The 212,831-nt window shown below is 38.7% G+C and overlaps 4 protein-coding genes across 16 annotated transcripts in view; 3 read left to right on the forward strand and 1 right to left on the reverse strand.

Annotated features, from left to right (window-relative positions):
- DppIII (dipeptidyl peptidase 3) overlaps positions 1-8,730 on the forward strand; it is a 19,946-nt gene extending 11,216 nt beyond the window's left edge. For 4 of the 6 annotated variants that reach the window (XM_067104335.1, XM_067104336.1, XM_067104337.1 and 1 more), the window contains exon 2: positions 6,171-8,730. In XM_067104335.1, the coding sequence (XP_066960436.1) occupies positions 6,171-8,334 (2,164 nt within the window). In that variant the 3' untranslated portion in view covers positions 8,335-8,730. Of the gene's footprint in view, positions 1-4,766; positions 4,994-6,170 lie in introns of all 6 variants that reach the window. The other 2 variants (XM_067104333.1, XM_067104334.1) reach the window with 1 other exon arrangement.
- Positions 8,731-13,155: 4,425 nt separating this feature from the next.
- Positions 13,156-30,551, forward strand: Pfdn4 (prefoldin subunit 4). Of its 4 annotated transcripts, none has more exons than XM_067104343.1 (5): positions 13,156-13,364; positions 15,001-15,351; positions 19,299-19,403; positions 19,596-19,703; positions 29,944-30,551. In XM_067104343.1, exons 2-5 carry the CDS (start codon positions 15,328-15,330, stop codon positions 30,106-30,108), a joined length of 402 nt encoding a protein of 133 aa, XP_066960444.1. In that variant the 5' UTR covers positions 13,156-13,364; positions 15,001-15,327; the 3' UTR covers positions 30,109-30,551. The 4 variants fall into 4 exon arrangements, with proteins under 4 accessions (XP_066960444.1, XP_066960446.1, XP_066960445.1 ...); XM_067104344.1 differs by lacking the exon at positions 13,156-13,364 and adding an exon at positions 13,572-13,725; XM_067104341.1 differs by lacking the exon at positions 13,156-13,364 and adding an exon at positions 13,897-13,995.
- Positions 30,552-38,750: 8,199 nt separating this feature from the next.
- LOC136838788 (dual serine/threonine and tyrosine protein kinase-like) lies at positions 38,751-125,824 on the reverse strand. Of its 3 annotated transcripts, XR_010853111.1 has the most exons (16): positions 125,641-125,800; positions 121,956-122,305; positions 121,605-121,802; positions 50,544-50,802; positions 49,040-49,212; positions 48,016-48,247; positions 47,231-47,472; positions 46,821-47,027; positions 46,435-46,618; positions 45,883-46,039; positions 45,490-45,652; positions 45,256-45,339; positions 42,839-43,088; positions 42,351-42,596; positions 41,960-42,112; positions 38,751-39,433 (listed from the first exon to the last, which is right to left on the reverse strand). XR_010853111.1 is itself a non-coding variant. In XM_067104339.1 (15 exons), the coding sequence occupies exons 1-15, from the start codon at positions 125,765-125,767 to the stop codon at positions 39,372-39,374; spliced, it is 2,934 nt and encodes a 977-aa protein (XP_066960440.1). In that variant the 5' UTR covers positions 125,768-125,824; the 3' UTR covers positions 38,751-39,371. The 3 variants fall into 3 exon arrangements, 2 of the variants coding, with proteins under 2 accessions (XP_066960440.1, XP_066960441.1); XM_067104339.1 differs by lacking the exon at positions 41,960-42,112 and having other exon boundaries at positions 125,641-125,824; XM_067104340.1 differs by lacking the exon at positions 38,751-39,433 and having other exon boundaries at positions 40,280-42,112.
- Positions 125,825-141,929: 16,105 nt separating this feature from the next.
- Positions 141,930-200,056, forward strand: Tsp97E (Tetraspanin 97E). Of its 3 annotated transcripts, XM_067104347.1 has the most exons (7): positions 141,930-142,104; positions 162,924-163,076; positions 163,727-163,840; positions 176,495-176,596; positions 176,915-177,085; positions 180,367-180,488; positions 194,430-200,056. In XM_067104347.1, exons 1-6 carry the CDS (start codon positions 142,045-142,047, stop codon positions 180,439-180,441), a joined length of 675 nt encoding a protein of 224 aa, XP_066960448.1. In that variant the 5' UTR covers positions 141,930-142,044; the 3' UTR covers positions 180,442-180,488; positions 194,430-200,056. The 3 variants fall into 3 exon arrangements, with proteins under 3 accessions (XP_066960448.1, XP_066960447.1, XP_066960449.1); XM_067104346.1 differs by lacking the exon at positions 180,367-180,488 and having other exon boundaries at positions 141,932-142,104; XM_067104348.1 differs by lacking the exons at positions 141,930-142,104; positions 180,367-180,488 and adding an exon at positions 162,716-162,840.
- Positions 200,057-212,831: the final 12,775 nt, after the last annotated feature.

The raw sequence follows: 212,831 nt of genomic DNA on the forward strand, positions 1-212,831 counted from the left end.
TGTGGACAAGAGGCTCCATTGACTCTTTTGGGATCCCAGTGTGGATAGTTATGGATCCCAGTGTAGACTAGTGGTGCCAGTGGCGCTTTTTGGATGTGTCTCGGCTGTTGAAAAGATGTATCTCCCAGTTTTGGTGTACCAGTAGTTAAAGTCATCGCTCTCCAAATCTAGATAGAGTCCGAGAGCGCCCAAATTCCGAGCACCTGGTGTCTGAGCATCCTTCTGTATCCTAGTGTCCAAGTGTTCAGTGGCCTCTGAGGTTCAGTGTCCGAGTGCAGAGTGGCCTCCAAGTGTCCGGTGTCCGAGTGCACAGTGGCCTCCGAGTGTCCGGTGTCCGCGTGCACAGTGGTTGAGCAACTAGTTTCCGAGCACCCAGTGGTCGAGCAACTAGTTTCCGAGCACCCAGTGTCCTATCACCCAATATTTGATGCCCAGTGCCCGAATTCTTTTGTTTGCGCGTCCACCTATGTCTTATGTCCACTCATCCTCCTGTCCATATGGAGCCAGCTGTCAGTTTGGCACCAGTTGTCAGCCACTTTACACCACACTTGGGATGAAAGACGCTACCTCTTCGCTTTTCTACATCGGTTTCGTCCATTCCTATGCTTCATTGGAGGCCATTCAGCACCAACTTAGTAATTTGTTGGGCCTGTTACACTGTCCACCGAAAGTCTAGTGTCCAAGTGTCAAGTATCAAAACCCAGTGCCAGCGGTTCGGTGCCTTGATGCGCTCGATACTGTTGCCTCTATTTGGCTCCTGACGATGAGCTGCATGACCACAATTTTTCATTTCTCTCTCTCTTAGACAGTAGATGAAGGTCAAGAGGGAGAGACCCAGATAGTTCTTTCACCCTTTCTCCAGGACAATTGGGTAGGAGCTTGGATATGCGGGGAACATTCTTCCAGATCCATGTCCGAACTCCAGAGAGTTTTTTTTTTTTATTTTTTAGTTCCATCTTTTGGCACAGGGCTCCCCAATCAGGAGTCTGTGCTTCGACCTCTCCTGATTCCTAGCTCTTCCTGCATTTGATTTCCCCTTTTGTCTGGGCATAACTTCAGTCTTTACATGTTGACCGACTTCTTCATTACTTTCGAAGAAAAGGAGCTTGAATGCTCTTTACAGTATCCTTTACCGGGACAGGGAAACACAGTCGTACACCACCGTGCTGTTTCTTAGCCCAGGTTTCTTTAGTGGAACCTTCAGTGGTGGCTGTCCAAACATGTCTTGTGCAAGGGAGTTTCTTCTGCTGAGCCTAGTTCTGGTCTTCTTCTCAGTACCTCAGATCTAGGTCAAAGGGGCCCACATGAGGAACATTAAGTTGTCCAGAACTCGGTCCCCAAGAAGAATGGAACCTTCCCTTATGCTTTGGAGAGCTAAGGCATTTCTCTTACAGCACTAGTACTCGACCCTGGCTCACATCTAGACTATGGTAGTCTATTTGGATAGGACCTTAGTCCTAATACAACTTAAGCAGGGAAGCTGGATCCAGTGTTCCCTCTCAACCAAACAGCAAAGTTCTTCCTCTGTTGACAGATCAATCAAGTCTTTTAGTCACTTGATTTACTCAGGGAACTAAGTTTTGAAGGATGTACTGGGCCTTCAGAAGCTTGTCCTTCCCATCATGGCCTTTTGATCCCCTGAGTTGTCAGGATCTAATTATTGTATGAAGAAGCCAACCTTGGACATGTTTGTCTCTTCAAGGAACCTTCAACATGATCAAGGAAGTGCTAGACAGTCTTAGGCTCAGTTTTCAGTTACACTCTTAGCCCGCTCTGGCACATGTAATGTGAACCTGCTATGGTTGTTGGTGGACTCAAGATCTTTCCCCCAAACTGTCTCTCTCAGACAACCCAGCTTCAGAGATACTACCAAGGATGGTCCACTCTTCCCCAGACAGGCGCTGGACTGTCCGGAGGATTGTCTTCCAAAGAGTCTTCAAGACATGCTGCAGAGGCTATTACAAGATTCATAAGTCACCCTCTTCTTCTGTCTCCCAGACTTAGTGGGCGCCTTCCAAAGCAGGTGTCTTGGACTCTTTGTCTCTTCTTTTAAGCTCTGACCCTGCTGCAGATTACCTCTTTGTTTCTGAGATCTAGGATCTCTCGCTTTCCTTTAAGAGGTACCGAGCTATGCTCATTTTTTGGTTAAGCACAGAGACCTGGATCGTTCAACATCTTCTCAATGTCCTGTCAGTCCCTTTTCACGCCCAGCTGAGATGCGTTTTCCTCATCTTTCCTTTGAATTTAGCCAAGAATGAGTAGCCATCCAAGACCTGGTTTTATTCTTTCTCCCATACAGCTTAACGGGCATCCTTGGCTTCCAGGAGCTCCATCCAGCTCTCGAATTCCTAACTCGCCTGGTGTTCAGCTTGCCTGACACCAGCAACAGCCTGGCACCAGCACTTGCTCCAAGCACCCAGGATTGCTCACTAACTCAGATAAAAAAGTGAGCTCTCTGTCCAATTGGAGTTTATAGGTATTTACCTGAGCAGGACTTTATATTCAAGAGCCCCTTCTTATCCTTTGATGTTTAGTCAAGAACCCCCTCGCCCTCGGACTAAGATCGCAGTGTCCTGCATCCTAAAGAGATTTTATTTCCGAAACACTAGATTCAGGAGAGCAACTTTGCCTTCATTTAGTGAAAGTTAAGGACATCAGAGCAGCCTCTACTTCTTTAGCTTTCAGGCACATATGCCCCTTACTTCCATTCTGCATCAGCTTACTGGAAGTATAATTGTCCTTCACGTCTCACAGGCACGTATGCCTCTTACTACCATTCTGCATCGACCTACTGGAAGTATAATCGTCCTTCGCATCTCACTGTCTTAAGAAGTGAAACTTGAACTACCAGCTCCACTGGCTTCCAGTTCTCCTGGCACCAGCTACAGTCTGTCGCCAGCTTTAAAGCCTCCAGAACTTCGAGCTGCTAGCTCTCCTGGCACCCACTACAATTCTGGCCTCGTCTATAGAGCTCCCAGTGCCCGGAGCTTGGGGCTCCCCTGGTGCTCAGCTTGCCTGCAACTATAGAGCTTATGGTGTCCGCGAACTCCCAGCAGCTCGGCTGGTGCCCAGCTTGCTGGTGTCAGACTGTAGTGCACCAGCTACAGTTTGGCACCAGTGATATTTATACCACTCCATGAGCTTCCACCGCTTGCCTGCCTCCAACTCCAAAATGGGGCTAGCTAAATAGCGTTTAAAATCCTGCAGCACCACAGGATAATGACTGGCATGGTATGGCAGGAGGAAGCATAGGATTTTCTCCTATCTCTTCACCTTATAGCTAGGTATAGAGCACCCACCACTCTCAGTGGATGGGTTGTGGTGTTATTTCAGTGTAGGTGACAGTGTTTCTGGTGGTTTTTATGTTGGTACTGTGCCCAGGGCAAGGGCACCTTTTAAAGTTTTGCTAGCTATCAAATAACTCCTTAGCTGTATAACTTCCGCTGATACTGTGGTAGCCATCGGAGTACTCCTTCGCTACAAAGCTCCCACTTAAGTTGAGGCGACCCTTGGCTTTACTACCACGCCACTACAGGTTAAGTTGAGCAACAGTCAGTTGCAGTTTTACACTGCAGGCTCTCTTAATTGATAAGGAACGACAAGCATTGTATTAGGTGCTAGCAACTTTACTATTTCAAATTCATTACATGACTTAATGTTTTGGACTAGAATACTATGTCCATGTATCCCCCACCTGTCAATGTGGGATTCAGCTATGTAATTACTTGGTAAGTTACTTAAATAAAAATGGTAAGTTACTTAAATAAAAATGACATTTTTATAACAGAATAAAGTTTTATATATACTTACCAAGTAATGACAGATTTGGAGCCCACCCCCCTCCCTCTGATGGACATAGGGTATAAAACAAATGAATGTCCGCTAGGTCATTCCAATATTCCGTTAGTGGGACGGGCTGATCACCTACAAGAACTATATTGAAGCGCTACCAGCAAAATTTTTAATTAAGCTGTGAATCTAAGCTGCTGTTCAAGTGGAAACTATAGGTTTGTGATTACTTGGTAAGTACATATAAAACTTTATTTTATTATAAAAATGTCGTACTTCTATGCAGTGGTACTTTGCACCACTTTCTATATTTTAGGTATCAACTGCATTATGTTGTTTAGGTACTGTATTTGTCTTTATATTTCCAAATGACTGAACCCAAAAGTTATGCTTCCTGCTTGGTAAATACTGGGTTTTATCTTTTGATTTTATTTTTGATGGTGCAGTACTTTAAGAATTCAGTAGTGATGGTGATATTTAGAACAGCATTTATATCGTCTGTTGCATTACAAAACTAAATCTTATAGTGTTAGAGATTGTATTAGCTTATTTGCATCTGTCATGAAATCCATAGATAATCCATGATTTGGTGTACAATATTAATCGGTTCTTAACAAGTACAATTTTTTTATATTAACAATGTCGGTCTGTCTACTTTTAGAATCCAAAAATATGGCTACTACAATACATACCTGTACACTACTGTAATGTGTGCAGTACTTACACCTTGGATCAAAACATATAAAGGATTATGATGATGATAATGCATAAGTAAAATGAGAAATGTAAGAAATTCAGTACTATATAATTAGTACTGTGTAGAATTCAGGAAAATTGATGTATCTGTATACTGTATATTTTGTAAATGGGATGTGCATTTCCCACTGTCTAACAAAACCCAGTCATGAAGACATCTTTTGCTAATATTCATAGAAAATAACCCTTTAAAGAGGACTTATCAGTTTCCATTCCTGCAGGAATAAATGGAACATATTGGTGGAGCAGTGGCCAAATCAGTGAACAGATGTTGGGTTATTTCAAGAAGTGTGCTTAAAAAGAAAGCTTTTCTATCAAAAAGTAGGATACCTCTTTCTATTAGTAATCGAAACCTTTCGCTCTTTTGCCCTAAGCCATTGAATGCCCAAGTCTATAAGCTTGGCTCTTCATTAGCTTCAAATTCGATTCTTCGTGGATATAGTTGCAGGTCAGTGTTAGATTAGGTTTGTTTTAACTTAGCTGTTTCAAGACCAAATTGTTCAGGTTTAGTGTTTTAGGAATTTGGTTTTTTAGTTTTAAGGAAATATCTTCCCAAGTGATGCATGGAAATTTGCATGAAATGTATAGATTTCAGAAATCTTTTGTGGTTGCTAAACAATAGTTGTGACTGAATTTCATAGCTTGAAACTACGTATAGATGGGTAAGGCTTGATTTCATGGTTACCAATACAACAAAGAATTATTGTTTTAAAATTCTGTAGTATTTGAGTAGTGTATCATTTCACACACACCTTAAGAAGTTAAGAATGGTTACATTTTCTCTTATTTTATTCTGGATTGTAAAGAAAAATGACAATTCCTTTTTGTATAAAAATCTTTTTACAAATTTTTTGGTTATTCCTGTCATCTTATATACTAAGCCAAATTAACCTTTACATGTACATAGGCAGTCTTTTTCTCATAGGATATAAGCAATTAGTTATTTATAAAAATGATTACAGTAGTATTATGTTCTTCCAGGGGTATCATTCTTCAGCTTGAATTATACTTTACAGGTTTTACCCATAAAGACTAAAATATAGTTTAAGCACTAAACAGTACAGAATTTGGGAAGTATGATAAAGGTTTATTAAATTCTTAATATTTTACAATACAGTACTGTTCTGCTTAAAGATATTGAATTTTGTAGTTAGCAGGTTTTGTTTAATGTTGAAAAGTGTTAAACTTTTTGCCTTCAAAAAATAAAATCTTTAAAAGGATATGAACAAATGCCTTAGGTACCAAGGATAATATTCTTTAAACTTGTAACACATATCTCAGTAGCCTGGTGTGAGTAACAGTGGGTTACTGATGCCTGAGAGTTGCAAGATGGTTTTAAGATGTATTATGTTTTTGGAATGACACTAGAGGGAGTGATGTTAATGCTTGGCTGTCTTCACATAACCTAAATTTAATTTTAATGAATCTATAAGCTGAGAGGCCTTGTGTTAAGATCCTCTAATTCTCTTGTCCATAGCTATGAGTGTGCATCTGATGGCATTACTACAGTATTGTATTGGAAATAGTTAAATTAACATGAAATACCTCTGTATGTTTTTACAGCTGTGAATTGTAGAATCTGACCATAAATACTGTATTTGCTAACTTCATTTTTCTCCCAACAGATATTGCAGTATGGCCACTCAACATGAACTACCTCTTGACACCCCAATCATATATTTGAAGTGTGAAGAAGCTTTTGCAGGACTCACGTCCCGGGAACGTCGATATGCACATCACCTCTCACGGGCTTCATGGTGGGGTGGCCTTATTGTCCTGTGCCAAACCTCACCAGAATCTCCTACAATTTTTAATCTTCTGACACGTGTGTTGAGATCACAGCCTATTGATACCCTTAAAGATATAGCAGTTAACAAAATAGGCTTTACTGAAGATGAATTCAAACTCTTAATTATCTATTATTCAGGTCTTGTTTATAACCTCGGTAACTACCTGGGTTTTGGAGACCGTAAATTTGTCCCCAGTGTAAGCCGAGAAAAGTTAGAGTCCCTAATCAAAGCATCCAAGGCCTATTTGGAAGCTCCAGATGTCATTCAGAATTACTTAAACCGTGGTTTAGGACCTCTTTACAACTTAGAGGAAAATAAAAGGTTCCTTGGTATGCCTACTTGTGGCGTTACTATGTATTTTACTCCCAATTGTACACAAGAAGATGCAGACCTTGCCAAGGAATACATGGCTGCAAGGAATATTGAAGCATGGAACAACAGGTTGCTAAAATATGAAGAAAATGGCCAAGTTGTATATGACATTCGCTTAGCATCAATTGAAAAAGGGGAAAAAAATGGCATAACGGTTGAAAATGATGAATTCCAGGGTCACAAATTTAGAGTCAGTCGTGGCGATTATTCCTATTTTTTGAAGATGATGACAGATGAGCTTAAACTAGCTAAGGAGTATTGTGCAAATGAATGTGAAGTACACATGCTTGATAAGTATATTGAATGCTTCACACAAGGGTGTATACAAGCTCACAAAAATGGTTCCACCTTCTGGGTCAAGAACAAGTCTCCTGCTGTTGAAACTTACATGGGTTTCATAGAAGTGTATCGCGATCCAACCAATCAGCGAGCTGAATTTGAATCATTTGTTGCTGTTGTCAATCGGGAACAGTCCAGAAAGTTTGATACACTTGTAAGCAGAGCTGAGAAGGAGTTTTTGCCTCTGTTGCCTTGGGGTAGGGAATTTGAAGAGGATGTATTTATGCGTCCAGACTTCTCGTCCCTAGATATTTTGACATTTGCTTCATCAGGTTTGCCTATTGGTATTAACATTCCCAACTATAAAGATGTGAAAGAAGAACAAGGATTCAAGAACGTAAGTTTAACTAATGTAATGGCAGCACGAACTGGAATCAAGGGTGGCCCATTTTTGTCAGAGTCTGACCATGCTTTGCGAGAGAAGCATGGAGCATTAGGACTTGAAATTCAGGTTGGGTTACATGAGTTGTTAGGACATGGTTGTGGCAAATTTTTGAGAAGAAAAGATGATGGTACCCTGAACTTTGACCCAGCTAAGGTAAAGAACCCATTCACAGGCCATGAAGCATCATTCTATGAAAAAGGAGAAAATTACAATTCACGGTTTACTAATTTGGCAAGTGCTTATGAAGAGTGCAGAGCAGAAACTGTTGCATTATATCTTGGACTTGTGAATGATATTCTAGATGTATTTGGAGTACCTGCTGGGGATAGAGATGATTTAAAGTATGTAATGTGGTTGGATATGATGTATGCTGGCCTTAGAGGATTAGAGATGTACCAACCCAGTCAGGGAAAGTGGGGTCAGGCTCACTCACAAGCACGTTATGTTATTTTGCGTGTTGCCTTAGAAGCTGGTGAAGACTTGGTTAAAGTAGTTGAAACTACTGGTGATGATGGGCTTCCAGACCTAATTCTCACTCTTAATAGAGAGAAAATTGAAAATGTTGGGCATAAAGCCATGGGTGAATTTCTGCGCAAGTTACAAATTTACCGTTCAATGGGAGACTCTGATGCTGGCCGAGCCATGTTTGAAAAATATTCTGAAGTACCATCAGATGGACCTTACCCATTTGCAAAATGGCATGAGATTGTTGTAAGAAAACGCCGACCTCGTATGGTCTTGGCAATGCCTAATACACGAGTTGTGGGAGATGAGGTTGAGCTAGTTTCCTATCCAGAAAGCTATGATTGTGTAGCTAAATCCTGGGTTGACAGGTTTAATCCCCAAGATTTTGACAGTATAGAGACTGCACTTATGTCTCACATAGACAGTTGGACAAAATAACTCCTTGAAGAAGAGGTAAAGTAAACATTTTCTTATGTGTACAAAATATTATATAATACCAAGTACAGTATATTTTGTCATGTCAGACTTTATATCACACAGATTTGATATCGTGTAATACCGTAATTTTATACAACCTACTTTTGAATGTTTTCATTTTCATTGCTCAATTTTGCTGCAGTTGTTTTTGTTACTTATTACATTTTAGTACTAATGTTAATGAAGTGTAAAACTGAGTTGGCAAAGTGTGAAGTGTTGCAATTAATAGGGTACAGTTTTAGACACTTTAATCAGTAATCAGTTGATTTAAGAAATATTGTATTTGTTGGAATTTGTAATGGATTTTTTTAAAAATTGATTTCTTTATAGTATTTCAGTATACATTATTTAATAAAATTACACTCTTGTTATTTTCCCTCTTATTGCTTGTCATCATGTATTTTGCTCAAAGTTTTCAGCCAGTTTAGAAAATCATCATTTCCAGTAACAAAATTTTGTTGATGTTCAGATGGTGACCATTTATTTCAGTGTCCATGATCTTAAGGGTAAATCCCTTTACAAAAGAAGTATGAGGTAGAGTGGTAGTCATTATAGCAGATAAAAAAAAGATGAGAGTAAGCAATTCTGCCATAAACTTTTATGTTTAGTATACCAGTAGTAATGAAGAGGACTGATATTCTGACCTGACAGATATTCATTGATGTGCTTTGCCAATATTAAACAGTACCACAGTAGCATTGTCATTTATTCAGTTTGAAGTAGTATTACCATGTGATATTTCACCTAGAATTGTCTCAAAATCTAAGACTTCTAGAGTGGGCCCGTAGGATTTGTTCTTAAATGGGTTGAACTTAGAGAAGGAAAAGTTTCCAAGTTGGATAGCCAAATGACAAGTGGCAATGGAAACTGATGAGAAATATAAGAAAGAATACTGCAGATGACCCATAGTGCTTCTTACAGAGTGATCTACAAAGCACACTATGGGCACAGAGTACCTCTGATAAAGAAGGATTTGGGTATTTCTGTGTACAAAAATGTGGTACAGTATGTTCAAAGAGTACTACCTTTGGTCTTGGTTACTTCTGTACTGCAGTCATTTATTTCAAACTGTTTGTTGTTCTGGATAAAGGACAGAGGAAAGCAGTATATATGGTTTAGCAGTACAGAGATCTGTGGACCAGTCCATGAAATCATGAAGTGGGTTAGACCTATCCATGTAAGTTCAGGCAGAAAGCCCTCAAAATGGAAGAGTGGAGATACCTCATTTTACTTTTAACCCCAGATGTATGTTGCGATGAGTTTTGATTTTCTCATTACATTGAACGTTTGGTTATAAAAGTATGTGATGTTATTTTTAAGCAATTCTACTAGACCACTTCATTTAAATATCCTACAGGAATACAAACCATTGCCTCATATGTAGGAGTATTCCTCAGGTGAGCTGGAATCATTGAAGCTGGTTAACAAGGTACTAAAGTTAATTGGTAGTTGGTGGGTGAGTGGGGTTGAACCCCTTCTCACCTGCTGTCAAGTACTTTTTCTGTGATAGTTTTTTGAGATTACTGTCCATCTTCACCTTTCCTGGAATGCATGTTGAATCTTCTTTTTTGTAATTATGATGAAAATTGAGCAAAGGTGGTGTGAAGGACATGAGAGTGTGTGTGTGGCTGCTTCATTTCCTCTGTATATGAATCCAACAGTTTTGTTCCTACTGTAGGAGCAGGACTTGCAGTCCTGACATTCCATGCGACTAATGTGCAAGCTGACTTCCTTTGGTGTTGAAAAGGATTGGAAAGAAGACCAGGAGGACTAAAAAGTGTTTGCTGGTGTTTTTGGGACTGAATACTGCTCCATTAACACCACCTAACCTTTTTGACACTTCCTCCTGACCTTTCTGAAAGCCTCTCCCTGGTTTTTTTTTTTCAGTCATACACTTTTGGCCTCATTGAGAGGGAAGTATGCATAGAAAGGTGAGTGACTGGCAGTCGCTCTCCTTAAGTGATGAGCCGGGTACCCTTCTTGGCTCTACCCAGGTGACATGCTGGGACGTGCATGTGCCTCGCCACCACTTACCTGTACTAAGTTGATTCCTCCCAGGACGATTTTTTATTTATAAATGATTTATTTAACCAAATCTCTGAACCTCCCAGGATGATGACTGCTCAAGTATTTATGGAAGATGTGGCCTTCCTTGTGTATTCCAGATATCCCATGTGGTGTTTGCTTGTGCTGGAGGGGCGACTACCATAGTTAGGGTTGACATGGGTTTCTGAGCACGGTTGTGGCCCGTAGTCTTGCTGTGCCTTCTTGGACAGGATGACAGCCCAGGCTTTTAATCCCTTACTTCAAGGTAATTTGATTAGATTCGGCACTACCCCCTTGCTCAGGGGAGGCATGGTCCCTTGATGTGGATGTGTAGATGGGATTCGTGTGAGACAAGTTGCTGTTGTACAGTACCTAGGGGTATCATGATGATCTGTCTGAGTTTGTGATCATGTAGCAACTTGGCCAGTTCCTCGTTAGCCCATAGGCCCTTCCACGCTTTGTTCAGTCATAAGTAGATTTGCAGGATGGGACTTGATGTGGATGTGTAGATGGGATTCGTGTGAGACAAGTTGCTGTTGTACAGTACCTAGGGGTATCATGATGATCTGTCTGTGCTTGTGATCATTTAGCAAACTTGGCCAGTTCCTTGTTAGCCCATAGGCCCTTCCATGCTTTGTTCAGTCATAAGTAGATTTGCAGGATGGGACTATGGTTCAGAGCCTCACTTCATTCATGGGTGGGTCAGTGCCATTGGAGCTGAATGTGTACCACACCTGTGAGCAATCATGGGCTGGGAGGCTTGTCATACTCATGGAAGTGGATCCTTGTGCTTCTGTAGATCTGATGGGACCAGAGGGTCGTGTTTTGTCAATCGCCAGAAGGCCTAATTGGAATGACCCTTGCAAGAGACCATCGGTCTCAAGTAACCCTGGCACGCCATCAGAACCCGACCACGATTGTGCTCAACCTTGTGTGTGCTGTTCAAGCAGAACTGCTGTTCAGAGTGTCGTTATCACAGCTAGCCCTAGTTTTGCATTAGGTGAACAGTGTGATCACTTCATTAGATAATTCATTGCTGTCTAGCAGATCAAGCGAGCTCCTCCCCTGTTGTTGATCTGCCAGAGGAGATTTTACATACAGATGAATGCTGAGACTACTGTGCAGCTGGACTTGTCAGTCATTGGTGTGACAAATTACTTTTCCCTGGAGACTCCTTCAAGAAGGATGGTTTTCTCATTAGAGTCCATTTATATGGAAGGACTATCCTCCACCATAGTTGGAGATGGTTGTTGAACTTGGGTATCAAGGTAATTAAATGGTGGTTATCGGCGATGAATGGGGAAATACCCCTCACCCACTTTTTGAAAACAAGCACTTTTTCTTTGGCAGTCTTCTAGAGTGAACATTGTGCTACGCTCATGTTGGCTGTCTTCTAGAGTGGACATTGTGCTACACTCCTATTGGAAGTCTCTTGAACCTTCCTTGAATACAGGTATTTGTCATTATGTATAATGTTTTTGGGGTATTTTTTCCATTATAAGTACAGTATGGGGGAAAAGTGACAGAAGAATTTCCAAAGATCAATGAACAGCCATGTAAGTGCTGTCTCCCCAGTAAGTGTTGATCTTCATAGGTATTGTTCTTTTTACAGAAAAAGATTGTCCACCTGTATTTTATCCCGTTACTGTGCACCCATATCCCTCTGTGAACGTGGTGGTTGGTTTTCCATTCAGTGGGAAAAGTATAATAGGCGGAGAAAGAAGGATCTAGTTGTGCATAAATTACTTGATGATGACATGCAAGTTTGCTTTTCTGACCTCATCCAAATGACAGTGCCATCCTGGTTTGTGGATGTTTTTAAAATTATCCAACAAGGAAACCTCATAGACTTTCAAAACAACACAACAGCTCAAGACAAGATCAGAAGCCAGACTCATTGAGGGGAATTATGCCCCAAGCGATACCACCAAATCTGACAAGTTCCTTTCCTTCCGCTCGTGCTTTACCTATCCCTCTGCATCTTGTGGGGGGAGGGGGGAAGGTTTACTCATAACAGGAAAGGTACTTATCATTTGCTCTCCTTAGACAGTGACTCAGATGCTCAGCTGGTATCTACCCAGGTGGGACCAAGCCTGTGCACCCTGCTTGGCAAATGTTACTCCTACAAATTTGTCTGACATTCGAGGTGTACATGCATCATAAATTCAGTATCTGGGGGAGATGTGGCCTTCATTCAATATTTGTAAAGTTCCTCTTACAATAGCATTCTTAGACCATGTGGCAGCTGCTAAGCAGGAAGGTTTGCTGGCTTCTATTGCCCTTGCTGCTGCTGCTGTTCCAGTTTCTACTGAGGAGGGGGATCCTTTGGCAGCAGCTATGCTTCCTGTAGCAGATCCTAATATTTTCTTCAACATCAGCTTCACCATGATGAAATGGGAGATGAACGAGACTTAATAAGAAGAGGAAGAAATGTTGACAGTCTTCTTCCTCCTATTTCTTAATCTTGTCTGTCTCCTCTTCCATGCCCTCAACTTCTCCTTCCTTCCCACAGGAGGAAGAAGGGAAATTCAGTAAGGCCTCTTGGAAGAAGTCCTGTTGGACTTTGAGAAAACACTCTGACCTATCTCTTGAACACCTGTAGGTGACTGGTTAACTTCTGGCAAATTTGGCGCAACCCTCACCACACAATCTGTGTCCCATCCCATTTTATTTGAACATGACGGCTGTTCCTAGCTCTTCCTCGTGTATTTCCTTGGAAACACTCTTGGTTGAGCCAGTGTGACAGAACCCTTCTCACCATGCACTAGTACCAAGGTGATTGAGTCATATGTGATCATGCAGTCTCTCGCTCAACTTGTGGCCCACCACAGGCTCAGGGTGTGCATGCATGGCAATGTATATGCCCTTCGCCCTATACCCTCCACTAGCTCGGCTGCTACCGAGTTTAAGGTTGATTGGTGCTAACTGTGAACTCGTTTGGGATGGTGAGTAATAACAAATTAACATCTCTCCGAGTAGTGGGTAATTCTTACTCGTTTCTTTGTTCATCCACAGCTTCTGAACTTCGCTTGAGCTGTTGTGTTGTTTTGCAAGTGTGAAGTTTTCTTGTTGGATGATATTAAATATATCCACACACTAGGATGGCACTGTCATTTGTATGAGGTCAGAAAAGCAACCGTGCATGTAAAAATATCAACACCAAGCAGCTGGCTGGATGTAGCTGCCAGGGAAGGAAAATGAGCAAACCTAAGTAACTTTCGGTTCAAGCAGGACGGCTACAGTCATTTGCTGTATAGCTATCATTACCAGAACTTATGGTTTAAGGATTATTACCCTTCAGAAGATGTAAGTTTTCTATTCTCAGCGAAAATTACAATAAAAAAACAAGCAATTCAAGTATGCGCATCTAACCTGTAATATTTTTTTCTGTGGCCACCACCCATTTTTCTAATTTTACCATTTGTCCCTTGAAATTTCTCACGACTCCCAGGAAGGCCATATGGCCCACACAGAGAAGCCTTGGTTTAGTGGATCTTGCATAAGCTCTTGGTGAACTTTTGTAATTCTTCACGTCTGTAGCTGACCATCTAGGGAAAGACTGGATGAGATCTTGCGGTAATTTACATTTTACAAGTGGTTATCTTGATCTCTGGAACTTGAGGATGATCAAGAGAGGGTTTAAGAAAGTGTCTGTGTTATTTGACTGGATTTGAAAAGTTTTGGAGAAAGGAAGCAATTATAAATTTAAGAAGCGAAGAAAATTCAATGGAGGGCGGGGATGCCATTTCATAATCCTTGGGAGAAACGAGACAAGGTGTGGACCCCTTCACCCTCTTCCCGATATAGTGGTGAACAGCTGAGATTTTTTGGGTCATATTGGATGGGTGTTGGATATGCACAGTATTAAAATCAAGGTTAATTACTGAATCTCTCTAACCAACATGATTTGTCAGTGAATAGTTCAGATGGCCTGGTTTTAATTATAAGCTTAATCGGCCATTAATTTCAAATTAAATCTGGTGAAATGCACGCCTATAGTCATAATATCTAAAGCTGTACTAAGTCAGAACTGATCATGCCAAGATTAGCGAACCCAACATCATGCCAAGAACAGTGAACCCAATGATCCCCATGTACAGAATGGCCAACCTTTTCCGGTCCGGACTCCAATACTGAGTACGGCGAAACAGTGATTCATCTACACTGTTTTGCCGTGTTTAGTACTAGCCCCTGGGGGGTCAAATGTATTTCGCCTTGTTTAGCACGAGCCCTTGGGGGATCAAATGTCTGGTACCGAAGTGTTCATGTCTAGAACAGCGAACCCGATTATTCCCATGTAAAGAATAACGAACCCTGCTGCCACTGGGTTCGCTAATCTTGACATGATCCGTCAGAACTGTAGAAAATAAACATTTTACATCCTGAATTACCGTAATTCTATTATACACACTTCTCACAGTCTGTGCTCTGCTACAGTACTTTGCATTACAAGAACATTTGAATAAAACCACAATTTGTTTTTTCTGGTTTCAAACAAAAATTCAGTAACCCTTTTAAATCTTATTCCAGCTTATACCTTTGAGAAAGAAATAATGGATGATTTTTTGTTAATATTTTCAGTTCACAATCTGCCAAATAAATGCAATCGAGGCAGCAGACAAGCTTGCAGTGATGAGTCAGCGCAGTTGAATTCCTACACAAAAAGGAGTAAAGTCCTACCAAGAATGTGACATCAAAATAAAAATCTATTAAGTGAAAAAAATAACATTAAATAACTAATGAAATAAGCGTCAGGTAAAAGTAGGGTTAATAGACCTGGAGTGAAAATCTAGGGAATCCGTAATAACATTAGCAAATTAGCAGTATAGTTTGCACGCAACTGTGTGTGTGTAGGTGCCAGGAACCGGAATCTACGGAGTCACTCTGGGATCTTCGACATAAATAAGCATGGCCAGCCAAAGCATAACCAAGGTAACCATTTGGTATTTTTTTTCTTCATAGTAGGGACAATTTTGTAAAACTTTAACGTTTAATGAACGTCTGAGTTTGTTAAGCACACAAATTATTTGTTTGGTCACCTAATAACTATGCTAGTCGTTTATGTAAGATGCAGGGTAGTCTATGGTAGTGGGGCGTGCCGAATTAAGCCTAACAAATTAAAGCCGATCCGATTTAGGCTGGGTTTAGCAAGTATGACGTGTAGGCTACGCAGCCCTGGTCCATTTGTCTCACAAATTTTTCGTAATTCCAAAATAGGCTAATTTAATATTTTTGTAAAGTAACCAGTATGAATGCCTGGCTCCCCCCCCCCATAAGAAAAAAAATTGTCTGGTACCAGGTTAGGAAATTAACATTTAGACCTATATGAAGAAAAACCAAAGTGAATAGCCCAAGTGAGAGAGTGCTAATAATATTGTGAGATTAGTCTTGTGTTATAAAAACAGGATTGTGGAGAAGCAGGTAGTGTAGGCTAGCCTAGCCTATCCCCTGATAATGATATATGGCCTGGTTTATGCGAGTCATTATCTTAGCCTACGAGGAGGAAAGTCATAACCCCCCATAGAAAAAAAAGGTAATTCTATACATTAGCTCTGCACCTGGTTTTACCTTTTAACTGGTTTTTTCTACACTTTTAGGGGTTCTGATGCTGGCGGTGCATCTGTTTGTTGTCGGCCAAATGGAATGCCCCTTCGCCGTGTCTAGTACTGGCCTGGGGGGCCGGGGAGTTGGGTACCCGTACGTTAACAGGTTATTGCACTTGCCGGATGGGAAGTGAACTGTTCGAAACAGACGTACCCATGCTCAGTCTTGTGAAGATCACGTATGGAAACCCCTTGTTGGATGGACTTCATGGGTTAATTACAGGTTAATTAAGCTCGAGCGCCAAAAATGAAAAGTAAATATATAATTAGCAACCAAAGAACTGGAGAAAAAGTCAAGTTATAGCGCCGTCGGCTGCGCGGAGCTACTATATAGTTCTACCAAAAAAAGGAGTAGAAATCTAGGGAAAATGGTAGTTAGCCTATAGGGATGCTTCCAAACTTCACCTTTCCTAACCTAACTTAGACCCTAGTGATGAAGTTGCTGCCATATCCTTTCAGAATTTGGGTTAAATGGAACCCCCTCTTGATCTTGCCACAGACAGATGCATTTGTAGTATTTACAGGGGTACCCCCAAACCTAACAACCTAAAATCAGTTATAGCATCTTGGATTAACTCTCTATACCTGCAGTGAAATTACTTCCTGACCTTACTCAAAATCAAGGTCAAGATCAGTGGCCAGAGCTTGCTCGATCACTTTCAGCATGTGTATAGCCTATACGCTGTACACGTCATACTTGCTAAGCATAAATGGGATTGACTTTAATTTTCTGAGTTGATCCACCATGCCCAACTACCATAGGCTATGGTACGATTTCCTGCTAAAGTTGCAAAGTATACTACTTTAATATAAATACCAAAGCTACGAAATTCATTCTTACACTTTGGAATTGCAAAGTTTTAAGAAAATTTTTTTAACGTCAAACTGCTTACGCTTGATAAAATAAGTTAAAATTTGCAGTCCATACTGTATATTTACCTTCCATTTTCACAGTTGAAACTGAAATATATGATTGGAGTCCTACAGTAAGGTTGGCTTTTCATCAGAATGTTCATGCTGGGTAGCAAAAGATTTAAGGTACCACCCAGGTTGACTTTCGCTTTTCACTGCTTCAGTTTGAAAACCTGCAAATCACGTTTGGTGATTGTCACCCCCCTCTGTACATAGGGCAAGGCCTATGGCACAAAGTGATCCATAGCCTTTGTTCACATAGATAAACTACAAAACGATATGTAAAAGGTCATATATCTTGCAAGAATACAAACCAGAGCCTTTCAGCGTGAGTTCAAATTGGTTGTTGAAACTTGGTGACTGGTGATAGGTAGGTAATTTTGGGCGAACCCCCCATACTGTCATCAATCATTTTTTGTCTAGCTTCTGCCAAGGATAGAAGTTAAACAGCTAAGTAAGAGGGGACTGAAGGGGATGAACAAATACTGTATATTTTTGCGTATAAGGCAACCTTTAAATCTTAAAATTCACCCCTGAAAATTGGGGGTCGTCTTATACTACCGTTCTAAAAATCAAACCTTGAATTCTCAATGATGTTTATCAGTTGGCTAGCCTTGCCCTCGGTGGGATAACCACCGACATACATGCAGAGATTCACATTATGAAATAAACTGATAACAAAGGTAATAAAACCATTTTTACTTTTATATATTATTGGCATATCTTCATAATAAATACCCTATTCAAGGAATAATTCCATATCAATAAAATCAGCTTTTATCTACAGTATGTGAGCGTAGCTGAGAAAATGTAAACAGCTCGTTCACATCAAATGTTCTAGCAACAACACAGTTGTTCGAATTCTTGGTTACTTCTATAACTTTGAATTTAAAACTAGCCTCATGTTTTCTTCATTTTGCTGGTGGTTCCATGATTGATATAGGTACATGGTAAGTTAATAAGAAATTTTAACTGACTTAGACAGTGTATGATTGTTGATGAAGTATAGGTAAATGGCCATTAATATATAAGGCTGTTTGTAACTGTTTAGAACAATTCAGTCATACAAACGATAATTATGTACAAAAATTAGTGTACATTATTGTATTGTTGTTAGGGGTTGTTTGTGATTGGTGATGAAAAGTAAATAAAACAATCGTTTCCCTTTTAGGCGACGTGTGTAGGAAAAAACACGATATAGAATCGGCTTTGGTATTTTGTTCGTTTTGAATTTCTAAGGATACAGTAATTAAAAAAAGATATTTAATAACATCATCTTTATATAACCAATATTTCATAAGATATGTAGGTAATCCTATAGTTTAGGGGTCCAAATTCACTCCTCCTTTGTGTGTTTAAGTTTTCTTTCCTATTTTCAATTTCCTCTTTCAACAGATCTGCAAACAGACGTGTATTTGCTAAAAAAATGAGCAGTTTATCTGCTTACAGAAGCAGAGATTGGAAAAAAACAAAGGGAATAAAGCTCTGCACCTCACAAGAATAGTGTAATGTGACCGCAACTGTGTTTGTGGAGTTAGCAATTAGGAACCCTGTAGGAACCTGGCACAGGCTCTTGCTCTTCAGCAGCCAATTTTTTTATAAATCTAAAAACGTGCAGTTATCTGCTTTTAGAAGCAGAGATTTACGATATTCTCAAAATTCTATGGGTCCGTATCCCCTAAGACATGTTTTTGTATATTTATGTTTCCCCTTTATTCCCTTTGTTTTTTTACAGCCTCTGCATCTCTAAGCAGATAAACTGCTAATTTTTTAATTGTTTTCCATGATTCAATAAATATTTGATAAATCCGTGTGCTGATATGGACTATGTAATGCAGTGATTTGGACCCCTAAACTGTAGGATTACCCATCCCTGTTGTTGCAAAAGCTGGCTTATACACAGATGGTTTTGTCATTTAGCAGTCGTCTTATACTGCAGATATGAGATAAATTCCAGAAAATTTACCATAATTTTTGACCTTGTCTTATCTAAAGGTCATCTTATACACAGAAATATACAATAGCTGAAGGCTATGCAGTTGATGCGGAAGGGACAGTGTAAGAAATCTTTAGTTCAATCCATTTCAAGTCATACAAAGCACACTGTATTACCCCATAGTGGAAAAGTAAAAGTTGCGAAGCAATAAATTAAATGATTATGGTCTTGAAAAATACATTAGTGCTTCATCTATCATATATTCAGACAATGTACTGAGTGTACACTGTAAGTACAGTACTGTATATTGGGTTGGCAGAAAATTACCAAACTGTCTTACTTATAACACCAAAGGGTTAATTTAAAGCATATTATTTTTATTTTATTGTGTACCAGATTAATAAGAACCTTACCTAATTCTTTGACAGGATACCGATATTTACATCACGTATGATGACCAGCAGAAGATAAATAAGTTTGCCCGATGTAATGCACGTCATGGAGACATCAAAGATGAGCTTAAATTAAAGGAGGTAGGCAAGCTGTGAATGAATAGGAGCTACTTAGGTTTTGTATGGATTGTCTTGTGGTAGTATATACTTTTATAATTAAACAAAATCAAGGTAAATAGTGCAGTTAACATGGAAAGTTTTATTGTAGATTTGTATGCATTTAGTACCACTGTCTGGAGTCAGATTTTTGTTGTCATTTATTTACTCTTACAGAATGACCTGCAGAACTTACAAGATGCTGAGGATGAGATGTTAATTGCTTTAGACAGTGAAGAAAAAGTGCCATTCATGATTGGTGAAGTTTTTATGATGAAGAGCCAAGTAAGTGTTTTTGAAATGATTATGTATTGAACAGTGTTTTCTTTTTTCATGAATTTTCTGTCTTTCTTGGGAATAAAAATCCCCAGGGTAAATCATTTTTAGTTTTTAAGAAACGCAGCTTGTGATGTGCACATGATTTTTCCACAGTAAAAGGGGGAAAAGCATAGAATATAGTGGTATGATTCTAAATAAAGTGAAAATATTATGTAATACAAATTCACCATAAAAAGAAGAGAATAAGTTGAAAAAAATTATTGTACTGAAGAAAGTTTTACCACCTTTATTCTGTATGAATGTGTTTCCTCACCTTTTAAATTCATGAAATTTTGGAAGAACTCTGATTGCCACTAAGAATGAACTAAGATACTTAGAGGGGGTGTAGAAGTAAGTTTTGATTAAGCATAGAATTTGATTTGCTAATTCCATAAAGTGTTTTCAGCTATGAAAAAATAGTGGAAATAAGGCAGCTGTAAATGGCTCATCTACTAGAGGTGTTGGTACACTCCTGGAATTAGAAATGTTGTTTTAACCAACTCATCTCCTCTCAGGAAAATAGATAACCAGGAATTCCACCTCATGGGATAAAATGATACTTTTACAATAAAATGTTTTTACAAAACTATAACTCATAAAATAGCTTGCATTACAATTTCTGAGGGAAGACGGGGAAAGTGACCTTGTTTTTTATTGTTCCTTTTTTTACGTCCTTTGTTTTATGTTTGCATAGATTTTAGTCTTTCTCTTCTTACCTTGGTTTCTTTCGAGGTGTCCTTCAGATCGCTTCGCGGATGATGTGCTATCTTTTTCTCTGCAGCATTCAAAACTCTACTGGCATAATATACTGCTCTCATTCTTGTTTTGTCCTTTTGTAATAATACAGCCCCTAGCCCGGTACTTGATGCATCACAGGCTAAGTAAAAGTCCTTCGAGAAATCTGGGTAGACTAGCGGGATTCCTGGTCATTTTACTCTTTAGTGTTTGGAAAGCTGTCTCTTGTTCTTTATTCCATTCATATTTGACATCTTTCTTTGTTAATTCTGTTAATGGTTTGGCTATTGTAGCAAAGCCTTTAATGAAAGGTCTATAGTAGCCTACCATTCCTAGGAATCTTCTCAATGCTTTCAAATTGGTAGGAGTTGGATATTCAACTATTGCTTTTATCTTGCCTGCTTGCATTCGCAGACCATCTTCACTAATTACATGTCCTAAGTATTCCAAGGATTTCATTAAGAATTGACATTTCTTTAATTTGATTTTTAATCCTGCTCTTCTTAATCTTTCCAAGACTATTTCTAATGTTTTGGTGACTTTCTAAATCTTTGCTAAAAATGATAACATCATCTAAGTAAACTGCAACATTTTCTATATCCCTAATATTTGAAGCATTAATCTAACAAACGTTAAAGGGGCTGAAGTGAGTCCAAATGGCATGACTTCAAATTGCAAGTGTTCCTTGTGTGTGCTGAAGGCTGTGAATGGTTTCGACTCTTCGTCTAAAGGTACTTGCCAGTATCCACTAAGTAAATCTAAAGATGAAAATATCCTTGCACCTCCTAATTGAGCTAACATATCTTGAATCACTGGCATTGGCATTCTATCGGGGATGGTGTTGGAATTTAACTTTCTATAGTCTATCACAAGTCTCCAATTTCCATCTTTCTTTGGAACAAGTAGTAATGGAGAATTATATGGAGATTTAGAAGGAATGACTACCCCATCTTTCTTCATTTCTTCTATCAAATTATCAACTATGGGTCTTTGGCTTATTGGTAATCTGTAATTAGGAATAAAGAATGGTTTTGTTCCATCATCTAATACAATTTTATGCCTTAGGACATTTGTTCTACCTAATTTATCTCCTTCTATTGCTATTACATCTCTGTATTTTTCTAATACTTGAATTAATCTATCTTTGTTTTCTGGAAAATCTGTTTTATTCACTTCTTTGCTTAATTCAGATGTTTGACCAGTTACAGAGAAAATGCTTCTTCTTCTAATGTTAATAATGGATTGTTGATAGGTATTCCTTTACAAAAGATAATGCCTGCATAAAGTGTTAGTTTGTTATCTGAGTAGTTCTGGACATAAACTTCACAAGTATCACCCTTCATGTGGACTAAAGAATTATCCATTCTGACAAATTCTGGTAACTCTTCATTTAGTAAAGAACATCTTTAACTCCTATCTCTTCTTTTCCCCTTAGATGTATTTTTGTTAAACACTTTGGATGCAAAATTACCTGTCTGTTTAGTATTAACTGTACTTTTTATTATCATCAGCAGTGCTTACACAACATACTTCCTCATCTTTTGTTTCTGCAAAGTAACAATGTTCTGCATCTATACTAGTTTCTTCAGTTACTGCTATTATATCATTTATATCTACTTTATTTATTTTCTTTAACAACAGTACCTCATTTACTAATTTCCCTTCATTATCATAGCTGATTACTACATTGCTATAATGTTCTGTATTTATCTCTGCATAATTATCCTCATAAATGTCTTGTTCCTTGTCATATTCAGAACACTGGAGATCACCTTTATTTATTTCTGGGTCACTTCTTTTGTTGGAGGGTATAATTTCTGGATGTGCACATCTTATCTTTCTAGTCTGTAATTTTGGAAATTCCTCCTTTCCGTTACCATTCATTTTAATTTGATTGTTCTCTTGATGATAAGTTATTTTCTGTATGTCTTTGTCGCTTGTTGAAGTCGTCTCAGACAAATTGATCAGATTTGGGTGAAACTTTTCTTCTTCAAGCGTAAAGCATACGCTCTTTTATTATCTTGTGTAACGTTAATCCTTCCTTCTCGGCAATTCAGTATAATTCCACATTTCTTCATTAATTTATATGAGAACAACACCTGTGCGGGAAAGAACCTGTCTCTAGAACTATAAAACTTTCAACAGTTTTATGTGACGAAAGGTCTATTTCTAAGTTCACATTGCCTAAACTTTTTATCTGTTTACCCGCTACTCTTTTTATTATCTTGCTTTGACCCTGAATTAGCGTTTCTTTAACGCCTAAGTAACTTGTTAATGTGTGTTTATCTATTATGCTTACAGTACTACCTGAATCCATAAGGACAGTACATAATTTATTCTGTATTGGAATTTTAATGATAGGTAAATCCTTTCTGATTATTTCTTCTTCATCCATGGAAAATACAACTTCTTTACTCTGCAATATGGATAGTGCGGATGAACCTTCACTTCTCCTATTTGCTAATTCTTCTCTTAATTTATCTTCTTGAAGGGACTTTCTTGTGGTATTCTGTGTAGGGATAAATTGTCATTGATTTGAAGACTTATTTGATGCTGAGCGGTTACTACTTAATTCAACTATTTCTTTATTTCCTTCTTGTGTTTTAAAACCAGCAATTCTTTGTTAAATGTCCTATTTTCTTACAAACCGTGCAGATTCTAGGTTTTCTACACTCATTTGTAAAATGATTTGTATACCCGCAGTTTTCATGAGGCTGTCTTGGGTCTCGCCCTTGAGCGGAATAGTTCACTTGGGTTGAAGTGTTTGTGTTTGAGTTGTGACCATATCTATAAGGTTTGTGTGGTCCACTCTTTGTTAGATTGTTTCTTCCCCTTTGATCTGGATTCCATTTTCTTTTAGTATTTTGGGCATATTTCCCTTGGAAGGTATTTGGTCTATTTCCTGCTTGTCTGGAATTATCATAGAATTTATTATTCAGTTTAAAATTAGGATTATTATTTCTGACTTTCCTTTCATTTTGTGCTTCTGTTGTTCCCACGAATTCCTTGGATAGATTTATCTCTTTCCTTTGGATTTCTTCTCTCATTGTCTTCAATGTTTGAAGGCTTGTTTTTTCTGGGATCAAGTTTTATTTTTCTGAAAGCTTTCTTTTCCTCTTCTCCAAGAATATTATATATGGTTCCAAATGACACGTAATTTAATACATGCCGTAGCTCAACTAATTTCTGGGCACTAGCCCCAAACTGATCCTTGTCTCCTATAGTAATACCTGTCTTCTCTAAATCTTCGCTTATTTTCTCTATTGCATTCTCCACGCTTGCGTACAAATTAGCAATTGTTTTATATTGTGGGTTAAGAAATCTAGTTAGGTTATATAAACCGTCAGTCTGATTTACTGGTTCCCAGAGTGATAAACAAATTTCTTTAAATTCTATATAGTTATTAAGTTTGCTAAAACTTGTGGAATTCAAAGTTTTATGTGCGTCTCCATGTTCTGAGCTGACGAGCAACAAGGCTTCATTTATCTTAGCTCTTTCATCTGTTATTCCCCCTGAAATTATACGACTATCTGCATCTGCTAGCCAATGATTTACAGTATAGGCTTGAGTCTGCTTTTGTCAGGATTGGAATCATCCACCTGTCCACAGAAGCGTGTGGCGGTTGTTATGACGGCCGCCTGGTTCATATTAAAAAATTGTAATGTAATAGAGTATTATTAGTATTATTAGTATTGTTACTATTATTATTATTGTTAGTAGTATTAGAATGATTAACACTATTTTGGTTCTGGTTATTTGTGTTATTATTGTTAGTATTTCCTTGCACTACAGCGGAGTGGGAATTTAGTCTTGAAATTCGACTTCGTCTAATTGTCGACGGTCTTAAATCGTAATGTGAATGTCTAACAGTGTTCAGTAGTTCATCAAATACTCGTTGCATGTCCACACACAAAAAAATTTTTCACTCAGAGTACATCAATCAAAAAAAAAAATTTCGTTATATTGTACCAAGATTAAAAACAATTTGTCAAATTGTCACACAAAAAAAATTAAATTCTCTATTGAGTTCAAGTGCACAATTAAAACCTTTTCAATACTCAAAATAAATTCTTATATGAAATTGGGCATCATATCATTAAAATTCATTATAATAAGTACACAAAATTACATATATAACTTCTCAAATAATCATCACCAACCGAGTAAAAAAATAGCTAATTCCCTATCTAAATTATTTACTAAATAATTAATTTATCATAGAGAGAGTAATGCTGGTATTTATGCAAAAAGAATTTTATTCACTAGAGAGAGTTTTCTTAATTTTCAATCTTATAGCAAGATGCAAAAAAAAAATATATCTTCACTTATTTATTAAGAGAGAGAGTGGATAGTAAATTCCTTACTGTGTTGTGTTGTTGATATCGTGATATCGCTAAATGTTGTTCATTCGGGCGGTGAATGTTTCGCTGTCGAATCACTACGTCTGCGTTGTTTTTCGCTGTGGTTTTCCGCTTTCGGAATCTTGTTGAAAGTTTGTACGTTGTTTTTCTTCAATCACTCGATGCAATGTCGCTAACACTGGGCTTATTATCGCTGTCGGCGTCTTGCTCAATTTGTTGACGGTAACAGTTCAAAATGTTTTTGGCTTCGGGACGCAATAAACTGTTTTATTCACACTCGGCGTTCTTGTTGTAAGCTGCTATTCGCTGGAGTATTTTTATTTCTTCTGATATATTTTGTTCGTCGTCGTAAAAAAAATATAAGTTCGTTTTGTAGAATTTCGTTTTCACTGTAACTTAAATAATTGCACTGATAATTTCATTAATGTTCGTTTGTTTTCGTCTCGCCTTCTGGATCCACTTTAGCTGCCACCAAATTGTAATGTTTTTATTATTCTTTTTACGTTCTTCGTTTTATGTTTGCATAGATTTTAGTCTTTCTCTTCTTACCTTGGTTTCTTTCGAGGTGTCCTTCAGATCGCCATGGGATGATGTGCTATCTTTGTATATTTATTCCTTTTAAATATTGATATCTCTCAGAAAGGCGTATAGAGACGAAGATCGGTAATTTCTTCACTTTAATTAGTACTTAATATTATAAAGATCAGTACAAAATTAACAAGTTACAATGATAGAAACGAATCACTCTTGAATCAGTCTATATGGGGAACACAGGCGATTGGGAGAAGTACTCTCCTTGAAGGACACAATTCTGACTCTGGTCTCCTCGTCGGTCTCTCACTTTCGTTGAACCCTCAGGAAACTTGCTATCTGTAAATCTCCACCTCCTTCTAGCCTTATTGGAAGGATTAATCAGCAAGGCCTCCCCTTCAAGTAGCTGATTGGAAGGACTGTAGTGGGTGTGATTCAAATCTCTCCTTAGAGGACTTGATAGGAGGTGATCTTAGGAGGGTGTGGAAAGACCCTCCCACACATAATTGATTGGAGGTTGAAGAAGTATATCACTTGGGTCAACCCCCAAATTCCTGGAACTTCCACGAAAACACCTTCCGGAGAAGGCGGGACTATAGAATCAGCTGTTGTAAGCATTTAGACTGTGCTGACTCATGTTTTGCTTGGCTTCAATCGCGAGGCCATTATTTCCCATTTTTACGACTGTTTTTATGGCTTAAACACGATATACTGCAATGTAAACATCTCGCGTATTGATAACACGACCCAACAGCATTTGGCCGTTATCACTGTGTTCTTTGCCTCTCTCTTTACTCTTATTTCTCTCTCCTTCTCTCTCTTAACTTTTTCTCTTTCTATCTCTCTCTCTCTCTCTTTTCTATTTAATTTCCCTATCTATTCTACACCACAACAAGTAGATTTAGGTGTAAGAGATCCATTCCCTTCCAGCAGTGGGGAATGGAGCAATAATAGACTACAGATACTCCTCACTTAATAACGTACGGGTTCTCCTACCAGTCGGGTATTGTATGCAGCAGGAGAATAGTTCATGTAAATTGCGGGTTCTACAGCATTAGCAATCATATACTGTACATGTCTGTTTGTCTGCTACCCCTTTGTCTCTTGCAGTGTGTGGTTATTCTATTCCAAGTTGTAATAAAGTTAGTATCCCTTAAGAAAATGTGATCAGTACAATTGCGTGTATTAGTAAACACATTACGGGGAGTCCCCGGTTATCGGTGGGCTTGGTTATCGGCGCCGATACATACCTAATAGAGGCACCGATAACCGAAATTTTTGGCGCTTTTTGATGCCAGTAAGCCCCAAAAATTGCCGATTTTTGGTTATCGGTGACTTTCGGTTATCATCATGCAGTCAGAACAGAACCCGTGCCGATAACCGGGACTGCCTGTACGTATTTACCCAAAGTTTCAGCCTGTACTTTACATTGTTTAAGCTCAGGTAAACAGCATGTTTGGATGGTGTAAGGATTTCCAAAATGTTCTGTGCCATACCTTATTAGTGACAATATTTCTTTTTCCTTTCCATGGACATAATTTTTCTCTCTCCTTTTTTAAGGGGAGCACCTACGCCACAAGACCCTAATATGAAGTAAATAACTGTTTCTACCTTATGATTGAGGGGATTTGCTTCAGATTTTTACCATTTATTCTAAAACTAATACTGAAAATTCCCTCATTGGGAAATTTAGAAATTTGACCAATAAGTTAATTTTTTTTCCAGTTGAAAAAATCAGATGTCACTTTTCAAAAATAATATGCAAAACAAAAAGTGGCATTAAAAAATTATTTTCCCTATGACAAAATAAAAATATAAAGTTATACTACACTCTAAAAGTTTCATGGAGTTTGGTTCAGTCTTCTTGGAGAAATAAGCATTTAGCTTTTAAAAAAGTAACTTTTACCCTTGGTAAATAACCTCTAGCTCCAGTGGTCTGCTTAAGGCATGCAGGCTAAACATTTTCAATAGCCAGAGTGTCAGAAAATAGTAGCAATAAGCAAACATGTTAGATATTGCTAAAAACAAGTTCATGGTATTTCTGGAAAGGTATTTTCAGACTGGGACTTACCAAACTTGCATTCCAGTTCATGTAAGTTTTTTTAAAGCTTTAGTTTCTCCATATATTCATTTACTTACATATCCAATTTCTTTTCCATTCATTTTTTGCTTAATATTTACCTTTCTTATTATACTTTTTACCTTTCTTATCGATTCCCCTGTATTTTTGTTCTCCCTCATTATGAATATGGGGGCTGCTTGAGAAGCATGAACCCAGTTGACCACTAGATGGCTTACATTGCCTTCATTTTACTTACTACTCAATGGTTTCTTCATCTTTTATTGTTTGTTTTATATGGTATGCTGGTTACATGCATTTTTGTGTATGGATTTTATTTATCTTGGAAATTATTTAAAAAATCATAGTTGATTACCCCCATAATTTTTTAAATGAACTTTTCCTCTCCATTATGTAGATTTTACTTTCATGCCAGCAGTAGTTTGACAGATCAAAACAAAAAATGAGAACACTCGGTTTTCTATGAATGTCTTTGGATCCATCTACTTGCCCCACCCCCCCACCAGTCTACTTTTGTCAGCCGGTTCGATAGAAGATTGTTAAAGAGTTATCTTTGCTCAGTTTTTTGTTGATGACTTGGTTTGTAAATTTACTTGAATTTTCTCTTGTATGTGGATGGTAATGATAAAATAAGGACCTGTATGGTAAGAGGTTGCCCTAATAGGCTTCATTCTAGTTCCACTGATCCTCATGACTTGTGAAATGTCGAGGAAAAGAGTGTAATGTGAATGGCTGTTGTCAAGTATGTGAATGTTGGTCAACTGAATTATGGTAAAACTGGTAAAATGTCCTAAATGAAGAGAGGCTGGTCGTTTGAAAAAGCAGCTAAAGAAGCAAGAGGTTAAGTCTCCTAAGACTAGTGCTAAGAGAGTGCTTGATTTGTCTCCTTCCCCTTTTAGTAGCTTTGTTAGGACCTCTTCTTCTCTTCGTTCTATTACTCCTACTAGAGCTTCCCAATCAATTCAGGATGTAAGATTTGATAGAATTAAGTTAGATATTAAGGGTTTAAAGGGCTTGATAAATCAGTTAGCTGAAGTTTTTATCGGCTTTGCCCTCCCTGGGTTTTTTCAAACCTGCACTTGTGTGTGTATGAGAGAGAGAGAGAGACTCTCACTCACTCTCTCTCTTGATCCCGCAAAATGGATATCTTTTATGCTGAAAGATATCCATTTGCAAAATTCAAATAACAGTTGTATTAAGAATGATTATTTAAATAAAACTTGTTTTACATGCTGTGTGCAGTTATATTTCATGGATTATTGTCATATTATTATCATATAATTTGTGAACATGGCATTCAGGCACCATTTACATTCTGATAAAATCAACTGCTGATTGTGTTTTACTGACATCATCATAGCCATTAATTGTTAAATGAAATGCATGTTAGAGATTTGTTTTTTTTTAGACTGTCAAAGCTGGGTTTAAAAATGCAACTTACTTTAGATATAAATGCGGTAAGTTAAATGAAGTAAAGGTGTGATTTCGCCAGTATCGGATGTTGCTTTTGCCTCTTCCAAAACGTTTTGTAGCCTGCACATTATTTGTTTCTTCAGCCACACATACAACTGTAAATTTAATGACAAACTTTCATACCACTCTTTCCATTGCATGAAGATTTATTTTATTTTTATTTATGGAAGGCACCATTGAAAGTCAGGAAATTTTTAACAAGTTGACAACTGTAACGCAACCCTTAATAAACGTGTGTTAGTTACGGTAACTGACATTGGCAAACAGTTGTTTCTCAATTAGGTTGTTTATGTCCGTACTGGCTGTTGTTTATGGCGGTGTTTTACGTGCAGTAGTAATTGGTTATTAATTACAAGATATAGTAATAAATTGTTAGACAAGTCACAAGGCTGGTATGCCTGATTTAAAGTAGGAAGATTTACATTTAACCTAATGAACTTTTGCTTTTAAGCCTATTTCTTAGTTAAAAGCTAACTCAGATATAATAGCCTGTGTATTATCAGTGGTGTATTTACCAAAACTGAGACAGACATGTAAAGCCTAGCTTAGTGTAATGCTGTATACAGAAAATACGTATCGCACTAATACATAATGTATATGATGAAATCATGTTTTTAGGCGAAATTTCAATGATCATATGATACACGAGTGTATATAGAAATTACGGTTCTTTTGTATGCTGTATGTTTTTGAGTTTCACAGAATGTTTTTGCTGGAAATAAATTGTGTTTGTATATTTACGGAGCAAGCTTTGGTTTCGAAATCTAAAAAAATCCAAAAACTGAAACATGGCGCCACCCTTGTAGCCGCTCGAGAACTAATGGCGGCTGATTCAAAATGATCCCAGTTAATGAGGGTTCCTGGACCATGGAATGCTGGATTTAAGAGGTTGGACTGTAGTAGTATATGGTACATAGGATTTTATAAGAAATATTTTTTTGTTTGGTATGAAGTAATAATATTTTTGTAAGAACTGAGTGTCAGGATGTATATTTATTTTATGGTAGACAGTATTTTCTTTTGACAGGAGGAAGCACAGGAAGCTATAGCATCCCAGCGTGAAGCCTTACAAGAGGAGATTAGCAGTTTGAATTCCCGAGCCAGTGAGTTGATGGACACTATGACTCAGCTGAAAGCTGATTTATATGGAAAGTTTGGCAATAACATCAATTTAGAACCTGAAGAAGAATGAAGTATTTAGAGGCTTCCTAATATTTGTTTTTGGATGTTCCCTGTGAACTAAAGTATTGCCCCAAGGTGGGCTGATTATGCATTTTGATAATTTTGTGAATTTTTTCTTAATTTTAAATGCTACCATGCTCTTAGGGTAAAGATTTTTAATGGTTTTGTAATTCCAATAACTGACATTGACTAGCTTGGGTTTCACTGACCCCAATATTGGTTAATTTCTTGCCATATAGTTTGAATGACAGTATTTTATTCCTAATTTTTTCTTGTTATTTTTTTGCAATAAATCTTAAATATCCATAATTAATTTTTACCAGAACCACAATCTGAGTACATTATAGATTATAGGGGAGAAAATTTGTTGCACTAAGGCTCATCACTTTGAATTTTTGTCTGTATTCCATGTATTTCATATATATCTTGAAATTACAGTGGTTTTGTTGTAAATGGTTGTTTGAATAATTTACAGCTTTGGTCGATTTTTTGGGATAATTCTGGGTTTTATTCTTGGGGAAATTCTGGATTTCATAAAGTACCTGTCAGAAAACTTTTTCATCTCATAAGCAGAAAATATGAGCATGTACTTTGACAGTAAAGGACTCTTTCAGGTTAAATTTCTACTTCTTTGAGGCAGATAAATACATTTGAATTGATTTTTCATAGTATCTGACAGTGAACAGTAATTTATATCTATCTTTACTTCTTGGATCACTTGCACTTCATAGTTTATGCTATCTGGGCAATTTTTTGTCTACATTCATACAGTCGACTAGTTTAACTGGACCATTCTTGGTTTTATTGTCCAGTGGTATATCTTTATTACACATTCTTTATTACCCATTTAGATGCAGTAACAATGTTAAATATTTCTCCTCACCCATGTAAACCATTGTTTCACAACAGCCTTATTTAAGTTTGTGACTACACCCATCTAAAAATCTGAATTTGGTTACATAAAAGTAATCCATTTACTTATTGTACAGTAAAAGGTGTCATTGACGTTTAGTACTGAAATGAATATAGCTTGAATGCTCCATATGCATCATATACTTGCATAAAGAAAAATTGAAAGATAAAAAATTTACAGTGTCTTATCTTTAGAGGGCCAAAAATCTTGAGGGAAAAATAAAGCCATACATAAAAGGAATGTTTAATGTATGTACATATAAAATATATTACACATAAAGCATTGTTTTACCAAAAGAAATATGATTTTTCTTTTTTTTTTTTCTTTTTTACTAATAAAACAGATTTTGCTCTTGAACACCATCAAACATTGCTGAAAAGAAATTTAACTACAATCAATATATACTAAAAAAAGTAACTGTTACTTCAGCAAAAATAATGGAAACCTGCACTCCACACATTTTGAAAAGCAAAACTACAAATCAAGCTCTGGCCAAATTTTGATTAGTGTCAAAATTCACATTTGAAATAAAGTATATTCTACGGAATGCATGTGAAATCCTGTTGATTAATTTTAAACAGGAATGATTTTTTGCAACAGCAATCTGCTGACACCATAACATGTTATAGTCTCAGGCAATGAGCTAACATGGCTTATTTCAAAATTACATAACTCCTTATATTCAATAGTTTATCACAGATATTTTGTCAATAAGACCATTTAAGGAAACCAAGATGACAAGACAATAATCGCACAATTCTACAAAATCATGAATCCTAATGCTAATTAAAGGAAATGCAACTGAAATATGTATCAAAATGTTACTTGGCATTTGGTGTATTAAAAGTCCTACAGTGTTATCCAATATACAGATACTCTTTACCTTGCAAGCATACAACACAGGTCTTTTTAAAAGATTCTTTGCAAGACTATGTGTACTTTCAGTAACTAGACAGTTGCTCAAAAAACATAAGTGAATTGCAAAAACCAATATTGCATAAGAAGTTGACATAATTCTTTTTTTTAAAAAGCATAGTAAATGCTGCTAAAAATAGTTTTGCCACATTCTTGTATAGCAGCAACTAATGTAAAACTACAAAAATAAATAACATTTACAAAAAGATTTTTTATGATTACATTTAAGGTAGCAAAGTTAAATGGGGTAATTTGCACTTTACCATAGAACACTGTTTACTGATTGGGTATGTAGGTGGGGCTTCATGATTACTAAAGTTACTTAAGGATACTGTATTATGAGAATGCAAGCAAATGTTAGACCACAGAATTCTTAATCACAAGGTCTCTACACAGAAACTGGCCAAGGTCATATGTGATAACCTAGTTATAAATTGGTAGTGTACAGCATTATGATGGCTAATGGTACGTGAAAGATGGAAGGAGAAAGGCACAAAGCCTAAATTACTGACTATGCTTGTAGTAGTTTTGTACCATATTCCAAAAGTCATTTAGTGTAATGGGCACCCTTCTAAGGCAAAATTGGTTTTAAAAGTTGAACATTTCTGGAGTATATAAGGTAAGTGTCAGTTATAGCAGGTGACAGTGGAGAAAACCTATTACAGTACACCAGTGGATTTCATGTTCAGTCAATTAAGCTTCAAGAATTTATACGAATTGCACAGTAACAATTCCAGGTTATACACAGCATTGTTTATTGTGCAGTCAGATGAGATATAATGATTGATTAACATCACGTAAAGTTTAGCGAGTCTTTTCCATCAACAGGGTACAATGATGGCTAATAAGGGATGATTAAAATATTTTTTTCATTTTGTTATGAAGCCTTCCACATTTAAGTTGGTTGAATGTGATTTAATGTTAGGTTTCATCATTCCACAATTCCTAATATTATAATGGGCTTCAGTAACATCAAAATCATTTTTAGAAATTTTCAGGTTTGATCTAATCATACTTTTTATAGATTTAGTTTTATCTCTTTCCTAACATCCTGTAATGCCTACATATGCTAAAATGTTGCATAATTCAATATTTATGCTAGCTTTGTGTAATTTATGAGTTGTGTAATCTGCAGGACGATGAAATTTTTTTTAACAAAGTATCAACTGCATTTATAGTACTTCTAGTCACTGAAAAAACATTGACAATAAAATACGTTTTTTCATACAAATCCATTATATATTTATTGCATTTTAGCAGATGAAGAAATTCCCAATCACACAACTTGCTTTGATTAAGACTGAGAGGGCTCCCACTGTGTATGAACTGTCATGTGTGCAAGACCTGCTTCACTCTCGCTAATGAGCCAAAGGTTTGTATGAAAAAAAAAAAATGTTTTGTGTAAAAAACAGTTTCATCATAACCCCATGAATCAAATATTGCTTGAAAAGGAGATACAATGAAGTAGCAATAACCCCCCAAGCATAGCTGGGTAGTTATAGGATTAGTGGAAGATCAAAGACATTCAGAAAAGTCCATTTCCAGGAATTCCAGCAGTGTTATTTATCTGGCACACACCAGTAACACAAGGTGCAAAAATAAGTACCCTGAATAGCTACACCTAATGAAAGTGCCACAGAGGTGAGACCCAATGAATGTTATGGATGCAGGTGCCCCCTCACATTAGTACCATGACAACCCACAACAATTGGTCTCAATGAGAACACATCCTGGCATTCTTGAGTTACCTCTCTCATAAAGAATTAAATGACAGTTGAATGACATCTCCTTTTTCCTGCTTGAAAAATAGCAGCAAACTCCAATTTGTGCTTAAAGGCGTGAGATGAGGAAGGAGCACACCTTGTGCTTTTACCTTCAACACTGACAATTCAACATCTGACATACCATAGGAAGCCAAGATGAGACTGAATTATTTGAGGCTTCTTTCTTCCTGTCACCTGTGCATCTTGAAGGAGGATAACACTGCTGAGTTTGTTGCACATAACTCTACCTGCCCTGGTAGGACAAAGAAGGTCCTCACCATGGAAAAGGAGTGACAGTTAAGTCTGGAACACTGGAGGATTGTATTCTGACAACAAAATCTAATGCAAAGGAAACATAAGAATCAGCTCTTCTGATTCCAGACATGGCATGGCGTTTGCAGACAACTTGACAGAGTCCAGAGCTAGCAGCAAAAGTTTTTTGTGTCAGTGTAAGTGCCTGAAGTAGAGATTCATAAAAAATTTCTTTAGCATGTGGAGAAAGACAAATTAGTAATTATGGGAATAGAGGCACCAACAGCAATATTATTCTCAAAGTCAAATCAAATAATGAACTTGGCTTATTTCTTTTGAAAGATCCTGCACGTTGCAATTGCAGCATTTGCATCTTTTAAAATGCCTCTCTCTAACTCTTTGTTAGATAACCTCCACACTTCAAGATGAATGATTCCACCTGAACAGTAGATGTGGTGAATGGACATTTTGTTAATTGCAAAACGGTGAAAACACTGGCTTGAAACCTCTACATACTCTGTGGATGCTGTTAAAATACAAAATGACAATGTAAACAAGTTGAATATTCTTATAACTAGCGGTTCTCACACTATACAGTACAAGCATTATGGCTATTAGCCATCAATGTGTTGGAGAGTAATTGGACCAGTACTGTATTTACAAACTGGGCTTGCAAGTATATCACACTTTATATGCTTTCATAGCTAGACTGGCTGACATGCTTTGAGCACGGGACTGGCTTCACCTCAAATACATCTGTCTGCTGGAGAGAGGGCCTTGGACTTCCAAACTGCTTACAAAGAAGCACACATCCTCAAGATGGCTCAAAAGTATTCCAAGTAGTTCAAGGCATTCATCAATGAATGCTGCCACGGCTGGCCAATTGAAACAGAAGGGACTGTAGACTTGAATGCTGAAACTGATGTTACCCAGGTGGTAGAAACTCCCCCAAAACAGAGTGAAATTATTACAAGTAGATTTTATTTTGTTGGAGCCCATACTGGCATCAACGTTAGGAGCAACCCCTGCCTGCCTTTCAAGGAGTGTCATCGATTTGGAGGTAAATTGGAAAAATTTGCAGCATTTATAGACATTTAAGGCAATAATAGACACAGGAAATTCAGAAATTTTTGTAAAGTGACCTGACAGATGTTGAGAATTCAAAAATGTAACTTGGTTTTCAGGGTTCAATGGTAGACATACGCCTTACTTTGTAAATGTATATGTATACATGGACATCTCTTGCAATGTCAAAATCTCTACAATGGATAAACTTTGCTATGACATGCTCTTGGGCGATGACTTCATATGACAATACTCTTTGGTAATGAGTTCTCTTGGTGGGTCAAAGGCAAAATTTACTCCATGTGGTTTAGCAAGTGACATGTTCCCTTGCCCTCTTTGTTTGCTAGCCTGTTCAAGCTTACACGCCTACTGCTGTTAGGTTCAAAAGGTCCTGAACACCAGAAAAAGATTTATCCTATCTGAAGTTTCAAAGATGGGATCAATGAACCCAGTGCATATGCTTGGAGAGCCCAAATGCTAATCATTACTGATGAGAATCAAAAAAGGAATGCCAATAGACTTTTCAGGTACAGTCAACTGGTGAACTATGTTGGATGCATACCCACTGCCCAATATTTTATATATATGGTCAACAAAATTTTACAGCAGCAGCTTTTCATTACCTTGATCTCAGTTGCACATATGAAGTGTCCATCAAAGAGAAAGGGAATCCTAATGCAATACAACATTTAAAGCCAACCATAATCTGAACCAATTCTGGAGAAGTCCACTGGAGTGGCCAGTTTTCAATTAATCATTTTACTTTTGGGCAGATTTTGTAACAAATCACATCTGGAAATTTTGGAGGTACTCTTTGGGGTAAGAACTCAAAACAAGTGTGTTACTGGTTTTTACAGTAAAAAGAGATGGAGTTCCTGCCTTTGTGTAACAGCTATGCCTTAATTATTAATTTGTGATTGAGTACAGACATTTTCTATTTTAAGTGTGCTAGCTAAGTCTAACTTGAAGTTAAACATGCCTTTGCATTCATGTACATATATGCTAATTGTTAAATATGGGAAGTTTTAGTTCATATGAACTTGGTGTTAAACTTTAAACAATTCATTGTTACACTGAAATCAGTTTAAAATTTATAAAACTTTTTGAATTATGGCCTGCAGAAATACATATATTTTCACAATTTTATCCACAACCCCAATCCATATCGTACAATTCAGTTTAACATATATGAACAAAAAAATCTTTGGTTGAGAAAATGAAAAAAAAAAAAAAAAAATTAACAATTTACCTTTCAAAAGTCTCAATATATAACCTGTAATAGATACCTATAACAATTTAATCAAGAATTTTTTATAATATATATATATATATATATATATATATATATATATATATATATATATATATATATATATATATATATATATATATATATATATATATATATATATATATACACATATACACACACATACGTACACACCACAGTTCACTGTGCTTCTCTAATGTTCAGTAAATAAACCACATGTTAGATGAAAGACAACAATGCTGTATTCATTAAAAAAAATTGTTGAAACTTAGAAGGCTTAATTCTTTGGCATGAAGAAAAATTTGCAGTCAATTTGAAACCATGTTATAAAATGGAACAAAGAAACTCATAATATAGTTGTCTTTCAAACTGAAGGCATGAATACATGAGCATTCAGTACAATTATAAAGAACTAAATTTCCAGTGTTGGCAACATCCTTTATTACTAAGTACATTTATAATGAAAAGTATATCATAAATAATTCCTTTGACTTCATTCATAATCTATTACAGAGAATTGAGAATCCCCTCTTGGAAAAAAATATGTTCATTTTTAGATAAATACTGTAACTGCTGATCGGTATGCTGCAACATGTTTCATAGAAAAATAAAATTTCAATCAAAATTACTAACAGTGAACCTGCACTGCTAGGATGGCAATACTATGCGATCTGTATGTCCCTCTGAAAACTGGTGCACAGTGAAAAAAGCAGCAAAATAGTTTGCTTCATACATATGCATTGCAGTGTTAGTTCATGAGTATGGTGTACTATTTTAGTGACTACATTAAAAATCTACAGTAACACCTAATTGAAAGCACTGCACAGATTTTCAGAAAAATTTTTTAATTATTGTATATCCTCAACAGAAGTGTAAAAATAAAAGCGCGGCTGCAACCTGACTATCATTCCTGTAAATTCTAAATTCATTGTAAACCCATCATAAGTTATAAGTTTATTAACATACCTTCCGTTGACTCCAAGGAAAATTCAAATCAACTGCTACTCTGCACAATATGAGAGGCACTATATACAACTGAAGTAGCCCTCAGACAAAATTCCATTCTACATATCAATTTTGACTATCTGATCAAAATCTCCTCACTCTTCACCTTTGACATTACACTGCTTTTGCTAATCACATAACACAGTGTGCCTACATAAATTGCAAACCTTACAAAACTGTCAACAGAAAGCAATAACAATATTCCCCGGATATAGGCAAACAATATCACAGCTAAGTTTTCCCAATAAGATAATGTAATAACCATCTATGTGAAATAATTACAAATACATATCTCAAAATAATCTTATCCTCTTTGTTATTAAAGGAAGCCTCCAACTTCCTAACCAGCCATGCAAAAAGAATGAACAGTCTTTAGAGCACTCAAAATGTGCATCTGGGTTTGGAAGACTTCACAAAACAAGCAAGTTTTTTTTTAGGACATATGGTAGTGAAAACTGAAAATCATCTACATGATGCCCTCCAATCATTGTGTATAAGGAAGCAATGATCTTGATGAGCTTTAAAAAGCAGAAAATATTGTTCTTCACTTACAGGATAAGAAGTACTGTACTTACATCAGATACATGCCACTCTATCAGGACTGCTAACACTGCACATCTTTTTATCTCAAAATTTTAAAATGTAATCTTCCAGGGATGACATTGCTAAAATATGCCTCTTGTTACCATTTGATAGTCTATATTTTTAAATGAGGGGTGGAAACTAACCAAGGCAAATTTTGCAGCCATGGACTGCTGGGTGGGAAGAAACTACAGGAAAGGGTGCAAGTAAATGACAGAGCAATGCAGCTGGAGGCCAAAATGAGGCACTGCAAAGCCCCTACAGTAGTGCCATTAACAATGCAAGGCACATTGCTTAACATCTTTTCTCTTTTACACATGCTTTTTTGGTAACTTCCGTTATTTTGGTTTGACAAGTGTTTCTCTCCATCCACTACAGAACTACAGATATTGCACTTGGCTTCTGGTTTCCCTCCCCCCCCATCAAATTACAAAATTTGTTATTGGTTTGTCTTCCCCTAGTCCTTTAATTTCCTTTCTAGTAGGTTAAGACCTACCTTTTCACCCACATTTGCTTATTTTTTTAAAACTGACTAGATGAGGGCCTTCAGACTTCTTTTTTGGTAAGGAAATTATACTCAAGACTGACCTTTGCCTCTCATCTGCCTCCCATTATAAAAAAAAATCCCTTCAACATTTAATTTTTTATGCTAGAAATATCATGATTTTTACCAAGTGAAAAACTCGGCCTAGTCACAATTCTAAGAGCATAATGTACTTTTCTTACTTTGGAGTATGAAAACATCACTCCTGAGACTGATGAAAAAATTTCCTTGTACGTATATACAATGGACCTCATTTTTCCCCTATAAAATTACCAATCCACAGACAACTACAAAATAAATTTTCTCTATAAGAGGCTGTACTATAAATGTAAAAGTTACAAACAAGGTAACTACTATAACACAGATATACAATACTTTGAAACTGTTAAGCACTTTGTCAGGAAAATGGCAATGTTTCAGGAAGCATATTTTTTCTTTTGGGGTGTGAAAGTAAGGCATGTCACAGACATCCTAATTATAGCATATAATATATAACTATGTACTATATAGTTATGAAAAGCATAAGTGCACACAATTTCAATACTATAAATACATTTACAAACATTCTTCTTAAAATTATGAACACCATAACTCTTTAAACTACAGTACACCTATAGAGCAGGTAGCTTAATTGAGATTTCAACTTGGTTAAGATGAGCAATAAAAAAGCTAATACTGGGAATCCTATTTTGTACCATTACCAGACTGCTCATCCATCAATCAGAACTAGACTTAGTACTTAGTATGATGCATGACATCACACAGAAGGGTAAAATTATCATTTTAATAATAAAAAAATGTACTCTGTAACATCACAGCACCCAAAGATATCAAGGGCAACACTGCCAATACCTGTACTCGTACACCAATAGTAGTCTGTTTGCCATATTTTCTGAGTTTACATACAGCGGCTGACAAGCGAAAAGATTGTTGAAGGGCAAGGGCTGGGTGCTTCTACCAGGCATCAAAGTGTGCCATTAAGGCTGTACTGGTGAATACTGTCCAACTGGGATGTATTTCCACGTGCTGTTGAAAGTTTAGCTATATTAATTCAAATAGCAGTAAAAGCAATTAGGGGCCTTACTTAAAAAGATGTACAATTGTGGTGCAGCAAACAATTTCTAAAGACTACTTCTACAATTACAGTACCTTTCCTAAGATCCATATTAACAGACTGCATATTAAATCCCTTTATTAAATTATAGTACTAAACTTTGAAATGTTAATTTGCCAAAACCTATAAACTATGACTACAGCCTTGATCACATAAAAAACATCAATACAATAATCAGATTCTGCTTCATTGTGAATACAGATATAAAAAGGATGAAGGATAATCTGTAAAGGATGCTAAAAGTGTAAACGCCTTTGCTAGACCATTGCTGAAGACTGAACAGAAATATATTTAAAAAATCCCCAAAGTTATATCTGAAACAACTGTTGGCCTCCTGTGTATTTACTGAAAGTATTCAAGTTCTTTTTACTGACAATGACAGAATACATACATATAGCCCTTAAAGTACACTTTAAAAGGGAACCCCATACATTATAAGCTAGAACATAATTTTTGTGTTAATACCAACTACAGTAGGTAAAGTCACACTTTTTATACCCATAAAATATTGTGCCAGTAAAAAACAGTACCATGGTAAAGAAAAGGCTCCAAGTTAAGCTATCCATGCACAAAGGTTATTACCTAGAGTTATTCATATTGCCTAGATTATTATCAATGAGAGAGATGTAGCTCTGATCTTACACAGGTTGTAAACTGTACAATAAAATGCATAGGATAGCTACCAAGTTAAACAGTCAAAGTAGTGGGTCCAATTTAAATGGAATTTATAATTACAGAACTATGAGAAAAATTACACTGGTGGGTTTTTCAAAAGAATAATAAATTACACTGGTGGGTTTTCAAAAGAATACTAAGTTATGGACCTTTTCTTCTTGTAGTGGGAGGACTGCTCAATTCACATTAACAAAACTGCTACTTCATTCATGATTCCACATTCAGTATTCAATGTTTTAAAGACCACTACATCACATAGTAGCAAGTATAAATCAATTATGCCATAACAAAATTGCCATACACATACTTTTGGAAACAACTTATTATTTTAACTCAAGTAGTCTTGTTGAAGTATTTAATAATATTAGTAACAATATTGATGATGGACAACAATGCCTGTTAAAACTACAGAACTATATAGTTGATGTAAATCACAAAACCATGATTCCAGAACACAGCTAAGTAAAATAAAAACTGAAGCATAACAAAATTTTAGAGGTGATGATCTAAACTTGCCTCTGTAGATGGTAAGCTGAAGCTACTGGGTGCATAATCCACCTCTCACAAAATTGAGAGGTTTCAACACTTTTAAAATGTAGTAACATAAAAGTACTTAATGTTACTTTGGATATGTATATGATTCACTATGAGGAGAATATTCTAAGAAACAATACATGATTAAAACAAACTAGTTTTACAACGTTTTGCATTTCCAGTACCCATTTTTTAATAATTTCAGACAAAGTATTATTGTACTAGGTCTCTCCAAATTTTAATGCACAACTGTCATACCATAACTGACTAATTTCCTGTGCACAAGATGGGCTTAATTGTTTTATGAGTGACCATAAGGTTCATTCAGTAAAAATGACAGGTCAAAGCAAATGACAGTCTGGATATAATTCATATTAAATAGTTTAACAAGACTGATGAGCTACATTTTTAAACTCCCAGAATATTATGGTTTTTGAAAGCTTCATAATTGGTGATATTAAAACTATTGATAAAGCTATTGAAGATTTTGTCAAAATATCATTATGGGATTTATTTTTAATGCAAAAGTGTGTGGCCAATTAAAAGAGTAAGCAAAATAAGTTCAGTGATGTACTATTCCAATTGATGTGAAGAATGCTACAATCCTATGGTAGGTTGAATGTGTTCATTTGTTACTATTAGGTTCATTAAAAGGGGCAAGCGAAATAATATATTTCACAGCTGTAAGAGGATGGAAATCAAATGAAAGTCAGAGTGGTTAAGAATATAAATGTAAGAAAAATATCAATCAGTATTTCTTGGCAAAATATCATACATGAATATTGCTTAGATATATTTTATTCACAGATATAACAGCAACCTAACAAACCTCCTCACACCCTACTGACACAAATCAGACTCTACTAAATGCTAAGCTGAGCTCTACAGCAATAGGAAATATTGATCAAAAGATCTTTTCTTTCTTGCTAAACATTTCCTGTGTCTGTACTGTACTGGTAATTTAATTCAACCATAATATACATGTCTTGGATGCCAAGAAACCATATAGTGTTCGGTATACAAAAACCTCATTCTAAGGCAAAGCTTACTAAAATGTTTCTAGTTGACTGAACTACCATAAAATTTATGCATGATGCAAGGAGCACTGTACACTAATGTATAAGCAGATTTCTAAGTTTATCAACTACCTACTTGTAAGATTTACTGCTTACTGCTAAGAACAAGTAGATAAAATCTTTTGGAAAATTACAAAAATATCACAAACAAACCATGATTTTGATACATTTTTCCAGATATCGGCAGCACACACTTCCATAAACTGAAGAATTGTGAATAATTCCTATACACTGCACTGTATATACAAGGATCAGAATTATTCTCCTAAATTCTAAGGCATACTACTGATAAATCTCTTTAAGGCACTGAAAAGGAAAAAAGTTTGTTATGTGCCTAGATTTAAAATTCATCAGATTATACAACATACATTTGTACAATATCCTCATTATGAAATGTCAACCCCCACAACAAATTGCAGTGCATTAATTATGTAAAACTGGAAAACATTGCATCCCCAACAGAAAATATGACTTAGCAATTTTAAGAGAAAAGTCTAAGGTATTAGCTGTGCCAACAGTACATGGGATTATACAATATACTAACCTATGTAGCCACAGTGCTCTGTAGCATCAACAGCAGATTCAACTTTGCTATCATCTTCAATGTTATCTTCCACTACTTCTTCCTTTATCTCTTGTTGCTGCTTTTTAGCATAGCTGTCCATCATTCCTATTAACCTGGGTTCAACATCTCCTAACAATGGACGTTTCGAAGGATCCCCAGCCCAACATTCTTGCATCAGTTCCCAACAGGTGTCATCAAATTGCTTGAGACGTTCAGGTCTTGCTCCTAAAATAATATCAAGACACCAAATATACAGTATTATTAAATGAATGGCAAATAAAATAATAGCAACAAAGCAAATTCATCCCAAAGCAGTTATACATTTACACAACTTTCAAAATCGATCATCAAATTTGTATACAGTATTTTATTGATAATGGAAATTATAAACAAAATATGTGACAGAAAGAAAATAACATCTATAATCAGAACTTCAACCCTTAAACAAGAAAAAACCTGGGATCTACCTTTTTTAACACATGTCCACAGTTGATCCTTTGACTGGCATTGTTCAAAGATAAGTGGAAGCCTCACATGCCCAGCACATATATACCAAAATAAAATACCAAATGCATACACATCAACACTGTTGTCATAATGACCAGTAAATAATTCTGGGGCCATGTGAATTGGTGTACCAACAATACTCCCCGACATCATAGCTTCTGGCTTGCAAAACCCCAAGTCAGTTAACTTGGCTCTGTTACCTCTGTCAAGCTGAAAAAAACAAAAATGTATTTCATATAAAAACTGAAGCTAGACATTAATTATTTGATACCCATTACAAGTCTCTAACTTGAAAAAGTCCACATACAATTAACTCTCAATTTTGACAGAGTAAACCTTTATTATTCATCAAGAACTTCATATTATCATACTTATTCTACAACTCCTATAGCCTATATTTTAGTTAAATAGACAATTTAAATATTCTAGACACTAACTGATAAACAATAAGGATAATTAACTTCCATCAAAGCCTGCCATTACGACAACTAAGTATCTTGTTCTGTTTCGTAAGTAGTACAGTATAGTATCTTACAATTAGATGGAAAGAATTAATATATTCATAATACAATTCCATATGTGAAGGTTCCTAAAGCACAAGGAAAGTACTGTCCACATGCCCACAATAAGACACAGATTTGAAAGCACTAGGGAAATCAGGGCAAATCTTTTCATGAAAGCCTATAAATTTCCCAAGTCTGATTTTTAAGTCTGAATGATACATGTTTTCCCAAATACTGTGTTACTGTATTAAGAATAGTCTATTATTTCTATATCAAAACTAATGATTACTATGTGTTGGTTAAAAATGAAGGAACATAATTCTTTAATATCATCATTATTAAAATTGAAAGAACACAATTCTTTTATATGATTTTCATTTTTATTACGCAGTTTAATCAGACCACTCAGTTAATTTAGCTCCCCAAGGGCTTGCCTGAAGGATTTGTCTTTATTACTGATAAGGTTTAGATTTTATTTATGAAATTACAGCACTTGATAACTTTTGTAGTGGGTTACTGAAAAAGATAGATTCTAAAAAAATTTCTTTACCTGATGTTTCAAAAACCTGACATTTGTTGTCTATTATATTTTGGGTAATCACACAAAAAATCATTTAACTGTTACTGTAACTCTACAGTCTGTATATATACAGATTGGATCATGGGACCAATTCTAAGCATGTGTCAAAATTACTGGTATGTGTCTATACTTCTGATATGATGAATTCCATATTTCAACATTAGGCTTAATTTGTTTTAACTTGTTAGTAACATATTCTCTGTTCCATATATCATTATATTTATAGAATATAAGGGATTTTAGAGGTGTTATATAAATTACTAATGGGAATACTGTATCTATGTGTGATCTTGCCCTGAATGTTGTAGTTTTGGCTGTTTATTGGCTCCTTCATTTTTTTTAATGCCTACTTGGGCAGGAATACAACATATTTATACATTTTATCATCTGTATAATTTGTGAAACGAAAATTTTATTTTTTAAGTTAGGAAATTTTCTGATTATAATTCAAAAGGGTATCTAATTTGTTTCTAGAGTTGCTGGAAATTACGAGTTTCTGTGAAGGCCAATCTTCAATCACTTTAATGGCTGATCCTATTGCACATAATTCTGCTGTGAAAACAGAAGTATTGGTAGGCAAGGAAAATTGATATGTTCTATTGGGTGATATCTGCAAATCCATTGCCAAATAGAGAGCTGGCCCATCAGTGTATACTGTATAGTGTGGACCTTTATAAAGGTCTTATCTACTGTATAGTGGTATGTGTTTATGAAATTCTGGGGTACAAGCATGGTTTTTAGATAAATATATCCAGTATGAACAATTCTACTTCCTATGCATAGTCCAAGGAAGGGATAGTTCTACTACTGGAGAAAATTTTACATTGATAATTGTTGACTCAAATGGTCTATTGGCTCTACTTGGGAAAGAAAGATGGTGAGTAATTTTTGTATCTTTTAATGAAAATGTTTTTTTGCTGGTGAATAACTTGCTGGTATTTTTATTGCACAACTCATCATTACTAGATGTCAATGAAGAGTTTGAGGTGGTTCACCTCTTCTGACTTGGATAGAGGAGTGAGGAAAATTAAAAGCTACAGTGTATGCAGTATTCTGAGACTCTCATTATCAAATGAATCTGAGGCCGAACTGTATATCTGACATCCATTGTCTAGGACAGACATAACAGTTTCTTTGTACAGCAGCTATCAAAATTAACTGTCACTGTGACAGAAAAATTAACTCAAGGTTCAATCAAGTTTTTACCTTTAGAATTCAATATCCGAATGTCTTTAAAGCAATACTCTATTATTTCAAATGAAAGTCACATGCTAAATGAAGTTACTTTACTTACCAAGACATTTTTTAATTTTATATCTCTATGAACTAGCCCTTGTGAGTGTAAAAATCGAATCCCCTGAGTAACATCAAGAGAGATCTGTTGGAAGAAATTTAAACAATATCCTATACTTGGTGTTAATACATGACAATATACTTAGATACTGTGTACATGCTTGGTTATATCTTCTCTTCAATATAAGTCACATAACAGATATCTACAGATACACAACAACAATTAGTACTGTACCTGTAACCTGACCAACCAATCGAGACCGTGCTTGATTGCAGAGTATAGATCTCTTGTTAACCTATCCATGATAAGAAGGACAGCTGGCGTTTCTCCTTGTCCGTAAGTATGATCAATGACACTCCCTCGTAAAGCCACAATTCTTTCATGCTCAGGTACGCTTCTACAAAAAGTAGATGATAAATTGTAGATTAGTTACATTGTACTGCACATACTGTTTTAGAAAAACAAATGTCTACCTACCAATTTAATACATATTTTTTCAATTTGTAATGACATAAAGACTAAAAATAAATGTATGCTAACCTTAGTGGTCACAACTAAAAAACCTAAGTCTTCTTTATGAAAAGTGAGTATGAAACACTTCAACAAGAGAATAAATGAAAATCTCACCGAGTATAATGAAATTCCATTGCTAAATCATTCCAGTGTTTTTCATCCAATGGAACAAGTGATTTGACAGCACAGGGGCGAAAACCTCCCCATGATTCACATCCATAAACCACACCATACTGACCCCTTCCAAGCTCTCTGTCTAATCTTGGCATACCTGAATAATTTCATATAATTAAAACTACAAAAAGGCATTTTTACACCATAGTATATAATAACATACTCATTACATAAGCACTACTTCAAGTCAATACTGAGCTGAAAATAATGATAATCTTAATGACAAATTATCTGTGGGAATATAGAACAAATACATAAGAAAGCAATAATGAATAATTCTTCAAAACCCAACTAAATAATTTATTTACTGGGTATCTAAATATGCAATAACTTTTGCATTAAGAGCACTGTGTACCTACCCAATGTGCATTTCTCAAACTGCTACATCAAAAAAATTTTTGAAAATATTAAAATCACAAAAATCTGATAGAATGTCGTTAGAAAACTACATCACATTTCTTTCTACAAACTTATATAAAAAAAATTTCATACCAAAAAGGATCATATCTCTGAGAGAAGTTGACTCCAACGAGAGTCTTGCAAGCTTTGGAGCATCCACCTTTTTTATCCTTGTTTGTTGCTCTTCAGTTTTTTCTAGTCGACAGGTCAACTGGGCTTCAAGTTGCTTAAGACTTCCAAGAAAAGAATCATGACTACTTTTTAATCGCTCCCTGAACTGTCAAAGACATAAATTTTGATGCATTAACTATACAGTACCTTTCTTACACCACTGAATCTTGAAATTATACGTGCAAATGAGACTTTAGAACTGCAGTTTCTTTTATATGAATATATACAGTATATCATGAACCACACACAGATGTGATTACATTATTGCATAACCTGTTACATTAAGGTCTGAAGAATATATTGCTAACCTGTGCACATATACTTTTTGTTAGCTTGGTCTCCGAAAGACTAGTAATCATGTCTGCTGCAACTCTTCTTTTCCATTCAGCATCTATGCAAGGTGGTGTTCTCCCTGGCATTGCTGCTACTAGTTGTTTCATTTTCTCCCAAAGTGATCTCAAGACAGATGATGATGTTGTGACTGTAACTTCTACCTCATATGCTGCATTCACAATCTGTTAAATGGGCTACTTTAGTATATTCCTTAATATAATCTTATGCACTCCTAGTTGTTAATAATAACAGTCACTAAAAAATGTCTTAAATAAATTAGGCTTCTAAAAATATTGTCTAAAGGGCTAATGATGCAAGTAATAATTTTACAAAGTAACTTATAACATAAATGGAAATGCAAAAGGAAATTTAAGAAAAAAATCACCTGTTTCAATGCATCCCCTATGTGTGGATTCTCTCCACAAGCTCTGCAGTCTTTCTCCAAACTTTCAAGGCAGCGTTGTAATGTGCCTAGGTAAGAGTCTCGCATAACATCAACACGGTCAACCAGCTGACGTCCTACTTCAGCATTAAGTGACCCAACGACTAGTTCCTGAATTTCTCCTGTACATATGCGGACTTCTCTTGAGCAAACAACCTCATTCATCAATGAAGCATTATCCACTTCTGCAATTGGAAATTTGAATCTAAAATTTGCAAACACTCCAACATCAAACCACATAAGAAATACAGTACTCTGCAGAAGATTTTATGATTATCAAAGCCTCTAAACGTATCAGTACTGTCAAAATGAGATAATTAAAACTAAAAACTTAAGTTGTTTCTTACAAAGACAAATTCTGATGTTTTATCAAAAAATTATGACAGGGATACCCATTTTTTAAATATCATATCCTGTATAACTGCTACATAATTATGAAGTCTTATCGGACCAATAAGCTTGAAATTATATTATTTAATAAGATGTTCCTCAAGGATTCAGTCTAAAGTGGAGAAAAACTGTTGTTCTCGATGTGTGAGATACTAAAATAAGAACATTCTGACAAGACAAACTCACACAATAAATTGTTAAACTCTTTCCTACTATTTTGACTGGGAATCTGAAACTCACTTAAAAAAAAAAAAATAATTACCACCAAGAGGCAAAAGTCTGCAAGTGATGCAAACTCAAATAACCATTATACCTATACATTGAAGAAAATACTTTACCTCTAAACTCATAATTAGCAGCTCTTTCTAATAGGTCATCTTTCATTTTTTCGATGGTATCAAGAATTACATTACGAATTTCATCTTGTTTGCTTGAAGCAATTGCCATTAAACTTTCATAGAGTTCAGCTTCCTTTTCTCGTGCATAGCTTATCCTTCTTGGTGTGATCTGAATTTCTCTTGCCATGTCAAAAGCATAAAGAATAAACTTCCTCATACATCGATTGTGACCCTGATAGGTGAGATATAACAGACACAGCAAGTTAATATTGCAAAGTAATGTATCTACTAATAAGGAAATATATTAATTTTCCTGCATACATTTTAATACAAGTACAGTATAATAACAATAATCTGTATTCTTTCTGATTTGATAATACACTATAATACTGCATAAACTAAATAACTATTCCAACAGATTTATTGTGACAGTTATAAATTAAAAAATAAGTAATGTTTTCCAAGTGTTTCCTTACATATTTCTTAATACAACTCTCATGCCATGAAATAACACACTGCATGTAAAATAAAATTTTAATGAGAAAAGATTACAAAATACTTTTATAATGACAGACATCAGTTCGTGCTTAAAACTTTAGGGGTCTGGCTTTCTAATAAGCAAACAAAGTCTGTTACGAAACAAAGACCTTATATTAGTCTACACATGAATATTTTCTATGTATCTTACAGTAATTCCAAATAATTCCTAACATAAACTAACCTGTACTTTTCACTAAAATTCAATGTAAGAGATTTCTCTAACAATGTATTACATCCAAAATGGTAGCATGGCCAAAACTAACAATAATATTGTAGATGATAAGTACAAAAGTCTCCTAAGTTATAGTGTTACTGAAATTCCATTTTCTACTAATTCCTATGTGGTGTTGTACATGTTCAGTCTTCTATTCTGTAATCCAAATACACCATATAGTATGCATTGACAAAGCCTATTCAGTACAGATAAATACATTTCCCAATTAAACATGAGAGCAGTAATAAAAGTAAGTGATAACAATAATACCTGGTTAAGAAGTGTTGCAGCATGAATGAGGTGGGCTTGCAGAGTCATCCTCATATAAGGCACAACATTGCAAAAGGCATCGAAACTCTCAATGAGCTCGCTATCTACACGGTAACTGTGTTCTACCAATCGGCAACGGAACTTCTTGGGGGTGGGTGTCATGGTAAGGTATCCTTAAAAAAAGATGTAAAGTCATTTCAAAAGTCATTTTAAACTCTTATTAATATGATGAAAAGTTTACTAGACCCATTAATGCATGAAAACTTTTCATAGTAAGCATCAAAGGTGCCTGAGAAATTGAAACAAATTTTTATAAAAGTTAAACATAAAACTAAAACATACCTAAAAGTATGTCTCATACTATGCTAACATAGTATGAGACATACTTAACATACTCAACATAATTAAAGAAACAATTTTCACCATTTAAAAATGGTCATTTACAAACAAGACAAACAAGAATTCTGATAGAACTGATAAACCTCAGATTCACGGGGATGCGCACTATAACCCCCGCAAATAGCTAAAATCTGTGAATACCTAAAACCCTCTAAAAACACTTATAACTGCCTATTTTGATAGCTTAAATGCAAGAAAAACCCTCTAAAAATGCTTATACCTGAGTATTTTAATCGTTTTATCACAAAAAGTGCCTTTGGTCATGAAAATTATATGAAAATACAGTAATTAGTGAATATTTCTCAGTGAAAAATACTGCAAATGGGCGAATTTTCCACGAATAATGGGTAGATACGTTCCACAGAGAAATCCGCGAATACATGAGTCCGCGAATCTTGAGAACGCAAATATGGGAGGTTTACTGTATATATCCCCTACAGAACCACAGGCAACTTCTCTCTAAGAGCACTGTGAATGATAAAATGTTGAAGATATCGCTATGGTTCTTTTGTACCAAGCTTTCACTGTGTCGCACGTCTCAGTTGACTAAAAAGACCAAGCATTCAGAGAATTGTAGTAAGACAATATTACATTTCTGACAGAAGTAAATAATTTTGAAAATTTTCCCCTGAAAAGAAGTTTGTGAAACATAAATACCCTCACTTTCAGCTGCAGTATGAAGATCATGGTAAAGTAAAGAAGTTTGTGAAACATAAATACCCTCACTTTCAGCTGCAGTATGAAGATCATGGTAAAGGTCATAAAATCACTAACCTATATGCCATCTGAAAGGACTTCAGTAGCCAAATAAGCAAGCCAAAGAGAAGTTATTGCCAACTCTTAGGTCCTTCATTAAAAAAAAAAAAAAGATAAATTCACACTAACAGACAGGCACACAAAATAGATGGCTGAACTCCCTTCATGCATAACTATAAATGATGATCTATTTTTGTTTCAAGTTTTACTCAAATCCTTCAATTGTGCAACAGTTGCAATGACAACATAAGATAGGCAGACAGAGGGAAAACTATGTGGGCCCTACTTTGTCAGTGGGGGATAAATAACTGAAATGTGAATACTGTAACCATGAGGAGAAGTACCTTACCCAGATCATCACAGAGAGTTCGGAAGAGTTGAACGGGAACATGGGGAAGAGATCTGATCTGTGATCCTGAAGGGGACAGATGATGGTGACTCTGCTCTGGTCGGACTGGTGATGGCAAGACTCTTAGTTTACAGAGGATATCGTGCTGCTCTGACTCTGGAAGGTCATCACTGAAGGTTTCGGGAAGTTGGGGGACACGAATAAATAAGACAGCGAGATTTGGATCTAGTCTACGAAGCTCACGCAGTTCATTCTTTTCCTGAAAAAAGGATTATATGCAATGTTTACTAGAGAATGCATGAGAAAGCAAGAGCCTAATTTAATAACAACAGCATCAGAAAATTTTTCCCATATTCAATTCAAGTAGTACTGTACAAAATGAGAGAAATATTTTCAAACCGTATATACTTCAAGATGAAGCAGAGATAACAGCCTTATGACCTAAACAAAGCAGTACCTGGTGCTGGGGGAAATTGAGAAAAATTGAAAATCATCTAAACTTATAGACATAGAGCAAGATCTAATGCTTTATACTATATGTATAAATAAAAGGCCAACGAAGTACAGTAATCTCTCTTCCTATGTGAACAAATCTATTTAAGCATTTTATCTAGAGTCCCAGATAAATACTATTTGTTGAGGTAGATCTGCTTAATGTTAACCTCTGCTATGTGTCATATTTTTTGTCAACTTCTTAACATCATATTGGGGCTTTTAATAAAATTCTGGAATTCATATCAAGATCTTTTACACCATTACCCATGTTCGATTCACCCACTGGCCAATGAAGAATCAGAGAAATTTATTTCTGGTGAAAGAAATTAATTTCTTGTTATAATGTGGTTCACATTCCACAATAAGCTGTAGGTCCCATTGCTAGGTAACCAATTGGTTCTTACCCACGTAAAATAAATCTAATCCTTCGGGCCAGCCCTAGGAGAGCTGTTAATCAGCTCAGTGGTCTGGTTAAACTAAGGTATACTTAACTTTTACACCATTAGTAAATTACCATTACATTTACTGTTATCAAGGTTTTATGAAGGCAAATTTATTGCTTAGTTATGTAAAGTACAATCAAAACAATAATCAATCTGTGATATTCAGAACAGAATTATGGCTAAAATAATTCACTGACAGATCTCCAGCTAGGTGAAATTCAACATGATTAACATACAGCATATGAAGTTAATTAACAATTGCCTTATGATTTATCAAGTTATCAACCACTACCTTGCAGATTAAAGGAACTGCAAAAACAAATTTTGGTACAACTGGAGTTTGACAAAAGGTGAACAACTGAAGAAATAAAGAGGCTATTTACGGGCTGAGAAAATTTTGTGCAATTTAGTAAATCCGAAAAGCTTCATATATTGCTAATAACAAAAGTGGGGAAATTTACATGGACAAAATTTGTACAATGTTAGAATGAATACATAAAGGGAACTTCCCAGTTTGGCAAATACTCTGTGAAATGTTTGAAAGGCCTGTTTCAACACCAGGGAAACACAGCGGCAAATGTTCTGAGATGTCTGAAAGGCATATTTCAAGCATAAAGGCAAATAATCTGTGAGATGTTTGAAAGGCCTATTCAAATAATGGAAAAAAGAGGCAAACATTCGGTGAGATGTTTTAAAGGCATGTTTCAACATTATGGAAACACAGAGGCAAATATTGTGTGAGATGTTTGAAAGGCCTGTTTCAACATTATGAAAGCAGAAGCAAATATTCTGAGACGATCGAAAGGCCTGTTTCTACATGGGAAACAGATGCAAATGTTCCGTGAGAAGTTTGAAAGCTGTGTTTCAACATTAGGAAAAGACAAAAGCAAATATTCTAAGAGATGTTTGAAAGGCCTAATTCAACATTAGGAAAACACAGAAGCAAATATTCTGTGATGTTTGAAAGGCCTGTTTCAGCATAAGGGAAACAAAGGCAAACATTCTGTGAGATGTTTGAAAGCCCCATTATAACATAATGGGAATACAGAGGCAAATATTCTGTGAGATGTTTGAAAGACCCCTTTTCAACATAAGGGAAGCAAAAGCAAACACTCTGTAAGACGTTTCAAAGGTCTATTTCAAAATAAGGGAACAACAAAGGCAAATATTCTGTGAGATGTTTGAAAAGCCAGTCTCACCATAAGGGAAACAGAGGCAAACATTCTGTGATATTTTTGAAAGGCCTGTTTAAACATTAACAAAACACAGAAGCAAATATTCTGTGAGATGTTTGAAGGACCTATTTAAACATTAGCATAACACGGAAGCAAATATTCTGTGAGATGTTTGAAAGCCCTGTTTAACATTAGCAAAACCCAGAAGCAAATATTGTGCAAGATGTTTGAAAGGTCTGTTTAAACATTAGCAAAACCCAGAAGCAAATATTCTGTGAGATGTTTGATATTCTGTGAGATGTCTGAAAGCCTGTTTAAACGTTAGCAAAACCCAGAAGCAAACATTCTGTGAGATGTTTGAAAGGCCTGTTTAAACATTAGCAAAACCAGAAGCAAATATTCTGTGAGATGTTTGAAAGGCCTGTTTCAACAAAAGGGAAATAAAGTTCAACATCCTATGAGATGTTAAAATGGCATATTTCAACATCAGGGAAAAAAGTTTAACATTCTGTGAGATGTTGGAATGGCATATTTCAACATAAGGGAAACACAGAGTTCAACATTCTATGAGATGTTTGAAATGCTTGTTTCAACATAAGGGAAACAAAGTTCAACATTCTATGAGATGTTAAAATGGCATATTTCAACAACAGGGAAACAAAGTGCAACATTCTATGAGATGTTGGAATGGCATTATTACTTCAACATAAGGGAAACACAGAGCTCAACATTCTACGAGATGTTTGAAAGGCCCATTTCAAGATTGGGGAAACACAGGCCATCTCACTTGTACATTATGCAGCTGCACGACCCTGACCGACTTCCTTGACGGAAGCGACAACGCTGAGGCCATTTACAAAGACTTACAGGTTTCCGACCAGTACTGGCTGTTCACTTTACTTGGCTTCAAGGGAAAACAATGACTAGCAACGGAGGAGGACTTCGTTAGAGTCGCATTTGTGTCGATAAGACTTGAGGAATATTTTGGTTTTCTCGTCCTGGTTTTTCTAAAGCAAACAAATTAATTAAAGTTTAGGTTCAAAAGCCTACTTTCTCCTTTAATGTTCAATATACTTTCATAATGAGGGTATTTCGTTTTAATAGAAACGGGTGTTTCCTGTTTAAACTGACATTTTTAAGTTAAGCTGAGGTATTTTTCACCTCCCTTTCTCGTTGTTGTCTTGTTTATCAAGTTTTGAGAAAAGGAAAAACACATTTCTTTTTACGTATTTCTGTTGGAAGTTTGTTGCATGAGTACAAGAGACCTTGTAAAGCAAGAGAACAGGTGACAAGTAAATCCTTCAAACGGAGCGAACTAAAAACATCTACAGCTTTTTAAAACAATACCAAAGCCAGAAATATCAAGATTCCGGAGAATGGTAAACTCCTACGTACCGGTTTTATAGGCAAACAAGCAAACTTTCTAAAAGATGTAAATATTCTTATAGAATATAGCAATATTCTTCATCTTCGCCGAAACCTCACAAACAGACACCTTTCAACTAGAGCTCTCTGAAGAGTAAATTCGTTATTAAAGGTTATTTGAGGCTTAGTATATGAAGCATATAGCACTGCTGAAGACCGTCGTCGATTCAACACGAATCGGAGAGAGTGAGAATAGAATAGAATACAAACTTTGGGCCAAAGGCCAAGCGGTGGGACCTATGAGGTCATCCAGCGCTGAAACGGAAATTGACAGTAAAAAGGTTTGACATGGGTAAGAAGAAGAAAACCTTGCAGTTGCACTATGAATCAATTGTTAGTAGAGGGTGGAAAGCAGCATGGAAGAAAGAGAATATGAACGGAGGTACTGTAAAAGGAATGAAATACTACAGTGCACCGCATGAGGTGCATGAAAAAATTATTCAAACCTTCATGTACCTTGGCGGTAATTCATGACAACTGTCCCTTGCATTACCACGCAAACTATTACTAGAGAACTGCACTGCAATTTGCCAGTAGTGGGTTCCCTCAGCGAGGGATGCATATATGAAAAGCTGAAGGGCAAATTAAGTGTAACAATTTTTCATTTGGTTTCCGTGCAAGCTCATGCCGAGCGATACAATCTGACCCCATGACAATGAGAAAATTCTATTCTTAAGTTGACTTAGGAAAGACGACCCTATTCAAATTTTTCCAATTCAGGTGGGAAATGACAGATCTGGTAAAACAGATTCAGTAAAATATGAGAGACACTGACGAGGAAACGAATTGCAACGCTCCTCCCTTACGTGGTCACAGCGAAGTACGCACTATCAAAGTGAGTAAAGGGAGCCGATGCCCGTGACCACAGTCTTGTGATTGCAAGACGCCGCACTAATCAATTAATCCACTATTATTATTATCTTAGTTAAGATGCAACTTTAGTTGGAAAAGCAGAATGCTAAAAGCCAAAATGTTGCAATACGAAAAACAGCACTGTACAGAAATGGAAATACTGAAGTAAAGAATAAAGTATTTAACGAGAAAAACAAAGGAAGATACAAGATAAACTACGAGCTGAGACTCGCGTGAGCTTGCTCAACATAAAAAAAAAACATACGATAGGATACGAGAGTGTTTGTGCGTTCACAAGCACAGTCATCTTGTCTGCCTTTTTTTTTCAAGTCTAATCTTATTGCAATAACACTGTTCTCTTTTGCTCCTGGTTACAAACTACTACAACGACAACCTTAACGCTATTATTACTATCATCCGAAGCAGCAGCAGCTGTTGCAGTACTGTACATGCTACGTTGAACAATGAATCAAGTTTCTAAAGTTTCAGTCCAAATCTGGTTTCCTTTCTATTATCCTACAACCCCACCTCCACCCACCCAGCCCCGCCCCCTGTACATGCTTCCAGTACCAAAAACCAACCCAGGCATATCTGGTGTCACCCCAAGGAACTGCCCTTGATTTAGGTATCCCCACCATTATGGGGGGGGGGGGGGCAAAAACTGCAGCTTGAAAAGGTAACATAACTTATTCGTTGATGGTCAGCACCTCGGCGTCATACTCTCAGTAAAATTTAGGGTATAATGTTGTTTGATGGATGAAAGCACCGAAACAAAACTGTTTTTTAATGCCGATTAAAAAAACCTGCACTTGTTCCAGACGGAAAATATTGTAGAAAACAGAACAGAATATAGAATTTAGGCCAAAGGCCAAGCGCTGGGACCTATGACGTTATTTTCGCTGAAAGGGAAATTGACACTAAGAAGTTTTGAAAGGTGTAACAGGAGGAAAACCTCGCAGTTGCACTATGAAACAACTGTTAGAGAATATGAACGGAGGTACAATAAAAGGAATGAAAGAAATTGCTGCTAGGGGCAGCCAACGCATGCAAGAAAGCTGACATATCTGTTACTACCTGTTCTCTGCCCAAGGTTTCCCGACCTTCTGTCATTTGATAATACAGCTTCAATCTACGGAACTGTCTCCGTGTTATTTCAATATGCAAATTCCGTAGACAAAATGTGATGTCAGTTCAAGAACCCAAACCGGGGTCGCAATTCAAACTCCACCTGGCAACCCGTATTCAATGTCAGTCAAATCGGGTACTACCTTTGCCGTCAGTGACCGAACCCACACGCGAAAGAGCCTCCTCAACCTATAGGCCCATGGCTCCCGAAATGGATGGAACCTTGGTGGATCCACTCAACGGGTACCTTCTTAAAACCACATGTCTGCCGTAAATCTATACATTGCCCAAATCACTTCCCGAACAAACCACAAAGCCAAGACATTAATACGTCTGTAATCTAATCTGCTTTGTTCGAGCTCCTTTCTCTTATGGAAATCTCAACTTTTAATTACGGGGTTTCATCCCATGTGGAAACCGACACCGTTATATTACAAAAGGGGTCGACATTCCGCCCTCTCACTCTCCTGGCTGCACAGTTCTCGCTTCTACTCCGTCATCATCATCTCCGTTGTTATTATTATTATTATTATTATTATTATTATTATTATTATTATATTATCGTCCAAACACTTTCCCGATCGCTCTCTCTCTCTCTCTCTCTCTCTCTCTCTCTCTCTCTCTCTCTCTCTCTCTCTCTCATATAATTCTGGCTTCTCTTCCAAAATACTTACCACTGGCCTTATCCTAATTCTCTTTATTATAATTACCCTCATATGTTAGTCTAAATATACAACAAAGGACTGCCAGACAGTCTCGCATTAATAATGAAAGGTTTGATATCAATGTTACCATTCAACACGTCTTAACGGCGACGTGAAATGGTAGCAAATCTCCAGCAAGAGAGCAACCATGAAATTTACCGAACTGACTCAACCTCATTTACCCTTGGACGATAAAATCTGTTTTAATTTTATTTCCGCGTAAACCATGACCTTCGATAAATAATGTTTGAATCACCTGTATCTACACGAGGACACGCACTATGAATAATTATTATAATGAAAACTTTACTCGATAATGGAAATGCTAACATTTTTATTCGTATATATTTATCAGGAGAGAAAAACAAAGACAATCCACGATTTTATACACAAATATCATTCATAAGTTAAGAAGATTTTATGATTTAAAAATACACAGTACATATGCCAGACTATATACAGTATAATATATATATATATATATATATATATATATATATATATATATATATATATATATATATATATATATATACACACATACATGCATATATATATATATATATATATATATATATATATATATATATATATATATATATATATATAGAGAGAGAGAGAGAGAGAGAGAGAGAGAGAGAGAGAGAGAGAGAGAGAGAGAGAGAGAGAGAGAGAGAGAGAGCATTTAACGTACATCACTGAAAATTCTGACGGAACCTAAATGTCGAAGAATAAAATGGACCATATGCAAAGGACTCTTTATCGTTGGGCAAACATTAACTAATTATTCAATTAAAATACAATCGTGCTCACATAACTTTTCAAAGTATTCATTACAACTTACTAGTAAACACCGGCCAACTATACATTACGGTTCTACAAGCACACTCTTACAAGGATGCCTCAAACACATACATGCTTAAAAAATCACAATAGATGCACGTGACTTCAGTGTATAAGCGAATCCTGTGGGATTCGCTTACATACATACATACACACACATATATACAGACATATATATATGTGTGTGTGTATTTCTAATAACAACAATGACCTCTATATACGAAGCGTCTTAAACTCTCCGTAGCAGGATTCGAACCAACACTTATGAAGTTCCACCGAGGACGTAAAACTGACAATAACTAGATAAAAAGGGGCAAAAAAAAGTATCCGGAAGAAAGCTCAACGTTCAGGGGGCACACGAGCGCGAGCGCGAGCGCGGGCGCACACACATACACACACAACTGTCAGGTCGGTCTTCGTGTCCTGACACGTGGGCTTCTTTGTCAGTGAAAACAAACGCAGAAGAAAAAACTCAGGTCGGAGAAGGCTGTGGTTTGACACAGGTGGTAAATGTCAGGCCTGTAAACACTATCACCTGTCAATGTGTGTCAGTTTGTTTGGATGTTTGTTCCTTTGTGGAACTGTTTACACGTTAATTAAAAACTCAACTTGAAAAAAACTATATATATATATTTATATATATATATATATATATATATATATATATATATATATATATATATATATATATATATATATATATATATATATATATATACACACACAGATATATTATACATATATATATATATATATATATATGTATATATATATATATATATATATATATATATATATATATATATATATATATATATATATATATATACACACACACACACACACACATATATATATATATATATAAAATCAGGCAAGCACTATATATATATATTATACACAAAACACACCACATATATATACACACACACACACACACACACACACACTCTCTCGACATGCAATCTGTCGAATCACACATAAAAAAACAAAAACAAAGGCTATGCGCAATTCAGCTGATCTAAGCATAACTATGAAACAAGTGTCCAGCAGAGAGCTTAGCCAAGGATAATCCATGAACACAAAAAACAATGAACGACCCAGGAACTTCTTTTAGTACGGCATCTTGTTTAAGCAAGCAAGCAAACACGAGTCTCTCTTCAAGATGCTATCATTCACTAAACCAATATAAAAACAAGTATTTAGCACTATCACACAAATGACGGTAATCATAGCAAATGTTTATATGAATTACGTTTTTTATATCTTCTCCGAAAATGATCCTCGGAACAGTTACCTGAAAATGGGATTCTCCTGCTTCCTGGTTGTCAAAACTGGATGCGATTTGATTTTGTAAGCTGACGTAGTTAGTTACTTCCAAGGTCGTCTATATCAACTCGTAGCGGCAGTTGGCGTTCTTGTTGCTATGATCAGCTTTGGCGGGATTTTTGAGCTTATAGCACCACATTTCAAAGTTTTCATACTAATTTCCTCAAAACGTGTACATTAATTAACTTACCAGCTCGAACTTTCCGCCCACTGTGAGTATCTTAATTTCTATTTATCAATTACATCTGATATTTCTTTGCTAAGACCAGCTCCACTGACGCCAAAGTATTATATAAACATAAAAATAAATAAAATTCTCAGTAAGAGATATTAGGCTCCCACGTAGTTTGAGTCAGAACAGGTTAAACCATTTTATCAAATGTGATGTGTTGGGGTCGTCCTTGACACAGAAACTCGCTTTAAGGAAAACTTTTAAAGAGAGAGACTTTGTTGAACGCAAGTGGCATAATACTTCATTTCTTGATCGATTCAAATGAAAGCTCTCTGGAACAAAAATATGTCCCAGGCAATTTTTAATTCTTTCGCTGCTTTTAAGGACGTCACTAATAGCCATATTGTTGTTAGACCTTCAGCTGGCCTTAAGCTGGCTCCAGCTGCTGCTATCCAGAGCAGCCCTGACGATGCATAACATACTGCCGAAGGTTATTCACTTGCACCATATCATTACATGCAGATTTACAACTATATATGTATACACAATTCATATATATATACACAATGTATGTATACATATATATCTATACATATAATGTGTGTATACACACACACACACACACACACACATATATATATATATATATATATATATAATACATATATATATATATATATATATATATATATATATATATATATATATATATATATATATATATATATATATATATATATATTACACGCACATGCAATGTACTTATAAACACTGTCAACGGGAATATACAAGAAAATAAAACCATGGATGAGAATGCGCCATATCTGTGAATGCAAATTTCCTCAAGAGAATGAGGATAGTTATTTCTTAATATACATAAAGAACAACCATTCAAATATATTAAACGTCAAATGCATTAATTACTAAGCAAGTAGAGCGCCCTATGAAAAAATGAGAAAAACAGACCTCCCTAACACCGGTAGTACAAACAGCAGAAAATAACGCATAACGATAAAAAATATGTTTCATTAAAAATTAAGGCTACATCAGCACAGTTTAATTTATCATAAGGTTTCTCTCTTTTCTAATAATTTTACTTTCTGCACGGGGAAAGGTCGCGTAGTAATTACCTTATCTTCGTTTCATGATAGGACGATGCAGACATCTTTTGCCTCTTTAATTTACTAATATAGATGGAGAATTAACGTAAACAAACTACATGGTCTCCATGAAAGTCGAAAATTCTTCTTTTTCCTTTTCTTCATCGCCACCGCTACCCTTGTGCTATGGGGTCGGTTGCCTTGATGCGCCTTCTCCGATTATTCCTTTCGAATGCATCTTCCTCCATTAAACCTTTCTTCTTCTCCAGATGATCCTTTGCCTCCCTCTTGACCTTCTACCCGTCACAGGTTCCACCCACAAGCACTCTTCACCCCTCCCTCCTCACTCATCTTTACCACACGGCCATACCATCTAATCTCGACTCTCATCATTGCAGTAATCTTTACCACCCAAGTACTTCTCCCAATTTCTTCAAAATTCAGCATCCTCATTTCTCATAATAAATTACTAGATTCAACTGTGTTCGCTGCTGTTGGAGGGTTCGACATGTCATTGAGATATTCGTTTACGGCACGTTCATTTTCCTTGTACGCAGAGCTCATATATGCACTGTAAAGTAGTACCGTTTGATGGGTATTCAATAGTGGCGGGCGGGGATGGGCGGGGAGGTGTACTATTCCGCGAAACAGTCTCTTTAATTCACTCATCAATTTAATGATTAGAATAAGTTATTAAACAAAACCTGGGCTGCCTTATCGAGTTCTTTTTTGCGTGGAGTACCATGACGAGCAGTGTGAAAATGCTATTCTAGTAGAGCGGTGATGACGCTTCGCTTATGTTTTTGAGGCACCCACTCCGCCCGTTACGCTGAGGCCTAAGTTAATCCCCTTTGTGTATACCTCCGTTTGTGAATGCGTGCTATTTTCCGGAGAGAACGCAAAGGGAAGTTCTCCGCCCGTGCTGTTATCGTATGTGAAGCGAAGGACATCGCATTCTTCAAATGTGCGCATCAGTCTGTCAATCTCATCCTTGCCGCAGTAGGTGGAGGGGGCGCATATTCTCCAACTGTATTTAATTTTAATTATGGTTCGGCCAGACGAGTGAGAACGGGCGCGCGCTCAGTCTTTTGTTTGTTTTCACGGTAATCCCCAACGGGCTTGTACTAAACACGCCTTACATAGAGGACTCCTATATTTTGGGCGTGGTAAACATGCTGAGATTACTTTCAAGAATTTGGGCGTGGTAAACATGCTGAGATTACTTTCAAGAAGATTCTATGGTTAGTTTTTAAGATATGGCGTCTCCCTTGTTTTAGGGAAGGTCCCGAACCATAATACAGTTGGCAAGGGGGCAGGTCTCCTGGAGAATGTAGGACACCCAGAGTATCCAATGGCAACGCCATCTTTTTAGATATGTATACGGCTTCAGCGGATAAAAAAAAAAAAAATGGGACCTTTTACGGTGCAGATCACCAGGAAGGATTAAGAGCCACCTTAATCTCCGACTTTCGTTGACACCATGCGAAAACCTAAGGGCCATATTTGACATTTCCTCTTTTGTATACATGATTCTATATTCATATTAGTAAAACGAAAATGTCCCCTAAAGTGTCTATACCTTCCCCTTCATGGAATGAATATAGGACAATCATTACTAGACCCCTTCTCTAAAGAAAAGGAATTCTTAGAAAAGCAGAGAAACTTTACTATAAATTAAACACTGCTAATGCAGCCTTAATTCATAGTGAAGCATGTTTACGAGAGGGTCTCCTTCCTAAATATTAAGAAAATATACACACACATAAAAATGGTGTTGATAAATATCTAAGTCAGAGAGAGAAAAGTGGTACAGCAACCTTCTAAATAGCATTACCTCATAAATTTGCCAGTACCAACATCAGCGCTGCAAGGAATACTGTTCACTAAAAGTACCACTTACTCATATATTCACCGGCTGCATCAGTTAGGTTAAATGTTATTCACTGAATCTATAGGGATTCGTTATCAAGAATAATTCGATGAACATAAAATACCGTAACACAAGCGCAATCCTCACTATAAATCGAAGCTGCGAATTATGACAAAACCAAATGAAGATGAAACAAAAGTAGTTGTAAACAGAGATGACGTCAACATGGCATCCTGACCAAGACTTCACATGACCACGCTAACTTGGGTTTCTCTGTAGAATAACGTTAAGAATTGTGCATTAACCTTCAAACTACAATCTGATGGACAAAGAAATTGCGCTGACGTCATTCTCATTGAAGAAAGCACAAAAGACAACAGGACAAAAGTCATGAGAGCATAAAATTAAAGCCTCGGCAGACTCGACTCGTAATACTAAAGCCAGGCAAATGCTGAGCCATCATCTCACCAAAGCAATATTCCTTCCTCAACATTCTTCAGAACGTAAGAAGTGTTCACTGAAGGTCACGAATGAGTATCAAGGTACAAGAAAAAATGGGGGGGGGGAGTCGGGAGGGAGTGACGGGACCAAAGATATACTGAATCAGAATAGGCCTACACCAGCCTTTCTTTTTTATTTCATGTTAGGACTCGAATTAGTGGGCAAGATCAGGGTTAACAGAATCATTATTATAATTTCGTCATTCATACCAGGTGCTTCGAGAAAAGCCGCTATCCATCATGTATGATTACTATTTCACAATAGTAAATGGAAATAAGCAGGAATTTTTTCTTCCAACAGATGGCGCTAGTGACACGTGGTGTCGGTGATAAACTGGCTACACCTTGAGGAGCATATCCTGTGCAATCTAAGGAGGACTTAGTTCTCAGATGAAACAGTATTTTTGTTTTCTTTTCTTCAAGAGCAATGCATTTTACCTTGAACGATGCATTGCATCACGGTTTAAAGCACAAGTGGCACTTTCTTTCAAGGGCAATATTCGTATGACCCAGATATCGATAGATAACATTTACAAACCAGGATGACGTGTAATAAATACACTTGTGGGTAACACGTAATTTAAAGTCAGCCGATTACGAGAAATTTTACGACAATATTACCAAGGATTACGTATCTCGTGGTTGATAACAAGGAATACAATTTACGAACTTTTTTTCAGTGGGGGAAATGAGGGCTGTTTACTTTTGGCGGAGGTTTGTGGTCTTCAAACGCTCTTATTGTTATTTTGTTATTAACAGAACGTGCGCCGACCACTAATGAATAATTTCAGAGGAACGGGCAGGAAGGAGGCCGCCACATTCTCAAAAACACTTGATCGTTTATCGTTAGTGCTCAAATTGATCTGCAAGGGGAATGGGGAATCTATCAGGTGATTACCTGAGAGTAATAGAATTGATCAACAAGAGAGAGAGAGAGAGAGAGAGAGAGAGAGAGAGAGAGAGAGAGAGAGAGAGTACAAATACTACGCAGCAAGTGTGTGTGTGTGTGTGTGTGTGTGTGTGTGTGTGTGTGTGTGTGTGTGTGTGTGAGAGAGAGAGAGAGAGAGAGAGAGAGAGAGAGAGAGAGAGAGAGAGAGACCCCATACTTCGTAGTGATAACACACTGTACATCTGTAATAATTGCAAGAGGCCTGAACAAAGAACACACAAAAAACTCATTGAAGATGAACTTGAAGAAATAAAAGAAAACAGAGATATTAACAAAGTTGATTCAAGTTTCGGCTCAGAAAACTATAAAAAAAAATCTCTGGCTACAAAAGGTTGAGACTCGAAGGTGATTAGCACTGGTGCCAAATTTTCCTGAACCCGTTCAAACTTCTCAGGAAAAAGAATGGTACCTTGGAAGATTTGGCATTTTTGTTGAGCGGCGTTGCCATTTCCTCGTGTATGGATGATTAAGTGAAGTGACCGATGGTCGCGGTCCATTCGTCAGTAAAAAAGCAAAACAAAAGAATCAAAACATTATACCTGGACCGTGCTGTGCATCTTTCAATTTGCTCAATACAAAATTTAATTAAAGGTGTGTATATATATAAATGTACATATACATATATATATATATATATATATATATATATATATATATATATATATATATATATATATATATATATATATATATATATATATATAATATAATATACCTATTATGTGTATATACCGGTATACATTATTTCATGTACATAAATACGTTAGGCTAACATATATGCATGCATAAACATCTAATATATTACTTAAAAACGAAGTCACTTGTAAGTAAAAACAAACAGCTGGATTGTTCTCTCGAATATGTCCACTCTCAGGATTAACCATATCCTCGAGGTTAGTCCTGAAAGTGTACCCTTTTGGATTAGGATTAAATGCCTCCTTCAGCAAAATGGGAAACGTGTCAACGTCGCTATCTATTGGAAAGTCTCAATCTTTCGCAGCTAGAGTATAGTGACGTAATGAACAACATAGATAAAATCCAAAACAAAATTGATAATGTTGATAAAGATGTAAAGACCATGACAAACATGGACAAAGCTTATGCTGAATCACTAAAGACAAAAAAAGTGCTTCTGATCAAATCTACAAACGAAGAGAGCACAGTAGCTGATGAAACGAGACAAATTATGAGTAAAATAACGGCGCCAGTTGAACAGGTTAAAACAACAAGAGATGGGCACTTATTTGTAAGGTTTCCGGACAGGAAAAACTTACAAAAGGCAAAAATGGAGATTCAGAAAATCAACAATATAACAGTAAATGAGAAGGGTAAACTTAAACCAAAAATAAAAGTAGTCTATGTTCCGAAGGATGAAGATGACATTGTCGACAACATTGTAAAGAAAAATCCATGGATAGGTAGCCTCATTTCTGAAAACGACCTGAAAATTGTAAAGGACATGATAGCCAAAGATGACAAATATAAACACTATATACCATAAATGCACAACACAAATATGAAAGGCTACCTATGATAGAGGTGACAAATTATGTACACTGTATACCCGTTGCAAAGTATATGACTGTTACATGCCCTATCAATGCTATAAATGTCAGGAATTTCGTCACAGCGCAACAAATTGTAGAAATGACCAAGCTTGCCTTGCCCTAGATGTGGTGAAAATCACAAATCAAATGAAAGTGGTAGTAACATCTTCAAGTGTAAAAATTGTGTAAAGAAAGGTCACAGTGATACTAAACATAAAACATATGATGGCAATAAGTGCACAGTATATATAAAGAACGTGTCAGAGGTGAAAAATAATACGGATCATGGCTTTGACTAATAATCTTCTATACAATTTAATACAAGAAGAAAGTAAATTTAAAAAAGAACTAAAGACTCTCCTGTTCTGCAGGAGCTACGATACTGACGAGAAAACACTGAAAGACAATTATAAAATGTAAGAAGTACCTTATTTTGAAAACGTACAAGGGCCCGCCGGAGGGGGAATTATCCCTGTGGAGGGCTGTACATAAAACCAAAGTGAAACAAAGTGAAAGTAAATCAATGACCTAAACTTACGACTGTCTACAGTCAGGCTAATTATTTCCGGCTCCAAAACAGAAAGAGGAAAAATTTTCCTCCAAGTGCCAGCATAGAATCAAACAACTACAACAACAACCACTCCCCTCCCCCCCTCCCCATCCCCTGGCCGATCTTGCACCCAAACAGAACAAGGGTAAAGCGGAAAAGACTGTAACTGTCCAATGGTTACAACTCGGATGCCAGGGGAAGTGGGTTACAATAAAGCAGGATGATATATCAGGTTCACATATATATATATATATATTATACACACTTTATAGAAATTTATATATATATATATAAATATATTTATCACATACAAAATTGTTCTGTGCATTTGTAGAGTTACTAAAAGGACCTCATTCAAACTGGATGGTATCTAATGGAGTATTTATTCAGAAAAAGTTACAAACTTTCTTGGAAAAACAGCCCACATTATCAAGTATCCGTACAGTGACAAAGACACGTAGTCCAGATGTCTTTATACCTGTGTGCTGGGTACTTTTAATCCTATAATCACCCGGATCCTCCCGTGTGACGCCCACCCACTCGTGACCTTGGCCTTTCTCTGCCTGCTTCTTCTTCCAGGTGTCCGTTTTCCGTGCGTTCTCTTGCGTTTTTCCTTCGTTTCCTTACTACTGTGAAGTGTACGATTTTTCTAGATATGCTGTCTTCAAAGCCGTTTCCGGTGTTCCCTGCCATTGTGTTGTTGGCGCATGCTATGAAGGCGTTCTATACAACCAATCTGGTGTTGCTGTACAGAAAACTCATATTTTCCCAGTCTATTTTATGGTCATTTTCCCAACAGTGTTTGGCAACTGCCGACGTCTGATTATAATGCCTTATGTTCTGCAGGTGTTGTTTGCTTCGCTCTTTACATGGTTTGCCAGTTTCACCATAGTACCCATCTTCACAGTCTAGACACGCTGCCATATATAACCCCCCCTCTAATCTCTTCCCCCTCTACCGACTTTTTGTTTCTAACTACTTTATTCCTAATGATGTTTTTGTAGCTGCCTATCAATTTGAAATGATGTAGCTTCCTGTTGATGGGTGTATTGTTGTCCGGGACTGTAATTATTTTCTTCCCCACCAATTGTTCCTTTTCTATCCTTTCCCTCTCCCGAAAATAGTTTTTCCTTGCCTTGATGTGTGCCCACTCCAACCAATATTTAGGGTAGCCTAATCTCCTAAAACTCTCCCTCAGGTAATCCAGCTCTTCGTTTAAAAATTCGGGACAGGAAATCCTATAAGTCCTAATGGCCAACCCTGTCATTACTCCTATTTTTATTTCTTTCCTATGACTGGAGAACCTATGTTTGTATGAACTGGTGTATGTTTTCTTCCTGTATACCTTGAATTTTAAATTTTCCCCTTCCCTCTTTACCATAACATCCAAGAAAGGAATTTGTCCCTCCTTCTCTTCTTCTAATGTGAACTTGAGGTGTTCATTTAGTTTATTTATGTTTTCTAGGAACTTGTGTAGATCTTCCATTTCTCCCTTGTAAATAATCAAGATGTCATCCACGTATCTTACCCATTTTACGATATTTAGGTTCCCTTTATTTACTTTCCCCACCTCTTCCGTTTCAAACCATTCCATAAAGATATTAACTATAGGATTGGTGAAAGACTGGAACGCATGGCCACGCCATTTTTTTTGTATATAATGGTTTTCGCCCCACTTGAAAACATTAACGCTGAGGGTCGCTGTTAGCAGTTTTATTAAAACGTCATGATATGTACTGTATAAACCCCTTCCTCCATATTCTTTTTTTTTTATTACTTCCATCGTCGTCTTGACTGGTACATTAATGAACAGGGAAGTTACATCCAAACTTGCAATTTTACAGTCTTTTACGTTAATTTTAGATAATTCATCTATCAGGTTCATGTTATGTTTTAAATGCCCTTCAGATACTAAGCCCACCCATTTTCCCATTATGTTGGAAAGAAATTTCTCCAGCTTCCTCTGCGGTGATCTCGTCGATGCCACGATCGGTCTTAGCGGGCACCCTTCCTTGTGGATCTTAGGACTACCATAAATATACATGCGACCTAGATCATGACGTTTTAATAACACTGCTAACAGCGACACTCAGCGTTAATGTTTTCAAGTGGGGCGAAAACCATTATATACAAAAAAATGGCGTGGACATAGGTTCGAGTCTTTCACCAATCCTAGCTAATATCTTTATGGAATGGTTTGAAACAGAAGAGGTGGGCAAAGTAAATAAAGGGAACTTAAACATCGTAAAATGGGTAAGATACGTGGATGACATCTTGATTATTTATAAGGGAGAAAGGGAAGATCTACACAAGTTCCTAGAAAACATAAATAAACTAAATGAACACATCAAGTTCACAATAGAAGAAGAGAAGGAGGGAGAAATTTTGATGTCCTTGTACAGAGGGAAGGGGAAAATTTAAAATTCAAGGTATATAGGAAGAAAACATACACCCATTCATACAAACATAGGTTCTCCAGTCATAGGAAAGAAATAAAAATAGGAGTAATGACAGGGTTGGCCATTAGGACTTATAGGATTTGCAGTCCCGAATTTTTAGACATAGAGCTGGATTACCTGAGGGAGAGTTTTAGGAGATTAGGATACCCTAAGTATTGGTGGGACTGGGCACACGTGAAGGCAAGGAAAAACTATTTTGGGGAGAGGGAAAGGATAGAAAAGGAACATTTGGTAGGGAAGAAAATAATTACAGTCTTGGACAACTCTATTACACACATCAACAACAAGCTAGATAATTTCAAATTGACAGGCAGCTGCAAAAACATCATTAGGAATAAAATAGTTAGAAACAAAAAGTCGGTAGAAGGGGAAGAGATTAGAAGGGGGGGGGTTATATATGGCAGCGTGTCTAGACTGAAGATGGGTACTATGGCGAAACTGGCAAACCATGTAAAGAGCGAAGCAAACAACACCTGCAGAACATAAGGCATTATAATCAGACGTCGGCAGTTGCCAAACACTGTTGGGAAAATGACCATAAAATAGACTGGGAAAATATGAGTTTTCTGTACAGGAACACCAACAAAACGGCCGGACTGGTTGTAGAGAACGCCTTCATAACATGCGCCAACAACACAGTGGCAGGGAACACCGGAAACGGCTTTGAAGACAGCATATCTAGAAAAATCGTATACTCCACAGTAGCAAGGAAACGAAAGAAAAACGCAAGAGAACGCACGGAAAACGGACACCTAGAAGAAGGTGGCAGAGAAAGGCCAAGGTCACGAGTGGGTGGGCGTCACACGGGAGGATCCGGGTGATTATAGGATTAAAAGTACCCAGCACACAAATATAAATCCAGCTGGACTACGCGTCATGTCACTGTACGCATACTTGATAATGTGGGCTGTTTGTCGAAGAAAGCTTGAAACTTTTTCTGAATAAATACTCCATTAGATACCATCCAGTTTTAATGAGGTCCTTTTAGTAATATATATATATATATATATATATATATATATATATATATATATATATATATATATATATATATATATATATATATATATATATATAACTACATACACGACTTGAACCTAGCGCTTTCATCTATGTGTACACCTCAGCAGGGTTCAGGTACATGTGCCAAGAAAATAAAGCTATAACAATGCTAACAATTGCTGAACAATGGTAATACCTAATAACCTACTTGTTTCGAAATACCCTTGGTTAAAATTTCATCCACTTGACATAAACCTAGACTGATATTTAATAAATTATAATTTTTTTAATAATACAATAATCTATTAAATTTCCTTTTACCTGAACTTTACAAAACATAATTTCCTTAGATTTCATTCAATTAATACCTCGAATACTGTTATTCATAGTATGTACAAATAATGCAGTTGACATGTTGCCTGTTCTTACACTATGTTTATTTTGTTTCAATCGAGCAGCCAGCGTCTTCCCACTTTGTCCCACATATGCTTTATTCCATCCTTGAAAGGAATCTTATAGATATATCCAGGCATATTTCACGGTGAATTTCTAATTAAAACAGATGTACGTATGCATGTGTTTATACACTGTGTATACATTGTGTATATACATGTATATATATAATAGTGTATATATTATATATTATATATATATAACACCTACACACAAATACCTAGTGGGTTGTACTATAACATGATGCACAGTCAACACAAATACAAGCTGTATTTTGACAAATAGCGCAAGTGCCTGACGAGTGTTGGGCTGCCTTTGCAAGAAGGACCACTTTGGAAGTTGAATGTTTCCGGTATAGACAAATCTACATTATCCATCTTTCCTTAAACAGTAAATCACTTCTGCCGTAACATTTCGTACTAATAAAGAAAAATGGGAGTAACTCCATTACCGCTAAAGTTAATATGTTGTTTCAATCATCTATGAATTTCATAGTAAGAATCGAGCGATGGCTAACCAGGTAATGGGTGACATTTGACGAGAGAGAGAGAGAGAGACTCTGAGTATAAATATTACGCAGCAAATGTGTTTGTGTGTATGAGAGAGAGAGAGAGAGAGAGAGAGAGAGAGAGAGAGAGAGAGAGAGAGAGAGAGAGACTCTGAGTATAAATATTACGGAGCAAGTGTGTGTTTGTGTGTGTATGAGAGAGAGAGAGAGAGAGAGAGAGAGAGAGAGAGAGAGAGAGAGAGAGAGACTCACGGAATATTCAAATATGGCAAGACTAGCAAACTCTACACCGCATTGTGCGGCGAAAGACAGGATGAAGTACGCGGTTAAAAAAAAAAAAAAAAACTAATCTCCTACATGGAAAGAAAGTGAGGTAATGATCTCCGTCTTGGATGCGACCCCAGTGATGTGATGACCTCGTCTTCAATGACCCCAGGCTTCTTTCATACTTCTGCCCCATTACGCTACTAAGCCTCTTCTTTCGGACGTCGTGTCGACGCTGTTCTATGTTATTCTGGTTTTAAACATATGTAGACCTACAGACAGGCGCTGGGGCCTATGAGGTCATTCAGCGCTGAAAGGTAAATTGACAGTAAGAAGGTTTGACAGATGTAACAGGAGGAAAACCTCGCAGTTACACTATGAAACAACTGTTAGAGAGGGTGGAAAGTCAGATGGAAAAAGGAGAATATGAACGGAGGTACAGTAAAAGAAATGAAAGAGGTTACAGGTAGGGGCCGAAGGGACGCTGCAAAGACCCTGAGTAATGCCTACAGTGCACGAAGTGGGGTGCACTCACAGCGCTACCCCCCTACGAGTTCTGCGGCCTTGCATAAATTACTATAACTCCTCAATACTTTTCAATGCTATAGGCCTATAGTTTCAATAGGGCCGGTTCCCGCTCACCGCGTTGCTTTCTTTACTTATGGAAAGATGCTCCGTGAAGATGTCAGTCAGTCCCGCCTTTCTTTGGCTCATTTCTTCTCGTATGCTCGCCGTTAAGGTGCTTACAGAGAGAGGAAAGGAGGTTCGTTTCTTTTACGTAATAAATCTAAAGTGGTCATACAAGAAATTCTTTCGAACTTCAAGTTATTTGTTTCTATTACTTATCTCCCTCTTCGCAGGAAGCGTCTGACGAGACGGCGACCTTAACCTGGAAAAAAGAAGAAGAAGAAGAAGAAGAAGAAAAGAGAGAGAGAGAGAGAGAGAGAGAGAGAGAGAGAGAGAGAGAGAGAGAGAGAGAGAGAGAGAGTCCCCCGACAGCCATCCACCCCTTTTCTAAGACTCAGAAATCGACACCAAGCTTACGCAACATCGACACCATTCGACCGCAGTTCTTCTTGGTCTAAAGAGAGAGAAAAATTTAGTGTGTTCGTTTGTGCGTGTGTTTCAGGCAGGTACTACTGTCTTGTCGTTGCTTACTGTATTGTCAGTCATTTTTATCCTCCTCCTCCTCCTCCTCCTAATAATAATAATAATAATAATAATAATAATAATAATAATAATAATAATAATAATAATAATAATAATAATAATAATAATGGAGAAACAAATCCAGTTATGTATGGGTACATATTTTTCTGTGTATTTATTTCTCCATTTAAGATCCATGCTATTATGAATATTTTTTAATAATAATAATAATAATCACGAAACCTGAAGAGCTGTCAATTTTCACATCATTATCGATCTGGTTTCCTGCTTTTGAAACGGTCTGAATCCATTCAATCATAAACATTAATAATCTTCCGAGGGTTTTCAGTTTTCTGTAAAACTACTGTTCCGGCTTTGTCTGTCCGTCAGCACTTTTTCTGCCCACCCTCAGATCTTAAAAACCACCAAGGATAGAGGGCTGCAAATTGATATGGTGATCATCCACCCTCCAATCATCAAACATACCAAATTGCAGCCCTCTAGCCTCAATAGTCTTTATTTTATCCAAGGTTAAAGTTAGCCATAATATAAGCTGTAGCGGCTGTACAGAAAATTCGATTGCTCCGAAGAAACTTCAGCGCCTTTTTTACTCGTTATTACTTATATATTCAAGATCTTAAAACATTAAGCTACGAGTGCACTAACTGGAGAGAAATATGACGAATCTCTCTTCTCCATCTTAACGAAGAGTTTATCTTTGTCACCGATTATCAGAGAAGAGACTGATAAAGGACAGATCGGATCAAAGAGACTAACGAAGTGGAAACAACGTTGGCATCGGTATGCAAAAAAAAAAAAAAATAAAAAAAAACCTAGAAGAGTTTTTTAATAGAACAGAAAAGAATATAGAATTCAGGCCAAAGGCCAAGAGCTGGGACCTATGGGGTCATTCGGCGCTGAAAAGGAAAATAACATTAAAAAGGTTTGAAAGGTGTAACAGGTGGAAAACCTCCCAGTTGCAATATCAATCAATCGTTAGGAGACTGTGGAAAGTAAGATGGTAGAAAGATAAATTGAACGGAGGTACAGTAAAATGAATGAAAAGGGTTGCAGCAAGGGGCCGAAGGGACGCTGCTAAGAACTTTAAGTAATGCCTGCAGTGCACCGCATGAGGCGCACTGACGGCACTAACCCCCCCTACGAGGGGAAGAGTTCCTGAGCCTTTAAAAATGTCCAACGTGAAACGGGTACGTCAGGTTTCCTAACATCAACCTGCCTAGGTGTTACTGAATTTAATACATAGCGTCACTACATTTCTATAGTTTATGTCTAGTTTTTGAAAAGCAGAACGAAAAGTAATGGAAACTGTTATTCACTTTGAGTCTGTTTTGCTCGAAACATCCCAAATTTTACTTTTACTGGTGCGCATTACACAATAATTCATATCAAGGTTTCAAAGGAAGTAATGTACACAGTAACAGAGCGTAGGCAATCTACCAAATCAAGATACGTTATCTGCAATCGATCATTATATATGGCATGACCTGGAACTAATTACTTAATTGCAAATACTTTACGATAGAAAGACCGATTTTATGCTATGCTGGTGATATACCTTGTCTACATAATACAAGTCTGTTCTGAAGGTACAGAAGCGATTAAAAAAAAATTACGTTTAAAAGTGGAACAAGTGTCCCCAAACCCATGCTACCTTATCAAGTTCAAGGAGCTATCTACAGGCATTATATAAGACTGACCGCAAGTTAATCCAAAGGATAGACGAATGAATGACAAAGATTAATAATAATAATAATAATAAACAAGGTGAAAGCAAACCCATTTTCTACGTGTATGTAAATCCACCCTCTTGTCTTGAGTTGTAAATCTTCGACTATCCTAACTGGTCTCTTAACAAAAGAGAGAGAGAGAGAGAGAGAGAGAGAGAGAGAGAGAGAGAGAGAGAGAGAGAGAGAGATTCTCAAGCATTTCCTTGTCCTATTGGATAGCTACTGTTGTCTATCTACAGAGGATAAGCAAGCAATAAAAAAAGAAAAGACTTCGTTTAAAGATAAATACAGCCGAAACCAACACGATTTTCAGTTTAACCTCTAACAAAGGGGTTCCTGCAATAATGATGAAAGTAACTTACAAAGATCTTCCCGTTTTCTAGATAAAAATTTGTCGTTCATTTACCAAATTACTTCGTTGCAAAGTTATAAAATTCAAGTACAAACAAAATAAAGTGTTATATAACCCTGAAGAGAGACATCACAAAATTAACACGAGATAACCTACCAGCTCATGCCATACTGTACGTGAAAAGTGGAGTTTATTTGTTTTATATACCTGTGATCGATCACACACACACACACACACACACACATATATGAAAATATATTACTTCCGAGGTAGAGCGAATTGGATAGTAAAGGACATTTGTAGCTTAATACTTCTATATGAATCACGGTGATGTGATAAAATTAATTTACATATATATATATATATATATATATATATATATATATATATATATATATATATATATATATATATATATGTGTGTGTGTGTGTGTGTGTGTGTGTGTGTGTGTGTGTGTGTGTATGTGTGCATGTGTGTGTGTGCATGCATATATATATATATATATATATATATATATATATATATATATATATATATATATATGAGAGAGAGAGAGAGAGAGAGAGAGAGAGAATTAGGGCCATTCATTTGAAATATGGGTAGCTAATCCCTGACTCGTTAAAAATATTCTTAAAAAATTGCACATCATTCATATACAATAAGAAAATACAATACCCTTTACGACTGTATCTGGTGTATTCTGGTGGCATTATCCGAACCAATAAATTACACACAAGCAAGCACACGTGAGCCTCCACATTAGCTCTATCCTCTGAACCCTATATAAAAACAGAAGATTAAACCTGAATTACAACAACGAAATAGATAATACAGATCAAGCATTCTCCTTCTGTCGTCTCTTTTTCTTGTCGCGAAATGGTGGTTGAAACCAGAAGACTTCAAGAAGAATGTTGCATAAGTATTTGGAAAATGATTCCTGGTTATCAACCTTAACACTACAGTTCCTCATCTTCTTCGTACCCTCCATGGCATGCAGAGCTTACGTAACACACGAACGAACGAGAGAGAGAGAGAGAGAGAGAGAGAGAGAGAGAGAGAGAGAGAGAGAGAGAGAGAGAGAGAAGAGCCCTACTTTGAGATTCGTTGTCAGTATACAGGAAATGGTGGCTTAGGACATCGCTTTCCTTTCGATTCGGTTAGTAGCACGCCCCAAGCAAGGCATTAGTTGCACAAAGATTTGGGGGGGGGGGTTGCATCCTAGGCCCCCTTATAGCTTGTCCTTAAGAGTCCTTTCACACTGCTTTGAAAACTGGAAATATTACAAAATTGGAGAGAGGATACATTATCCCATGTGCTATCACTGTATACGAAATATAAGCATATCTATTTTTACATTTGAATGCACATAATCCAGGGATTGAACTGAAATATAAAATTTAGGCCAAAGGCCAAGCGCTGGGAACTATGAAGTCATTCAGCGCTGAAAATAATGTTGAAACAATTGATAGCAGAGGGTGACAAGTAATGTGAACGGAGGTATAGTAAAAGAAATAAAAGGGGTTTCAGCTAGGGACCGAAGGGACGCTGCAAAGCTTCAGTAATGCCTACAGTGCACTGCGTGAGGTACACCGACAGCACTACACCTGCCTTACGGGCGCATAATTTAGAAACAAATACATAGGCCTACTATCGATAACTTAAATGAACGTATTATAATTGTACTTTTTATGAACTATTTTCATTATGAGCTTAACTAACACATGTAAGACGTCACTGTTCGGAAACCAGAGAGAGAGAGAGAGAGAGAGAGAGAGAGAGGAAGGGACACCGATGGTACTACTACGATAGTCCTTCTCACCATCCAAAAAATACAGGGAGAAAAAGTATGTTCTCAAATCGTCGTCAACGTTCGGGTAATTGTTTTTCCCTTTGTAAAGCAAAGAGCGAGTAATCCAGGAACTCACTGAAGGAAAACTGACACTGTTTCTTGTGTAGAGAGAGGATGTGGCCCATACAGACCAAACATCTACACTCAGGGTCTAGTGCAATTAGGAGGATCAAAGTCAGACATCTGCAAAAATTACTCTTCAATAACTTTCGCCTGTGAGTTGCGTGGGCTCGGGCTTCCAATTTCAGAACATCAACAATATAAGGATAAAATAACAAAGGCATTAATGAGCTGTCTTTGAAAACGCTTATGCATTTAACCATACGCATACACAAAAGTCTTTGCCAGTAAAAAAAATTTAAAAACGATATACTGTATATGATGAAAATAAAGTTAATAAATTTTAAAATCACTTTAAAGACTGTAGGAAGATGATAATTTCCACAGAGAACGTCTGTTTACGGTAATATTACGATTCACGGTAATGATGCAAATCACCATGTTTCTACGTACACACACATATATATAATTATTTAATATATGTATGCAATATATATATGCAATATATATATATATATATATATATATATATATATATATATATATATATATATATATATATATATATATATATATATATGTGCGTGTGTAACAAAATGTGTTTGGCAACTGCTTTGACGCAGCTGTTTAGATGGTTTTCTTGTTTAAAATAAAGTTTATGTGGCACCTGCAAGAAAATGGGGCAACGCCGAAAACTAAGATAAAAATAGGTATTTTTAATTAATAAGGGATCAGTGAAGACTTACGAATAACCAAGAAAAGCAGGTTCGAAACGCAGCAGTAAACTCAACAAAAGCTGAGAAGCCACACTTGAACCAGGATACGGCACTTTCTCATTGAATCTGTTTAAAACCGATCCTTGTCGTTTCCTCTCTTGAAAATATTTAAATATCAAAAGCGTACGATACAGGATTCACTATTTTCAGTCTTTCTATCCGTGAACGTGATTACGAACACTAAGCAGACTGAAACAAACTTGAGTCAAGACGGAAGAAGAGCCATTTATTTATACTAAAAGATACAATACTAAAACCTTTAGATGTCCCACTTCCCGTAAAGTGATGTCGACGCTGACAAGGCCTTACAGACTCTGAAAGGGAGCTTCTATTACATAACGACTCTCTCTAACCTTCCGTAACCGACTTTTTGATACTAGAGAGAGGTTGTACTGCCTGTCAAAGACAAGCAATGCATTACATTAAACGATTAACATTCGGGAAACTATTCCAGGGTTATTTCTTCGGCACAGTTCATGACATAAACTACCATCTGGTGGAGATGCTGTAAAACACATCCACAAACACACGAACAGAGATGCACTGACCAGAGAGAGAGAGAGAGAGAGAGAGAGAGAGAGAGGAATGGCTTCATCTCACCTGGATCAAGGTCCAGAGAATAACTTTTCTTTGGACACTGGCCATGACGCGAAGTGCCTCTGGTAAATACTATCACTCAAGTCTCTCCTGTGCTGTCATTACCACAAGTCTACTCAACACCATAGCATATAGTATAATAGTTCTTATCCAAAAAAGTCTGGGTGTCATGCCACGCTTTGTCTATCTCTTCTTCATCATTATCTTCGTCTCCTTGGCTTCAACCCTTGACCTCTGGCGTGTGACTTTGATTAAAACCCAACAGTAGGGGTCAATGGCTCTACTCAGCTACAATTCAGCACTTTAGAATATTTAGCCAGTAAATTCTCCTGGCTCCTATGCCACACACACACAAACACAATGTCTGGACACACTCATCACCAAAAGCCAGAAGAAATTATATACAGTGATAAATGAAGAAGCTTTCACTCACTCGGGCAGGATTCGAACCAACACAAATGAGGTTCCATTGGAGAACTCATGGCCAAGCTATGAAAAGGGATACAGGAGTAGTTCAACTCATACACACACACACACACACTATATATATATATACACATATACATACATACACACACACACACACATATATATATATATATATATATATATATATATATATATATATATATATATATATATATATATATATATATGTGTGTGTGTGTGTGTGTGTGTTTTGAATTCAGACATTAATAGGCTAAAATGGCCCATCCTGATCATTGCAACACATTGCTTTAACAGTTATTACTTTTTTTATATATATATATATATATATATATATATATATATAGAGAGAGAGAGAGAGAGAGAGAGAGAGAGAGAGAGAGAGAGAGAGAGAGAGAGAGAGAGAGAGAGAGAGAGTATATGGCCATGAGGAAAGTGAAGCAATAAGTGTAGATCTTTTGCCTTTCTTCTCAGGCATTTTCCAGGAAACTATATACTATGGACAAAAGATCACAAAAGCGACTCAGATTTACAACAACTAAGATTAGAGCGGGATATAACCATTTTAATGCATACTAACTTTATTACTGGAGTAACTCATCAGGTGAAGAACAGCTGTCTAGGATGAACTTACTTGAAGTAACTGGATAAAATAAGTAAAGGCAAAGGATATTATACCCAGAATTTTTAGCATCTTTAATTTTTCCTTTCAAAACTTCCTTCAAAGTTGCTAAATGAAGGGGCTTTCACTCTTATCACAAGATTCAAAACAATGCACTGTGACACGATGGTCGGGACAGGTCTATGTCAGCTCTAGTAAAATGTATCTAAATGTAATGAATAAATGTATGCATAAGATGAACCACGCTTTTACCACTCTCTTGCTAGCATGGCGTGTTAGTACCTCCTTCCTGTCCCGGAAGATGTAGGCATCTTTGTTTATCCCACTCTTGGATTCAGGCTTGTAGTGATAAGGGTATCCAAATGTGTAAGGAACCCGAGATGTGAAAGGTTAGTTTGACACTAACACACACACACACACACACACACACACACACACACACATATATATATATATATATATATATATATATATATATATATATATATATATATATATATATATATATAACTACCTCACACTACACACTAAATATGTCAATTAACGAACTGACCACCAGGTACAAAAATCATTTGTATATTTGTAAATGTAAACGCATAAAACATAGCCTAATTGTACATACTTTTAATAAGTGAATTATTTGAAATTTGCAATTTACAATAGCATTATCTTACTATAAGAATCTACTGTATACAGTATACTAACAAATAGTGTTATTAAATAACGTGCAACATAGATAAGAAGGAAGAACTGAACAACCTGCATTTTACAAATTGTTCTAACATTCCCATAATCATTATCCTCTTTGTCTTCAAATATCTATATATATACACACACACACACATATATATATATATATATATATATATATATATATATATATATATATATATATATATATATATATATATATATATATGTGTGTGAGAGAGAGAGAGAGAGAGAGAGAGAGAGAGAGAGAGAGAGAGAGAGAGAGAGAGAGAGAGAGAGCTGCTAAACTGAATAGAAACTCTGGGATAGGAAGAGGCGCTGGACTGACCTAACGTCAAGGAAACAATACTTGGATGTGAGGCATCAGAGTCTCGAATAAGAGAAATTAATTGAGCTCAATGAAGCCTTCTCTTTTCTGTTAGTTCATCCCACCAGAGAAAACAATCGCATCTGGACCTGGGCAATCAGGGCAAATACCTCCTGGCACAGACGCAATCACGAGCGTCCGTCTTTTGTCTGAAAATGCGGCCCGAATAACCAGCAACTAATTGTCTTGTCTTTACAGGTCTTCCGACACACACGAGACCTTTAAAGGTAACACTGACAAGTAACAATTTTTATCTGTAAGACTTGGCAGGTCCTTTGTTCCGTGTCACGTTCTAGGCAAATACAAACTGGAGATTCTCTTTTAATAGGCATTACTTTGATTGAAAATAACATACATACGGGCATGTGCTCCGCTATAGTTTGAGGATAATCACTGAAAATATAGCTGGAGGGTAATTACAATGGCAGAGTGTCTAACCACTCCCTTAAAACTGACTGCCTAAAAAGTTAAATAAGGGATTCCATAATTCGTTATATTGGCGCTGCAGCTTCAAAAGCTCATCACTTTGATTACACATTTTCCTCGCTTGATAATATAGCTATAATCAATTCCAGAAAATTAACAATATTAACAATATTAGATACAATATCGAACAAGAATGACCTAGTCCTGAGGGCGTCTACAGGCAATCCAAATACCGACATCGGTAATTTATGATATCAACTGCCCTCATTGCGCTTGTGCAGTTCGTCGATCCCATTCCGAACCGCAGTTCCTTATACTGAATGAAACTAGGTAAAAAGCTACAAGACATAGATGGACCTATTAAAAAGAAGCTACACGACACAGGCGGACCTATTAAAAAGAAACTGTAAGACATAGGTGAATCAATCACTAACGAGGTGCAAGACATAGGACCAATTAATAAGCAGCTACAAGATATAGATGGGCCTGTTACAAGGAAGCTACAAGACACAGGCTACATGGACCTACTAAAAAGAAGCTGCAAGACAGAGACGGCTCAATTAATAAAGAGCTACATGACATGAAAAGACCCATTAATAAGCTACAAGACATAGATGGACCTATTAAAAACAAGCTATAAGACATAGATGGACCTATTAAAAACAAGCTACAAGACATAGATGGACCTATTAAAAAGAAGCTACAAGACATAGATGGACCTATTAAAAAGAAGCTACAAGACATAGATGGACCTATTAAAAAGAAGCTACAAGACACAGATGGACCTATTAAAAAGATGCTACAAGACATAGGTGAGCCTATTACAAAGAAGCTACAAGACATATATGGACCTATTAAAAAGAAGCTACAAGACATAGATGGACCTATTAAAAAGAAGCTACAAGACACAGATGGACCTATTAAACAGATGCTACAAGACATAGGTGAGCCTATTACAAAGAAGCTACAAGACATAGATGGACCTATCAAAAAGAAGCTGTAAGAAATAGACAGATCAATTAACAGAAAGCTACAAGACATGGAAGGACCTATTAACAAGTAGCTACACGACACAGATGGGCCTGTCAAAAGAAAGCTGTGAGACATACATGGACCTAATAAAAAAGATGTACGACAAAGATGGATCAATTAATAAAGACCTATAAGACATACAAGGACCTATTAATAAGCAGATAGAAGAACTATTAAAACGAAGTTACAAGACAAAGATGGACCTGGAAAAAGCAGCACAACTGGAACTTCGACAACGAGGACGGGATATTCGGATCTCTATTACTCCTCATTTCTTTGTTTATGTATATTCGCCCACAAAGTTTATTTCCTATAAAAATAAACCGACACTTCTCCTGTTGCACAAAATCAAATATGTCAAAGCTATTCTTCTTCTTCTTCTTCTTCTTCTTCTTCTTCTTCTTCTTCTTCTTCTTCTTCTTCTTCTTCTTATTATTATTATTATTATTATTATTATTATTATTATTATTATTATTATTATTAGCAAAGCTTCAACATTAATTGGAAAAGCAGACTGCTTCAAGTCTAAGGACCCCAATGGGGAATTAGCCTAGTATGGAAAAGAAAAACCCTAGCAAAGTTTAAACTATATATGACAAATAACAAAGAAAAAACATTTAAATTAAATAAACTGTAACGTGAGATCCATGTGAGCCTGTTCACCTACAAAATAGAATGAAGCCAGTTTCGACTTCTTTACTTCCATCGATTCAACTGAATGACTAGAAAGATCACTTCACAATTCCAGCTAGTATACAACTGAAAACTGTGTGTATAAAATATAGAATTTAGGGCAAAGGCCAAGCGCTGGGGCCTATGAGGTCATTCAGCACTGAAAGGGAAACTGAGAGTAGAAAGGTTTGACAGGTGTAACAGGAGGATAACTGGTAGTTGCACTATGAAACAACTGTAAGGAGGGGGTGGGTGGCAAGAACGCAAGAAAGAAAATATAAATGGAGGAACAGTAAAAGGAATGAAAGGGGTTGCAGCGTCCCTTTGGCCCCTAAGCCAATGGGACGCTGACATGCTTAAGTAGGCTAAATGCCTAAAGTGCACGGCACTACACCCCTACCGGAGAAAACTGTGGTACTGAACCTCACATAAATTAAAAACATACAGGCTTCGAATTAACAGCACATGTAGCACTACGCGTTTTATGCTATAGTCTGGGGAGATCTGATTGCCAAGGATAATATGATTTTAAAAAAATTACAAAGTTAATTTAACGTCGGTGTCAGGGATTTATACTAAGATATGGCATAAGAAACTTTAGAAAAAGTTAAGATTTTGTCCAAAAAACCAAGATGCCACTTAGCTGATGAAGATCAAACCGGGCGATAATATCCACAACACGGACGAATAAAAGAAAAAACATTACTTTCCCCAGGAAAGTCGGGTTTCCAAAAATCACTGTTTATTTATTTTTTTTTTTCATATACTACGAAATTTCTCCCAAGCCTTCTTTCTCCTGGACTGAAAATAAGGGTTTCATCATTCACTAATCATGCAACTGTATTTTAAAACTGAAGCCACACTTTAGACACACAACTCTAACAGCTGACAGGTAGGTACAAGTGCCCATTTTTATGACTATTCTCCTTGCATTTTAATAGTTGTCTCTGTTCAATAATTTATGAATTTATTTCTTTTTTTAATAAGTGAGATCTCTTCTTTCTGTATTCCCCTATACCTTCTCTTACTTCCTAATGAACACCACATTCTTTGGAAGCTTGAATTTCAAGTCAATGGCCGCTGTGGGCTTGTTCCATATGAAGAGGGTTCGTCTTCTGAATAATAATAATAATAATAATAATAATAATAATAATAATAATAATAATAATAATAACAACGTAAAAAAATATGTCAATCGGAATGATCAAAATGGGAGCCTTTCTTCGTACGTTTTCATCACCTAATGGAAGCTCTACATTAAATGGCCTCCGAACCCACTTGTAACACCGATGTGAACCTTCTAAAGCTTCTAATAGGTACCTCAAAGGATGTCCCCTAATGCCATATCGACAACTGCTGTAGATATGAGGATGAATTTGCACTTGATGCACGAGTGTAAATGTGTAATCCGCAGATCGTTTGGACCCATCAGATTTGATTCTATTGGAATAGAATATAGAGTTTAGGCCAAAGGCCATGCACTGGGACCTATGAGGTCATTCAGCGCTGAATAGGAAGTTGATAGTAGGTAGGTTTAAAAGGTGTAACAGGAGGAAAACCTCGCTGCTGCACGTTGAAACAAGTGCTAGGAGAGGGTGGATAGCGAGATGGACGAAAGATATGAATGGAGCTACAGTAAAAGGCACGAAAGGGGTTGCAGTTAGGAGTAATGCCTGCAGTGCACCCTGTGAGGTGCACTGACGGCACTACTACCCCCCTACGGGGAGATTTAAGTCTGTGAAATTTAGGCTGTCAAACCAAACATGAGCCTTAATCGAGCGTAAATATTTAGTTGGAGTGGTTGGACAGCAAGATTAATGATCCAAAAATTGAGTAGAGAGTTACAAGGATCTAAATGTGGAACTGGGAGAAAACACCACAGTTGCACTACGAAATAATAGTTAATAAGGTCGGACAGCAAAGACGAAGAAAGGAAGCAGAAACAGAGGTAATGTAAATGGCATGAAAAAAGGGGGAGGGAGGGGGCGAAGGGACGTCGCTAAGACTGTTTAGTCGTACATACAGTGCACCACGTGAAGTGGTCATTATAAGAATATATATATATATATATATATATATATATATATATATATATATATATATATATATATATATATATATATATATATATATATATATATTAGGGGAAAAAGGAGACCGAGAAAATTGGAAATTTTTAGATGGTTTATAAAATATCTAGAATGTTTATTACAGTTATTCCTTCGTAAGTTGTTTCTGTGTCTGTTCTCTGTATTGCATTTAATCTAATAAGGCCCTTAATTGACATTAGGATTCACAGATAACGATTATGTAAATTAAAAATGCCCACAAACAATTCATTTCATAAATTTTCGTGCGATTATATTTTCATGCGTTGAAAACTATACATATGCATTACATTATGAGCATGGCTTCGTGGGTATCAGTGCGTACAATCTCCCTCCGTTCGTGAGTCTGTAGATGTGCTGCGCGACACTGCCCCCGACGGTAGGTCAGGAAACGTGTCCTGAAGGTTAATCTTCTAATGCAATGCACGGTTTGTCTTTGATAGACAGCACAACCCTCTCTCGTTCACCGCAACACTGGTTAAGGAAGGCATCTAGAAAGCCTTTATGTAAGGGAGTCTCCCTTTTCAGAATCTGTGAGGCCTTTGTCAGCGTCCATAACCACATTGCACGGTGGAGTGGGACCTCTAAAGGTTTTGGTCTAAATGGTTCTGGTAACATATTACATTTTGTTACCACCATTTTTACTCATTTGTGTTTCAGCCTACTCCGAGTTCGTAATTGAAAATTGAAAATTCTGCATAGTATTACTTACATATTTACAAAATTTTCAACAGGGGGAAAAATTTATTCATTGTCAGTTTAAGAATAATTGTTTGTACATACATGGACATATTTTAAATCGTTGCCTTTAATCATAACGTTTCTGGATTCTTTAAAGTGAGTTTGAAATGTACTAACTACCTGTTCTTCAAATTCCTATGATTTTACAGTTTCTTCTTTTCTTTTTACCAGAAAAGACTATGTAAATATACAAATGAATACAAATGAGCCGTGAATTTATCTTTAGCCTGTCGATATTTTCTCAGAGGCAGCCTGCGACCAAGCAACTCCGAGTGAAATTTAAGGCCAGGTCATTTTTGAGGGTGTCTGAAACGAACACTTCAAAGTGTGGAGCGAGGTAAGTTTGACCTCGCCTTAGTGACCAAAGATCCTGAAACGGCGAGATCTTCAGTCAATAACTTCTACGGGAGGGGGGGAAGGAAATCCCTAAAGATGCTGACGTGTGCAGATACGCACATTAAATTCGTATGATTTTGAATTTTATAAATAACATCGCAAAGTGTTTATAGAAGTACGTGTTTTTCAAAGGTTAGGTGCGTAGGCTTCAATTAAGCGGACTTTTTTTTTGTTTTGTTTTAAAGAGTAGTTTTACCAGACCATTGAGTTCAAAACTCTTCTAGGGCTGGCCCATAGGATTAGTCAGTAATCTTAAGTATAGAATGTATTTGCAATAAATTAGATTTTACTTAGGATTTTGCAGATTTGTAAAAAAAAAAAAAAATAAGTTAATATTGCTCCAAGAAAAAAATTGTTCATTTTCAGCTAGAATTACTTTCGTTGTGTGGTTTTGAAATATAAGTTCCCTGGTCATTGATATATCGGGCATTCCGTTAAAAAAGCGGACAAATGACATGACTCGGTCGCAAGGGTCATGGATAAGATCCACCACATGTTTCTGGATCCTCTTTCAGAGACGAACCTCATGAATTCTATATCCATATAAGAGTCTCGCTTAGAAACTCCGGTAAAAGTTCTCCTGGGTACTACCGAAACCATTACTGTTCGAAAAGTGGTGAACCTTCCCATCTCCCTCCTCTACACACACACACATATATATATATATATATATATATATATATATATATATATATATATATATATATATATATATATATATATATATATATATATATATATATATATACATACACATATATATACAGACAGATAGACAGATAGAAAGTATCTAAACAGTAAACCAACGAAATCTTACAAAAGTCTTACTGCTGAAAACTTAGAAACAAAATCCTCACAAAATTAATGAGGCAATTCAACGACAAGGCACGACACTTCTTTTTCCAACCAAAACGGAAAAACCGGAAAGAATACATAATAATTACCTTCGCCATGATTTTTGCCCTTCATTAATCACCACATTACAAATCAGCATGCAGTCCTAAGTTGTTGTCTGACCACTCATGTTTTATCTATTTATTTAGCAATATTTTTATTTTGTGATTCTGTTCACCTGGTACCAAGACTGACTGTCCTGATACACGTGGAATATTCTTTACTAATTATTATCACTATTATTATTTATAAAACTAAATTACAATTATAACTTGAAAAAACTATATAAATACCTTTCACTCTCACTCTCACTCTCTCTCTCTCTCTCTCTCTCTCTCTCTCTCTCTCTCTCTCTCTCTCTCTCTCTATATATATATATATATATATATATATATATATATATATATTACACATATACATATACATTCATTTAAAACAAATAAAAAACGGAAGAGACCGTTAAAACCAGAATGCTGACGAAAAACAAAATTGTGTAATGGTGTCAAGCTCAGAGAACCACTTTTTGTTTACTGCCGTCCTCTGTTAACAACTGAACTTTACCATAAAAAAATCTTCCACATACTTTCGACTTCTTTACGCAGAAAACAACGAGAGAGAGAGAGAGAGAGAGAGAGAGAGAGAGAGAGAGAGAGAGAGAGAGAGAGAGAGAGAGAGAGAGAGAGAGAGAGAGCCCAAAAGCACAAAACCAAGCAATCTCAAGCAAAAAAAAAAGGAGAGTTTTATCCGTCAGGGATTTGGGATTTCTCAAGTCCTCCTTTCTCACGCCAGGACGACTAATCTTGGCTCTCTTTGTCTTCCCACGTACGGGCCCAACCTCCCAGCTCCACCTTCGAATTTCTTTTCCACTCTTCATCTTTCGCCACAGCGATCACTTGGGCACAAGAAGTCGTTTGTATATTATCATTATTATAATTATTATTATTATTTCAGTTGATGAAACCTACTCACATGGAACAAGCTCACAGGGGCCATCGACTTGAAATTCAAGCTTTCAAAGAATGTTGGTTTCAACTTCCCGCTGTAGCAGTAACTGATCACGATACAGAGCCGGTGGTTTTTTATCGCCCTGGGGGAGACGCGAATCCTCGACATCTGAGTGGCATGCCACGACACTAATCACTACATCAGCTATTTTCAGACGTGTTTTCCTTTCTTATCTGTTGGTATTTCTTGATCAATAAAGTATATGTGCTCACTTTAACAAGTCGACGGGCAGATAGCTTGGATGACTTTACTCATTACTATTACAAATGTAAATAAAATAAATTTATAGAATTTAGGCCAAAGGCCACGTGCTGGGATCTATGAGGTCACTCAGCGCTGAAAAAGAAACTGACAGTAAAAAAGTTTGAAATGTGTAATAGGAGGAACACCCTGCAGTTGCACTATGAGTCAATTGTTAGGAGAGGGCGTAAAGTAAGAAAGAAGAAAGAGAATGCGAAAGGAGGTACACTTAAAGGAATGAAAAGGGTTGCAACTAGGGGACAAACGGACGCTGCAAAGTACCTTAAGTGATGCCCACAGTGCACCGCATGAGGTACACTGACGGCACTAATCCCCTACAGAGACTTCAGATACCGTCCTTTGTGTTTCGCAATAAAATATACAGTTGAGAAAGTTTTTGTGTGTATGTTTGTCCATCAACTCCCCAAGGGCGGTTGTAGATTCTAATTTACAACACTTAAATCAACAGGTTAATAGCATCAATATCTTTACTCATTACAGCCATTACTATCGTTCACGCTTTTGTGTAACAAAATATATAACAGAGCGTGTTTGTGCGTTCGTCCAGCAACTCCCCAAAACAACAGCACCTAAAAAATTGCAAATTGATCTACAAAAGCATCTTCCTATGAGAAACTTGGTGCAACTCATCACAGTTTGCAAGTTGGCCGCCTTGTAGCCCATAATCTCAATTTTAAGGTTTACCCGCTAGAAATTGTCATTCAGTGAAATATGTAGGACTTTATCGTAGCTTAGTCCCCGAACCTCTGCTTGTTTTCTAAACCAATTTTTAGTTTTCTGTAATAGAAAACTATTGAGATGGGTATTTGTCTGTCTGTCCGCTCTTTTTCTGTCCGCCCTCAATCTTAAAAACTACTGAGGCTAGAGGGCTGCAAATTGGTATGTTGATCATCCACCCTCCAATCATCAAACATACCAAATCGCAGCCCTCTAGCCTTAGTAGTTTTTATTTTATTTAAGGTTAAAGTTAGCCAAGATCGTGCGTCTGGCACCGCTATAGGTGCCAACAACACAGGCCACCACAAAACTACTAGGGCTAGAGGGCTGCAATTTGTTATGTTTGATGATTGGAGGGTGGATGATCAACATACCAATTTGCAGCCCACTAGCCTCAGTAGTTTTTAAGATCTGAGGGCGGGGAGAAAAAGTGCGGACAAAAAAGTGCAGACACAATTAAAATGCGGACGGACATACAAAGCCGGCATAATAGTTTTCTTTTACAGAAAACTAAAAAGGCAAACTGAACAATGGGGAATCTGAATAAGACTGAAATCAAAATACAACAGACTGAAACTGAATACAAAGCTAATACTGCACGTAAGTCCATTACAATCTGCAGTACTATACGGACATGAATCTTGTTATGGCAATCAAACTATTTTTAAAAAACGAAGTATGAAAATGCATAAAAATTTAAAACAGTAACCAAACAAACAAGAGAAGACATAAGCATACACATTACAGAATTATATACCTATACATTTCTTCACCATCAGAATTTTTCATCCAGTTCTCAGCGCCACAGGGTAGAACCTTCTAGTTCTCAGCAAGGTCTCTAGGGATGATTTCGCTACCCTTATGCTCTTCTGCCTGACTACAGCTGAACTTTAACTCTTCACAGGTGGGTCAATTTATGTGTGTGTGTGTGTGTGTGTGTGTGTGTGTGTGTGTGTGTGTGTGTGTGTGTGTGTGTGTGTGTGTGTGAGTGTGAGTGTGTATTTGTGTGAAAATTACGTTAAGTAAATCAAGGTGCCGAAGCACAGATATTCACGATATTCTTACTCATAACTAAGCACAGTTAATTAGGCTATTCTGTCACAGCAAAAACCAATTCCATACAACAGAACCGATCTAACATCACACAACACACCAGTGTTATTATAAGGCAGAAGCTATTAGCCCTTACTAAAAAGGCTGCGTTCATTTTCCCTTACAAAATAAATGACATCTATAAGTTAAGTATACCTTAGTTTAACCAGACCACTGAGCTGATGAACAGCTCTCCTAGGGCTGGCCCGAAGGATTAGATTTATTTTACATGGCTAAGAACCAATTGGTTACCTAGCAACGGGGCCAACAGCTTATTGTGGAATCCGGACCACATTATAGCGAGAAATGAATTCCTATCACCAGAAATAAATTCCTCTCATTCTTCATTGGCCGGTCGGAGATTCGAACTCGCGGCCAGCAGAGTGCTAGCTGAGAGCAGAACCCACCCTCCCAACAAGGAACTAATGACATCTATAAAAAAATCTGCATCTAATAAGCAATCATTGTCATCTCCTTCAGGTCTGGGCATCATAAGTGGTTGGTAGTGCTCGTCCCACCACCTTTTCATAAAACAAGAGAAAATTAGCCCGAACTAGAGTACTTCGTACATTAAAATCGGTCTCTGTCATTAAATTACAATTCATAACCTTCCTCTATTCACATTAATGTGAGCCTGTGCCATATTTTGAAACCTACAAACTGCTCAGTGACAGAAAACATACCGGTACCTTCATTACATTCCTATCAAGCTTTCGAAGGGCTCTAACCATAATCGAAAGAGCGCTTCGCTTAGCGTAATTAAATCATCTGACACACCTAAGGTCATAGGTCAAATTATAAAAGCCGCATTCATGCTCAGCTAGGATCTTGATTTGAATATGCATTTTAGCAAAACCCTTTAAAATTTCACATAAAGTGTTAAAATGTCAAATTAAAAAAGTAAAGTCCAAATCCTATAATTGCTTACTTCTCTTTTTACCATATGACAGATTCGCGTCACTTTCTAATAAAGCATTAAGCTCTTCGTTGGGAGAGTCGGTAGAGCTGTGGCCTATCACTCGGTAGGCCCGAGTTCGAGTCTCCGGCCGGCTGATGAAGAGTTACAGGAATTTATTTCTGGTGATGGAAATTCATTTCTCGCTACAATGTGGTTCGGATTCCACAATAAGCTGTAGGTCCCGTTGCTAAGTTACCAGTTGGTTCTTAGCCACGTAAAATAAGTCTAATCCTTCGGGCCAGCCCTAGGAGAGCTGTTAATCAGCTCAGTGGTCTGGTAAAACTAATGTATACTTAACTTTTCTAATAAAGCATACATCAAACATACAGTAACCTGCGTCTCAGCAACAGTGACTCTAAGAATACGTCCACACCTCAGTCAAACATGTTATAAACACAGGTCGTATACACATCGCATACATATCACAAACAAGTTAACGACCGTAAGTGGAAAACGAATCTATGACAAATTCTGGTTAATCGTAAGAAGCACTGATTGGGGCTACCGACGAGTCATTAACCTGTCTTCAACTTGTTCGTGGTGTGTGTGTTTACCACAAGTCTCAAGATTAATTTCCAACCTATATACATTTCAGCAACAGCCTTTATATCTCCTTTCGTTGCGCCTACCTTTCCTCTTCTTTCGGATCTTCTGGGGATATTGTCCACTGTGTAGAGTCCGCTGTCACCTCTGGGCGCTGACACTTCACAATCGGATGTGTTTCCTTTCCCACGACAAGATACTACAAAAGGGTAGATTAATCTGCACTTTGGATGATCTCACTCACGAAATGGTTTGGCAAATCGCGTTCCTACAATCTGAACACATAAGTAACAGCAATTCTTTCAAATGCTATGCCCCATTTCATTTAAAACCAATTAACAACAAAATTCCAAATCTTAATATGAGTATTAATAAGAAACAGGTAAAAAATGCAACGAAGAAACACTTCGACGCAATCGAGTTTTCTGCACAGCGCATGATGCTGCATGAAACTCTCAGCCGCGGGCCAAGAAACTTTCAGCCACGGCCCGGTGGTGGCATGTGTTCTTGGAACCTATAGCGGTACGAAACGCACGGTCATGGCTAACTTTAACCTTAAATAAAATAAAAACTATTGAGGCTAGAGGGCTGCAATTTGGTATGTTTGATGATTGGAGGGTTGGATGATCAACACGCCAATCTGCAGCCCTCTACCCTCAGTAGTTTTTAAGATCTGAGGGCGGATAGAAAAAGGGCGGACGGACACACAAATAGTCATCTCAATAGTTTTATACGGAAAACTAAAAATAAATACTACAGAAATAGGTACCTATACACAATTATGGTCCGAAAGAAAAGATTGAATGAGAATGATTGGTAATACTTACACACAGAAACACTGCAATATTTGAAAACGTAAAAAAAAAATCCCGCTTAAAGCTGCCTTAACCATGCATACAATTAACCAAAACTCGAGTCGGGGTCTATTACATTAACGATCATGTCACGGAAGATTAGCTGATGTGTTTATAGCCCTATTACTTGTCCTTTGCATACCATTTCAACTTAACTGAAACTTTGAATGATTTAACTGCTTCAGTCGTAGATATTATGCAAGTAAAGAATTCTATATATACATACACACAAAACACATGTATATATATATATAATGTATATATACACTTACACAGACACACACACATACACACACACACACACACACACACACACACACATATATATATATATATATATATATATATATATATATATATATATATATATATATATATATATGTGTGTGTGTGTGTGTGTGTGTGTGTGTGTGTGTGTGTTTGTGTGTATAAACACAACGCACTGATCAATTAAACATCAGCATGAGGAATTACTACTACTTCTGGAGACAATACCGGTAACTCCACTGACAAAGACCTGCCAACATATGACAACCCGAAGAAGACCTTGGGGCAAAGCACATGGCAGAGACGAAGACTTGTGGTCAACCACACTGCACACCCATCCCTAGAGTCAACACGGCCACAGCCCTTCCCCCCACCACCCGCCTTGCTTTTTTTTCCCAACCAAACAACCTCCTCCCCTACCACCCATCAAACCAAGCTCCTCCCCACCACCGACACGCCGATACCCCTGTGCAGTTTCAATAGCAAAAGTAAGAGCTTTCTATTTCTCTTTCTACTGGTTTTTCCAAGTCTCTCCTTTCTCTTGGAAAACGTAATGACTGGATAGATAGGATTTTATGGATATATATGTGTGCGTGTGTATAAATAGTAAATAAGAACATATATATATATAGGCCTATATATATACTGTATATATATATATACTGTATATATATATATATATATATATATATATATATATATATATATATATATATATATATATATATATATATATATATTTTTTCCCTTTAACAAGGGATGACTCCAAAGAAAAAGCAAAACAACGGTCGATGTCACATGCATACATTAAATGGCCAATCACAGATGAAACCCTGATGCAAAAAAATTCCCACAGCATTATTCTGTTCGTTCTCAAGCATATCCGCCAACAACACACTTGACTAATTCATTCACAGTTCATTGGTTGAATTGAAAGACTCTCTCTCTCTCTCTCTCTCTCTCTCTCTCTCTCTCTCTCTCTCTCTCTCTCTCTCCAGACGGAGGACAACGAGGAGGAGGGATTTAGAAGACCCAAGGAGAGGAGGAGGAGGAGGAGGAGGAGGAAGAGTTGGCGAAGAAGAAGCCCTTACAGTTTTAGGGATGACGCTTTCGGCAAAGGAAACTTTATCCGTTTTATTTGTTTGTCTGCAAAGAAACAACAGTTAGCCTTGTCGAGTTGCTTCTACAAATCACTTGAGCCCGTCCCTCCCGGCCTGGCTCTGCTAAGGCTTCAGGCTTTTTGTTCTACGAGCAGATGGGGGTTGATGTCATCGCTGAAGATGTGATATGTATGCATGTATGTATATACATATACACACACACACACATATATATATATATATGTTTATATATATAATTATATATATAAATATATATATATATATTATATCCATAAATATATATATATATATATAAAATATATATATATATATATATATATATATATATATATATATATATATATATATATATATATATATATATATATATATATATATGTAGAATCTACTAGTCATTGAGGGCATTGTGGCTATTAGAATTACATATATATATATATATATATATATATATATATATATATATATATATATATATATATATATACACTGTATATATATTATTCATATTCATTTATTTCTAATATAAAACCAATTCACATACCAAAGGTGGCTCGCGAGATAGAAAAAAGAAGACATTGGTCACTGTAAAATTTATAAATCTTGGATGAATGCCCTGTGCATAAAACTTCCACAACATTCGCCACTTCATACACAAACACAGCTGGTGAACCTGTGAGCCAATCCCCTTTATTTTTCAATCACCCCAGCACTTCTGAATATTAAGGCAATTTTTAACTATTCTTCCACTATTTCTGTCTAGTGCTTTCCCTCTTTAACAGTATGAATTATACACTTTTCCCCAATTCATCACCATCCATTCTCCCCACATGACCAGCGATCTCAAGACACTCCGATCCCTTCATGTACACTTTCCTTTTAATTAATTCTTCCCGTTCGTACCTCATATTTCCTTTCGCTTTCCATCCTTCTGCCACATACACAACGTAAACAATTTATTTCAAAGGCTTCTACCTTTTTCTTTAACATTAAACATCCAGACTTCACTTCAACAAAGGCAAGATGGCTCAAAATTGTCTTCATACATTCCCAGCTTGGTTTTTTAGACACTAGGTCTCTTCAAATCTTTTGCAAACTCCCTGTTACCTCCCTTGCTTCATCTATCCAGCGACTTTCCTCTTATCACCTACTACATTTACTCCCAAACTACTTCTGTTGCATAAATAAATACTCATTAATGTCGCTGGGCAGGAGGAAGGACTAAATAATTAGAGGACAAAACTCTCCGTGTTCTCACACCTCCCCATGAGAACACGAAAGCGCTTGGTTAACTTCTTGTTTTAATCCTTCCTCCTGTTCAGTGACAACTTTGAGACGTGGCGGGTTTCAGTACGTCCGCTTACTTCTTACTGCACCTTTACAGCAAATTAATAATGTTTCTTCTTTGACATCAAATATTGGTTTTGGGTAACAGGAGCTTACCTAGAGCAATCGCTCTAAAGGGATAAATGGAAAAACCAGGTACGCAAGAAAGAAAATACTTGGTTCGGCTGCAGAAAGATATATCTAATTCGACCATATATTACCATACACTACAATACATCCTAATACATCAATTAACGAAGAAGCAAGACGCTAAACGTTTCCTTTCAACATGGAAGACAAAAGGACGTCCATCTTCAATGCCGCATGGAATTGGTTTCCGAAACTTTTAACCAGTCAATAAAAAGCTTCAATGGGAACTAACAAATTACTCTTCGTGTGATTTCGTGTTCAAAGGAAGGGCTTACTTTCAAATGGCAAGAAGAGAGCTGAATACAAACAAGCGTATGTTGGTGACAACGGAAACTATGTAAATCACCTGTTATTTGACAGGCGTTTTTCATAACATTAGATACACATAACATACTCACAATAAGAGCATAAAGTGTTCTTGTCTGTTGACTTGAGTACAGGCATTAAAGGTGTAAAACCTCTGTCTCTCTCCTTCATATACTGTGTATATATATATATATATATATATATATATATATATATATATATATATATATATATATATATATATATATATATATATATATATATACATATATATATATATACCAAAATACTTTTAGAATATTCATATACATCCTGCAAAACCCTCCCTTTCGCTCTCTCTCTCTCTCTCTCTCTCTCTCTCTCTCTCTCTCTCTCTCTTCTAAGGCTTCCCCTTTTGAGAAGCTCTCAGGGACTCGCCAGCGAGGTTCCAAGCAGGGGTTTGTTATATTGTATATGTATGGGAGACGTTTCCCCGTCACCATCGACAGGGAAAGCTTATCTGTGCAGCATGAGAAAGGAGGGTGGACGGAGTACCCGATGTCTTTATAGCTGGAAGTTGGGATGACTGCTGAGTTTTTAGGGTTAAGGATTTCACGGCTTGGTGATTTTCTGAAGGGATGGTTTTCATTTGTGTAATCCACGAAATCGCCGTCTTTATTTTGACTCTTACGACCGGCCGTCATATTTTCATTTCACCCCTCGTTGTCTTCAGACAAAATGTCATCGCCCTAATCTATTCCAAACATTCATTATCAGCCATTTTCTGCTAAAATTTAGAATTAGCCTCTTATTACATACATTGTTTCTTCTGCAGTATCAACAACCTGGCTCGATTTGTCTGAACGCTGATGCATCGTACGGTTTATTCTCTTTAAATAACAATGTCGACGAACAGACACCAGCAATTATATATGTGTCTCAAATGCGCAAACTCCTCTTGAGGAAATCAAAACGTCAGCTGTGAACGTGTCAACATAAATCCAAAACAAAACGTACTAAGGAGGAATCCCAAGGAAAAACTGGCTATTTTTCAGAGACCAGAACTAGATCGTAGAGGAGGCATGGAAACGCAAATATTTCAGTGAAATAAATGGAGCTCCCACTGCCTTGTGCTTGTTAGAACACAAGAAAATGGTGGAATTTATCCTTTTTAAATGAATACAGTATTATCCACATTAACGCAAAAAAAAAGGTAGAATTTATCCTTTTTAAATGAATACAGTATTATCCACATATCTCAACTATTATTACAATCATGGTAATACATGGATGAATAAATAGTCAGTTAGGCGTAATAATGAAGATAAATTGCTGTTTATTTTTTTAATTTCATATTCATAATACAGATTAATCATTCAAAGTGAAGATTACACTGAAGACGTTCTTCGTAAACTATGACACTACAATCCTTCACATCTCAAAAAAATTATGAATAAAATAACCACATGAATAACTCTGAGAGGCAATATTAAAACGTGACTACATCTAATAAATAGGAAATATATTCGACAAACCTGCCGATTTGTTTTCCAATATCTGAATAAAGCACGTCCTGGCAGTATTGGCATTTTTATAGTGCCATACAAAACTCAGTGTGCATCTACAATATAGATAATGAAACTCCAGTCCGGAGCTAGGGACTCCCTATCAATGCTGACCCTCCAGAAGTATTACAGAAGAAGAATATAGACTTTAGGCCAAAAGCCAGGCACTTGGACCTACGGGGTCATTCAGCGCTGAAACGGAAATTGACAGTTAAAGGTTTGAAAGGTGTAACAGGAGGAAAACCTCGCAGCTGCACTATGAATCAATTGTTAGGAGAGGGTGGAAAGTAGGATGGGAGAAAGAGAATGACTGGGAAGTACAGTAAAAGGAATGAAAGGGGTTGTAGCTAAGGGACGAAGGGGCGCTGCGTAGAACCTTAAGTAATGCCTACAGTGCACCGCATGAAGTGTACTGACGGCGCTATCCCCTACGGGATACAGAAGTATTATGCAGATTGAAGGTCCTTTGGTCCGAACTTTCAGGACAGTACGTAATGTCCCGAAGGTAAGAATTGTCTGTTTCGCCCCTCTACCATATCTAAATCATAAAATGCTGTCAGGTTTTCATACGTCGTCCAAGAGAAAAACGAAGTTATCTGAAAAATTTTTTATGTATATAAAATTCCAAGAGTTACTCAGCAACCGTGATGCAGCACAGTCTGAGACAGACATACTGACAGAGAACACATGAGATGCGAAAAGTGTGTTAAGAACTAGATTAATGAATGATATGCAATGAAAATACCCTGATCTTCCACTGTATTTCAATCCACTAAATACTGGCGAAGTAAAAGCTCGGTTTATAACTGCAAACTGCAATTACAAACCCAGCATTCGCTACGGTGCCGTGAGTCTTGATTGCCTGCCTGAAGCAGCGTGTCCTGAAATTACCGGTGTACCTCCCAGTCATGAAGATGCACAAAGAAAACAGGGAACGTGTTTTCTGTGAGGGAGACCTACTGTCAGATAACTGTGAGACATTCTGAACAAAGGAACTTGAGCGAAATATTCACATGTATCAACTCCATCTTGTGCTCACTCTGGACGTGGTAATCCCCTACTAGAGGGGAAGGAAGGGAGGAGAAGGGAGGAAGGGAGCTAGGGGAGGGGAGGAACCAGTCTACAAATAAATTTCTATCTGTTTCATATCATACCAAAGCCTTGCTTAAGGCACAGAACGAACGAGTCACTGGACTTACAGTAATTTTCAAAGTACATTAATTCCGTCAGATATTACTTTCTACATACCAGAATATTCCTTCGTTGTTGTAATCGGCGTGAATGTGTGTGAAGTACAATTCCAAGTGTATTACGGAGTTTATTTGTCTTATTAATAGTGCTTTCGAAATGCTGGTGTCCAAATATGAATCTCAACTAGGAGTCATATCGTAGCAATCTACTCAAAACTCCACACGCTGCATTTTTAACAAACCTAAGTAAAACTGATAAAAAGTAGCCTGTAGTTATTGAAAACTATGTTAGGCAAACTTTATGGCTGTACATAAAAGCACATACACATACACGAAATAAAGCAATAAATATACGCATCCTTCCTATGCAAATGCAACGGCAGGGCAATGCAACTGCTCGTCTCGTTGCAAGTGGCAGACGGCCAAGAAAGGCATCAGAAACCTGTCAAAGCCGAAATTCTGTCGCAGAAGTAGTCTGGCGTAAAAGTTACCCCGTTATCAGGTATCGGGTGTCGAGGACCCGGTAATCCACACTCGTACATCCCATGGAAACGGAATTAAGCGACTTTAGGCGACGCCCCGTTAAGACCACAACAGTGGCGAGTGTTTTAGTTTGGGATACGTCAAATCATACTGCGAATAAGCATGAACATGCATTCAGAAACTCTCTCTCTCTCTCCTTCAACAATCAGGCCATCCCCTTCGTCACTGCAACCTTCTTGCTCTCTCTGCATCCGGCTCATAGGCGTTTCATACAAAACGTCTCCAATTCTCTCAAACTGTTCAGACCACAACTCACTTGGTTATTCTCTAATAAGGATGGATAGAGGTGAATAAGAGTAATAAGGGTTATTATTCCTGTTACTATAATTCTCACCCGTCTCTGGACTGGCAGATAACTGTCAGGGGACTTCCGGTATTTCTCCTTCCGGCAGATCTCGACAGTTTTTCACATCTACAATCTACACCCAAGAACTATGCCTGCCACTCAAAAATTCGACTACGTGCTTCATAAAAGCAAATAAAAGCCTTTCTGGTATCCATCCTTCTGTCAAATTCCGTCTTCGCTGCCCTGCTTGCTTTCCTGTTTTTTGTACATGTGGCCATTCTAGGCTAGCCTGGTTATGTTAATTCTCTCCCCCCCCTTTTTTTGGAGGGGCTGTTTCATATGAATGGCCATTGGACTTATAACGAACCTCTTATAATTACTTGCAAGAGTTAACTATCACCTACATTCCAGCTACTATAAAACTAATGATGACTGGCGTAGTTATACTGAAACTAAGAACTACAGTTACTATCATTAATATATTTCATCCAATTACTGCTTTTGCTATAAACTATTTAATTACAAATTGAGTAATAACCTTTGCTGCAAGTTGGCTCATTATCAATTTGCCTATATCATTACATTTACTCTTTATAAAAGCGAAATCTGGACGAATTTCCAAATGAAATTAATGGACGGTGGTAAATGCTCCAATGAATTAGCAGGGAGACACAGGCTTAAAAAAGTGAATGTAATCAAAAGGTTTGGTAGATGAGAAAACGGACAAGTGTGTTTTAAGGTGGTTTGATCATGTGTAGAGACTGGACAGTAATTACTCCACCATCTACCAGAACACGATGTGGCAAAGGCGAAGGAATTTCAACAGACTAAATAAATGGAAACCAGGTAAGCTGTAAAAGGTAAAAGGGCATTTCAAATACTGCAAACCTCCGCCAAGGCCACTTGGCAATTAAGAAAAATCTGGTACAATATCTTATTTGCTATGCGTCTGGTCAATGCACATTCGATATTTAATTTTACTCTGGTGGGGAATCATCAAATCTTGGAGGGACGGGGGAGGGGGAACCCACGGACCACATAACCTCAAAATAAAACCTTATCAGCCCTAATTCGCGTTCAGCCGTGCCTATCTGTTCCATAAAATACCTCGAGAGCGGAAGGACTTTATGGAAAGTTGATAGCGACAGTCACCGAAATTCGTTACTTAAATCTCACGTATCCTGGCTCACTGATAAACACAAAACTTACATACTCCTTAGCAGAGGCAATAATGGTTATTAACGAAAGTAAATACGGTGTTCAAAGTCATTATGAATTAAATACCATAAAAAAAGGGTGCTCAACTGTCAATAAACAAACGCGAGAAATGTTTCTCCGATTCCCTGGCAGGCTTTCACTTGCATCTAAGCGGGAAAACGAGCATGTGTACAAACAGCAGTCTCCCAGGAAGTCAGTGCCACTCATACGGTGCTTACTCCCTCTCAACCTTATAGTGCAGCAGATAATTGCATATTTCATAAGAATCGTTCAGATAGTGAAACAAGCATGAAATTTTGCACAAGTGCTCTTTAAAGTTCCCTCTATCAGAAAAGGGCGCTGGCCACGCAAAAAATTTAATATGGCGGCCAAATTCCAAGATGGCGGCCAGTATCGACAGATTTTGGCTAATTTTTCACTAGAATGGCATGTATTTGCTTCTAGCAATATGGTAAAGCTCTTCCATACTATTTCTTGTGAATATTATGTTTCTGTAGCTTCCCAGTACAGTTTACCTTTAAATATGGGGGCTATATGGCTGCCAAGAAAAGGTAGAAACAATAATTATAATGAGAAATAATGCCCGTTCAACAATTATCGTTTTAAGCATGGATCTTGGTTTCTGTGGTTTTAGATCCTAATGAGGCCATCTCTTTCGAATAACTCATCAATTTTGAAGGAAAATTAATAAATGTAAAAGAGTGTATGTCTGCACACAACCAGGGCACACTGGTGACATCACTGCTGTGTAACTCAGCATGGGGTTCAGTGCCAGCTAATCCAGCTTTACTAATCCTGTAGTCTTAGACTAGTAGTTGTAGTATAGTTTAGTTTAGTGTCCCAAATGCTTTCTAACAGCCCCAGACCAGCTATAGTTAGATAGCCGCACCTGAATAGACAGGATGTGCCAGCGGGAGAGCCGAGCCAAGGGTATGGGGCTGTACATGATGGTTCATGTACTTACCCGGATGGTGTACAGATCACACGGGACTTAAATGGCACTGGATGAATGATCGGGCTAGGTGTAGGGAGACCGAACCTAGTTGAATCCCATACAGGAATGTGTGCTTTGTTTAAGGTGGTAAAAGGATAACCCTCGGCCTTAATCAAAAGTGAAATCATGGCAGAATGTGATGCCAATCCAATATTGAGCAGTAGAAAAACAAACTGGAGTTTGTGTTGTCTTTGTCAGAAGGACAAAAGAGGTGAGCACTTGACATCACCTCCAAGTCATGTCCTAGACCATGATGGGTACACAATGCTGGCAAGGAACATTCCCATGTTCATTGCTTCCTCTCCTGCATGATCAGGCTCATTCTGTTGCTACAATCAAACACGTGATGCAGAAAGTGCAGGATGTCACTGATTTTCTGAACCCTGGCCAGATACCCATAATCACAGCTGATCAGCCAATCTATGCCGTAGCAAAGCAGGTGCAGTGGCAGTGGCCTGATCAGTATGGCGAAGACAAGTATCTGGTAATGTTTGGTGGTCTGCACATTGAGATGGCAGCAATGACATCTCTTGGTACTCTTCTTCATGGCAGTGGTTGGACAGGAGCTCTGGTGGAGGCAGGAGTTGCTTCATCTGGAACTGCAGAATCCTTCCTGTCAGCTGCAAGTGTAACCAGGACACGGCAGATGCACCAGGTTACAGCCTCTAGTTTGTACAGACTCCTGAGGACAGCATACACTGACTACTGTGCTGAGAAAGCAAACAACAATGAGCAGGCATTAGAGTTTGAGGAGTGGTGTGACCTTCAAAGACAGCAGAGTCCACAGTTCCACTTCTGGCACATGGTGTTGTCTATGGAACTTGTGATATTCCTACTGATCAGGTCCTTCCGTGAGGCCAATTTTGTCCTCTACTGCCAGGCATTGCATGAGCTGATACCCTACTTCTTTTCCAACAATAATACAAACTATGCTCGTTGGCTGCCTATTCACCTCAGGGACATGCTTACCCTAGAGAGTTCACACCCAGAGTTGCACAAGGAGTTCAAGGCTGGCAACTTTGTTGTGCACAAGACCAGTCGCCAGTTCTCAGCAATGGCTCTTGACCAAGCTCATGAGCAGACCAATGCCTTTATAAAGGCTGATGGCGGAGCCATTGGGCTGACTGAAGATCCGTCAGCACTCAGAAGATGGATGGTGGCTGGCCCAGAGATCATCCGCTTGGTGTCTGCATACGAAACAGAGGTTCAAAGTAAGGAGTCTAATGAGCAGACAACACACCATGAACAAACACCTCATGCGCAGAAGACATTCTTGGAGAGAGTCAGCAAGCTGTCATTGGCTTTTGCAACACTTGGGAAGTCCTTTTCAGGAAGAGAGCCAGGATCTGTATTCCATTGACAACAAAGACATTGCCCACCCCAGCTCAGCAGAACTTCTACAGACACACCTTGACAGAGGCCGCACTAAATTTCAGAAGTTTTCAGACTCTTTGGCAAACAATGCAGTCTCCTTCTATGAGCCGATAAAGAAGAACAGAACTGACTTCTTCAGGCAAGAAGCTGCTCCTGTAGAACAGTCAAAGCAGAAACTTCTGAAGGAGGATTGCCAGCTTTTCTCAAAGCTATTTATATCCTGTCAGAGCCGTGAATGTGATCTGCAGGAATTCTTCCAGCACGAGAATCAAACATTCCCAGCTTCCCTTAGTGAGGGTGGTAGGCTGTACACATGTCAGAAGTCTCAGCTGACCTCGGTCCTGGAGAGTCATGTTACACTAGAAGACAAAGAACCAAAGACTGATGTCCTCATTGTAGATGGATCAGCTTTGGTCCATGCCTTGCCACCAAAGAAAGGAAAGACCTTTGAGGGCTATGCACTTTGCGACTTCTTGCCTGTGATACAATCCTATAGCAGCAAGTACACATCATCACATCTTGTATTTGATGTATACAATACATCCAGCCTCAAAGCTGAGACCAGGCTCCAACGTGGTCAAGGAGGAAGGCGCAAGGTGACAGACAAGAACACAATTCCATCCAACTGGCGCAATTTCCTAAGACACGATGCCAACAAGACAGAGTTGTTCCAGTTCCTGGCAGACAAAGTTGCCCAGATGTCTGCCACAAATGTTGTCATTGCCACGAAAGGGTCTGCTGTCCTCAGCACTCATGAGGCTAGTCTTCAGGGACTGGAAAAGTGCTCTCATGAGGAAGCTGACACCCGCATCTTTCTCCATGCCAAATATGCCACAGAACATGGAGCCAAGACCATCACGGTTAAAGCAAATGACACAGATGTTCTTGTCGTTGCAGTCAGTGCTTTCTCCACTCTCCACAATCTAGGGCTAGAGAAGCTATGGGTGGCATTTGGCCAAGGCCAGAGCCTGCGCTGGATTGCTGTGCATGACCTGTGCAACTCTCTGGGCCAGGAGAAGGTGAATGGCATGCTCTTCTTCCATGCGTTCACAGGCTGTGATACAGTGTCAGCCTTCCGGAGCAAGGGCAAGAAGACCGCCTGGCAGACATGGAACATCTTTCCAGAGGCCTCCACTGTGTTCTCCAAACTGAGTCACTACCCTCTCAGAGTGGAAGAGAGTGACCTGAAGGTCCTGGAGAGGTTTGTCATACTTATGTATGAAAGATCCAGCACTGCTGGCACTGTGGATGAGGCTAGACTTGATATGTTTGCCAGAAAACAAAGGGCATATGAGGCCATTCCACCAACCAGGGAGCTCTCCTCCAACACACCAAGCGTGCTGCGTACCAGGCTGGTTGTGTGTGGGGCAGGCCACCCAGTGTCAGCCACAGCCAGAGAACCCTGCTGAGTGGGGATGGCAAAAGTCTGGTGAAGCATGGCAAGTCCTCTGGACAACCAACTCGCCCTTAGCCAAGAGTTGCCAACAGCTTACCAAATGTGGATGCAAAGCAGGCTGTCGGGAAAGGTGCAAGTGCTACAAGCTGGGTCTTCCCTGCACAGCTCTGTGCACTTGCAAATGTGAAGTCTAGATAAATATTGCCCTCTCTTCAGTAGATAATCTAGCTTGAGCATCCAACGTGTCATGCTATGCCTACCTTCTTATCCTCGAATTTTTCAAAGGTGTAGGTTGAGAGACCTATACATAGATTGGTTGCGTTTAGTCCGTATTTCTCTTCTTTTCTTTTTATGGTTACAGTCTTAGACACAATGTTGTATGTGACCATACCATTACTATTTCAGTTGAAAATAGCATATTAGTTAAACTGTCTGATCACATGAATATACCATTAAATAAAAACAGTTGGTCTCTATGTCTGCTAGCGCTGTGGATAGAAAAAAACTTTTATGGCAACCATTTTGTACGCCATCTTGGTTACAATTCATTTAGTAAGGGTTTTCAATAAAATGTGTGGTATGGAACATTTTTATAACCTAAAAGTCGAGGTTTAAAAAAAAACTGGCATATTCCATCCAATAGATGCTCCCAAACCAGTGAATCTCAACATAGATGGCGGCCATTTTGAAAAATAGCCGCCATCTTGGATTTTCAGGTGGCCAGCGCCCTTTTCTAAGAGAGCGTAGTCTTAGGAATGTTTGTGCCAAATTTCATGCTTGTTTCACTATCTGAACGATTTTTACAGCAATCTGCTGCACTATTAGGGGAGCTTTCACAGAAAGCTCTCCCGTACGCCAGATAAGATGACATAGCAGATCACCCCTTCTCGTACCATAACTTCCAGGAGAGTTCTAGGCCATTCAAAGGCTACAGGAAATCTTCCCTCGCTTCGCTACTCGTCAACGATAACGTATCCTGTCAAGGGTGTGATGTGGAATGCTATATAGCAACGCCTACAACGTCTACTGGTTATTACACACTTAACAAGATCTAACGAGCAAAGTACAGATCATAAAATCATTGCCTGCGGTACATAAAAAAAAAAATATAAATCCAAACCAAGTGAATGGAACAAGGTGCAAAGAGAAAGAAAGGTGTGGACATCTAAAATGTGCATTCGCACTTCAGTGGAAAAAAGGCTCAAACAACAACAATATTCAGAACATAAGTGAAACGATACAGAACAAGATTTATATATATTAATATTATACACGACGAGATTATGAAGATTTATGATATTGCTTTCAGATTGAAGTACCCGACGTATTTCAGTCGACGTTGCTTTAAGAAAGGCTAAGAGAACATGTTATGCATATGACCATGTACAAACTTTTGATCGTTGTAATTTGGTTGTTTTACCTTTTGACTACAGGTTTCTCTCTTTGCCAAAAATATTTTAAAGTTTTTAATGTTAATGCTGTTTTTAGTAACACTCAGTCTGTGAGAACAATTTTGACAAAGAACTCTTCCCATTTACAAACAGGTTGCATATACGAAATTCCTTGTGGAGATTGTAATAAAAGGTATATTGGTCAAAGTGGTAAACTGTTGGCATCAAGATTAAATCAACATAGATATTGTGTACGAGTAGGTAATACATCGAGTGCCCTCTTTCTACATATGAACAATTCTGATCATGCAATTAATTGGAAAAATTCAAAGGAAATTTTATTTTGTAGGGATATTACTAAAAGAAACATCATAGAATCTAGCATAATAAAACATAAGTCAAGTAGCCTGTTTAACATTAGCAATGGACAATATAAGCTAGATAACTGGCTTGCTGAAATGTATTGTTGAACACTTAGTAACTGTGTAATAGACTGCTTAGTAGTTTCATTTCCAATTTTAGCATTTATCCTTTAAGTGTAATTCTTGGCTGTGGACCATTTGCTTCTTGGTTAGGCTGTTTGGCTGTTCTGTATTTTACTTTTCTTCGTTTTTATGTTTACCTTTGAAATTTCCAAGCTGTTTTTCATTCTTATATCGTACCCTGATGAGGTGTATCAAAAATACACGAAAGCCCTAGGTAGGTACTGCTGCCTTTCATTATTTCCTAATGGCTCCGGATATACAATCTTCACGGGTTACTTGTTATCGTGTAACACACACACATTATATATATATATATATATATATATATATATATATATATATATACACACATATATATATATATATATATATACACATACACACACACACACACACACACACACACACACACATATATATATATATATATATATATATATATATATATATATATATATATATATATATATATATATATACACATATACACATATATATATATATATATATATATATATATATATATATATATATATATATATATATATATATATATATATATATATATATAATACTATGACATTTTCGACTAGATATAGCAATAAACCCACCCAAAAAAGAAGCACCACCACATCGCCTCTTCCATCGCTTTTTGATACGTGTTAGACATTACCAGGCACAGGTTACATCTCAGGTACGATAACGAATTACGAGCAACAACAAAAATAAGGTAATTACTTCCGGTACGTGATCTTTTCAGTACCAAAGCGCTTACGTCAACAGGCTACTCGTTTCTTGCTTTGGGAAAAGTCCAGGCGAGGGCAGGGATTACCTGCGAGATGAAAGGGACATGACATTGAACGAAAGGCCGGTGCTTGGAGGGGGAGAGGGAGAGAGAGAGAGAGAGAGAGAGAGAGAGAGAGAGAGAGAGAGAGAGAGAGAGAGAGACTGATTAACATCTTTATGGGTGGGTGTGTCGGCTTTTACTAGGCTAATCACTGACTACAAACTGAATACCTACTCATTTGTAGCAACGTCAAGATATTAGAATGATTCCACTTCAGTTCTTAAAGATTTGTAAGTTTAAAGAAGAAGCATTGTCGTTATAAAATTCAAGTAACATTTAGGAAATGGTCTGTGCTGTATATTTGATTAAATATATATATATATATATATATATATATATATATATATATATATATATATATATATATATATAATGGAATAAACTAAATATCTTAATATACGCACGAGGGCATACAGAAAATCTGTGATAAAGACAGAGAGAGCAAAACAGAAAGGGGCGATAACGAAACTAAGTGATCCCAGATGCCGAGTTTAACCGTTCGTCACCTTTGAATCAAAGTGTTTACCTCATACACTGGGCAAAAACATCTTGACCTCGCCCGGTGACCTCTCGCACACCACAGCATTCACTTGATAACAACCGTTGAACGAATTGTACAGATAATTAAACGTGAAACATTCATGGAAAAGGGAAGCCCATCTGGACGAAACTTGGGAAAATTATGCCAGATTTCAGCATCGAATGAATGCCCATGTATACGAAGACTCTGGGATGATAGTTACTTAGATAAAAGGCATCAGGACAGGGAGTGTGTGAGATGTGTGGAGGGGTGACAGTTAAAGCTCGAAGTGATTTGTGAACTTATATAAAATTTCTGAATGACCATAGACTAACTGAAATTCACAGTCCAAGAATTTTACAAGGTGCCTTTTAAGATAAAGACTCGGTCACAACTACTCTTTGAAAAGGTGGAAAAGTTATACAGTTTAAAGACTAATATAAATGTATTTAAGGGGAAACATAATTTTCATTTAACCACAATATATAAAAGGAAATTTTCGAAAATCTGGAAGACAGCCGACATCTCAGCACGAAAAGTGAAGCAACTTGTTCCTACGGAAGTGAAAGCACGCAGTACAACAGACAGTTTATAAATTTCTGACTCACATCAGGATCGAACCCAGGTCTTTCAATTGAAAGGCAAGGGCGCTGCCCACTAGGCCATACAAGTCATAAAAGAAGTTGGAACCTGAGGGCAACTGCACCCAAGGAATTACCTGGGGAAGCTAAATACTTGCACACCAGCGTGTTTTCCCCAACTTCCCGACTCAGCAAGCAGTTATAGCTTGCCCAGGTAATTCCTTGGGTGCAGTTGCCCTCAGATTCCAACTTCTTTTGTGACGTGTATGGCCTAGTGGGCAGCGCCCTTGCCTTTCAATTAAAAGACTTGGGTTCGATCCTGATGTGAGTCAGAAATATATTTCTGTTCCACACGTGATTGTGTGTTGATTATTTCTATATATATATACATACACACACACACACACACACATATATATATATATATATATATATATATATATATATATATATATATGGGAACATATTATATATATTTAATATATATATAGAACAATTACCTTTCTTTCTTCAGACTTTGAAGTCTGGCAACCGCCATTTAAACTCCTACGACTATTCATCACCAGCCTACGCTATGTATTTTTTCCCATTACAAACCTGTTCTTGAAAGCCAACACAAACAGTGACACTGCAGATTAATTTTCAAGGACTCGTCACCAAAAGATTGAAAGTCGCAAATAAAACAAGAAAAAAATTTCTTTTATCACCTATCAGGCTCAAAATTATCTTTAGAAACATCTTAACTAACCAAACCAGAGAGGAAAATGAGTTTCTCAGTTCATTTTTCATAAGCTGGTATACTTGTCCTTTTCTACAAACACAGACACACACACACACATGAAGAAAATTTGAAGTAGATCACCCTTACAATTCAAATACTTTTGCACCATAATTGAAAGACTGGCTTCTTCTACCAAACAGGAACGGGTAGATCTAAGTAGTAGCTCCGCGGCGGCGGTTTCCTTCTAACTTGACTTTTTCTACAGTTTTTTGGTTGCTAATTATGGATTTACCTTCAATTTTTGTCGCACGAATGTAATTAACCTGTAATTAACCCCTGAAGTCCACCCAACAAGGAGTTTCCATACGCGATTTTCACAAGACAGAGCACGGGTGTATACATCTGTTTGGAACGGTTCATATCCCGCCCGGCAAGTGCAATAACTTGTTAACGTATGGGTCCGCCCCCACCCCCGGGCCAGTACTAAACACGGCGAAGGGACATTCCATTTGGCCAACAACAAACAAGTGCACCGCCAGTATCAGAAGTCCTAAAAGTGTAGAAAATGCGAGTTTCCAAAGTAAAAACAGGCGCGGAGCTAATATCTAGAATTACCCAGGAACGCCAGAAAGGTTCCGAATTAAAGACTCTGAATCTGAATGAGCTGAATCTGAATCTGTCGTAAGTTTCGGGTACGACTGAAAGGAGGAACTAAACGAGTGGAAAAAACAAACAAAACATTCATACGAGAAATATACGTAATCTACTGTATACGTGTGCGATGCAATTCCGACACCCTCTCCCATTAAAATATTAATTAACTGATTTTTACGAATCTGGAGACACAAATTATGGCGACAAATCTATCACTATCTGTTATTATACCGAAAACGAGTATATCGATTGAGTATATACCGCACGAAGAAGTAGGCTAACCGAATACCACAATAAAAATTTTTTTAGCCTTGTGTCACACAATACCTAGACTTATTCGCCGATCACAGCTCTCCATAGCCTAGAAAGATTTAATCCTCAAAAGCCTTGAACCTTAAGAAAACAAATGCTGATTCCACGACACAGATTTTGTAAGGAACTAGAGGGAGACAGATCGTGGAGTTTAAGATGGATGTAGATACGGTGAGACTTGTAGTGTTGTAGATAAGGGAAGCCCTACGCATGACAAGCATACAGAGAGAGAGAGAGAGAGAGAGAGAGAGAGAGAGAGAGAGAGAGAGAGAGAGAGAGAGAGAACAGAATATACACTTTAGGCCGAAGCCCAAGCGCTAGGAAATATGGGGTCATTCAGCGCTGAAAGGAAAATTTAGAGTAAATGGTTACGAAGTTGTAACAGGAGGAAAACCTCGCAGCCGCACTATGAAACAACTGTTAGAAGAGGGTGGAAAGTAAGATGGAAGAACGAACAGGAATGGACGTGCAGTAAAAGGAATGAAAGGGGTTGCAACTAGAGGCGAAGGGACGCTGCTAAGAACCTTACGTAATGCCTACAGTTCACCTCGCGTGAGGTGTGCACTGACGTAACTATCTCCCTACGAGAGAGAGAGAGAGAGTTGAGCTCAAATCTTCAAGTAGGGTGCATTCAGATGGATCTTCAGTTCGCTTCAGGAATAGGATATTAGCACAGCCCCAGTGGCCGTCAACGTCAGGGCATCAATATTTACGTCTCAGAAAAATCTTGAGTCACACATACTTATAAATACACGGGATAATATCTTATTTCTTTCATCAATTCATATCTCGCAAGTGAAATGTCAAACCATAACTGTGTTTCTTTTCCGCTGTTTCTGAGTTTTCCTGAAAATCTGGGTGTAAAATGCCAGACTTTAATAGATTCACAATCTTGATTTAAATACTATAAAAGGACACACACTCGTGCCAGAAAGTAAAAATATATTAATGTTTCAAGTTGATAAAAAAAAATCGTTTTCTCTGAGCCATCTCTGGGATCAGGAAACGTGACGTATAGACAGCTGCACAAATAATGAGATGTGACAGCAACAATTATATGTGTCAAAGTTACAGAGGAAACCCAGATATGGGAGGCTTTTTTTTTTTCAAGCAATTTATCCTCACACTTATAAGTGAAATTAGCAAAATAAATTTCTGACGACATGACAGCCGGCAACATCAAATATTCTTTTGATAATACAAGAGCCTTTCCCATCCAAAGTACGAACAATGACAGACCCGTTGTATCTGAAACCATGTGGACGCCACAACTGCTACTCAGCTAATATGAAAATAAAAATTAGGTAGTTATCTCTGCTTAAAATCAGAAATACCATTTCTCGTGATAAAATCATGTAAGAAAAGAAGAAAACTTGAAGGCAACGGAAATAAAAGCATTCCCGAGCCCAATATCTCCTCAATATGGGAGGGGAGAGAGAGAGAGAGAGAGAGAGAGAGAGAGAGAGAGAGAGAGAGAGAGAGAGAGAGAGAGAGAGAGAGAGAGTAACTGTTTGTCTATGTATGTTTTGTTCATGTAAGGAAGCCTATTGAGAAATTTTATCATACTGACTTCCTTTATTATATGTTTACTTTTTTCTGAAAGTTCATACACACACACACACACACACATATATATATATATATATATATACTGTACATACATACACGCATACATAAATTCTATCTTAGACCCCCCCCCAAAAAAAATAAACAGTTGGACAAAAGGATGGATGAAGGAAGGTGTCTTAGATTCGCATTCGTGAGGAAGAAACTATAGACGCGGACAGAATTCCAACGCTGTAAGCGCAGCAAAGAAAAAGAAACAGTCAGTGATTTAGCAATTAGAGGGTGAGGCCTACCGATGGCTTTAACGAAGCCAGCCGACTCGAGGAGCAAGTCTCTACCCACTGAGTTCAACGGAAGTGACCGAAATAGTACCTACAAAAAAAAAAAAAAAAGGTAAGAAAACCCCTTTGGCCTGAGGGGAGCAAGGAGCGCCGGATGAGTTGAGAGCTGGATTATTGCTTAAGCGAGAGGGATTACTACACTGTCAATCCCACCGAGGAATGAGACAAAGCTGAAGTCGAAAAGAATGAATGAGAAAGCGAAACAGCAGGTGACGAATGACAACTCAGGTGAAATCCCGTTATCCAATGAAGTCCGAAGAATTACTTCGAATACAGAGCAAGTGGAATATGTCTAAAATATGCTCACACTGAACAGGTTACCATGTTAACAAAAGTATTTGTTTTTGACATGGATTGATCTGTAGCCCCTGTTTTACAACGTCCACGGCGAATGTCACTGTGACGCCAGTGTTGTTTTAAAAAGTATTCTATCAATCGAATTTTATGACGTTAAATGATGATAATCACCTAGACTAACTTCATAACAGCCATGGCAATGTTTGCCATTTATCACAGCCTCTTCAATGGGTATGTGTTTCTTTGGAACCTTTATTTAAACACATTCTCAAAAATTTCGTAACAATCCCTACATTAATTTTTGCGTAATCTCGCTAACAAACATAAAAAAAAAAACAAATAAACACACAAACAAGGGGCAAAAATCACAAAAATCATAATGGTAAACATAGTAACTTCAGAGAGAGAGAGAGAGAGAGAGAGAGAGAGAGAGAGAGAGAGAGAGAGAGAGAGAGAGAGAGAGTCTTACTTAAGTCCTTGGTTAATTGGTAATTTCATTCCTTCGTCATCTTGGTGGATACAAAAATAAAATAAAATAAAAAAGCAGACTACCTAAGTCTTTGATTAATTGGTAATTTCATTCCTTTGTCATCTTGGTGGATGCTAAAATAATAACAGAAAACAGAGACCTACCTAAGTCCTTCATTATTTGGTAATTCATCCTTTGTCATCTTGGTGGATATAAATATATACAATTACAAAAAGGCCACCGTGATCTCTAAACCTAACACCTAACCACGCATGCCTTTCGCAGCATCCAGTGTAATCCCAGGTAATTAAAGGAGGCCCTTCTCTCTTCAAAACAAAGAGCACGTTCGAGTAATAACCGAGTCTCGAATAAGAAAAACAAAGAAGATATTCTCCGAAGTTAATAAGGCAGGAGATCCCACCTTACATCCGAGGACGTGGTGAGAACTCAGGCAAAAGAATAATAGTTATGAGGTGGGACACGTTATACTACGCAATACCTTCTCTCTCTCTCTTAAGAGGTTTGACCTTCATATTAACACATATATGAGACACCTGACCTGAAAAGACTACAAGTTGGGGTAATAAATAAGCTCAGCTTTATAGCATATATCTCGAGGTAGACGATTTCATAACGGACACACACACACACACACACACACACTCCCTCAAAAGGCCTATCAGATATTCCCAATGCATCACCGCGTCAAACTTTCCTTCGGGCAAGGGCCCGTGCTGGAATGACCTCAGCTTAATGCAAACCAAACACCTTTGTGAAAGCGGTCACCAATACCTCATAAAATAGAAGCAAAGAGAATCATAGAGAATGTCGACCATGATATAATTAAAATGCCAGAACAGTGGATATACGAGTATATATACACGAGCCAACTTGTTGCAAGCCAACCTATGTCTGTATTTTATCACTATGATCCGTTTTTTTGACATCTACGTCGAAGAAGCTTCGATTCCATCCGTTATAGGCTTCAGCAAATTAAATCGAACCGTTATAGTCTTCATTAAATTAAATCAAAGGTCATTTATAAAGGTAATTTCTTGAGAATTCTTTTTTCTTATTAAAGCAAAACAGTGGGACTGAACTGAAATGATTCCAATACCGGTAAGTCACGAGACATTATAACCGCACAAACCACATCCATGAACATTGAGAAGTCTAAGTAACTGAAAGAGAGAGAAGAGAGAGAGAGAGAGAGAGAGAGAGAGAGAGAGAGAGAGAGAGAATGCCTCTCAACTACATCATTCACAAAACGGGCAACCATCTAATCAAGGAAGCTCCTATCGAATTACAAACTGGAGGAGCTAGATTTATTGTTATTTTTTTGGATAGTGACCTATATATTCAACTCAACTTCCTCATCTACACCTTTCGTGGGCCTAAAGTGTATCCTTTTCCTGTTCCTAACTCACTCACTCTCTCTCTCTCTCTCTCTCTCTCTCTCTCTCTCTCTCTCTCTCTTCCCCCTCAACTGATATACGGCCATTTTTAAGTATTTTTAAATAACCTATTCCACTTATATCAAACAGAAAATTCCCGCTGCCAATAAAGATTGCTCTCCCTGATGAAATCCGACCAGCTGACAATATAAAAACACCGAGAACAGTCCCTATAACAACGAACACAACGTTCAACATCAGCAAAAACACAGGAAATTTCGCCCAAAATATGCCAGACCGGCCCTCTCCCTCCACCAACCAAACATTTTTGGTAGGAGGAAAACGCGCCTGAAATTATTTTTCTTTACCCGGGACGGCGCTTGACCTTACAAGTAAGGGATGCGAAGAACTGCCATACACGCTGGTCAGATGAGGGTGAGGGGAGATAAGAATGGCGGCGATTTGATAAGAAATCGCCTGGTAAGAAAATGACATTCGCAGGCAAGTTAAGCTGAAATTTGCAATTCCAATTCAAACCGTTGGTTAACTGGACGGCTTCTGGTGTACATTTTTGTGTGCAACATTCGACAAGTACCATTCGCCGATGTAATACTGTTATAAAGTTACATTAAAGAAACGATATGATTTTAGTTTGGTTAGTTTCCTCCCAAGGTTTAGTCAGCGGCATGGTCTACCTGTCAAATTTTGAGCTAAGATTCAGTGTTTAACGCAGTGTCACAAAGTGCTTTCTAACAATACTGGAATGCCTCTACGTGCTTTGTGAAAAAGATCGCATTTGGATATGAATAAATCTGCATTAACTCACCCTTCCTGTGTGTGATGAGGAAAAAATTCTTACAGCAAAATATGTGCATAATACTGTTCATCTTGAGAGAGAGAGAGAGAGAGAGAGAGAGAGAGAGAGAGAGAGAGAGAGAGAGAGAGAGAGAGAGAGAGAGAGAGAGTAACTCCCCGCATCCAGAACCTGTCTTACGACCCTGGCCTCCAAAAGGCATGAGGTCATCACAAGCTGTTCCCAGCCATGTTTACGCATGTATAGAGAATTAGACAAATGCTAACGAAGACTAAAAGTATAACAGAGGACTTTTAAATAAAATCTCCTTACACACACACACACACACACATATATATACATATATATGTATATTGCATATATATATATATATATATATATATATATATATATATATATATATATATATATATATATATATATATAATGTGTGTGTGTATACACATGCACACACATATATATATCTGTATATATATATATACACACACACACACATATATATATATATATATATAAATATATATATATATATATATATATATATATATATATATATATATATATATATATTTATATATATATATATATATATATATATATATATATATATATATATATATATATATATATATATATATATAAAGATAAATCACCCTTCCCTTCGCCACAGGGTTGGATATACACGACCACAACCTGAATGACTGTTTGATAAGTGAAGTTCTCATACTAATGAATTTGATTTGCTCACGACCTGAAACAACGACGAAGCCTAAAAAATCCATTCGGTATATTTTTTGCCTGGAAACGCAATTTTCAGTGGCTATTAAAATACCCACATTACTGCCTACTATTTACATCTAAGTAATGAATAATTCAAAATGCCTTACCACTGACAGAAACATAAATAAACGGAGAAATTGTGAGGATCACGGAAAAAATGGCCGTTTTTTCGAGTCATGTGAACCTCCATAAAGTGATTTTATTCAAATTTCTTTATCTAACTTCCATTTACAGTACACTTAATAACTGGTCTGTATCGGTACTTCACTTAAGAAACAAACAATGGCCGAGTCAAACATTTTTCTGATATTTCTGTGCCTGCGGTAACTGAAAGTAATTCACATGCTCGGAATTTTCGTTTAAATACTGGCCAAGGTGGTAACTAATGACATCTGAAAGGGCTATAAAAAGTTACCTTTTTCCAAAAGTCTTTACAGGTATTATTATTATTATTATTTTTATTTCAGAGATGAACCCTATTCATATGGAACAAGGCCACAGGGGCCACTGTCTTTACACAAAAGTCTTTACAGTTATTATTATTATTATTTTTATTCCGAAGATGAACCCTATTCATATGGAACAAGCCCACAGGGGCCACTGACTTTAAATTTAAGTTTCCAACGAATATTGTGTTCATTTGAAAGAAGTAACAGAAGGTAACAGGAAATACAGAAAGAAGATATCAGGCAATAACAAGGAAAAAATAAATTAACAAATTAATGAATAAATAAATAAAAATGTTAGTAAATTATTAAAATAGGAGGAGAATTGTTTTTGGGGTACAAATGCGCTGCATCTTCGCTTGAACTTTTGAACTTCCGACAGCACAACATCCTCAGGGAGACAGTTCCAAAGCCCAACGGTGTGAGGAATAAAGGACCTTTGGAACTGAGAAGTTCGACAGCGAGGCACATTTACTGCATATAATGCCGACTTCAATTCCCGAGATGATGAGATAACAGGTAACAATCTCTTCATACGAGACAGTCAACCACAGAAATCCCAGCCTCAACAACTTGTCCTGATCAGAATGGAAAGGAGGCCAACTGCGCCTGGTGTGTAATTGTAATGGGCATGCAGCAGGTTAGTCAGGATGTGACTGACCAAGGCAGCAGAAAACTAACAAGTAAAAAATGCTTCGGCGCAATCGAGTTTTCTGTACAGCATATAATGCCGTATGAGCAGCGGCCCATGAAACTTTCAGCCACAGCCTGTCCTATAGCGTTGCCAAATGCACGATCCATGTCTAGAGGGCTGTAATTTAGTGTGTCTGATGACTGGAGGGTGGATGATCAACATATCAATTTGCAACCTTCTAGCCTCAGTCGTTTTCAAGATATTGAGGGCGGACAGACAGACAGACAAAGCCATCTCAATAGTTTTCTTTTATAGAAAACTAAAAACCCTACAGGCATCGCTGCGCGGAACAGGGCAGAACATAAAATTGAGGCCGAAGGCCAAGCGCTGGCACCTTTGAGGTCATTCAGCGCTGAAAGGAAAATTGAGAGTAAAAGGTTACAAAGGTGTAACAGGAGAAAACCTCGCAGTTGCACCATGAAACAATTGTTAGGAGAGGGTGGAAACCAGATGAAAGAAAGAGAACACGAACGGGTCGCTGCGCCGAAGTTTACTGGTTTGCAGAAACCAAAACAAAATCTCTTGAAAAAAAATATTCTTCTAAACCTAAAGATTGCGAGCAGCTTTCTCAGGTCCAGACATTTACGAGTTTGGTTAACGAATTGATAAATAAAATCTGAGCACTGCGCGCAAATGTCAAGATTCGTATTACATTACAGGCGCATACTCTCGATGTATTGCATGATCCTCCCAGTCTCTGAAATGACGTTTGCGCAAGTTAATTCAGTGTAACATCGCGGGACAATCAGTGGCATGTCAACTATGATCATACAAATTCATGGTACTGTAACACTATTCGCATTCAGCTTCCCTCTGTACGCCAGTTCATTTAAATAAAAACGCCTGACTGCATGAGCGTACTTACATCACAAACACACTCACCTCCAGCGCTAAGTCATAAACAGACACGAGTCAATAAAAATATGTACAAAATGCGCCGAACTTTCTTCGGCGCAATCGAGTTTTCTGTACAGCATATAATAAAGGCCACCAAAAATAGATCTATCTTTCGGTGGTCTCGGTATAATGCTGTATGAGCAGCGGCCCATAAAACTTTAACTACGGCCCGGTGGTGGCCTATCCTATATTGTTGCCAGAAGCACGATTGTGGCTAATTTTAACCTTGAATAAAATAAAAACTACTGAGGCTAGAGGGCTGCAATCTGCTATGTTTAATGATTGGAGGGTGGATGATCAACATACCAATTTGCAGCCCTCTGGCCTCAGTAGCTTTTAAGATCTAAGGGCAAACAGACAACAGTACAGACGGATAGTTTTCTTTTCGGAAAACTAAAAAGGGATTAACCAGTATAAAAGAGAATTATCAACAAAGAACAAGTACGAAGTACAACAATAACCTCTAAATCCAAATCACTAACCCAGGAAAAGACGAGAACCAAACACCTAAATCTAGCACTGGTTCTTGATCCTTTCCAAAGTTTCAGCAGATAAGTCATGGCGGTGGATGACATCGAGCCCAGTGAGTCATCTCCAATCAAGAGCTACCAAACCAGTTTCAATGGCAAAGAAATGTTGTATACGCCTTCAATAAATCAAGCCCATGACAATGAACCCCGCTTGGGATCTAAAGAGCTTGAAAAGAGCTCCCTGTGAGCTGCAAATGAAATCGAGACGATGCCTACTCATGGCATGCTGTGCGCCCCACCGCCCACCCCCACCTCCTCTCTTCTGAATTCAAGCTTGATTTCGTCCTTCAACAAAATTAAACTATGAAAACACGGATCTGCTACATCCCTGAGCCTTGAAAACTGATAACTGACAAATATTAGAAGAATGAAAATTTGACCATTCACACACACACACACAGTAACACGAAACATTTCTTAATAAATATGCAACTGTTTTGTTGACTGTCGTCTTCTTTGGACTCCTGCTTGTTGTTATATATATATATATATATATATATATATATATATATATATATATATATATATATATATATATATATATATATATATATATATATATATATATATATATATATATATATATATATATATATATATATATATATATATAATATATATATATATAATATATATATATAATATATATATATATATTATATATATATATATATATATATATATATATATATATATATATATATATATATATATATATATATATATATATAATATTAAACATAAACACTCTCAGTTTGCCTTTAAGCACATCAAATCAATATTGAAAATGCTAAACGTAGTCCTTTCGTAAAACAACATTGTAAAAAAGCTGCTCATAAAAACCTGTTAGCATTATTGTTCATAAAATCCCAAATATGGACTGTGATTTATCTTATTTGGGCACGGCGCATAAGGAATTAAGTCAGAACAAGTCACCACAAACATGCAATCAGAAGTGGGAAAAAGAATAATGATCTCTTTGTGCACCATTCTGTACAAGATGTTCGAAGGAGATTGAAAAAGAAACGTATCATAGGATTATCATTAATTCTTGTTTGTCCAAATCCTCTCTTTCGGTTAATCCTGAAATCGAGTTCATCCAAGAGAACTGTTACTCAAGTAACGATCAACCTCAAAGGTAGTGACGCTCTAAGTTTAAAAATAAGCAATCAGTCAACACTTCTTAAGCCTAAAAGAGACATGATTATCTTGCATTTAACTACAAAACAACATACAATGAAACAACCAAGTAAACACAAGAAGCCTATTCGGCGTGATCTCCGTTGACCTTCGTTGACAGCTTAACAAGACTTTCATAAAAATCACGATTTTCAGTCCCGCCATTGCCTCATCAGGAACAGAGCATCAGGAACAGAGAATAAACAATGAAAACAAATGGAGACATTTCTCAACACCTGAATGACCAACAGTTTCTTTACTAATATGGAGGAAATTAATCATTCGTCGTCCACCAACATCACTTTACACTGTGTAAATATAGACGTTCTTTGTATATGGCACAACAAATCTCGAGGCCCTTTTTCAATTTGTCTACTTAATCGGATTTAACAGTTTTCTTGGCGACTCATCGCTACCTAAAAAGAACTAATGTAACGGTCACTGCGTTATTTCGTCATTTACATATAACATAAATTGGTTATTGTGAGTGTTATTATTTGACACAAATTATCAACAACAAAAGTCAAGTCTATTGCAAGGAAATAGGGAAAACTACTCGAAAAAAGACTATTTCTCCAAAAGATGAATGTATCTGCGTGGATGGAACCAGTGTATTAAAATGCACTGAAATCTCTCCAAGTTTCTTAGAACGTATACTCATGCGTTGTGGTTTCACAGACGGCAAAATACCTGGTTCAAAATATTCCTTGTAAAGACCATTTTCCCCAATGACCTGAATAATAGTGTGAAATTAATTAATTGTTCATTTTTCTTTAACTGGTAACTTTCACAAACAAAAATTCCTCCCCTTCACGGCGAACGTTTTATATGAAGTTTTTCGAAATAAATTTTGGCGTCCAGTAAACCTCAAAAGGATTACGTGGTTTATAGATACGTTGATAATACCTTCACGTTCTGGGACAACAGATAAGGCGATGGGTGGAATTTTTGATAAACCACTGAAAAGCTCGTTCCGTTCTATCAACAACTAACTCCGTTAATCTTCCCGGTTTATTAAGGATAAAACTAGACGATTATGGTCCTTATAAAATACCATGCAATAATTATGATAAAATTTGTCGGTATGAACGGTGCATCCATCTCCGAAAAAAGTTAAGTATATCTTAGTTTAACCAAACCACTGAGCTGATTAACAGCTCTCCTAGGGCTGGCCCGAAGGATCAGATTTACTTTACGTGGCTAAGAACCAAAACATTAAAGGAGCATAAACGACCAGCACTTGGTTTAATGGGTCTGCGATTTCTGTACACGACAGATACAGGTCCTGGCACAAATTGGAGGGGGGTCACTTTGTTTTTCAGGAGCAACTGTCAAAACAAAATGATGATTCAGCAATCAGTCATCATCAACCAAACCGAAGATACGACAGGACCAGCAATTTTCCACATTCACCAGTGATCAAGAGTGAATCAGTGTTTTCAATTTTTCATAGGTGATTGCATTTCACACATTATATATATATATATATATATATATATATATATATATATATATATATATATATATATATATATATATATATATATATATATATATAGAGAGAGAGAGAGAGAGAGAGAGAGAGAGAGAGAGAGAGAGAGAGAGAGAGAGAGAGAGAGATTAAGCTTTAGCCCAAACAATGGGTGGCTCCTCAAAAAAAAGCCAATTGTCATTTCTGCATTAATGCTAAAACTGCTGAATTGTGAAAGGGCCATTTATGGGAAAAAAACAAGTAAAAAATGCGCTGGAGTTTCTTCGGTGTAACTGAGTTTTCTGTACAGCATATATCCAAGGCCACCAAAAATAGATCTATCTATCATGTACCTACACAGAGGGCTCATCATTCAAGTGTCAAGCCACCACTAAACACAGTGCCATTTACCTCCATCTTATATGCACACACTTTCTTCCCAGATATTGAGGCCCTTGCTTTCTAATACATCTTTCACAATATATATATACAGTCCTTTCTAGGTCTTCCTCTCTTTCTCGCCCCCCAAAAGACTTCCAAATGACATACTTTTCACCACCCTATTGTCCCTTACGTTTTTCATCACACTATTGTCCTCTATTCTTTTCACATGACCAAATCATCTCAATACATGATATTCCAATCTTTCACCTATACTCAGATTTCTTTGCCACTTCTACATATCTCTGCATTTCTCATCCTTTCAATTTCCCTATAGCTTACATACTAGAACAATTCATCTCAACAAAATAGCCCTTATCATTTCATTATCTTTCAACATCTGCACTTCAGTTCCACAAAGATGAGTTTCTTTATGCACTACCATCTTGACATCCACTGACACTCAAAAGTCTCTTCCCAGCCTTATGCATATCCACCTACCTACCTAGCTGCATCTATCCTGTAACTGATGTTTTCTTTAATCCTACTATCATCTATTACACTACTTCCAGAATACCTGAATCAATCAACCAAATTAACTCTTTAGCCATCCACACTGGAATCTTTCTCTCATCTAGGTTTACTTTACACATTCTTGTTAGCCACACAAACCCACTTTTACCACTGTGTCTTCCATCTATTCTGTACTGACACAACCTGCAAGACTTTTTCCTCACTTTTTCATTTTTCTCATGTTCATTTCAGAGCATATTTTCAGAGGATCCTCCATTCTCATTTACTGCAGGAACCGCACACTTACCAACAATGCCATCTTTCTGTCATCTACCTTTACAACAGCAACTTTTTGTTCAGCCAAACTTAACCTTTACCAAATATTCCTCAAACTAACACATGTTTACTCTCTCATCTGTCCGCAGTCCCCTTGACACTATGAGCACTACCCCATCCCTAGCTCTACACCTTTCAGCCACACCATATGTAATCAACTCTGTTGCTCCTAGTCCTGTGCACACTACCAAAACATCCACCATCCCTAAGCAAATCCTTATCGTCCATTCCTTCTCTTCTTACCACACCCACACATTTTCAGAACCCAGATGTAGCATTTTATTCTTTCTCTGGTTATGTGCAATATCAGTACAAGATATGGGGGATGCTGAAGGAGTAAACTTGTACAGTATTTTAAATGTGCAACTGTAACAAAAATTTAAAAGTAAGTTGAAAAAATATATCTCTAGACTGACAAGGATGATAAATAACATGATAGACAGATGTTGACAGAAATAAATAAATGTTTATTCAAAGGCAGTGAATTGTGAGTTAATACAAAACAATATTATGATGAAAAGTTAAATGAAAACAAAAGGGGGATATTGTTGAATTAAACAAAAATGTTATTATTACGAAGAGCTTTGGGAAACTGTATGCATTACAGGACAGGTTGGGGAACAGCATGAATTAATGAACAGGGTGGCAAACTGTATGAATTAGTAACAGGTTGGGAAATCGAATGAATCAGTGAACAGGTTGAACAAAAAGATACACTAAGTTGGCAGAACTCTGAATAAAACAACCATTCTCAGGCCTCAGCTGCACTGCTCTCTGCATTTTACCTTTCATCCACTACTTTCAATTTTTCCTTCTTAACTGTCTAACTACTTTACCTTGAACCAATTTCCACTCCTCACTTTAAAACCAATACTTTCAGTCATCCCCATGAAAGAAAAAGGATGGAATTCAGCTGTTACCCACTTAAAGACAGGTTCCCCATTCAATATCTTACTTGTAAAAACCTATGAAATGTAATACAATACTTTCAGTAAATGACAAAAGGCTCCATCTGACTGAATATGCATCTAAACCATGCGAGGCTTAAATAAAGTGCCATGCTCTGGAGTAACATCATTCAGAAAAAAGTCAACCTAGAGTTATCTTTCTTTTCAGCAATGAATAATAGTACTGTATTCTATGTTATGACCTAACTTATTCTATCACAGTAAAGAAAATTTTTATAGCAATACAAATGTACTAACTGATAATACAGCACTTTCAACACTGACAAAAAAATGTTTATCACTTCTTTTGCAAAGCAGGATATAGCATGACCTCTGTTCTACACATTTCATAAAAGGAACTGAAATTACTGCACATTCCCTCAAAAAGCATCATATATAAACATAACTTTAGGTGAAAATTCATCCACAACATATCTGACTACAAGTGAAGAGGCAACATGCAAGCAGTTACCTACAAACATTACTAGCCAGATCTTTCACTTCAAGAACTGTTCCATGAAGCTAGCAAAAGTAACATGCAAAAAAACTTGACAGCATATCTGGAATTACACATGAAATATCTGAAATGCACTACAGTCCTCACAGGGGTGATCATAAAACAGATAAATACTGTACTTACTTCAAATGTCAAATTATCCCTGGAAATTGCATAAATGATGATGGGAAGAACCTCAGGTAAGAGTGTCTTAAGGTACTGTGAAGTTGTGGTATGACCATGAGTGTGGGGCAGAGTGGGTGTAATCACCACTTGGACACCTTCTTTTAACAAGGGGTGGTTCAGGCCAACTTCTAGCGTTGCACTGCTCAAGACTGGGTCCTTTTAAAGAAAAAATTTACATGGAACCTTAAAAATGACAGAAATATAAAAAAACATTTTCCATAACTTTGACACTTATCACATGAACATTTACACTATACAATGCTGATAAATGGTAATAAAAAAAGAATCCTCCTCCCATACTGTACAGACCTGTAATGTGCGTTGGTCTAGTTCCACATCTGCCCTAGGAACCGTGCCCCAAGAACGAGAGTGTGCATGGAGAGAATGAACAAGCTCATATCCTTCTTCATGAGAATCTTGCTCAGGTGTGGACAAATTCACTACACGGGTATGAGAATGCTTTAATCTAATGGGCCTCCATGCTTTTCCTGGATGAGCATTAGGCACAATTGGCAGCACCTGTTCCGCCAAAAGCCGTGTAACCACTACAACTTTACTGTAAGCATCCTGTCCTGCCACTATTATACACGGGGGCATGCCCAATACATGCCGAAGTTCACTAAGCTCTATTTCACTAAAACGAATTTCTGCAAGTTGGTCTGAAAGAATACAAAAAACAAACAATGTAAAAATGCCCAACTAAATAACCCATTATAATTCATATTGGGCATACTTTCAAGCAAAATCTAAATAAAGGTCTCTGACTTGATAATTAAGTTTCTAAAATGTAAAATATTCCTAAAAAAAAATTATTAACTAAACTATTGTGAAATACTGTACAGAAAAAATAAACTTCTGTTGATGAACTGATTTGCAGTTACCACAATTATGAAAAATGATAGCAACCAATAAAACAATTTAGTAAGTCAGATAAAGGTCCTGGGATGTTGTTAACATCCAGACACCAGTGCATTATTCTCCAACATCCCTATTCACCTTTCCCAGTACGTTCAGAGCTTCCAGCAATCTTGGAGGATAGGTCGCGAATGACATTTACACCAGTAAACAAGATGGGAAGGGTGTCTAAACTACATAAAATATCAAGCAAAAAGGGTAAAAATCCTACTGTAAATTTAAGAAATAACTAGAATATTTTATATATATACATGCATACATATACTGTATATATATATATATATATATATATATATATATATATATATATATATATATATATATATATATATATATATATATATATATATATATATATATATATATATATATAGGCTATGCACACTTCATCACAGCAATTCATCATCGTCAGTACAACATTCCACTTTTCGCAAATAAGATAATTATGATAGTCAACTAGTTAAGCTAGGATGCATCCTCTGAACTACTATTATTTCAATACATCCACCTTATCTTTTATGCTCAAACTTCACAACTCAGCAGCCTATCACTACTGTATCTATTGCCAAACATCATAAACATCATAGCCCTACCATGTATGAAAAATTTCAAGCCTTCAGAGGGTGAAGTTAATAGCAAAGCATAATAACAGCTTAACCTAATTAAGCAAAAAATACTTAAAGGCTAGCAATATTCACTAAAGGAAATCACAACAATTTCCAATATATTGGTTGGCTGCAGAAACTGAAATTTTTGTTTGTTTACTTAACGCTCCATACTTTCCATTTATGACTTTTAGTTTATCAATTCTTCATAAAAGTAGCCCTCTGTCAATTTTTTTTTATAATGACAACATTTTCAAAAGCTAATAACAAATGGTTTTGGGAATGTTTTCATCAGTTAACCAACCACTTAATTTTTTTTTGTATGCACACGCTGAAAACACCTGGATGGCTGGTTTTCAAGTCAGTTATGCCATGGAGTCTCTGCGTGACAAATATTCTCTCATTTACTGTTAGATTGTTTAATGCTTTTTCTTATTTTTTAATGAATAATGTTCAAAGTCTGGAATTCTTTTGGAAACATGTTTGACCAAGAACTGCAATTTGCCCTAGTTGTCGATGACTAAAGTTAGTGTATACACTGACAATGTTTATTCTAAATATTCAGAACTATCATCTACTCCCTGCCAGGATGGTTTATGGAAATAATTTCCACGAGATGGATTAAGGACATGTGAAAAACAGTCCCCTGTGACAGGTTAAGAAGTTCACATTACTGTATGTGATTCTTAGCCCATTGTGACAGGCTAAGGCCACATCTTTTGATGCATGGCCCTATTTGGTAAAATAAGGACATGATGTTCTGCAATACATATCCCCTTATGACAGGTTAGGGGCATGGCTCCTTGTTACAGGTTAGGGAGGACAAGGTCCCTTGTGAATGTTATGGGACACAGTGCCCTGTTATACATGGCCCCTTGTGAAAGGTTAAAAATACAGCATCCTGTGATATCCAGCCACTTTTGACAACTTAGAAACACAGTGTCCAATAATTCACAGCACCTTGTGACAGGTAGGGGAAAGTGCCCTGTGATAGATGGCTCCTTGTAACAGGTAACGGATACCTTTCAAGTGTTTAAAGAACTTATGGGTTGAAACTACAATTTCTACCATATCAATTTTGTTTCTAACCTTTCAGCTTGAAAAAAATATGATGCACTGGGCACCTCTGAATAGCTAGAAAGACCATCTAACTACAACGCTTTACCACAGACTTCCGCCTTTATAAAATGAGAGCTGCATTAAGTGGAGTGATGTGGTTAAGTAGGCTATCTTTTCAGTTTCATCAGTTTATTTGTTCAATACTGGTAAAGTAATATTATGATACTTTACGTCAAATCCATCTTTAAATAATATCAGAAACAGTTGATTGGTCAGAGGGGGCAGGTGAATAATGGGTAATATATTTAGTATTGAAGATGTGAAAGCTTGTATCATTTTCTCAGTCTAATGTTATTGTTCTGAAGGTGTTCCACTTAAAGTTCTTTGAAATAGGTGGCAACAGGTGCTTGTAACATATGGCAACTATAAGTGCTGATGGGAGATTTTTTGTTCTCTGTTTTATATTAATTATGTACTCTTTACAGATAATCAAACTTCATAAAATTTAATGCTGAATTACCAGCATTTTTTTAAACTACAGCTATGAAGCATCCCTGTATTTCACTCTATGACTTTCATGGCACTCTAGGCCCAGCTGGATGGAACCCTGGGGAAGGAAAAACCTTCATGGCCTGGTATGGATACAGCATCCAAGATTAAGTTAAGATCATTCTTCTCACTGTTCATGCTACATAGTCATGCATTATACATATTTGATGATTAATACCATGAATAGGCATAAACAGGGTGATTTTTTTTAACTTGTTGTGAGTTAAACACCTCCTATCATTCTGAACTGCACTCACTGCTGGTTTTCCCCAACCAGAAATACCCATTAGGCTATACATCTTGAAATTCAGTAGATTTTTAATTTGACACCTGCCCTACTTGCACAAACATCTTGTTCAGTACCAGTTCTCAGGCATGAACGTTGAAACTTAAATAAAGTGAGCAAATACCTCGGGAGCAGTAATTTTGCTTTATACTTTAATATCCTTTTAGTATTGACCATATTAAGGGGACCTTTGACCAAGGCAAAAAAAATCCAACATCGCGAACGACTATTAGGCTGAAGTACAAAAATAACGAAAATGCGAGATACGACAGCCTACCCTATAGCCTAACCTAGGCTTGAGGCTAAAGAATTTGTAGCTCCCTACCTTTAACTTCTTACTTTAGCCTAGTGTAGGCTACTAAGGTTGCCCAATCTAACCCCGTGTACGGCACAGGCATAGCTCCTAATTCAGTAACTGCACCCATATCTCAACTTAATCCAGAAAATAAAGAATATGACAATCACTCTCATCGCATAGGCTACGTCAGACCTGTCAAATGTAGCTCCACAACAAACACAAGGGTGCGGTAACAAATGGAAGACAGCCTATATCTCAGCACGACACTACTTGCGAATTTACCTGCACCAATATTTCCCGAAACACCGACGTCTTCTATCGACTGTAAAGTTTCCCGTTGCAGACGTTTCAAATGTCTGGCATTTTTATTAAATTTTTGAAACTCCACCACAAGACCTTCCGCGGCCATCCTCACTAATTGTTTACATCTGCCTCACTGATCACAAGGTTCTTCATCCCGCAAGAAGAAGAGGAATCATAGAAAACGAAGGAGCTTTAAATGGGATACTAATTTTTACTGCAAATTCTCATTGAGAGAATGATGCAATAGCGGATCTTTATGTAATATAATCTCTTGGCCTTTTTTTTTTACTTTTACTCTGTAATAAATCTAAGTAATATATTATAGGCAGTATTTTCGTTTATGCGCTCATATGAAAATCAAAATTATTAAATACAAATTTTATTTCATAAGCTATGGGAAACAAGTTTACCAAATAAAAGCAATTGCTTATTTATTCAGTTGAGCCTTGTCAAAAAAATCTATAAATTGGAACTAAATATTGTATGTGTAAAATAGAGGAGCCTGTAGGCTTTAATATATATTTAGAAACTACAGATATAAAGAAAAAGAAACTGTGAGCCACCAAGATTTACCGATATCACACTGTCAAGGGAAGTGAGGCACAACTCTTAAATCGCTCTCCATAATCAAGTTATTTTGGTTGTAATATTGTATAGCCTACTTATAAAAGGAAAGCCAACCCTAGGAGCATATAATTAAGAAAGACTGGAGTTTAATATGACGTAAAGAGAGAGTAAAGCTTGAGAGAACAGAGATGAGAATGCTGGGGTGGATTATGGGAATATCGCTGCTTGAGAGATTGGAAAATGTTGAAATAAGAAGAAGAGCAGGCTTAGTAAAGATAACAGGGGTGATAAGAGTCGCGATTGAGATGGTATGGGCATGTGTTAAGGATGAATGACGAGGACGAGGAGGGAGTGAAGAGGGCTTGGGAAAAATCTGTTAGAGGAAGAAGATCGAGAGGGAGACCGAAAATTAGATGACGAGATAAAGTGAAGGAAGACAGTTGGGGAGGGGTTTGGTTGGGGATGATGCCTTTGATAGAAGGCAGTGGAGAAGGCGCATCAGGCAACCGACCCCTTAACGGTGGGAAAGGAGTTCAATATGACGTACACTAGAAAATATGTTGCAATGCTATAATTATAATGCGATGGAAGTCGTGATGTACTCATTTTTATAGTTCTTAGATCAGCTTTTGTTATAGAATCTAATGATGTCCTATTATATGATCCGACATGAAGCATCATAGAGGAGATAACTTTTAAACAGGGCATTGCGCAAAGAAAGATATTCTTCAAATTTTACATAAAATTATTAGTAGAGTGTGTCTGGTTGATGCATTATGAACGGTCATGCTCAAATCTGCAGCGACGTGATTCTTTTTGAGCCGTCCAAAACTTTAGATACAACATAACGTTGCCAAGAAGTGTTAAACTGTTTTTTTTTTTATTATTATTATTTCCAATGTCGTACATGTCGACAAGTTTGCGAATTCACAGATAACACTATTTTCCATATAATTATATAAATATGATCTCTTTTATGCATTGGTATAACTCGCAATCTGTGTGATTTGAAGTTACTTTTTTTTTTACATTGCTTAGCTCAAAGCACGGTGTGATAAGGTTACCTTAACATGCTCCTCGGACTGGTCAACATTACCTCTGCAGCATTATAACAGTAGACCTAACAAGCTCAACAGTCAATAACAAAATTTTCAAAATAAGAATATGAAATACAACAAGTTTTCTTTTAATGTTGAAGGCTGTATTCAACCTGCCTGTATGTTGCGAAATGATTTATAGGCCTAAGAAATAATCTAAGCCTTCTGAGATGTAATATCTATTACTAAAGAATTTATTTGTAGAGATTACCTGTTCTTTTAAGAATAAAAGATGATGATGATTTAGATTATAGCCTATATGGAAAGGATGGTATTAATCGAAATATATGTTAGTATTAATCAAGGCCTATGCAACAGTTGTTTTTAACTTGCTTAAAATATTATTCTCTTAAAAGTCATTCTGCTCGCTTTTGATGTATAATTTATTCATTCATGAGGTACCTTGAATGCCAGAATGTGTAGCTAAATTCGTGTGCTTTCCGGCCATAAATTGTTAACATAGCAATGTGAATGCTAATTTTTCGTAACGTATTTATAGTAAGTAAAGCAATCTTATACACCTAGGCCCAGAAACAAAATCTTGGCTTTAACAAAAGAACAATTGCATAGGCAAATATTCGCTAGTAAGCCATATTTTTTTTAAATGGTTAAGAAACATAACATCAATCATTTTATTTTATGAAAATCAAAATATTCCTCTAGCAAGTGTAAAATAAATGTATTCAAGATAATTTCATTGTCGCTACTCATTGTAGACATATGTTCCAGATGGTTCGTGTTGCCGCCACTCTACTGGTTGCATCACACAGGCTCCGCCCACTCGTTGATATCGGTGGATGTGTTTTAGCTACAGTAATACTTTTGTATTTACTCATTTACATTTCTTTTCAGCGTTGAGGGTAAAAACAATCAAATATGACTGTTTTAAATTTTATGGTTGCATTGTAAGCAATATTATTGTTATGACAAAATTTATCTTTTTTTATTATTTTAACATTTGAACTGAGGTTTGATAATGACATTTTTTTTGTTGAACGCATCGGTGATAAGTGAACAAAAGTTTTGAAAATGCTTCATAACTTTTTTATCCGAAATTGGGCTACACGTGATATTTTCTTACAGTTTTGAAATGTATAACAGATTTCACTGTTATGAAACATAATATAGCCTTACTCTATGAAATAATCGTGTTTTCGCTTTGAAATAAGAGATAAAAATTGAGCATGTTAGCTGCCAGTTCGAGAATTTGAACGAAATTCTATGCAATCATGGCATACTACTGAAGAGCATAGCTGTACAACATTGCTCTTGTGATTATATATTATTGAGGTGACATGATGCAATTCTTATTCATCTTAGGTAAAAGTGAAATAGTGCGGAAGGCCGAGCATAATATCGACAGCTATTCTAGATAGTAAATATGAGATTGTTACGACCAAGATCAGAGACGAACAGGCCAAAGAAATACTAATAATGGTAAATTATCTAATGTTACCTGTAAAGAAACTAACTTAATTATTCGATCATTTTAAGGACACTGTAATAGACTTACATTTAGCGGTATAGAACAAAGAATATAGACGAACTGAGATAGACAGAAATTGGTGAGAAGTAAAAGGAAGAAAAAAGTAATTAAGTTAGATGGTAAAAGAATGGGAAGACCCCATTTGGTATTCCACCGACGCTTCACTTTCCTCAGCAATACTCAGATTAAGATTGTTTTCTTCGTCTTTTATTCTTATTTCCTTTCTGCTCTAGTTTATTTATTATCATTTTCCACTACTGTTTCTGTTTTCGTTAATGATTTTTCTTCCAATCAAGCACTACCTGAAAGTGACAGCTTTCATAATGAATTAATATTTCAAATCTTCTCTTTTTCTTCTTCTTGTCCATAATATTGCGGGTTATTCAAAAGGAGGAGAAAGCCATATAAATCCATGCATTACCTCAATACCTACCGTTAGTTCCACTTCATTCCTTAGTTGTTCATTGTTACATTACTTCGTCACAGGCATTGTTTCTTTCTTTCCAACCCACAAACACTTAATTTCGTTGAGTCACGTGCCTTATGAAAAGTACTGTTCTTTGTTCTCAATTTACATTGCTCCTTCGATTTGCAATATTCTTCCTTCACTAACACAACGAGAATAAGTCCCGGGACCATTCTCTGTTTTCTCTTGTTATACAGATCTGTTGTTAAAGCTGGTAAGAATCGATTATTTTTTAAGCATTTGTACGATCCAAGAAAATGTACCTGTATTTAAGAACTAGTTATTCAAGAGGGAACGTATAAAAAGGACCTGCTTGAAGGGCTGAATGAGGATCAGTAGTAGGAGGTCCATCAAAATTAAACCCGGGTGATAACTAATGAAGATGATGTATATATTTTATTAAACTGTTAATCGTTATTTTGTCTGCTACATTTCGATCAAAGAAGCCGAAAAACTTAAATACATTTTTATTCTTAACTAATAGCGCCAATTTTGACCTTTCATTCTTTGACCATTTATCAAATAATAAAGTTCACAATTAGCTGGTTAATGAAATGTTTAAATTTTTCGAACGTGAGAACTGTTGCGATTGAGGTCTTAGATGCTCATTGCAGAGGTCTGTGCTGATCCCCCAGACGCTCGATTTTATGCAGTACAAGTGATTTCAAACATTACGTTTCTCTAAGCCTTCATAAATGAAATAATAAATCTTTCTTATATCTATATGAAATGAGCGGACAGCTATTTGCTACTCCACAAAGATTTGGCTGGAAAAAAGGTTGAACGTTTTCTGAAGGTAAATTATTATTATTTTTTTTTCATGTCGCTACACCTGATTCTTTTGTTCAAGAACTCTGATCTTGTCACTCATAGGGTACGTTGCGATTAAAAGAGAGAGAGAGAGAGAGAGAGAGAGAGAGAGAGAGAGAGAGAGAGAGAGAGAGAGAGAGAGAGAGAGAGAGAATTGCTTCTCGTAAATTAACACTACATTTTCCTTATGGATATGCTATTAATGCTATACACACACACACACACATATATATATATAAATATATATATATGCGTGTGTGTGTGTATGCATGTATTTATATATACTGTATGTGTATTATAAATATGTGACATTTTTATACACAAATATTAAGCTATAAATGTCATTTAATATCCACTTTACTATACTTCGGAAACAATACCAAAGGGGAATTATATTTGTTAAGTGATAGTCACCTGATGGTCTCTAACCACCGACAGTAACTATCTCTGACTTCAGTGACGAGTGTTCTACCACTAGACTGTCAAAAAATACACACAAATATATATATATATATATATATATATATATATATATATATATATATATATGTATATATATATACACACACATATATGTGTGTGTGTGTGGAAGGAAATTCACAATAATACGAAATGTCCAGAAAATATATATTTATAAGCTTTTGCTGACCACTACTAGCTTGATATAGTTAGCTGTTACTAGCAAAGGCCTACTAAATGTATACGTATTTTTTCAAGCATTTCATATATATATATATATATATATATATATATATATATATATATATATATATATGTGTGTGTGTGTGTGTGTGTGTGTGTATTTGTATATGTATACCGTATATAGTTTTTGACAGTCTAGTGGTAGAGCACTCGTCACTGAAGTCAGAGATTATCATTGTCAATTACAATTCGCCTTTGGTATTATTTCCGAAGTAGAGAAAACTGGATATTGAATGACATTTGCAGCTTAATATTCGTGCATAAAAGATGTCATATATTTATAATACACATATATATATAAATACATATATATTTTTTCAGGCATTTCATATCACAGTATTCTGGAATTTCTTTTATTTACCTTAGTGCGACAATGTATTTATGTCATATGTATATATATATATATATATATATATATATATATATATATATATATATATATATATATATATATATATATACATACATTACTAACAGGACCTCATTTAAACTGGATGGTATCTAATGGAGTATTTATTCAGAAAAAGTTACAAGCTTTCTCGGACAAACAGTCCTCATTATCAAGTATCCGAAGGCTTGTAACTTTTTCTGAATAAGTACTCCGTTAGATACCATCCAGTTTGAATGAGGTCCTGTTAGTAATTCCACTAATGCACGGAACAATTGTGTATGTGATAAAGTTTATATATATATATATATATATATATATATATATATATATATATATATATATATATATATATATATATATATATATATATATATTCATACATACATACATACATACATACATATGTCTATGGTACATCACGCTACTGTGACTGGAAATAATGAGTGAAAATCCACAAGTATGTATATGAGAAAAAGCCATATTTTTCAAAATACAAGAAACCGTTGAAAACGGGAGCTTTCGACCGTTTGCAAGATGGTTCTCTTCAGCCAACTCTTATTTCTTTCTTGCGACCGTTGTGCTATACATAGAATACATTTGTAATAAAATAATCATAATAACAATAATACCAGCGGTATTGGTTTAATGGTATCGCTTAAATGATTTCATTGTTAAATAGTGAATAAGAGTAATGGAGGAGTTAGAGGTGCCCGCTGGAGGATGTTTATGAAAAAAATATAAATTTTTTTTTAAAACGCCCTTTTATTAAAATGCACTAAAAAGTTAAAAATAGATTTTTGAGACACCACGAATTTCTTACAATTAATCATCTCTACAAAAATAAAAGCGTGGATGCCAAACATGGAAGGAAATGCTACAAGAAAAAAAAATATTTTTTTATTTCTTCTAGCATTTCCTTCCATGTTTGTCGCTCACGCTCTTATTTTTGTAGAAATGATTAATTGTAAGAAAATCCTGGTGTGTCTCAAAAGATGTATTTTTCAGTTTTTAGAGTACTTTAATAAAAGCGTGTTTTAAGACAAATTTTTATGTATTTTTTATTTTATACTTTTTAGTTTTGACAGAAATTGTAACCGATTTATGACTGTAGCTAAAGAAATTGTAGCCTGTCGAGCCAAAGAAGGTTTGAAAAATCCTTAGAGTTATTTGCCGAGTCAAAGTAGTTTTGAAAAATCCGAAGAGTTTCATACAAATCCTGGGATACTGGGAGAGGTCACTGTAGGGTCACTAGAGGTCACTGCTGACCCACTGATCATGTAAGGTTATATTGTCACCGGGATTGAGTAACCACGCAAAATTTCAAGTCCGTCAGAGGAAGGAACAGGTTGAAAATTGAGTTACAAGATTTGACCAAGACAAGCTAACAAACAGACAAAAAAAAGCAAGTTAAATAAAAACGTATAAGAATGTGACTAGCTAATCACAACGTCTGCATCACATTTATGTTACCGATGCCCAGATAATCTTGTTTATCAAACCTCAGTGCTACAAAAAAAGAAAAAAATAAGTATACCTTAGTTTTACCAGACCACTGAGCTGATTACCAGCTCTCCTAAGGCTGGCCCGAACGATTAGACTTATTTTACGTGGCTAAGAACCAACTGGTTACTTAGCAACGGGACCTACAGCTTATTGTGGGATCCGAACCACATTATAGCGAGAAATGAATTTCTATCACCAGAAATAAATTCCTGTAACTCTTCATCAGCCGGCCGGAGACTCGAAATCGGGCCTAGCGAGTGCAAGTCCACAGCTCTACCGACTCGCCCAACGAAGAGCTTAAGATTCGAAAAAGTTGACAATGCAGAAGAGTGAGGGGAGTTCCGAAATCCATAGGTAGAAGGGGATGAAAAATTCAAGAATCAACGTTACGCTTTTCCTGTTTTTTACTGAAACTGCAGTTTTCTTTGCCATTCCCTACATGACAGCTACCAATATTTCACTGAATTATAACTTCACAATTTCCCTATTACAGGGATAAATTCTGAGAAAACGCTTGTAGAAGGCACGTGATTTAAATCCATTAGCCTCTAAAATGACGATAAGGAAAGCGAAAATCGTGTCCTTGTGACGGTATTCATATTACTCTTTGTCCACAGAAACAAAGGGATCAACGAATGTGAGACATGGCAGTTGGATCCAGTAAAGGGTAAGGCGATCAGGTAGGATTTATGGATGAAATTTAACATTTTTCTCTCTTACACTACTGAAGCGTCTCTAGAAATTTGCTATATGTGACGTCATTTATCCGATTTACAGTACTCAGCAAAAGCAGTTTAGTGCACTCGAGAGAGTATGAGTAAGAAGTCGCCAGCTTTTAAATCATTTCCTCATACGCTAAATAGTCCTCGCAAAGTAGACGACAAATCTCTGAGGCAGGTTTCATAGTTCTCTGAGCTTCAAGTGCATATCATTCAAGCATTCCGGGACACCACCCCCCTCCCTCCCTCTCTCTCTCTCTCTCTCTCTCTGTGTGTGTGTGTGTGTGTGTGTTGCTTTCCCTCCCTTACCTACAAGTGTGTACCAAAGTCACTTAGTCGAGAAATTTTCTGTGCTTGTAACGTAGCCACTTTTTTGAAGGAAACAACAAGAAAAAACGATGTTTTATGCTTACAGACTCACAGAACGATTAACATCAGGAGCTCTCTCAATTTGCAATGTTACGACAAAGTATTGCAACTTTACTGTTGTTTGAATTCAGTTTCCTTTTCAGAAAAAAACAAAGGCAATATTACACAAGGAAGGTGCCATTCCGTCTTAACGCCGAAAATTTCGGTTAAGATTATAGGAAACTTATCTAATTATGTATGTATGTATGTATGTATGTATGTATGTATGTATGTATGTATGTATGTATGTATGTATATATATATATATATATATATATATATATATATATATATATATATATATATATATATATATATATATATATATGTGTGTGTGTGTGTGTGTGTGTGTGTGTGTGTGTGTGTGTGTGTGTGTGTGTGTGTCCAAGCGAGCCATAGTCTAGCTGTTATTCTGGTAACTCCCCAGTCTACACAGTCCAAATAAATCTTATTTTATGCCTCACGTTAAAGATTTCCATTCACTGAGTAGTCTGCACACGACATCACTATTAAGGTTAGATTTCTCTCGATTGGCGTGAAAGCCAAAAGGTCCGCGCCAGTCCCCTGATGATTCAGTTATCATCTTACCACACTTGTGGTCCACCTTTGAGTCGGGGTTCGTGCATGCATGAGTTGAACTTAAAACCAACTATCAATTTCAGATTATTTCTGCGTGTGGAGAAAAACAGAGAAGAGTCTAACTCGCGAAAATCTGTTTCTTAAGCGTAGGAGGAATAAAGAAACAGGAAAAATAGAAGCACGAAAAAAAAAGAAACACCAGAACTGGAAAACAAGCGTAAGAACCACGCTGAGTTGGTAGTTGTCCACTCTTTGCCTTGGCTAGAGCTGACACCAGTTTTATGAGCATGAGGCTTCCTCGTTGCCACAGGGCAAGAGGCTCTTTCGTCTCTGCGGAATAATGGTAAACCAGATGACTATAGAAAAGGAATATTGGACTGCCTTAAAAAGACAGATATTTATCTAGAGAAGAAGACTAACCATATTAGTCAAATGAAATAAGACAATAAAAGGAAGAGTCGTCCAAACGGCGTCTTTACTTCTAAGATAAACAAAGCATTCATATCATGGACGCGTAGTATTAGTTTACCGTTATCATCGTCATCATTATTAATGCGTAACAAACGCAAACCTCGTATGAACACACCCAACAATGTGCGACAGAACAGAATGAGAAAATGTAACGAATAGAGAAATAAGGAAAACGAAAAGACTGGAACTGGATAAAGTTTGACTAGAGAGGAAAGTCTTTTAAATATCAGCGTTCAGTAGCTTTCTTATTGTTTCTATCCTGTTACGTGCATGAACAGTTACGCGATATAGGACCATCTTGACGATATGGTACCCATCCCATCACTCTGTTAACATTTCTGTCAGTCCGAAGACCAAGGTCATCGGATGATAAACGTTAATCTTTTAGGTCACTTCTATCAGTATAACGAAGTACTGATAAGGAAAAAGATAACACTTTCTCTCAAGATCTTTTCTTTTTCTATCACCGGATTTGATATTGCGATGGCGCCATACTGCTATATATAGTTTCATAGTGTTGTTGGCTGAAATAAATCTACGAAAAACTTGAACATTACACAGAAACTATCATATCTGTCACTCATATGAATAACAACTAGTAATTATTATCAGGCAGGAGTACCCCTCTTATCTTTCTGATGGTTTTAAAGTAACATATTAGAAGAGATTCCGGAGACTCTGAAGATCAGCGAGCCCTTACTATCTATAGCTTCTAACATCTAGAGAAAAATTCTGTTTTCAAACTGACCCATGACCATAGAAATAGATAAAAATTTAATAAAAAATATCCAGGGAAATAACTACACACTCCTGAAGTGTCTACTTACTAAGATTAATCAAAATCGGAGAGAACAAAATTAAACTATAAACTGGCCTGTGACTTAGAAAGAAAAGTTAAGGTTAAACCGTATTTGAGGAAATAACCTCCAATACTTGTGGTACCTATCCAGCAAGTTCATAAAAATCAAAGAGAAAAATTGGTTTGGGTTAAATGCCAGATAAGACAAAATTCAACTATCTTAAACAATGCCTCTGACTCGCGGTGCTGAGTTCATAGATTTAGAGACAAGATTCTTAAACGTTGATCTTTATACTGAACATCAAATCTTGGGAAATTATTTTCAAACTTCCTAGGTACTTACCAAATTCCTCAAAAGCAGCGATAATAATAATAATAATAATAATAATAATAATAATAATAATAATAATAATAATAATAATAATAATAATACCGCATGCCAGGTGAATAACATTCATTCTGTAGCATACTGAGACATTTGATCGTAAGAAAAAAATCACGTGATGTGACTCTTTTATTATAAATTTAGGCATGCTATTACTATCATGTGACAACTTTATGTCTGTGTTTGGTGGTCTTACCTCCCAACTGAAAGACCCACGACCATTTCCATGTGGGGGAAGCGTCTTAAAGACCATTTCATCCACCTGTGAATAAAGTATCTAGACTCTAGTGGTTAGACAAAATGGACGGTTATTGTCCTCTGGAAAAATTTCTTCTAGTGACAAAATATGTAGATATCTATATGCGTGTGTGTATACACACACACATATATATACATATATATAGATATATATGTATATATAGGTCATGTCAGCGCTGGAAGAACTGGGAGTTGACTCAGTTTACATCAATGTCCTCCGTCACATCTATGACCATGCAACATCATTTATTCGCCTCCACAAGGACTCAGAACCATTCCAACTCAAGAGAGCAGTCAGACATGGTGGCACAAGCTCATCCAAACTGTTTACTGCCTGCCTGGAGAGAGCTTTCCGACAGCTCAACTGGCAAGAAAAAGGAATAAGAATAGATGGAGAATACCTAAGTCACCTAAGATTTGCTGATGACCTCATTATCGTTGCCCCCACCAAAGGAGAGCTTCAACAAATGCTCACCGAGCTAAATGAAGCAAGCAAATCAGTAGGGCTCCACATGAACTTCCGTAAGACCAAAGTCATGAGCAATAAATACACTGAAAATGCAAATGACATACTTGAAAATGAAAATCAACAAATTGAGGAAGTGGACCACTACATCTACCTTGGACAACGAATCTCTACATGACGCCTCCAAAGAGAGCGCAATAAAAAGAAGAATAATTCTCGGCTGGCAGGCGTTTGGAAGAGCCAGCAGTGTTAAAAAATAAGAAGATTCCTATCATCTTTAAAAGGAAAGTCTATGATCAGTGTATTCTCCCCACTGTCACCTATGGGGCCGAAACTTGGAATCTAACAAAAAAGCTTTCCCTTAAATTACGAACAATGCAGAGGGCACATGAGAGAATTATGCTAGATCTAACTTGGAAAGACAGGCAAACAGCTAAATGGATACGTCAAAAAACTAAAGTAAAGGATATTCTTGCAACCATCAGTAAGCTCAAGTGGAACTGGGCGGGGCACATTGCCAGGATGACAGACAACGGATGGACATCACGAACAACCTTCTGGACGCCCCAAGGATACACAAGAAACCGAGGAAGATAAAAAACCCGCTGGCGAGATGACTTAGACCAACATAAGCGACAGTGGCACAGAGCAGCGGAGGATAGAAATCTGTGGAGGAACCTGGAGAAGGCCTACATCCAACAAAAGACTTTTTAAGGCTGAGAGATGATGATGAAATGAATGATATATATATATATATATATATATATATATATATATATATATATATATATATATATATATATATATATATATATATATACACACACACACACACACACACGTGAGTATGCGTGTGTCTTTGCTATGAAATTAAAAGGGTCATAAAATCAAAATTAACGGAAAAACATACATTTCGATAGAAATCTCGTGATTGCTGGTGAATTTGAGGAGTTCGTAGGTGCCCAGAACATTTATATGGAGTACACAAGTGCGGAATAACGACGCTGTTAGGGCTAGACATGACTGTTGATTACGGATTCCTGAATCTTCGTTTCGTCGTCCGGACAGTTAATTTGGGAAAACAGCTAAGCCTGAGTTCAGTTTATAGTATGACCGGTAGCCTTCATATATGCGAAAATCGCCGATCTCTCTGAACTATTATTCTCTTTTAATCTTTGTGAGATGCATCTGCCTGTCTCCCCGACATATTTCTACTCACAGTTATGGGATGGTACTTACAAACAAACGCTAGCCTCACCTTGTATTTTATTTAAATGTACATTAATAAGCGAAAAGCTAATGGTATTATTATAGTGAAAAATAAACGAACGGTGTTCAGTTATTTTAGTTGATGTTTTTAACCAAAGGTAACTATATTTTATTGTTGAAGTAAAATTGTTTGATGATTATGGCGCTTCAATAGTAGGCTATATTTTGTTTGCTCTGTTGATAGCCTTCTCAAAAACATATACCTAGGAAAGTGAGTTAAGTCTCGATGAATCGCTTCAGTTTTTTTTAATACACCCATGGGAGCTTATCCTAAGATCTGTGACAAACAGACTGCAGTCAGGCATGAGCTCCACAGAAACATCAAGATAACTAGGAGGGTCAGTTTTCCCTCTTATTTTCCATTCTGTTTTGAATTTAATAGCTGAAATTTCCCCCAGCTGCTGTCTCAGATTGTGATGGTATCTTCTGTGTTTCCAAGGTAGATCATATTTTGAGGTTTCATGACCGGCGTGATTTGTTTCAGTATATTTTTGTAAAGGTATGCTATGGAGGGTGGGTTGGGGGTTAGGGGAAGGATAGGGGTAGCCCAGATTAGAGTTGAATTTTCTTTTATAAAGATATTGCCAAAAGACAAAACATTATTGGTTTTTGCGTAGGTTATTTAATGTTAACGTTAATATGCACACACACACACTCACAAACACACACACACACACACACATATATACAGTATATATATATATATATATATATATATATATATATATATATGTAGAATCTACTGGTCACTTTTACCAGACACATATGTAATTCTAATAGCCACAATGCCCTCTTAACTTCTCGAATTCTTCGCGCTTTTTGGATATGCTTGTAACTACGAAGCCGAAAATATCCAGACGGAAGAAATTGAAGAGCCTGTGAATAGCGGTCGCGAGAATCGAACTCGCGTTACCATATTCACAAGGAGGTCACGTTGCCGACCTGGCTACGAGAAGGATAAAAGTCTATCGCCTCTCGTACATACATATACCTGTCGTTTTCAGATATATTTTGTTAGAGCTGGAATAGACCCATCCTCACCATCGTAGCCAAGTGGGCAATCGTTTTTATTGCTTTTTGGGCTGAAATATATATGTAGAATCTACTGGTCACTTTTACCAGACACATATGTAATTCTAATAGCCACAATGCCCTCTTAACTTCTCGAATTCTTCGCGCTTTTTTGGATATGCTTGTAACTACGAAGCCGAAAATATCCAGACGGAAGAAATTGAAGAGCCTGTGAATAGCGGTCGCGAGAATCGAACCCGCGTTACCATATTCACAAGGAGGTCACGTTGCCGACCTGGCTACGAGAAGGATAAAAGTCTATCGCCTCTCGTACATACATATACCTGTCGTTTTCAGATATATTTTGTTAGAGCTGGAATAGACCCATCCTCACCATCGTAGCCAAGTGGGCAATCATTTTTATTGCTTTTTGGGCTGAAATAAATATGTAGAATCTACTGGTCACTTTTACCAGACACATATGTAATTCTAATAGCCACAGGTATATGTATGTACGAGAGGCGATAGACTTTTATCCTTCTCGTAGCCAGGTCGGCAACGTGACCTCCTTGTGAATATGGTAACGCGGGTTCGATTCTCGCGACCGTTATTCACAGGCTCTTCAATTTCTTCCGTCTGGATATTTTCGGCTTCGTAGTTACAAGCATATCCAAAAAAGCGCGAAGAATTCGAGAAGTTAAGAGGGCATTGTGGCTATTAGAATTACACACACACACACATATATATATATATATATATATATATATATATATATATATATATATATATGGTGGGGTTCTAGAAAACTCCAACCACTAAATCAAGGATAAATCCCATGTGTGGAAAACTTCCTCAACATCAGCCTCCTCATACCCTACTCAGAAGGTTCATCAGCAGGGTACTGGCCCCGTGCATTCACACACACACACACACTACAACAGCTCTATATTGCCCACACTCTCAATACACAATACTACACCATTTGACAAGCGCTGTTTGCGCCTACCTCTCCCCTTTTTACTCCTGTTTCTTTTAACTGGCGCAAACTTTTCACTAACTTATTGCTTTCATTACTCCTCAAGCAACAGAACCACCTAAAAACACTCAGTGCCATCGTTTCTCTTCTGCTAACCTTTGTGATTAGAATCTAGCTGTTACATTTACATTTATGACGATTTCAGCCATTCGTACTCCACATATACCACTCAAACAATATTTGTTCATTTCAGCAACTTGCATCTTTTCTTGTTTCTTGAAACCATGCGCCTGATGCCGTCCACTTTCAACTATTGCTATTTTCAATTATCGTCGCTCTCTTTAGGAGTCTGTTAAACCTTCAGTTCACTATAAACAAACAACAACCTATCATCTGCAAAGATCGGGCACCCTCACTACATTTCCAGTTCTTTTACTTAGCTTGCAAATTCGTGTCCTTTTCTGTCTTCTCTCATCACTCCATTCATAGAAATATCAGACAGCGACAGGGACACAACGCATCCAGCATTTAGTCTAGCCTTTCTTTTCAAACTACTCGCGCAAGTGTTTCATATCAACACTTGATCTATACTTCCTCATTCTTCTGATCCCACTTAGCATCTATGAGCAATCCTGCCATACGTGTCACAAAGCATGCTAACATAGTGTTGCAAAGTTGTTGCAGCCACCTCTATCATCTTCACCATGACAAAAAGGAATTAGAATTTCTCTGTTAGTCCTCGGGAACCTTTACCTCCCGCTAACATTCTTTACAAACATTGGCCATCCACTCAGTCACACTTAATATCGTACGGCATCATCTCACTCGTAATTCAGACAAGAGGCACATTTTCAGTCATCTCTTCTTACTTGATTTTCTCTCTCTCTCTCTCTCTCTCTCTCTCTCTCTCTCTCTCTCTCTCTCTCTCTCTCTCTCTCTCTCATATGGACAACCTATTTCGTGAAGCTCATTTTCCAAGTCAATGATCTGTTAGACTTGTTCAACAAGGATGTGCCCATTTTTAATAATAATAATAATAATAATAATAATAATAATAATAATAATCTACTCTTGAAAAGGCGCTTTCTATTTAATTTAAGGCCTGCCTAGGTATAACAACTACTTGAATATTATTTTTATGGAGAACTGTCACGTGAATTACATATTTATGTCACGAATGAGTGCTGACTCTGGCATGAGTCACACTGGCAATAAGTTTAGATTCTAGAACTTCCGGTCAATGACCTGGGCCATCAAAACTTCAAAAGTTATGGGGATACTTTCATTATACACTAATTCTTTTTTTAATAGATGCACTCATGTGTAATATATAAATTCTGACAAAAGTTAATAATTAATTAAACATATTTAAAAAGATAATATGGAGAATGTCTCCAGCGCCCAGCCTCGTGGGTTAATTGAAGACAGGTTTAAGGACTCTAGGAGGGTTGACATATGTTGGACTCCACCGACTTTCGCTTTAGGTTTTACCTTTCCATTAACCTATCACATGATCAGAAAAATGAAGGCAGTTTGGTAACTGATAACGTGGATAGTCACACTTCCTTACTCGCAGATGGTGCTATTTAATTGTTTATATACAGCACATGACTCAGAATAGACAATCAGAATATATATTCCTATAGCCTTAACTTTCAATAGACGACAGAAGTTCAGGTAAACATCACAGAAGGGTCCCAGTCGAAAATCATGATTATCTGTTATGGGCCTTTGTTTTGTTAAGAATGGTGTTAATTCTATAATATATTTTACGAATTTATTTATATTAGAGATTTTATAGTATTTAACTCATATTGCATAAATATCACGTCTACTTTATTTTTATTAATTGTACTGTTCAGCATTTACGATTGACGGTGTTACTTTTCCTGAATACCTTCGTTTACGGTACGGCCCAGGTGTCTAGTGACCTATACAATCGATATCTTTGGCTCTGTGGAGGCTAAGATAACGCGAGTCAAACGTCACCTGTACCCTCGTTTGCTAACAACAGAACAAGATGTGTGGAGGATTTACTTGCAGTAAAAATTCCTTGTTGGCCCTCAACATTCTGTATGTTGTAAGTATGGCGATTGTTGATTTACAGCTAAACGAATTTTGAATGGTCGGCGAGCAAGCCTTCGTTTGTTTACCTTACGGTTATCCTATAAACTGACAGTTTGAAGATCAGTTTGTTCATGTGATTCGGGAGTAGGCTGGTAACACCACGATACATTTCATTACCTCGTGCCAAATGTGTAGGCTATCAGGCATGTTATTCAGTCCGGTGTGTTAGAATCTGGTTGGACTTCAACATCAGAAGAGACCTGACATAAAAGTTCGACCAGTGAATCAGCCTCAGTGGCTGAATCATTGACGGTAGCCTTTTGGCCAGATTACCTGCCGGAGGCACCCGGAAACATGTTTTCCACAGGGGTCCCACCTTAATTTACATAAGTAGCTGGAGAGTGAAGAAGCATTTTGGATTTTGGATCATAGGCCTACATTAGCCAAGCTAAGATCATTTTACGTCTACCATAGGGACCCCCACATTCGACCCCACAGATTTATTATATATATATATATATATACAGTATATATAAAGAACTAACTTAAATCATGACCAAGGGTCAATTCACAGTTTTAGAAGGCATTTTAATCATCAAAAGGATCATATTCATGGAAGTAATGCCTTAGAAGTAAGTACCATGCATGGGTGTCTTTGTTAAGTAAGTAAGTATAGCTTAGTTTTACCAGACCACTGAGCTGATTAACAGCTCTCCTAGGGCTGGCCCGAAGGATTACACTTATTTTACGTGGCTAAGAACCAATTGGTTACTTAGCAACGGGACCTACAGCTTATTGTGGAATCCGAACCACATTATAGCGAGAAATGAATTTCTATCACCAGAAATAAATTCCTCTAACTCTTCATCAGCCGGCGGCGGGAATCGAACTCCGGCCCATCGAATGACGGTCTGAAGCTCAACCAACTCGGCCAACAAAGGGCTTGGGGTGTCTTTGTTGACGTACACATAGGGTCTAATGGTGGTGATGGTCCAAAATTAAAACTGTTAGGCATATTTTTTCTTACAGGGATGTAAACCATCACTTTTCATATCGGGGGTACCTTTAGTGCTGATGTGTTGGGCCAACCCGTGTACTAAAAAATTTCTTGTATGTATGCATTAGGGTAAATGATCGGGGTTCAGACACATGGGTGGCAGAATTTTCACTTTTCACTCGATATTTAATTGGAGAAATAACAAAAAAAAAATTAAACCTTTAAGAAAACCTTTCAAAAGATTAAAGCTTCATTAACATATGTGCTATAGGAAACTGCCATACAAACTAAAATAAGCATGTGAAGTCTTCGTAAAATAGGTGTTGAAGACAATTTTGAATCCAATATGGTGCTTTCCCAAATACGTGACAAAGTGATTGGCGATTGGACACTTTCTTCTCAGCGCTCATTTAATGGTGTACTGACACTAATTGCCTGTATATGTAATGTTTATAGATATTACTCAAAATTTTAGTTGTAATAAGCACAGTAAAACAACATTTTGTTACCTATACTAGTGAAAATATGAGACATGGAATTCCCATCTGTCATGTGGTTGAACTGAAATGCATTTTTACCTTTAATCCGTGGTTTGATCCTTACTGAAATCACAACTAAAGCTCCACAGTGCTTATTTGTTTGTAATTATGCACACTTTGTTCTTATTTCACTCAAAATACCAGTTAAAATATGTGAGAATGTTTGTTTGCAGTACTTTACTCCATCAAAGTAGTGAAACTGTGGTGGGAACAATTTTCCAGCCTTATTGTACATCTAGCTGCCAGAAACATCCGAGTGTGGACGACGTATTAGTGAACTGTTTACGACAGAAATGCAGTATTTTGTTGTTAGGACTTCTCATTTATTTAAGTTCATATTATTATGTATACTTCTGAGACATGTAATGTGTACATATGAGTGTTACCACTTTGGCAAAAATGCAAGAAAGTTGAGTATGACAATTTATCTAGAACTGGTATGAGAGTCAAGATGCCATGACGTCAAAATAAAGGACTGAAGTAGAGGTTTTAAATCCCAAATTATTACTTAAAACACCATTATATTTGACAAAACTTAGACTGTGTATGTGATATATATATTACACTTTATCTAATATATATTAATAGATAAAAAAAAAATAGAAAAACGCAAAAAATAGCTACATCGTAATGTTCATAGCAAAAGCGTTGAAATTTGTCTCAGGAATCTGGTTTGCTCCAACAACAAATATTTTCAAATGAATTATAATGAACACCTAATACATTTACTCAATTTATAACCTTATTTTGGTGTTTAGCTACCTAGTTATTTAAATATCTACCGTTCTGGCATCCCAAAAATCTGCTAGAGTTCCCCATCCAGTCCCCAAAAGCGCCAGCATTTACCGCTGATGTCAAAGAAACGGTGTCAGCGTCTATGGGTACAAATATTTTGCAGATTTAATACAGGAAATGGGCAGATTGTTTACCCAAGTGACTGGGTAAATATCAAGATGGCATCACTTGTCCACTTTTAAAGTGTTTTAAGTAAAAGTTTCAAGAGGGTCATGGCCGGTATGTTAGCACGCGCACGGCTAAATCTTAACAAACCTCTGTTTAATCGGAAATATGCCATTATTTTGTAAATTAGGAGAAAACTGTTACTTTGATAGGAATGTAGAGGTCTCGGCGTGTTGTGTAGAGGGGGCACAAGTCTCACTGATGCTGATGGAGGTGTGTTCGAATGCATTTTCTGGAAGTGTCCAAACAGTGGAGGAATGTTGCAGTATCTCATGTCCCGAGCATTTACCCTAGTAGTTTAGTATTTGAAATGACTTGATATATTGTTGTCTGTGAGGCTGTCCAGGGCTTGGGGGAGGTGAATGGGACAGCCAGTGCCGATTGGCTGAAAAGTTGGATACTATTTCACTTTATTACATGGCATGATGGCAGTGTATATGTAGAATACTTTTTATAATTATATGCTATACAGTTTTTTTTCTCTTGAGTATTGAAATTATTATAATAGCTCAGTCACTGGGTGCTTTCTTGACTGTTTTGCCAAATAACTTATTGAACGAAAGTTTGAAATCCCATTGCATTCCTGTCATCTCTAGTGTGTTAATGGTGTGCATGTGTCATTAAAGGCTAGCCTAGACATGAATATTTTTTTTTCATTGTTGGGCATTGGAACTATACTTGGACAGAATGAACAAATTAAGGTATAATAAAAAAGTAATTTTGACAGAAATGGAATGAATGTGTGCTTAAAAGAACAGTAAAATACAATATTTGGTGAATAAGTAGCGGCAGACAATATCAAAGGCTATTTTTCAGTTTATGGATGCAGATATAACTTTGGTATAAAACAGTATTTTTAAACATCTAACTTCCCTGGTAGTTATATATATAGCTTAAGTCCCTGACGTCACGGCAGAATTTAAAAACTCGCGGCAATCGCCGATCGGGTAGTCAGGTGATCCACCTGTGCGCCCTCTACCCAGGTACCTGGAACCATTCTACCTATTCCTCAGATCTTCCCTGCCGCCGTACCGGTGACATCGTTGGAATTTCGCTCGCAGCCTGTGTTTTTTTTTCAATTGTTTTGGTGAAGTACACTTTGGTTTTGGCTTTCGCTCACTTTCAGATTTGCTTTTGGATTATTCTTGGCCCTTTCAGATACTGATTGGTTTGACCCTTAGCTTATTTTGATCTCTCTTTTGGATTTTCAACATGTCTGATTCTTCATCTAGTGTGAGACTGTGTGTGAGGGGATGCAAGACTAGGCTTGCTAAAGCCTCTTTGGATCCCCATTCAATATGCGTGAAATGTAGAGGTAAGAGTTGCGAATTGGATGATAGATGTGACGAATGTTTGGGTCTATCTGAAAGAGAATGGATGGATTATAGTCGCTATGTGAGGAAACTTGAAAGAGACCGGCTCAGAAGAGCCAAGAGTTCGTTATCTCGCTCTTTTAGGGATAGCCAGGGGTTAGATATTTCTTTGCCCCATTCTAATGATCCAATTGATCCTTCCTCCGTAGTGGTATTCTCTGATCCCCCTTCTGATACAGGTAAAGAACCAACTCTTAAGGATATGATGGCGGCCATCCAAACCTTGGGCAAACGGGTAGGATCCCTCGCAGAAGACAGGGAAAAATTATGGTCTGATATGAGAGATCTCAAAAGTGCAAATATCAGTGCAAAGATTAGTGCAAGTGCACTGGAGGGTGCAGCAGCTCGGATCTGTTGCGCTCCTAGTCCTAGACCTCTTCCAAGCTCCCCAACCCCTGGGAGAAGGAAAGTCGACAGGCGAAGGGAGGCGAGAGATTTTAGCTCCCGAACGGTCGTCCCCTCGAGCGTACCTGTTGACACTTCCCAGGACGCTCACCCTCGCTATAGAAAAGGCGAGGTAAAGTTGTGTTCTTCGTCTTCGGACGACGCAGTTCCCAAACGAGGCTGGCATTTTGCGTCGGATTCAAGACCACTGAAGAGAAAACTTCCCCCGGTGGGACGTCGTGAGGGGCCATCTCAGGCTCCAGGGTGTAGCCACTGGAGCAGCCCGGAACGCTTCCCTTCCGGGTGCGAGGGTAGCTCTCCTGCCAAAAGCAGACGTAAACTGGCAGGTCCGATCAAGACTCCTAGCAGCAAGAAGGTGGACGCATTGCTACCTTCTGTGCATGCTCCTCCTCTTCCTTTGGATTGGTACTCGTCTCCAGAACGCTCTCTCCAATCCTTACGAGACGTTGAGGAACAATTAATAGATGAAGTTGCGGCTTCCCCAGTCTGTCCCCAGCAGCAGGAAGCCCCGCAGTTGCTTTTACTTAAGGACATGCAACAGAAGCTGTCTTCCCTGATGCAGTCATGGCAGCCAGACAAACAGAAGAAAGATAACGGACGTCCATCTAAAGAAGTTCAAAGCTCTGTACGTCATTTTGGTGAAGCTTTAGACGCGGGATGCACTGGCGTCAAGCGTCTAGGAGCCAAGCACCAAGACGACAAGAGTCAAGGAATAGAACTCCAAGATTTCGGGCGTCGGGATATTAGAATACAAGACGTTGAAGAAGCTCAAGACGCGGGATGCACTGGCGTCAAGCGTCTTAAAGCCAAGCAACAAGACGACAAGCGTCAAGGAATTGGACTCCAGGAATTCGGACGTCGGGATATGGAAATACAAGACTTTGAGGTAGCTCAGGACGCGCGATGCACTGGTGTCAAGCGTCTAAGAGCCGAGCAACAAGACGACAAGCGTCAAGGAATTGGACGCCAGGAATTCAGACGTCGAGATTTTGAGATACAAGGCGTTGAGGTAGCTCAGGACGCTAGATGCACTGGCATCAAGCATCCGAGTTTAGAGCGCCAAGACGTCAAACTTCTAGAGATTGGACGTCAGGACGTAGAATTCGCGCTGGACGCGGGATGCACTGGCGTCAAGCGTCCAGCAGCAGGGGACGTCAAGAATCAAGGAACTGGACGTCAAGGTGAGGAGCGTCAGGACGTCAAGTGTCAAGAAACTGGACGTCAATATACGCTAGTAGCAGGACGCCAGGACGCTAAACGTCAAGATGACGGACGCCAGGACGGCGAGCGTCAAGAAACTGGACGTCTGTATACACTAGTAGTAGGACGCCAGGACGCCAAACGTCAAGACGACAGACGTCGGGACGTCGAGCATCAAGAAGCTGGACGTCATTATACAATAGTAACAGGACGCCAGGACGCCGAACGTCAAGAGGACAGACCCCAGGAAGTTCTATTCGAAAGCCCTCACAGTTCAAATTCAGCAGCAAGAAAGCAGGACGTTGCCATGTCGGTAACAGGACAACAGTCGGACGATGTGGAAGATGATCTTCCTCCTTCTCCAGTCAATCAGGTGGACGACGTATCCGACGAAGAGGAACGGAAAGACCAACATCCCTCTTCGGACTTGAAGAGACTAATGAAAGTTTTTACGGAACTCTTTCCGGATAACTTCGTTCCAGCTATTCCTCGTTCTCCTCCATCGGAATTCACCTTAAGAAAGACTCCTTCGACGGGCGTCTTTACGAAGATGGTTTTGTCTCGCTCATCCAAACGAGCGTTAAGAGTAATGGAGGATTGGATGAAAACCAAGAAAGATCTAGGTCGGATGGTGTTCTCTTTCCCTCCAGCCAGACTAGCATCTAGATCTAGCGTTTGGTACGAGACTGGAGAATCTCTTGGCCTGGGAGTTCCTTCTTCTTCCCAGGGGGACTTCTCGAGTCTCGTAGACTCTTCGCGCCGCACAGCCATGGGGAAGTCAAAGGTCTTTTGGTCTGCGTCGGAAATGGACCACCTTCTCAAGGGAATCTTCAGGGCCTTTGAAGTTTTTAATTTTCTAGACTGGACCCTGGGAGCCTTAGGTAAGAAGACGGACACCATCAAGAATGCAGACACAGAGGAACTTGTCCATATCATGTCGTGTATGGATAAGGCTCTCAGAGATGGTGCCAACGAATTAGCGGCACTGTTCTCTGCAGGGATCTTAAAGAAAAGGGCCCATCTTTGCTCTTTTCTTTCCAATGGGGTCACGACTATTCAGAAATCGGAACTCCTTTATGCTCCTCTTTCGGCCCATCTTTTTCCTCAAGAGTTAGTAAAGGAGGTTACATCGGCCTTAGCACAAAAGGCCACGCAGGACTTGATTACCAGGACAGCTAAAAAAGTACTGCCAACGAGCTTCGTCGCACAGAAGAAGAAAGGAGAAGCTCCTGTGTCTCATCCCTTTCGTTTCAGAGCCCTCAGTAGAGGAAACTCAAGATCTGCTGGTAGAAGATCAACGAAGAGAGGCTTCAGACAAGGAAGAAACAGAGTCTGATGGGAGTCTCCTTCAGACAGCGGTAGGAGCCAGACTGACCAACTTCTGGCAAGTGTGGGAGAGGAGAGGATCGGACCCATGGTCCATCCATTTGATCAAAGAGGGTTACAAGATCCCTTTCCTCAGAAGGCCCCCTCTAGCATCAAGACCGATAGACCTTTCGGCCAAATACAAAGTGAAAACAAAGGCGGAGGCTTTGCAACAACAAATATCTCTTCTGTTGCAAAAGGAGGCCATAGAGCGAGTTCAAGATTTGGACTCTCCAGGATTTTACAATCGCTTATTCCTGGTTCCCAAGAGCTCGGGGGGATGGAGACCAGTGCTGGACGTGAGTGCTCTCAGCGTTTTTATTCAAAAAACGAAGTTTATAATGGAAACAACGAAATCTGTCCTAGCAGCGGTCAGACAGAACGACTGGATGGTATCATTGGATCTTCAGGATGTGTACTTTCACATCCCTATCCACCCGAGCTCCAAGAAATATCTGAGGTTCTTTCACGAGGGAGAAGTATTCCAGTTTCGAGCTCTCTGTTTCGGCCTAAACACAGCGCCTCAGGTTTTCACAAGGTTAATGAACAATGTAGCCGGAATGCTGCACGCGAGAGGCATCAGAATCTCCTTATACCTAGACGATTGGCTTCTCAGAGCCCCTTCCCACACATGCTGCCTGGAGGATCTTCAGACAACGATTCAATTATCAGAAGAACTAGGCCTACTAATAAACAAAGAAAAATCTCAGCTGATTCCATCTCAAGAGATTCTTTACCTTGGGATGAGGATTCAGAGTCAGGCTTTTCGGGTTTTTCCGTCTGTATCAAGGACGGAACAAGCCTTAGAAAAGCTTCAGGGCTTCTTAAGGAAACGGACATGTTCGGTGAGGGAATGGATGAGTCTGCTGGGGACCCTTTCCTCTCTAGAACAGTTTGTCTCCTTGGGGAGACTGAATCTTCGCCCGTTGCAATTCCATCTCAATCGGAACTGGAACAAAGAGAAAGAATTGGAGACCAAGTGCATCCCCATATCCCCATCTCGAAACCTGTAAGACAATATCTAAAATGGTGGAACGACCCTATCAAGTTACAAGAGGGCCTTTCCCTACAACAGAGGAACCCAGACCTAGTGTTGTTCTCCGACGCGTCGGACTCAGGATGGGGAGCGACTCTGGGAAACAACGAAGTTTCGGGCTCCTGGACCAGGGAGCAAGAAAGTTGGCATATCAATCAGAAGGAACTAACAGCAATCCTTCTAGCTCTCAAAGAGTACGAACATTTAGTAAAGAACAGAGTGGTGCAGGTCAACTCCGACAACACAACAGCGCTGGCCTACATCAGCAAACAAGGGGGCACTCACTCCAAGTCTCTTTACAAGACAGCAAGAGAGCTTCTCTGGGCAAAGGAGAAGAACGTGAAGCTACTAACCCGCTTTATACAAGGGGAGAGAAATGTAAGAGCAGACATGCTGAGCAGGAAAGATCAAGTCCTGTCCACAGAATGGATGCTTCATCAGGACGTCTGCAAGAGCATGTTGCGGATTTGGGGACGGCCGTGCATAGACCTTTTAGCCACAGCACGAACGAAGAGGATAGAGACTTACTGTTCTCCCGTGCCAGATCCCGAGGCTGCTTACATAGACGCGTTCCTCATGGACTGGTCCAATTTGGACGTATATGCATTCCCACCATTCAAAATAATTCACAGGGTATTGCAGAAGTTTGTGTCGCACGAGGGCACCAGAATGACCCTAGTGGCTCCTTACTGGCCGACAAGAGATTGGTTCACAGAGGTACTGGAATGGATAGTGGACACCCCGAGAAAACTTCCGCTAAGAGTAGATCTACTCAAACAACCCCACTTGCAAAGGTATCACCAAAACCTCCAAGCTCTACACATGACTGCCTTCAGACTATCAAAAACTGCAAGAGCTAGAGGCTTTTCGAAGGAGGCAGCTAGCGCGATCGCATTGCAAGAGCAAGGAGGTCATCCACTATTAAGGTATACCAATCCAAGTGGGAAATTTTTAGAGGATGGTGCAAGAACAACTCTGTATCCTCTTCCAGTACCTCTGTAATTTGTTGACTTCGACCATTAAAGGATATAGAAGTATGCTAGCATCTGTCTTTAGACACAGAAACTTGGACCTGTCTAACGATAAGGATCTCCAGGACCTTCTCAGATCCTTCGAAACCTCTAAGGAAAGGATACAAAAATCACCAGCTTGGAATCTAGACGTGGTCCTAAGGTTCCTCACAAGTGCCAGGTTCGAACCTTTACATAAGATATCTTTAAAGGATCTCACCATGAAAACTCTGTTCCTGGTCAGTTTAGCCACTGCAAAACGAGTAAGTGAGATTCATGCCTTCAGCAAAACTATAGGTTTTAGACAAGGCAAGGCAGTTTGCTCACTTCAACTGGATTTTCTTGCAAAAAATGAACGCCCATCGCAACCATGGCCCAAAGCGTTCGAGATTCCTAACCTGACGGATATCACAGGTGAGGAAACAGAGAGAGCTCTGTGCCCAGTAAGAGCTCTAAAGTATTATCTAGAAAGGACAAAAGACTTACGGGGTAACTCAGAAGGGCTTTGGTGCTCGGTCAAAAAACCCTCGTTACAGATGTCTAAAAATGCTCTTTCCTATTTTATCAGACAATTGATAAAAGAGTCTCATTCAGAATGTAAGGAAGCGGACCACAAAATTCTGAAAGTTAAAACACACGAAGTCAGAGCTGTAGCAACCTCTGTAGCTTTTAGACAAAATAGGTCCCTTCAGAGTATCTTGGACACGATTTTCTGGAGGAGCAAGTCTGTTTTTGCCTCACATTACCTTAAACAGGTCTAGACTTTATACGAAGACTGCTACACGCTGGGTCCGTTTGTAGCTACGAATTCAGTAGTGGGAGAAAGGGCTACCCCTGCAATCCCATAACCCAATACCCTTTTTCTTCCTTGGAACTAAGAAGTTGTTTATGGTTGTTTGCGAAGGCTGGATGCATCCTTCCGCAATCATTAGCAGACAGTTTTTTAAATAGTATTCTTTTCTTGAGTTTTAGTCAGGTGGTCGTTTGTTCCTTGGTAGCGCCCGGAACAAGGGTATTCAAAGGAGGTCTAGTCACATAGAGGTTATACACCGGTTGACAGCCCCTAGAGATTTTCAGCCCCTGGGTGGATCGCTGATCTCTTAAGGAATGCAGACATAATGAGGCAGGAAAACAATAAAGTCAGCTTCCTTAACAGGTAGGAACCTTTAGTTGGTTTTGCAAATTTTTGTACTTCAATTCCAATGATGTTAGCTGTCTCTGACCCTCCACCAAAGGTGTCAATCAGCTATATATATAACTACCAGGTCAGTTAGATGTTTAAAAATGTTATTTTCATAATAAAATAAATTTTTGAACATACTTACCTGGTAGTTATATATGATTAAATTCCCGCCCTCCTCCCCTCTAGAGACTAGGGGCATGGAAGATCTGAGGAATAGGTAGAATGGTTCCAGGTACCTGGGTAGAGGGCGCACAGGTGGATCACCTGACTACCCGATCGGCGATTGCCGCGAGTTTTTAAATTCTGCCGTGACGTCAGGGACTTAAGCTATATATATAACTACCAGGTAAGTATGTTCAAAAATTTATTTTATTATGAAAATAACATTTTTATATTTATGCAATGAAACTGCACATAGAAAAAAGTTTGAATGATAAGGAAATTGTGATTTGAATAGTTTGTGAGCATAGGTCAGAATGTAGCATTTTCTATACTGAGATAAATCATTATTATTTAAACCTCAATGTACATTTGTATTTGATCAGAGTAGACTGTTTGATACAAGCTCGTCTTTCATGTGCTTGTGTTGGTATTTGATCGATACAAATTGGCGTATCTATGATGATTTATATAAGAAGGGGCAAGGGTCCTTTGTATGTACTGTATAAACAATCAAATATGTTATTGAGGAAATAGTTTAATATTTTTCACAATAACCCAGCACTATTGGAAAAGTTGATTGTCAGCCAATCACTTGCTACCCATGCACTTGTGTCACATCTTCACCCATGGATAGACAGATGAAATGAAACTGACTATAACACAGGAGATACCTACAAAGGTGGGGGAAGGATAAGCCCCTTCGCTTGACTTTCTCTAATAGGCTTTTGGCCACGTTCATAGCTAGCTGTTTTGCTCGCTTGCAGTCTTGTTTTGTTCACCTTATTTGTGCCTTTTTAGTTTTCTGTAAAAGAAAACTTGTGATGGCTTTGTCTGTCCATCCGCACTTTTTCTGTCTTCCTTCAGATCTTAAAAACTACTGAGGCTGGAGGGCTGCAAATTGGCATGTTGATCATCCACCCTCCAATCATCAAACATACCAAATTGCAGCCCTCTAGCCTCAGTAGTTTTTGTACATGCAACTTACCCGTCAGATATATACTTAGCTATAGTCTCCGACGTTCCTGACAGAAATTCAAATTTCGCGGCACACACGACAGGTAGGTCAGGTGATCTACCATACCCGCCGCTGGGTGGCGGGAATAGGAACCATTCCCGTTTTCATATCAGATTTTCTCTGTCGCTGGTTCCGGCAACATCTGTTGTTGGTTCCTTCTGCTTAGACTTTCATTTTTCGCTTGCTGAGGATTGTTTTGGACTGACCTTTGGTGACGTATTGGATCTTTGGCTTGGCATACGCTTTTGTGGACTGATTTTGATTTCGGCTTTGGTATTTTCTGTAAGAATGTCTGATCAGAGTGTTGCACCTGTGTTTCGTGTGTGTGTTAGGTCTGATTGTAAGGTGAGACTACCGAAAGCTTCGGTAGATCCTCATACTGTGTGTTCGAGGTGTAGGGGGAATGATTGCTCTATTGAGAACACGTGTGTTGAATGTGAGAATCTCACTGATCTGGAATGGAAGGCGTTGAACTCTTATGTACGCAAGTTGGAGAAGGATAGAGTTAGGAAGGCTTCTTCTAGAAGCTCAAGTAGGTCTCTTTCTAAGGAGGTAGATTTAGAACCTAACACTCTTCCAGATTCGCCTGTCACTCCAGTTGTTTCAGCTCCTTCACCCTTCGTCGAACCTGTGGATTCGTCGTCGGAGATGGCTGCAATGAAGGCTACGATCCGCAAGATGCAGTTGCAGATGCGTGCATTGGAGGAAAAGAAAGTGAGAAGTGATAGTGATGTGTGTAGTGTCCCCAGTGTAGTGGAGGGGCGTCTGACCGGCTCCGCAGATCGCTCCTAGGCCTAGACCTCTTCCAAACTCCCAGACCCAGTGGAGGAGGAATGTCGACAGCCGCCAAGGGGGATGAAGAGCGCTCCCAACGGTCAGGCGTCCCTTCGGCAGCTCCTGTTGACGCGCCCCAGGCTGCCTTAGATCGCCGAGAAAAGGGATCTTGAAGAAGTGTTTCTCGTCTTCTGCTTCTTCTTCTCCTAAGCGTGGTTGGAGTTCGGCTGAGGAGTCGCGCCTTTGAAGAGGACTTGGAAGGCTCCTAGAGGAGACGCATTGGACTCTAGCCCTGAGCGCTTCCTGAAGGTTCTCCTGTTGCAAAGAAGAGAACTCAAGATCTCCCTCCTCTTCTTCTGGTGGTCAGGAGTCCACCAAGCAGATCCTGGTAGGCCTCCAGGCTCAGCTCGCTGCTCTTGCTGGCTCTTTATCAAAGAGCTCCTCTCGTTGGAAGGATGCCTCTCTTCCGATCAAGTCCTCCAAGAGACACTCTTCTCCCAGCAAGTCGTCTTCTGTGAAGCGTTCTTCTCCTGTTAAGCGCCCCTCCAGCAGCAGGCGCTCCTCTCCTTCCAGGCTCTCCTCTCCTGGTAGGCGCTCCTCTCCTTGCAGGCGCTCCTCTCCTTCCAGGTGCTCCTCTCCTGGTAGGCGCTCCTCTTACTCCTTGTAGGCGCTCCTCTCCTGTTAGGCGCTCCTCTCCTGTTAGGCGCTCCTCTCCTGGTAGGCGCTCCTCTCCTTGTAGGCGCTTCTCTCCTCGGCGCTCTTCGTCGGCGGATAGCGCCTCTCCACCCAGGCGCTCGCGCCCTCGTCGTCGTCAGTCTTCTCCTGTTGGAGATACTTTCTCCACAGTCAAACGCTCTGCTCGTCAGTCTCGTTCTTCGCCTCGTAGAAGTTCCTCTCCAGCCTCCCTCTCTTCTGTTAGGCGCCCCTCTCCCAGCAAGGGCTCCTCTTCCGTTCGAGCCTCTTCTCCTGTCAGGCGCCAATCATCTTGCAGGCGCTTCTCTCCGGATCGTCGTTCTCCAGTGGACAAAGGGCCTCTCCTTCTAGGCGCTCTTCTTCTGGCAAGTGCCCTTCTACTTCCAGACGTTCTCCTCCTCCTTCTGGCCTGGAGGCGTTATCGGAGGACGAATCCCCTAAGGATATCACCATTTCTGATTACAAGAGGTTGACAGCTTTACTGGTTCAGGAGTATGGAGATTCCCTCAAGCCTGCTTCTCCTCCTTCTCCTGGTTCCATGCTCTCGAGCACCAAGGCCTCGAAATCTTCCTCTTTAGTTAAAATGCGTCCTACGATCTCCATGAAGAAAGCGCTTAAAGGCTTCGGAGAGTGGCTCTCTTCGAAGAAGGATGCCGGCAAGACTGTTTTCTCCTTGCCTCCCTCTAGGCTTTCGGGAAGAGCGGGAATGTGGCACGAGACTAAGGAACCGATGGGGTTAGCTCTCCCCTCATCGGCTGGCTCAGACTTCTCTTCGCTTGTTGATTCTTCCAGAAGACTCTCCCTTAATTCGGCCAAGGCTTCTTGGGGACTTTGTGAATTGGATCATTTCCTCAAGGGCCTTTTCCGCGTGCTGGAAGTTTTTAACTTCATGGACTGGTCTCTAGGGGCCTTAGCTAAGAGGAGTCTTGAAGAGGACTCAGTCAGTATGGAGGACCTCAGCAGTGTGTTGTCTTGCTTAGACAAGGCTGTTAAGGACGGCTCTATGGAGATCGCTTCCCTGTTCGGCACTGGCCTGCTTAAGAAGAGGTCAGTATTCAGTGCTTTCCTCTCCAAATCGGTCTCTCCTATCCAGAGGTCTTCCCTCTTGTACGCTCCTTTGTCTAGCCATCTTTTCCCGCAAGAGACTGTGAAGGAGGTCTCTCGTTCTTTGTCTGAGAAAGCTTCTCAGGATCTGCTGGCGCAGTCGTCTAAGAGGATGAGACCTACTGCTCCACTTGCTAAGAAGGAGAAGACCCCCTTTCAGGAGCCCTTTCGAGGATCCAGGTCTATCAGGAGGCGTAGGCCTGAAAGAAGATCTAGACCTTCAGGACTCCCTTCCAGGAAGTCCAAGTGAGAAGCAAGTCCTCCAGACTCCAGTAGGTGCCAGACTTCTAAAGTTCGCCAAAGCCTGGGCACAGAAGGGGGCGGACGAATGGTCCCTCTCTATCCTGAGGAAGGGGTACCTCATTCCCTTCATTTCGAAACCTCCCTTGACAACAACTCTGAGGGAGTTATCGGCGAGATACAAGGATCCTGTGCGGAGGCAAGCCCTTCTGCTAGCCGTCGAACAAATGCTAGAAAAGGCTGCCATAGAACCGGTACAAGATCTTCACTCCCCGGGATTTTACAACCGGCTTTTTCTAGTGCCAAAATCTTCGGGAGGGTGGAGACCGGTCTTGGACGTGCGCTCCCTGAACTCGTTCGTCATCAAGAAAAAGTTCTCTATGGAGACGACGTCTTCAGTTCTGTCGTCTCTTCGTCAAGGAGATTGGATGGTGTCCCTGGACCTTCAGGATGCTTACTTCCACGTTCCCATCCATCCCTCCTCCAGGAAGTTCCTAAGGTTCATGGTAGGCGGCAGAACTTTTCAGTTCAGGGCTCTGTGCTTCGGACTTTCCACAGCTCCCCAAGTGTTCACGACCATTCTCAGGAATGTAGCTCACTGGTTGCATTTGGAGGGGGTGAGGATTTCCTTGTATCTCGACGACTGGCTAATTCGGTCCAATTCGAAGAACCGTTGTCTGGAGGACCTTTCTCGTACTTTAAACCTGGTCCAGTCTCTAGGACTTCTTGTGAACCTCGAGAAGTCTCAGATGATTCCTCAGCAGGAAATTGTCTACCTGGGGATTCGGATGGATTCTCGGGTTTTAGCGTTTCCCTCCCTGGAAAGAAGGGAACGCTGCCTTCAAAAAAGGTGACAGACTTTCTAGAGAAAGACAGATGTTTGGCGAGGGAATGGATGAGTCTGCTGGGGACCATTTCCTCGCTGGAACAGTTCGTTTCTCTAGGAAGGCTTCACCTCAGACCTCTACAGTTCTTCCTGAAAGAATCTTGGGATCGGAAGTCCCAAGAGTTGTCGGACTCCTTTCAGATCTCATGTCAAGTAAAGGAACATCTCCGTTGGTGGTTAGACCCACAGAAGCTGGGTCTAGGAATTCCTCTGCAACCGCCGAACCCTCGCCTAGTGTTGTTCTCAGACGCGTCCGAGTCGGGTTGGGGAGCGACACTAGGCTCGGAAGAAGTGTCAGGCACCTGGGACACGGATCAGAGGTCCTGGCACATCAACATGAAGGAGCTAGTAGCCATTCATCTAGCTCTTGCCCGATTCGAACTTCTGGTCAAGGGGTCAGTAGTTCTTGTCAATTCAGACAACACCACAGCCCTGGCTTATATCAGGAAGCAAGGAGGGACTCATTCCTTCTCCCTGTACATCGCAGCAAGGAGCCTTCTGTTATGGGCGGGGGAGAGAAACATCGTTCTCCTCACCAGATTTGTTCAGGGAGAAAGGAATGTGAGAGCGGATCTGCTCAGCAGGAAAGACCAGGTTCTTCCCACGGAATGGTCTCTTCATCAAGAGGTTTGCGAAAGGCTGTGGTTCCTGTGGGGGAGACCTCATATCGACCTCTTCGCCACCCATTGGAACAAGAGGTTGGAGAACTACTGCTCCCCAATCTCGGACCCCAGAGCAGTAGCAATAGACGGCCTTCTCCTAGATTGGGAGGGTCTAGACGGCTATGCTTTTCCCCCGTTCAAGATTCTAGGGGAGGTGATAAGAAAGTTCGTTTCTTCAAAGGGCACCAAGCTCACCCTGATCGCTCCCTTTTGGCCATCCCGGGACTGGTTCACAGAGGTACTGGAATGGATGATAGACTTTCCCAGGTCGCTCCCTCTCAGGAGCGATCTTCTCAAACAGCCCCACTTCGACAGATATCACAAGAACCTTCCCGCTCTAAACCTAACTGCCTTCAGACTGTCGAAGGACTGGTTAGAGCGAAGGGATTTTTCGCGCAAGGCTGCGAGGGCTATCGCCAGAGCCAGAAGATCTTCTACCTTGCGCCTCTACCAGTCGAAGTGGGAAGTCTTTAGGAGATGGTGTCGAACTAAGAAAGTGTCCTCTTCCAGTACCTCTGTAATGGAGATAGCGGATTTCCTTCTTTATCTAAGGGAGCAGTGTAACCTGGCGGTTTCCACCATCAAAGGGGTATAGGAGCATGCTGTCCTCAGTTTTTAGACACAGAGGTCTTAACATCTCTGATAATAAAGACCTTCACGACCTTATAAGGTCTTTTGAAACTTCTAAAAACAAGTCCCCTAGACCTCCCAGCTGGAATTTGGACGTGGTCTTAAAATTCTTAATGTCTGATAAGTTTGAGCCTCCTCGATCTGCCTCTTTCAGGGATTTAACCAGGAAATCGTTGTTTCTTTTCGCTCTTGCTTCTGCCAAAAGATTGAGTGAATTACAGGCTTTGGAAGGTTCTGTAGGCTTTAAGAAGGACTCTGCGATCTGCTCCTTTCAGCCTCTTTTCTTAGCAAAGAACGAGAACCCTTCAAAACCTTGGCCTAGGAGTTTTGAGGTCAAGGGACTCTCCGATATTTCAGGACAGGAGCTAGAACACACACTCTGTCCAGTAAGAAGTCTTAGATATTATCTGGAGAGAAAGAAACAGCTCGGAGGTAACACTGAAAGTCTTTGGTGCTCTGTCAAGGATCCTTCAAGAGCAATTTCCAAGAACGCCCAGGCCTTCTTCATTAAGGATGTTATCAAGGAGGCTCATCTTTCATGCAAAGACGAACATTTACAGCTCCTAAGAGTGAATGCTCATGAGGTGAGAGCCATAGCTACTTCTCTGGCTTTCCACAAGTCTTGGTCCCTCCAGTCTATTGTGGACTCTACGTACTGGAGATGTAACTCAGTGTTTGCTTCTCATTATTTGAGAGATGTTCGTGTTACATATGAGAAGTGCTTCTCTCTAGGAGCTTACGTATCCGCGGATTCGGTGCTGGGTCAAGGAGCTGAAGCTAATCCTTTTTAATCTAGTTTTTTGGTTGTTACTTTTAATGATTTGTTGTGTTTTTTATGGTCGGCTGAAAGAGAGAGTTGGAGGGTCTCTCTCTTTCATCTCGTATTACTAACAAGGTTAGGCTTGGTCAGGTGGTTGGGTTTGGTTGTTAGCTCCTTGTAGTTTTTATTACCTAGCTCTGTCATGTAAGAGGGATAGCCCCCATTGATATGATTCAGGTAGAGGGCTCTGTCTTGTAAGTGGGTTAATCCCCATTGACACGATCCATAACAGGCTCTGTCATGTAAGTGGGTTTTTTCCCCATTGATATGATCCAGAAGGGCTGTCAGTCTTAGGTCACTTCCTCGCTGAAGCTCTTGAGGCATGCAGACTCATAGACAGTATCCATGAAGTCTTCTGCCCAATCAGGTAAGAACCATGGTTTTTTGTTTTTCCTACAACATATGTTGTTTCCCGTTTTTAGTTATTAGCTGTCTCTTGCCCTCCTCCAAGGGTGCCAATCAGCTAAGTATATATCTGTGGGTAAGTTGCATGTACAAAAATGATATTTTTATGATAAAATAAAGTTTTGTACATACTTACCTGGCAGATATATCTGATGGCCCTCCCAGCCTCCCCTCAGGAGACAGGTGGAAGAGAAAATCTGATATGAAAACGGGAATGGTTCCTATTCCCGCCACCCAGCGGCGGGTATGGTAGATCACCTGACCTACCTGTCGCGTGTGCCGCGAAATTTGAATTTCTGTCGGGAACGTCGGAGACTATAGCTAAGTATATATCTGCCGGGTAAGTATGTACAAAACTTTATTTTATCATAAAAATATAATTTTTATTTTATTTAAGGTTAAATTTAGCCATAATCATGTGTCTGGCAATGCTGTAGAACAGGCCACCACCGGGCTGTGGCTGAAAGCTTCATGGGCCATGGTTCATATAGCATTATACACTGTACAGAAATCTGAATGCGCCAAAGGAACTTTGGCACATTTTTTACTTCCTATATTTATGTTTAGTGCTTCATTTCTTATCCCTGTGTTTCCTACCCTCTTGTTTTGTGGGTTTTTATGGAACTTTGTTTTTTGTGATTGCCGGCATGGAATGCACTGTCAAATGAAAATGACTACAAGCATAGCTTCATTAGCTACGTTGCCAACTTCTTCTGTACTTATAATCCGACTACTACAGCTAATCTGCATACCTCAATTCAGGGTTCTTTAATCACATCATAAACTCCTACTTATCCCTCCCACGTGCTGTCCAGAAGAAAGAGACTGTTCCGGGACAAGACTGACTTGATTTACAATCTTTAAGGAGCCAGCAACAGTATTGTTTTTATTGCACTGCATCATTTATTTTCATCAGTGAGTCTGGGCTAGATGATGGGCATTTTTATCATTCATTTAGATAACTAGAAACTAACTTATCGTTATCCTACCCAGTTATCAAAACAGTTTATTGCATGATTTCAATTCTTCATTTACTGTTTTTTTTTCTATAAATCATCATTTACTTGTCATCAAATTTATATGAAGCACTTAGGAGACCAATTGGTCTCATAAGTGCTCCATATAATGCATGCTTGGGGTGCATTGCATGCATTTCAAAGGCATAACCTTTACAACAACAAGCTTCCTAGCTTTAGTTTAGTCATCAGAAGATTTTCACTCCAGTGGTTAGAATTTTATTTTGTCTTATTTTCATGATGCTGTTGTTAGGCTCAAGTAACAGGCAAGAAAGATAACATTACAGCACCATACACCATTGTTGTTTTTAGGAGCAAAGTTGCAACCCTAGTTGGAAAAGCAGAATGCTACAAGTCCAAAAGCCCCCATAGGGAAAGCATTTCAGCATTTCAGCACAGAAAATGACATTTAGAAGTAAAGAAGATACTGTGAAAGAGAAATAACAAAGATAAGATATATATAGCAACAAATCGGGTAAATAATGTTGTAAAATAAATAAGACATCCAATAAACTACGAAGTGAGGATGTTGCAGTGATTCAGCTATAGGATTTGAAACGTCTTTCCACAACTTGGTGACAACAGGAATAAAACTTGTAGAAAATGTGTCAGTGAACTTTACAGGAGAGGTGAGAATTTTAGGATTAATCTCTTGTGGATGGGTAACATATGTACGGTATATGTTTACTTACAGCTTTGGGGTGGATTCCGGGTAACATACATATATGTTCAAGATTTTGCGCCATACAGTTTGAATGAATTTTGTGGGAAAAGCACTCAGATCACTTCCATGGGCCATAAATAACTCATGGCAACTTTTACCCCAACTCTAATAGATAGTTGGTGTAGGAGAGAGAGAGCAGTTTGCCTCGAGATGTCATAGGGGAATGTTGTCCCAAATTCCCATCTAATGACGTCTCATAAATATTTTACAATATAAATACTGTATACTGAGAATTTGTTAGTGATTTTAGTTTGTATTTGTTACGATATTGTGTAAACTGTAATTATAATTTTACAAAATAAAATAAAAAAAAATATTAGAATTAGAAAAAGCACTTATAACTTGGTAAAATTAGCATATTTTTACAACAGGGTTGGAAATATTCACTTTAAACTTCCCCTAGAAAATATAGAAAATTTTTAGAATTTTTTTCTTATACCATGTGCATATGCATATCTTCCTCTTTCCATTGATGAGTTGTTTTTAAATTGGCCATCCTTAAATTTAGCCTGGTCTAGGGGTATGCTTAATATATATTTATCCTGGACTGTCTAGGCTAACTATATAATGGATGTTATAATCCGGAAGATCTGAATGTAAAGGGTGATCAGAATCATTAATTATACTGGTTGCCCTATGTATTGTTTGGACAGTGCTCCCAAAGATAGATGCCAATGGCAGATATAAGATATAAAAGCACTGTTTTTGCTCAACAGTTTAAGGTATGATTCAGCTCCACAAAACAAGGAAGAGTAAATGGATTAAATTATTTCATTAGGATAGATATGTCTCCAAAAATCTTGCAAGCTTTTCTTGGTGTTTTTTTTTTTTTTTTTTTTTTTTTTTAGTGCTGTTGAGGAGGCTCTTGACTCGGTAACATGGAAACCTCTGTCCAAGACACATTGCAGTGCATCAGCCCACGGGAAGGCTGCTCCAAATGTGGAAGGCATTTCATTATAAAACTTCAACAACTGTTTCTCCTCCATCATTTTCTTATATCTAAAAGGATCAAATGTTGACAGATTTTATATATTTTACACCAGTTCTATTAGGATTTTTCAAATTCTATTAAGATTTTTTATGAATTGGAAGGTTATTGCAAGGGTTTTTGTACCTTATTTGTTTCATTTATTTAGTAGAGGAGGGGTAGGCATTTGAAATTTTTCTGTAATTGATTGGGTTTCTTGGGCTTAAATGATCTTTACTCTCATCATAGTTGTTAAAGCTAATAAAAAAATATTTTCTATCTGTCTGTTTTGTAGCCCTCAAGCCCCACTTTTTTTTAAGAAACTTGAGTTGAAAAGAAAAAAAATATACCTACATACTTAATATATATTTATCATTACAGTATTTATTATTGTGTACTGTCTTTTCTCTATAATTATATGTTTTTATATAAATTCTGATCCTTCCTTTTCAGTTCTTATTAACTCGTTGGTACGGTCTGCAAAGATACATGTACATTATGGAAGATGATATGATTAGTGTTTTCCTATATGCTGTATCTTGTTCTGTGCGGGCCTTAGTGCATGACTTGCATAGCTAGGCAGGTGAGCATTGAAGCTAATTAAATGGTACAGATATTGTATGTCTTCATCTCCAGAATTAATTTACACTAATGTGATCTTTTCAGGTGGTGTCCTTCATCTTGATAGGGGTGGCTGCTGCAGCTAAGTTTGCCTCTATTGTGTCGTCGCTGACACTTGTGTCTGGCATTATAACCTGTGGTGTTTTCTTGCTTCTGATATCCATAGTTGGCTTAGTGGGTGCCAGCAAGCACCATCAGGCAAGTAGCATTGTTATTCTTACAGATTTTTCTTGGTGATTTATATCTACAATGTAAATGTTTTTTTGTGTATTGTTTGTCTTTTTATAGGTATTTATGCAGTGGTTTGTATTTTGACACTGGAGTTACTGGTATTATATAATAACAGTACATTCAAACCCTGCCTACTCGCAGTTCTGAATTCGTGTACTCCCCTATTCGTGGATTTCTCTGTGGAACATATATACACATTATTTGCGGAAAATTGGCCTATTTGCGGTGTTTTTCTTAGAGAAATATTTGCAAATTACTGTATTTTCATATTTTTGTGACTGCACTTTTTTTGATGACACTGTGTAATTTATTTAATTAAAATATTCAGGTATAAGCCTCTTTAGAAGGTTTTTTGGTGTTTTGAATGATCAAAATAGGCAGTTATAAGTGTTTTTAGAGGGGGTTTTAAGTATTCACGTATTTCAGCTATTCATGGGGGCAAGTGGTATGGGTGTCGACTGTATAGGTAGATTCATGTAGCACTGTACTTTGAGAATTGGCAAAACCAGCTCTAGTAAAAAGCTATGTAGTTCACAAGGGTTTTGCAACTAAGCTCAGTTTCATTTTATCATGAATTTACTTAGAAGAATCTCACAGTTTTCAATTGTTTTTTCCAGGTGATGCTTTTCTTCTACATGATTGTTCTCTTCATCATCTTCATAATACAGTTTTCTGTGGCTTGCGCATGTTTAGCTATCAATACCAACCAGCAGAAGACTCTAGCTGATGATGTAAGTTCACTTGGAAGGTTATGGAGTGAAGTGGGATGGGTAATATTTGTGTGTTAAGACAAACCTTTCATTGTTTATATGCCTAAGCCTGCAGTCCAGCAGCTCCAGACACACTACAAAAATAGATGAACACTCCCCCATTGGTCAGGCACACATCTGGGAACTATGCACACAGTGATCAAATTGTTCCTCATATCTAACCAATTACCACTACTAATTCAGTGCTTCCAGAATTTGCATGCTATTCACCACGTTTCATTAATATTCATTACCCCTCCTCTTATCCGTCTTTTGCTATTTTGTTCCCCTTTTGGTGATGTGTGTCTTATAAAATAATTTTTCAGTAGTTATAAGTGTTACTTTTCATGAGAAGGCAAGTGTTTGGTGTACTGTTCTCCGTTTTCTAGTTTAGCAAGTCACTTAAGAGTTTCCAGATTCTTGTCCCGTTTCAGTTTTTTTTGTATCCTTTGATGGCAAAAGCATCACTGCTAAATCAGCTGTTTGGGTATTCCTAAACATACTACCACCTCAGCTTATTGGACTTCAACTTTCAGATCTCATCTTTTATCAGATATGTTCAAGTCCAGAAAAAAAAAATTGCTTAACAGAATAATCTGGTTAGTGTGCTAGGTGTAGCCGATGCTGAAACAACGCAAGGGGACTTATGCACAAGTTTGTTGGTGAACGATCTCCATTGCATGATTTCATTCATGCATAGGCCCCAGTGTGCTACCTTGATTGTTCCTGATCACTTTCATGTACTGTATATTCTTGGGAGAGAGGACTGACCCTGACTCATCCTACGTCAGTTTTTCTTCAGAAGCACATAGGGAAGTCACTTCCTGGACTACAAGCCATTATAGTTCTGCATAGCTATCTTGCTATATCTGGTACATGTTCACATTTGGTCTCCTGCCCATTGTGAGCATGGCCATACTCCTGTGTGTGGTACTGGCTTGCACTGTTCTTGGGGGCTGACTTGGCCCTTTCACCACTTGGTGCTGTTCTGCACAGGACAAGTAGTGTGTGCTCCTGCTTGCCTTTATTGGATAGTGGACTAACCTGACTGGTATTGTTTCTGTTTTGAGGCTCAGAGTCAGTGAAATTAAGCATGTTCAATCTTTAAAGTGTCTGGGCAATGACTGTGTATGGGACTTTTTCAGGACTCATCATGATCTTTTGAGATGGTGCAGGTAAAGATTCTGTGTCTACCTCCTTTAGTAGAGGATCCAGCTTGTTCTGTCATGGTTTCTGCTAGAACTGACAATCTCTTACCTTAGAATCCGTACAAGCCAAGTTGGAGGGATATTTTGGTTAAGGAGAGACATTTTGTCAAGGGCATTTGACTCATTCATTAGTGCAGTGATATTGGAGAAGTGACCAGATTTGCACCCAGCCTCCTCTGTTGAGTGTGCTTTGTGTTTCATCCTAGAGGCCACTCTGTCCTTTGGTTACCATGGTCCTTGCTTGTGTGAGATGTTCTAGAGATGATAGATTTTCTGATTTTCAAGTCAAGAGAATTCTTAGTCCCCTAGTTCTTCTTCCAAATCTAATCCCCCACCCCTGACGCTGTAACAGGGTCTCATGTCCCAAAGGATACCAAAATCTCCATACTGGTAGACCCGTCAGTCTGAGGGCTGCTAAATAATCCTTCTAGGATCTTCAAGATCTGCAAAATACAGCCAAGCCTTCAGCAGCAGCTACACCATCAACATTGGGCTTCTATGGATTGCCTCTTCTTCATCTGCAGTGTGACAGTCTATTAGTTTAAAATGCAGTGAGTTGGACCATTGACTTCCCCTTAATACCTTCACTTGAGTGTTCACACTGGTGTGGGTTGGGCCCCATTATCTTGGGATCTGTGTGTTATGGTGTCTGAACTATTGGGCAATCCTGGTATAATTCAAGACTCAGTAGCTTTAGGATTGGGATTGAGTTCTATCCTTTAATTGCAACCTGGAGGTTGTGGTAAACTAGGTGAAGTTCAATCTTCTACCAGCCAACGGATGAAGTACCTTGGCATGTTGATTGACATGACAGCAGAGAAAGCCTGTCCCTAAGACACTTGTATCAATAAGCTCAGGAAGGTATTGGCACCAGGTCCTGTACAATAGGAGCAACCAGTTCAGCTTGTGCTAATCATTCCCAGCCACGTGCAGTCTTAGGAGAAACCAGTCTCACAGGTGCATCCATCCACCTGCTTTTGCTACAGTGGTGCCTGAAGCAAGCTCTGGTCCCTTGCTAGCAATTCTATTGACACTCCTTGCATCCATGATTGGGAAATAAAGGAGGACCTTTCTTGGTGGTTTTCCAGTAAGGACCTGTTCCAGGAAATTAAGTGGAAATCCTCCCCACAGGGATCTTTCTGTTCTTGGATACATTGAAAGAGGGTAGGGGAGTACACCTGAGCAGCTCATTTGTCTGGGGTGTGGGGACTTGAGAAGATTCTTCCCTGTATATCAGTGTTCTTTAGGTAGGTGCAGTGCTTATGGCTCTGCAAGTATTGCAAGGTAAGTCAATGGAACACTTGGTCATTTTGATGAGCAACAACACAACAATAGTGTCATGTCAGCTAGCAGGGGGATGAGGGTTGGGACAGTTGCCTGCTCCCTCTGCAGATTGGCAAGGCGGGTACACGAGTTATTGGTTCTTGACACTGTTGAGCTGTCAGCCAGATAAATTCTGGGTAATATTTTTACATCAGGTCAACTGCCAAGGGCATATAATAAGGAAGGAGAGGTCTCTACACCCTCATGTACAGTGCTACCCTGCTTTTTCACACTTCATTTTTCCCCATTTCATTTTGTTGCGGATTTTTGTGGAACATATCTTTCACTTTTCTGCAGGAACTTTCACCAATTCGCGAATTTTTCCTATGGACTGTATCGCTAAAATTATCGATAATTTGCTTTTTTTGTAGGGCAACAGTATTTATTCACTAATTACTGTATTTTTTCATATTGTGTTCGTGACTAAATACAGATTTTATGATGAAAATGATTTACATTGTACTTATACTATACTACTGTATCTTTTCAAACATCTAACTGACCTGGTAGTTGTATATATAGCTCAAGTCCCTGACGTGACGGCAGAATTTCAAAAACTCGCGCCAATCGCCGATCGGGTAGTCAGGTGGTCCACCTGTACGCCCTCTACCCAGGTAACTGGAACCATTCTACATATTCCTCAGATCTTCCCTGCCGCCATAACGGTGACATCGTTGGAATTTCATTCGCAGCCTGTGTTTTTTCAGTTATTTGGTGAAGTACACTTTGGCTTTGGCTTTCGCTCACTTTTGGATTTGCTTTTGGATTATTCTTAGACCTTTTAGATACTGATTGGTTTGAACCTCTGCTTGTGTTTTGGATCTCTCTTTGATTTTTCAACATGTCTGACTCTTCATCGAGTGTAAGAATGTGTGTGAGGGGATGTAAGACTAGACTTCCTAAAGCCTCTTTGGAACCCCATCAAATATGTGTAAAATGTAGAGGTAAGAGTTGTGAATTGGACAATAGATGTGAGGAATGTTTGGGTCTGTCTGAAAGAGAATGGTTAGATTACAACTGGTATGTGAGAAAACTTGAAAGAGACCGGCTCAGAAGAGCCAAGAGTTCTATATCTCACTCTTCAAGGGACAGTCAAGGGTTAGATATTTCCTTGCCCCATTCTAACAATCCAATTGACCCTTCCGCAGTAGCGGTAATTTCTAACTCCCCTTCTGATACAGGTAATAAAGAACCAACTCTTCAGGATATGATGGCGGCCATTCAAACCCTAGGAAAACGGGTAGAATCCCTTGCAGAAGACAGGGAAAAATTATGGTCCGATATCACAGATCTAAAAAGTGAAAAGATTAGTGCAAGTGCAGTGGAGGGTGTGGCCGCTTGGTCCTGTTGCGCTCCTAGTCCTGGACCTCTTCCAAGCTCACCAACCCCTGTGAGAAGGAATGTCAAAAGACGAAGGGAGGCGAGAGGCTTTAGTTACCGAGCGGTCGTCCCCTCGAGCGTACCTGTTGACGCTTCCCAGGACGCTCACCCTCGCCATAGAAAAGGCGAGGTTAATTCGTGTTCTTCGTCTTCGGACGACGCAGTCCCCAGACGGGGCTGGCGTCTTAAGTCAGAATCGAGACCTCTGAAGAGAAAACTTCCCGCTGTTGAAGGGCGTCATAGAGAGACAAGTCAAGCTCCAGGGTGTAGCCACTGGAGCAGTCCGGAGCGTTTTCCTTCCAACTCCGAAGGCAGCTCACCCGCCAAGAATAGACGTAAACTGGCAGGTTCGATCAGGACGCTTGACAGCAAGAAGGTGGACGCATTACTACCCTCTGTACATGCCCCTCCCCTTCCCTCGGATTGGTATTCGTCCCCAGAACACTCTCCACAATCCTTACGGGACGTTGAGAGAAAGTTGATAGATAAAGTTGTGTCTTCCCTGGTCTGTCCCCAGCAGCAGGAAGCTCCACAATTACAACTGATTAAAGACATGCAGCAGAAACTCTCGTCCTTAGTTCAAGTCTTACAGCCTGCAGGAAAGAAGGATACGGTTCTTCTTCCGATTTCTGTAGGCCATCCGGAAGATACTTGGGACAGATGTTGCACGGGCGGCCAGTTCTCAAGTGACTTAAAGGATCGGCGGTACAGCGAACGCAGAAAGAAGATTGGTCCTGCTCAAAAAGTTACTATCGCTGTACGTCAACCTGAGGAAGCTTTTGACAGATGTCGCACAGGCGGCCAGTTCTCAAGTGACCTCAAGGTTTGGCGGGACAGTGAACGCCAGAAGGCTGGACGCCAGGACACACAAGAAGTTGAACAACAAGGCGCCAGCGTCATTTGGCTGGACGCAAAGACGTTGATCTTCAAGAAGACAGGCGCCAGGACGCCAGGCGTCAAGGAGTTCTGCGCCAGGACTCCAAGCGTCATGAAACTGGGCGCCAAGAAGTTGATTTCTTAGAGGAGAGACTCCAAGACTCCAGGCGTCTGCAGATTGGTCTACAGGACGTCAAGCGTCAAGAGGTTGGACGCCAGGACGTCAAACGTCATGAGACTGAATACCAAGAGGCTAGTCTTTTAGAAGGTGGACTCCAAGACGCTAGGCGTCAAGAGATTGGGCTCCAGGACGCCAGGCGTCAAGAATTTGGACGCCAGGATGTCAAGACTGTACCACGGGAAGTTAATCTTTTAGAAGATAACCTACAAGACACCAGGCGTCAAGAAACTGTACGTCAATATGCTCTAACAGGACGCCAGGACGCCAAACGTCAAGATGACATACATGAAACTGAACTCCATTATACAAGGGAGGACTTTACCGACCCGATAACAGGACAGCAGTCGGATGACGTGGAAGACGATCTGCCTCACTCACTAGACAATCCGGTGGATGACATATAGGATGAGGAAGAGCGAAAAGACCAACATCCCTCTTCGGACTTAAAGAGATTAATGAAAGTTTTCACGGAACTTTTTCTGATAACTTCATTCCAGCCTCTCCTCGTTCTCCTCCATCAGAATTTACTTTAAGAAAGACGTCTTCAACGAACTTCTTTATGAAAATGGTTATGTCTCGCTCATCCAAACAGGCTTTAAAATTGATGGAAGAGTGGATGAATACTAAGAAAGATCTAGGCCGGACGGTGTTCTCCTTTCCCCCAGCCAAGCTAGCTTCTAGATCTAGTGTGTGGTACGAAACTGGAGAATCTCTTGGCCTAGGAGTTCCCTCTTCTTCCCAGGGGGATTTCTCGAGCCTAGTAGACGCTTCACGCCGCACAGCTATGATGAAGTCAAAGGTGTTTTGGTCCGCTTCTGAAATGGACCATCTTCTCAAAGGAATCTTTAGGGCCTTTGAGGTTTTTAATTTCCTTGACTGGACCCTGGGAGCCTTGGGTAAGAAGATGGCCGCCAGCAAGAATGCAGACACGGAGGACCTGGTACACATAATGGCTTGCATGGATAAGGCTCTCAGAGATGGTGCCAACGAGCTGGCGGCGCTTTTCTCTGCAGGGATCTTAAAGAAAAGGGCACATCTTTGCTCTTTTCTTTCCACTGGAGTAACTACTACTCAAAAATCAGAACTCCTTTATGCTCCTCTTTCTGCTCACCTGTTCCCTCAAGAGCTGGTAAAAGAAGTCACAGCGGCCTTATCACAAAAGGCCACGCAGGACTTGATTACGAAAACAGCTAAAAAGTAATGCCAACGAGCTTCGTCGCACGGAAGAATAGAGGAGAAGCTTCTGTCTCTCAGCCCTTTCGTTTCAAATCCCTCAGTAGAGGAAACTCAAGATCTGCTGGGAGAAGATCAACGAAAAGAGGCTACAGACAAGGAAGACACAGAGTCTGATGGGAGTCTCCTTCAGACAGCGGTAGGAGCCAGACTGAACATCTTCTGGCAAGTGTGGGAGAGGAGAGGATCGGATCCGTGGTCCATCCAGTTGATCAAAGAGGGGTACAAGATCCCTTTCCTCAGGAAACCCCTCTAGCATCAAGACCGATAGACCTTTCGGCCAAATACAAGAAGAAAAACGCAGGCGGAGGCTCTGCAACAGCAAATATCTCTTCTGTTGCAAAAGAAAGCCATAGAAAGAGTTCAAGACGTGGATTCCCCAGGATTTTACAATCGCTTATTCCTGGTTCCCAAGAACTCGGGGGGGATGGAGACCAGTGTTGGACGTGAGTGCTCTCAACGTTTTTATTCAAAAGACAAAATTTACAATGGAAACTACGAAATCTGTCCTAGCAGCAGTCAGACAGAATGACTGGATGGTATCATTGGGTCTGCAGGATGCTTATTTCCATATCCCTATCCACCCGAGCTCCAAGAAATATCTGAGATTCGTTCACGAGGAAGAAGTGTTCCAATTTTGAGCTCTTTGTTTCGGCCTAAGCACCGCTCCTCAAGTTTTCACGAGATTGATGAACAATGTAGCAGGAATGTTGCACAAGAGAGGCATCAGAATCTCCTTATACCTAGACGACTGGCTTCTCAGAGCCCCTTCCCACACACGCTGCCTGAAGGATCTTCAGACGACAATCCAGTTATCAGAAGAACTGGGCCTACTTATAAACAAGGAAAAATCCCAACTGAGTCCATCCCAAGAGATTCTATACCTTGGGATGAGGATTCAGAGTCAGACTTTTCGGGCTTTTCCGTCGTTGTCAAGAACGGAACAAGCCTTAGAAAAGATTCAGAGCTTCTTAAGGAAACGAACATGCTCGGTGAGGGAATGGATGAGTCTGCTGGGGACCCTTTCCTCTCTAGAGCAGTTTGTCTCCTTGGGGAGACTGAATCTTCGCCCGTTACAGTTCCATCTCAATCGGAACTGGGACAAGGGAAAAGAATTGGAGACGAAGTGTATCCCCATCTCGAATCCTGTGAGGCAATATCTAAAATGGTGGAACGACCCCATCAAGCTATGAGAGGGCCTTTCCCTAAAACAGAGGAACCCAGACCTAGTGTTGTTCTCCGACGCATCGGACTCAGGATGGGGAGCGACTCTGGGAATCAACGAAGTCTCGGGCTCTTGGACCAAACAGCAAGAGTCTTGGCATATCAATCAGAAGGAACTAACAGCGATCCTTCTAGCTCTCAAAGAATACGAACAGGTAGTAAAAAACAAAGTGGTGCAGGTCAACTCCGACAACACAACAGCGCTGGCCTACACCAGCAAACAAGGGGGCACTCACTCCAAATCTCTATACGAGACAACAAGAAAGCTTCTTCTCTGGGCGAAGGAGAAGAATGTGATACTACTAACCCACTTTATTCAAGGGCAGAGAAATGTAAGAGCAGACATGCTGAGCAGGAAGAATCAAGTCCTGTCCACAGAATGGATGCTACATCAGGACGTCTGCAAGAGCATGTGGCTGATTTGGGGGCGACCGTGCATAGACCTTTTCGCCACAGCACGGACGAAGAGGATAGAAACTTATTGTTCCCCCGTTCCGGATCCCGAGGCTGCTTGCATAGACGCGTTCCTCATGAACTGGTCAAACTTGGACGTTTACGCATTCCCACCTTTCAAAATAATCCACAAAGTATTACTGAAGTTCGTGTCGCACGAGGGCACCAGAATGACTCTAGTCGCTCCTTACTGGCCAACAAGAGATTGGTTCACAGAGGTACTGGAATGGATAGTAGACACTCCGAGAGAACTTCCGCTAAGAGTAGATCTACTCAAACAACCCCACTTGCAAAGGTATCACCAAAACCTCCAAGCGCTACACATGACTGCCTTCAGACTATCGAAAAACTCGCAAGAGCTAGAGGCTTTTTGAAGGAGGCAGCTAGCGCGATCGCAAGAGCAAGGAGGTCTTCCACCATTAAGGTATACCAATCCAAGTGGGAAATTTTTAGAGGATGGTGTAGAAACAACTCTGTATCCTCTACCAGTACCTCTGTGACTCAGATAGCAGACTTCCTTCTTCATCTTAGGAATAACCTTAGATTTTCAACTTCAACCATTAAAGGATATAGAAGTATGTTAGCATCGGTCTTTAGACACAGAAACTTAGACCTTTCTAACAATAAGGACCTCCAAGACCTTCTCAGATCCTTCGATACATCTAAGGAGAGGGTACAAGAATCACCGGCTTGGAACCTAGACGTGGTCCTGAGGTTCCTCACGAGTGATAGGTTCGAACCTTTACAAAAGGCATCCTTAAAAGATCTCACTATGAAAACCCTTTTTCTAGTCAGTTTAGCTACTGCAAAACGAGTAAGTGAGATTCATGCTTTTAACAAAACTATAGGTTTTAGACAAGGCAAAGCAGTTTGCTCACTTCGACTAGATTTTCTGGCAAAAATGAACGTCCATCTCAACCTTGGCCCAAAGCATTTGAGATTCCTAACCTGACGGATGTCACAGGTGAGGAAATAGAAAGAACTCTGTGTCCAGTAAGAGCTCTAAAATATTATCTAGAAAGGACAAAAGACTTACGGGGGGATTCAGAAGGGCTTTGGTGCTCTGTCAAAAAACCCTCTTTACAAATGTCTAAGAATGCTCTGTCCTTTTTTATCAGACAATTAATAAAAGATGCTCATTCGGGATGTAGGGAAGCGGACCACAAAATTCTAAAAGTTAAAGCACACGAGGTCAGAGCGGTAGCAACCTCTGTGGCTTTTAAACAAAATAGGTCCCTCCAGAGTATCTTGGATACGACCTTCTGGAGGAGCAAGTTTGTTTTTGCCTCACATTACCTTAAACAGGTACAGACTGTTTATGAAGACTGTTACACACTGGGTCCTTTTGTAGCTGCAAATTCAGTAGTGAGAAAAGGAGCTACCCCTACAATCCCATAACCCAATACCCTTTTTCTTCCTTGGAACTAAGATGTTGTTTTTGGTTGTTTGCAAAGTCTGGACGCAGTCTTCCATAAGTCATTAGCAGACAGTTTTTTAAATAATATCATTTACTTCAGTTCTCTTAGTCAGATGGTCATTTTGTTCCTTGGTAGCGCCGGAATAAGGGTATTAAAAGGAGGTCTAGTCACATAGAGGTTATACACCGGTTGACAGCCCCTAGAGATTTTTCAGCCCCCTGGGTGGATCGCTGGATCTCTTAAGGAATGCAGACATAATGAGGCAGGAAAACAATGAAGTCAGCTTCCTTAACAGGTAGGAACCTTTAGTTGGTTTTGCAAAATTTTAGTATTTCAATTCCAACGATGTTGGCTGTCTCTGACCCTCCACCAAAGGTGTCAATCAGCTATATATATAACTACCAGGTCAGTTAGATGTTTGAAAATGTTATTTTCATAATAAAATAAATTTTTGAACATACTTACCTGGTAGTTATATATAATTAAATTCCCTCCCTCCTCCCCTCTAGAGACTAGGGGCATGGAAGATCTGAGGAATATGTAGAATGGTTCCAGTTACCTGGGCAGAGGGCGCACAGGTGGACCACTTGACTACCCGATCGGTGATTGCCGCGAGTTTTTGAAATTCTGCCGTCGCATCAGGGACTTAAGCTATATATATAACTACCAGGTAAGTATGTTCAAAAATTTATTTTATTATGAAAATAACTTGTTAAGCTCATTCTGGGTTGGGCCCCGGAATAAGCATAACAGATTTACGATCTCTCTCTCTCTCTCTCTCTCTCTCTCTCTCTCTCTCTCTCTCTCTCTCTCTCTCTCTCTCTCTCTCTCTCTCTCTCTCTCTCTTTAAGGGTAATGTAATATGTATGTGAAATGATATTATTGTAAAGTGTTTTTGGATGGTAGAGCATACTGTGCAATATCTAAAACATTTGCTAATTATTTTTGTTTTATTTACCAGTAAAAGCAGACTGGAAAATAAAATAAAAATAATTAGTGAACATTTTAGATATTGTACAGTATGCTCTATGATCCAAAAACACTTTACAGTAATATAATTTCAGATAGATCTTACATTACCCTTAAAAAGAGAGAGAGAGAGAGAGAGAGAGAGAATCATAAAGCTGTTATGCTCATCCTGGGGCCCAACCTGGAATGAGCCTAACAGATACAGTAGTACAGTATAAATACTCTGTCGATCATTTTTGTCAGAAAAATTTGTACTATTTAGTCACAAACACAATATGAAAAAATAAGGTAATTAGTGAATAAACAGTGTTGCACTAGGAAAAAAGCAAATTAGTGATAATTTTGTTTTTCCAGTGTAAAAGGAAAACGGGACAACTTCAGTACTATGAGAGAAAACTGCTATGCTTATGTATACAGTACAGGTAACTTGATTAGTTGTCAAACATTCTGTAAGACAGATTTATTTAATTTGTATTAAACATTTTATAGATATTTTGCTGTGCTTACATTAATGTTAATATTTTAGAATTAGTAAATAATTATTATAAGCATTTTAGGGGGCATATATACTTAAGAGTAACAGTTGCAAAAGATGACTTAAGGTGTTTTGGAATGATGGTTTGGGGTGTAGTTTTGCTATAACTGATATTAAATTGATTTAGTAAATTTAACCCGTAAGGGATGGGCTAAATATATATCAAGTACATCCCCAGACCAGGCAAATTTTAAGGTTGGCCAATTTAAGAAAAAACACATCAATGAAAAGAGGAAGATATGCAAATGCATGTGATGTAAGAACAAGAATTCTAACAATATTTCCCTACATTCCATGAGAAGTTGAAATTGACTATTTACAACCCTGTGTGGGGCCTCTTACAAGACATTCATGAAAAAATGTTAATTTTGCCACGTTCTGCATGTTTTTCTAATAATTTATTTTGTAAAATTATAATTACAGCTCACACTATCATAACAGATAACTAAAATCAGTAACAAATTCTGAGTATCGTATATCTGTTGTAAAATATTTACGAGATTTACTAAGATGGGGAGATGCAGTAACTTTTTGTGAGGTATACATTTTTTTTTAATATTTCTTTGCACTTTTTGCAAAATTACAGTTATAGCTGACATACTATCATAAAAGATAAGAACTAAAACCAACAGCAATCCCTGGGTATATATATGAGCAAATAAATAAAAAGACGTCCTGGAGCTGCAAAGAGGCAGTACATCCTCTTATGCAATCTCAAGGCATACTGTCCGATATCTCTCCCATGCCGAGGTAATAAGTTGCCATAAGTCATTTATGGACCATTGAAGTGCTATGAACCTCTTTCCTGCTAAATTCATTCAAACAGTATGGCACGTATTATTAATACTCATATGAGGAATCCCGTCCATCACCCAAAACCTGTTATAGATACAGTACTCATATAAGGATTCCCATCCATTAAGGGTTAAGGTATATTTTTGTATGAACTATTAAATTAGGCAGTGAACTTTTAAAATAGAAAGTTATCAGCGTTTTAGTTTAAGGAGTACAGAGTATTTGGCAGTTATAAGCATTTTTAGAGGGGATTTTGCATTTCCAAGGATGTTTAATTTCCACGGTGGGTTCTGGAACCTATCCCCGTGAAAAAGTTGGGGAGCACTGTATCAGAGAAGCAGTTTGAGGCTCAAGGAACCGAAGCTAAACAGGAAATTCCCAGTGTTCTTACCTCCAGTGCCAGACCCCTGAGCTGCATTTGAAGACACCTCCCAACACTCTTGGCACAACCTTGATATCTGTATAGCTTTTCTGCCATTCTGCTTGATCTGTCAAGTGATCAACCAAGTACTCATCACTAATGGTCTCAGGATGATCTGGTGGCCTCTCAGCCACAAGTATACATAAACATAAAACACTTCTCATTCAGTCCCATCAATTAAATACTAATTTCCTCCTTCCAATCTCATTGTTTTTGCTGTCAGATGTAGTCTAAGTGAAACTATGGGGAAGATATTTTCTATATACGGACATTATTTACTGTTCTGCTCAGCAAACGTATGGAAAGTGAATGTCATAGAAATTAATTTTTTGTATAATGTTCACCACTTGCTTTAGTAATAATTGAATTAACCATGCAGGTACCTAGAAAAGTAATCGAAGTTTCCAGTCAAATGACTATTACAGTAATGTACAGTAATAAATGACCTTGGTGAATACCAAAAATTGCCAGTACCCATGATTTTGTGTCTGCTTCAAGTAGGTTATACAAGGAAATATTTTCTTGGAGTAATTAGTTTCAGCTTTTAGTAATTTGTGGTTTAGTTAGATTATACATGTTCTTGATGAATTGCAAATCATGGTATTTTGAAATTCTTCCAGGGATGGAACTTTTCTACAGACGACATGAAGTCTGATGCTCAGTCCTTGTTTGGATGCTGTGGTTACAAAAATCAGTCTGCAGAACATCCCAGTTGTATGCAGGTCAGAAAATATAACTGTGTAATTTTGAAATAGTTATTCATCAGTTTGTCTGTGACTGATTCTTAATGTTAGGAGAGAAAATTTTAATTGCTGATTTACCTAGTTCATTAATGTATTTTTAGGATGTATGTGATTATACCCAGTTTCTTAATGTATTGTCAGGATATTATTAATTATTGATACCCAATTCTGTAATGTTTGTTCAGGGCATTTATTTTTATTGATGACCAGTTTCCTAATGTATTCTCTGGATATTATGATTTATACCAGCTTTGAATTTGATTCATATAAAATTTATATATTTCTCATTTGCCACAGGTGATCAATAAGACTACAGGAAAAACCTGTTGTCCTCTCGCACAGAATGAAACACTTTGTTGTCACGGTGATCACTGTGAATGCTCTACCTGTGATGTAGCAGTCCAAGATGCCATGCAGAGAGGGTTCAACCTTGTTGGTGGAGTTGGCTTATTTTTCTCCTTTACAGAGGTTTGTAATGACTTTAGCAGACCGTCTTTTTATGTAAAGTGTGTGAAGTTCTCGTGTATTGGCAAGACTAATAGACTAGGTAGCTGTATTCTGTATTTTATCTATTTTAAAGAAATGAAAGACCCATAATATTTTAAGAAGAGTAACTCATTTCTGTAGATTGGCTATCAAGGAAATATAACCTGGTGTGAAAACTAAAGATATTTAGCTCAGTGGTATAGGGAGATACTGTATTAGCTTAGTGGTAGGTTTAAATTATTTTTATAACTAACTCCTTTAGGATCTAGTGTTTTATAAACAATTCTGTTAATTCTATTGTAAACTCTGTGTGATCTTGCTAATTGTATCTCTGAGATACTTATCCTGTATAAGATGTAACATAGAGAATATAGGGCTTAGATTTTGAAGTACAGAACAATACTACTAATTTTAAATATGGTAATTTTTAGGTAAGATGAGAATCATGGATGAGTTTAGCTCCCATTGATGATAGGAACTTAACAGTATAACAAGCAACTACTAGATTTGAATCGTTTGAATTCATGATATTTGTAAGGCTCAAGTGTGTAATATACAATCACCCTAGATTAATGGCTTACTTTGATATTTAACACAATGTTTAATCTGATTTAGGATTTTACTCTTGCTGAATATGTTGTTTTCAGCTTATAACTTTTTCTTTGGTATGTTAACAATCATCACTGGAGTCATGGCATAATCACATATAAATGTTTTACAGTGCCACAGATGTTATTGTTGTAGTTTTTTTGTATGTTAGATGTCAAAGTTATTACGGTTAAAAATCTTCCATTAGTTTGTATAGTGTGTAGATTTAGCCATGGCAAAATATTCATACCAGATACAAATCCTCTATCATTCTTTTGCTATACTGCCTCGTAAAGTGAAGTGTTTGCTAAGGTTAGAAGTTTTATGGTGACATAAGAAGCTGTAAGTCTTTCTTCCAAGTTATTATCCTTTACAAGACCTCTGCTTGTATTTAGGGTCTTAACTGCAGTATGATGCAGCAGTATGGTTGTTAATTGTTCTTTGGTACCTTTAATCTCTTCATTTTTACACATTCTAGTTGAAGCTGTTAATGTAATTTTGTACTAATTTAAACTGGGTGGATATCACAGTACACTCAGTGGCACGGTGGGTTGTAGTAAGAATTCTTTGAAGTATTCCTCGGGCCAAAAGTAAAGGGCTTTCTCTCATTCACTTGTTCATCTCTTCCAGTGCAAATTTGCCTTGCTCTAATTTGTAGTTCTCATTTAAGAACAAATCATTTTGGCCAGTCTTATGAAATTCTGGAGATGTGCTTTCTAAGCACATTGTAACTCTTGAAAATGGAGGTGAATTGTATAGATGGCCGGGCATTGGTGACTTACTGATTAGTGTGGCCATAATTGAAAGGGTAACAATAATAATGACAGCCAGAATGAAGTGAAAAGTATTTGTTTGGATGCTGGTAAAAAAAAAAAAAAAATTATTACCTTGTCAAGAAAACAAAGAAGGCATTTGATACATGGATAAGACTTGCTCTTAGTATACTGTACAGCTGAGATCTAGAAGCTATAAATGTTGATATTCATGGGATGGAGAATACTAAAGTTACAAAATGGGAGAAATGCTTTACAATTTTAGCACAGATAAGGATGTAAAAAGAACTGTGGTGTTCAGACATTGATACAGTGGAATACAGTAAAAATTATAACAAAAATTATCATAAAGGGGCATAAATGAAAACCAGAACTAGATAAAGGAAAAGGCAAAATGATGGTAAGACAGAGAATTTATGTGTAACCCTGTAAAAGGAAAACCTAATGGAACTGAGTACAGTAATGATGAATCGGGCAAGGATGCTAATGAGTGGAGACAGGACTTCTAACTTTGGAAGTAGTGAGTTACTCTTGCTTCATGTGTTTCTGTATTGCATGGACAGACACCAAAGTGGATTTATTATTTGCAAGTATTTCTGGTAGATCCCTATGTTGGGTTGTCACAATTGATCCCTGATCCCCTTTTCCTGCCGAGAGCAACCAGATTTTCTGAACAGCAGCACTAATATGCAGTAAATGTGTCTCATTGCCAAACTTCTCAGTTTCAGAGGTCCTTTATTCCTCACACCATTGGATCTTGGAACAGTCTCCCTGAGTTTGATGTGCAATTGGAACTTCGAAAAGTCAAGTGAAGTTGCCATACTTTGTTACCCTAATGCAATTCTCCTTGCATTTTGATCATTTGCGTACATTTTTATCTGTTAATTTATTAATTGATTTTTTCTTTTGTAGTTAGTGAGATCTCTTCTTTATATATTTCCCTTTACCTCATGTTACTTCTTTTATATGAACACTATTCTTTGCAAGCTTGAATTTCAAATCAGTGGCCCCTGTGGACTTGTTCCATATGAATAGGGTTCATCTTCTGTATAATAATAATATTAATAATAATTAGTATAATAATAATAATGTATATTGCTTGGCACACTGGAGATTATATTAAAGGTTGTTTACTCCTCAGCTGCGTTGATTTTTGCTAGTTACTTGCATTTGTCTTTGGTCTCTTTCAGAGCTGTCCAACTTGCTCGGTTTCCCTTGCTCTTGCTCTAATTTTCAGTTCTTTGAACAAATCCTTTAGCTGAGCCTTATGAGTCGACAGTAGAATTTTGACTTGGTTGTGGAATGGAGGTTGTTGTTGTTAACTTTATGATGAATTAAATTAAGTTGTTCAGATGTTTTGCTTTCTTCCTATTACTTTCATCTCTTTCCCCTAGTTTCTTGTTGAACAAGCCTTATAAAAGCCAATAAATGTGACTCTTTAGTCACATTGATAAACTTTTGAAGTGTGAATGGGAGTTCCCTCATCCCAACACCCCTTAGTAGTGACCATGGGACCTTTATAAAAAGAAGAAAGAAAACTTCTTTTACCTGTTTGTGACATTACACTACTTGGCAGTACAGCATAAGTAAAATAGAGATTTTTATTTATGGAGTTTAATTAAATTATTTGTGTGTGATTTTTTTTTTTTTTTTTTTTTTTTTTTTTTTAGTTAAATAGGACTGTAGATTGGAGAGAATTAAGATTTTCTCTTTGTGAATCAATCATGGTGGTGGCTTTCATTGGTATTGCCTAAAGAAATATTTATTTTGATTTATTTAACATTGTCTATGATAACTTTGTCATTATGTGCTGTGGTTGCATTTTCACTTCTCTCTCACAAACTATTTTCATGTTTTAATCTAGATGTGCTCAATACAGTATATTGCTTTTGCACCCCTCAGTTCATTGGTGTATGGCTCACAGTGCGATACAGAAATCAGCGGGATCCCAGGGCTAATCCCTCTGCCTTCCTGTAGAGGGAGGCGACATAACTTCACTCCTCTTATATTCACTAACATATCAGGTAGCTTTGGGTTTCCGGTGTGCTTTTATTTTGTTGTGTGGTTTTGGCTTCATATAGTTGCATGTTTTTATGGGTGTCTCCATTAGCCCCAGTTATAAATCACTGAGAAGCTATTCTTATAGTAAGTAGTACTGTCATGATCTGTCATGTAGTGTTGTAATAAAAATTGAAAAGAATGCATTTTTTAATGTAGTAGTATGATACTGATGTAGATTCACGTACTTACCTTGCAACTTAGATGCTGTTCTTAGCACATTTTTTTGAAGTAGATACAGCTTGCAAAAATGGTTGATGTGTGAGTGAAAATAAACTTCTCTTTGGCTAACTTCTGAAAATTTTAAGGTTTGGTAAAAAAAATACAACCAAGGTAGTGTATACTAGCACATAAGTAAATGGCATTGTTTTGAATTTGCATTAACATTAGGCTTAATTTTGTACATGAATAAAAGCCATTGTTTTGAATATGCGTTAACTTAGGCTTAATTTTCAACTTAAGATTAGAAGTGTTTTAGCTTGTTTGGTGACAATGCAACGGTGGCTTTGTTAATGATCTTTGTTCTTTTTTTCTTTGCATGTTTTTATGTCACTTTCTTTTCATTCCTTTCGTAACCTGTTTTAGATAAAGTTTGTCTGATGCAAAACACATTGATCATGTAAAGCCCTTAATTGTGGTCTGATTGTTTCTAGACATGCATATTCTGATGTCTTGCAGACAGCAGCAGAGTAGGTAAAAGCAACTATCATGCATGTGTGCCCCTGACTTATCTGTAGGTTGTAACTGTGTTCTTCATTTTTTCATGAGTCGCAGGACTGTCTTTAATGTATTGTTTTTATTCTGTTAATCATCATCTACTGTAATCCTTTGTTCTGTTTTCATGTGAAAAATTGAGTAATCAGTAAGTCATTATTTAGAGGTTTTTGTCCTGCTTGCTTCATTTAAGTATTCTGGTTTATTTTTCTCTACTGTAAATTGAATTTGGCCTATCCTCTGTGTTGTGCATAATATGGTAAACTCTTTCATATCTGAGATTACACTAATATAATTTGTGTTTGTGGTGGTTTTGTTCTTTAACCACCACATGAGGTGGTAAGTAGCTGAAGGCAGGAGGTAAGTTTGTTGGATGTGTGTTTGTCTATTGTGTCTGAGTTGTGAATGTTATATTCACTGAATTTAATATTTATTTGTACTATTTTTTTATACAGCACTTGTATAGGTAACAGTTGGCTCTTTCCTACTGCCCCTAATTGGAATTGCTAATATTTGCTTGTGTAAATGTATACTGTATAATGGATCTACCAATATTTGCTAATTTGTGTGCATGAGTGTTTACCACTTATGTATTATTTTGTGTGGTTGTTTTGTGAAGTGTTGTGCATTAATAATATGTTGTTGTACTACTTATTTTCTAACCAAAGTTGTCAAGGTTTTCTAGGTAGCATCTGCCATATATTCCTGTCCTCACTAGAACTTGACCCTTGTGTTCCTCCTGTTGATGAAATTGTTGCTCTCATGGTCTGTCCTCCAATATTTACCTGGACTGGTTCAGTGGGCTCATTGTGAGAGCAGGAAGAATACCCAGTCAGGAAGACTGCCTATTGATCTCTACCTGCTCACCTGATGTCTTGCCCACTGTGCAGCCAGCTATGCTTAGCGATTGGTCCATCCCCTTAACACTGATGACTCCTGTAATTGCCTGCTCTGCCTATGCTGCTTTGTCCAGTTGTTGGGCTCTCCTCATCTCTGCTCATGCTCCTGTTATCATCATTTCTGATACTGCTTCCTTTATACCAAGATGCTGCTTCTTCTAGAGGTACTGATTTTGAAATTTTCCTGTGCTCAGCTGCAGTTGATTTTTTTGCTTTGACATCTGGTTGTCTTTGCCAAGTTATTGCTTCATCTGTAAATGGCTTTTGATATGCTGATCACCCTGTTACACCCTTTACTGTTGTTTGATCTGATGCTGCACAATAGTGCATGTTTCTTCCAATGTGCTTGCTTCACAGATGGTTACCCTCGTGATGCCACATTTTCTTGCCATGCCCACTGGATCAATTTTTGCTGTTGTTTCTTATGTTAACCCATTTGATGTCTTTGGCTGGTCATCCACACTTTCTGTGATGGCTCATCAACTTTGCATCTTCACACTTGGAGGTTATCAGGCAAGGCCTTAGGGGTTGAGGCTTTTCAGAAGTCACAACTGTAGCAGTCACCCATTCCTGCTTATTCAAGACCATTCGCGTCTACCAGGCAAAGTAGTCTAGTTTCTTTAGTGTGAGGGGGACATCATCCACTATGATTACAGACTTAATTCTTGTTCACCTCCAGGAGTCTTTGGTATTTCAACTGTCAAAAGCTACAGATAAGCTTCCCAAAGTGCTTGAGGCATTGAAGGAACCTTAGAAAAATCTTCCATCGCCTTGAGAAAGACATAACTCGCAGAACAATTCGGTTACTGAAATGGAACCTCTTGTTAGTCCTTAGAACCCTCATCAGGGCCACTTATGAGCCCAAAAGAGGCATCCCTTCTTCACATCATCATGGAGAGTGCTTTTCTGCTGGCTCTGAGTCTTTTAGGAATGCAAGTTGTTTGCATACTCTTGTCCGGTAGTGTTGTGCATGCCAATGGTTGGTTTTTGGTTGTCCTGCCTTTCACTTAAAATTTTATAGTCAAGACCCAGATGGCTGGCTAGCAAGATCCCATCATTGTTCTATTTGCCATTCCAGCTAGCCAAGGCAGACTATGCAGATCATCCTTCAGGCTTGATGAGGTTGGCCAAGTTAGTGAGACCAGGGCACTCTCAATTTAACCTAGCATTTAAAAGGAACGCTGAGGTTATGACCTTCACGAATGCAGGTGTGTGGAGATAATGAGGGACCCTCTGCAAATTTTTACCTGAAAAGATGTTATGCACAATGGGATGTGGTTGTCTTCACTGGGACTCTTAGTTGTGGCTGGCCGTTGATTAATTATTACCCTAGTTCAGTCATCATTCACTTGCAAGAGTTGTAGTCTTTTTAGAGTTACAAGCATGTACATGTCACATGATTGGTTGGTTGATCTCTGTTCTATTTTTGTTATATCTCAAGTACAAGCTGATACTTTACTCTTCTTATGCTTGAAGGGTGGGGGGGAAAGAAAACTTACCACAAGGATGTTGCTAATCTGACTGTATCACCTCCAAGAATAAAATACAATAAGAAGGAACAGGGGTTGAAGGCCCTACTTTAGAAGGATTTCGGAGAGAATTCTTGGGATAACTAAATTACATGTATTTACAATAGAAAATCAGTAGACAAAAAGGGATAAGACTGGCCACTGGTGTTCCTGCTGCAGACATAAAACGAATAATAGACGTTAACTGGGTGCCAATGATTACACTTCAATGGCACGGTTCATAACGTTCCAATTGGAATTTCTTCATGCAACCAACAAGCATACAGTTGTGGCAGAGGGGTCCAAAGTGGCAAGCACTCCTTTCTGCAATAGAGAAAGGCCTGTGATCACTTGATGAATTAATGGCAATAGCGAGAATAAGAGGCTAGAGCTGAGGGCGACAGAAATCCTCTTTCATAAAACACTAATGAATAAGCTTGACACAAATTTAACACGACAGGTCAGGTCTATGTAAAAGTTGTGCTTTGAAACAGAAATGTTTAGAAGAAAAGCTAAGTGACTGGACAACCTCAATTCCTTACTGTAACTTAATTCTGAAGAGATGGCTCCTGTAGTCCCAATGGAAGGTGGTGGGGAATTGGCATGGGGTTTAAGGTACTAGGACTGAGTCATTCAGCCACAGAGGGATGTTAGCTCTGAAGGAGCGGGCAGTCAAAAAAAGGGAGTTGTTTGGCGGTGTTCTGGTCTCTCTCCGAATTCCTGCGATGGGGGCCTATTTATCAGCTCCTAGGATGCATTCTGGGTACGTCCAACTTTTTCACTGGGTGAATGCTGGGTGGCTAGTGTGTCCGACTTTCTCTTTTGGCGAAGGCTGGCTGGTTAATCTGTGCCTCAAGCCATACAGAGGCGCGGACGTCTTAATCAGTGGCTTGGGTCATTCAGGTGGCCAGGCACATTCTCCAAGTTCTGGTCAGTATCTGGAATAAGAGGCTTATCGCAGTCACAGAGCTCAAGAGAAGATTAAAAGCAACGAAGGGGAAATCGAAGGGGCAGTTTTCCACGATCGACCGTCAGCGTGTTGTGGCAAACAAACTTAATTAAAAGAAGGTAATTAAGTTTGTTTATTAGGAACCTTTACTTTATTCTTGAAAGGTGAGTTGTGTTGGGAGAGTTAACTCTCTTAGCACTCTCATATATGTTTGGCTACTTACAGTACCCCATAAGAATAACTTGTATACTTGTTACTGAGTAATCCACTGAATCCATTGGACATGTGCAAAGGCTTGGACTCTCAATTGTTTGACCTCCCAGCTAAAGTATTGGTATATATGGTTGATGGATTTGATATGAAACAAATTAACTTTTATACCTTAAAGCACTTTTCAATACAAACTCATCAGTCACAAAAAAGTGACCTCTCCCCTCCTTCGCCCTGTATTGACATACATATGCACAAACCAGTAGGACTTTTTACTTACTGAAACTCATAGGTATGCATGCAAGATGTTGCTCTTTTGCCCTTAGCTGCTTCTGTATGTAAGGCATTAGATTACATACATGTCTAGGGACATTTTGACCATGAATCATGGCTCTGTATGATTGATTTGTTTATAAGAAAAATTATTTCCCCTTTTAAAACCTAAATTTTGCTTTTTTGTATAACTAAACTATTGTTTATAGTGTTTTGACTTGCTTTTCTGCTTGTAAAAGTTTCCAAAGACTGTTGTGAAGGCATGCCTGTAGTTTGTTTTTTTAGATGTTTTTGCATGATGTGTTGTGTTGCAAATGACTATGATTACTTGGCTATTTTTTCATAAAGACTGCACTACTTTGTCAATGGAATGATATAGTAAGCAGATATAATGCATAATTGTAATATTAAAAGAACAAACCCATTGAGTTATCCATATGATGGTAATGTTCTGTATGATCTTTGGACAGCAATACTTAATCTTGATTCCCATAGGTCTAGAGCTTCGTCTGTGCCCTTTTACCATGATTTTCTGGGCCCTCCAACTATATACTTTATCTCTAATGCTTACTACTATCCTTACTGCTCTGTGCCCTTTTTTTTATCACAAGCCTAGGTCACCTAACTTTTGAGATCTGAATTTATTTTTCAACTTCTGGACGTCTTATTTCTCATCAACTTGCCAGTGCCCTCCAGCCATGAATATCAGCCTTTTTGCAGTTGCACTCTTCAAAATCTACATTTGCTTTGCTACATAGAGAAGGAAGGATATTGTACATGGTATATGCCATAGATCTGTTATTTTTGCTAAGTCTTATAAACTCCATTTAATCCAGGATTTTCCTACTCTTACTGCTTTCTTAATACCAGCTTCACAATCTAGTATATAGCCAAGTAACAGAGAAATGTTCTACCTCCTTCAAAGTATGTCTCTCCATTACATCATGGTCCTCCTCCTCCCTCACTTTACTGCCATCATTTCTATACGTTTTGAGCTGTAAAAATCCCTTAGCCATTTGCAATTTGCCTTTCTCAGCATCTTTATAGCATAGGTGCATTCCTAGAAGTCCCCAAGTATTACCTAGTCTTTAGTCCTGGTGTGTATGTATTCAAAGTAGCGGTCAACATTACCCTTCTAAATTTTTGCTGTCTTTGTGCCATTTTCTCTTGAGTGTGTTTATTATTTGTATTGTTCTGTCCTTACAAAATCTGTATATAATTTTGTTTTCCTTTGTTATTTCACAGTAAGTCTCACAGACAGAAGCATAGTAATATGCACAACTGGTTACATCCTCACTATTTGTGAGTCTGCAACACTGTTGACAGCTACTGGCTAAACTTCCTGCATTTGCATCCTCTCTGCAAGATTCCCATTTTCTCCTATTATTCATTAGTCAATTCATTGTGTTTTTCACAACCTTTTTCACTCCTTTCCATTTTATAAATTATGAAATTGTGATTTCTGCACTTGAGCAGATATTTTCCAGTCACTGGTTCCTACCTCAGGATTACTAACTTATAGCATGGTTGATTGTAAGTAGTCACAGATCTGTAATTTTTTTTTTTATAGAATTAGGCTTCTTTGCATTGTTATAATTATTCCAGTATATTTTTCCTTGTTTAGTGCATGATATATTTTCATCATTTTAATGTAACTTTTTGAAATTAAGTGCTTATGGCTGACAGGTGATTAAGGTTTTACTTAGAGGTAGGTTTTCTTTATGCTAACTGACTTCATTAGTTTTATTTACTGTATTGTGAGGTTATTGCTCTGTATTTTTGGGTAGTATTTTGGTTGTTATTTACCTTTTAATTTTTCTTCTTAGCAGTAATGATCTGTTTCATCTTTATATGTAGGACATTGTATGTTTGTATTTTGCCTTTTTTGATCATGTTTTTGTAAGTGTAATAGTGATATTGTTCACTGCTAGGGTAGTTAGGTATTTCCCTTGTGATTATATCGTATTGTGCTAACTTCTTTATCAGTTATAATCCTGGTCGTATGTGATCTGTTATTATTCGATTGTACATGTTGTGCATGTCGGTGGCTGTAAGGTCTTCCAGGTTGGGCATGTCACACTTTTATGTCCACTTGTGACAGTGACCCATGCCACTTGTGTAGCATTTGCTTTGGTTGGGTATGCTCACCTTACCTCATCTTTAAGGCAAACCATGATGGTTTGCCCAGTAAGTTATCACGTTTCATCAAGGAGGACTGGCACATTGTCCTCTCTCCATTGTAATACTGTTGATCATACAACCAATTGCAACAAGTCTCACAGCAAAAATAACAAAAACAGTCGAACTGAGAATATACAAAACTGCAGTGAAGAAAACTGAACGAGAGTAATATGTGAACAAGTGTTGAAATAAGGCAATCATTTTTGAAGAACCATGAAGTGGTATTAGGATCATAATGTAGATTACTCACAAAAGCCTGAAATTCCAGATGAAGCTGATGGCCAACAGTACCAGCCAAGTGGTTAAACGATGCATTTTATCATTTTCTAATGCACTGGAGTGAAAAAGTGTTGAAAAAACATGGATCAAATGGTAGTGGAAATATGATTTGTAATAGGCAAAGGAAGCTCCTGGGGAGAACAGTCAAAGCTGTTGCAGCACAGTTGGTCCAGATGGCACATGCAATAAGCTACCTTTTTTCTGTCTGGTAGATAATAGGCTAGTGAACCTGGGATATTTGGGACACAAGTGACAGCTATGTATATGAATAGTTGGTTTGTGATAAAAAAGTTTAATAACTAGGGAAGGCTAAAGCTCCACCCAGTCATAATAATCAGGGTCTCACTGGTGTTGTTTTCCTTATTTTTTTATTTTGATCTCATTTCTACCATTAAATATAACTAGTAGATTGGACATAAAACCTTTAGTCATACAGTATTTTAAATGCCCAAGGTATTCCAGGGAAGAAAAGTTATTTGATATTTATTATCATTCCCACACTATTCCAGGTAAAGACTTATCTATAGAGTAGTGGAAAAGGTCTTATATATGAAGACTCCTTTTATTGTTTCCTTATTATGTCTTTTGTCTGTATTCAGTCTTTTGATGTAGGGTTATAGATTTATACCAAGTTACTTTGTTATGAGTGAGCATTGTGGAATTTTATTTTGGTCAGCTTTGTGATTGTGAAATTCTATTTGTTCCTAGAAGAATACAAACCTTTGCCTTTGAGATGGTGGTGCAAGTGAGTGTGGGGTAAGAACCCTAACTCCTACTTGCATCTGGGTTCACTTTATCTTTTGATTGTGCAGTGTGAGGTTGTTTGTGTTGCCACTCTCACCTTCTCCCTTGGATGAATATAGCCAAGTTAAAATGGTTGTTTCTTTGGTATTGTGTTTGTTTATTGCGTGTAATGTTTTTTTTTTTTTGTATTGTCTGGCTGTGTTTTGTCTCAAGGAGAATAAACAAGAACAACAAAGATATGAGGGTCATGGGCAAGGATGTGGTTGCCTCTTGTATCCTACATCTGTAGATCCACAAGTTTTGTCTTCATTGATGTGGTAAGGTCTGTGTCCATTCTTCCCCATGTGAGGAATGTGTGGATTAAGCTTTTCAGTGGGAAAGGTTAACAAGAGGAATAGGAAGAACAAGAGGCATTTGCTATCTTTGTGGGGAAGTTATACAGAACTCCACTAGTGGATTAGGCTGACCCCACTAGGACCTTTTTCCACCATCTTTCTTGTCACACTGAAAGAGTTGATTTTTTTTTTTCTTTCTTTCTTTCCTTAGATCTTTAGCTGAAAATCCTTATGGACAGAGTCAGCAGACTATAAACCCAAGAGGACTCCAAAAGGAAATCAGCCTTCAGAGAGAGACAAATTATAGGAAAGATGGTAAATAAATAGATATGAGAGAATAGAAAATTAAACCGAGACACCTGAATTCAGGAGACGTCAGCAGAAACCAGGAATGAATTTGCTCCTCACTTAAATATTTGGAGATCACAAGGCTCCACAGCTGCACCAGGCAAACTATTCCACATTTTGGTTGTAGCCAAAATAAAATTCTTAGAAAACTGAGTACCTGTAGTGTTAAAACTGACACTAAAAATGACACGTTGTTTGCAGCAGCAGCCTACTTAGTGTGCGAGTAAAAGTAGCTTGGCCAGATGAAGAAGAGTGTTTGTCGTTGTCTTTTGTTTTATGCAACAAACAGTGATCTCACTGCATATCTGTGCCACAAGTTAACACAGAGTTAGAAAAATAAACTTGACTGATGATATACTGTATAAGTTTGAGATGAAAGTCAGCTTCATCACTATACATTCGAAAAATTTCAACAAGATACCAACTATATGAGAAACAGAGGAAACAATGTATGCTTCTCAAACGACAGTTTCTTTTCAAAATTTGCACCTAAAATCTTTAAGGAGTGACTGATATTTAAATCTGTTCAGGATCAACTATCATACTTTGAGTTTTATAAGGGTTAAGTTTCATGTCCCAAAGCCCTCCCACACACATGAATACATGCCAGATCTCTATTTAAGGATTCTGCAACTGCAGACCCAAGGCACAGAGAAGGAACAGTAGCTAGAAGAGTTGCATCATGGAATAATGTAATCAGTTTTGTTCTCCAGACCTTGCCACATGTCACAAGTATAGATAACAAATAGCAAAGGTCCAAGAACCTTACCTTGAAGAACCCTTAATATGACATTACTAAAGCTACACTGGCCATCAACACAGACCCTTTGGGTTCTGCCCATTAAAAATTAATTTAAAATATTAATAAAAGATCCACCAATTCCCAATAATGTTAGCTCCAGGATTCACACAGTCTAAGGCTGCATTAAAGTCTTAATTCTATGCATGTATGTGCGCCCTCAATAAGAGCACTCTGCAAGACAGTAGATGGTGACAAGAGTTACCACAAGTACCAAGGCCTTTATGGAACCGAAACTGTAATGCTGGTTGCAGGTTATCTTCAACAAATGTACAAAAAAGAGAGAGCAGTGTTTTGAAAACCATAGATAAAAAAGGGAATTGAAATCTGCCTAAATACAGAGGGGCATGAGGATGGACCAAGTCTCTTAGGTAATGCAGAAGTGTTTCCCTTCCTTCAAACTGAATGAAAAATGGAGGTCCAGTTAACTTTCTGAAAACAGCAGTAATCTTAGGGGGCAATGAAATCAGTCGTTTAAAAAAGATGAGAAGGTTCCTGCAAGGGTTTATGCCACTATAATTGTCAAGCCCTAGAGTTATGACTTTTCTAGATCTGAAGGCCATTGAACACAACTTAGGCTTTGGAATGCATAATGGGTTGATGTTCCCACAGCAGCATCTTTTCCCTCTGATAATAGTGAAGTCTTGTGAAATGTCATCCTATGAGTGTGTTAAGAAAATTTGGCTTATTCCAGGTAGCATATCCTTTTCTGCCTTCTACTGTAGATAGTTTGGTAGAGAAAAACAAGAAATACTGTCTTGTAAATTTTCTTTAGTGAAGCTTCTGTTGAAAAAAATGTCTGTGGAGCCCCAATACCTGTGGTTGTTACCAGGAAGTATGGACAATTGCTTGAAGTGGTCCTTCCTGCTGAACTTCGTGTGGATGACCATTTTTTTAGTGTTTTCTTATACAAGCACCAGTCAGTAGACAGCAAATGTTCTACTTGAGTAGAGGAAAAGGAGCAGGTCCATGTGACCTCTTCATTTTCTTCATTATCATTGTACTCATCATCTCATTCTTTTATCATCTTCCTCTTCTTGAGATTCATTGCTCATGCAAACAAAGGAGGAGGAGGAAGGGAAAATCCAGGTGTTCTGGTAGGAAGCCGTAGTGGTCATCTCTTGCCAGATCTATCTTTAGGAAGTATAGGTATTATAATAAATCTGAGGCATCGCTTGTTTCATAGACATCTCTCTTGCTCAGTGGACCCTGCTAGTTACATGCTCTCTCTGAGTACCCAGTCTCAAGATAGGGTGCAGGGAGAAGCTCCCCACTTCCCTCCTTGAAGGAATAGTGGGGTAATGGAGGCTTGCACCACGATTGTCCTTGGCTGCTTGCTGACCTATGGCCTTGTCTATGGGTGCCCCTCAGGAGGCATGTCTTTTGGTAAAGCTACCTGGTCACAGATGCTTTTGGTGTTTTGGAGGAGGAGAACCACTTGGTTTGCAGACTTAGTAATTTTCTTGCCTCCAGTAAATTGAGCAAACTCCTTCCCCCACCACTTTCACAACAGAAGAGATATTATATTTTGTAGGACCTGTGAGTCCACTCCTCCTCAGTTGGAGTCGTTTATTTGTCAGCTGACTAATAACCTGCCACAATGAAGACCAAAACAGGAAGGCCTACCTTTGAGTACTTCTTAGTTGAATGCCTTAGAGTTGGTGATTATGTATGCCATTCAAGTGGTATTTTGGTTGGATCTGTAGCTAAACTCACTAACAGGCTTCTCAGTAACAAGTCTTGCAATTCCAAACAAGAAAACTATGTTCAGGAAGTTATTAGTGTATGGAGGAATGTCTCTTAAACTCTAACTCTTCTTCACAGGAGAGAGAAAGTTCTCCCTCTTTTTTTTCAACCAGGTTTCAGACAACAGCACGCATGCCCTTAGAAATAGTTCGATGCTAGGTTCCTCTCTTCTCTTTCCTAGTTAAGAAGAGCAGACTTATCCTCAAATGGGCTGTGTATTTTGCACCCTTTGATAATTCCTTCGCTCCTTGGTCGGCATTAGCAAGACCTTCCTCCTCGAGTTCTACAAAGAAACCTATCTGTCAAAGGCAAAACAGCTTACACAAGCTCCTTTGTCTAAGAAAGGAGACGGAGCTTCCCAGTCCTTTCGTCCTCCCCAGCCCCACCTATGAGAATTAGGAAACACCCACTGAGGTTGGCAATCCCCCCTCCTTCACTGCCACGAGTAGGGAGGTTGCCTTTCTCACGTATGGACCAAGCGGCAGGAACTTGGAGCAGAGCCTAGGTTAGCATCTGTTCTCCATGATGACAGGATACCATTCAAGGACTGCTGCCCTCCTCTCTCAAACAACCTGATTCAATTCCCTTTGTACCATCAAGATTCATAGACAGCTCTTGCCTTGGTGGAGCAAGTAAAGATGATGTTGGAGAAAGGTGCTGAACTGGTCATCTCCAGGCTTTAACAGCCAACTATTCCTAGTTGAGAAAGCAGCCAAAGGTTGGAGACCTTTAATTGTCTTTCTCTTGAACAAGTTTGTTTGGCGCTCATTTCAAGATGGAAATACCCTGGTCAGCATTAGTTTTAGTCAGAGAGGGAAACTTCATGCTTGCAATAGGTCTTCAAGATGTACATTTTCAGATATCCTTTCATCAAAATTCCCAAAATCAGGTACATATTGTCTGCAGAAAGATGGTCCTCCAGTCTCAGCTCCTCAAGTTTGCGTGAGTGCTCTGTTTGGTTTTGGCTTGGGCCCATCCTAGGGGTATTCATCTGCAGTGGTACCTCAGTGGTCAGTGGTTGGTTAATGCTAGCTTTATCAAAACAATGTCTGATTTAGGAAAGGTTTGTGTTCTGGACCTTTGCAGAAGCCTAAGGAATATGTTAAATTGGAAGAAATCTGACCTCTTTCCCAAACAGCAGGAAATGTATCTGGATATGCCTCTGGATTTGGTGAGGATGAAAGCCTTCTTAGCAGACACTTGCATAGTCAAGTTCAGGGAATTAATAAGTAAATTCTTGTCTCAACAAGAGCAACCAGCTCAGTTCTGGCAGTCTATTCCAGTCATTTGTTCTCTCACTTTGTCTTTAAAGTGGGTTATACAGCATATCCTTTGATAGGCTTTTTTTTTTCACAGGGCAGTATGAAAAAGGTTGGCATATCTCAGCAGTTCTGCCAGTGTTGCTCGGAAAGGGGGAAATTTTTTGTGACTAGTGTTGCAAAAGGGGTACCACTCCAATCAGAGCCTCTCTTAAGATGACTTCATCATTCTTCAGTGGAACAAGTAAAAAAAGCTATCATTCAGCATTGTTGCAAATGTTTAAATGGAAGAGATTTGATCGCTCCACTTTGGTAAAATTGTCCAGGTTGATGAGATATTTTGAACAGTCTTGCCCTCGTAAGGAACTTCTTGTTCCAGATTTGGATATTGCTGGTACTCTGTAGAATTTTTCTCTTGGCTTTGGCTTTGGTGAAGACAATGGGAAAATTGCATGGTATTTCTTATCTTGCCCATTACTTGTAGGGTTGGTCCAAGCCCTAGTTCTCTTATGTTCTCGAGTTTGTAGCCAAAATTCAGAACCCATTTCTGATCATAGATTTAAGACTCGGTTCCTTTTATCCAGTATTTTGTTGGGGGCGATCCTGATAAGATGGGTTTATGCATTGCCCGAGTTGTTAAGGATTACTTGAAAATGCTCATACGTTGAAACCGGAATGTAGGAGATTTTCATTAGAGTTGACAGATGTAAGGAGGTGACACGATAGAGCCAACCCTAAATCCATTGCTGTGTATTAGTCAGATTCGATTCTGTTACTTTTGGGAACCCATTACTTGGTAATAGTCATGGTATGCTGCCGCTGATGTCACTCCCTTTGGGAAGTGGCATGGCTCTTCAGAGCACCTTTCCCCAATTTTTTATGGGTTACAGCCCAGGGCTTTACTTTTCTGGTCATCTTCTCAACAGATTTATAAGGGGTTCTTGAGAAGAATGGTCCTTGTTGACATATCTTTCATTCAGGAACATTATTTTTCTTGGTGGAATGTTACTACAGTACATCCATGTATAGGACAACCCCTAAAGAGTAAGTCCCCACTTAGAGGAGAAGGTTTGTATTCCCATAGGGGCAAATAAGAAACCTATTAAAGTAATTTGTATTTTTCTTAGTTATATAAACCAAAGCCTTTGATTGTATATCCCACCACTACCACTCCGTTAAGCCCCTAAGACGAAAGATAAAGTGATACCAAGATGCAAGTAAGAGTAGGGGTTCCTCCACTCACTTGTGTCACCATATGGCTGTCCATGTAACTGTTCATTCATTTGTTCAGCTGCATGTGACAGCCGTACTTTGCTTAATAGGGTGTGGTTTGTATACCCAGGAAAAATACAGAATCTTAAAAAGGTTACTATTTTAGTTTGCTTCAAGGGATTTTATTTGAATCAGCTTTATAAAGTCAGTTTAATGCAACAGAACTACTTAACATATTTATATGTGTTGTATACTGTTTAGAATGCTAAAATGTTTATATCATTAGCATATTCATGACTATGCAGGGTAATTATTTACAAAATTAAATTTTTTTGATTCTTTAATGTTTCTTTCATTTATTATTTTTACCATTATATCACTGGTATATAGAAGATGCCGATGTTAGAGTAAGGTAAACTTATTATTACTAACTCTTGCTCTCATTTTGCAGATTCTTGGCTTCTTCATTGCTAAAAGGTACCGTCATCAAATTGATCCAAGGGCCAATATTCACTCTCTATTGCAGTAAGCTCTCTTGATGTGCAATGATGTTAATATAGATGAAATAGGGAAAATTTAATTGTTCATAACATTTGTTGGGTACTTTTTATTACAGCATTAAGCATACATGGACAAAAATTAAGAGCTGTGTGTAAATTACTAATAAGTAGGAGGAAAAAATTGAGTACCTTACTGCAGATATTGTTCACCAAACATTCAATGATTAGCGCTTATATTTCATCAAAAAAACATATATCTTGCCAAGAAAATGCCAGATGTATATTTGAAAACGAATGCAATTTAATATTAAGAGTTTTTATTTACTATACTGTGTATTATTATTTACTTGGGTTTAAATGGAAAACATAAGATTTGAATAGTTGGTAAGATTATTTTTAAGGAGTTAACAGAAGTTTGTTGAAATGTAGCTACTGGTGGACTATGAAATTCATTTTGTGTCGTGAAGAGGTGTGTGTGTGTATGAGAGTTGATATACTTAGATCGGTCTTTATACTGTACAACTTTCAAGTTTCGTCCCAAATTAGGATTGCTGGTGAACTTGATGAGCCTTAGTAGTGGTAAATATAAATCTTCCTGTTAACATACTTGTGCCAGTTGAATGCTGCAAATGTGTGTGTGCCATTAAATGTATATGTTGAGTGTTTTGTTGCCATTGGTGCCATTTTTTTTTCTTCCATGACTGCAGTGCCATTTGATTTCAAAGTATTTTGCAGCTGTTTCCAAGTGATAGGAATTCCCATAACTGGGTTATGCATCTGGTCTGATAGAGCTTGCGTATTGGGACTTTGGTTTAAAAATGATGCGAGAAAGTTTGAATTTCATGAGGTTTATCAGTTAGTTATGGGATTTATTCCATCTGGCATTAAGAACATGGAACTAATTCATAATGAGTGATATTATGGGTACATTTTGTTTTTCCTTTTTATTGTTAATAGCTGAAAGCAGGTAAAAGAGGAAATAGAGAAGAAAATTGAACAGTATAAAATTCTCCACAGAACAGTCTGAAGAAATTTATTTTATTTTTCACTGACATTAACCACCATACAGTACTTTGAAAATAGTTTATTTTTAGTATTAGAAATCCAAGTCCAGAGTTTTTCCTTAAAAGTAATATCTTAGATGAAATGTAAACTCTTAATATATATAGAAAATTTATTTATGGCAACTGTCATTGAAAGAGCTGGATCATTTCCTTTGAATTGTTAGTGAGCCAGGAGATGTGATCAATCGGTAGTCTTCTTGCCTTTATGTAACAGTCTTTCAGAATCAGATTATCATGGTACCTATTTTAGTACAGTATTGTTTGTACTCAATCCCAGTTCCACTTTCATACTTGGTTTGTGGAAACCCTCGCAGATATTCTCATTTTTGTGCAATATGATGCTGATTTTGCTTCCCTGTAGTAGTATTATTTACTGGCAAATGCTTTATCTTATAGAACATTTTGTAGGAAAGGTGTAAGTAATAGCTTTTATTTATGTTTGAGCTGTAAAAATCAGGCATTCATTGCAATTCTTTGAATCAAGTCATCTGAAAGGATGTTTATATATATATTTGTATCTAGAGTTTACACAAAAATATTAACCTATATTTTGAACACCTGGGGTAGTTTTGGAAGAGAAGTAAAAATGTGTAGCCTTTTAAGAAAACCTCCTCAGTCATAGTTAACATTTTTGTAAATAAAGTGTACCTGTTTAGAAGATTGTGTTCATCAATAGTATTTACCATAGTAGGATATAAATTTTGCTTTTATTTTGCGGCAATTGTTATCACTGAGAACACAACTTTGTCATTCCATACCATCTTGAGTAATTTTTTGTTCTGTGGCGTTCTTGATCTTTGCTCAGTTTTACCTCAAGTTCTTTCCCTTGTCCAGTACCATTTTATTCTTTGGCATTCTTTTCCAAGTGTATACTGTTCAAGTATATTTCCTCCTTTTGAATTATAGCGACTTTAAGAGTAGTGATTGAATACCTGTTTAGGAATCCTTTTCAAAGCTTGATAAGAAATGATAAACAATTATCTTTTTATTTTGATGAATATTCTCATATTTTTGTACTGTAGTTGTTTCTTGTACCATGTTTTTTCATTGTATTTCAAATATAGTATTGCCTGAAAATATTTTCCAAACTTTTTCCTCCATAGTCCAGACAGTATTAGAATGCAGGACCTTTTTGGGACATTCTCTGCATGAATAGGCATTATCTATTGCAGATGGTTGCTTCCTGAATGATATTGCTTCTAGTGGGTATTTCTCTTTAAGCAGCTATATATACAGGTATATATATTTGAGTTTTTTCATTTCATGATTTTAGTCAGTCATTAATAATCACCTTTAACTCCTTGTCCATTAATATTGATTAACTTTAGGTCCCACAGAGTTTTTCCCTCTGGCTCATGTGCGTTTCCTTGATGAAACATGCATACTGGATCAAATTATTGTGCCTGACTTGAGCTTCACAAGGATGAAATAGATTGACATAGTCAGTGTTTCATCCTTTAGGAATTAAAATCCGTGCATTAATTAGGTGTTGGCCAGTATTTTTGTCAGTGTGAGGCCTTGCTAGTTCAGTATTTGTGTCTGTGAGACAAGGTAATCCTAAATGATTAATAAGGTAAAGGCCACAAGAGCATGGTTTTAATGTTCATTTTTGAGGAGTTATTTGAAATTTTGAGTGAAACTACATTGCTGAGATTATACATCATAAATACTTCAGTTTTTATCCCAAGGTGGTTTACCTATACCAAAAAATGTGGTGCACTAGACATTAACAAAGTTTGTTGTAAAGCTCTGAAATATGATCATGATAGGTAATGCCTACAAGTTAGTATGCAGGTTTTAAGTAGTGCACTTGGAGACTGGTTATGACAACCATGGATTAAATTGTTTCTGGCAAATTGACTTGATGACATTTATCTTATTGCGCCTCTTTTGAAATGGTTTATTTTTAATGGTAGTACATATACTTACATATATATACTGTATTTACATATATATATATCAGTAGCTTTGCTAGTAACATATATGGTGTCTTTACAAAGAGCATTGTCATATGCAAAAAAATACTAAGGCACCTATATTTTAAAAATCTATTTAGCTAGATAGATCCAGTAAAAGTGAAGGTTGTGTAATGCATAACATTCTAATAGAAGACTCACAGAGTAATATGGTAGAATTTAATATTTAAAAGTATCCAGCCAACAGCGAAGATGGCAATGTACTTTTCATTGATTTTGCAAATAGATTATGGGTAAGAAGCTAATAATTTGAAGAAGATAGGAAATGATGTTACGCAGTTGTAGTAGTAAGGATGTAACTATAATTATTTGCATTTATGCCTTGATTAACGACATTTTGATTTTTAGGATAACTTCACTGTCAACCATTTATTACTCTGAGGGTGGTGGCCTGCATATTAACTTCATCCAGAAATTGTGAACACTGGAGCACTTTTTGATCTTGACCAGTTTTCATGTTTGAAGTTGTACACCATAATACCTTTCCTAAATTTTGCCTAAAATTGTAGACATCTATGCATGCTTTTGTAATTGGAAAATTTAGTCTTGGTGGAGGTGAGTAATAAAAGAATCTTAGTTGACTTCATAATAGTCCAAGCCTAATTATGGCAAATGACAAACAGGAAGATTTGAAGAAAAATGTTTATTTGGTTTGGAAAGTGAAAACTAACAACTTCATGATGAAAAAATATTCAAAGCCATACTTTCAAGATGCTTTTCAGTGTCAAGATAATAGCTGAGTAGAAGACATTTTTGCACAGTATGCCTTACAGTGGGATGGCATGGTTGGTGTATTTTGTGTCATTATATCTAGAAATATGCTTGGTAATAATATGCAGAATGTATCAAATTTTATAGTAAGTTGTTGCTACAAAACTTCTCATAAGTGAATACTATGGTGGGTCTAATTTTTTTAAACCCTTGGATAAGCAATAAATTTATGCTGTACAGATTCAACACAACTAATGTTCATTTGTTTTAAGGAAAGGAGTAAAATAGTGTGCTCAATTGTTAGGTATCAGAAACCACCCCAGTAATGCAGTTTTTGACAGTTGACCTACCCTATCTCCTCATGCTGTATAGTAGATTGGATAATTGAGGCATTACTGTAAATAAATATTTGCATATGAATAACTTCATCCTCCTGAAGCTCTTCATTCCATGTTTTTTTGGCAGATATTAAGTGATAAATTGTGAAAATAGCTTCAGATTAAGAAAAATGAGAAATGAATACATTTGGCTGAAATGGATAAGGTATTGCCTGTAGGTAATTGGCTCTTTTGATCTCTGTAGTATTATGCATACGAAACTGCCTCAGAGAAACTATTCAGTAAGTGCAATGGTTTTTCAGTAGTAATATAGAAGTATATAAAGTCCAAACACTGGAAAGCTTAGTTTCATTGTATTTTAGACAATAATAATATACAATAAACTTTTTGGGTAAATAAATAACAGGTACTAATTTTGCAACAACTTCATTCTGTTTTTATTGGGATATTTCCTTGAAATATTTTTCTGTTGCATTAGACATTCAATATTTTGCCTTTTTACATTAGTTATTCCAATTTTACCCACCAAATGCTATTCCTTGTTACTGTACTTTAGTTGTGAAATTCCTGTATGGCTGGATGCTTTGTTTTCTTGAAACAAGGCACTGAGATTGTCATTGCTTCATTAAACATTCCATAAGTGTAAAAATATTTCATGTGTATGTAAAGCCCATGATAGATAGACAATCAGCAGGTAATGATGTATCACCATTAGATGAGATATTGATGTTTAATATCTTAATATGGTTTAATAGTCTATTTGCTGCCAAATTAGCTTGCCAAAGCAAACCCATTGCTAAGAACTGGCTGCTTAATGTGTTATTTCAGTGACTGACATGTCTTCCTTCTTGAGTAATGTAATTTAAATTTCGAGAAAATAATTTTCATATCTTCCCAGTAATTTGGGGTTTTCATAAACTTGTTTGTTGTACTGCAGAAAGTACTTCAGAAAACAGTATTGATATGAACATGTATGGAATGAAAATGCAAAATTCAATTTTGTTTTTGGCAAGTGGTTGATGGGGCAAATGGATCAGAATTGTTAGTTACCTTGATGTATGTGAAGATGTAAGATGAGGCTTCCCTAAAATTATCACTTAAGGATTAATTATTACTTTTCAAGTTTGGTTTGTGGTGCTTCATACTTATTTTTTAACCCATCTATATATTCAGATGGAAGAATAGTGCTTGATTTAAGTTTCTGCTTGCTTTGTGTTTTGTTATGTTCAGTAAACTGTTGTTAGATTATTATTATGGTTATGAAATGATACGATATGAAAAAATGGAGAATATTTTTGTGAATTGGTGGGTAATGTTTTACTCTGTTGCTGTTACTCTTTTATTAAAACTGAAATAAAGGCATATTTAAGGAAATAAAAATTCTTGCCATGTCCCGGTTGGTGGGATGGTCCTTTTTAGTGTATTTTTTTCTAGTCAAGTTGTCCCTATGTTTGGAGCCCATGAACAATTTAATAAAGAAAATATGAAATTAGATGTTTTACTCTTCCTTTAAAAAATTTTACTGATGATTATCTTGAGGATAAAGATGCTGTGTGGAGACATTTTCAAGGAAGTTAAGTGTTTCAATACTGTGTTGTAGAATGCTTATCAGCTTTGTATTTCTCACTTTCAACCAGGATTGTCCTTCACGTGTTATTTGCAGTAGTGTGGTGTGCAAGAGAGAGAGAGAGAGAAACATTATTATGTAATTACCAGTAGGAGGCCTTGAGATTTCTCAGTTTCTTAATATGGTGACTCAAAACTTGGCTGTGTGCCTTTCAGCCTTGGTGACTTGGACTAAGACCAATAACTTGTAGCCTTTATTAGATGTCCTTGACTTTATTTTTTTACTGTACTGCAATTATCAGTAATTTGACTCTAGATACATCTGATAGGCATACATCTGATAGGCACCTGCTGTTGTTAATTGTCAGATATTGTCTACATTATTCTGCAATTTTTGGGGGTTATGTTAGTTGTTATATGACTTCTTGCAATAATACTGCCTTGCTAGACATGCACATTACAATGTAATGCAATGTTTTTCTGCAGTTTGCAGCATAGAATGTCGCCTGATGTCACAGTAGGTTTTCTTGTGGCAATGATAAATGCTGTAAGCATTGTACTGTAATCCCTGGATAATCTACACATCCAGCATCTGCACTATATTCTTTGGTTGCACAAAAAATCGATATTTAAGATTGATAGTGAGAAAGACTAGACTATCAAGATTTTTATGAGGCCTGTTTGTCCTGAGGAAATGATTAAAATTTTTCATTGTGTTCTTTTTAGTTGCTTATCCCTGATCTTGATATTTATCTCTGGGACTGTTCAATTATTTCACTGTGGAGTTGTATGTAGTTAATTCCAACTGTCTTTCCCTTTCTTTTATAAGGTTTTCTAGAAGTGTTACTGTATTTTTATTTTGAACTAATTGTGGAATGATCTTCCTAATTCTGTAGTTGAAGTGCTGTAACTTCAGAATTCAAACTTGGTGCAGTTGCTATTTTTGATGAACAGGCTAGTCTGAATCTCAATTTACAGTTTATTTTTTTTAAATATTTTACTTTGTTTTTATCTTATTCTTTGTTATTTATTGTATTTGTTTTTCTTTATGGTTACAGGGCTGCTTTCTCTATTGGGGATATTTGGGCTTGTAGCATTCTGCTTTTCCAAATAGTTTGGAGAATGGTTTGTAATCAATATACTGTAATAATAATAATAATAATAATAATAATTAATAATAATAAGTGGTAAAAACACCAACCTGAGGGAGTGATAGAAAACGATCCGGCAAAGATCCTCTGGGACTGTGGTATCAGAACAGATAGGGTGATACATGCCATTAGACCAGACGTGACGTTGATTGACAAAATTAAGAAGTAAGTATCACTCATTGATGTCGCAATACCATGGGACACCAGAGTAGATGAGAAAGAGAAAAAATAAGTATCAAGACTTGAAAATCGAAATGAGCAGGATATGGAATATGCCAGTGGAAATTATACCCATAATCATAGGAACACTAGGCACGATCCCAAGATCCCTGAAAAGGAATCTGGAAAAACTAGATGCTGAAGTAGCTCCAGGACTCGTACAGAAAAGTGTGCTACTAGAAACAGCACACACAGTGAGAAAAGTGATGGACTCCTAAGGAGGCAGGATGCAACCCGGAACCCCACACTATAAAAACCATCCAGTTGAATAGGATGACTGTGATACAAAAAAATTATTTTATATATATATATATATATATATATATATATATATATATATATATATATATATATATATATATATATATATATATATATATATATATATATATATACAGTATAATAATAATAATAATAAAATAAGCACTTTGGAGGGACTCACACCCCCTGGACTTATCAGTGTGATTGGTTCATGAGGTGTGTGCAAAAGAAACTGTCACTGATGATTCTAGGAATATGTTGTGTGTTAGATATGCACTGTGTATTATGATGATCCATTTAATGGGATGATTTAAAGGCAATTATGATGAATAGTCATCTGCTTTCTTGTTGTGTCGTGTTTAAAATCAGTGAGAATCCAAAGAAGGAGCAAGGCTGACTGATCCTAAGCAAAATTTGAAACTTACAAAGTATGCTCTAGTTTACTTTTGGTTTATGTATTTCTTGCCTTGTAAGATACACCTACTGTATAATTTGGCATGATATATTTAGGAAAAATAAACAACCTTCATTTTTCCAATGGAAACTGTTGGTTGATGGGCTGCTCACTCCCTGGGTAATTCAAAGTGTGTGCACTCAACCAAGTTTCATGGTATGTGCATCAAGTGTTACCAGCTAACACCACTACTTTTTTATACAGATTATGATCATGGGTTTAAAGGTATTCATTACCTTAGTAAATTTACTAAGCATCTTATTCACAGAATAACTATTACCCTACTGAGCTGGGAAAGGGTTTTTTGACACTACTGTTTGCCAGCGAATATTTCCATATCTGCCACACTGACAATGGTACCATGTTTTGTCTGTGTAAGGTGTTATTGCCAAAGCAAACAATGGTCATCTATCTATAGCATCAAGAATTAATAACAGTGTAAAGATGTCAGACGTCTCTTCATTTCGCATCAATCACGTTCATGTATCACACTTATTAACATGTTAAGAATTTCATGTAAATATTCATATGTAGAATTTCCTGGCCTTTCTGCAGATATACATTTTATCACTGTATGTATGTTGTCTCTTAAAACTGCCATTTGTTTGACGGTCAACAAACAAATTGCTCAGAGTGCGGGTCATGGCAATCGGAGGTCAGGCACTACGTTTCCATCCGCACTCTGCCATGTATACCTGAGCCCAGGTAAATAAATCAGTTCATACCCAGTTCGACCTTTTTTGTCCTCACAAGTGGTGACACGAGGAGTGACGGTAAACACAGCGGTTTTGGCTTCGCCTTTAATGGACTTGCTACGGCCGCTTTACCTTCAGAGAGCCTTTAACGGAACTACACGGCGACAGAAGTCTAGACCTCTGAAAGCTCCTTCCTTGGAGAACACCCACGCCACTAACAGACTAATTACGGTGTACCCCTCCAGGTATGTTCTGGCGTGCTTGAATGGTTTGGCCCCACCATTTACAATTCATGTCGACCATACTCAGAAGTCATTAACGGAACCACACGGTGTATAGTTTTGACTTCTGACAAGCCCCAAACACTGTTAACGGACTAAATACAGTGCGTATTTCACGTTTTGGTGTGAGGAAAAATTTCAGACACTGAGGTAGAAAGTTATTCCGAGGGCGCACAGATCCTCTGCATCCCTCTCTCACCTTCGAAGGCAGCGATAAGCCAGGCAATAAAACTTCCTTCGTTCTCGCAACAAAACACCGCATCCTGGTGTCTGCGGACAGATGTCCATTTCCGAGTGGCGAAAATTACAGACGAGGAGACCAAGGTGGACGTAACCATGACAATGCTACAGGAGGAGGTCTTCAACAAAATCACCCCATGGTTGGACTTGCAGCTGGGCAAAGTCAAGTTCAGAGACCTGCGAGATAAGCTCATCGACACACTCCATGCCTGTCCCAGAGAGAGCCCAACGCTCCCTCGACCTGATGACCCAGCCCCTTGGGGACGCATCACCCAGGGAAGCCTGGGACGAACTATGAGGTCTCCTGATGCTGCCGGGCATTGATGCGGACAGTCGGAGGAAAGAGATCAGCTTGTCGTGAGAAATATTCCTGTGGTGCCTCCCGCAGGAGGTGAGGGAGCAAATCACGGTTGCGGACGTCCTTTCAATGGACGAATTGGTGGACGTCGCACACAAACTCCACGAGACCACCAAGACCTCCAAACACGCCGCAACATCTGCAGCCTGTAACCTTGTAAGAGAAGAAGCTGAGGCAGAGGACACGAACGCGGTATACAGGAAGAAGGTGCCGCTGCACCAGCAGAGGACGTGGACAAATCCAGCCTGGTGTTACTTCCATCGGAGGTTCTGAAGCGCCATCAGAAATTGCAGAGCCCCCTGTTCTTTCACAAAAAATGAGAAAGGCGGTCACAAACAACAGCAGTGGCTGCAAACCTTAAGGAGCCCCGGCCAGTAGGATTCTTCCTCCACGACGCCATATCGAAACAACGGATGCTGGTAGACACCAGGGCTATGCAATCGGTGTTTCTGCTGTCGAGGGAGGACCACGACCTCACGTCCAGTGCCACAGGCGCACTGGTGGCCGCAAATGGAAGCCCTATCCGCTGCTAAGGAACTTTGACCCACAGAATATGCAATCTGGGCCGTAAATATGATTGGCCCTTTGTCATCGCTGACATCAAGTTTCCTCTCCTGGGCGCCGATTTCCTCGCACACCACGGACTTCTGGTAGACGTAGGCCGAAAACACCTGCCGGATACTAGAACCTGCCGCTCCTGACTGCTCTCTACCGGGCCGGGGATGCCCACTGTCTGCTCCATCTCTTTGAACACATACAACACCCTCCTCCACGAGTTCCCAGACGTCTTCAAGCCAGAGCTGCATCAGTTGCTGGGAGCCCAGGCCAAGCGCGGCATCCATCACCATATCACCACGACAGGCCCGCCAACACACGCCAAATTCTGCTGCTTGCCACCCAGAAAACTCCAAGATGCTAAACTAGCCTTCGCCAAGATGGAGCAGACGGGCATCTGCAGGAAGGCATCAAGTCCGTGGGCATCCCCCCTCCACATGGTAAGGAAACCAGACAGCTCCTGGAGGCCCTGTGGGGACTATTGTCGGCTGAACCCAATAAGACACGTGACCCCACCTTGGTGGGGAAGCAGGTGCGTCTGCAGGCAGGTATTGAGGGGGGACTCTGGAGTGCCTGCCTTTTTCTTCGCATACTTCGCTGTCCAACAGGAATGCAGGTTTCAGCCTGTCGATGGTGATCCAGTCCTCCCGCCTGTGGATGTCGAGGAGGAATGCTTTGCTGGCTCACGTGATGACTCGGTGGGGCTCCCTGTAGGGCCTGGTTAAGGGCAGCCGGCAGGCGTCCACCCTAACAAAGATGTAGGCGCAGGAGTGTAAGGCGGGTGGGCTGTAGGTGATGGTTCTGTCGATGAAGGTCTTGTGGCAGGGTGCAAACTTCTGTGCGAGTTCCCTCAACCTTGGGAGGTGGGGGGGGGTGTGTCAGTGCTGTCGGAGAATTCTCCGGGGACGACCAGTGTTTCCCCGTAGACTTTCTCAGCAGGGGAGGCGTCATCATTTGCTTTCGGTGTGGTGTGGAGACCCAGCAGGACCCAGGGCAGATGTTCCTTCCACCTCTTGTTGGTGCAGTGTGCCATGAGAGCTGCTTTAAGAGAGCGGTGCACCATCTCCACCATGCCATTCACTGCGGGGTTGTATGCTGTTGTGCTGTGTAGAGTTGTACCCATCAGGCGTGCCAGGGAGACCCAGAGCTCTGACAGGAAGGCAGGACCCCTATCCGTAGTGATGCTGTCTGGCACTCGAAGTGGCTGATCCAACTGGAGAGGAGGGCCTCTGCGCATGATGTTGATGCTTCATCCATGGGGGTTGCTTCGGGCCAGTCGATGTGGATGTGGCTGAACTGTCGACGAGGCTGGGGAAAATCGCCAATCCCAGACTCTGTGTGCCGGGATGTTTTGCTCATCTGACATGGGATGCAGCTCCTTGCCCACTGGCGGACGTCCTTGTTGATGCCGTGCCAGACGAACTTGTCAGTCATGAGGCGCACCGTTGTGCGCCCTGATGGATGGGAGAGACAGTGGACTATGTTGAACATGTGCTTTCTCCTCAAGGCGGGTACCAGAGGGCGTGGGTGGCCTGTGCTGGTGTTGCAGAAGAGTTGTGTCTGAGTTTGCTAAGGGCATGTCTTTCCATTTGACAGCCATCATTGCCATCCTGTAGCCCGCCGTCACTGGGTCTGTTGCTTGTTCTCTCGCGAGGTCTTCATAGTCGATGCCGAGGTGAAGAGAATTGATTTCTACTTTTGACAGGGCGTCGGCCACCGGGTTTTTCTTGCCAGGAACGTAGTTGATGGTGCAAACAATTTCGAAGATGGAGGTCAGGTGCCACTGCTGCCTTGCAGACCATGCGTCCCCCTGCTTTGCAAATGCTTGAACCAAGGGTTTGTGATCTGTTAGGATTGTGAATTCGGTTCCCTCCAGCAGGTACTTGAAGTACCTCACAGCCCGGTAGATTGCCAGCAGCTCTCTGTCGAAGGCACTGCAGCGGGTCTCAGCTGTCGAAAACTTGTGGCTGAAGAAGGCCAAGGGTTGGGGTGTGCCGTTCACCAGCTGTTTGAGTACTGCACCGCAGGTGATGTTGCTGGCGTCCGTTGTCAACCTGAGGGTAGCGGCGGGGTTGTGGTGAGTTAAGGTGGTGGCACAGGAGAGGGCCCTTTTTGTTTGAATGAATGCCTGCTGCTGCAGAGCTTCTCGTATTAGTGTTTTTGGTTTCCCCTTCAGGATTGACGTCATGGGGTACATGATGCGGGCGATATCTGGGATGAAGCGCCGGTAGTAGTTTATCATCCCGAGAAACTCCTGAAGGGCCTTGATGGTTTGTGGTTTTGGGAAATTTTCTATAGCTTTTACTTCAGAGGCCATGGGGCGCACTCCTGCTGGGGAAATCTCGTGGCTGAGGAAGTCTACTTTTTCTTTTCCGAAAATACACTTGTTGAACCTGACAACTAATCCACTGTCCTGCAGGCATTTCATGACGGCGCGGACGTGGTGAAGGTGTTCCTCTGGGGACCTGGAGAAGATGAGAATGTTGTTGACGTAGCAGATGCAGAAAGGCAGATCTCCCAAGATGGTGTCCATCAGGCACTGGAATGTGGCACCTGTGTTCCTGACACCGAAAGTGGAATAGGAAAATGTGTAGCTCCCAAAAGGCATGATGACGGCAGTTTTTGGGACATCGTCAGGATGTATAGGGACTTGGAAGTACGACTTCAGTAGGTCCATCTTGGAGAAAATTTTGGCTCTGTGGAAGGCACCCGTTAGGTCCTGCATGTTAGGGAGGGTGTAGTGGTCTGGTGTTGTTACTAAATTCAGGCGCCGATAGTCCCTGCAGGACCTCCATGAACCATTGGATTTCTTTACCATGTGGAGGGGAGATGCCCATGGGCTTGATGCTTTTTATAGACACCCATCTCTGCGAAGGCCTGTTTGGCGTCTCGTAACTTATGGGGGGACAGTTGTCGGAACTTGGCATGGGCCATGCCATCGTGGTGATGTGGTGAAAGATGCTGTGCTTTGCTGAAGCCCCAGGTGACTGGCGCAGCTTTGGTTTGAATACGTCCGGGAACTCCTGTAGGAGGACGTGCTAAAGAAAGAGCGGGAAGACAAGTACTGCTGGTTTATTGATGAAGCGACCCGCTTATAAAGCGGCATGTGGACATCGGCGTATACGCAGAGACTGCCAGTACAAAAATTTACAAGTGACCCGAGGTCAAAACTATTTCTCTACACAAAAACAGGACATGTACGTACAGAAAACATGATTAACAATAGCTGGTTAGACACAAAAATACTCTGACACATATTCTTGGTACAAGGGCAAATGAACAGGTAATAAATATACACAACAATAATGATAAAAGATTGTGTATGTGCGACCTCGGATCACCTGTGAAGGCACTGCACAAAACGGGATGTTCATCATAGAGCACCCATTCAGCGGGAACTTTACAATACTCCCCCCACCAAAGATGTAGGTAGCGGCTGATCAAAGCAGGTATCTGCTGGGACGGCGGAGGGGGCCGCACCTTCTCGATGCCAGTTGTGGGGTGTGTTCGACTTCTTTGGTGCCCTGTGGATGGGAGTGTTGGGTCACTCTCCTGCCTGGACCTAGGGCCTTCTGGGGGCCCCCACGAGGTTTTCTTGCGGACGGGGCAGGCTGAGGGGGTGCCACCTCCTGCAGGGGGCTTTGGGAAGTGTCCCCAATGTCTTCCTCCAGGAATGCAGGCTTGAGGCGGTCTATTGATACCCAGTCTTCCTTCCTGTGGATGGCCACACGGAATGCCTTCTTGTTCCTCTCAAGCACGAGGAAAGGCCCCCTGTAGGGCCTGGTTAAGGATGGACGTACGGCATCGTTCCTGACGAAGACGTGGGTGGCGGAGGATAGACCAGGAGGCATGAAGGGGGACGTCCTGTCGGTATATGTCCGCTGGCAGGGGGCGAACTTCCCAACCCTGTCGCGGAGCTTCTGCGTTGTTAAGTCGTCCTGGTTCTCTGTGATGAGTTCCCCTGGGACTACGAGGGACTCCCTGAAGACCTTTTCTGCTGTGGACGGGTCGCCGTTGGCTCTGGGGGCGGTCCTCAGCCCGAGGAGGACCCAGGGCAGCTGGTACTTTTGGTTCTCGGTGGTGCAACGAGCCATGAGGGACGCCTTCAGGGACCTGTGGAACCTTTCCACCATTCCATTGGCTGCAGGGTTGTAGGCGGTGGTGAGTGGTCCCTAGCAGGCGTGCCAGGGCGGTCCACAGTTCGGACAGGAAGGGGGCCCTGTCCGTAGTTATATGGTCCGGGAACCGAACCGGCTGATCCAGCTGGAGAGGAGGGCCTCTGCGCACGCACTGGAAGTGGCTTCTTCCATGGGCGTGCTTCGGGCCACCTGGTGGAGCGGTCGACGACTGTCAGAAGGTATCTGGCTGCTCCTGATGGGGGAAGAGGACCCACTACATCGACGTGGATGTGCCCGAAACGTCTCCCCGGCTGGGGAAAGTCGCCCACCCCCGATTCGGTGTGCCGCCCTACTTTGCTGGCCCTGGCACTGTATGCACTGCCTTGCCCAGGCCGTTGCGTTCTTCTGTATGCCGTGCCAGACGAACTTCTCCGCCAGTAGCCTGGCCGTCGTCCTGCCGGAGGGGTGGGACAGTTCGTGGATGACGTCGAAGACCAGCCGACGACGGGAGGTGGGCACCAGCGGGCGGGGTGGCCAGTGCTTACATCGCTCAGCAGGGCTGAGGGGCACATCGTTCCACTTCAGCGATGTGATAGAAGTGTGGTAAGCTGGAACCTCTGGGTCGGCAGCTTGTTCCCGGGCGAGGTCCTTGTAGTCGATCCTAAGTTGCACTGCGTCGATTTCGATCCTCGAGAGGGCATCGGCTACTGGGTGCTCCCCGCATCCCCCAGCTTTGTGAAGGCGTGGACCAGCGGCTGGTGGTTCGTCCAGACTGTGAAGGGCGTACCCCCCAGGAGGAATTTGAAGTGGTGTCCCGCCTGGTACACCACGAAGTTCCCTGTTGAAGGTGCTGTAGCGGGACTCGGTGGGGCTGAGCTTCCTGCTGAAGACGGTGATGGGCTGAGGGGCTCCTTTGACGACCTTTTCCAGGACAGCCCCACAGGCAACGTTGCTGGCGTCCATTGTTAGCTGGAGGGGGGCCGCTGGGGTCCCGGCGGGCCAAAGCTGTTGCCTTGGCGAGGGCGGCCTTTGTCAGGGAGAAGGCCCACTGCTGGTCAGGGCCCCACACTAAGGTCTTTGGATGGCCCTTGAGGATCTCCGTCAGGGGGGTCATGGTGTGCGCGACCCCCAGGATGAACCTCCTGTAGTAGTTGACCATCCTGAGGAATTCTTGTGCGGCTTTGACGGAGGTAGGGGTGGGGAACCTGACGATGGCCTCGACTTTCGATGCAACTGGGCGGACACCTCCCGGGAATATCTCGTGGCCCAAGAATTCCACCTTATCAACACCGAAGGTGCACTTGTCGAACCTGACGATGAGGCCATTCTCCTGCAGGCACTGCAGGACCTTCCGGCTGTGCCGAAGGTGTTCCTTGTGGGACCTGGAAAAAATTAGGATATCATCGACGTAGCAGACGCAGAAGTTCATGTCCCCCAGGGTGCTGTCCATCCGTCTCTGAAAGGTTGCCCCTGCGTTCCTCAGACAGAAGGTGGAGAAGGCGAAGACGTAGTACCCAAAGGGCGTGATGATGGCGGTTTTGGGGATGTCTTCTGGAGCTACTGGTACCTGGAAATATGATTTTAAGAGATCTAGTTTTGAGAATATTTTGGCCCCGTGGAAGGAAGCCGTCAGGTCTTGCATGTTTGGTAGAGGGTAGTGGTCGAGCTCTGTAGAGAGGTTGAGCCGCCTGTAGTCGCCGCAGGGTCTCCAGGAGCCATCCGTTTTCTGCACCATGTGAAGGGGGAGGTCCATGGGCTGGGGGCCTTCCTGCATATGCCCATACGCTCCATCTTGGCGAAGGCCTTCTTGGCCTCCTGAAGGCGCTGTGGGGGAAGCCTCCAGAACTTTGCGTGCGTCGGGGCCCCTTGTGTCTTGATGTGATGATATATCCCGTGTTTGGCAAGGGGCCTGGGCACCTGACGAAGCTCGGGGTTGAATACCTCCGGGAATTCCTTCAGGAGGGAGGCGTACTGGTGGGGAGCGACGGAACAGATTGTGGGCACCCTGGGGCCCGGCGACAGGGGCAGGGACTGGCAGGACTCGGTGTCCAGCAGGCACTTGCGGCCGACGTCAACTGCCAGTCCGAAGTGGGCGAGGAAGTCTGCACCCAGGAGCGGGGTCCACTTGTATCTCCGGCCCAGGATGGAGACCAACAGGAGCCTGGTGCCGTAGGAGAGTGTAAGGTGTCAAAGAAACGAGCAGGTAAAGGTTACTGCTGCTTTATTACAGATCCAGGCGGCTTATATTGCGGCCGGCCGGGCCGTGAGAGACAATGGAATTGACTGTGACCTGAGGTCGAAACAATAAACCGGCGAAATATACAGAGCTACAATATAGATACAGTCTTGATGCCTGTGAATGAAGAAACATGTGATACACAATGTGTGACATTCGTAAAAATACCATAAAGTAAAAATGATTAAAATGCGTGACCTGGCACGTTTTAGGCGTGACTAATTGAGCTTGAAGAAAACGGGTAGTCACCAAAGAAAACAAGCTCAGCGGAGACTTAATTAATGGCGCCGCCGAAACACTATCCTGGCGCCGAATTGGTGACTTTACAAGAGGATGGGAGACCCGTTGACGGCCGTCAGGGAGGCAGCTGGGTCCGGCGGGCACGTGGGGTCCTCTCTGGAAGGCGGGAACACTGACCGCATGGCCCTAGTGTCGATCAGCGGCATCCTGCCGGAGATAGTGTCACGGACGTAGAAGCCTACTGGTGCGGGGCTCCTGGGTGTTTTGGATGCTGCTGCCATGGCGGCCTGTGAGCGTGGCTGCCGCCTCCGCCGTTTTTTGGATGGGCGAAAAGGCAGGAGGCTTTGCAATTCCAGGCATCTTTACCAAACCTCTGGTGGTAATAGCAAAGCCCCGGCCTTTCCTTCTTCTGGTGCTGGGGTGGCCGCCTCCTGGCGACGACGTCCTCCAGCTGGGGACAGTTGATGGGGTGTGCAGGCGTGGACGCCCGCTTTGCCGCCCTCGTGAAGTCCATCAGCTGCTGTGCCACCCTTATCAGGTCCCCAACCGGCAGGGTGTATGGCTCCGTGATCTGCCCACTGACCTCTGGGAGCAGCTGTCGCAGGAGGATCTCCCTCGATAGGCTAATCTCTTTGTGCCTGCCGCTGCTGTCAGTCTCAGGGAGGAGGAGGTCCTGGAGGGCATGCCATGTTTCCAAGAGGTTTGTGTCTTGCTGGGGGTTGATGGCGAGGCCGAGGGCACAGGTGGCCCTCTTGGAGACCAGCAGGGAGCAGGTCTCGACTAGAGTGGCCTTTAATTCCTGGAAGGTGGCAGGGCTCATCGTTGACGTCACCCACGGAGTGACCTTCCTGTATATCTCCTCCAGTAGGGCATTGATAGCGATGTCCGCCTTCAACACCTCATCGGTCAGGCCTGCCACCCTGAATTGCACCTCGACCCTGTAGAGCCAGGACGCTGGGTTCTGATGGGTGAATGGCGGCAGCTTCATGCTGAGGGCTGCCCTTGGTTGGTCCATCAGGAGGGGCATCACGCGGGGAGCAGGCACCGGGCACCGGTGTGGAGGAGCGCTCAGGTTTCGGCGTGGAGGAGGGCTTAAGAGGGGGTTGCTCGAGGGAGACATCTGCCTCCGAGAAGTTCGTGGTAATTTGTATGTGGTTGGGAATGTCCGCATCCATGCTCATTCCGCACTCTCACTTGGAGTGTGAGGGAACACTCGTGTTAATACGCTTGGAAGCGTGCTGTGTGGGTCCGCTAATGACGCCGGTGATTTGCCAACGAGGGTCGGTAACGCCCGAACACTTTGTTAGAGCGCCGTGGTTAGTCTGTTAGGGGCATGGGTTGGTTCATCGGGCCAAGGCTAAGTTGCTGTTTGGGTCCGTTAATGGCTCCGGGAACCACTCCGGGGGTCACCACTGTGAGAGGTGCTAAAGAAAGAGCAGGAAGACAAGTACTGCTGGTTTATTGATGAAGCGACCCGCTTATAAAGCAGCGTGCGGACGTCGGTGTATATGCAGAGGCCGCCAGCACGAAAATTTACAGGTGACCCGAGGTCAAACTATTTCTCTACACAAAACAGGACAGGTACATACAGAAAGCATGATGATGATTAACAGCAGCTGGTTGGACACAAAAATACTCTGACACATATACTTGGTACAAGGGCAAATGAACAGGTAATAAATATACAAATAACAATAATGATAATAAGATTGTGTACGTGCGACCTCGGGTCAGCTGTGAAGGCATGGCAGAAAACGAGATGTTCATCATAGAGAACCCATTGAGCGGGGGACTTTACAAGCTTTCAAGCTTTGCTGCTGAACCAAGATTCAGCTGGAGTCCTCGGCCCACCACCTGTAACCATGTCCCTCTCCACATGGCACTTGTTTT

This window comes from Macrobrachium rosenbergii, chromosome 5, assembly GCF_040412425.1.
Source record: "Macrobrachium rosenbergii isolate ZJJX-2024 chromosome 5, ASM4041242v1, whole genome shotgun sequence".
NCBI lineage: Eukaryota > Metazoa > Arthropoda > Malacostraca > Decapoda > Palaemonidae > Macrobrachium > Macrobrachium rosenbergii.

Excerpts from the sequence above, each read along its gene's own strand:
- Pfdn4 (XM_067104343.1), top strand. The coding sequence starts at position 15,328 with ATGGCCAGCCAAAGCATAACCAAG. Across the intron at positions 19,404-19,595 it reads ATGAGCTTAAATTAAAGGAG|AATGACCTGCAGAACTTACA; the intron begins GTAGGCAAGCTG and ends TTACTCTTACAG. Across the intron at positions 19,704-29,943 it reads TTTTTATGATGAAGAGCCAA|GAGGAAGCACAGGAAGCTAT; the intron begins GTAAGTGTTTTT and ends TTCTTTTGACAG.
- LOC136838788 (XM_067104339.1), bottom strand. The coding sequence starts at position 125,767 with ATGGCCGCGGAAGGTCTTGTGGTGGAGTTTCAAAAATTTAATAAAAAT. Across the intron at positions 49,213-50,543 it reads AACTCTCTGTGATGATCTGG|GATACCTTACCATGACACCC; the intron begins GTAAGGTACTTC and ends TCTTTTTTTAAG. Across the intron at positions 46,619-46,820 it reads CAAAAAGTATATGTGCACAG|TTCAGGGAGCGATTAAAAAG; the intron begins GTTAGCAATATA and ends TGTCTTTGACAG.
- Tsp97E (XM_067104346.1), top strand. The coding sequence starts at position 142,045 with ATGTGTGGAGGATTTACTTGCAGTAAAAATTCCTTGTTGGCCCTCAAC. Across the intron at positions 163,077-163,726 it reads GTGCCAGCAAGCACCATCAG|GTGATGCTTTTCTTCTACAT; the intron begins GCAAGTAGCATT and ends TGTTTTTTCCAG. Across the intron at positions 176,597-176,914 it reads AACATCCCAGTTGTATGCAG|GTGATCAATAAGACTACAGG; the intron begins GTCAGAAAATAT and ends CATTTGCCACAG.